At 39.6% G+C, this 281526-nt stretch overlaps 4 protein-coding genes, 1 non-coding gene and 3 pseudogenes across 9 annotated transcripts; 2 read left to right on the top strand and 6 right to left on the bottom strand.

Annotated features, from left to right (window-relative positions):
- Positions 1–16820: 16820 nt before the first annotated feature.
- On the bottom strand, positions 16821–31531 carry DLEU7 (deleted in lymphocytic leukemia 7). The gene is given in 2 exon segments (XM_016143064.2): positions 16821–16949; positions 31073–31531. Coding segments are annotated over 2 exon segments (588 nt in total).
- A 49160-nt stretch (positions 31532–80691) lies between these two features.
- On the top strand, positions 80692–140641 carry RNASEH2B (ribonuclease H2 subunit B). 5 transcript variants are annotated; one of them, XM_016143088.2, is made up of 11 exons: positions 80694–81074; positions 102107–102178; positions 103959–104066; positions 106049–106125; positions 110261–110375; positions 120438–120502; positions 122103–122208; positions 124616–124697; positions 126075–126117; positions 130167–130247; positions 131945–132248. In XM_016143088.2, exons 1-11 carry the CDS (start codon positions 81011–81013, stop codon positions 132056–132058), a joined length of 927 nt encoding a protein of 308 aa, XP_015998574.1. In that variant the 5' UTR covers positions 80694–81010; the 3' UTR covers positions 132059–132248. The 5 variants fall into 5 exon arrangements, with proteins under 5 accessions (XP_015998572.1, XP_015998574.1, XP_015998573.1 ...); XM_016143087.2 differs by lacking the exon at positions 80694–81074 and adding an exon at positions 81360–81625; XM_016143086.2 differs by lacking the exons at positions 130167–130247; positions 131945–132248 and adding an exon at positions 140023–140641 and having other exon boundaries at positions 80692–81074.
- A 10718-nt stretch (positions 140642–151359) lies between these two features.
- Positions 151360–151482, bottom strand: LOC118609837 (annotated as a pseudogene).
- Positions 151483–156953: 5471 nt separating this feature from the next.
- Positions 156954–227649, bottom strand: LOC107509998 (guanylate cyclase soluble subunit beta-2). The gene is made up of 16 exons (XM_016143069.2): positions 227635–227649; positions 224835–224908; positions 212099–212193; positions 199435–199595; positions 195617–195716; positions 194538–194731; positions 193443–193554; positions 192129–192232; positions 191038–191254; positions 185370–185690; positions 182623–182771; positions 181928–182074; positions 171901–172055; positions 168871–169022; positions 166196–166282; positions 156954–157319 (listed from the first exon to the last, which is right to left on the bottom strand). The coding sequence occupies exons 1-16, from the start codon at positions 227635–227637 to the stop codon at positions 157174–157176; spliced, it is 2217 nt and encodes a 738-aa protein (XP_015998555.2). The 5' UTR covers positions 227638–227649; the 3' UTR covers positions 156954–157173.
- On the top strand, positions 190541–190659 carry LOC118609619 (annotated as a pseudogene).
- On the bottom strand, positions 197895–198013 carry LOC118609592 (annotated as a pseudogene).
- Positions 227650–241052: 13403 nt separating the features above from the next.
- Positions 241053–260558, bottom strand: CUNH13orf42 (chromosome unknown C13orf42 homolog). The gene is made up of 4 exons (XM_036228340.1): positions 260142–260558; positions 244162–244309; positions 242182–242422; positions 241053–241227 (listed from the first exon to the last, which is right to left on the bottom strand). Exons 1-4 carry the CDS (start codon positions 260556–260558, stop codon positions 241053–241055), a joined length of 981 nt encoding a protein of 326 aa, XP_036084233.1.
- On the bottom strand, positions 250116–250234 carry LOC118609639. The gene has a single exon (XR_004953477.1). It is a non-coding gene; the product is annotated as a 5S ribosomal RNA (ribosomal RNA).
- Positions 260559–281526: the final 20968 nt, after the last annotated feature.

Raw genomic sequence — 281526 nt, 5'->3', positions numbered from 1 at the left:
AGCATTTTCCATAGTCCTAGGCTGAACATTTCAATCAGTCGGCCAGTCTTCAATGTGCGTCAAGGCAAGGAGATGCAATGGAAACGAAGATTTTTGATTGCACATTGTTAATCTAAATCCGAAGAAGCAGTTTATAAGCATCTAATCTTCTCTGATGGGACCACAGCTCTAAGAACCCACATCAAGTTGTTGAGCAGATCTACCTCTGTTCTGGGGCCACTGAAAGGAACTGGGCCATTCTTGTGAGAACATCTATTTTGTGTCTTTATTTATTTAAATATGTAATATATTAAAATATACATATTTTTAAATATATATATTTATATGAGATTAGAGGGGGTCCATGAAAAGAGAGAGTGATTTGGCAGGAAATGTACTTGAATGTAATTGCTGTGAGGTCAGAGTTCCGAATCTATACATGACTGTATCACTAGTACCCAGAGCAGTGTCTGGCACATATTAGGCACCCAACATACATGTGTAGAGTGAATGAGTGAATGAATGAATGGAAAGAATACCCTCTGGCTACAGGTTTCATCTGTTCTCTTGTTTTTGAGTAGGTAAGGGTGCCAAAAAATGAGATAAAAACTCCAAGAAGAGAAGTCAGTTTGCAGTGGGTAGGAGTGAAAAGGATGGCAGATTTACGAATTCAGTTTAGAAGTCAAAAGTTACGCTTTAGCTATTGGGAATAGCAAAAAATATTCAAATGAGAAATTGTTGATATTCTTGCAAACTGAGCTTTTCTATAAAATCATGAAATTAAAATTCTTTTATGTCAAGATAAAATATAGAAAAATCAATAGGCATAACAAGAAGAATTTAAAAAACATACATACACATAAAGAGAATCTACTATAATGTCCTGGGGGTGCATTTGAAATTGGAAGGTACTTAAAAAAATTTTTCGTGTTGAGGTTTTAAAATGAGATTGATTCTCAGTTTCCCAGGCAATCCCACATGTCAAAGCTTGTCTATCTACTTGACTAACCCATGCATGTAAATGATAACAGCAACTTGATGGACAGTCAGATAAAGCTTGGCAACTTTTCTTTACCAACCACCAGCCCCATAGGAAATATTAATCACTATAGTTTTTACCTTATACCTAATATTTTAAAAGTAAAACTTAGAAATTCATTTTCATGTGTTTAGATTGAAAAAATAGAGTGAGATTTCACTCAATCTATTTAAGAAAATATAGCCACCTTGGGACTTAACATTTCTTTCAGTCTTAGCCCTAAAGCAATCACTTTAGGAACGTTATATGCATTTGGAGTAATACAAATTGAGCTGTGGTCTAACCCATTGCATAATTTTCATTCTAAAATTACTTTGAGCTGGACATAATGACCCCATCAGTCAACCTATCATCTGGCTAGTTAAATGAAGTAAGAAAATAATCTCAGCAGATCTCAGAGGAGTGGAAATTCAACTGCCTGAGGGGCTGAGATTTTCTGAGAGTTTGTTCTAGATCTCTGCTGAGCCAGCCAGCATCTCTCTTACCTTTAGACTCTATGAAAAGGCCTTTAAGGCCCAGGGAGAAGCCATTTTAGATAAAGCCTGTAATCCAAGATGGAAACGCTTAACTAGGCCACTTTGTTTTTCTTTTTTGGTGGATCTAACATACAGTGATTTTTCCTAATTATGCAGTCCTTCTCAAACTCCAGGAAAGAGCTCCCCTTATATGCCTTTGAAACAAAGATACATTGGAATAGAAAGTCAGTTTTCATTTAAGAAATCACAGCTGCATAAACAATATTTGTTCACTATAAGAAGGAAATTTATAGTATTTGTCGGGAAAAAGTAAACACATTGGGGATTCTGTTTGTGACACAATGTCATACTTAATGATCCCTTAAGCCAACAGGCACAAGAAACAGATCAACAATGGAGGCAGCTTTTTCATAATGTTTGGGGCAGGATTTTACCTTACCCGTTTTCTGTTTTACATTTCAAGAGGACCTATGTTTCTATGAGTGTTGGAAAAAAGACAAGTAGGGTGGTGGAGCCTTCACCATCCTCATTCTATATACATTTTGGAAGATAAATTTTATCCTAAAAAAAAAGAAAGCTAAATTCTCTTAAGAGTTTCAGTGGTTGTAGGCATTCACTCTTGGTCTTGGGATCTGACCCAGTATTAGAACAATATTTTCCAGACTTTAAATTTCATGGAGAGTTAAATTTGGTTTTAAAACCAATACAGAGTTTCCATCTTTCAATTTTATAAAGGAAAGTCATTTAAACAAAACAGAATATTTCTATCATCCATTATTACCCTTCTTTTCTATAAGAAATGAACATTTTAATTACAAAAGAGAAATGCAAGGAAAACAAAAATAAAATCTCAAAATAAATGTATTCCACTGAATACATTTGGCCATAGACGACAACTCACTATTTTCCTAATTCTTCTCAATTCACTAGTAAAGTTCTATGAAGACTATGTCAACAACTGGCCTTGGTCCATGGACTGGCATTTGGAAATCACTGCATTAGGGAAAAGTTCACAGAGAACTTCTGGTGCCAAGGGCTGTAGAAAGAGGAGATGTTTTGTTGCATGCTGTACATGCACAAACCCTTTTGTAGTCATCCATCATTGTCCATATCTCAGCAATCTATAAGTATTTTAAGGGAACCTTGGACGTATTCAACTATTGTGAGTTAGTTAGTTTATTTAAAAGTTTGGCAAATTTATATTAAACATCCTAAAAGTCTTAAATCTTTAAAGCCCAGTGGAATTTAAAAGAGCTTATAATGTTTTCTTTGTAATGACCTTGACACTAGGAATTAATTTTTAAAAGTAGTGTTGCTGTGGAAAGGATTTTAACCATTTTCAAGACATTTTCAAGACACGTAGACTTCCTGGTGGTTTCATGTAGGAAAGAGTGTGTGTGTGTGTGTATGTGTATGCGTGTGTGTATGTGTGCGTGTGTGTGTGTGTGTGTGTGTGTGTGTGTGTGTGTGGCTTCAGGAAGCACCTGCCAGGGAGAGGAGCCCTGCTTTTGTTTGTTAGAGCCCCAGGAACTTGTTGCTTGAATCTTAACACACAAACTCCATACTTCTGGCATTTTGGGGGGTGGTGGTTATCTAAACAGAAGAAAGAAAGGCAGAAATTGAATGTTAAAGACCCAGACAAAGTATTTAGAAAGGAAAGTAACCAGAGAAGTATGAGGAGAAAGAACATGGAGGGGAAGTAGTGCTCATCTGAACCAGGCTTCTTAAACAGAGTAGTCAGACCTTCATGGACATAAGACTGTACAGAGGAGAGCCTCATATGCTCTCTTCTTTAGTGTTTTCTTCACTTCTATTTGTTTAATAGAAATGTTTATATTAATTGGCTAGAAACTTCTATTCCAGAAAGGATTTTAATAATGGTTGTTTCTGAGGGAAATCTGCTCACCTATGACAGTTCCTGGCAGAGACTTCTATGATTAGGCCCAGAAGAAATGGACCTATCCAACGAGATTAGCATTAATGCTCTTTTCTCACCCATAACCAGCCCTTCCACCCCAGCCACATGGTCTAGGAATGTCAAGCTGAATAGGAAAAGATTAGTTTTCCCCATAGCCTGTTGTGTTGTAGTTTTAGAACCTAACAGAGGGAAGGCTGGAACAGGAATCAGGAGAACTGGATCAGTCTCTGTAATCTTGGAAAAGTCACCCTAATTATCTAATCTCATATTTTAAAATCTGTAAGATGAAGACTGGTGTTTATCAGTGTTTTTAGTTTTTCATTCTTTTATTTACATACTATTTTTACTCCTGTTTTTAGCAGCAGAACCTTGTTTTCAATAGAAATGTTTTTGAAAATATGAATAAAAACATATGAAGCTATCCCAATGATGTGGAGGAGGGCATGGGAGAATGGATTCTGGAACCCAGACCTGGGGTGTTCACAGGCTTGGCCATTCCCACCTGCTTTGAGAAACTCCTGGTAAAACCACAGAGGAAGATGGGGTCTAACAAACATTTTTCCAGCCCTCACAGCTGCTGACTCTATGCTAGGGCTATAGAAAGTTTATTGAGGTGTGTATATGAGGTTAACATTTTTAAAGATGAGTTTTAGTTTCTACATAGAAATATAGGGTAAAAAAATAAAAGCGATGGCAGAATAAATAGTTTACTCCTAACTTAGCACAAGAAAAACAGTTATCATGGTCCTGGAGTCTAGTACAAACTAATAACATCAGCCATGTTGGCAGAAAGACATAAATTTTAGTATACTGAGTGAAAACAAATGCCTCTCAATTAATTGCAGTTAGGATTTAGGGAGTAACTTGTTGATATAGGTGAATAGTTATATAGTTTTATATGTATAAATCCAGTTTATAGATAAGTAAATAGATATTTAAAGTAATAGAGGAAAATCTTACTTGAACATAGCAAAAGCTATGGAATAAATGAGAAAAAATGTCTTAAAATATCTTAAAATTAAAATTGCATTTAAAGTTTGATTTCAGTTGTTGCCTATGAAAATGAAATGCTCTGAAAAGATATAACATTAAATAAATTCTTTTTCTGAGTAATCTACAAATATCAGAACTCTTCAGTGTGATGCTGTGATAGTTATGTCATGAGAAATATACATTTATATTGATGCAGCTGAGTTTTACCAAAAATGTTGTAAGAGATTCAAATGTCCTTCATTGAATAACTCAAAAGATTTTGTAATTTCTTTGCAATTTTTTTTATAACCAATATTTAAAACTTTAAGGTAAATTATAGAAGTCTTTGGTTTAAATATTAAAGTGATGATTATATTGTAATCACCAGAATTACATGGTAAAATAAATAAGCGCTACATTATATGGCTCAGCCATCTTAGGAAATGTGTATTATTTTGTATAAGCTCTACTTATTTTCCACGATATATTTATTTTATATAAAATATACCAAATTTCCCTCTGATTAGATCAAAATAGAATTTCTAGTAGAAATTTTTTCTATAAGGCATTCCTATCTATTTTAAAATGAAATGGAAAATGCGATATTCAAGCTGTGAAATAAATAGCCAACTTGTATTAAAGAACCTGCAATTCCATATTTCATGTCCAGACTAAAAAAAACACACACACGCACATATACACACACAAACGGCATTTTAAGCTGTGTATTTTATAAATTGGATTGAACTTCAACATGGAAAGTTTTTAAATTAGCAAAGTATTACCAGAGCCACACCTGGTAGGAGATCAAATAAGCAATATTTTACAGTCTAGTTTAAATTCCAGAAAAATGCATTAGAAATGGAAAAGGCTGGCTCCACATTTATTTGAGCGAGGTCATTGTCACCACTTTATTTTAAGGGGTCTCTGGTGAAGTAAAAAAATGTTGGAAATCACTTTAAAAGGACAGAGCACAGTTGGAAATATTTACCTCATGATATTTGTTATGTGGGTTTGGGAGAGGAGTCCACATGTGGAAATTCATTCTATTAACCCAAAGTAAGAGAACACTTTCACGTTAAGGATTTCAATGATGATATTGATAGCGGTCATTTTTGTCACACAGAGCCTACTAACTTAGCAGGATTTCCAGATGTGAACACTGAATAAGTTTTAGAAAACTCTTTTATTAAGGAAATAAACAAGAAAGTGAAACAGAAGGTGGATCTATGAGTCCTTAACTTTCTTCTGCAACCCAAACTAGTCTCAATCTAGAAGAAGCTAGGACTTATATTGATGGAGCGCTAAGCAACCAAGACCATCCATCTATCCATCCATTTATATTTTTGGGAGAACTAATCTAGTTCCTGTGATTAAATTGAGTTTTAAATTATTGATATAAATTATACTATTTATTCATATAAATGACTATTTATTGACATGTTATTTATTCCTAAAAATTATGCTATTTCAACAATAAACTAATATAATGAATATAATTATACCAAGCATACATAAAGAAATCACAACTTTTCAAAGTTCTTCTGTACTTCTTATCTCAGCTGATCCATACTTCATGTTAGTGGGATCTAGAATATAGAGATTATTATCTCCTTGTGCAGACAAGTAGATTGAAAAGCCAGAGGCCAAGGGACATATCTGTAGCCACACTATTAGTCAGCCCTTGAGTCAAAGCTACAACTCAGGTTTCCTGACTCCTGACACTCTCTACTTCCTACTTTGATCCCCTGGTTCTCTCTTCACTTGGGAGAGACAAAAGACACCATTCTGTCTCTCCTATTCCCTCTTGTGAAGAATGAAGAAAAATCACCAACGAGTCCTAACGGGCAAAACAATGCGACATAGTATGAAGATCACAAGCATTGGAACCAGGTAGATAAAGGCTTGTTTCTTGGTTAGCACTACTTTCTGCAAGAGTTTGGGCGAGTTCCTTCACCTCTATAAACCACACTTTCATAATCTATAAAATGGGAATAATAATATTATTTTTGTAGATTTTTAATAATTACTAAGTGAGGTGTTTATAATATATACGTAGTTTCTGAAACATAGTGAATAACAAGTGAATATGTAAAAGATATTTTTATTAATAAAGGGGAAGATTGAATCTGCTTCAAATTAGCAAAAAACATTGTTATATTATAAACATTGATATAACATAAGCCCTCTATTGATTGTCCTATGAGAATCTCAGTCCTGTTGTCACTAGACCCTTTGAGTGACACACAGTAAGGCTAAGCAATAACCATAGTCTGTCAACCCAATCAAGGGCCTAAAGCATATGGTGCCCATATCATGGTCCCAAAATGAACCCCCAAGACTGTCTAGACAAGGGGTTGCAAATTCTGGGACAGCTCCATAAATTATACGAGAGAAGCAGGCTGAGATGTGACCACGAGGAGATGGAAAGCACGTGTCCTCTTTAAAGGAGGCAGCAGCCACTGAACTCCAGGAGACTGGAAGCCCCATATTAGGAGCAAGAGATGGGGAAGCCAAATGCATGGGTACTGTTTCTACTCCAATGTTTCAAGAGAAACTGAAGTCCAGATTATGTGAACTCTCCCAATGCTTGCTCATGAATGATAAAATTTCCCTATTTGGGTCCACTTCCCAGTTTGGTCCATAGACCTCCATTTGACACCCTATTCTGCACCTCCAGGTAAGGGAAATAACTCACTGGGCTTTGAAAGAAAACATAACGGCTTTTCAGTTCATATACCTCTGCCCTTCTGCTTACCTATTATACCACATCTAATCACATGAATGACTTTTTCTGAACATAGGACAGAATGTTTACATCTTTATTTTCCTAGGATAGCAAAATGAAGAGGATGGGTGACCAGAATCGTGAATTGTGTAAGGAACTCCTTTTGCTATTAACACTCATCTTTTCATGAAGTCTCCATCTATTTCTGAAGTGTTAGCTAGCCACTGTCTCCTAGTAGGGCTCCTGGGGAAGACACTCCCATCCAGCTGGAGCACTGGAAGCAGCTACACTGCCCCTGAGAAAAGTATTTGGCTGTTTCTCACTTTGCAGCAACTGCCAGGAAACTGAAAGCAAAAATTTTTAGCAATTGTTTCTGTGTATTTGGTGTTCTCACCTTAGTCCTGCCTTCATAATAATTTCTTTGTTTGCATATGATTCTGATTTAACTTATCTATTTTTATCTTGCTGTACTGTATTTACCTTGATGAGCCCCCTCAAATCTTGTTTTTGGAATGCAGTGTAGTAAAAATGGATTTTAAAAATAAATAAATGTAGACTACTGCTCAAAAATGTAGAGAAAGAAACTATTGGTATATGTAATATATTGTATGGATCTCAAGGGAATTATGCCTAGTGAAAAAAAGAAAAGCCAATCTTAAAAGTTACGGTCTGTATGATTTCATTTATATGATTCTTGAATGACAGAACTATGGAGATGGAGACCAGATTAGTCGTTGCCAGGGGATGAGATATAAGTAGAAGTGTTGTGCATTCAACTATAAAAGGGTAGCACATGAGAGTTTCTTGGAGTGATGGAACAATTCTATATTTTGTGGTGGTGGTGGTGTTGGTTACAGAAATCTGTACATGGAATCAAATTGCATAGAACTACACACACACACACACACACACACACACACACTAGTACATATAAAAACTGATGAAAATTGAATAAGATCTGTGATCTAGTTAGCACAAATGTACCAATGTCAGCTTCCTGGTTTTGCTGCTGTCCTATAGTCATATAAGATGCCATCATTGGGGAAAGCTGAGTGAAGAGTTCACAAGACCCCATGTACTACATTTTTCAATTTCCTATAAATCTATAATTTCTGAATAATCAGAATCTATAATTATTTCAAAATAAAATATTAAAAAATAAATAAATACCCAGATAAAGAGTCCTCTGGATAAATATCAAAGTGCCTGAGTTATTTATTTGGCAAACCCTATTCTTCATTAGTGATATCGATTTGCTAAGGGCCACTCTCATTTTCCCATGGACTCATTTTATTTGTAATGAACACTTTTTAAAGCTTGTAGCTTAAATACCTTTTAGAAATTATGATGTAATAATTGATACTAGAAAGCCTATTTGGGAACATGTTAGATATGTAAGCATTGTTTAGAACTGAATGTCATTCTAGAGTTTATTTTTGGAAGTACCCATTGTTAATATAGAAATCTCTCCATTCAAAGATTTTTTTCAATTCATATTTTAATCTGCTGAAATGGGTGAAAGAAGTGAGAGGAGATGCCTGGAAATCACATTATTGAATAGGAAACTACACACACACACACACACACACACACACACACACACACACACACACACCACAGAGTGTTCCAAGCTTGTGCTGTACTCCTGTACTCTTAAGCTACATTCAGAGCTAGAGTGACACACGCAAGAAAGGGAGAGGGGCTTATAGAACCTCCTCTCTTTTCTTTGTAGCAACTGAAGCCAACGTTGTTTTCTGCAACTTGTTCCTAGGATTACTGTGAATTTATTTCCCACCAGATACTCTTTACACTCACAAACATTTCATAATGCTTTTTTAAGGAAAAAGAAAATAAAACCATGATTATTATCAGTCTCCATCAAGGCAAGAGGAACAAATTAGTGTTAGTTCTGTATTGGGAAAGATTTCTGTCAACCTTGAAAGCCTCTCCTGAGTTATGACTGTAAGCATGGGGCTGATATGAGCTTGTCCACAGGAAATTTTGAACTGTGGCTCTGCTTTAAATGTCACTTCCATTGAGCATAGCAGTAAACAAGTCACATCAGACAAAGGTAAGCTCTCTGGTAACACACAGCAGGGCTACAACAGCTAAATGAAACCAGGACTGTGGTAATTTTTTGGCTGTAGAATGGAACGCTGGGATCCTTAATGAGGATGCCCAGATTATACAAAACACTTATTTGAGGTTCTGCTGAATTAAATGCATCTTAAAACTCATGGATCCACAGAATTTATACTCCTCTCAGATAAATTTACTAAGTATCCAGAACCACAGGATGAAGAACAATGGAAAATGGGGTCAACTGTTGGAAGAAATTTTCAGATGTGAAGGACTTAATTCTTGCAGTCCTGTGTTCTGTGTGAAACAATCATCTGAACAATTTTCTACCTTCCAAAAGCCTGCATTTAAACCAAAGAAACTAACCCACTTTGAGGAGAAACTGTACCATTAGAAAAGTAAGAAAGCATTTAAATGAGATGAGAGAACTGGTTCTAAAGAGCTGAAAGAAAATGTCTAAAAATGTATTTAAAGAATTATAAGACATGCAGTCAAAAGGATGTAGGATCAGGTGACCTGGGAGTTTTCAGAAAGTAGAGAAGGCAGTGAGGAGAGCATCTAAGGACAAAGAGAAGGGTGCAAGTACTATCTTGCCACCTCCTTGTCTTAGTAAGTTCCCAGCATGGTCCCTGTTCTTATTCCATAAGCAAATGCATTGCCACCATCCAGCAATCATTGCTATGGAGCATCCAAACATAAGATTCCAGGGGAGTGGAATGGTGAACTATCCAAGGAAATCTAGCAGAGAAAATATCAGATGACTCGGCTTTTTCTCAGCATCATGAAGAGACATCCACAAAGTGTTCTCCTGCAGGTGTCACACATAACTCCAGGCACTTATATGGTCTTAAATTAAAAACCACGGCCTAACTCCAAGATAACCAAATCCTTCCAAACATTACTAGAGTCACAAAACATAGCTATTTTTATTAAGATTATTGTTGGTGATGATGAGGATGATATGGCTGTGGAAGAAAACAGCCCACAATTATAATGTTTAAAATGTGCTTTTTTTAAAGGTACATTTATGCAGTCTCTGAGGTAAATGAGAAGGGAAAAAAGATGAACCACTCTTCAGAGTGTACTGGACTGGCCCATCACTGTTACCATAATTATTACCATAATGGTCACCATAATTATTAACCATTTATTAAATTGTTTCTAACCCGACACTTGACAAAAATGTGCTGATTAATTTAACTCTTAAAATTGTCAAACTTTTTTTTTTTGTTTGAGTTTAGTTATTTATTAAAAGCTATAAGACTTGGAGGAACTTCTGAAGGAATCAAATTCCTCAGTTTAAAAAAAAAGCTTCAGTGACTAACTACATGACTTGTCTGTCTTCATTCATAAAATACTGGTGGAGCAGCTGCTCTGTTCCAGGCACTGCTGCAGTGCTGGTGATACAGCTGGGGACAATGTCCCAGTGCTTACATTCCAGTAAAGGAAAAACAGGTGTGTTTAGTTTCATGTGGCTGCTGCAACAATTAATCACAAATGGGTGGCTTAAAACAACAGTTTATTCGCTACAGTTCTGGAGACCAGAAATCCAAAATCCAGGTATCAGAAAGGCAGCTGTCCCTCTGGAGGCTGGAGGGGAGAATCCACTCTTTGCCTCTTCTAGCTTCTGGTTGTTCTCAGCATTTCTTGACTTGTGGAGCCTCTTTCAGCTTCTGGTTGCCTCTGGTCTTTGACTTGTGGACGTATTCCTCCAACCTGTGCCTCTGCCACACTGCTGCCTCCTCTTCTGCCTATGTTGTCTCCCTTTGCCTCCTCTTTATAAGGATGCTTGGACGGCATTTAGGGTCCATCTAGATAATCCCAAATAATCTCATCTCAATATCCCTAATGTAATCATATCTGTTACCATGTAAGATCATATTACTTTTTTGCCATATATGGTAATATTCACAAGTTCCATTAATGGGAGCATGGACATTACCTTTTGGGGGCCACCTTTCAACTCACTGCAATAGTCAATAAACTCATAAATAAATTCAGGCCATTGCAAGGTAGCCTTATGAAGAAAATAGCAAGGAGAAAAAATACGTGAGTGACAGGGAATTCTGTTTCCGGTAAGGGGGCTAGAGAGAGCTTCTTTAATGAGGTGGCTGTGGAGCGGAGATCTACTTGGAGTAGATGCAAGAAAAGTCCCTCAGGCAGAGGGAAGAGCAAGTGTAAAGGCCCTGAGACTAGTTGTTTTTGAAGAGGTGAGAAAGGCAGAGGCCAGTGTTGTTACAAGTGTAGTAAGAGGTGAGTGCAAGGCAGAATTTGGATTTTATTTTGAGTAAAAAGGGAAGCCATTGTGGGTTTAAAGGAGTAATTGGTCTGACTTGTATTGCTGTGGCTGATGTGTGGAGAACAGATAATGAACAGCAGGCAGTGATGTGGTATGACTATTTAGGAAGGTACTGTGATACTCCAGGCAGGAGATAATAGTAGCTAGGACTGGGGTAGTGAATATGGAAGTGGTGAGAAGCAATCCAATTTGGGATATATTCTGAAGGTTGAGCCAATGGGATTTGCTGATTTAGTGGTATGGGTCCCAAGCATGGCTAGTCCCATGTCTGGCTGTGATCCAGGCTTGTGGCTAGAAATAGGACCCCAGATTTAGAATGTTACATTAATGTAAAAGGGCATCTGTGCCTAAAATATGTAAACATACTTCAGCTTATTGTGTCACACATGTGTGGCTGAATGCCACTGTTATACTCTGCTATGTGTGGAGCCATGCGGTCCCCTGGGAGCAAGGGGAGCACGAGAAGAGGAGCAGGAGAAGTGTGCTCAGTGCTGCGCTCCCCACAATAAAGTTGGTGCCTGCCATTTCATTCTCACATCTACCTCTTGTGCATTTTTCCAACTGGGTGTCTCGCCATCAAACCTTACCTTCTCTATCAGCTCGGTGCTAACTAGTGGCTACAGATGAAAGTAATAGAGGAGTCAAGGATGACTTCAGCTATTTTCGTCTATGTAACTGGAAGGATATGAGCCACTGCCAAATGAGATTTAGAAGATGGAGGATACATTGCTGCAGATTCATGGTTCTGAGACAAGGGGTAGAGTATACAGAGAAAGAAAGGTAACCGTAGTCAGGCCCCCTCCCACACCCGTAGCTAACTTCCCAGCGGAAGTGAGTCAGCAATTCTCCCCTCGTATAACCATGTGCCTGGTGCACGTGCACGGACTTCCATTGTCTGGCAGTGTGCCATTATTGTTTAACCTGTGTATAAAAGGCGCTGCCGCCCTGTGCAGTTGTCTGTTACATTAATGTAGAAGGGCATCTGTGCCTAAAATATGCCCTTGCTGGAATAAAGAGCTATGTCTAGTTGCCTACGGCTTCCTACATTTTCTTTCAACTGCCCGAGCCTCATACCCTTATTTTGGAATTGAAAATCTATAGCAACACAGGGGAGAAGCAGGTTTGAGAATCAAGAATTTCATTTTAGAATTTAAAATGCATTTTAGACCCTCAAGTAGAGATATTTTGTAGACAGTTGGTTACAGAAGTCTGGAGTTTAGGGCAAAAAACATATATCTGGGAGCAATTGGTAAATAGCTGGTATTTAAAACTACCATGGAATAAGTATAGATAAAGAAGAGGACCAAGACTAAATCTGAAGCACCCCAAAATTAGGAAGTCAGGGGCATGTGGAAAACCCAAGAACACGGTCTGTGAAGTGAGTTAGTGCTGACCTGGAAACCAAAATAAAGTGATTCAAGAAAGGAGAAATCAATTGTGTCAAAAGCTGCTGAAGACCTAGATCAAGTAAGATGAAGACAGAGTTTACCATTGAAATCACCAGTGGGGCAGCTGTTAGTCTTGGCAAAGGCAGTGCTGGTGGAGTTGTGGCCACAAAATCTGTTCGGAGTAAGTTCGAAAGAGAATTAGTAAGAATTAACTGATGACAAATAATTTAGATGATTGGAATGAGTTTTACTCTTAAGTGGAGCAGAGAAATAGATTACTAGTTGGAGCAATTGTTTTTTAAAGGTTGGAGGTACTACCTAATATTATGCTGATAGAAATGCTCCTACTGAAAGGCAAAACTTGATAATGCAGGCAAGGGAATGAGTGGAGGGAAGTGTTCTAGTAAGTGAGAGGGCACAGGGTCCACTGTCTGAGTGGTCAACTAGCCTCATGCAGGAGCAGGAGCAGGAGCAGGGACAGGGCCAGGGCCAGGAGTAGGGAAAGTCTTCCTTATAACAAAAGGGAATTCTGATCCATCTGTTAGTGTAAAGAAGAGTATGATCTTCTGGTGGCTTTTACTTTCTCTGTGCCAGCAGAAACAAGATCATCAGCTGAGAATTAGGGAGGTGGAAAAGAATGAAGTTTGAGGTGTAGAGCAACCCTCTCAGAGAGTGAATTGTCAAGAATAGCATTGAATTGTCTAGTAAATTTTCTATGACAGCACTATCCCATAGAATTATAATGCAAGCCACATATGAAACTCCAAATTTTTCAGTAGCCAACTTAAAAGATAAAAAGAAACAGGTAAAATCGACTTTAATTATACATTTTATTTAATCCTACTTTTCAAAATATTATCATTTCAACATGTAATCAGTATAAAAAATTATTGTTATTTTATTTTTTTTAGTACTAAGTTTTGAAAAGCCAGTGTGCATTTTACATTTTCAACACATCTCGATTCAGACTAGGCACATTCAAGTGTTCAATAGCCATTTGTGGCCAGTGGCTACCATACAGTATGATGAGGGTCTAGAAAATAAAGTATAATTAATGGATAATGTAATGGCCCCTAGGGATTGGGAACCATGAATTGAAGTGATGTTAACACAGCTGTGTGTGGTTCCTAAGCCACATTCAAAACTTATGTGCATTCAGCAGGTTGTCTTTCTTTTGTTGAAGGTTTCCTTCGCTGTGCTGCAAAGCTTTTAGTTTGATGAAATCCCATTTATTTTTGCTTTTGTTTCCTTTACTTGAAGGGACATATTGAAAAAAATATTACTCAGATTGATATCAAATAGTTTACTACATATATTTTCTTCTAAGAGTTTTATGGTTTAGAGACTTACATTTAAGTATTTAATCCATTCTGAGTTTATTTTTATATATGGTATAAGAGAATGGTCCAGTTTCAGTTTTTTCCATGTATCTGTCCAATTTTCCCAGCACCACTCTTTAAATAGACTGTGGTGCCCGTCATAGATGAATAAATAAAGAAGATGCAAATTATATATATTTCATTATATATATTTCATTATATATATATCATTATATATACATATAATGGAATATTATGTATATAATGGAATAATACATAGCGATGAAATCTTGCCATTTGCCACAACACACATGGACCTAGAGGGTATCATATTAAGTGAAATAAGTCAGACAGAGAAAGACAAAAACCATATGTTTTCACTTGCACGTGGAATCTAAAAACAAAACGAAACAAATGAATAAACAAAACAATAACAGACTTATAGAAACATAAACCATAGGGATGGCTACCAGAGGGAAAGAGTGGGAGGATGGGTGAAAAAAGTAAAGGAGAATATAGTCAATAATATTATCATAAGTTTGCACAGTGATGGCTGATTACTAAAATTAGTGGGGTGATTGCTTTGTAAAGTGTAAAAATGTCAAATCACTATATTGTACACCTGAAACTAATGTAACTAATATAATACTGTATACCAACTACACTTAAATAAAAAAGAATATTCGAATAATTAAAAAAATAGTCTTCTTCACCAGTAAAACAAAACAATACAAAACAAACTCTTGTGCAGACATGGAGTAGGCAGAGTTGGTCTTGACCAGGAATGGAATTTTTCCAGTAGCATTCAACCAAAGGAAAACAAGGAGAAGGAATTTGTAGCATGTACAACCAAAAATTTTATAAATTGACCATAGAAAGTAAGACACAGAAACAAGAATTGGTGAGGGGGGAGGTGAAAAGGTGGCAGGGACAATGATAGTTCAAGTAAGGTCTAGAACTTTTAGAGCTGTAGCTGCTATACAATATACAAAGTAGTCCAGAATAAGCCTTGCCCTCTGATCTTGATGGTAGGTATACCAATAGCCATGCTATGAGATGCTATATGATAAATGTCATGCGGTAGCACAGGATGTGTTTTATGTAAGTTCAGAGAAGAGCCCATGAACTGCTAGGATGATCCGAGAGGGTTCATGGAAGTGGTGGTGGGAAAATCAGATATTAAAGGATAAATAAGGTTTTAATTGGTCTATTATGGGAAACACATTGCAAAGTGGGGGGAAAGCACAAGCATGAATTAAAAAAAAAAATCTTCATTATTTCTTGAGCTAAGAGTAAAACAAAAATCTTAACATCAATATTTATTGAGAGGGCTATGATCACAATGGGGAAAGCAGCCTACAAATAGTAATAGGTCTTTAAAGAAGACTCCTGGGACCATTTCCCTGGGGAAAGGCTGTACTATAAAATAGTGATACTTCCAAAATGCAAAGTTTCCTAGGAGTATGAAAACTAAAAGCCAAAGACTGTTCCCAAGAAATAAATGCTCTTCCTTTCTAGCCCACCAGACTCTTACACATGTGTGTGTGTGCACACACACACACACACACACACACACACATCCTTTCATCTTTCATTTCAAATTCAGTCTCATATATTTAATTTTCCTCTAATGAAATGGTCAGTTAAATTTAAAGAGAAGCAATATATTTACTTTTCATTGTCGGACTCTAGAAGAAAATATGTAAAAACAACTAGGATTAGAGTATGTGGGATGAAAAAGGTTTTGATTTCTATTAACACTTTATTTTTAATAATAGGTATACTCTCACTTACAGACCCAGTTTATAATTCCTTTAGAAAATAAGCTGCATATACGTATTGTATTCTTTTTTCTAAATCTGATGTCATTTCTATTAAAATTTTAAAGGAAAAGTAGCATTTCAATTTACTTTAGTTCTCAACACAGTCATCATTAAGCAACAGGAAATTTAGTTTTCCCTAAGCATATGCAGATCATTGTCACACAAAAAAAGTCAACCTCTTTTCCTAGCTCTAAATAGGAAAACCTGCCAATTCCCTCCTCTTTTTTTCACAAGAGCTTCCTACTTCAAATGGAATATTTAGAAACAGTAAGAAGAGCTAGATGTTTCCACATGACTTAAATAATAGTGTTCTTTGTATTTACATGCCATATATCCTTGGTACTTCATAGCTCATTACCATTTTAAATTTACAAATCAGTATATGAAAGCACAAGGCTTAGAACCAGCTCTTCTCCTGCCCAACAGTAAGTTATTAAGATATGAGAGCACTCTCATAACAAAAAAATGAAGTGCTTAATAACTGGCACTTCAATTATCAAATATTTCATTTATTCAAGATAATTTTAAGAACCGTGGAGTTTTAATCACATAAATAACCATATTAAACCTCATAGTCCTACATTAATGTAAATATAGATTCATGTATCATTCCATTAAAACTAATACTTAAGATGAACTAATAAATATGTATACATATAGACACATATCAGTTCCACAAAGTGGAATATATTTTAATTTAAAAAGTCAGCAAATGTGTAAACATATTTTAAAATGTAAAGTACTGTTTTAAATATTTTTCACTAACATGTTATAATTCTGAAGTGTACAGATGCCACTGGTCAGACTGCTATATATGTTACAACTATTGTCTTTAAACACTAGTGGGCAACATTCAAATCTCTGTCAAATTGCTGTCCTTCAATTTGTAGAGCCAAATGACTGCAGATATTTCTAAACTCAGCACTGTCCTGAAATGAACAGCAAACAGAAATAAGCAGTTAGGTAGGTTACAAGGGACATTTGTTGTTCTTTCTGTATCCAGCTTCCATTTTCATCTCTGATGATACTCTCCAATTTTTCTCTCAGAGAACTACTCTCCTCCATTCTCAGCTTGTGTGGTTTGACCAAAGCAGACCCCACTCCACAACTCCAGCGACAAGGCCAGTCAGAGCATATCACCCCTCAGCCACTTAGATTGGTCAGGGATGGACAGGTAACCCAACACAGGCCAAAACCTACAGTTCCAGAATATTTGCTAGATTGGGAAAGAGAAGCTCTCTTTAACTGGGGCTGTTGGAAAACATCTTACTACCATAACAGGAAAATCCAAATGAGAACGAAACCAATGCAGGGCAGGGAGGGGTGGCGGGGGTGGGGGGGAGGGGAGGGAGACCCAAGAGATTAAAAAAGACAGATTCTAATAACATTTTCTGAGCATGTCAGCCTAGTTGTATTTAAACAATAAACCCCAAGATTCTTCAGCTGAGTCAGTAAATATCCTTTTTTACCTAAGCCATTTGGAGTTGAACTTCTGTTATTTATTCCTAAAAGAGCTTTGACAAACACACAAATAGCCTCTGCTCCTATTACTCTATACTCATTACCTTCAAGGTTCCAATATAGGATTTGGTATTTAATGAACATGGTTTCAAGATGTTTCCAATGTAAATTTAGAAAGAATAGTTCCCAGGGAGTTTAATTAAATCAATTTTAATCCCCAAATGTTTCACATTCTAAAATCCATAACATATAAATAGTACACTGAAACTGCTCCACATCATATAATTTATTGTTAAATAAATGGAAGTGATTTTCCACAGACTTCTGATTCTGGCAACATGGCACACTTAGTTTCTTCAAAACCTGAATTCTAAATAAAATAGAACAAACTTCATCTCTGAGCTTGCAAGAAAGTAATGGAAATCCCCAAGGGCTGGAAATTAAAAAAAAAAAAAAAATAGATTACTTCAGCTGCCCTCCAATACTCATTAAGAAAAGAAAGTTGGTCTCTCTTTTGAGCTGGTTTTGGGATAGAGGTAAAGTTGCCCCAAGAATGTGTAACTGCGGACTGGTACTAAACAATAGTTTACGTTTGGAGTAGTCTCTGTACCATATATATGTTCTAGGAACTCTCATGCTAAGAAATTGACTTAAAATTTGGAGCTGGGCTGACATATCCATGGACACATGGCAAAAGCAAACAAAAGACTATTCCATGAACATGTTCACAGCTCATAACCCACAGCAGTATTCCCATAGAGTATGTCAAAGGCAAACTCAGAATATGAAATGTAAAATACAATTTACCATGACACAGCAGATACAATGCACAGCAGGATGAAACTCCAAGAATTTCAGATAGAAACTATAAAATGTGCTTAAAATGATTAAAGACATAAAAGAAGGAATCAAAAAATGTTTAAAGAAAAATCAGGCCTGAAAAAGAATCAAATACAAATATCATGACAAATACTCAGTGGGTAGTTAAAACACCAAAATAAATACATCTGGAGTGAGGATTAGTAGAGTGAATGATAAATAAGGGGAAATTGCCCAGAACACAAAATAAAAAGTTTAAGACATGGTAAATACGAATGAGAGATTAAACAACATGGATGACAGAATGACGAAGTCCAATAGATAGACTTCCAGGAAAGACGAGACAGAGAGAGTGATAGAGGCAATATTAAAAGAGAACAATGAATAAGAATTACCTAAATTGATCCAAAAAATGAATCCTTAGATTTAGGAAATAAGACAGCCTTGAGCAGAAAAAGTTAAATGAGATCCAAATCTAAACTCTTATTACAAAACTACTCTTAAAAGTAACCGGAGAAAAAAAGACAAATGAGATTTAAGGTATGACAACACAGACAGTGAACTTCTAAGCCACGATAACTGAAGAAAAAAATGGAATAATGACCTTGAGTAACTGTCAACCTAGATTTTTAAAAAAAGTCTAAACTATCAGGGTAAAATAAATATACCTTTATTTAAAAGGAGTTGCCACAAATAGACCTTCACTGTCAGATCTTCCTAAAGATATAATTTGAAAAGAGCAAATTCAATGAAGAAGGCAAAAATAAGATGTAAGAAGCAACAGTGAACAAAGAAATTTCAAAATATGGTATGAATCTAAAGATATGATTGTTCAAAACAAAAATTATAATAACTAACTTGGGGTTTACAAAAGCAAGATGATTCTAAAATGCTAAACAGTAGTAACATGTAGGATGGAGATACATTCTAACACATTGCATTTATTCAAGAGAAAGATGGCAAAATTGATAAATTTCAGACTTGTTAAGTATGCATGTGAGATGTGTAAATGTTATCCTTGAAGTAGAGAAATAATACCTAAAACTTCAAAATCAGCAGGGGAAAAGTATATTAAAACTTTATTTGTTCTATCTAGGTAAAAAAAAGAAGAAGAAGAAGAAGAAATATACAAACATAAAGTAAGGTGAATAGAAAGCACCAAATAAAACATAGAGTGATTACCAGATTTGATTTATTTTTTAAAATCTATATGTTCTGCAGAAGCAGCACACTTAAAACTAAAAATACCTAAATATTAAAAATCAATGGATACTAACATATATGCCAAGCAAAGAGAAGCCAAAATAAAGCCAGAAAAATAATAATTAGGGATAAAATAGACTAAAATTAATAAAAGGAGCTATTCCTCCAGAAGATATAACAATTTTGTACTCGTGTGTACCTAATATGATAACCTAAATTTACATTTAATCCACAAACATAAAGACATTTTAATCCAACTTTCTCAGAAACTAATAGATCAAACAAAACAATCAGCCTAGAGTGAAAAGATTGAAACACTAATCACAAGCTTGGTCCAATGAAGATAAGCTAATATATATTATTCTCAAAGATATTTGAAATATTTATGAAATCTGACTATAATATAATATTCCACAAAGCAAATCTTAATGAACATCAAATCAAAGTCTATATCATACGAATCACAATACAAATAAGTAAGAAATCAATAACATAAATAATGTTCTCAAACCATGTATGACTTAAAAATCCACTTGTAAATATTCACGGGTCAATGAAGAAATAATTGAAATTTTAAAATGCTTTATACTAAACAATTATGGAAACACTATATCACACATTTGTGGGCTATATAGCTACAATGAGAAATGTGTAGACTTAAATGTTTATGTAAGTAAAGAATAATCGATGAAAAACCATGAGCTAAGAATTCAACTCAGTAATTTAGGAAAAGAAAAATGAGTAATCCAAAATAAAACAAAAGGAATAACTAAACATTAAGCCAAAATTTGATGAGGAACTAGAGTTTTCTTCCTAATTTTATACAGAAAAAAAAGAAGCTATTCTTGTCCTTAATAAAAACTTTGTCACTTGGGTAAGAAAAACCTGGTTGTCTGGAAGAACGTTTATTAGAGAACTTCTTCCAAGAAGCAAAGCAAAAATCCATTTATTCAATTCGGCAAACAGTGGCAGTGGGATCACAGTGTAAGCTAGGAACTGGGAAGGAAAGATAAACATGCTACAGAATCTCCTTACTCAAGGATTCACTGGCTGCCATGCTTCTTTTTTTTCCTTTCTCTCTCTCTCTCTCTCTCTCTCTCTCTCTCTCTCTCTAAAGCATTCTTGAGTCCTGCCTTTGTGTGTCGCTCATTTTTGCTCAAAAGGTATTGAGGGGCTATTTAGATAATCTGCCCCATAATTCATGAGGCAACCTATATTGCTGGAGCATATTACTTTGGAATGGGAAAGGAGGTGGGAAATGACTCTGGACTACATCCTGTAGATCCACACTAAGGGAAACTGTCCGCTTGCTTTATAGAAGTAATCTGATTCTAAGTACAAAGTGGGAGGATCAAAGAAGCATGCAAAGGGAAATTCAAACTAGAAGAAAGCATTGAAATGTGTGCAGATGTGTGCCTATTAGCCAGTCTGCAAAGATATTCATCATCCAAAGAAGATTAAAATGCCTTTAAAAGTATATTTGTGGGCCTAAAATCTGAAGTTAACTTCAAGTTTACTACAAAGAATCAAAGAAAGCATCATTTGGGGAAAATTATATATATATAATAAAATTCCACTGCTAGGCTGTACTGGTCCCCAAGGCCCTGGGTAAACTTCAGATCTCTGGCAAGCTTTGCAAAGTCTCTTTATTTTACTATTTTAGTACAGTGTTTCCTTTTCATCCTTTCTGAAATATATTAACAGTCAAAGAAAACAAATTAATAGGAATAGCTTTCCATGGGACTCTTAAGCCAGGGAATGGGAAAATAAAACAGGTGGTTGCTTCTCTTCCTTTCTGGAAGGTCTAAAGGCCAACTATGGATCCAATCATCATGGCCTCCAATCAAACCTCTCCTGTTTCTGCTATGTACAGTGGGGCCACGAATCACAGCATTGAGGCAACGGCATATTAAATTGTTCATGGGCTTTCAGTAGGAATTCACGTGATCAATATTGGTGATGATTTCACTTATGTGCTTTCAATTCAATGACAGGGCATATCCTCTCAGTAGCTTTTATTTAACAAGTCCCAGATGCTTCCAGAAATTGTGTAATATCCTATACTGGTCTTTGTGCAAAATTACAGTATGGCTGAGCAAACTAAAAGTGGGTTTTGGAACTTCTAAAGTCTTATGTAATTTTAAACTTTGGATATAAAACGTATTGATTGCTACAGTGGTCCAAATTGATGTCCAGCATTTACATTTTAAAGTGCGGTAGTGACTCCATGAATCTATTGGGACAATGGTCTCATCCTGTTTAATTCAATTTATGAATCAGTAAAATTTGTTTCAAATGTGTATCAAGTCTCAACAACCCAATTGATTACATTGGATAAAAGACGATAAAATACGGTGCCTGGTCTCTAAAGAGCTTATAACCTAGTAAGGGGAATAAGACACACAGAACATATATCCAAACATCCAGTGAAATGTGATGAGGGCTATGGTAAAAATATAAAATATAAAAAATACAAAAACCCAATTCTATAGAATAATAGACATTTCTAGACTCATAATCTAAGCACTACACAATGTTCATACAAAGCTTTTTCTGATGTGTGAATGCTTGCTACAGCATACCTATACGTGGTTGTCCAAAACTTTCTTGGCTGCACTGGAGAAACTCATGTGCTTGGGAGGCAACCCATGGCTCTAGTTTTCAGAACATTTCTTCCAAATGATTAGCTGAAATCTGCCTTGTGATAGGCAGAATAATGGCCTCCCAAAGACATCCATGTCCTAATCCCCAGAACCTATGAATATAGTACCCTAAATGACAAAAGGAATCTCACAGAGTTTAGGACAGGCAGTCCCCAGGGCGCTACAGGACCTCTGGGATGCAGAGCTCATTCTGTCACTGGAGCATTGGACTTGCCATCAGAGCCCTGGCTTTGCTCCTTTGATTGGCCATCTTTGGACAAAAATATTTTAGCTGTAGAATATTTAGTGTTCTCATCTGTAAAATGGAAACAAAAATAGCTACCACATAGATAGCCTGTTATGGTCAAATTAGCTCATGGAAATGCAAACTCTGTATTTAAAAAGCACTCTGTCAGTCTAAGATTATGAGTAAAGTACTCTGCTACATGGGAGATCAGTAAGGACAGGAGGAGGAGGAAGGGAGAAAAAGAAAAAAATATGCTCTTCAGAAACTTGGAATCTAATTGGTGAGATAAAACTATTTAAACTCTTCAGTAGAGATATCACGCAGAATAAAATTAGGGCTCAAAAAAATGGCCCAGTTTACCTCACGTCCATTAGGATGGCTACTATCAAAAAAACTGAAAATAAATTTTGGCAAGAATGTGGAGAAATTGGAACCCTTGGCACTGCTGGTGGGAATGGAAAAACATGCAGCCACTATAGAACGCAGTATCGGTTTCCTCAAAAAAAGTAAAACTGAAATTACCATGTGATCCAACAATTCCACTTTGTGCATATATCCAAGAATTGAAAGCAGGAACTCCAAGAGATATTTTCAAACCCATGTTCATAGCAGCACTATTTACAAGAGCCAAGAGGCAGAAGCAGCTCAAGTGTCTATTGACAAATGAATGGATAAACAAAATGTGGTAAATACATTCAGCCTTACAAAGGAAGGAAATACATGAACCTTGAGGACATTATGCTAAGTGAAATACACCAGTCACAAAATGACAAATACTATATGATTCCACTTACATGTGGTATCTAGAGCAGTCAAACTCATAAAGAAAGGAAGTAGAATGGTGGCTGTCAGGGGCTGGAGTTGGGGAGTAGAAAATGAGAAATTATTGTTTAATGGATATAAACTTTCATATTTTTAATATGAAAAAAATAAGGAGATTGGTTTCACAACAATGTTAATATACTTGACTCTAGTGAACCACATACTGAAAATGGTAAATTTTATGTCAGGTATTTTTTACCACAATAAACATTTTTTCAAAATCAAACTTTTTTTTTTTTTTTTTGCCTACCTTTGCAGGACATGAGTTTTGTGTGAAGCATCAGAGAAGTGGTATGGCTTACCTCACAGGTGTGTTGAGGAAAGCCATATTTCACTGACAGGGAAGAGATGGCCCCTGCAATTAGAATGGGTAACATAAGCATGGCCTGAAGCCAAGCAGGGACTAGGACTGGGAGACTAGTCGGAAAAGAACAGAGTTTGGTGTTTCGAACCAGAAAATTCCCTGGAGACTTCCAAACATGAGAGTAACATGGCAAACCAGAGCTGTAAGAACTGGTCTGGTGTACGATCCTGAGCAACAAGGAGGCACTGGGCTCCAAGTGAGGCTCCTTATGTACCTTGTCTCACTCAGTGCTCACAGGAGTCCACAGATATGAGAGATGAAAAGAAATGTGGCTTGAAGAGATTAAACGATATACCTAAATCACACAACAGAGTGATAGAGCTAGAATTAACTTCCCTTTCAAAACTCAGATGTTCATCAAAGACCAACCCCGAATCAGAAACTGGGCCCAGTGCCATGATGACTCAGAGTGCAGAGCACACTGTTCAGTACGGGAGACAGACTGGCCAACAGACTGGCCATCAGCAGAGCTGTAGATGCCACAATGGGCTGAACAGGGACACCATGGGAACAAGCAGAGGAGGCACCAAACTAGCTTTGGGGATAGAATAAAAGTGTCTACAAGTGAATTGTTGCATGTTTCTTTTTGGCCATATTCACACTATTTTTTTTTTAAGGTTAACTGAGTGTTTTGAGTATTACAAAGCTCGAATTGGCCTTAATCTGATACAAACTAAAGGTTGGACTGTTGGCCCATCCCGCTTTCCTGCAACATAATTGAGAAGTCTTGGCCATCTGGAAGATATTCAGGGCATGGAACCTTCTGTACCCCATGTATGGCCAACTCCTAGCTAATCAGAAACCTAGCTGGAGCTCTCCCTTCCTCTGCTCTGTTCTCTTTTACTTCGTGTAAGGGAGGTCTCTTAGAAAAACCACAACACTTGAACTTTCTGCATTATGTTTATTAATATGCACATCTGGAGTCCTTGAGCGGCTTAAAATGCACCTGCAAAATCCGAAAAGGGAAGAAAAGTTAAGCCCCTTTTTAGCTTCTTTCTGAAAATAAACACTCCCATCAACACCGAAGGCTTGAAGGCAAAAAGAATCTGGCAGCAGGAGTCATTTTCAAAGCTTGTTTTCTGAAACCAATACCAATGGATAATAAATTTGAAATACAATATGACTTTACAGGCTCTAAAATGCAGATAACTTTTAAACAATCCATAAGGAAGGTTTTCGGGTTTTTCCTACCACGTCATCTTCAAAATCACTTCTATGTCTACATAAATCATAAATCAGTTCATATTTCCTTAACCACCAGCTTTAAAATAAGTTGATTCTTTTCAAAACAGTCATGTCTTGAGCTATATTCTCTTACAATGGCTTCCACAAACTTGTTTCTTTTCACATTTTCCTCTCTCGCTCTCCCTGAATGCCTAATGTCCTCTACAGAGAGTATTAAAGAAAGAATGAGCTTTTTCCCAGCTTTCCATGATGGAGCCTGGCCTAAATGAGATTCAACCTGGCAAGTAGACCACTCTCCACTAAAGCCTCCCAGCGCTGAACCCTACAAAGGAACACAAATTCTCTTCCCAGACCCCTTACAATCCTATATACACTGGATGTGTATATAAAACAGGAATGTCATTTCTCTATTTAGAGGGATATTGTGAAAACCATACTATCAGAAACAGTATGCTACAAATTGCCACAATTTCACTTGGTTCATCAACATCTGGCTTTGAACTACAAATTCACAGGGCCTAGAGCTGTCACAAGTTGACTAAAACCCAGATCAATCTCAAGTAGATATGCAACTGTGCATTAATAAAACACCCAATGAAGAACCAAAGTATCTGCCATTCACCATAAAGTCTATCGTCCACAGGAAATTAAATATTTTTACTTGTGCTGTATCCTGTGTAAACACTCACAAGTAACTAAGGTTCCTTATGCATTTGCTTTGGGCATGTCACCATTTTCATTAGAAAAGTCTGTGAAAAGCACTTTGTGATGGATACAAACACTTGATTCAGGTATGCACACAAGACGAACCCAAAACCTATAAAATACAGCATGGCAGCATTTCCACCAACATGTCAAAAATAAGTTGTTTTGTTTTAGGGCCTTCCTGCAATATCCTTTGCAAAATTTCATTTCAGAAAGTCTAAATACCCTGGTTCTCATATCATTCTCATTATATGGAATTACAAAGCTGTAATGAAGCTACTATTAGAGTAGTCACTGGGCCTTTTTCTAACATATAATCACAATTTTGTCTCAAGTCGGCAGCAATCCCCTGGCTATGACTACTAATCATATGACTATGAGTACCTTTTTTCTTCAATAGTGTGTAAGTAATTTTTGAAAACAGAATTCTAAATTCCCAGAAACTGGCTTCACTAACTGATGCTTTTTGTGGTGGTGGTGGTGGTGGTGCTGGTGGTGGTGGTGATGGTGGAAATGGTGGTTTTCGGCTTCACTAACTAATGTTAATGGACAAAAGAGCACTCATCACCAATGTCTTCCTCTGAGTAACCCAATATTCATACTTGCAGTTTTCAAAGAGCACTACAATGACTGTGTAACCAAAGCCAACAGTTTTAAATGCACTGCTCTTGCTCTGTAGGGAGAAGAAAGAAAAAAAAAACACCAGTGATGGAATATTTGGTACCAGAATTAGCTAATTGAAATGAGCGAGCTCACAGGCAAGTTTAATCTGCAATGGCAGGAAAGTTCTGCCTCCAACAGTTGGCATCAGCCATAGTTTCCATGAAATTTGCTTTAGAACAGAACACTTAGCAACTAGAAATGTTTTGAACTCTCAGAGGAAGACAGACAAACTCAATCAGTGACTTCATAATTGGCTTGTTAATGGTCTCTGTGAGTCGGTCTATTTCAGCAGCTGTAATATCCTAGCCTGGCTTCCTTTTGGTGTCCCGCACATTTCTATGCTCTTTTGGGTGGCTAGGGCCTAAAGCATCCCTGCTAGTATTACTAGTTTGATAATGATTTTGACATTTACTTGGCGCTTTTGGCCCCATGTAAAATGGCCACCATGTAAAGAGGCACACAAATCACCCAGTGTTATGAACTGAATTATGTCCCCGCAAAATTTGTATGTTGAAAATCTAACCTCCGTGTGACTGTATTTGTAGATAGGGCCTTTAGTGGGGTAATTAAGGTTAAATGAGCTTATACATGGAGCCATGATCCAATAGGATTGGTGTCCTTATATGAAGAGGAAGAGACACCAGAGCTCTCTCTCTCCACATGCACAGAGGAAAGGCCATGTGAGGACACAGTGAGAAGGTGGCCAACTACAAAGTTAAAGAAGAGAGCTTTCACCAGAAACCAGAAACCAAATTTGCTAGCACCTTGATCTTGGACTTCTCAGCCTACAGAAAAGTGAGAAACTGAATGTCTGTGGTTTGATTTCTGCCATTTTGCCATGGCAGCCCCAGCTAACTAAAATACCCAATCTACAATGTGACTGTTGCATCCCAAATGATGTGCAGTGCACAGCCTGTATGACTGTGCCCTGTCAACTATGCACTCTCATGTACTTTATTTCAGTGTGATGCTCATAATACCCTCTACAGCTAGCAGTGTGATTTGTCAGAAAGCATCACACAAAACCATGTTTGAATTGTGAGCCATCACTTCCCAGAGGTGAAATCTTCAGCAAAATCCTAAATTTTCCTGAGCCTCAGTTTCCTCCTGTAATAAATGTCAAGCTGGTTAACTCCATCGTCTCCACCAAATTTAACAATAATAAGTATTGCTAAGCACTTTTTATCCACCATGAAGAACTGATTTCATGTTGTTGTTGTTTTTTTTTTTTTTGCATAAGTTTGATAATCTCTACATGTTAAAAGGAATGTTAAGAAAAAAGTACAATGCTATAAAGATACCCATTATTATTGTGGTAAGAGTTTCTCTGCCTTCATGACTGAAATTTCCACTGCCTTCATTCTCAGTGGTTTGATCATTGAGCTACTTAATGGTGACATCTCTAAGCCATCGGACATGGGCTAAAGCTGACCTCTAGATCATGGAGGCTTATTGGAAGTCCCTGGGTCATCCTAACTTTGCTTTGCTAATGGTCTCAGAAAAGTTTATAAAAATTCATGAGTCAGATCCATCAATATTGAGAATGGAATTCATGATAATAGTTAAAAAGAATTCATGAGGTATCAACCTGTTAATAGTAATAGTAATAATAATAATAATAATAATAATAATTAATCATTTAAAAGCTCAAATATATTGAGGCTTACTATGGGAAACCACTAGCTATGACCTTATATGCATTATCTCAATAACCATATAAAGTTAACTATCACTAAACCCACTTTCCAGGTGAGAAGACTGAGGTACAGGAAGGCTACTTGCCTGAGAGCCTACAGCAGGAAGTGGCACAGTAGGTTTGAAATGCCCTGTGGGACCTGATAGCTGTGCTGTGCTGTGCATCTCTACTTCGGGGTTCCTAATACCTGTCATCTGGCTGTGGCTTTAGTTCAAGTGAGTCCTCCTCCTTTCTGTGGCAAGTAACACTAGAGAAGAGAACCGAGGTTGGGGAAGTTTCCATGTACTTCCAAGTGATACACAAGTGTTATTTCCATTAGCACAAATCCTCCTGAAACCATTCTGGCATTATAAAATCAATCTGCATGTTCTTAATTTAAAAATATAAAAAATATTCTTCCAAATTGTTTGAATTAACACTAGTATTAATGAAGCCAAGTCTGTACAATCAGCCTGCTAGAAAGGCTGTGTCCTTATGTCTAAATGCTTTATAATCATTACTCTACAGACTAAATGAAGATAATACCTTTTCTCCAAACCGCGAACCAAGCAAAATTCTGAGATGTTGGCCAGGAGGCAAATCATCCAGAGAAACCTCTCCCTGCCTCTCTCCCAGAAATCTGAAACAAAAACAAAAACAAAAACAAAAACTAGCTGTTTTCAGGAGCCTTAAAACTTATTACTCTCCTGCAAGTGAATAGCAGATGCCAGTAGTAAAAAAAAAAAAAAAAAAAAAAAAAGATAAAGAAAAAAAGCAAAGAAAAGCTGCAGATCCCTGTCCCTAATGAGCACTCTGGACAATTCTAGAAAGTGGCAGCAACACTAGCAGATGTCTGCATGTTTGTGCATGACAAGGAAGAAAAGAAAGGGGCTGAGTAGGTGAAGGAAGCTTCAAGCATGTTTACAGACTGAGAAGAATTGGCAGAGTAGTGGCAACAGAAAATATGAGAGGAGGGAATTGATAGAAGAAGCTCTAAGGGCAGATGAAAGATTTGTTCCAGTACTTAAGAGAAAAAACTTACTTGGGGACAGGGGAGGGGTGGTATGAATCAAACAGCATTTCATTATTAGAGACAAAAAAGAAAATGAGTGAAGATGAGATTTTTTAGGTAGAAAGGAAGATATTTGAGTCAGATGGCCTCAATTTTCTCAGAAAAGGAGTGAGAAGGTTGAGGTTTGGATGAAGAAACTTGAGAGTAGAAAATGTTTAGCACAAAAAATCAAGTGGAAAGGGTTAAAATGATTAAGTAGAAGTGACAGCCGCATGAAGCGTAATGGGCATGATGTGTAGTCCAGAGCAGAAGACACCATTGCTACCAGCTGGGTCGGGCCCTCTGACAATGATCTTCCGACCTGTTTTCCAAATCTCAGCCTTGCCTCCCATGATTTATCTAGACTCCAAGCCTTGCCTCAATTATTCAAATGGCTACCTTTTGCCTGTAAGACAATCTAAGGTCCTCGGCATGACATATAGGCTTTTCCCCAGCTGACCCCACTTACCTTTCCAGCATCCTTTCTTGCCTTCTGCCATAATGAACTAATTTTCATTTCCCATAAGGCCCAGACCCTTTCATTGCTTCTGGGTTTTGGATCACACAGGTGGTTCCGTGAAGTGCTTTTTTTCCCTTTAACGCCAGGAGAGCAAACATTTTTTTTTTTTTTTGCCAACCTATCAATGTTCCGTATATTCTTCTAACGTCATATAACACTTCCTATTTCATCAATTCTAAGATACGGTTTTTCACATTTCAAAAACCTCTGAAATTAGTTTTTATCTTAAAATCAAAGGTATGGCATTATTTAATTGGTAAGATTTTTATTTCTTGGAGGTACAAAAAAAGGTGCATCTTACACTTGAGAGTATTGGTGAAATGTAGCTTTATTATTTAACACTCTAAGGTTAGTGGAGTAGTACTTCACATCTAGAGGTGGTCTAGCTCCGTCTCCCCTTCTCCCCCCCAAACCTCCCTACCCCCGCCACCCGCTCTCCCCGACTCCGCCATCCCGAAGCCCTGCCACACACACATTTGGCAATACTTGGTTGGGTGTGTGTCTGCTGCTGGCATCTCGTGGGTAGAGACCAGGGATGCTGCTAAGCACCCTATAATGCATAGGACAACTCGCCGCTCCCCACCCCCTTCTCGCCCTGCCGCGACAACAGTTGTCCAGAGAAAATGTCAATAGGGAGGACGCTGAGAAATTCTAGTGTAGAGTAACAATGCTTATTTGTGTGTATGATATGCTTTATTGTGTTCGGTTTTTAAATGTCTTGTACAGTGTATAATGCAATTGAATATAGCAATTTTCTCCCAAACTTTGGCTTGTACAGCTAGAATGGTGATTCCTGAGAAGTATTCCAAGCTTTCTTCATCACCCCTCCCCCATTTCCTTCTGATAGACTCCCAAAGGGAATGAATAAAGCAATGTTCCAGGTCAAAATTGGAAAGCCAGGTCTCAAAGTGATTTATGACCTTAAACCAATTAAATTGATTAATGGCAAGCCCAATGCTGGAACCCAGACCCCCAGGTTTCTATGATTCCACTCACCTTGGACGGCAGCTGCTTTATTTCCTGCCTAACTAGTTTGGTACCTTAAGGGGAAACTGCGTCCTCCAAATATGAGCTGCACGATTTAGCAGGAAGTTAGCATTAGTATTCACGCTTCAACACCCGGGACTCTATGAGAATTTAGGACGACTCTGTAAGGTCCCTGAGCTCTGTGAGGAACTGTATTTATGCAAAAATAATGGCGATTCATGAGCTTGAAAGAACTTTAATGTAGGCGATTTCGTCATAAAAAAAAAAAAAGCAGAGGAAATTTAATACGTATATTTAAGGCTCTGGAGGAAGGGTGATTAATTTGGAAGGGGGACTAGGGGATTCTGTCCTCCAAGCCTAGAAACTGCACCTGTGGAAAAAGCTTTCGGCTGAAGCAGGAAGCCGATTTATGTGCGCTAGGAAAGAGTTCCAGAGGCCTTTGGGAAGCCTCCTGCCAGTCACTGTTCCTTACGCAGACTAGGCCCCAGGTGGGCCCCGCGTTCCCTGCCCCAAGTGCGGAGTCTCCCGCGTGTCACCTCCCCGCACCACTATTCCGAGCGGTGAATGGTGATGGGCAGCTCCGCTTGGTATCATGTGGCCCCACCTGGTCTCTGAGCCCCGCAGCCCAGACCTGCAAGGGCCTCCTGAGCCCTGCAGGGGGATTCTGCGCTGAGGTGGGGGATGCGGGATGCTGGAGGCCAGACTCACCTTCAGGTGGTTGGGAAAGGACCGCTCTTGCTGAAGGGGGCCCAGCAGTGTCTGCTCCACGCTGACCAGCTCCGAGGTAGAGTCCACCACGCGGGCCAGCGCACTGCGCAATGCCATTCGGGCCAGGGTGCAGGGCTCGCAACCCCGGGGAAAGGGCAGCAGCTCCGCGACCCCCTCTGCTGCTCGCACCACCTCCACCTCTGGGGAGCTCGCCCGCAACCCAGACTCTTCATTCTTGGACCTCTTGTCCCAACTGCCTTCCTCGCGCCCCAGCCCTGGCTCGGCCCGCAGCGTGCCTGAGCCACACGGTGGAGCGGCGGACGCGTGGTCTGGGTTGCGTGGATTCCTGGGGGCCCCCGGACGGTCCCCCCAACCTCACTCCTGCTACAGCAGCTGCAGGGTCTACAAAGCCACCATTTGGTGGCTGATGGAAGCCACTAAGGGCGCGAGGCTAGCCATCGCCTCCGCCGCCAGCTTCATGCGCACCGCGGGCAGGTGGAGCAGCGAGCAAAGGAGGCGGGGGCGTTTGGGGTCGCCAAGGTCACATTTCCTAACCCTTGGCTCCTCGGCCTCCTAGCCTCTCGATGTTTGGGGTCGGCCCTGCCCCTGGCCCGCAGTCGGTGACCCGCGCTGGCCCCAGCATTCGCTTCAAGTCCGAATAGCCTTGTTAGAAGGCTGCTTCAGCTGCTGCTCCGCGTGCACTTGATCAGCCAAATTCTAAGCTGATTCTTCCTCCTCTCCAGGGTCTTGAGGGAAAACGTGCTGCTTTGTGCGGGTGCATCTACCTGTAGTATTATCCCTCCCCCTTCTCCTTCGAAGGATGTCTTTCAGAGACCATTCAAGCCCTGGGGGGGCGGGCGGGAGCGGGGGGCGGGGGTGAGTGAAAAAAACTCACCGCGGAGTGAAAGTGTGAAGAACCAGAGAAAAACTCACAAAGGAAGATTGTGCCTTATCCTCCTCCCTCCCTCAGCCCTGGAGGAATTTTCAGGATCTTCTCAGAGTAGCCTTCAAGGCCTAAAGTTTACCAAACAGAAGAAAGGGACTAGTGTGTCTCGAAGTTCTGCATTTCTCTGCTTTACCGCAAGTGCTCAAAGAGCCTGACCGCGGAAGGAGTCTCAAGGCGCAACTCGCGATGCCTGCTCCTGAGTGACTCTGGAAGCGAGAGCCAGGCACTGCCCAGATGAGGAGCCTAAATGGTTTTCTATGAAACTCCCAAAGGACTTAGGCAGCAGGGTTTGAAGCGAAATCCTTTCACGAGCCATGAACCCAAGGACAGCTGTCCAAATAGTTGCCGGTTTTAATTAAGTCTAATTTCTCTCTTCTTTGACTTAGGAAAAAAGACTGGCAAATTTATGCTTTGATAGGTTTAAAACTATTGGTGTGTAATTACACTTTTTTTTGTTGTTTGTTTTTTAAAGAAAGGACATTTGAGGCAATGGTATGGAGGACTGTTTCTGTTTCCTTCCTGCATGGGAAACCATTTAGATAATCTAACAATACAGTAAAGCAGGGGGCAAGGGTGCATGCATGCCCATCACAGACAAGTGGACCCTAGCAGACCCAGAGGGTGGGACTTCATTTTTCCTTTAGAGGAGAGAATCCACCCTTGATGCTGAGGAGTGAGATCTAGAGAGGCCCTTGCTTCAGTGGGAAAGCTGCTTAATGACTATTAGCCTAGAAAGGCGGTCAGGGAGGATATGGGGGATGGGGGTGGGGTGTTCAGGGTCCTTTAAGGTTTCTTTAGCTCTGGAATTAAATGACCTCACATAATCCTCCCAGCTCTCCAGTGATGGTTCCTTCTCGTTCTCAGTATTTTCTTTGCCTATGAAAACAAATCCCAATGCCAAGGTAAAGAAAATCTTTCTTAAGCAAAAAATGAGTACGTTCACACTAATTATAAGTAAGTAAAAATGCATGTCTGTGCATTGACAGAGAGGAAATTACTGTGGAGAGAAGCAAATAGTTTAATGTTGATTAGATTCTCTTGCCATGAAGTTTCTTAAATTACAATAAAAAATAGAAAAAAATTCTTAGTTGTGTGTATGTGTTTTATCCACAAATGTTGAAATGCATTAGGTTCAGCAGAGACTAACCAGGAATAGCAAAAATTAACCCCTAATTTTCACAAAACATGTCAGATCTCCAGGGGTGCTCCTCTTTCCAGATATAAGAAATCCAATTTCATGGGCTAACTCTTCTACTATCAAATGGCTGACTGCAAAATCTTCTTGACAGATGGAATTCCAGCCAATAGCAGAATTGAAATTACTAGACACAAGCTGAGGCCCCAATGTTCTACATAAAGTCAGGAGAACAACTGAATTTAAGGGGGCTTGAGAGAAGGAGGCCAGAAAAACATGGGGCCTGCGGGATGGTACATGCAGCATAAATAGCTACCTGGGTTTTCCAGTGTCCTTTAGATAGTGCTGGATTATCTAATGATTCAAGGCTTTGTCTGTCTTGGCCATGGACCGCACTTTCTTTTGTTATGACCTTGAAATAGCTAATGTTCCAAAGCTGGAGATGTGAGGCACTAACTGAGGAAAAGTATTTACAGGCTATGAAAGTCAGTCAATATAGCGTAGCAGATCTACTTTTGATCTAAAACACCTCCAAAGTTATATTTTCTGTATTATCATTTAGAACTCCCTACTCACTATACTGACAAATTTCAGGCCACTGTATATAATAAAAGGCATATTCAAAAAGATGAAGAACTGGACGCATGATGTTTTTGCTTCACAGTATCTATTTCACTATTTTATAGAAACCATACCCTTATTTCCCAGTAGATATTCCTCTTCCTCCTCCATATTCAGTTCGTGTAAGTCAGATGGAATAAACCCGTCTGACTACAGAAGCGGACTGGGGCATTGAGGCTGAGGGTAATTACATATCATATTCTTATTGTGAACGGACAGGAATGGACATATGACCCAATTAGAGTCAATATGACAATATCGCTTAGGATGATATCATTTGGGACAATATCATTTCAACTGAACATGCCGAATAAGACAAAACAATGAAACTAGAAGAAAGGCTAAAAGATGAACCAACGTAAAAGATACATTTCCTTTTAACAAGAAAATTTAATATAAAATAATTTACACAATATGAATAAGTCATTGTCTTGGTCACAAGTCCTAAGGTAGAACCACTCCAGGGTTGGTTAATCTCCAAGAGTGCTTATGGATGTGAAACTGAGAAGATTAAGTTCTAGAGCTTCTGCAGCCATCCTGTGAGTCTGTGGGGAGAACCTTTCTATGAATGAGCCAACGCTAAGGAGAAAAAAAGCCAAGAGATCTACAGAGAGAAAACAGTGGCTTTATAACATATTTAGAGCTCCCACGTTTAGCTACAGAAGAAGACACTCCACCTCTGAGCTTTTCATTTAAACAAGCCACTAAAATACCTTTTTGCTTGAACTACTTTGGGTTGAGTTTACTGCCTCTTGCAACAGCAAGTCACAACTGAAGCAAACTGCTTGATGTATGTGATAGGATAGACAGGATGTTAATGGACTGACACTGTGACCCAATGCCCCTCAGGCAAGCACTGCTAAAAGGTCCTTTTAACCATTTGCAACAATGTCTTTGTCATTCACTTAATCTTTCTACTATTTCAGCAATTTGGGGAAAAGTTCTTTGAGTAAGGCTGGTCATTGCTGACAATTGATGTGAGAGTTAGAAAATGAGCAATGGAATCATTCATGACCCTGGGTGCTGGGGGACAGAAAAGGGAAAGGGTAGAAAGTTCAGTCCAGTGAAAAGCAATTTTCTGCCTCTTAGTGGACAAGGTAGAGTGTTGTTAGATAAACAAAGATTTTGTTGCTTCTATTAATCCAAAGATTCTTTTCTCATGTGAGCAAAAGATATAAACTCTTGAGTGGAATCATGAAGCCAGGATAACAGAAGGGAGCTGGCATAAAGTACAGCTCTGTGGAGCCTTCCTCAAAGGACTTGGCTGAGCCCGGGTACATTTTAGCCCTCCTTATATACTTTGGCAGTTTTCTCCAAAAAGGATCCAAGAGAATTCCAGAAATGAAGCTGTTAACCTTCAACACACCCTGCTGAAGTTCATAGGTGGGGGCAAAATAAAATATGTCTAAAGAGGCCAGAGTTATTATTCTTAAATGAGAATTGCGATTGAGGAGAAACAGATGCTGAATAGATAGATATACCAAGATATGAAAATGTTCTGTAATGAACTAGGAAAAGATGGAGGCCCAACGAAGAAAGAGCAAAAAAAGATCAAATTCCCCTTTTAAATATGCAATTGTAACATTTAAATATGCCAATTCATAAAAATGCACGTGCAATTCTAACTTTGGCCTAAACATTTGATTTTAAAGAAAAAAAAGAGATAGAATCATGCCATGAAATCTCTGAATTGTCAAAAACAATTGTATACATAAGGCAATGTGTTTTCAGGACATCATATATGTGCTGTCTGCCCAGACCCTATTAAGCTGGTGAAGCTAAGTGAAGCTTAGTAAAACTAAGAGTAGAAAAATAAGGAAGTTTAGTAAAGGAAGGGAAAAGAGACGTGAAAAATGTTGAATCCCACCTGCCTGTGCCAACATAATCTGACGTGTAACTCACCTCCTCAACACAAAATGCTATTTTTCCTGGACATATAAATAACTTTACTGAATTTTGTCTCAATGATAAGTTTATTTCCAGGAGGAGTTCTTGACGTTGGCAGAAACATTCAAAAGTGTATTTTAAAAGAGATGTAATTTTTCCTAATCCTTGTAGCTTTGGTAGCTAATTTGGTTTTTAAGAGTGACAGAATGGTAATGGATTTTCCTGCTGCTTACACATGATTTCAACAAGAAATTGCTGGGTTTCTCCTTCCACTTTTAATTACAAAATGTAACTTCTAAAGAATATCCTTCCCTTTTGAGGGGAAAATTAAAAAGCTACTTGATTTCCTAAACTACTTCAATTATCTGTGTAGATATGGCTTGTAACATCAAAATGGAGAAGGGAGAGTAATAGTAATAAAAATAGGAAAAGAATAAGTATAGGACGTGTTTTAATGCAACTATATCCCGGCATCTTTGTGAAAAAAATGGGACTGCCCTTGTCACTTTCCATGATCACTCTGTATGTACTTCCAAGGTCCATTAAGTACCCTTTTATAGAAATAAATAATCACCTTGGGTTGATATACTTAAAACTAAAAAAAAAAAAAAAAAGTCTTCTCAATCCCTTTTCGTATATTCATTCATTTTCATTCCTTTCTACACTTTTTTTTTCCCTAAGGAATTTGCTGCTCTGTTCCCTGATGTCTCTTCTGCTAGGTTTTATGGTTGGATAGACATTGGATTTTTATCCACCCTCTCATTTATTCTTCTTCCCCTTAGATATTTCCAGAGCTCCCTTTCCTATGGTAACTTTAATTTTACAAAGTGGGACAGGAGGAGGGATCAGGGGCAAATGTGCCTTTCGTTTTAGCTTTTGCTACAAGATCACTTTGCCTATACTTCAGTGAAGTCAAAACGGTACTAGGAGATTCAATAAGTATGCTGTCAGTCTCTAACTTTTAAACCCTGAGTACAGCAAGGCAGAACTACTTGAGGACTGGATTAGTGCCTTCCCACGTTGGCTCTCTGTGCTAGGAAAATAAGAGTGGCCAACAGATCAGCTTATTTTATTTGTTTGGTCATTTTCATCGTTTTTGTTTCAAAATATTATTGAGACTGGTCAGAAGAGTTGAAATAAGGTAAAAGTTGTTTTAAAAATAAAGATTTGTTGAACATAATTGAAGGATCTTTTTTTCCTTAGAGGAAAATGATATAAAATATTTTAAAATTTATGTTTACATAAAAATATGGCATTACATATTTTATCATAAAGAATGTCTATTTTTAAATTTTCATCATCTATTTCTCTGACAGTTCACCATTAATTAGCAAGTGGGATTTTATAGATGTTTTTCTGACCATAAAACTCAAATTTTCCATACAAATGATCAGATTTCAAGCATTTGTTCAAGAAAATCGTATGTAAATTTTATTTGGTCTGTACTTCCCATTTGAAAATTGAAACCACATTCAGTAGGATGTTTAACTCCTATGTTCAAATATCTAAGCTTTCTCAGAAGCTTAAATAGTAGCCTTTGATGAATCATGCCTTTGTTAAAAAAGCATCAAAGGTACTCTTAATGTCCTGCTCATTTTAGCTAAGAGTCAATCTAATACTTCACAGGTGAAGATTGATTTTAATACACAATTCTATTTAACAATGGCTTTTTAAAAATTTTAAGTAACTTTTATTACAAAGCCAGGGTAAAATATGAAGTACATATGATGGGTAAAAAGTAAACCTTGAAATCTCTTATTTTATTTATCATAACTTATGCTATGCTTCAAATTAAAACTTTTTAGCTCCCTTAATTTTTCATGCTAATATTGTGAATTTCCAAATTTAACACTCAAAGGAGAAGCAATGCAGTATGGAGGCTAACAGATTGGGCTCTTGTGGATGATAGAAACATCTGCCTGAAATAAGAATGACTAGGAGGGACTTTCTGTATGATATATCAAAATATACTATAAGCTATACCAATTTTAAATGTGAGATAATATTATTAAAATGAATAGATTGTTCAACAGAGTTTAAAACAAGTAGATATGTGTGTGTGTGTGCACGTGCGCGCGCGCATGTGTGTGTGCGTGTGTGTGTAAAGGCCTTCAGCTGGAGCAGGAAGCTGATTCCTGGAGAGGAAGGAGTTCCAGAGGCCTTTGGCAAGGGCTTCTCTGCATCTATATTCCACAGTCAGGAAGCCCCATGTGGGTCGCAAGTTCCCTGCCCCAAGTGCCAAGTGTATATATGATTTTATTTTTGTCAAATCAGGGAAGAAAAAATTAGTGATATGACAATTGGTTATCCATTTGAATAAAAACATGATTAGATCTGTTCTAACTTCATACGTAAATATAAATAACAGATGGACTGAAGTGCTAAATATAAAATATCAAAACTATAAAAATATTGGAAGGAAAATACTGTTGTATATATTTATAATCATTATGTGGATAAGGCATTTCTAAGTAAGATATAGTATGTATACATCATAAAGGAAAAACTGGGTGGATTTTATTACATGAAATACTAAAATTCTTATTTAACGAAAGTTTCCATAAATAACATTTAAAAACAAATGCAGTCTGATTAAATATGTTTACAACATAAAAAACAGGCAAAAGTTTAATCTATGAATATATAAAGAACAGCTATAATTTTTAATGATATAGATTTAGATTAAATTATGTAAAGGATATGGAGAAAATTAATGGTCCAATAAACATATACAAAGATAATCAGCCTCACTAGCTTTCATAAAAATGCAAATGAAATCAACATTGAGATATGGCCTCCTTACTGCTCCCCTCAGACTGGCAGAAGTAAAAGTTGATTAATATATATATACGTGGTGAACAGTGTAGGGAAATGGGGAATCTCATATGCCATTGGTGGAAGTATAATGAGTCAGTCTTTTTGCAGTGTGGGTGACAAAAAAAAAAAAGAACATGCAAATAACTAAATGGATAAATAAAATCATGGGACTCCAACATATTATATATCCCTGTTATTAAAAATGCCAATACAAAAAATAGGTAGACATCAGCTACTAATGTGAACATAATAAGACGCAAAGCAATGCATTTACCAGACAAATATTAATACTGATCATCTTAACTCATCAGATACTGTTCTAGATTCTGGAATACAGAAAAAAGTAAAACAGATCAAATTCCTCCTTAATAAGTTTACTTTCTAAGATAAGTTTGAGAATAAACAAATCAACATATAAATATAACCCATAATGTCTAATAATGATAAATCCTGTGAAAGAGAATAAAGCATGATGTGCCATTTTCTACTGTCTTCAACTGTAAGAGAAACCCAATTAGCTGAGGTTTAAGTATATAAGAATTTATTTATCATGTGTAACAGATGCTCAGCTGAGGGGGAGGGAAGCTGGGGGTAGATTATGAAGGAGCGAAGCCCCTACTAACTTCCTGCTCTACAGTCCTCAGGATGCGGCTTTCATTCTCTTGGTTATAAGGTGGCTACTGTTTCTCTGTGCAATAGATCAGCACAGAGGAGAAAGAAAAGACATTGGCAACAACAGAGTTCTTTTCACTTGTCATTGGCCAGAATAGTATCATATGGCCATCTTTAGTTGCAAAAAGGACTGGGAAATTAAGCATCGTTTTTTGTAGCATCATGAGTAGAAGCAGACAAAAAAAAGGGCTGGAAATGGAGAATGGCTTAGCCAACCAACTGGGTGTTCCAAATCCAAGAAAGTAAACATTGACAAAATACTACTATCTAATATATCTAAATTTCAACAATTGCCCTAGCAATGTCCTTCATAGATCTCCCCACTCCTTTTTTTCTGAACTAGGATCCAATCCTGTATAACACATTACATTTAATTGTCATGTGTCTTTAGTCTACTTTAAGCTGGAACTATTCCTCAACCTTCTTTTCTTTCAGAGTATCAATATTTTTTGAGTACAGAAATCTTTTCTCTCTTTTTTTTTTTTTCCGGCTTTTCCTAAGTTTGGGCCTATATTAAAAATCCTTCATGATTAAATTCTGAGCTTGTGCATTTTGTGCAGTGAAACTATACAAATGACGTATTCTTGTCAGTGTGTTCCATCAGGGGACACCTTATGTCACTTTGTCTTGTTGCAGAAATGAGACAAATTAGACCAGCAAGAAACCAAGCAGCACTGGGAGAGTTGGAGAACTCAGGTATATTACGCGGGTGGTCTCAGAGGAGCTAGCATTCTGAAGATCTGGGCAGGGAATTCAGTGGCAACGTTCCTTATATAGACCCTTTTTGACATGGGCTGATTGGTTAATTTGTCATCAGGCCATTGGGAATTGCTATGCTTGCTATTATTACAGGTGGTTACATTGTGTCACAAAGGGTGGGAGTTGCTATGGGTTACCGGCAGTTACAAAGTGTTACAAAGGGTGAGTTGGTAGGGGGTACAAACAGTTACATTTGTTGCTTAAACAGATCAAACAAAAGGGAAGGTGAGTCTTTAGTCACTTTCAAGTACAGCCCATGCAGCAAGCATATTTACAGAAGCAGAACAGAGAGCTGATAAGCCTTTTGAATGAAAATTCCTCTTCATTTTCATTGCTGGTGGTGGACACTTCTGATCACTCCATTAAGATGATCTCCTTGCATAGATATAAATATGCAGTTTTCCAAAAAACTTTGACTCAATGGTTCCGAAAACTTTGGATTTTAAATGATGAGAAGTCATTGCAGGATAATAGCATCATTCTAATATTTTAAAAAATTGCATAGGTATGTAAATGCTCAGAGAAACGGTTGGGAAGATCTAAATCAAATGATTAAGAGTGGGCTTCCCCATTGTTTAATTATTTTATGAAGAACATGTCCTTGAATTATCTATATAATTTTTAAAAATGAGTTTTAAAAATCATAAACAGGGTCTGGAGTCAAACAGACATGGATTAAGGCTGACAATACCTGTTACTAGCTATATAAATTGAGAAATTTACTTAAACTCTGAGATTGAAGTTTCTCCTCTGTAAACTGGGGATAACATTATATAAATAGAATAAGCAAAATTATATAAAACATTTAGCACACAAAGCGATCACTGGATTCTTTTTTTTTTCTTTCTTTCATGTTTCAACCACACTCAATACTGTCATCTTCCCATCGAATATGCTGGTTATTTTTCACAGTTTAAAAATTCCATCTTCCCTCAATTCACTCTACTTCTATCCTTCATTTCTGAAGCCGACTTTTTGAAAAACCTGCCTATTCTCCCTGTTTTCACTTTAACTTCGTTCTCCCCCTCTGGTGATCTGCCCCCTTGCCCTCCCTCCCTGGAACAATGAGCCCTTCCCAAGGTCCTGTTAGCAGCCTTGTTGTCATTCCGGGGCTACTGATCAGTGCCTTAACCTTTTCATTCTCAAAAAGCTCTCTTCTCATGGCTTCTGCTACCTTTGTCTATGGATGTTCTCCCAAATTTCTGGCCAGTCCTTACCAGTCTTTGTGGATCCTTTTTCCCTTTGACCCTTAAATGCCAGTCTTTCTCTAGCTTCGATCCTTGGCCCTCTTGTCTCACAGCTCCAATGACACAACTTCCCAGAGAAGTTTTTCCCTGAACACCTGGTTAAAAACACACAGTATTTATCTGTCATTTCATACTGTTTATTTCCTTTTTACCATTAGGATGATCTGAAAATCTTATTTATTGATGTGCTTATTTGTTTATTATTTGTCCACAAAGGTTTCCCCTGTGGACTGTAACTTCAGTGAGAGAAAGATCTTGCATCTTCATTGCTTTTTCCCCAGTGCTGGCACCGAATGACTGAGTGGATAAATAAATGAACTCTACGCATTCTTTCTGAGCCATTTCTCTATTTTAAACATTACTTATCATCATCATTATAATGACTTCCCAAAATAAAACTGAGACCTAGCTCTCTCCAGAGCTCCATGGACACGTGTCAACATGCTCTGAGACATTTCTCCTCATATATATCGTAATCACCTCAAACTCGACCTATTTAGGACTGAACTAATTTCCTTCACTCTTCAGACCTGCTCTTCCCCTTGCATCTCCAACTCCTCTCCCAGCATTCCAGACAAAAAGCTAGCTATCATCCTTGTCTCCACCCCTCCTTCACCTTCTCCACGAACTCAACCACTGTGCTTTGCCCATCTGCCTCTGAAATATCTCTGTAACTCGTCTACTAATCTCCAAAAACTACCTACGCCCTAATCTAAACCATCATTGTCACCTGACATACGGGTGGTCACTACTTTCTCTTAACTGGTTTCTCAGCTTCTGTTGCCATCACTACCAGCTAACTCATCTTTCATGAAACACTCAGAATAGCCATTTTAAAATACAAATCAAAAAAGACACTTCCTTAGCTTTTAAAAAAATGTTCACTAGCTTTTCTTTATCCTTAAGATATAATACAAAAACAGTAAAACAATTCATAAGATCTTCATGGTCTTGTTCGTATTCAATTTCCAGCATTGTGTCTCTTCCTACTCCTCTTACATCTTACATCATGGCCACTTAGAATCACGTCCACACTCACTTCCTCAGATTCATTATACTTCCTGTTGCCTCTGGACCTCTGCCCATACTGTTCTTCTGGTTAGGAACAATGAGCCTCCCTCTTGCTGCTCTAACTTCTGCTTTTCATACATTCTTAACTTAGTCATTACGACTTCCAGGGCACCTTATGTCACCTTTTAAGGATGGCAAATGGACTCTTCCGTATATTCTCAAATACTCCCGCCATACCATCATATTAGTTAACAGTGATAACAAATAAACTTCAAAAATTTGGTAGTTTTACAAAGTAGTAGTTTATTTCTTGCTTGAATGATAGTCCAATGAAGGTGCTCCCAGTCAGTAGGGACAAGGTGGACGGGGTTTGTGCTCCACACAGTTACTCAGAGACTTAGACTAATGGAGGCATTGCCATATTTAACATTTTTAACATTGCCCTGATCATTAACATCCAGATAGTAGAAGAGGAAAAGCATGGAGGAATAAGTATGAAAGTTTTTATGGGTCGGGCGTAGAAGCATCACACTTCACTTGTCCTGACATCCTAGTGGCTAGAACTTATTTATGTACCACACCTACCTGCACAGAAGTTGAACAATATCTAGCTGTGTGCCGGGGAAGGAGAGAAAACAGGTTGATGAGCACCTAATAGACTCTGTCACAAGCTTTTATCACACAGTAGTAATAACCTGTTAACTCAGCTGCATCTCCCACTAAATGGTCAATTCAGGGAAGATAAAAATCATGTCTGTTTTCGTTGCCATTTTATCTTCAATGCTAGGCATAAAACATGGAAATGTAATAGATAACTGGTAACACATTTTTGATTGAATGACTAAATGGCAGAACCAGGCTTCAACTCTTGCTGTAGCCATTATATTATGATGGCTCTCAAATATGTATAGTAGTCCCCCCTTATACGTGGTTTTGGTTTCCACAGATTCAATTACCTGTGGTCAACAGCAGTTTGAAAATATTAACTGGAAAATTCCAGAAACAAACAATTCAGAAGTTCTAAATTGCATCCCCCTTTGAGTAGCATGAAGAAATCTCACACTATCCCACTCTGCCCCGACCAGGATGTGAATCGTCTTTTTGTTTAGAGCTCCTCTCTGTACTCGCTCCCGGCCTGTTGGTCACTTAGTCGGACCTCAGATTGACTGTGGTGTTATCGCAGTGCTTGTGTTCAAGTAACCCTTATTTTACTTAATTATGGCCCCTAAGCACAAGGGTGGTGATGCTGACAATTCAAATGTGACAAAGAGAAGCCGTAAAGTACTTCTTTTAAGTGAAAAGGTGAAAGCTCTCGACTAAATGAGGAAAGGGAAAAATTGTATGCTGAGGTTGCTAAGCTCTATAGTTAAGGATGAATCTTCTATCTGTGAAATTGGAAAGAAAAAAAAATTCATTCTAGTTTTGCCGTTACACCTCAAACTAGGCAACAAATGTATCCCCCATAAAGAAGGACGACTGTCGACCTTTTAGTGATACAGACAATGGTCTTCGATATGTAGTATTAAAATCTGTTTACGCTACTATGCACCTATGGCCAAAATTTGGAACACTGACAATGCCAAATGCTAATGAGAATTTATTGCTGATGGAAATGTAAAATGGTACAGCTACTTTGAAAGATGGTTTAGCAGCTTCTTACAAAACTAAATATACACTTATCATATGATCCAGCAATAATCCTTGGTATTTACCCAAAGGAGTTGAAAACTTATGTTCACACAAAAGCCTTCACACAGTGTTTATAGTAGGATGTTTAAAGTTTTATTCATAATTGACAGAACTTGGAAGCAACCAAGATATCCTTCAGTAGGTGAAAGAATATAGTGTATCTAGAAAAAAGAATAGAATTCATCACTAGAAAGAAATGAGCCATCAGGTCCTGAAAAGACATAGAGGAAACTTAAATGCATATTACTAAGTAAAAGAAGCCAATCTGAAAAGGCTACATTATTATATGATTCCAACTATATGACACTCTGAAAAAGGCAAACTATGAGACAATAAAATCAGTTGTCGCCAAGGGTGCTGGTGGGTAAATGATAAACAGCCAAAGCACAGGGGATTTTTATTCTCTTTATATTGTTTTATCTTCTGTATAAGATTTCTATACTGTGTAAAGTTACAAGAATGGATACATGTCATTATACATTTGTCCAATCCCAAAGAATGTACGACATGAAGACAATGTGCTGAAGTGCACTATGGCCTTTGGGTGATTATGATGCTTAGATGTAAGTTCATCATTTGTAAAAACTGTACCATTCTGGCGAGTGATATTTATGATGGAAGGATGGGCAGGGCTATGATTCTGTGAGACAGGGGTATATAGTAAATCTCTATACGATCTTCTCAATTTTTTTGGTAAACCTAAAACTGCTCCAAAAAAAATTATATCTTTAAAAAACAATCTGCTAGGCCCAGAGATATGTTTTCCATTAGACCTCTTAGGAAATCCAATTATTGTTGGGGATGAGGAAGTTCTGTGATATTTACTTTGCTCAGTGTTTAAAATGTAACATTATTAATAATAATATCTTAAGGACCTTAAGTCCATTTGATGTTTCTAACAGAGAAAACTATGGGTTAGATGCATCCAAGCAACAGAACCAAGACTAGATCTGAGTCTTCTGTACTGTTATCCAAGACTCTTACCATTTCACCATTACCAAGTAATATTTTTGTTAAGAGTAAAGTTTATAACTCCCAATACTCAGTAACTATTCTCTATAAATAATTTTTCCTTGATCCTTAGAAAAAGCACAAAAGAGAAACTGTATTATGAAGGTTACTAATCACAGAAAGAAACCAAAATTCAATCTGAATAGAAAACTAGAGGGAAAAAATTAGCTATAATTAAAATGGTTACATGTAAGCCAGAAAACATTGACCATGGACTAAATAGCCACTCATCAACTCACTTAGCATCAAGTCACTAAATGTCACCCAGGAAGTGAAGAACACCCTTGGAGTATTTCCTGCCATTAAATTTGTTGAATCATGAATCAATATTTATTATTGATTTAGGGTCCATCATCATCAGTACATCTAATTAAGCATCTATATGTGATATTACATGATAACATTTTTTGTTCATGTATTTATAAATGTATGCTACTGATTTAATAAAGTAGAGTTCATGCTGATGTTCCAAACACAGAAATTGGGAAGGAATGTCAGCACACCAAACCCAGAACAAAGTCTAATTACTAATGTGACCTTAACCAAAGTAAATATGATTCAGGAAACCTCAATTATTTCCCAGGAAATTTATATATTATAGGCATTGAGCTTCTCAATGAAAGTTACCATACCATTGTCATACAGTGATCTCCCTCCTGATCATGAATTTATATAAAGCTGCACATTGTCTCTGGCTTCCATGATTTCTCTCTCGTGTCCATGAAACATTTCAGTGAAGGAATAGACTCAGTTATTAATTGAGTTCTCCAGAATTAATAATTCCATGCTTTCAAATCCAAGTTTCAGGTGAAATTCCTAAATATGCCTAATATCACATTGTCGGTTTTAATGAAGGGTAGAGATAAACAATGGCTACATTTAGAATGTGTCAAATTTTTTGGGGGGGGAAGGGAAATGCTATTAAGAACATCATCTACTGTGTATTTCAACATCCATTATATATTACTTACACAATGAATTTCTGATGGAGCGTAGAGCTTTGAAACTTCGGCCTCCTCTGATGGACTACTTATAAAATCATAGAGCCTATCATTTTCTGTCTCTGCTTTAACCATCGGAAACTTCGAATAATATTTTCTGCTCAAATCAGAGGTCTTTCTAATTCTAGGATTCTAGGATAATCATTTCCCTAATCTTTCCACCTAGTTTGTGTTCTTATATTTATAATGTTTTTCTTGGTTTTCAATTTTGTTTTAATGGCTTTAGAGAAGCTGACGATGGACTTGAAATTAAAAGATACCAAGAATATATGTTACTTTATTGGGTGTGATAGTGGCATTGTGGTTATATAAGAAAATATCTTCATATCAGAAATGTATTCTGAATTATGTAGGAGCAAAATGCCTCGGTATCTGGGATTTGCTTTTAAAATCTTTGGCAGAAGAAGATTAGAAAAGACAGGGAGAGTGAGGGAGAAAAGAAAATAAGAGGAAGATATTTCTAAAAGAAAAATATGAAGTATCATCTCTAGACTCAAAGTTCAAGCATATGTACTCAAGCTTGGTTCAAAGTACAACAAATCTTCAACTAATTTAAGAAGCCTCTGTTATGCAGACCTTTACTGGGTCCTCTTCCAATGAAGTGGCCAAGTTCGAGAGGGACTATTGAATGTCTATGGGAATCAGACACTAGTTCACTGACAGGGACAGTTATTGTCCACACTGAATGAGTTAAGATAGGTTGTGGGATGAGAATAGTACCTGGCACATAATTCTCTGTAAATGATGACTTTAATTATGTCCTCTAAAATATCAGTGAATTTGCCAGTTTTATTTTCAGCTTTTCATGTTTACATTAACTTTGAGATCTGTTCTTCTAGCTCAGACATTTGCATATCTGTCTTCTGCTCCTCACATTAACTATATATTTCTCTATACCCATAAATTCCCATGAGTATTACACAAAAGAAAGCTTAGAAGAGCAAAGTACTTGATTGATAAGATGGCAATGCTCAGTGCTTGATTTCCTTTAGAAATTACACTGGTAGTTCTGTGCTTATGTTGTATGAATATCTTTAATTTAATACTTTTAAGAAAAAGTGGTATATATATGCCAACAATGAACAATCTAAAAAAAGGTAATTAAAGAAACAACTTCATTTACAATAGCACTGAAAGGAATAAAATACTTAGGAATAAACCTAATTAATAAAGCGAAAGACTTATACACTGAAAACTATAAAACGTTGCCTAAAGACATTAAGATGACACAAATATATGGAAAGACATCTGTGTTCATGGATTGGAAGACTCAATATTGTTAAGATGTCCATGCTATACAGAGTAATCTACAAATTCAACACAATCTGTATCAAAATCCCAATGGTATTTTTTGCAGAAATAGAAAAATTCATCCTAAAATTCATATGGAACCTCAAGAGACTCTGAATAGCCAAAACAATATTGAGAAAAGAACAAAATTGATGGATTCATACTTCCTTATTTCAAAACTTACTGCAAAAATACAGTAATCAAAACAATGTAGTACTGGCATAAAGACAGACATATAGATCAATGGAATAGAATAAAGTCCAGAAATAAATCTTTGCATGTATGATCAAATGGTTTTTGACAAGAATATCAAGACCTCTCAATGGGTGAAGAATATTTTCTTCAACAAATGGTTTTAGGCAAACTAGATATCCAGATGCAAATAAAATAAAATTGAAATAAAATAAAATAAAATAAAATGAAGTTGAATTCTTTTTTAAGACTATATACAAAAATTAATTCAAAATAAATAAAGACCTAAATATAAGACACAAAACTATTATTATCCCAGAAAAAAATATGGAGAAAAACTTCATGACATCAGACTTAGCAGTGATTTCTTAGATATGATACCAAAAGTATAGGTGGCAAAAGAAAAAATAGAGTAACAAAACTTTATCAAACTTTAAACTTTTGTGCATCAAAGGACGCAGTCAATAGAGTAAAAAGGCAACCTATAGAATGGGAGAAAATATTTATAAATCGTATATTTAATAAGGGGTTAATATTTAGAATATTTTTTAAAACTATGACAACTTAACCACAAAAAATCAAACAAGCTGATTAAAAATGGGGAAAAGACCTAAACAGACATTTCTCCAAAGATGATATGCAAATGACCAAAAAACATGTAAAAGGATGCTCAAAATCACTAATCATCAGAGAAATGCAAAACAAAACCATAATATAACCTGGCACCCATTAGGATGAGTACTATCCACAAAAAAAAAAAAAAAAAAAAAAAAAATAGAAAAGGAAAAAAAGAAAGAAAAAAAGAAAAGAAGTTGTGGTGAAGATGGGGAGAAATTGGAAAATGTGTGCACTGTTGGTATGATTGTAAAATAATGTAACCACTGAGTAAAATAGTAGAGACATAACTAAAAACATTAAAAGTAAACTACTATATAACCAAGCAATCTCACTTGTGGCTATATATCCAAAAGAATTGAAAGCAGGGTCTTGAAAAGATATTTATTTGCACACCCATATTTATAACAGTACTATTCACAATAGCCATGAAGTAGAAGTAATCCAAGTGCCCATTGATGAATGAATAGATAAACAAATGTGGTAAATACATACAATGGAATATTATTTAACTTTAAAAAGGAAGGAAATCCTGTCACATGCTACAATATAGATAAACCCTGAGGACATTATGCTAAGTAAAATAAGCTAGTCACAAAAAGACACATACTATATGATTCCACTATGTAATATATTCAAACAGAAACTAGACTGGTGGTTACTAGGGGGTGGGAGAGGGAGGAAAATGGGGAGTTGTTTAATGGGCTCAGTGTCTGCTTCCAAGATGAAAAGGTTCTAGAGATCTGTCTCACAACAATGCAAATATGTTTAACACTACTGAATTGTACAGTTAGAAATGGTTAAGATGGTAAATTTTATGCTGTGTGTTATTTCATGATAAAAAAAAAATTCTTCCCCCCCCCCAAAAAAAAGAAAAGTAAAAGAGAGAAAAGCAATTCAAATCGAATTATATATCAACAATGCCATTCAAAAGAAGATAAGCTGAATACAAATAAACTTTCTTTGGTATTAAAAGCCGCTGTTGATGAATATACTCTGACACAGATTCCCTTGTGGAAAAGTGTGTATTTAGAGTAGTTTTAGGCATTAAGTGATGATTTACAAATATTGTAGAAGCATCCACTATATGCTTCAGGTGCCAGTAAAAATAGTAGCTGTAGAAACTTTTAACATTCCCAGTAACTTTGAAAACACCACAGGCATATGACACAGATATTAGCCTCAGGGATTCTGATGTTGCATTTTGGTTTTGTAGGGATATGAGGTGCTTTCAGTTATGAAATTTCAGCTCTGGCCTACAATTTTTGATACGTTTGTGGTCTTGAAGACATAGCTAAATATTTTGTCTAGGGATGTTGGGCATTATATGGCTTAAAATGCTACCAATAAGATACAAGTGATATTCATTGCTAAAGAAAGATATAAGGTATAACTGGCAGAGTTTGGTAGGATAGAGAAAATTTACTGTACTCTGAGGTACCTTCATCTCTAAGGTGTAATATGAAAAATAGTTTATATTTAGCAAGGAGACCTTTTGCAAGCAATCTCCTTCAACCCTCATTGCCTAGGAGCAGCCCTAGAAAATAAAAGACAAGAAAAGACATGGAGAAGCAATTGATTTTGGTACAAAGAAATCTATCCTTTTGATAGCAAGGGTATTTTTCATATACGAACACAGGAGTAGGTATATAGATTCATGCTACATGTATTTTTGTTTAAGGCTTAGCATTTGGTAACTTGTTTTGTGAAGTTTAATTTCTCTAGCCTCATTTACATGGCTTCTGACTTTCCAGTGCCCTAAACGGATACTTATAATGTCTGAGATGCAGCTAGTTCACCAGGTGTGAAATCTTAGGCAATCTTAATGAATTCTTCAGTCTTCACCTTCCCCATTTGCAGCAGTTAATTAGTAAGTTCCAATCTCCTTGCTGGTTCTGACTTACATGTTTTTCATGTATTCATTATTTTATTTATTTACTCAATAACTATTTATTGAATGTCTACTATGTGTTAGGCACTGTTCTGTGGATACAGCAGTAAACAAAAACAGACCAGGTCCACCTTCTCTTAGAACTTATATTCTATGACTTACATTTCTGGATTTTTCTTAATCTAAAAGTAATACATCAATCGATAATACTGTGGTATAGTGAGGGTATGAAAAAGTGAATGAGCAGTCTCTTGGCCTGTAGGTTGAATATAAATTAGTTCAGCCATTTTGGAGGATAATTTGGAAATATCTACTAAAATTTTAAGTGCTCATATATTTTGATTCAGCAATTTCCCTCTATGGAATATTTCTTATGGAAATAATCACATATGTTCACAAAAACCATATGTATCACTTATAATCTCAGTGTTTATTATAAAACACACATATTTGGAGACCATCTAATTATCCTGATTTAGATGGATGAATAAATAAATTACAGTATATTATATTAAGAAATACACTGAAATCATTAAAAAACTATATAAGTGCTGACATGAAAAAATAACCAAGGCATATTTTATTTAATAAAATGTCACAGAACTTGTATAATAATCTCCAATTCTATTTTTTAAATTATACAAGAAGATATGTACCAATTGCTACTCCTAGTAATGGAATAGGAGTGAACTGATCACATGAACTCTCCCTTCAAATAAAAATTACAAACTGGATAAAATAAAACAAAAATATTTTAAGACAGTGGAATATGCAAAAATAGACTGAAGTTGAAGGATAGTTCAAGTTAAAGATTTTGTATTAGAAAGAGTAAAAATTATGAGGTTATGGCTTCCTGGGCCAAGTGCACTGATCAATCCTAGTGTCTGTAACTACAGAAAATTATAGAAGAAAACAACATCTTTATTAGCTAAAAGTGCCAGAGATAAGAGCTGAGTAGTGGAATAGCTGCTGGAAATTTAACAGAGAAATTCTGGCAGTAAGAGAACTAGATAGAAAGTGAAATATAAATTCTGAATGTAAACTCTTCCCAAATCCTTGACTAACAGCTGAAGTCCACAGATACTGAAGGAGAACTTAGGGATCCAACAAACGAGCATAGAGAAGGAAATATACTCTTGAAAGATAAAATTACACTGGTCATACCTGTGAGTTTTCTGCTTTTCAAAATATATTTTTTTATCCAAGTTCATTTCTCAACCATGCAACAACTTGGGCTATAAAAAGGTGAAGCCTTATGAGCCTGAAGTACACAGGACTGAGCCTAAAGAAGGCACAGCAACTGGCTGAGGGACCCCCTAGAAGCAAAGAAACCACTGAGGGGGTGAGCTGTATCTATGCTCAGAGACTTGGCTGACTGACAATAATGCAGACACAAAAGAAGCTGAGCTAGAAGGCAGCAATGGGAAACCGTAAGAATAGAGCAAGATATCAGCTGCTGCATTATAGGGGAAAGTTTTCAGTTTGAATTCACATAAGTTAACTGTCTAATAGAATAAAAAAGCAGCAATGCTCAGAAGAACATAACAGAATCCAGAGTCACTATAAAGTATTAGATAAAATCTCCAGTCTCAAAACAGAAAATAATAAACATGCATAGAAACAGAAAAGTGTAGCCGTTACTAAGGAAATAAAAGTAATTACTGGCAGTTGATTCCAACTGAGTCTAGGTTTTGGATTTAACAGACAAAGACTACAAAGCAGAAATTATAAATAGATTTAAATGTTTAAAGGAAAATATGGCATTAATGAATAATAGAATAAGGTATCTCTCAAAAATAAAATTTCTAGAAGTGGAAAGTATAAAAACTGAAATATTCACTATACAAGCTTAATAACAGATGGAAATTGTAGAATATATAGAGATTATCGAAGCCAATACAAACAGAAAGAAAAATTGACAAAAAATGAACAAAACCTCAGAGACATGTGACAATATGAAGCTGTGCAACATTTGTGTCATTAGACTCTTAGGAAGAGAGGAGAAATAACAACAACAAGATCGAGGAAATCATGTCTGAGAACATCCCTAATTTGACAGAAAATATGAATGCATAGATCCAAGAAGCTCAACTATTCGTAAGTAGGATGAATGCAAGTAAAACCACTCCCAGATACATCAGAGTCAAACAGCTAACAGACAAAAAGAGAGAAAATGTTGAAAACAGAAAAAGAAAAAACACAAGGATACAATAAAAAGATGATGTAACAATCAAAGTGTTGAAGCCAGAAGACTTTGGAGCGCTGAGGGGGGTAAAATGTCAACTAACTATTCTATACCCAATGAGATCATCCTGCAAAAAAAGAAAGCTAAACAAAGACATTTTTATATAGGCAAAAAAGGAATTCATTGCAGATAGACTTGCACTACAGCAGATGCAAAAAAAACAAAGCAAAAAAATCAAAAAATTATTTTAGAATGAAGGAAAATAACATTAAATCGCAATTAAAATGGATAGGGAAAAATGAAGAACATCAAAATGAATATACGTGTGCAAATAAAAATTACTATGTATTTTTTTCATTTCATTTCCCTAAAGCTAAAGAAAATAATAATAATATGTTGATGAGTTAAAACATATAAAGTTGTCAAGTATGTAACTAAAATAGTTCAAAGGAGAGATGGTAAATGGAAATACATTGTTATAAGATTCCTATATCTCACCTAAAGTAAGTCAATATTAACTCTAAGTAGCCAGGATTATGTTAAATATTATAATATAAATGAAAAGTAAAAATAAAGCAAAGAGTAATAGCAAGAAGGCCAAGAAGAATTAAAATGGAATGCTACAAGATATCTGATTTAAAAATAAAAAGGAAAAGAAGATAAATAAAAACAGACAAGAGACAAAAATACAGAAAAATGGCAGCCTTAAATACAACCACTATATCATTGCAGCTTCTACAAATATTAAAAGTTTAGTAAGAAATTATTATGAACAACTTTACGTCAATAATATTAACAACTTAGGTAAAATGGATAAATTTCTTGAAAGATACAAACTACCAAAGCTTACTTAAGAAGATACAGATAATCTGATTAGAGAAAATTATTAGAGAAATTGATCTATATCTACTAGAGAAAGTTAATCTACAGGTAGAAACTTTCCCATAAACAAAACTTCTTGTTCAGATATTTTCACTAATATATTCCACCAAACAATCAAAGAAGTTAGAATATCAATGCTACACAAATTCTTCCTGAAAATCAGAGTACAGAATAGTTTCAATACATTCTTTGGGGGAAGTATCCTGATACCAAAACCTTACAAAGACATCACAACAAACCTACAGATCCATGCCCCTCATAAACAAAGCCCTAAAATTTCTAATAAAAAAATTTAAGTAAGTTAAATTTATAAATATATAAAAATTATAATATCATGACCAATTGAAGTCGATTCAGGAATGCAAGGTTGATTTAATATTTGAAAATTACTCAGTGAAACACATTATACTACAGTCTAAAAAAGAAAAATTATATCATCATATCAATAGATACAGAATAGGCATTTAACAAAATCCAACATCTATTCCTGAGTTAAAAAGAACAACAACAACTTGCAACAATCTAGGAGTAGAAAAGAACTTCCTCAATCTGAAAAAGTACATCCTTAAACAATTTACAGCTACACCATACTAATAGTAAAAGACAGGATGCTTTTCCCCTAAGAATTAGGACAAGGAAAGAATGTTCACCACTTCTATTCAAGATCGTTGTAGAATATTCTAACCAGTGTATTAAAGAATGGAAAATAAATCTGGCATCCAGATTAAAAAAGAAAAGGTAAAATTATTTTTTTGCATTCATGTGATCATCTATGTAGAAAATACAATGGGAATCTACAAAAAAATTCACTAGAACTAACAAATGCATACAGCATGTTTTCAGGATAGAAGTCAATATTCAGAAATAAATCGTTCTTTCTTTATATTAGCAATGATTAGAAATTAAAACTTTAAAAGTGATGCCATTTGTAATACATCAAAAAATAGGAAATAATTAGGGATAAAATTGGCAAAATATGTGTAATACTTGTGTGCTGAAAATAATAAAACATTGCTGAGAAAAAAAAATCCAAATAAATGGAGAGATATTCCATGTTTATTGATCAAAAGCATTAAATATTGTTAAGATGTCAATTCTCCCTAATTGGATATATACAGATTCAACACAATCTCATTCAAAATTTCAGCAGGCTTTTTTGTATAAATTGACAATGCAAAGGCCTAAAATATCCAAAACAACTTTGAAAAAGAACAAAGGTGATTTCAAGAATTTTTATAAGCCACAGTAATGAAGACAGTGTGGTATAAAATAAACTAGGCAAATAAATCAATGAAAGAAAATAAAGTCCAGAAGTAGAAGTAGTTTGGTTTTTACAAAATTGCTAAGGCAATTAAGTGGGGGAAAGAAAATCATTTCAACAAATGGTGCTGGAGTACTTACAAAGGATTTAGAATAGTGACAACTATTCTGAAAAAGAAGAATGGAGCTAAAGAATTTATTCTACATATATATATTCAGCTGATTTTTGACAAAATTGATCAATGGGGTAAATGAAGGTCCTTTTAATAGTGCTATAAAAAAACTGGATATCTTATTTTAAAAATAAACTTAAACCCTATGTTACTGAAGAGGAAAATTAATTTAAGAGGGATCATATCCTAAGATGTAAAAAAAAAAAATCTATAATCATATAGCTTCTAGGAAAAAACGAATATTCTTAGACAAGACTTCAAAAACACTAACAATAATAGCAAAAATATTAATAAACTTGACTACATCAAAATTAAATTTTCTACTATTCAAGAACCATTATTGAGAAAATAAACAGGCAATCTGGAATAGAAAAAAATATTTACAAAAATTTATGACAAAAGACATACTCTGATAAATAAAAATTAATAATTGAAAAATACTATTTTTAAAATAAGCACAAAATGTGAACAGACATTTCACAAAAGAAAACATATGAGTAACCAATGAGCACAAGAAAAGTAGCTGAACATCATTAGTCATCTGGAAAAGGCAAATTAAAACCACAATGTGCTACGATTTCACACTCACTAGAACGTTTTTTAAAAAAAAAAAAAGACTGACAAGAACAAACACAGGAAGGATATGCAGTAGTTGAAACTCATACATCATCGGTGAGAGTGTAAAAAATGGTGCAAACAACTTGGAGAACTATTTGGCAGCTTCTTATAAAATTAAACATACATATCTCCTCTGACTCAGCAATCACAGTCCTGGGTACTTACCAAAAGAAATGTAAACATATGTTAACTTGTAAAAGAATATTCACGGTATCTTACAATGGCTAAAAAGTGGAAAAACATACAAGTCAGTCAACTAGAAGAGTGGATAAACAAACCAAGGTATAGTCACAGAATGAAATCCTTTCAAGAAAGAAAAGTTTAAAACTATTGATAATTGCAAAATATCCCTGAGTCTTACAGATATTAATCTGGTTGCAGATTAAAAAAAAAAAAAAGTACTTAACTGAAGGTAGCAAAATTTGGGCCCCATTATCTTGGTCATGTTGTTATACCTGTGAATATGTTACGTGGCAAAAGGGACTTTTCAAATGTAATTGAGATTATTCATTGGTTAACTTTAAAATAGGAAGATTACACAGACCTCCTGGGAGGTCTAATTAATCATATGAGCCTTTAAAAGCAGAGGCCAAAGAGGAAGTCAGAGAGATTCAAAGCTTGAGAATAACTCAGACTAGCTTGAAGTTGGAAGAGTCCATGTGGAAAGTGTGAGAAGGAAATGGATTCTGCCGACAACCAGTGCTTGGAAGGTGACCCTGAGCCCCAGATGAGAACTTTCTCTCAGCCAACACTTTGATTTTGTCCTTATGAGACCCTGATCAGAGAAGTAAGCCATATTGTGCCAGATTTCCTACCTGTAGAAACCGTAAGCAATAAATGCCTGTTGTTTTAAGCTGCTACGTTTGTGGCAATTTTTTAATGTAGAAATAGATAACTAACACACTGCATAACTCTATTTTAATTTCAAGAACTGGCAAAACTAATCTATGATAATAGAAGTCAGAAAATAGTTGCCTGTGAAAGGAGAGGACTAAGTGGTAAAAGGGAAGTTCCTGGGGTAATAGAAATTTTCTTTATGCTGTTTTACATGGTGATTACATGGTTTATAAAATCATCAAAACTCCTTAAGCTTTCTGTCTCCATCAAAACTAGACAAACACAATGAGACTACTACATGCCCACTAGGATGACTAAAATAAAAAAAGTCTGACAATAAGTGTTTATAAGAATGTGAAGCAACTAGAATTTTTATACATTGCTGGTGAGGGTATATTTAGAGAAGCACTTGGAGGCTTCTTATTAAGCCAAACATGCATTCTCCCTCTAACCCAGCTATTCCACTGAGAGGAGTTTATCTAAGAAAAATGAAAACTATCTTTACAAAAAGACTTGTGCAGCAATTTAAGCCTTATTCATATAAGCCTTATTCATAATAACTTCAAATTGAAAAAATAACCTAATGTCCACCTTTAGAAGAATGAAAAAAACAAATTGCAATATACCCATATAATGTATATTGAGTGGTAAAAGGAATGATACTCACAGTAACATGGATGAATCTTTAAAATATTATATTGAGTAAAACAATTCCTGCACCAAAAAATGCATGCCATTGATTTAATTTACATGAAGTCCATGGAAAAACTACGGTAACAAAAATCAGAAAGTGGTTGCCCCTGGATTTGGAAGATGGGAAATTAATCAGAAAGGGCCAGAAAGAAACTTTCTGGGGTGATTAAAGTACTCTATATTTTGTTTTGGGTGGTGATGACCCAAGAGTAATTGTCAAAACTCATTAAATTGAATATTTAAGTCCTGGATATTGTATCTCATTATAAATGAAAAAATATCCTAAGGAAGTAAGGATAGTATTTATGTAGTCAGCATTTACTCTCTTATTATAGTTGATTTAGTACCTACTATGCACCCAGCCCTGTGCTGAGGCGTTACCCTGGAAGATCGTTTTGTTTTGACATGCTCTATTCTGTTATCTTGACAGACATGCTTCAGACCAGTCGTAATCCCTTTTTTAAGGACAAATTTCATCATTGCAAATAGGTGTTTATTACTTTAATAGTGAAAAGTTACATATAAATACTCTGTTAACCTGAAATATTTGTATTTCCAATAATTACAGTAAGAAACAAAGTCTAGCTTATTTTTATAGAAAATGGAAAATTGCATGTCTAAAGAATGATTTGATTTAGAATTCTGAGCCCATATAAAACTTTTGGGTTTTAAAGCTTTGAGATTAAATTAAGAAAGATACTGAGATTTACATTGCTTTTTACCTATTTCTATTCTGGCAACATTTATCTATAATGAATTATTTATTTGCTGCTTCCATCCTTGCTGATACCATTTATGATATGTTTTTAATATTATATCGTGATTCTAATGATTTGAAAGTTTTATAGAGAGTAGAGGCATTATTATAGAGATATAAAGTGTTTTTTTAATTTCACTTTGCCTTTGCAGAGCATTTTGCTTAAAAATTTAAAACATGTTACAGTTCACAAAAGGATAAATACAAATAACTAATAAACATGACAGAAGTTTAGTCATTCTAATAATAAAAAATATATTACAAATTAGATATTATGTTTTTGCTTCTCAAATTATCAAAGATTTTATAAGGTTTACCTGGAATGTACCACAGGCTGCCAGTGATAATATAAATTGGTACAGTTTTTGGAAAAGCAATGTGGCCATGTGCATCAATAATCCTAAAATGCATGTAGCCCTCTCTTTGCACAGTGCTATGTTTAACTGAAATTCAATCATATCAGAACTGTGCAAAGTGGGGAACGTTTGTGCTGCTTTATACAATAATTTTGCCTCCAGGAATCTATTTTGAGATAATAAATAGGGATGCATGAAAAGATTAACTTATAAGTATATTTATTAGTACATTATTTATCATTTAAAACTGGAAAATAATTCACATATTCAACAATAAGGAATTGGTTAAATAAATTATGGTGCTCCCATATGTAGAACACTCTGCTTCCATAAAAGTCATGTTTTCAAAAATAGCTAGACATTTGGAAATGTTTATAATATTAAATTAAGAAGCAGTATGCAAAAATTATATACAGAATAATCTCAATGTTATGTGCATCTGTGTAATCATGCTCCCAAGAATAAATACACATAATACTAGTTTAAATTGAACCAAAATGTTAAGAAGGTTCTTTCTGAGTAATGAGATTGTGGGTAATGTGTAATTTTTCTTGATTTTTTTGATGATTTCTATACTTGTCCAGTCTCTCACCTCTCCTTCTGGGCCATTAATTACATTTATATTAGATGATTGGGTATTATCTCATGGGTATTTTAAACTAGACTTTTAAAAGAATAGTTTTAAATTACAAAAAGAGTTACAAAGATAATATAGTTCTCATATACCCCATAGCCAGTTTCTCTTATTGTTAAATTCTGCCCATCTGTGGATCTGCTTCTAATGACAATATTTTCTCTTAACCGTGGGTCCCATTGCCCTACAACAATTAGTATCTCACACTACTGGCCATGTAGTTTAAAAGAACAATGAGAATGGAGATAAATAATATGCAATAATACTGTTGTCAAATGTCATGGCCCTTGCTCTCAGACCTCTGTTGTTCAGGGAATGGTCAGTCTGATCTGCAGCTGGGTTGGTTCTGAGCTTTGCTGCAGATATTTAGATTCTGTTCATGTCTCGTTTTGTAAGTTTTAAGAGTGAGATCAAGACTTTTCTTTCAGTATATCTTGAAATACCAGAACCTGAAAGACTATAGAAATTCCTCCAGCCTTCTTAGCCTAGTCCCCAGCTTTCCAAATTGTGGGAAACCTCTTTATGCTTTATAGCCCAGCCACCAACTTTCGGGGTTGCTCTTGGATTTTCTTTGCTCTAAAACTCTTCCTCTTCATTAGAGAAGCTGGGAATATCTCTTTCCACTCTGATTCCCTTCCCCAGCTTTCAGTAGGCAGATATGATGCACTCAGTAAAAGCCTGGTGCGCCTCAGGCCAGGGGACATTTATCTCAGTTCTGCTTTGACCCCAGCCTCTTCAGATTGCAACCTTGAAGTAAGTGAAAGCCCACACTCCTAGAAGAAGGACTCTTCTCATCTTTATTGCCCTGCACTCAAGCTTTACTGGGCCACTGCCTTGCAATCAGTGAAATTCATATGCCTTGGATAATCTCTCTAATCTCTCCTGCCTTGATTGCACTTTCAGCAGATTATTTTCTTGTACTTGGGGAAGACCTGGTATACCTCTGAAAGACATTTCTCAGCTCTCCTGCCTTGGCACCCCATACAGGCTGAGTGGGTACAGAGACTAGCTTTGTTATTGATGCCTCATGGTTCTAATCCATGCCAGCCCACATACAATCATTGAAAGTTTGTTGAAAGATAGGTTGGTTTCTCCCTTTCTTTCTATGATCATTCTAACTTGTCCCTAGGAATGAAAGCAACTGTGGAAATTCTCATCTTGGAATGGCTTGATTCTTTCTACAATTTAGTTAATTCAGATATTTTTGCCTCATGGATTCTCTGATGAGTATAAAATAAGTAAATAAACTATGATTTTGTAGAATTTCTGGCCTTTTGTAGAATTTGTTAGGATAAAAATGACAGACTCATAACTTTCTACATCTTAAAAGGAAAATAAGTCTTGACCCCTCATTCGGTGTTGTGAATTATCTTCAGGGTATAGTTTGTGTACCTGTCACAAAGTTGCCTTAAACACACATACACATTTAAATATGGCTAAACAATGCTTTAAAGTCTCAAAGTTCAACATCCATACTAAGTGTGGGGAGCTTAAACTCTCCATGGTCTTTAAAAATGCCCTCTCGAATCTCTCATATTTATGATGGAATTCACATAATAAATTTATTCAACAAATGTTTACTTGTGTACCTACTATGTGCTGAATACTATTTATCCTGTATCCTGAAGGTACAGAATAAAAGTTCCATAGAGTTTACCTTCCGGTGGACTTCTGGAAAAATAAAAGAATCGTGATTTAGATGTGAGCACTCCCACCATATTTAAGTTTACTGTAGTGTAGCATTTGAAACAGCTATTTCAGGAGCCAAATTATTAAGTATAATTTATTCCAGATCTCTACTGAAATAAACAATGCTTCTGAGTTCTGTACAGATGTGTAGCCAGCAGGAAGCTCTCTAACTACATCAGCAAAGGCAAAGCTCTGCATGGAAAGCTGGGTATTGAGGCCTCTGTGCATATTCAGGCATACTCTGGGGTCTCAGGCTAATGAGGGGGTTGCATTCTTCTCTGTGTGTAATTTTTTTACTGGCGACAGATTTAATATGGATACATGCTCACTTAATAAGCAGTCCAGTATAATTTAACAGAAGTTACTAATATAAGTTAAAATAAATGTTCATCTACAATTTTAAGAGCATCGTATATATGACAAAGAATAATAATTTGTGAAGACCTCCCCTAAAAATAGTAACACACTGAATTATGTTATTGCATTCGTTTTTTTTTTTTTTTTACTTAAACAACTGAGACTATGAAAAGTAGAAAAAATGCATTTCATGATAGACATGACTTAGGTATAATTTTAAGAGCTTAATCCAAAAGATTGTACAATTCACTTAACATATCATCAGACATGAAATCATATTTATTCATAGTTTTAGCATATCAACTAAAGCAAACTTTTTCTCTAAAGGTCCAGATTGTAAATAATTTAGGCTTTGCAGTCTATACAATCTGTCCCAACTACTCAACTCAGCTATTGTAGCATGAAAACAGTCATACACAATAGGTAAACAAATGAGCGTGACTGTGTTCCAATAAAATTTTATTTACGAAAACAGCAGTGGGCTGTATTTAGCCTTTGGGCCGTAGTATGCCAATCCCCAAACAAAACATTTTGGAACAATGGAGCCGTAATTAGACTCTACAGAAGAATTTACAAGTTATACACAGAATGTGTTGATCCATGGCTAGCTACAGGCAGACTTGGTGGGATTTATAAGTCAGTGTTATATCAATGCATAATGACCCCGTGCCTGAGGGTGGTCTGGGAGATAGAGTCTCATAGACTCTGATGTAGTAGCTTGCCTCTCAATGGGGAAGAAGTAGTTAGATTCAGATTACTTCAAAGTTATATAGATATTTTCATCAACATTTATTCGTTCAACCAGCACTGATGTTGTCCATTTCATGCTAGGATCTTGGGATACAAAGATAAATAAAAAATAATAACTGCTGCCAAGGACTTGCAGTCTGGTGATAGAATGAGATGAAAACAAAGTAATCAGAGGAATTTAATAAATTCCATAGTAAAAGCATGAACAAGGCACTCCGATGTGGAGAAAGGGAAGCTCCGAACTTTCAGAAGATATTAACTATGATTCAGTGAAAAAGATGTCAATGATTTGGTCTTTAAAGACTGTTTGCCAGGCAGATAAATAGGGTAGAAAATTCTAGGCAGATAGGCAATTTTATTTTACTTCACTTTCTTCTTACTCCTTGTCATCTGGCTTCTGTCTCCACAATTTAAACTATTCTCCCCTAAAGGACACCAGTCCATTAACCATTTCTCGGGCTTCATTTTCTCTGTGACTATTCTACCATATTATAAAATAGATCCAAAAAGACATTTACTGATTTCTTTAAATTATTTTTTATGTTATCTTAAAATACACATAACATAAATCTTAAACATTTTAAGTGTACAGTTCAGTGACATTAAGTACATTCACATTGTTGTGTAACCATCACCACCATCCATTTCCAGAACTTTTTAAAAAAAATCTATTACAAAACTGAAACTCTGTACTCATTAAATAGTAACTTCCATTCTTCTATCTCTTCAGCCTTGGCAACCACCATTGACATTCTGTCTCTATGAATCTGACTACTTCATATAAGTAGAATCATATAGTATCAGTCTTTTGATGACTAGTTTATTCACTTAACATACAGTCCTCAAAGTTCATTTATGTTATAAAATTTCCTTTTTAAAGCTGAATAGTATTCTATTGTATGCATACATCACATTTTGTTTATCCATTCATCCATTGATGGACATTTGTGTTACTTCCACCTTTTGGCTATTTACTTGCCTTTCAAAGTTTAAATTACGTGTGTAAGATGCTTATACTATTCCAAACTGAAAATATCTGTAAATTCTCAATTTCAAAAATTAAACTTGTTATTTCACAAATTAGCATAGTGGAAAAAAAGAAAAGCACTAAATTTGATTTCAATCAACAAAGATTTCTCAAAATCTTTCACTTTCTATTTACTTTTTTGTTATTTTTTTTTCTGTTTCTCTTTCTTACCTTTGTGATGTGGTTAAGAAGAGACTGGCTATTAAATATCCCTTAGAATGGCCAACATGCATTATGATTATTGTTTTATAGTCAGTGCTTATTTTCTTTTACTTCCATCTTTGCCAAATTCTTTTCTTACCATTGCTTCTTCAGTCACAATTCTTTCATCTGATTTCAGTTTTCTTCCTCCTAAAGTTTACCCTTCAGTAGTTCTTTTAGCAAAACCTCATCAATTTCTTAGGGTTTGTTTCTCTGAAAGTCTACTTCACCCTCACCCTTGAATGAAAATAGTAAAACCATAGCTAGACATATCATAGTGAACACCTAAACAAAAAAGTCTAGAAACTTAATTTACAGACATGTGTCATATGATAGAAGCAGCATTACAAATTAGTAGTCTTGGGGAAATTGTCTATTCATATAGATGGAAAACATAAATGCAAAAAAAAAAGGAGTATTATAAAAGCTTGGAAAAAATAGAAAATAATATCTTTATGACATTAGAATAAGAAAGTATTTACTATATAGGATTCAAAACCATAAACCATAACCATAAAAGATAATAAACTTGCATATCTTAATTAAAAATATCATTTACTAAGTAAATATACAAGGTACATACTAGGCTATTTGCATAGCACAAAGCAGACAATTATTGGTATGTAAAGAATTCCAGCAAATAAGAAAAAGTAATAACCCAATAGGGTAAAGAATGTGAATAAGTGATTTATAGAAGAAGAAACTTGAATAACCAATAAAGACATGGAAAATATGGTTTACTTCACCAGTAGTCAAAGAAATTAAAACTAAAACAACATTGAGATGGCTCTTTACACTCATTGGCTTGGAAAAAATTATTTTAATCTGACAACACAGAATATTGGTGAGAATGTGGAAAAAGAAAAACTTAAAAAACATTAATTAGAGAATAGATTGTTACAATCACTTTGGAAATTAAATAATACTTTATTTAATAAATTTGATGGACTACATAACCTATAGACTGGTAGTTCCACATCTAGATATAAACCCTAAAGAATCTCTTCAACTCGTGCAAAATAGACTTATCCACAGGTATTCATTATGGCACTTTAATAATTACATAACAAGGCTAACAATTCAATGTGTGAATAATTAAATAAAACATGATTTACCATAGAATGGAATACCATGTAGCAGTTAGAATAAATACACTCGATATACACACCAGTATGAATAAATTTTAGAATGTAATCTATATCAAAAGTAAGTTGAAGAATGCTATAGTTCTAGTTCCCTGGGGAATAGATTCTGCCACTGTGTGATAGTTTACCAGAGTTTTCCTGGGGTATGCCCTCAGGATCAATACCTGTGAGGGAGTGAGGGAAGCAGAAATGGCAGAGGGAGAAATTAAACTACAACTCAATTGCAACAGAGGTCTCAGTTAATTCCATGGGGAGCTCTGGAGCTGAGATCTCCCTTTAGAGTTGCCCTGTGTTGAGGTATGAAGGCCAGATCTTTCTACTGGCTGCCATTCCCTACCCAACTGTAGTTGGATGCTCCTAGGGGTAGGGGTGACTTTGAGCAAGGCAGCTCCCTTTGACCAGTAGAAATTCCCAGAAAGAAATTCAACTGTGGCCAATACTCCTAAATGGGGGAATAAATACTTTGTCCTGAAAGTCTGGGTCACCATACCATGGTGTCCACTATATAGAGTAAACTGAATAGTATAATATTAGAGAGTGGGTTGTGGGATAACCCACAACCTTTTCTATTAATTTTTTAAAATCCTTTTTCTTAATGTCAATTGTCCATTAAGTAAAACACTATGAAATGGAGATTTCTAAATTAAAGAATAAGGTTAGTCTAAATCTTACATTTCACTTTATGTGTAAATACACTTTTAAAAAACATTTTAGGATAAGATTACATTATGGTGAAACTCCATCCAAATGCTGATCAAGATAATGCTATCCACATAAGTTTTAAGTCCTCAACCACCTGATTGATTTTAATGTATAAACTGCAATATCATCATTAAGGTTAAGTCAAAAATAAATAAAGTTTGCAACCCCTTCCTACTCCATGAGTGATTTGATTATTTTCATTTGCCTATGATCCTTAGCATGTGTGCCGGTGTGCCCACGCCTGCCCTCACTTGCCATACAAGAAGCAAGGGGTGTTTCTGAGCAGTGGACTGTGCTGCAGGGGAGGAGTTGCTCACTGTCCTCTTTCTTGCTCTTGATGTTGGTGTGCAGATGCTGAACTGCAACTCATAGGACACTTAACATTCTCTCAGAAACATCTCTCACTGTATAAAAGAGATAAGAGTAAAAGAAGATGAAGGAAATGAAGGAAGGTAGAAGGGGAGATGGGAGAGAAAAACAAGGAAAGGAAAAACGAACTAGAAGGGCTATGGTTTTGACATGCAAAGCCTAAATTAAAGACAAGCAATGAAAACAGAATAGAGGAATAGAAATTTTAAAGCTGTGAAACAAAGGTATGAGAGAAATAGTATCTTAAATCTGAAAAAAAAGTGAAAAAAATTATGATTTATAACAAATAGACTGAATCAAGAACAATCTGAAATCTCTTTGATTGTACAAAAAGGAAAATGAACCAAAGTGTTTTTCTCATAGACAATTGCCATCTCTGCAGGATGGTACCTATAAATTTTTAATGATGAAAAATCACCTTATAGGAAAAATTCAAGAACCAGTTCGATTTAAAATTGGCCTGTATACGTTAAATACATACACTTCCTTCAAGTGTTCTGCAATAACCAGCTGACTTCTCCCATTCTAAGAGACCTTTAGGATTCCAGCTATGCTTGGGAGTCTCACTTTTTAACTTCGGTACCAATGCCTTACAAATGCAGTTCAAGTAGAAAGATCGGTGATGTTAAAAAAGGCAATCATTTGTTAGAAAGATTCCAAGGGAACAATAACTTAAAATGATGAAAATGCCAAAGAGATGAAAAATAAAGACAATTATTATAAGACGCAACAGCTCTAAATGTCTGTTTTTTATGTGACAGATGTTTTTTAACCAAAGTTCAACATCGGCAATTTGAGTACACTTATGATTTTAATTTGTGTCCTATCCTCTTTTCATATCAATGTCTACTCACAACATCTGTGAAGGCTAATGTAACCTGAATTTGACAGGGGAAAGTGAACAGACTGCTTTTGGAGTGTTTCCATTAAGTCCGTGCAACAGACTGTTAACAAAAATCTTAAGTAGTTATTCTAATCATCAACAGCAATCATACACAAATTAAATCAGACCCAAAGGGCCTGATTAACTTTAAAATGTCTTGCAGGCAAGTAACATAAATTTAACTTTTTTTCCCTCTAGAGTAGAAATAGGATTCTTTAGTGTGTGTCAGATACACAGTTTAAAAAAAAATTAGAAAGCATGTTAAACTCATAATGACATGGAGACAGGGTTTCATTTTCTTTATCAGGAAACCACACTTATGTTCTTAGAAATTCTGTTAGGCCACAGCCAAGCTCCCTGTTTACATGCAAAATAGATGCATTGAAAGAGATAGGAAACACAGCTCCTCTAATAAGCTCAAGGAAGTTTTTGTTAAAGAAAGAAGGAATAGATAGACAGGCAATAATATTAAAACGATGCCATCGGCAGAGGTCAAAGCTGAACTAGCATTTCTGCAGTTCAAACCACCTATCAAAATATAGGTCGTATTCATGATTCAAAGCATAATTATACTAAGAATCAAGGAAAAACCATTAAAAAAAAAATCTTCCATTCTCTAGCCAAATTCCCAGAGGTCTCCCAAATGCATTTCTTGAATTTTCACTCATCTGAAATCCCAGGCAGCAGTTTCATCATATGTACATTTGGTATGGTCTCCAATCCTCACACATATTGGATAATTCATCTTAGGCAACTTCCTGCCAGCTGCATGGAACATGTGATTTCTGCCTGAACAATAGCAGTTAATGAAAAAATAATTCATACTAAAGAATATAAACCATCAGAATTACCAAAACTGCACTTTGGATGGAGTCTATTGGACTGAGGAATTTATGTCCTTTCAGCTCTTATAAAACTATCACAAACACCCATGCTTGTCAACAACCCCTGCATTGTGGTGTCTTCGAGGTATGTTTTTTCACCCGCTAGGAGCTATTCTCTTCTATCCATTTCCCCAGACACTAGGTCAGAGTCATAGAAGCTATTCATTGCCTGCAGAATATTCATTAGTGTCTTACAGAACCAAAGTACTTTTCAGAAATCTACCCCTCTTCCACGCATCTCAGGGGATTTAACTACCATCTGGATCACCAAGGATAGCATCTGACTGGTTCAAGCCAATGGCAGTCCCCTAGCCACTCTGATTAGGCCAGAAATATACACATAATCTGAGATGATATAGACAGAATAAAAAGAAAGACTTAAATGTCATGCTTTAGCATAAACCCATTGCCACCAGCAGCCAAATTGGGAGCATAAGGAGAACAAGTCTCAGGATGAAGCTAGTGCTCTAACTTTGGAATCTAGTCATATAGACCAATGTTCTTATTGCTTATGCCAGCTTGAATCATGGATTTAAATTCCTTGCAGTTGAAAATATTCAATTGATCTAAGTAGTCTTCTCAGCAATTTGTCCTCCAATGTCTTTGAATTTTTCCTAGAATTCAACCATCAGTCCATGGGGGCTGGGGCAAAGAGGCTCTAAATAGTAGACAATATACTCAATATTGTCCCTTCTCCACTGCTAGAGAACTATTTTTGAACCCAATGTGTGTGCATGACTGTCTAAGAATGGGTTATTTTCACAAGAGAATTCTGTTCTCAAACAACTAGACATTTCATATTCACCTGCCAAATATACCTAGTTATGCCTTAAAATATGTCAGGCTAGGCTGAAGTCAGAACCTCTGATGCATAAATAAATGTATTTTTTTATATAAGGTCTGAGCTGAAAAATGTTTTTTTGTTGTCGTTGTTTTGTTTTTTGTTCTTTTTTTTTTTTCAGTTTATCCAACTTAATCCCCCTCAATTTTAGATGAAATCTAGACTGAGAAATGGCTTCACTAAGGAAACAACTGAGAAGACATGGAGATAGGCCAGAGCACAAGTGCCCCGCTCTCAGTTCAGCGCTTGGCCCTCCACTCTGACGCACTGAGCCTTCCGCTCAACCCCAGTGCCTTTTCTCAAGGGCACAGGAGCACTTCAGATGCATTGTGTTGGGGATTTAAAATAAAACTGTTGTGATTCCACATTTAAGAAGTTTGAATTTTTAATATGCGCCATATTTGCTGTCAATACTATTGCTATTTTCCGAGAAATAGTGTTTATGTGCAGTGAAAATCTAAAGAAGAACAAACCATTGGGAAAGGGTTTTAAGCACCAAGTTAAGCTCAGCATAATTGTCTGACAAATGATAAGGTTATCCAATTTCACCTAAACGTCTTTTCTTAAGTGTGTTCTAAAATAAGAGTAGTCTTTTAACAACAAAATTCCTCTGTTTTAATATTTAAAAAAAAAGAAGCAGAAAAGCATGCTGATCTTTTACTGTGTATGTAGTCCATACGAAATAATTATGAAAATTTCTGGAACAAATCTTGCATATGTGATATTCAATATAGTCCTGTCCTACTCAGGAACAGACACTGGCTTCTCTCCTGTCCCATCTTCAAATCTAGAATTCTTTGGTTGATTTTAAAGCATTCCATGACCACAAACCACTAATCAACTATTTCACTTCATCACCTCCTATGTGCATTATAGCCAGAACCCTCTGTTTAAGAATATACTCTGATATATATATATGAATATTCCCTCCCCAGGGTTTTAGCCTACATTTAGCCAACATCTGGAATGTTCAAGTTCTATTCACCCTGAGTCTCATCATAAATCCCTTATGAAAGTGAGACTAGCCCATGCTGATCTTTCCTTACTTAAGTATTGCTCACCCTTGATTATGAATTGATGAGTTATGTTTTTCTAATTATTTATATATATGGGTCTTTTCAAATTTGATTGTAAATTTAAAGAATGAGCAATGATGTTATTCTTATATTCATTGTGCAGAGCACCTTGCACAACATGAAATTGCAATGCTTCTCTACAAATGCTTATTGATGGATGGATAGAAATGGACTGGAGTGTAGGTAAAGACATGTCTTACCTTGCACCATTGGTCCCCAGAGAGTTAGTTGTCTCTGGTCCTGCTGGGGTACCACTAGCTTCTCACATTAAGTTCTAATGAGGACTGAAGACCAGGCTTTCTTGTTCTGTTTCTCTGTGTCCTTTCTGCCTTGCTGTAAATTCTGAGTAAATAGTTAAGATCTTCGTATCTCAAATTTCAAAGGTCATCTCTTACATTGATAATCCCTTCTAGTTCCAAGTAGGCTAGGATTTAAGCTGTTTCAGTAAAGCTCTTGTTCTCAAAATTCTCAGGCAGTCTTGAATGTCTTGCAGAGACATAAATTTATTTGAAATTTTAAGTTCTTTAAAAATAATTTATCTAAATCTCTTTGGCTGCAACTCAGGTCTGTTCCCTCTATCGCAACCCTAACTGGAAATAGACTAAGGCTTTCTTTTCTGGAAATCATGTCCATACTATATAACTGATTTTTTAAAATGTATTTACTAGCTTATCTTCTTCACAAGTTAAGGATGTGGTGTTATGTTTTATATCTGGTCTCAGTTTTAAAGTAAAAGACCATCTGTGCTACTGATTGCAATAAGGTAAGTTCCTTAAATCTACAAATGTTCGGAAAGTACAGAGAAACTTTGTCACGTTTGCTTTAAAATCTTTAAAGCAACTACCTGTTTTTTCTCCTAAAGAGTAATGACTGTCCTGAAATTAAGTACATTTTCATCCTGTCCAGTTTTTAAATTATATACATATATACATATATATCATATACATACATATCAGGATCATATATATCACATATATATAATATGCATTACTTTTGAGTGTTCATATTATTTATATCAGAGTATAAGTGTCACTGTAGAATTTACTTACATGTCAGAGTATGTTTTTAAGATTTCTCCAAGTTGACAATATGGGTCTATTTCATTCACTGGTTTTCCATTGTATAACAATGATATCGTGTATTTATACATTCTTCTATTGGCGGACACTTACATAGTGTCCAATTTTCCTCTATTACAAACTATATATTGAATATACATGTACTGATCAAAGTGTGCATATATTTGTGCATTTCTCTTGGATATATGCTTAGAAGTGAAATTTCTGTATTATAAGCACACCTTGAATTTTAAACATAATAAGAATTTCTCTCCAAATTGCATATGGAAAGTTATGCTTCCACAAGATGTTTTTGAGAAGCTTTTTTTTAAAACTTGATATTGTGTACTTTAAAAATTTTGCTAGTGATATAGGTATCTTGTTACCTTATTTGTCATTTTTCTGATTGTTTATGAAGTTAAGCATATTTTCTTGTTTATTGATCACTTAGGTTTTCTTCTCTGTTAATTACTTGCTTATGACATTTACTCATGTGTGTATTTTGTCATTCTTTTTGATTTGTAGACTTCAAAAATATATACATTCTGTTTTCTAATCCCTTGTTAGTAATAGACATCACAAATGTCTTCTCACGGTCTATGGGTTGTCTTTTAACTCTAATTGTCATATTTTATAGGTTTTAAAAAAATGTTTACTGTCAGTCAAATTCATCTGTCTTTTTTCCTATTTTTGCTTTTTAAGTCTTAAGTTCATAAAATTTTCTTCCTAGAAATAGGAGCAAAAATACTTATCCCACCTTAAAGCCAGGTGGAATGAGAAAATAATTCTAGAAGGCTTTTAGGAAAGCACTGTTCTCAGGGCTATCCAGATCTGCTTTAGAGCAAGAAGGAGAAGGTAATGTTCAGAAAAGAGACTGAGATATAAAGGATTCAGATGTGATGGATTGTGATATTCAGTGAGCACACTGGAAGGGTCAGGAGTTGAAGAGAGGTAAGAAGTAGGGAGAAATCATGTACTTTCTGATTAGGAATCATGTACCTCAATGATTCTTGAAAACACTCAGCCATTATTTCTCCAAATCTTTCCTCTCTACCATTCTTTTCCAGAACTCTTGTTGGAGCCTCCCAATAAAGCCATCATGTTTACAAATTCCTCTTTCACTTTTCTAGCTCCTTGTATATTCTGTTTTATCAGTCATTTCCTCACCACCACATTCCAATTTACTGCTTCTCTTTTTAACTACGTCTAGTCTAGAGTTTATTCTACTTAATGCATTTATTTCAATGGCTCTATTTTTCATTTTGAAGAATCCAGCTGAATTTGTTTTTTAATATAACCTTGTTCGCACTTTATTTCTATCAGTTCTTATTTTATACATTCTTGTCATTTTTATGAGAGTATCCCTCGTCTCTTTGGGCTCTTAAACATTTAACATTGCTTTCAGATTGCTCTGTTTTTTTTTTTTTCATATCATTGTGAGATAATTCGTATAACTTGTAGATTCTGTGGGCCATGTTATAAGTAATAATTGTCTTCTTCACAGGTTTTGGAATTTGAGGTTGTAGGATTATTTTGAAAAAGTTTTTTGTTTGTCTTCTTCACCCCTACCTCCTGTTCCACTCATGCCTCTTTATCTAGAAATTTTGATTTCCTTCACTCACCTCCCAACTCAGAGCCAAATCTTATATCAATAGCTCAGGGCTCCTACTTTTAGTCTTATTGGAGATATCCAAGATCCAGACACCTAATCATACTTGGCCTTGCACAGGTCCTGGCTGCAAGGTTATGCCTATGTCTCCGTCATCTCATTATTTTTCCTTTCATCCCTACCTCACTTCTTGGTTTGAAATAATGAGCCTGTCCTGACCCCATTCTCACATAAGTTACCTTTAATTGTGGTACCCACCACAGTGGAACGCCCAGCTGACTCTGCCTGCCTGTAAGCTCAGAGCCTCATAGGCTTGCAGATATCAGCCCGAACTTACTATTCTCTGTCTTCTCTCTACTTACAGTAAATAGAGGTGCTCATCTTGCTTTACGACATAAGTTATGCCTTTTTAATTTTTTATCATATTTCTATATATTATTTGTTTGTACTAGTGTAGGTGGGGCTTGAAGTATGAACTTACCCTGCAATCTTGAGCTGTCATGCTCCTTATTTTGAACAACCAAGAGGCAAAGAATACTAAGCACAAAAAGAAGGAATGACTCAATTCAGCTTACTTTAGTGATTAATTTAATAACTGGTAGGCACCGAAGATAAGAATCAAGAAATAGTTGCTTCAATAAGACCTTCTGAGATTTTGTGGAATATCAACAAATTCTTGATTCCTGAAAATTATTATTTGTACTTTATAGGTTTTACTTTCAAGTTTCAAAACCTTTGGATAAAATTATCTTTATAAGCCAAAGTAAATCATAATTAATAATAATTAATGATTTTTTTCTTTATTCTACAGCAATTGTTCTATTTTTTAAACTTCAAAAATATTTTCTTATTCATCCATTAACAAGAATTTCCCTGCACATTGATTATGTGCCAGGCTCTGTGCTATGAGAAAATAAGACAAGATAGACAACATACAGACATTAAATAAATATGTAATCACGGGGACAAGCTTTAACTACTGTTGTGATAAGTTCTCTTCAGTGTTTCTCCTTCTACTTTTCATATACATGATTCCTTTCTAACTTTCAGGGTCTCACTGAAAACATCATATCCTCTGAGAACACTTCCCTATGTGTCATTATTCTCTGATTCAGCTTAGAGTCCTGATTCGACATACTTATAACAAATTTACTATCATTTTGGTTATTTATTTTAAGAAGTCTATCATCCTAACTAGACTATAACCTCTACAAGGACAGAGAGCCTGTCTTATTTTATCGTCTTTGCTGTCACTCACCAGCACCTAGCATACTGTCTGTCTAATAGTTGGAACTCAGCAAATATTTGCTGAATGAATGAATTAATGGGTGAACCAATAAGAGGAGGAGACCTAAGAAATGAATGGGTGGGAGTGGAAAGAACTTCCCTGGCAGAGTTAACACCTGCGTTGGGTCCTTGAGGACAGAAGGGGCAAGTGTGGAATGCTGCAGGAAGACGACCCAAGAGGCTGGAGTTGCAGTGACTAAGGGATCAGTTGTCTTGGCTTTAAATGCCCGACTGAAGATTTTACTTGAAAGGTTATTGGAAATGGTGGAAGGGTTTAAGCAGGGAAGTGACTTGCTCAGCTTTTCTTTCTGGAACTCTTCTGTCTAATATGGCAGCCATTAGCCCCACATGACTATTTCAATTTAAATTAAGAATAAACCAAATTAAAAATTCAGTTTCTCAGTTACAATCGATTTCAAGTACTCAAAAAACAGATGTGGCTAGTGACTTCCTTAACAGAAAGCACAGATATAGAGCATTTTCATTGTTGCAGAAAGATTCATTGGAAAAATTGTTGAAAAAAACTGGACACTCTAGTGTATGGTAAGTGGGTCCATGGGGACGATTCAAGTGTATTATAAAACTTAAGCCTATCCAATGGTAAATCTAAGAACTTTCTGAAGTGGAAAAACATGTAAAAGCATAATCTAATTGAAAATGAATTTTGAGTTTCAAAAGGGCAATTTAACAGTTCAGAAAAGTGCCAGTTTTTATATACTCATAAAATCAAGAGAAACTCAACACATTTTGAGATACAGTTCTAATATTTGTGCTGTTTTCTAAAAACAAATATATCTAAAGATTGGTCTGGAGATAATGAACAAAAATCTATTAGCAAATTTACTAATTAGGGTCAGGTCTACGCTTAAATAGAAACATTAAACATTTGTTTATTTGACATAAGATTTCTTTAGCCAACTACCATAAATATTGGCTGCCTGTCAGAAATGATGTACCCAAATTTCACATGTTTTACATTTCCTAATAGTGATCTAGCCCACACAATATTTTTATATGATGATGGCTGTCATTAAAGCAGAATATTTTATTTACACATTGGATTTTGATTAACGAGTTAATGGTAGTTCCCTGTTTAAAGTCATCAGGCCTTATGTGGCACTTAGCCAAAGCATGCTCAGAGTTGACAATGATGTTGATTATGTTCTCCATGTGTTAAGGTATAGCCAAAATGATCACATTACTGATGGCAGTGCTTTTTCAACTGGAGATCACAACCTACTACTAGGCTGTAAAATTAATTTAGTCAATGTTATCAGCATGTCTTTTGTGTGACTGCTGGGTCATGCTGTAAAATGTATTTTTTTTTACTGTGGACTACAGCAAAAATATTTTGAGCAACAGTGGGTTTCTTTCAGGTTTTTAGTGGCAACTATTCTTGGTTGGTCTGCTTTTTAACCTTGGCCTAATATTGATCAAAGTCCTTTTCTCACACATTACTATGCTCTCCTAACACTCCTTAGCCCTCTGGGGCAATCCCATTTTACCTCTTTCAGAGGTGCACAAGGTCCTCACTTCTCCAACCTCATGTCTTATAACCTTTCTTCCTCGCTCATGCCATTCAAATTGCTTAGTCTACTTTGCTGTCCCTAAATGTGCCATGTTGTGGAGCCATTGCCAGGCTGTTCCCTGTACCTGAAAAATCCTTCCTACAGATAGTACATAGCTAATTAACTGCCTTTTTTCATTTAAGTTTATGCTCAAGTGTTACCTTCTTAATGAGGCCCACTGTGACTGCTTTATTTAAAATTGCAACCATCCTCATACTTATAAATCCCCTTTCTCTTCTATATTTCTTTCTTCCACATTACTAGCCACCTTCTATTGTACCACAGAATTTATTTACTGTGTGTATTGCTTGTCTTTCTCCCTCAACTGGATATAAATTCCAGGCGGGAAGGTAGTGAAAACACCCAGAGAAGGTGTCAATAAATATCAGATTGGTCTATATTGCACGAGAGAGAGAGAGAGAGAGACAGACAGAGAGAGAGAGAGAGAGAGAGAGAGAGAGAATCCAACTAAGTATTAAATACAAAGTTACTAAGAGATTCAAGAGATTATTATTGTATTCTTAGGTTATTTCCTGCTTTTAATCAAAAACTTCTAACTCTTCTTAGAAGTAGGCATTCTATTTTACATTTTATCCATATAAAACCCATTCCTCCTCTGTTTCTACAAAATATTAGAGAAAGAGCATCCACTAACTCTACAAATCTACCCCAGAGGAGTGTAGCACAAGTTTAAAAATGAGCCTCTGGTTATAATTTATAGATTTAAAACACTCACTTAGAAAAAATCATCAAAACATGTGCCTCTGTTGAAATTATTTATCCAATATAAAAAATGAAATAGTTAAGAAGGCCAGAAATCATTTGATTTACAGCATAAAACTTAGGGAGAGAAGTAATATGATCAATGTGATGGGCCCTTGACATTTTGTTTCTGGAATGACCCAGTTTAGGGAATAGGGTCCTCAGCGGAGCTGGCTCTGTCATCCCGCCAGGAGGGTTACATACTGGGCACACACTTCATTCATTTCCCACCTGAAATTTTCTAACATAGAAGGAGGGGCTACTACTTGCACCTAATGATGTCAACAATGAGTTTCTATACTTATTTCAAAAAATGTACCTTGATCTCTTAATTGTTCTAAGGAGTATATATGAAGTCGTTTCCATTTTTTCAAAAGCTAGATGATTATGGAATAATTTCTGGAAGAAATGGTGGAAATATCACTTATGAGTTGTGCATGATTGCTGTAGGGATGCTATTTATAAGCTAGCTCACTGAAGACATAGCCGATGTTAGAAACAACAAAAAGAGAAAACTTCAAATTGATTGAAATCATATAAATGGAAAAAAAAACTCATGAAAGCTCAGCAAGGGATGCCTAAAGATGTGGTCACTTCTGTTAATCATTGTCATAATCTGTGCTTATTTAATGTACATCCCAATCTGTACTTATATCTGAGCACTTTGAACATAAATTCAGCTGTAAGCTCTATTCTGTCTTAGTGTTCAACTCTGAAGCTGGAGGTATTGCACCATATTTTGTTCATACTTCTTAAATTTTTAAAAAATCTTAAACCACATTTTAAATAAATGGCAATATGTCTGGATGGTTCCCATCTACAAGGAAAGCGATAGAATCTGTTTCATTATAGGTTTGTCACATTTTAATTTAGTCACAATTTAGTCAATTATTGCCAAAGTTATGGAACCAATTTTGTAGTCTTTAAGTTTAGGGCAATTCTTTCACATTTTACATCAATATTACCTCTTTTTAAAATCTCTTTGGTTTTCTTCCCAACTCCAGAACAAGGGGTACTTACTTTATGGCAAATTCTTCATCTCTGGTATGCTCTTAATAAGAAATACACAGGACTCATTTGTTCTGCCTAGAGGTTTTGATAGAGGAATTTTTTTTTAAAAAAAGTGTTTCATATTTATACTAAAAATAGAGAAATTATAAACACTTTTAAAGGAAAATTCTTTTATTAACTTATTAAAGAATTAGGGATATTTATGAACTAACAAGGTTTATTTATTCTGTCTAGAGATTTTGAAGTTTTTTTTAAAATGTGCTTCATTTTTATTCTAAAAGTAGAGATAATAAGCATTTTCAAAGACAATCCTTTTATTAATTAAAATTTTTAAATAGAAATATTTAATGAATTAATAAAGAAGATTCAGTTTTCACGAATGTTACATGGTCACTATAATTATAAAAGTCAACATGAAATCGATGATTATTTGTAGAAAATGTAGCACTTCTTTTTTAAATAATTGATATTACTTATTTTTACTGTTGTGCAAAATATTGGGTAGAATTTAAATAATCCCTACAATTTGTTAAACTTTCGCAGTATATTAGCAGTTGCAATTTCTATTTTCAGATGGTTCAACACAATGAGTTAATATCTTATTAGGATTTGAAATTACTTGTAGGCAGAAAGCAGCAGAAATGTATCATTAAAATGTTATAAATGAATGCATATCCTTAAGCTTCTAAATTGTGAAACCATTGGTAAAAGTTATCAGAACTTACCAAAAGAAAACCAGAATATTATTGTTTAAGCACATAAGAGGAAACAGAGTAAAATGAAACCAGAAATTCATATTTCTATTATCAAATTTAAAATATTAAGTGAGAAATTTTGAAAAATATATCAAAGTAGAAAGAAATTATTAAAGAACAGCTATGGTTTTAGATACCAATCATTTATTTTTATTATTCTTATTGTGTTCATATTCTCTATACAAGTCTGTATTCTGATTTTGAAAATAAATATTTAAATAAAAAATAGCCAACATTTTAGCATGTCTCAATTTATTAACTTGACTTAAAAACATGCCTTAAATGTACTTCACTATAGAAAATATTAATAGCATATATAAAGCCAATTGAGAATAATTAAGACATTGGCTTATCAAAATTTTCTGAAGTATATGGTGATTCCTTAGGCTGACATGCAGAAAATGTGTAATTATCTGATTATCTGATTCATTTGATCATAGTATCTCTACAGAGAGTTCAGGCACAAACATATATTTTGGAACTTGAATTACTTGAAGTTTCTTGCTATCTTGATTTTATATAAACGTATGTTATGTTTATAACTGTATACACACACACACACACACACACACAGAAATGTGTAAACAGTGTCCACATGCTTCAGCCAAAGACCGCCCAGAACACACCTGTATTTGAATAAGTTGGGTGGTCCCTTATTGCAGGGAAGAACACAGGCTGCGTGTGTCTCAGAAAGAGGGCGTTAGAATGAAACCTTAGAGGGTTTGGGCTTTAGTTGGCTGACTGAGAAAGGGTCTAAGAAAGCAGGGATTCACTCTAGATTGGGTTTTGTTAGCTCACCAACTCTGTGATTGGATATCTTAATGAATCTTGACTACAGAGAGGAACAGGGATAAAGCTGTAATTTGTAAAGTAGCAGCAGTCACTCATTTTGGCCAAGAGAGGTGTTTAGTATTTTGAGTGACACAGTGACCCATTTTTGTCAGTGCTTTATCAAAGTTATGAAGCACCTTTGCTTTGTCTCATTTTATTGTAGTCTCAGAGCAGCCCGGTCTGAGGCTGGGATTCTGGGAGATGGTGATTTTTATGTCTATTGGGAGAGTCATGTGGTCTGGCTGTGAGGGCTGGGTCAACTTCTCATTTCAGTGTCTACTCCTCTTTCTTTCTCAAAAGCTTCAGTTATTCTTCTTCTACAACTGGCACTTTTGCAGCAAGTACAATCTGATTTTAGGCTGGGTTACATAAGTGTGAATATAAAGGAAATACTCTCCCCAGAAAGGACAGTTCAGTACTACTCATTGATCCTCTTTCTAAACAGCTGGCCCTTTCAAGAGCTGATCCTCTCTCCTCCCCAGTTTGCACTTGAGAACCATGTTGCCTTCTTTGTTGTCCCTAGGAGAGTATTTGGAAACAAGACAAAAACAAGAAAATAATCTCTCCTTGTGATAAAAGTGATGATAAACTTGGATTTTCACTTTTATTTTGTTTTGAAAGAAGAATTCTCATATGTTTTTAATAATCTATAACAGAAAATAAACCTTTCAGTACACTTAGCTCAGACTCTCTGGTCTAATCACTAAGCATTGCTAAAGATCCTTTGATTCCGAACTGTTTCCCCCCGCCCCAGTTCCCCCCCCCCTTTTTTTTTTACTAGAAAACGAACATCTCTTGCTTCTGCCATTTAGAAAATTTTCTATGATTCTATACTTAGAGGTATTCCTTATTTTTTTACAGAATGACTTACTTGTCTATTTGCATGTTAGTAGGACTAGTATAAACATTAATTTATGGAATAATTTATGATATCCTAAAAGTAATTAATTTGTTCTTGTTTATGAAATTTAAGAATACAAGCCACACTGTTACCATAACTGCCTATCTACCCACATGTTTATTCAGAAAATATTTGCTGAGTACATGACATGCCCATACAGCTTTGTCCTAGGCATTGGGACACTAGGAAAGGAGAGAGAAGAGGTTAAAAGTCCAGTCTCTGGGTTGGAATTTCGGCTCTGCCACTTGTTGATTGTGCATGTTGGGCAACTACTGGATTTCTCGAAACTTACATTTTTTCTCTGCAACATGTGGGGATCATACTGACATTTTCTGTTAAGGCTGTTGGATGACTGAAAGAGAAATCCGAATTAGTGCAGAGTAATTGTCACAGTACTCAGTTAAAGGCATTGCTAGTTTTTGAGGATAGATGCTGTCCTTCATCCAGGAACTGAGAATCAGGCTCTGCTATCTAGTGAGATAACTGGGAAGCTTGGAGGCATCTCACTCACTCTCAGTGAGGGTATTAGGAGGCAAAAAGAGGAGTGCTATGGAGAAGGCATTGTCTAAGGAAGACCCAAAGGATGAGGGTAAGCTGTCTAGGCAGTGATAGAGGGGAGAGAGAAGGCAGAAGAATGAGGCCAGTGAGCAGGGTGGACCCAGCATTGGGAACACAGTGTTAAGTGCTAGACGTGACAGAAGGTAGTTCCTGATGGCCAAACTGTGGACAGGGTCGAGAGGGAGGGAGATGGTGGGAACTGTGGTTGGAGGGGCAATTGAGGACCAGATTTCAAAGGCCATGTGTTGAAAACATAGTACCTTGGATTTTAATTTACCCTGAGGACAATAGAGGTATAGAGTCAGTCTTCAATATCACTGCTGGACCCCTTCCAAGAAGGTATTTTTTTAAAACAAAGGGATAAAAGAAATTGTTGAGAGATGTTTATCGTAGCACATTTTTAAAAACCATTTTTATCCTTGAACCTAAACGTAAGTTAATTATAATCTCATTAATAGGACATAGTGACAGTTGTCCATGGGTGTCCTGGCCCCTATTCTTTGATTTTCCCTGTCTCCTCATTCCTTATCTGTCTCTTACTCCATTCTCCTTCATTTTAAAGATAGTCATTTCTTATGTTTGATGCATGACCTTAAATGTTCATATACCCTTATGAAGCATGTTTTATGTGTTTTTGATTTACCTACATGGTATTCTGCTATAAAACTCTTCCTGTGCCTAAATTTTTCTCTTGCCATAAAGCATTCATTGTTGCTCTGTGTGCATCTAGTTCATTATGTGTACATCTAGTTCATTGCTTTTAACTGCTGTATAGTCCATATATAGTATACATTATAGCATTATTTATAATACTTTGAAATAACCTAAATATTGCACACTAAAGAATGGTTAAGTAATCTCGGTACATTAGCAGTGCGAATAACATGCATTCATTAAGACTGATAGTTCCAGATGTCATGAGAAACGTGTTTATGACAATGTAAAGAAAAGCAGACAAAATTGTCTTTACACTGTGAAAACCACCACATAAACATACATATTCATATGGCCAACAGTTGGAAAGATTCAGAGAGAAATAGAAACAGTTCTGTATGTTGGAACCTGGGAACTGTGGGTAACTTCCTCTTGTAGCTGTTAGTCATGATTATGGTGTGCCTGGGGATTTGGCCTACGAACCACAGCTTTTCCTATAGTATAATCTTGGGGAACAGACAAGATCAGAGCAATACCAATTTGCTGCCTGCCCCAGAGTTGGCAGCTGGGTGCCCCCTCAGCAGAAAGGCTTCCTCTTCACCAGATGTGTTCTGTAGTCACCTTCGGCCCTCTCCCCCCTTTGGGAAATAAGATTGAAACTAAAAATCTTTTCAGAAGGCTGATTGAGATTTAGTGCGGCTGAATTTAAGTGTCTTCAAGGTTAAACAGAAAAGCAAAGTATATTAAGAGTTACACATATTATTTTTCCATTTGAGCAAAAAGCAAGACGCGTGAACGTGCATGTGCACGGAAAATTTCTGAAGACATAGACAAAAATCTGTAAACAGTAATTGCCCTGGTGAGGGGGCTTGGGGATCTAAGATAGGAGGGAGACATACTTTTCTTTAAAGTATGAGAGATGTGCTTATCATCTTTTTTAAAACATTGTACCAAGCATCACTTTTCCAATTATATTTTCTTTTTAAAAGTTTTAATCTCCAATTTCATAGCCCTTTTTAAACATCGCTTTTTAAATGCTTTACTTTTTAACTCATTACAGTCTTTCAAAATAACAAACTCATATTTTGAAAAGCGATGCATCTCTTCAGCCCAATTTGAGGACTGCTTACATGCGTTATGAATCACAATGTACACAATATTCTGACATTCATTCCAAAGCAGAATACAAGTGATGATCAAGATATACTGACCACTAAGAGTACAGTAGGATTCGGATACGATGACAGCTGTTGTCCTTAACATAGACTTGCTTTAACTCTCTGCCAGGTGTGTGCAAGTGCTCCTGCGCCTCAGAAGTGGCGGGCGTCATCCGTCTTGGTCCCCCACTCCCCTCCCCGGGGCCCCGGCCTCGACCACGCTCTCGCTTGGGGGGGTCCCTCGGTCACGCCACCACCTCGCCGAGAGGGCAGCTGAGTGTGGCGACCTGGTTATCCCGGGCCACGGCGACCCCGCCCGCCGCCGCGGCCCAGCGTCACTCGGCGCCCTCGGCGAGCACTTACCACTGGCGCAGAAGCGGAGGGGAGAGGCCGCGACCTGCCCGCTCCCGCCAGCGGGCTAGGCGCCAGGACTCGGGTCGCCTCCGCCTGGCGCTAAATTTAAAAAGTTAACGCGAGCAGCCGGCTGGCTCCGGAAACGAAACCAACTTCGTCCCGCGGGCCGCCTCCTGGGCCCCGCCAGGCCCACAGCGCGCCGCGCCACCCGGAATAGACCCTTCTCGCGCCATTTTCCCGCGCTCCGGCCGGGCCGGCACTCCGAGGGCTGAGGCCGGCGGCTGCCGGGGCCGCAGGCGCGGCGCTCGGGTCCGGGAAAAGGCGGGCGGCATGGCGGGCCGCGGGGACGACAGGGACGGCGCGGGCGCCCGACAGCACGTGTTCCTGCTCCCAGGTAAACGCGCCCGCCCGGGGCGGTGCGCCAGGCTCGGCCTCCGGCCCCGCGCGCCCCGGCCGCCAGCGCGCGGAGCAGCCTGCGGGGCGGCGCCGGGCGCACCGCACGCCGCGCTCGGCGCCCTGGGCCTCCGCGGGCGCAGCTTCGCGGGTCTTCGCGTCCGCACGGAGCCCCGGCGCGGCCCGCTTGGGCTCTGCGCGCCCCTGGGCCCCGGGCCCGGACCGGATTCTCCCCCGGACACACTGTCTCCCATCTGTCTAGCTGCGATTTTCAAAACTAAGGCCGGAGGAGCAGAAACGGACCGAGCGCAGCACCCCCGCTCGGACCGTTCGTGGGTCGGGTGGGCTGGAGGGAGCGGCCCGGGCCTGCCGAGAGCGGTGCGGGTTCAGGGTCTTGGGGCGCGCTGCGGCATCCGCAGGTGTCCCCCAACGCTGCAGCCGGGCCCGCTTCGGGACCCCTAAAAGGTCGGAAGCTAGGATCAAGCGGGCCCGAATGGCCTCGGAGACTGCGCGGTCTCAACATGGCTTCTATCCTGAGACAAGCCTTAGATGGTGAGGAAGAAGGGAAGCTGGGTGGTGGTAGCGGCTAGGACAGGAGCGATTGGGGCGGTTAGGTAATGACAGGAGTACTGCTGCCGCTCGATTATGACCAGCCATCCAGGGCCTTGGGATGATGGACAGTCAGTCGGTTGTCACACGTGAGGGCAGCATAAAAGGAGTTTGGGACTAGGGTGTGCAAGCCAGAAGGTTCGGCCCTTTTATAGAATTACACATTTATGTGATGACATAACATTGGAAATAAGAAAAATCTGTATTTAATTTTGAGATTTAGCTCACCAAGTGTTGTATTTGCTGATGACAATATATTTGCCCAGTAATGTAGAATTTTATGGTGGGATATTAAAAATTGTTGCATGACAGTTTGTCAGTGTTTTTGTATATTTAACTTTTTCTTCCTTTATAAAGAAATAAATACATACAGTAAAGTGTACCTATTTAAGTGTTTAACTTAATGAGACTTCATATGTATACACCCCTATAACCGTCCTCCATGTTAAGATGTAGAGCTTTTCAGCAAGCTCCTCCTGGCTGTTGGTAGATAAGCCAGGGTAACCTCTCTGCTGACCTCTGTCACCAGAGATTCGTTTTGCCTGTTTGGATCAGTGTGTGCTCCTTTGTGTCTGGCTTCTTTCACTCAGCATTATGACTGTGAGATTCGTCCATATTGGTTGTTGCAGTTTGTTGGTTGGTTTGTGTTTTCATTGATATGTGTATTTTATTGTTTGAATATCCATAATATTTATCTCCTCTACTGTGGGTGGACTTTTGGATTGTTTGCAGTTGGTAACTGTTACAGATTGCACTTCTAAGGTAGACAGAGGCATTCATTTCTCTAGGGTGCACACCCAGGAGAGGAATTGCTTGTCCTGGGTACTTGTATGTGCAGCTTTAGTGGACATTGCTAAACAGTTTTCCAAAGTGGTGGTTTGATTTACACTCCCACCAGCAATGTTTGAGCGTTCCATTTGCTCCACATCTTCATTATATGTTTGTATAGTAAAACAGTGCAAAATTTAGGGTTTTGGCAGAGTCTGGCAAAGGACTACCACTGTACATGCTTTACATTAGAAAAATCCTCACAATTTTGTCACATTGGTAAGTTTTTAAGGGTAGTGCATTATTCAGATGCACACAATGGCTGAGGATAATTTAAGTTTATTTTGTTCTGTATTGACATTTTTAAAGTGTGTGTCCTCGTATTACACACAAAAACCTTCAAAATAATTAAATATAGATCGCATCCCTGATAACTGTGGGTTTACTATGTCTACTACTGTGAGAAGAGTTTCAGTTCAGTTCCTGTTCAAAGCTGAAATGTACTGTGACTTTTGAATTCACTGGCGGAGGCTGGGGCAGCTGTTAAGAAACTGATAGAAGGAACTGTGTGGCCAGGCAGGCCGTTCTGTGATAACTTAAGCTTCATGCTCCTGTAATTCTTCTTGCTGGCTTTTAGTGACACCTGCAGGCTCTGAGGGTACACACACTGGTGGTTTGATAGTTACTGCAGTACAGAAGTGCTTCTTAAAACTTGAGGGAGGGAATAGGTCACCTGCAGCACCCCACCACCAGAGTTTCTGATTCAGTGGCTCTGGGCTGGCCAGACAGTCTTCATTTCTAAGAAGTTCCCAGGTGATGTTGATGATGCTGGTATGGGGACCATGCTAAGAACCACTGCAGTGAGACCAGCTCTTGAGAGCTGTATTTGTAGATAGGAATGGCTATCCTGAGATTTAGCTCTCTTTGTGGTGGGCCGGAATTTATATAGTCAGGGTAGTGCATGTAAGCTTAGGGTATTTGTTTTTTTGTTTGGATATCAGCTCCAGTAAGTTACGCATTTGAGAGGAGGAGACTATCCTTGGCTGAGTGAGCATCTAGCTACAGTAAAGTTGGACCCTTAGTAAAGAAAACAAAGATTTTGTAAGTTTTTAACAAATATTTGGTGGAAGCAGCCTGTGCTCAGTTTTAGAAAACTTCTAGTAGAAGAATCTGAAGCGCTTACTCTATATAGTGGAAAGTGAGCACATTAACTAACAGGCAGCAGACTTCAGAGATTTATCCGTGAGAAATGTAAAAGCCACTGAACCTTGAGATGACACTTTCCTCAACATTTAATTCATGTTATTTATCGAGTTACCTACCATAGCATTGTGTTATATCTTGGAGGGTAAATTTAAAAGTACTATGTAGGTCTCTTTGACTCATTTTTATTTTGTCTGAAGAAATCAAATATCCCAGGAAAACAAAAGCTGGAACTTGGAAGGGATATTTGTGAGGTAGTCTGACTTGGGGCCTCGATTTTCATAGGCCCGTGGAGACAGAACTGCCTCTCTTTTCAGCAAGGTAAGCATTTCTTGTAGTTAGGATGGTCTTAAATGTTTCTCCAAAATGGCCTGGGAATACTAGCCTATTTGCAATTTTAGTTACTATAAGAGACTATTAACATCTCTACTTTTTGGAATATGGTAGAAGTTTCCATCCCTCTTTGCTGCCCTAAAAATAAATATTTAAGTCATATTTTCAATATTTTTCTCTAGTCCAAGTTTTGTATGCTTGTCAGTTCTGCAGAGTTAGTGTAGACACTCACATGAAAGGCCCACTGGGAACAGACTCACTAAGTGTAGGTTCGGAAACTGCGTTGCTTGTTTTTGTGCCCGGACCCTGTTAATTTAGCCTTCTCCAAGGCAATGTTAAGACCTTGGGAAACCCTAATGTGTGAGGAACGAAAGCAAGGACGGAAATGATCCCAGGATCATTGAAAAAAACCTCATTTGAGTCCACTTAAGCTGAAAGCATCCCTTAATCAGCCCCTGATCAAACTGGACTTCAGATTTCATCTTCAACTATAGAGAAGTTTTGCAATAAACTTTCGCTTTTTGGGAGATAAGAATCTCAGGCCTGGCTACCTACCTTAGACATTCCAACTACAGTAAGAGACCTATATGAAGCACTGCCATAATCATAAATAATGGAATCAAATTTGTTTCTCCAAATGGAATACACAAATAGATTTGAAAGCATTGTATGAATGCAAGCCTATGTGCTATGCTCTCATTAAAGAATTTAAAAAAATTTTAATGGAAAAACGTATTTTCCTATTTAATGATGGAGAAAATTTATCAGTGCTATTTCCGATTAGTCTCGTAGCTTTTTAATAAGCATACAAGAACACCTCGTTTGTAAAAAAGTAAAAGTATGTGGCAAAGAAGAATTACTATAGACTTAAATGACTTTTCAGTGAACCTAAAAAGCAAAACAAAACTTTTTTCCTCCTTTACCTAAGTGCACATGGTTAATCTCAGAAGGAAACTTTAAGCAGGTTTTTTGTTCTTTGTCAAACTGTTTGCATGTATGTCTGTTTGTGTTTAGAAATATACCTTGTGGGCTGAAAGTTTCCTTAATTTCAGAAGAGCTTATTCACATGAGAGGAACCTGCACTTAGCTTGGCCAGCAATACAGGGGACCTGGCCAATTCAAGGGCTGATTTTAGACAACCTCTGAATAATTAAGCTCAGCTTCTTGGAAGATATGCCATTTACTGAATAGTCGTCTGCAGGCCATCAGCAGTGTGGGAGTCTCTGAGTTCTCCAGCACGGAGCATGTTTAACATTTTCCACACGAATCCTGAGTCTGGCTTTGTCTTTATGAAACGTTTTTTTGGTGGGAACCTGACTGACCTTTCTCAGATGGCCACTGGATCTGCTCCCCTTGCTATTTGAGCACGTTCTGAAGTGGATGGACTTAAATCAGTTGCCAGTTGGTGTAATTAGGCTGTTTCCGGAGCCTGATCTTGTCCCGCTAGTAATTGTTCCAAAAGACCTGGGACATTTATAAATAAGAACTCGTGACTCCCTCATATTTATCCTTCAGAGCAGAAAAAAAAAAATCTATAAAAGAAAGTAAGTGATGTTCATAATTTTTATTTGAATAGCAGGATAGGGGCTGCATGAGTTTTTCCTAGTATCCTCTGAACTTTAAGCATGATGTGAAGAAACCAGCAACTCACCAATATTCTCTAAAGCCCGGCTATAAAAAAACACACCTTAAACTAGATATATGCTATTGATTAATTCTGTGTTCTTGGACAAATTGTGTCCTCATTATAAAGCCTCCATTTCCCTATTTCTACAATGAGAAGAGCAGTACCAGTCTCATGGGGTTGTTGCCCAGTTGGTTTGAGTTACAGTAAGCTCTATTTCGCACCCCAAGGTCTTAGCCTGGGGCTTGGGACAGAGTAGCATTCAGTAAACATTTACTGAAAGAATAAACCTCTCACATTCCATTTCTTCCTGCAGTGTTCTTTGTTTATGCTGTCCTTTTCCTTCTCCTTTCACTTCTATCCAAATTCTACCCGTTCTTCAAGGCTCAGTTCAACTTTAGTTTCTGTGAAGCTAAGCCATTTAATCTGCTCCAACTTTTTTTTTTTTTTTTGCATGCCCATGACTTTGTATCTGCCTGGACCCCCGCCCACCTTTCTCCATGTTCTCTGCCTGCCAAATGCCTACATAGCCTTTAAACCAGTGTGTCACCTCCTCCATGAAGCCTTCCCTCTCAGTCTCTCCCCCTGTTAGTGTGCAAGTTAGTGGTACCCCTTCAATCACCTGCACATTTCATCGTGATTATTCAGTTTACTATCATTTTTATATAACTGTTTTGAGCACCCAATACATGGCAATAGCTAGGTGCATTCTCCCTGGGTACCTAGCCACTGTTAGCTTCTCAGTGGTGAGCACCTTGTCCTTAAGCTTCAGAGACTAGCTTTGCTTTTTTGCTCAGTGCCTCTGAAAGCAGAGCATGCTACTTAGAACTTCCAGCCTTTTGTTCAGAGATCCTTTTCATTTGTTTTTAAAATATCTTTAAAAGTGACTTTCTTTCCTAGATATGTGTGTCTGCTGAAGTGGAATGGACTACCTGGCGCTAGGGTCAGATCTGCATGTTCTGATGCCTGTGTTGCCCATATGCTTCTGAAACAGATAGATCCCGGCTGACTGAGGTCTCTTTAGCTAGAGCTGATTTCCCTGCGAGGACCTAAAGTCCCAGCAACATTGGGCGAGGCTCTTTTGTGATCAGTTGCTTAGTTTTGAGCAGTTAACTCTTCATTTACACACTTTTCTCCTAGTATTTTTTTAGTAACTTTAAAAATTAGAATAGTAATATATACCCAGTAAAGAACTTTTAATAATGCAGAAAAAATGTAAACAATTTTTCCATCAAATACCACCCAGAAATAACAATTTTGGTAATATTTTTTTCTAGTCTTTTTATGTTTCATTTATCACAGAATAAATTCTAATTTTTTTTTTTCATTTTTCTATTTCTACCTCTGTTTCACTGTTTATTTTCTATGTTTTTACTGAAGTACTCACTAAAATAGTCAGGGATGTTGGGCTTGTACAAAAGTGCTATATGGTTTTATTTCCTGCACTTAATGATAGAATTAGAAAAAGATTGGTTTAATAGATAGCCAGGAGACGAGTTTTTTTCTCTTACTTTTGGTATAAAGATAGAAACACTCAGCCATATGAACAAAGTTGACAAAGAATTTGTAGGTCACACTTTTAGCACTGAAGAGGCGTGACTGAGCTCTGGTCAGGAGCATGATCCATTTGTGACCAGCCTGTTTCGGTCGAACATTCTGAGTTTCTTGGTTATTGATGATTTCTTTGCCTGGGTGGCATACAGTAATGGCAGAGGCTCATTTGTATGGAGAGGTGCATTTTGGCCGTAATTTATAGTCTCCTTCATTTAGCCAAGGTTTATGTAAGTTTTAGGAAGCCCATCTCCTAGGCCTGTATCTAATAGCTCTTATGCTTTTGCTATACACCTTGATGTATGTCATTGTATTTGACCCTCACAATGATCTTGGGAAGTAGTCAGTGCAAGCTTTATTATTACCATTCTACAAGACTCAGAGAAGTCAAATAATCTGTCCAACATTCAATAGGAATTAAGTGGCATAGACTGCCAACTGGCCCATGTCCTCCGGGACCCCTGCTATGTGCCAAAGGCCAGTCTGCTCACTGAATGACTGTTGGAGAGATGGGAGGACCAGGAAGGGCTGGGGTTCTCTCTGTTGTCAGTTGAATGACCAGGGACTGAACATACCTTTCCTGGAGCCAGCCCTGGTTGTCATTAGTCATCCCAGTCAATTCTGTCCTTTCTACCTATCTAGAATTTTCCTGCTTCCCAGATATTTCAAGACCTTAGCACGCTCTCTGTATATAGTTGGCCTTTTTATCTGTGAGTTGGCTGCCACCCTAAAGTCTTTCATCAGTTTGTTCTTCAGTGCAGAGGGCATTCCCAGAAACAAGGCTGTTGATGGGGCAACTCTGGAAGAATAGAGATTTTTATCTTGCTCAAGGCCAGATTTTATTTTTTTTCAAAGCTTCAAAATAAAAAGATATTCTTAGAAGAACCTATTACTTCGGAATTATCTTTCTAGTGCATGCCTTTCTCTAGCTTTCTTGATTTGTTCTTGGTAGTGTTTGAGGAAGCTGAGCTTCAGAGTCAGGAAAATGACTCAGAACTCTTTGATGATAGTGCTAACATCTTGGGAAAGGAAGGTATATAGTTATTGCTGAAATTAGCATTTTTGGAAGCAGCTAGTAACTTGAACAATTTGCTGATTTGTCTTGCATATATTATATTTGTGTCCAAGCAAATGGTTCTGAGGAGGTATCTCTGGCAATCAGGCAGAAGGGAACCAGGGGTTCTGAATATATTCTAATGGCTAATGTCTAAAGAAAATGAACAGGGACTCATTTAGGACACAGCATGAGAGTGATACTCTCATCATTTTTTTTTTTTTCCTGTTAGGTCTTCTTAAGAAATCCAAATAGCTTTGATACGTATCTAAAAATAAAATGAATGGCTCTGTGGTATCTATTATTTCTTCTCCATGTAACGGTGAGTGTGTGTTCTCAGAGCTTGTCTGCTGTGTGCCAAAAATCAGATAGGGCTATGAACAAATGTCCATTGCTTCCAAGTCATAAGAACACTTGGCAAAAAAAAGTGGCTCTCTCTCTCCTGTCTCATGTCTTTGAAGTTTAAACGATGTGAAGAAATTTTCTTAACTAAGAGAGGGATAAGTAAGAGCTGCCAAGTTTAAAAACTGGTTGACAGATAACTTCAGGTCAACTATAGAACAACCCACACTATGTGGTCTGTAAATGAAAAATAATGTTCCACTGTGGCTTGTGCAATGTTTTATGACTAACTTTTCAAAATTATAGAATGGTTAAGTCTACGTGTTGATAACATCTATATACCCTAATTTTAAGCATTAAAATGTTACAAATAACTTGAGGGTGTATGTAGCTATATATAAGATATTGTAATCTCTAATAGGAAGATGAGTTTTCATGTCATTGGTAAGACTTAATCTTTTTTTTTTGTTATTATTATTACTAGATGTTTCTTATATCCCATAACACATTTCTCTCATTCTTTCTTTATGTATTTTTTGATTCTGCCTTTTTTGCTTTCTCCAGCATCCTCCTCATTCCTTTTCCTTCTTCTGTACCCTTGGCACTGTGGACTACTGGCTGAATTGGAGTAGGAACCTCTGATTACATGACTCTTAGGTCCTCGAGGCTGAGGAGGACAGAACAAGGTGGGCAGATAAGTTTGAGATGTTTGTGTCATCCCAGAATAGTCATACCAGAATCATTATTATACTTTGGAGCTGCAGTTTGTGTTTTCTAAGTTAAGAAGACTGAGATTTGAGATGGAATTTCTCTAAAGTGTCATAGTTTAAAATGTTGCTTACCTGAGGTTAAATTTTGCCTGTCTATACCGTTGAAAAGTTCTGCAACCTTGGACGGGTTTCTTAACTTTGGACAGTTTCTCATCCAAAAAAGTAGGAATTAAAATAGTACCTACCTCATAGAGATTCTATGAGAATTACATTATGTAATTTATATAAAGGACATTGCCTGGTATAGATAATACCTTATACATATTAGCTGTTGTTTGTTATTTTACATTCAGTGGACACAGTTGTCCCTTAAGTTCAAATGTCTGGAAAGTAGGAATCAGTTTGTTGTTGTTGTTGTTGTTGTTGTTGTTGTTGAAGTATTTAGATCAAGATGAGCTGCTAGAGTTAGTAGTCACCAGTGGGACATAAAATTGAATCTTTACAGAGAACACAGGCACTGTAAGAAAACTGCTATGGAATTACTTTGACATAAGAAACTAGAGTGGAAGGGCTTGAGATAGTTGGAAAGTTTAAGATATTATTGAATTTGAAATGGCCACAAAGACTCAGTACCTGCTTCTGATTTGTCAGAACTTTTTTTCTGTTTTTGTAAAAACACTCTTTTAGCCAGCATGGCTTATGTCAACTGTTATGTAAGAGAAAACAGTCAAAAAAAAGAAAATGTAAAGTTTACTCTTTAAAAAATATAATGTGAAATCTTGTTTTATTTAGCATATTTTTTAAAACGGTGTTTCACGTGAGTAAATTTTCTAGATAAATGAAGTTTGGTTCATTAAGTATCAAAACTTGCTTTTACCATTTCTTATTGAGCTTTTTCTAAAACTCGAACAGCACATTCATATAACATTTATTGAGTGTATACTATGTGCCAGAAACTCTGCTAGGTACTTTATTATAGGTACCTTAATTTTTGCACATAAATGCTTTCTTTTCTGGCTTTTAAAAAAATATATACTAGTCCTAATTTATCTCTTCTTGAAAAGCTAATGGTTATACCCCTACGTAATTCTGTGCTTAGAATTTTTGACTTATATTTTGATATTATTGCTCTCTCTACATATTTTTTTTCTTTTTTATGGTGACATTGGTTAATGAAATCTGATGTTTCAACTGTACATTTTAACAGTATGGCACATATATGTACATATATACACATACATATATATATATACACACACACACACATATATACACATATATATATATTTACGTTGTGTGTTCGCCTTTCACAGTTAGATTCTTTCTGTCACCATATATTTGACCTCTTTTACCCTATACCTCCCACCCCCTCCCCTCTGGTAACCACTAATTTATCGTCCATGTCCATGGGTCTCTGTTTGTCCTGTTCATTTGTTGCTCCTAGGTTTATATCCCACATATAAGTGATATCATGTGATTTTCAATTTTTTCTGTCTGGCTTATTTTGCTTAGCATGATCATCTCAAGGTCCATCCATGTTGTTGCAAATGACAGTATTTTATCTTTTCTTATATGTACCAAAGCTTCTTTATCCAGTCATCTATCGTAGGACACTTTGGTTGCTTCCATGTCCTGGCCACTGTGAATAATGCTGCTATGAACCTCAGTGTGCAAATATCTTTTCGGATATGAGTTTTTAAGTCTTTGGGGTAAATACCCATTAGAAAAATTGCCGGATCATATGGTAGATCAATTCTTAGTTTATTGAGGAACCTACATACTGTTTTCTATAGTGGCTGTACCAATTTGCAGTCCCACCAGCAGTGTATGAGGGATCCTTTTTCTCCGCATCCTCTCTAACATTTGTTATTACTTGTTCTGTTGGTTATAGCTATTCTAACAGGTATGAGATGGTATCTCATTGTGGTTTTGATTTGCATTTTCCTAATAGCTAGCAATGTTGATAATCTTTTCATATATCTGTTGGCCATTTGTTTGTCCTCGAGGGAGAAATGTCTGTTCAGGTCCTCTGCCCATTTTTTGATTGGATCGTTTGTTTTTTTGTTGTTATTGAGTTGTATGAGTTCTTTGGATATTTTGAATATTAAGCCCTTTTCGGAGGTGTTGCTTGCAAATATATTTTCCCATTTGGATGGTTGTCTCTTTACCTTATTGACAGTTTCTTTTGCTGAGCAGAAGCATATTCTTAATGTTTCTATATAGTTGAGAGAAAATGAACTCTTAATTGAGTGCTTATTACATGTTCTAGGCACTTTTACATTTATGTGAGTAACTTTACAGAAAGTAAGTATCATTATGCCTATTTTTATAAATAAAACAATTGAGGCACAGAGAGGCTGACTATTTTGTTCACGGTCATACTGTTGAGTAAGAAGAGGAACTAGGATTGGATCATGCACCTGTCTGACTCCAGATCTTCTCTTCTTCTATGCTGATGTTATCAAAGAAATAGGCATTAATTCAAAATATGTTTATAGAGGAGAACCCTTCTCCAACACTCCCCCTTTTTCCTCTTCTGATTTTTTCCCATTCTAAAAGCAGTTTTTTTCCTACTCTAATTAATTTAGCTATCCTTCAGTTGTGCTAATTGCAGGTAAAAAAGATAGAACTTCCAATTCTAATGGGTGAGAAACTAGCTCATGGGATGATTCAGGGTTTTCCAAATTTAAATGAAAATCAAAAACTCTTTCAATTAGATAGAGCTTTTAATTTTTAGTCACAGGTAATTTTGTTTGCCCAAGGCCAGGTATAAACCAAGGAATTTATCAGAACTATTATAGCAATATGAGTTCTTTTTTCATACCAAGGCTTTAAAATCTGGTAGGGGTAAACTCACTCCTCCATAAAAGCAATGAAAACATTGACAAAGATGGCCAAGATCAACTTTTTCAGAATTCTTGAAATTAGCCAAAGGCTTCCAACAATCTGAGGAGTGTTTATTCAGGAAAAACTGCTGAATCTCATTAAGCAGGACTTGTGGCATAGTAACTTGAACTGTTCCCATCTCCCTCTACTCAGGTTTGCAGTAACCTTGAAAACCAGCAGTCTTGCAAACATGGTACTTGTAAAAACCAGCTGCCTCAAAAAGTTTGGAGCTCCTCAAAAAGTCACATTCCCAGAACATTGTCCCTATTTGACCTGTCTTGCAGCTCCCTGGAAAAGCCCCATTTGCTGGGCATTGTTATCACTTGGCCCGGATTGAGATTACAACTTGCTCAGCAGGAAAAGCCATATCCCCAGGGCAGTCGTTTAGCATATCAGCTGCTGAGGGGACTTACCAGTTGGGCTAATAAGAACCTGGCCAAAAACTTAAAAGATATGGTGATAAGATATCCATAAGGGGCTTTGAAGAGCTCTGACGTATTCCTATTTGAGGGCTATGCACCTATGCAGGGCTGTGTGCATGGCCAAGAAGACAGGAGAGGGTCCTGATCTCTCACTTCTGACTGACTTTGAGGCTCTAGGCAAGCAGTAGTTAAAAGGGAGAAGTTTAGATTGCTTGAGTGTTGAAGGCATGCCCCACACATAGGCAGACCCCTCAGCAAATGTTGGGAGATTTATTGGTTCAAAACATTTAAGTAGATCTCAAATCTTTCGTTAGCTAACCACTAAGGGAATACAGGGAATACAGACTATATGTTAGTCCAGGGAAGTTACTAAACAAATGGCAGCAACTGCAATGATGACAAAAAGCAGAAACAACAAATATTGGTGAGTTAGGAGAAGGAAGTCTGATTTCCAGAATTATCACATTTATTGTGATGTTATCTAAAATGTCCAGTTTTCAAATAAAAGTTATGAGATACATGAAGAAACAGGAAAGTATGATTTATACACAGGTGGAAAAAGAGAGTCGATAGAAACTACCCCTGAAGGGGCCCAGATGTTGGACTTATTCTACAAAGACTTCTATTAGATATTGTAAATGTACCCAAAGAATGAAAGGAAACCATGTCTAAAGAATTAAAGGAAAGCATGACAATGAAGTCTCACAAAATAGAGTATGTCAATTAAGAAAGATAGAAATAAGGAATGTATAAATAGTGGAGTTGGAAACTACAGTAACTACAATGAAAAATTCACTAACAGGCTCAAGAGCAGATTTGGGCTAGAGGTCAGAAGCAGCAAACTTGAAAAAAGACCAGTTGAGATTATCTAGTGTGAGGAACAGAAAGAATTAAGAAAAAGGTTAAGAAAACTGAACAAAGTTTAAGAGACCTGTAGTACACCATCAAGCATACCAGCATATGTATAATGGGAGTTCCAATAGGAGAAGAGAGAAAAGGACAGAAAGAATATTTGAAGAATTAATGGCCAAACACTCCCCACATTTGATGAAAAACAAACTATACATCCAAGAAGCTCAACAAAGTAGATAAACTAAAGGAGATCCATATCTACATACATCATGGTCAAACTGTCAAAAGATAAAGAAAAGGGAGAGACTCCTGAAAACAGTAGTGGAAAATCACATATCAAGTAAAGGATCCCGAAGTAAGATTAACAGCTGACTTCTAATTAGAAACCCACAGAGGCCAGAAGTTAGTTGTATGGCATATTCAAGATGCTGAAAGAAAAACGCACGAAACCAAGAATTCTACATATGACAAAACTGTCCTTCAAAACAGATGGAGAAACTAAGGCATTCTCAGGTGAAGAAACACTGAGAGAATTCATCACTAGCTGACTTGATCCTCAAAATATCATAAAGGGAATCCTTCAACAGAAAGGAAAAGACACTAGATAGTAACTTGAATCCACATGAAGAATATGGAGCACTTTTAAAGATAAATATGTAAATATAAAACATAGTACAATATATTTTTATTTGTAACTCTTTTCTCTTATTTGATTTAAAATACAACTTCCATGTGGCAATAATTATAAAACCGTTAATGGGCTTAAAGATATAATATTATTTATATAACAATATATAATATTTATATAACAAATGTCATTATTTATATAACAATAGCACAAAGGTGGAGGAGGAAAAGGAATATATTTCAGGTAAGTTTCTGTATACTATTGAAATTTCCAAGTTAGCATTAATCTGAACTGCATAATTGTAAGTTAAGATGCTAATTTTAGGACAAACACTGAGAAAATAACCCCCACAAGCGTAGTAAAAGAAACAACAAGGGAATTAAATTGGTACACTAGAAAATATCTTTTTAACACAAAAGAAGGCACTACTAGAGGAATAGAGGAACAAAAATATGTGACATAGAAGACAAATTGTTAAATGCCAGATGTAAATTCTACATTGTTAGTAATTATATTAAATGTAAATACATTAAACATTCCTAGTAAAAGTCAAAGATTAGCAGAATGGAGGGGGAAAAACACATTCCAATTATAAGCTATTTATAAGACAAACACTGTAGATTCAAAGATACAAATAGGTTGAAAATAAATAGATGGAAAAAGATATACCATGCAAACAGTAATCAGAAGAGAGCTGGAGTGACTAATAGCAGATGAAGTAGATTTTAAGACAAAAGTTGTTACTGAACACAGAAATGTTTTATAATGATAACAAGGTTAGTCTATCAGGGAGATAAAATACTTAATAAACATGTATACACCTAATGACAGCCCAAAAATACATTAATTAAAAACTGGCAGAATTCAAGGGAGATAGAGACAATTGAATAATGATAGTGGGAGATTTGAAACCCATTTTCAATATGGATAAAACAATTAGGAGGAAGACCATCAAGGAAATAGAAAACTTGACCAACACTCTAAACCTGAGAGTGATCTATAGAACACACAACAACAGTGGACTATACATCCTTCTCAAGGGAGAAACATTCTCCAGGACAGACCATATTCTAGGCCATAAAACAAGCCTCAGTAAAGTTTAAAAGATTGAAATTATACAAACTATGCTCTCTCAAAATAGTGAAATAACAATGCAATAGCAGAAGGATATTTAGGGAATTCACAGACGTGGAAATTAACACACTCCTAAATAACCAATGGATCAAAGAAGAAGTTACAAGGGAAACTAGAAAATGCTTTGAACTGAATAAAAATGAAACACAATATATCAAAAACATAAGGGAAACAAGCAAGCAGTGTTTAGAGCAACATATATTAAAAAATAAGAAAAATCTCAATAACATAATTTCCACCCTGTGAAATTAGAAAAAGAATAAACCAAACCCAAAGCAATTGGAAGGAAGGAAATAAAAATTAGAACAGAAATAAAGTAGAGAATAGAAAAATAAACAGAAGAATCAATAAAACCAAAGTTGGCCCTTTTGAAAAGATTGACAAAATTCACAAATCTTTAGCTAGACCATGAATAAAAGAAGACTCAAATAACTATGATCAGGAATGAAAGAAGAGCTGTCATTACTGATGACACAAATAAAAAAAGGATCAGAAGTAAATACTATGAACAACTGTATGCCACCAAAATAGATAATTGATGAAATGTACAAATTCCTAGAAAGGTATAAACTACCAAAAGTGACTTGAGAAGACATAGATGCTCTGAGTGGACCTATAGCAAATAAAGAGATAACATTAATAAATTAAAACCTTTCCACAGAAAAAGTCCAATCCCAGGTATCTTCACTAGCGAATTCTAGTAAACATTGAATAAATTAGTACCAATCTTTTATAAAATTTCCCCAAAAATGGAAAAAGAAAAGATTTCCCAACTCACTCCATGAGGCCAATAATACTCTCATTTCAAACCCAAAGACATCATAAGAAGAAAACTACAAAGTAATATTCCAATAGATAGAAAAATCTTCAACAACTAGCAACCCAGATCCAGGAGTATACAAAAAGGATTAAACACCATGACCAAGTGAGATTCTAGGAATGCAAGGTTGGTTCAGCATACCAAAATCAATCAATGTGAATATACCATTTTAATAAAATAAAGGCCAATACCATATCATCAATAGCTACAGAAAAAGATTTGAGAAAATCTCTTTTCATGATTTAAAACAAAACAAAACAAAACACTAAAATATATAGGAATAGGGAACTTTCTCAATCTAATAAAAGGCATCTGAAAAACCCATAGCTAACATCATGGTAACATATTTCATATGAAATTATTTTACATGTCGAAATATTTTAGATTTGTTGGATTAAGAAATATATCATTGAAATTTATTTGACCTGTTTGTAATGTGGCTCCTAGGAAAATTTTAAATTACGTATGTGGTTCATATTCGTGGAATGCATTTTATTTGTGTCGAACAGCCCAGTTCTGGACCCAGCGCCTCCAAGTTCTGGCAGATTTGGGCCTTATTCCCTGCCATGTAAAACTGGATGATTGGGACGTGAGGCAGAACATGGGGGTTGACGGAGCAAGGTAGAGAAGTAGACAGGGGAAAGCAAAGGGATGCCTTGAATGTCATCTTTCTGTGAGTGCAAGGGCTTTGCTTTATTCACAGCGGTGTCCTCAGTGTCAAGAATAGTACCTGAATTGGTAAGAGAAAATTGGTAACATAAAAAGCATTCAATAAGAGGGTGATGTTTATTACTGAATGGTAATTTACTTACTTAGAACCTGATATTTGCTAGGTCCTGCTATAGGTACATAGAATCTAACAAATGTGAAGGCTGTTTAGTAAGGACAGAGGTGGCATTTGATAATCATCCAACAATGAGATAAGTAGACAAGATAAGGGCAACTGGAGAGTGGTGGCTGCCGTCTGATAAAGTGAGTTTGTTATTGCCAGGTTTTTTGATTGTGCAAGGTAAAATCTTTGCCTAATTGTTTTTCATATTTAGGAAAATATGTTTTAAGTCTGAACTTTATGTAAAATCACTCGATTTGGCACCTAATTCAAATTTTTTAAAATGTGCATATCAAACGAAACCTTTCAGTAGACTGGTTTTGACCCCAGAGCCAACTAAAGATATAGCTAGTGAAACAAATGCGTAACCATCAAAGCAAAGAACTTAACTAATGCTAGGCATAGGGAGCCTTCCCAGACTGTCTCATCAGTGTTATATCCTTTATTGTAAAGTCTCATATTCCATGTATTACTTCTTCATAGCACTTGTTACATTTACAGTTTATAATTGTGTGGTTATTTGATTTAATATCTGTCTCTACCATGGGACGTTCAAAAGCTCCCCATGGGTAGGGGCTGCATCTATTTTTGCTATTCAGTAATTAATAAATGAATAAAGTGCACAGGAGAGATTAATTTTAAAATGTATTCTATATTTAAAGAGAGGAAAAAAACGAGTATAGCATCTCACTTGGAATTCTATGTTGAAAGATTCAGTCCAATAGCAAGTTCATTTGTTAGCACAGCGTGAGAAAAGATGGCTTTTCTCCCTACAAAATAGACATTTCAGTGTTATCTACACTGATATATATTAAAGCTTATTTCAGAGAACACTGGCATTTGCAGCAGAACATGTTGATTTCAGTATTTATTTGTATTATTAGTAATTCCAAAGTTATAATTTGACATTTTAGGCTATAGCTAATCCTTTGGATTTACTGCTTTTCCTGGGAAAAAATGGAAAGACTGCTTCCCTTGTGTAGTTATTAAAAATAATTTTTTAGACTTCTGGTATTTGTAAATTTAATTATTTTAAGCTCTGGAGGAATGTGATGCTGAAGGAACGCTGGCAAGGATCACCAGAACCAAAGCTTTCTATTAAAAAATAAAAATAAATAAATTAATTAATAATTTACCAACTTAAGTTGAAAGATTTACTATAGTACTGAAATAAAATAAAGGGTATATTGCTGAAGAGATAGGTCATCTTTTTTTGCCTTGAATGGTGAAGATTTGTGATGCTGGAAAAGTGAGGAACGGCAAGGGGGAAAGGGAGAGAAAAACTGTAACCTGTTTTAGTTTTTTGAACGAGTTTTTAATAGTGCTAAACTTTATCCTTTATGTTTTTAAAAGTTACAGACACGAAAGTCTTAAAAGATGCATAAAATTGAATCTGTATGGTTTAATGTAGAATATTCTCAAAATGACAAAATTATAGAGATAAAGAACAGGTTAGTGGTTGCCAGGGGTTAGAAATGGAGCAGAGGGCTCTGTTTATATTTTGTACATCTTGAAGCTCTGTATTTGTGAGCATAAACACTTAGGATTAGTTTTTCTTGAGCTTTGTATCATATGAAATTACTGTGTTTATCCCTAGTAATAATCTTTGTTATTAACAAAGCCATTTATTTCATCTTTCTTTTAATTAGTGTTAACATGGTAAACACACCATATCGTCTCCCTTTCTTTTACTTTTAATCTACTTGTGTCTTATTTAAAGTGTGTTTCTTATAGGCAGAGTATAGTTTTAGCTTATATTTTTATCCAATCTGACAATATCTGCCTTTTAATTGGGTGTACAGATCACTTACATCAAACATGCTATTGACATGGTTAGGTTTATCGTCTTATTGGTTGTTTTCTATTTGTTTCATCAGTTCTTTGTACTTCTGTTACTCCCTTTCTGCCTTCTTTTGGATTACATATTTTTTATGATTCTATTTCATCTCTTTTCTTGTCTTATTAATGACAGCATTTTTTGTTTTGTAATTTTAGTAGCTGCTGGAGGGTATAGTAAACACATATTTAAATGATCATATCTACCTTCAAGTGATATCACACCACTTTAGATATTGCATAAGAAACTTATAATGAATGGTATGCCTTCATTTCTTCCCTCCTGACCCTTATGCTATTATTGTCATACATTTTGTTTATACAGATATTATAAAACCTTGTGCTAAATTGTTATTTTTGTTACATCAATGAGTTTCTAAAGAGATTTAGTAATAAGAAAATTCTCTTTTATTTACCCCTGCAGCCACTATTACCAGTGTTCCTCATTCCTTTGTTTAGCTTCATGTTTTCATCTGGTGTCACGTTCCTTTTGCCAAAAGGACTTCCCTTTGCACTCTTTGTAGTGTGGGTCTATTGATGATGATTTCTTTTAGTTCTTGTATGTCTGAAGAAGTCTATCACCTTCATTTTTCAAGGGTATTTTCTCTGGGTTCATCATGTTTCTCCATTGCCTCTGGCTTGCACTGTTTCCAATGAGAGATTTACTGTCACTTTTAGTTTTGTGTTTCAGTACGTAATGTGTCTTTTTTTTCCTCTCTGCTTTTAAGATTTTTCTCTTTACTACTGGTTTTATAGTATTGATTCCGATATATAGTTTTGTTCCTGTTTCTTTGAGGTTATTGAATATCTTGAATGTGTGGGTTTATAAATTTCACCAAATTTGAAAATATTCACCCATACTTTCTTCAAATATTTATTCTGTCCCTGTCTCTCCCTTTCAGGAACTCTAATTACATCTGTATTATTAGGACGCTTGAGGTTGTCCCACAGTTCACTGATACTTTTTATCTTTAATTTTTTTGTATGCGTGTTTTCATTTTAGATAGTTCCTATTGTTCTGTATTAAAGTTTATTAACATTTTTTTTCTTCCATTAATCCTATCTCAACTTGGGTCATTTAAAAAAATGTTCTCTGTGTCTATTTAACTTTTTGTATATGAGGAATGCTGTGTTTAATGCTCTTGTCTGTCCATTCTGACATCTGTATCTAATATCAATACTCCTCAATAATTGATTTCTTTATCTTCCTAATTATAGGCCGTCCTTTTCTGCTTCTAAAATGCCTTGTAATATTTGATTAGATGCCAAACTTTGGCTGGTTAATATTTTTGTATTCCTATAAATAATCTTGGTTTCAGTCTGGGACACAGTGAAGGTACTTGGAAACAGTTCGATCCTTTTGGGTCTTACTTTTAAAACTAGTTCAGTGAAGCCAGAGCAGCTTTTAGTCTGTGATTATTCGTTCCATATTACTGAGGCAGGACCTTTTTGAGGACTCTACCCAATGCTCTCTGATTGTGATTTGGGAATAGGCCCAAATCAAGGCCCTGAATGAACGTGAGTACTATTCCCTGTCATCTGTTCAGGTGGTTTTCCTCCCATCCCTCAGGTAGTTACATCACATGCATGCATTGATCAGTACTCCACTGAATACTCAAGCAGTGCCCTTTGCAGATCTCTGAGGCTTCCTTTCTTTGTAATTCTCTTCTTTCCTATATGCTGGCCTGTGAACTCCAGCTCTCAGTTACCTCTCTTCAACTCAGGGAGTCGGCCAGGTTTCAGCTGGGTTCTCTTATTCAGCACCCCACATTATGCACCATGGCCTGGAAACTCTTTGAAGGCAGTAGCTGGGACAATCACAGGGCTCACCTCATTTGTTCCTCATCTCTCAGAGATTACCGCCCTACATGGCTCAACATCCAGCATCTTGAAATAGTTGTTTGGTATATTTTGCCATTTATTTATTTATTTTTGGTTGCTTCAAGTGGGAGGGTAAATTTGGTTCCTGTTATTCTATTTGATTACAAGTGAAAATCTCAAAATTAGTTTTTTTCATGTATTTAATGTCACTATTATTTTCAGAAAAAAAATTGTATTTTAACCATTTATGAGTAAGCCAGTTTCTAAACATGCTTGCTGTGTATAAGTTTGTGGAGATCTGAAGTGGGATGGAGGGAGTGGGGGCCATAGGAAATACAAGGGACTTAAAATTCCTTTCCTTCCACGAAGCTTTCTCATTTGCTCTTCAGGAGGTTGTTGCTCTATTCCTTTATTGTTCAGAGCCCCCTGGTTCCTTTTGGAAGCAATTTAGAGTTCTACCAATGTGCCACTCAAAATGTATGGAGGATGTAAATAAAATGTTCATGGTCTTTATGTTTTAATTATGTGATTAAGCCTTTGGCAATGAAATATTGTAGAGGAAACATAAGAGAACTTACCTCACAAGATACTAAATGTATTTTAAAGCTATGGTGATTATTGAAATACTAATACTATTATAGATACAGATTAATGGATCAAAACAGAATGTTCATGGACAGACCCATAAATGTATTTTAAACATTTAGCATAAGAATTATTTTAATGGTGGGTCATTCAGTTGATGGTATAGAGAAAACTGGACAACTCATTGGAAAAAAATTAAAGTTTGATCTTCTCTCCATATCTTATACTCAGATATAGCCCAGATAGGTTAAAAATATCATCTAAAAATATTAGAAGAAAATGTAGTCAATTAACATAATCTTGAGAAAGAGAAGACTTTTCTAAGTTTGACACAAATGATGCAACCATATGGAAAATATAGATATGATTACATAAAGATTTTATATCTTCTAAATGGCAAAAGAAAAAAAACCATTAAAAATAAAGTTCATATTCTTACTGTGTAAAGACTCTTCATAAGTAGTAAAAGAAAGATGTGCAGAGGACACGAAGGGATTCACAATTAGGGGCAAAAAATATATCTAGGAAATATTTTTGAAATGTTCTATTTCATAATAATAGTAACAATAAAAATAATACTAGTAATAAGAACTATCATTTATTATATGTTTCTGTTTTTCTGAATATGTTAAGAACTTTCAGAAGATTAGCTAATTTAATTATTTTGAAAGGCAGGTATAAATTATTTTATAGATGTTAAAACTGAGACCAGTTATGAAGACCTTTGCCCAAGATGACAAAGCTACCAGGTGGTTGAGCCAAGGTTATAACTCAGGCCATCTAACTTAAAGTTCTGTTCCTCATCATTTGTCAAAGAAACAAATTAAAACAACCTAAACCCCTCACTGCACCTTACAGGGAAATTGGTAATTTGCTCAAGATCACACTGCTCCTAAGCAATAGGATTGAGTTAAAATTTTTAGGAAGAAAAATCATATAATTAGAAGAAAGAAAATCAGGATAAAGTAAATTAGAAGAGAAACAACAAACATCTTTTAATTTTACAAACTCACCATTTCTTTTCAGAATACTTAAAAGATGCTTCAAAGAAGATGAAAAGTGGGCTTATGTTTGTAAAATTGGTTAACCCGTGTTTAGGTAAGCTCTTCTCCCTACCCCTCTCCTCACCTCTGATAATAGTAACTTGAACGTTTTTTTAAACATTGTGGCTGAAAAGTGTATGTATACTTACTTGCCTTTGTACATTTGTTCTAACCAGATAGCTTAAAGGTAAAATGGCATGACAGGGTGACAAAAGCAAGCTAATGATATTACTAGTTTTCTCACTCCACCCAAACATTTTTTATTTATTCTTATAATTTTCGTCCATTCATCAGAAATGATGGCAAAACAAAAAGTAGCTAGTTTGATTTCTCTCTAAGAACAAGTTAATTTTATTTGGCTTTCTTAAGCCAACTTTTCTTAGAGTAATTAGCCTCCATTTATATTCATTTTATGTTGTAAAATAAACAACTGGGGGAGGGGAGGGTATTACTTGGCATGCCAAGATTATGAATAGTTTCGTTTTTAGCTGTACTTTTCTTATTTTGTTCTGACCAGAAAGTAGTATATTTTTTTCCTGTCATGGGTGATTTTTTTTTCTTTGTATTAAAAGTATTGTATATTGAAGAGGTACATATTTTATCAGAAATAATCTTATTTTAACTTCATATTCAGTGTATTTTCTGTTTTGCCTTCTCATTTTTAGGCAAAATATTAAAATATAGCATAAGGATATAGTATAGTAATATCGATGATATTATTTATCTCTATCTGTTTTTCTATTAAGAACATGAGATTTATGTGTTACGGTTATTGTTAATTTTATAAGGTTTTGAGTAGATAACCTGATACTTAGTAAATTAGAACATTCTCCTGCAGACTATACTACTGAGGGAGAAGCCAGTGGGTTGTACCTTCTTATTATGGTTGTTTGAAAAACATATAATAAAAGCAATGAGAGGAAAAACTTTCTGGCTTCCTCCCAATTTCCTTATCCTCAAAATGAAATTAAAAGATATTGGTCTTCTATGTTATTTGGAACTCTTAATTATGCATATGATTAAGTTGAGGTGAGAAGTATTTTTTCAAGAGAAGTTTTAATAGCAGTAAAATTTCTAAAGCATTTAACAGAAGGTACAAAAAAAATGGAAAGCTCCTTATAAATTTCTTTTTTATCTTAATTTCTTTTTTATCTAAATGTACGTAGATGACAGAGGAACAAATATTTGCATTTGCTACATTGACTACAGATAAAATAAAGACTAATATTTGATGACCACTTACTATGTGCCAGGTACTCTTTTAAGAACTATGCATGTATTCTCTTTTTAACCCTTATAAAAACTCTAGGTAGGTTCAGTATTGCTCCCATTTTACGGGTGTGGAAACAGAGGCACAGAAAAGTTTATGTAAGTTCCCCAAGGGCACACACCCAGCATGTGGCAGCTGGCCTTCTGGGTCTGCAGGCTCAGTCCCTGTCTTGGTGCTTGTATGTAGGGGCCACACGCTGCCGTGGAGACAGGGACCCACATGCCAGCTCAGTTCATCTACTTAAGCCGTTAGGTTTGGGTAGTTTAGGGATGGGTTTTTCTCTCCTGATCTGCTGGAGGATTCAGTGAGGCTTGGCAGCAGTTACGATAAATGATTTGCATTTTATTATTTATTAGTTTTAAGTTCAGTGAGGATTATAGAGCTGGAAAACAAACATCTGTATATAATAGCTGTAAGCTTTCCTTGGAGTCGGTTTGTATAGAATATATATCTAGGGTATGTTTATGTTCATATTAGGAACATTCCTCAGAACTATTGGATAGTCTTTTGATTTTTTTGTGTGGGTGTGAAAACTTACAAATAAGAAACAGATTTGTCTTAACAGGCGAAGGAGCCCTTTACTTGTTCAATATGTGTCTACAGCAGCTGTTTGAAATAAAAGTGTTCAAGGAAAAACACCGTTCTTGGTTTATAAATCAATCAGTTCAATCAGGTAAGTGACTGGTGTATATATTTCCATTAACTAAACACATACTCTATTCCATCCTTCCCAGACGTATGGGTCTATCCTCCTGGTTTGGAGTCTGGTCCACGGTTTTTTCTTCCTTGGCATCAAACCAGGGTTTAATCAAGGAGAAAAGTAAAATAATTTGAGTAAGTTTCTATCAATACCCATAAGTCTTAAATAGTAGGAAATTTTTGCCTAACGACTGATTTCTCTCCTGAAACGCTGGTAATACCCTTCGTCGGCAGGCAGACGACCTTTGTACCATGGAGCACACATCGTCTTGACTGTATATTTTGCTCTGCTCTTAGCTACATTTGAGGATTTTCAAGTTTTTAACATATTATTTCCTTGAAAATGGATATGAATATAGCTTCTAAAATAGAATAGAACAAGAAAATTTTTATTCTTTTTAATATAAATTATATTGCTACCCACCCCCCAAACATTCCCCCGCCAAACACCAAAGGCCTATTTCTTTTCATGATCCTTTAATTTGGAGTAGCATTAGCTTGGAAAGAAAAAGGACCACATGTTTTTCTGAGGTGGGGTGTAGGGAGGGATCACAGGACAGTTGAGGCACTCTGCATTCCCTCTGCCTGTTGTTTTTGATTCCAGAGAGCGCTTTTCATTTCTTTCTTAGTCCTCTGCTTTCTGTTGACAGTGTGTGTCACTACTTAGTGCTAAGTAGAAAGGCCACTTTGCTTTTCTTCTGAGACTTTCCAGAAGGGTTTCATGCTGCTGATAAATTTCACATACCTATGTGCATGAGAAGAATTAAAGTGGTTTTCAGTTGCCAGAATGCAGTGGTAGTCTGTGTATAGCCTCTATTTGGAACATATATATTTTCTATTATTGCTGCTACGCCATTTGGCATATAGATATGAGTGTTCCAACTTCCAGTGTAATATGTACACTTGCAGTTGGGGTCTAGATAGATAGACACAGTAATATCCAGATGAAACTGGAAAATATTGATCACCTCTTCTCCTGGACTGAGTCGGTACCTCCCCGTCTTTTTTTTTTTTTTTTTTTTTTAGTAGACCTCATTTTTTAGAATAGTTTTAGGTTCACAGCAAAGGTACTTGCTTTTTTTTTATTATTATTATTAGTGTCTTCTTTTTAAACTTAAAACCTTGATGAAAAAGCTGTTTTTAAGAATGGGCAACAGGATATTGTTTTCAGGCCAGAAACCTATTCTTAATTTCTGAATTAAGAATTATTCCATTTCTTTGGAAGAGGAAATCCAAGATGCTTCAAGGGGAGTATGATAAAGAAGTGTAGGGAATAGATAGGCTAGTTTATTTGACCTGCCTTTTTCCTTTCAGCCTGGAGGATACCATTAATCTTACTGCAGAGTTTTAAACATCTTAGGCTCAGTCTTGTTAGACTCCTGCCTTCTTGCCTGTTTCTTTGGGGTGGGGGATAGGGTGGGATCTTGAGAGGGTAACAACCTCTGAACTTGGAGTCATTGGCAGTTTAGAACTATTGGTCCATGGACTGTAGAAGGAGCTGTGTACAGAGAGAATGATATTGCTTTCCCATGGCTTTGTCCTCAAAAGCACAGGAAATTACATTTTACTACAGTTTTATAGATAGATTTATATTGGTTTCCTCTGTTTGTGTGGTTCACATTCTGTCTGTATTTCTCCCAACTCTTGCCTTTTTGAGGCAGTGGGAAGGGCCTCTGTTAAAAATGATTTCTAAAGAGAAATGGGAAGTTAAAGATTGATTTCAGTGTCTTGGCTCTCCTTTACACACAGGGATTTGAAGCTCTTTGGAGTAAAATCTTGTGGACCACACTCTGCCTTTTGAGAGAATCACATAGAATCTTGGGCCTGTGTAAGAACTTCTGAATTTGGAATTTCACATACATTTTTCAATAAGTGATTTCCACATTGGGATTAAGATGAAATGACTAAATTGACTTTCCAGACATTAATTCCCTTTCTCCTCTCTTTAATCTGTAGGAGGTCTTCTCCACATTGCCACACCCATGGACCCTCTATTTCTGCTCCTCCACTACCTTATTAAGGCTGATAAAGAGGTGAGTTTCCCAATTTGGGATAAAAACAGTAAGGAAACAGAAAATTGTTTTTTGCTTTGTTTCCTCTCTCTCCTTTTAATGAGCCAAATATAGATTTCCCACAATTCAGATTTAGCGTGGCTGGTATTGAACACGTATCATCACATGTGTTGGTATGGATTAGCAAGCCCTGAGAACCTCCACCTTAATCTTGGAGTAGTTTACCCATGACTTCTGAGAATTGCCTAATCCTCTATGCTGTATGCCTTACTTGTTTGACATAGCCTAGCAATGAAAATATTGTCACTACGTACTCATTGGTTTTGAAATACAATACAAATATTTAAAAAATTGACCTCAGAGCCTAAAAGAAGAAAGAAGATAATGTCTTTCATTTTCTTATTTGTGAGAGACCATGAAGTAGGTAAACGGGGATGTCTAGTAAAAAGCTCATTACTGGGAAAGCTCTAGGTGAGTCTTAAGGAATTCCAGATGGACAGAATTTTTCTTTGTAATATAAAGATAGAGTTTATTAATAGTAATAGTTTCAGCTGGAGGTTCTGAAACATTTTGGTCTCAAGATACCTTTACACTCCTGAAAATTACTAAGGATCCCAAACGACTTTTTATTCCTGTGTGTTTTATCTGTCAGTATTTACTACGTTATAAATTAAAACTGAGAAATTTAAAAATAATTTTATTAATTTGTTTTAAAATAAAAAAAATACGCTCAGTACATGTTAACATAAAAAACACATTTTCAGTGAAACATACAACAAAACTCAGTGGAGAGTGTGGTATTGTTTTACATTTTTGCAAGTCTCTCTGATGTCTGGCTTAATAGAAGACAAGTGGATTCTCATGCCTGCTACTGCATTTGGCCTGTTTTCATCTATTGTTTTGTTGAAAGTTTACGAAGACGATGCAGTCTTACATGGATAGGTATTTTAAAAAGGGAGGAGTAGTATAAAAGCCTTTTCAAACAATTATGGATGTTTTCCTTTAACACTGCAAAAATCAACAAAGCATCATTTCTTCAAAGTCACTTGCAGTGTGGAATCTGAAACCCGGTCAATGAACTTTCCATGCCCTATTACATTAAAATCTATTGTCTGTCTTGTACTGAGAATGCATCTTTTACCCATGTATGACTTTGTAATATCACGCATTGGTCATTTGAAAAATATTTCACCGAATTATACAGATTTTCCAAATATTGACACATCTTATTACACACACACACATACCTTTGTTAATATCACTGTTGATCTTATCAGAACACTCTTTAAGTACTGGGAAGCTGTCATAATCACAGATACAAACTTTCTACAATACTAAGTTTTGCTTGGAAGTTAAAATTTTATCACTGGCTACACACACTGTTCATCTTTCCCTTGAAGTGACAGATTCACTACATTTATGTTCTCTCAAGTACCCAAGTCTGAATAGCCATAGTTCATAGTGGGTTATTTATTTATTTATTTTTTTCAGGTAAAGTGATATCTGTGATCAAAGCAGCTAGTTCAGTTCTCAACTCAATAGTTACACAGTGTTCTTCCTGGAGATAATCCTGCACCTTGATAGGTGGCAGGAGCTCGTTAGTGACACTTTACTTTCAACACAGAGTATTTTAAAAGACTTGCACTCAAGGTTTGAGATTTAAATAAAAGGACTTGTTCTTACTCCTGATCATGCATATCCTTATGTGAAACTGGCCAGTTTTTTTAACTGCTCATGCATGGCAGTGAGGGGCTCAGTAGCTACAGGACAGTTGTTGTCACCACCCTGAGCCATGGATGCCGAGGAGCCAGTGGTTTTACCCACCTTTGCATTGGAATCATCAGTGCAGATGTTGACGCAGTGGAAACACAAGTAGCATTAGCTCTATTGTGAGAATAGTTGTAAGCTTGTGGGCCCCTGAAAGGATATTGGGGAGCTGCCAACCACAGTTTGAAAACCTTTGAATTAACAACTTTAAGGAATAAGTGTTACTTAAACAACTTAGAAGAATCTAGTTTTTTGTACTCTCATTTTTGCATACAGTTTAAATGCTTATGGGTTCATCTTATTTAGTCCTTACACCACATTTCTAAAACTTCTGTTTTGTGGGAATATCAGTTGAGTTTGATATAAATACTGCAAGTGATAAAACTGACTTAAAGGTTTATGTCATGCTTTCTCCTGATACAGCTTAGCTTCTTCTATTTCCTTCCTTTCCTACATCTTCTGTGCTTTTGTGTGAATTGGTGAAGTTTTATTCCTTAGTTTAATCATGTTTTTTTATTATCTGGATGCTACCGTGGTAGCCAGTATAATTAGGTAGGACATACCAGCAGTGAGGCTAGTAAGCCACGGGTCTCTAAATGACCACAAATGGTTCTAGTCACCTCCAGGAAAGCTTGGCAGTATTTTGGGAGGAGGTTGAAAACTTGAGTTCACATTTGTTTTCTAGGATGCATTAACAGAGAAAAGCAACCAGCCAGACTTAGTACCTATATTGATGAACATTTAAACCCCCCAACCCTCACTCTGACCTTCTGGGAATCTTTGGAGATGCTATGGCTTATTCGGGTTGACAGATGCAGAATGAAGCAGAAATCCTGCCCAAGGTGATGGTTGGCTTTCATTTTAAACCATTTTCTCTTCTCAGATACTAGAAATGCCCTTTAAAGAAACTCATGAAATGTTTAGGTATTTCCTTCCCTACATTTTAGATGTGATCTCTTCTTATTTAGTTAAAAAAAATATATCAGTACATGCTTTTAAAATGTTGACCTATTCTTTTTTAATCGTAAGATTTATTTTAACATCAGAAGAAATAAGTCCTTATTTTGGCAGTCCCAACTGTTATTAAATTTATATTTGAAGCAAGTTGTTTATTAAATTTCCTTTTTTATGTGTATGTGTTTGTGTGTGTATGTGTGTGTGTGTGTGTGTGTGTATGTACATACATATACATATATGGTAAAGGAAACAAATGAAACATTAATTCTGAAATTATTATATCATGTCAATGTGCTAGTCCATTATATATAAGTAGAATATTGTTTTAAAGTAGTTAATTGTTTAAAATATTGGTTGGTCATGGAGGAATATAGATTAAGGTAGAAATCTAAAGATAGTGAGACAGTAAGACTTGGGAAATCTGTAAATTATTTTTATTATCTGAAGGAAAAATAGAACATTTAAATTGAGGCTCTTACCACTTGTTAACCTAACAGAAAGTATAAGCTATCACACGTGCTACTGAATGAATGAGAAGATTTCCCCCCGTAAAACTAAAGAAAGCTGCATTTGCATAAAGAAAACAGATCACACAGACACAAAGTTTCTGTCTTCGAATGAAGCTGTAACTAACACAGAATAGCAGAGTGAGCTAGAAGTGGGATATGGGCAAAACCATACACCTTTTACAAAGTCTGGTATCCCCAAGTCAGGTAACTGATAATTTAGACAGATTTATCTCATGCCACTAGTAAAGAAAACCTAAACCTAATCGAGAAGAAGAATATTCTGCATTTCTGTGATTCTGTACTTCGGGGCCATTGGCCACGAGGCCCATATACACTTATCTAGCTGAGCCTCATTTAATGTGTCTGCACCTTTATTGCACTTATCCCTCTAGCCATCTTTTCTTTTATTATGGTCTAAATTTGGAAGTGTTGTCAGGTAGCTCTGATAGAAGTAGACTTTACTTTGGTATTTTTCTTTTTGTTGTGGTGTTTAAGGTCTTGGAGTGAGGAGGGGAGGGGAGATAACATGCTCTGTATTTGACCTGGGCTTATTCCTGGTGACGGTCAAGACTCCTGCCCTGTGGCCTTCTGCTAGTTCTTCTTCAAATTGAATACCCTAGCAGTCTCTACCATCTTTGCAACTTTCCATAGTTTCCAATGCTTTTCCAGAATTTTGCTGCCCTATTTTATCCAGTGACTATACCCCTAAGGATAGAACTCCAGTGCTTTTAAGAGTTTCCTAAAGGGAGCTGAGAGTCAGTTATGGAGCCTGTCCCAGTGTGGAGATTTCTTAGGTGGAACAAGTGGCTTTGAACTTAGTTTAAAAATGCAGCTATGAGGTAACATTTTTTTTTTTTTTTTTGATGTGTGTTTGTTGAATGGTGTGCTTGCATTCTGACTGACTGAAGTTTTTTTTTTTTCAGGGAAAGTTTCAGCCTCTCGACCAAGTTGTGGTGGATGACATGTTTCCGAATTGCATCTTGTTGCTGAAACTTCCTGAACTTGAGAAGTTACTTCAACACGTGACAGAGCAAAAAGGTATGGCATCCAGCCTTTGAAATCAGGCTGATGGCTGTGTGAAAGGCTGGGGATCTGTCTGAGAATGAAGCTGAGCTGCGTAAAGGCCACTGAAAGTAATGTTTATTCCATGTGGGTCGTAAGGGGTTTCAAGTTTGCTTTCATTTGTCAATACTCATCCTCTACTGCTTTGGGTTGTTCTGTCTTTGACATTCCAGCCAGTGAAATGTGATGGCCTGTCTCCTGCAGGGCCAGGGTTCATGGGGCTTGGGCCTTAGTCTCAGTTCTTCTTTGAATTAGTCCATGACTTTAACTACTTTCTGTCTCAGATTTCTCATTTGGAAAATTACATAAAACCTATACTTATATCGATCTAAGGAGCATTTATTGAGTATCTATTAAGCATACATTGAACACTGGTGCTAGGCTCTGAGAATACTTTTAAATAATACATCATTCTTTCCCTCACTTAGCTGCCAGTCTGATGGGAGCAAATGACAAATAGGGCAATAACAGTAAGGACTAATGGCAGTGAACTCTGGGTTTTCTGTTGATGCTCAGGACAAGTTTATCACCTGGCCTGGGTTGGATGGGAGTATGGATTGGTGGGTATTGTGTCACTCTCCTGGAGGAAGTGACCTCTAAGGTGAAGGATACACCAGAGTAGCATCATAATAGAGGCATGGATGTATGGAAAAGTTTGTCACATGCAGGAAGTGCCAACGAGTTGAGTTTGGCCAGAGTATAGGGTGCCAGGAACGGATTTAGTAAGGAAGTAATGGGGTGGGAATACTGGGCATGGTTTGGATGGTGAAGGATGTTATGTTTGGACTTAACCAATGGTATCTGAGCATCAGCAAATTTTGAAGCAAGAAATTACCATAGTGTGGAGTATATCGGAGAAGTTAAGGCCAGGTTCACGGAGTCTACTGAAGTGGTCTAGGCAGAAGACCTTAGGAGATGGAGCTAGAAAGAAGTAGCAATTTGGAGGTGGAACCAACTCCATTTTGTGATTGGACGGATGTCAGGAGGAGTCAGGGAGGACTTCTGGGTTTGTGCCTTGACCAGCCTTGATCAGCAGAATGTATAGTAGTAGCATCCAGGAGTCAGGCAACGTGGTAGGAGGAGCAGGCTGGAGTAATGGAAGGATTCGTTTTAGACATTATTCATTTGAATTTTGAGAGGAGGACGTGAAGCAGTGTGTGTGTGAATGTGTTTTGGCAGGTTAGAGGCACTATACAAACTTATCATCAGTGTCTCATCAGTGTCTCTGTCATCCAGGTAGTTTCAGGGTTAATATGGAAACAGTGAGGGAAGCAAAACAACTGTTGATAAGTTGTGGTTGTTTGGGGTCGTAGGCAGTTTGTCTAACTATGGCAGTTCTTCTGAAACCAAGAAAGTGGAGGTCTCAAGAAGTGTAAGCTTACAGCGGGAAAGGGGAGAACCTCATTGGTTGCATTTTACATTTGAGTGGGCTACTAAATTCACACTTGGCCAGACTTCGAGCTCCATTTTGGATCTGAGGGGAGTATGATGCCCAGGTTTTAGCAGAGCAGTCCATTAAAGACATTCCCCGATGCTGAGCTTGGCAGGAGACAGCAGTCTTTTTCTGGGTAACAAATAAGTAGCTCACAACCATTTCTGAAAGCTAAAATAATGAGGAAGAATTACAGGTCATTTAAATTTTATCAAGTTAACACAAGTCAAAAATGCAGTTAACTCTCATTATCCAAAATTCTTACATTAGCTGTGTGAGAACAGTTATCTTAAACCCAAGCCCAGAAACCCAGAATCAGAAAGAGTATTAATGTGCTGACATTTGTTAGCGTCCAGCCTCTGTTTCAGAGCACTTCTTCCTGTCTTATTCCTTCCTGCTTGCACAACAAAATCCCTGGCCTCTTAGGAATCATTATCTGAACTCCTGTCTTAATCTGTTTTACTTCTCAGTATTGCCTAGCTTTTGGAAGTTCTGCTGTATTAGAAGTGCTTACCTTGTTTGACTAGCTCTAAATAACGAACATACTGTGCATTGCCCCTTGGTGCTTCATGGAAAAAATGTCTATCTCACTGTGCTGTCCTTGTATACAGAACTCACATAAATGTAATAAATATTTTACATATTTGTTCTGAGTTAAGAGGTGAAGCACAGGTAATGTGGAATCGCTTACGAGTATTTCGATGAAAAAGCTTTTTTGAGGATGAAGCATGAAGATCTCATTATCTCTTTTTTTCTTTCTTGTTTTGATTTTGTTTTAATGGTCCATTATTTTAAGATTTACAGACTGTAGTTCATTAGGGTAAGAATTTGATTATGAAGAAAACTGTCAAGATTTCTAGAGAATTGCATACATCTTTTAATGTGTGAAATTTAACCTGAATTACTTTGTGCTTTGCCTTACTGTCATTAAAAAAGAAGGAAAGAAAAATTTGAGGCTAGAGTTTTTAAAAACCTGGTTTAGATAAAAGTTGATTGTATATCTTTTCTGAAAATAGAAGTATGTGGGCAGATTAAGCATTTTCTTTTTAATTAAAAAGTTCAAAGGTACAGAAAAAAAACTCAGGAAAAAACTACAAATATTATTTGTACCCAAACCCAGTAATCAACAGACATTAATATTTTGTTACATTTACTTCATAACTCTTGAGGGAAAGATTTTCTTTCAGAACAATCTGGTAATCGGATCTCAGGATCATATGGCCTTCAAGAAAAGTTGAAAATGTATTTGTTATATAGTTTTAAACAAATTATTCAAAGTTTTCAGCATTCTTTATCTGTAAGATGAAGAGTTTGATGGGCTGAGAGTATCCCCTGTATTTCATATATTATATTATAATTAGTACTGTGCAAAGTTGTTTAAATCATAAAATAAAACTTTTATTCTGTTAGCTTTAAAGTGTTGAGATTTCTGAATGACCAACATTTGAACATTATTTAAATGTTACAGTTAATAATATCTAGTATCTACCACAAAGAGATGCTTCAGGAATTAAATGAAATAATATGAGTAAATCAGTGTCCAGAGAGTGCTAGCTATATAGTAAGTTCTCAATAACTGTTAGTACTATTGAGGCTTCTAAATTAGAAATTTTTAAATTATTTGCTGATGTTTAAATCTTAGGTACATGGTAAGTAAATAATACACATTTTTTTGATGGCTCATTTATTACTTCATATTCAAGTGGTTTAAATAGGAAAACAGGGATAATCAGGTAATAAAAATATCTTCCATGTATTGAGAAATTATTCTATACCAATTCTATACTTATTGTTTAGCATACACTGTTGAATCTTTGCAGCAGTTCCCTTTTATCATGGTTACAACATGTATCTTTACAAGTGAGGAAACCGAGGCTTAAAGAGTTTAAGCTGACGAATATCATAGAACTTGACGTGGTAGAATCAAGACGTGAGCCCATGCTCCTAACAGCAGCTCTCCCTCCCTCTTTCGCTGCGCAGCACTTCCAGCTGCTCTGTGAGAGGTTTTGGGGGTCGTCTCATGTAAAAATAGAAACTTAAAAAAGAAAGATCTTACATATCACCTTTTAATAATTTCCCTTTGTGAAGCAAAAAGAGACAGAAAGGAGACAGAAAGAACTTAAATAGCTGAAGGAAAGGGCCGTTTTTCTAATCCTGGCAATGTGCTTTCAGTTTTCAAGGCACTGTATTATCCCGTTTCAGTGATTGCCTTGGGTGCTGGCTGCTTATTTGATTTTGATTTATTGTTCATTTATAAGTTAGTGTTTGGTTCCATTCTCTGTATTTTATTGCTAGTATTTTGACATAAGAAACAAAGAAGACTAAAGAGTGGTCAGATAATGTCTATGACAGTGAGCAAAAATAAAGAAACTGATGTTTTTTAACTTCTATCCTCCCCACAGGCACTGTGCAGATAGAGTAAAACCTGAAATACTCCAATTCCCCAGCCAACTATTTTGATATTAGACTCCAGATGCTGTCTCAAGTCTCTGGCATTAAAGATCTGGTTAAGCCTGCTACATTTATGAAAACCATCCCCCCTTGCCTCTCCCTGCCAAATAAATCCAGCCACAGTTGTTTGTGTCCTGTGTGATGATGGTGGTGACCTTCGCAATGCTTGCTTTATTAGTGACAAAAATGGTGTCTCTGTTTGCTAGCTCTAGGGCTCAGCATGTTTCTTGCCAAAGAAGCTCACATTCAGTGGAAGGATGACAGGGGAGAGGGCTAATAAAGTGTTGTGGACCTCATCTAGAGTATAACTCTGGTTCATATTGCAAGCAAAAGCTGCTCTGCGCTGTCCAATGTGATCAATAGGAAGGGCCAGGAAAACATACCTGATTACAGTACCCCGAGTATAGTTGCCAAGTTTCTATCCCCAGGAGGCAGGGGAAAAAAGAGACCATATGAGTTTCTCAGTTGTGGAAAACATTGAGAAAGTAGATGTGAAAATGTGCTCTAGGCAGTTTGTTCAGCAATACATCAGGGAAATCCAAGTTTGTGAACTGATTACCCAATTGCTGAACATGTTATTTAATTGTAGACCTACTTTTTATTCCATCCTTATTTTGTAAACCCAGTCTTTTCAGATGTTTGAGACCAGTTTTATAGGCACTAGACACATTAGGGAAAGAAACATTTCCAGCATATGTGCATTTTATCTAACTCACTAACTCACAAACATTAAATTTAGGACGTGAACAAACATATTATGGTATTTTTCATAATTGTGGGTAATTTGTGGCCTTCACAATATTTTAAACCTCCTTGCTTATAAAAACTTGTAAATTTTAAAGTTAAGCATTAGTTTATGCACTTGGTCCTTGTGTAGCATTCTGGGCTAGTTAAGTTGGATATTTCTTAATGATCATCTCGTCCAAGGAATGTTTAATTAAAAATAAATTTATAATTAAGAAACTTCCTAGAAAAAGAACTCCAGGCCCAGCAGGCTTCACTTGTAAATTCTGTCATATTTTAAGGAAGAAATAATACTCAATAATAATAATAATAATTATCCTCAAACTCTTTCAGAAATTAGATGCAGAAGGAATATTTTCCAACTAATTTTCTGAAGCCAGAATTACCTCAATACCAAAATCAAAATTATTGCAAAAAGAAAACTAAGCCAATCTATTATCCCTTGTGATAATAGATTGAAATTATTTTTTAAACAAAATATTAGCAAATCAAATATATAATAAGGGTAATACATTATAGCTAAGTAGTTTATTTCAGCAATGCAAAGTTGGTTGAACATTAGACAATCAGTATAATTAACCATATTTGCACATTACAAAGGAAAAATTATATGATAATCTCAATAGATGCAGAAAAAGCATTTGACAAAGTTCAGTTATAATATAAATTCTCAGCAGATTAGAAATAGAAGTGAGTTCCTCAGTCTGGTAAAGGGCATCTGTGACATAACCTGAGATAACATCATACTTCACTGTAAAAGACTGAACACATTTTCCCCTACAATTAGGTACAAAGTGTCCTCTCTGACCACTTCTATTCATCATTATAGTGGAAGCCCTAACAGTCTCAATAAGACAAGAAAAAGGTAAAGGGTGTACAGATTGGAAAGTAAATAGAGAAACTACTCAAACAATATGGTTATGAATATAAAAAGCTCAAAAAGTCTATAGAAAAATCACTAGAACTAATAAACAAGGACTCGGAATACAAGATCAATAATATGCATTAATCATTTGTATTTCTGTATATTAGCAGTGATTAATCAGACAATTGAATAAAAACATACAATTTATAATATTATCAAAAACCGTAAGTTCCAGGGATAAATGTAACACAATATGTGGAAGACCAGTATACGGAACATTACAAAACATTGCTGAGAGAAATTAAAGAAGAACTAAATAAATGGAGAAATATACTATATTCATGAATTAGAAGACTCAAAATTGTTAAGATGTCCATTCTCTCCAAGCCGATCTATAGATTTAATTATAGAGAATCCAGAAGTAGACCCACACTTAAAGAGTCAATTGATTTTTTTAATGGTGTCAATGGGAGAAAGGATAGTTTTTCAACAAATAACCTGGAAAAATTGGATCTCCATATGAAAAACAGTCTTGGCCCTCACCTCACTGTCATATAGACAAATTAACTCAAAATAGATTGCTAACTTAAATGCAAAAATAACCATTAAATTTCCAAAAGAAAATCTTTGTGACCTTAGGGATAGACAGATTTCTTAGGTCACAAAAACCACTAACTATAAAAAAATTATGAGCTATTTTTCATCAAAATTAATAGCTTCTGATTTTTGAAAGATATCACTAAGAAAAAAGATAAGCCACAAGTAGAAAAATTGTTAACATAGTATATATCTAATAAAAGATATGTATTTTAAATATGTAAAGAACTCTTTTTTAATTGAAGAAATGATTTAAATTCCCCACCCCACTCCCATCTACCTCTTCCTTCCCTTTGTTTTTTGTTGTTATTGAGTTATATGCGTTCTTTGTATATTTTGGATATTAGGCCCTTATTGGAAGCATTACTTGCAAATATATTTTCCTATTTGGATGGTTGTCTCTTTACCTTGTTGATGGTTTCTTTTGCTGAGCAAAAGCTTTTTAGTTTGATGTAGTCCCATTCATTTATTTTTGCTTTTACTTTCCTTGCCTTTGAGGTCAAAATCATAAAATCCTCTTTAAGTCCAAGGTCCTTGAGTTTAGTTGTATGTTTTCTTCTATTCATTTTATTGAGTTCAGCCTTATATTCAGGTCCTTAATCCATGTTCAGTTAATTCTGGTGTGTGGTGATAAACAACAGTTTAGTTTCATTCTTTTGCAAGTGGCTTTCTGGTTTTTCCAGCACGATTTATTGAAAAGGCTTTCCTTTCTCCACTGCTTTTTTTGTCGAAAATTATTTGCCCATATAAATATGGGTTTATTTCTGGACTCTTGATTCTGTTGCATTGGTCCATATATCTGTTTTTCTGCCAATACCATGCCATTTTGATTACCATCGCTTTGTAGTATAATTTGAAGTCAGGCAGAGTGATGCCTCCAGCATTGTTCTTTTTTCTCAGGATGGCTTTGGCAATTCAGGGTCTTTTGTACTTCCATACAAATCCAATGATTTCTTTGTTACATTTCTTTAAAAAATGCCCATGGGATTTTGTTGAGGATTGCATTAAATCTGTATAATGCTGTAGACAATGTGGTCATTTTAACTATGTTGATTCTTCCAATCTAAGAACAAAGAATATCTTTCCATTTCTTTGTATCTTCTTCGATTTCTTTTAACAGGGTCTTATAGTTTTCATTATATCGGTCTTTCACATGTTTTATTAGATTTATTCCTAGGTATTTTATTATAAAGAACTTTTTTTAACACAGTACTATCAGCAAATAGTTTGAGTAGTCATTTCAGAAAAGAATATGAATAGCCCATAGGCTCATGAAAAGATATTCAATACCATTAGTCACTAGGGAAATGTATCTTAAAACCACAAGAAAGTGTCATTAATATCCCCCAGAGTGTCTAAAACAAAAAAAGACTGACGGTGAGCTGTGGAGCACCTGAAACTCTCCACCTGGGTGGTATAAGTATAAAATGGTATAACCAGGCAACTTCTTATGACTCAGTAATTCTAGCTATTTTCCCCAAGACTTATGAAAACATAGGTCCATGCAAAGACTTATACAAGAATGTTCAGAGCAGCGTTTTGATTTCATAGCAGCTCTTTCAAAATAGCTAAAAACTGGAAACAATCTCGATGTCCTTTGATAGGTGAGCAGCTAAACAACATGTGGGGTGTCCATACTGTTGGCTCTTTTCCATCTTCCATGGAATCCAGTGATGGAATGTGGAAAGTAAGGCAGGAGTGGATAATGGCCCTGAGATTTGAGCCTCGTTGCCCAAGAGGGTGATTCGGGAGGAAAGTGAACAGTTTGGTTTTAGGCACACAGCCTCAGCTCAGGGAGGTGAGCTTCCTGGTTGGGTTTGTTTAGTTGTTGAGACAGGATGAAGCCACTCCAGGAAAAAGGTATAGTTGACTTCAAAGGAGGAGGAAGTGGAACTAGAAAAAAATCAGAGTAAAGGTCATCAGAGATACAAAACAAATGAGAGAAAAATTTTATAAAACCATGGAGAATGAACCAGGGTAAGAAGTACTGAAGCAGGAGAAGAGCTAGTTGATCTTGGTAAAATGAACATCAGATCCACAGCTTTGCTGTCAGCTTGAAAAGGAATCCTGATGCTCCTGCTCACTAGCTCCGTGACTTTGGACAGTTTATCGTGCTTCACTCAAACCTAGTCCTTTACGATGGGACAAATAATGGTATTCATTGACAATTCATTCTGAGCATTCAGTAAGAAAATGTGTATAAGACCTGAAGGTACATTAGTTTCTGATGCTATTGTCATTAACAGGTTGTCAATTCTCATTTGTTCTTAACTAATATTAAGTATTCATTATGTGTCAGGTGTACTCTCAGATTTGTATGGATCATCTCATTTAATAGGCGACTTCTCAAGGTGATAGTATGCGCTGCATGTGTAGAAGCCCAGAAAGTGGCTCAGAGCCTGTGGTCTTCACTTCTGCAAGAGCATTTTCAAAAGGGAAAGGAGTAGCCTGCAGGGGGTTCGGGAGTGGGAGAGAGGAAGGAACCATGGCAGATTGTAGATGTTCTTCCGAGGAATTTGGAGGTAGAAGAAGAAGGAAGTGAGTATCATAGTTGTCGTAAGATTTCTTAGGCGAGACCTGAGCACTGAAGTTTCTTGGAGATTATTTGTTTCAGGCAATGAACAGCAGTTTTAAAATCTGTTCAACAGCGTGCATTTACTACTGAGTGATTGCTGCATGCTCTTGTAATTCCCCTAATGTCTGTGGGATGGGACATCATCTCCGAGGAAGTCAGGCCCACCTCTTCAGCCGTGGCTCCGCAGCTAGCCGTTGGTCCCAGCAGGCTTGTCTCTCGGAGAGCAGATCTTGTACCAGAGAATCCTCAGACTTCTGACAGGTTGCCACTTGCAACCGTCCCTCTTTTGTTATTCCAGTGACAGGTCCTGAGGAGAGGGTGCAAAGGTCTGGCCCCCACTCCCTCCCGCCTCCTATTGCCCACAATGCTGATAACCATATGCTGAAATGGGGAGGAAATGCACAGGAGCTAAGGCCAGAGACCTGCCAGGCCCTCCCCTATTAACCAGTTCATGGAACTGAAGCAATTTAATGGGCTGCAGAAAACAATCCCTGGACAAGCAGTTTGCATTTCCTACCATGATTACAGAGGAAAGAGAGAAAACATCATTTTATAGAACCCTAGGATGACTCCCACAGACTCACACGCACCTGGCCTTAGGATTTCTGGTGGTCCCAGGATAACTTCTGTGTAGAGACAGAGGCTGGGAGTGGAAGTGCTGCCTCCACTGATTGGTTTCTTGAAACCAAGAACCCCCATGAATGAAGTGTTACCGAGGAAATGATGACATAGTAGATAATGCTAGGTGGATTGTGAGAACAGCAAGTGTAATTTATAAGATGTGAAACGTTTATCCCTATAAAAGGGCCAGGTTGAGCCTATCATAAATCTAAATTGCCCTGAAATAGCAGTGCTTATGTTGTAATACAGTGAAAGAGAGAGATTTTCTTCTTTCTTCATGAATCCCACTGGGACAGTACTGAGTAGATAACATGATTTTTTTTTGGTATGGATAAGAAAGTTCACAGGCATCTGCATTTAGTTTCAATTTTATTTTTTGGTATTTCCATTTTTCTTTTAGAAAAAAAGTCTTTCATTGAAAACATTGAGGTGAGCTTAAAATTATTCAGAAAAATGAAGTTTGCTTAGCTTGTTCATTTTCTGTTTTAAAAATGACCTTTTCTACAGATTTGTTTGTATAATTTGATGATTTTCTTAAATTCTCACTAATTTAATGGCTGGATGAAACCTAAGGTACTCAAATTCTGTTTTGGAATTTATTTTTAATATCTCAAATATGCTGTCAGGTTTGTAAATTAAATTTTCAAAAATATAAACTACTATGAAATATTTTATATTTTTTATAATCTTATGAGTTTTATTTTTGTTCAATCCACTGTGCTCAGTATTTTTTTTTCTTTTAATTTAATACAGAAATAGGCAAAAGGAAATACTATAAGTACAGCAAAGAGAAGACATTAAAGTGGCTGGAAAAAAAGGTATAGTACCTCTCCAGTGCCTATGGCAGAAAAAATTCAGTGCTCTTTTTAAAAAATCTTTAAGGAATGTGCTAAGTTGTAATCCAAAGACTATTTTGTATTTCCAGCTAAGAGTGGAAAACTGTATAAGGATATCCAATATGAGAAGAAATCCTTTACTTTTCATTCTTTCTTTCTCACGTGTCTCTGGAGTTAGCGCGATGTTTTCCTTTGACTTGTATTTCCATTTCCCTGTGATCCTTCACACTGAACGAAAGAAGTTCTTGCTCTTTGTTGGTATATTTTTGAGTCTTGTAAGCCAGATAATACCAGGCCTGACGTTCATCCTGCAGGTGTCTTAGAGGTTGATGTTGCTCCCACACAGCCAAGCAGGGAGGGCCCTGAGACAGACTGGATTTCAAGCTTAAAGGAAGTGTATCCCACTCTGCGTCTGGGTGCTGAAGAGGGATTACCTTCCAGGCACACCCTGTACTTTAGTACCTAGGAATTAGACCTCATATAAGGTCTGGAGCAATGCTTTCAAATTGATTTAGTAAGTCACAACCAATATCTTTTCTTGGAATGCAATGGGGAGGGGTGGGATGGGACAGGATAGGATAGAATGTATTAAACTTTAACAGAGTAAGGGTAAGTCTGGCTCTATGAAACATATATATTTGTTTTGAGTATTGGGTTTTTTATGTATTTCTTACTGTGAGTTGTGGCTAAAAAGAGAAATACTTTGACAACCATTGGTCTAAGGATGTAGTGTACTTTCACGCTGATTAAGAACCTCACCAGAGCAAATCTATTGCTGACAAAGTTTTTGCAAGTTGGCGAATTCCAGTAGTTACTGTACTGATTCCTAAGATTTTCTTGTTTTATCTTCTGTGTTCCACCTTGTGAAAAATGTTTGTGCGTCATACATTACCGGGCACATTAGGAGCCTGGGAACGGAAATGAACCTTGTAGAATTAATCAGGCACCTACTGTGCAGAGTAGTGAAAAGACTGTAAAAGTGCCCCATGTTTTGCTTTCCATCTGTCTCAGTGGTGGTCTAGGTGAGTAATGAGTGCTTGACAGTCTTGGCACTTAGTTTTTGCTCTTAGCAAGTGATAATGACATGAACAGCAGAGTCAAATTTATATTGATTGATTGTGTTTCCTTTCTTAAATTCCTAGGAAGTGGGAAATTTACATTATTTATTTTGTTTAGAAAATTATTACATATAAACTTTGCTCCAGGTTCTGTTCTGAGAGCCTGACATATATTCATCCATTTAATCCTCATAACAACCCTATGAGGTAGGTCCTATTTTTACCCCCATTTCACAGAGAAGTTAAGTCGCAAGCACCTGGTCACAGCAAACCCAAGCACCTGATTCCAGAGTCAGTGCTCTCATATTGTGTAGCCCTTACGAAGTCCAGGGATTGAAGTCATCCCAAAATGCTATGGCTGCTGCTCAGCCTTCCTCCAAATGTGCTGCCATCTCTCAGCTTCTGATATCTGCTGAAGAAGTAATTCTTCCTGCATCTGAAATGGGTTGAAGACTATCTGGAAAGCTGTGGATTTCTAGAGTTAGTTCAGAATAACCTGATATTCCCTTTTGGTTACTTCATAGGTTAATCAGACTATGGCAGCATTGAAAACCAATAACATAAATGTTGGTGCCCGGGTACAGTCTGCTGCATTTTTCTGCGGTCATCAGGTTTCCAGTCACAAGGAAGGTAAGTACATTGTTTCATCGGAAATGATTTTTGTTGTGAATAGGCTGTGCATGTATAAATGCCTATCTTATGATTTTAAAATCTTAACATCTTAGAAGCTTCACATCCTTGCCAATGTGTTCTCATAGATCTTGTGCCAGGTGTGCATTTTATTTCAGAAACAGGTAATATTTCTACTATAGATCGCTTCTGTCACTAATCGATACTTAAATCATATATTCAGCAAATATTTATTTTGTACTAATAATAATAACAACCCTAACAACTCTGGCTTTCATTTGTTGAGGGTGTATCGTGTGCTAAGCCTTTTAATAAGTTTCCAGTGTGTGCATGTCATCTTGTCTGACCCCAGGTAGTCCCATTTTGTGATGAAATTCTTCAAGCTGTGTCTAAAGTCATATCACTAGTATATGAGCTATTAATAGAATCGGTCTGACTCTTTAGCCCACACTCAACCTTCTTGTGCTGTGCCTAAGGCACAGGGCGCCCAGTGAGCTGATCTGCTGCATCTTTCTCTTAAGAAGCATATGTCTTACCACAGGGCTCAGTATTTCAATTTTAGATGAAAATTGCTTCACTTGGCAATTTTTTATTCTTTTAGATTCTTAAGGTACATTCTTTTTCTTTTGCCAGTGTAATATACTATATGTGTATGTATATACAGAGAGAGAGAGAGAGAGAAAGAGAGAGAGAGAGAGAGAGAGAGAGAGAGAGAGAGAGAGAAAGGGAGAGAGAAACAGCTATATAATGCAAATAACATTCTCAAATGGTAGAACAGAAATTATTCTGACTTTAAACTCCAATTTGGGGTTTACTGTTCTGAAACATCTGGCTTTATTCATTAAAAAAATAAAAATGAAGAAGAGTGGCCTGTTTGAGGTTGATGGTAATTGAGGCAGTTTTTGATTTTCAGAAATATACCTAGAACACCTTACACAGACAGATAGATGATGGCTGATTGCAGCCACCCCGGGAGTGGTGGACAGCCCCCTCACCATACCGAGTTTACCAGCTGTCACGGGCTTTGGTTGGCTTTAACGAAAAAGAGAGGGATTTGAGTCGGATGGATGGATGGATGGATGGATGGATGGATGGATGGATGGATGAATAAAACCATAGATTTTTTTTTTTAAGTAGGAGAAGGTATTTGGACGTTATTTAGACAGATCTTCTCAATTTAAAAATGAAAAACTGGTCTCAGAAGTAGAGGACTTATCCAGTGTCATCCATCCTTGCCAGTAGGTCAGGTCTTCTGCTCCGAGTCCAGTGTTTTTACCAATCTCTGGTTTTAATGTTTTGGGTTTTGGGTATATTGCCATTTAGGTTCCCAGCCATAAAGTAAGCTCTATATTCTTTATGCTAGTTCCTTTTTTTCCATCTTTAGCTCAATACGCTGCCAGAAGAAACAAACAGATGATATGCTGACATTCTTAAAATCATTTTGTCTATTCATGACTTATTGGATAGCCCAGAACCATGAGCACATTTTGAGAAGAGTTAGGTGATAACTTTCAGTTCATTGGCAGTGAAAATCTGACTGAAGACTTTGAGATCAGGCAGTCCAGGCAGTAGTCACTATCTAACTAATACTGAGACAAATTGTTATCTTTACCTGACAGCAGAAGGGAAAGGAAAAAAAGAAGCAAATGAATATCCCGGCAACAAACCTAATATATTGCTTTTGATAGTTTATATCTCTGTGTGATTATTCCATCTTATGATTAAGTTTGGTTATCCTCTAGTATTCTACATAAAATACTGAATTAAGGAACAGGGCTTTAAAACAGATTTTATTGTCTTATGTAACTGTATTTAATGAGTACTCATTTTAGTACTGAGGATCCAGATGCTTTGGAATTAACGATAATACACTCGGTTGAGTTAGCTTTTTACATTTTTTAAAACATTTTAATAGTTTGGGAGTGTATATAATGTTCAGAATTCTTATAAAGCAAGTACTTAACAGACATTATTTCTCTTAAATAAGCATACTCATTGTTCAACGATTAGATTTATTCTATAGTGAAACAGACCTAGAAACAATTAGTCTTTCAAAAGGACATGAATATTTTATATTGTTACAACTGATTTTTGAACTTTATGTATATTCAAGAGCCTAAACTAAGAAAACAACCCTGAATTTTCATTTTAACTGTCATTTAGTGGGCATCCACTGGGTTGTACTTGTATTATCTCATTATATTTGATATCATCTTATATCCTATCTCATCCATCACATCACCTTACTACTCTGACGAGTGGTTATTAGCATCCTTATTTTACAAATGAGATAAGAGGCTAGGAGCTTAAGTAGTCTCTTAAGGCCAGATAGAGGCAGAATCTGATTTTAAAGTGACCATAATTATTACTAATTTTTCTCTTGTATTCTCTATTCTATTTCTTTCAGAGGATTATATTCGTTATGCCCATGGTCTGATATCTGACTACATCCCTAAAGAATTAAGTGATGACTTATCTAAATATTTAAAGTAAGTATTGTTTATCTTCAGTCATAATTAAGAAGCACCTTTTTGCATCTAGGTTTTTCAGCATTAGGGTTTCTTTATGGCTTATCACTTCACTGTTTCTGATAAGAGATTATTCTTGAGTTATGTCATAGACTCTGGTTTGGAGGTGATTTTTTTTAATGGACATCCATTGATTGAAATGAATTAATTTAGTAGATACTGATTGTAGGAACTCATGTTAGGACTAGAACTATTGATTGGTATGATTTGAGATGGTAAACTATGTTAAAATTATATTCCCAGTTAGACTTAACAGATTTCGTTCTTTGTGATCATTTTAATAGAAATAAAGGTGGGAAGAAAGAGTAAATGACATATAGAATATTTTTGAAAGTTACATTTAAAAGTTTTGTACCATTTTCACTGTTATTAGATGTACATTAAGTACCTTTATTACACCCAGCACTTGAAACACAATCTGTATCTTTGAGGGCAGAAGAGGGTTTAAGAATGACTTGATTTGCATTTCTTCCTTCATAAAGATATTTAATATAAAGAAAAGACTTTACCTTAGGGTGAAAAAAATATATATATTTTTAATTTTAGTAACTATTAAGATTTTATGTGTGTAGTGGTTTAATAGCTTTTCCAGATCCTTATAATAGCTTCTTCCTCTGATACATGAAGATAAAATAAGTTTTTAATAGATAGTATTGCTGTTTTTAGCAATTGCATAGGTCCTACTTTAATAAAAAAACAATTAGTAGAAACTGGTTTCTATAGTGGTTAAAGTATGTTGAAAGCCTGCTTTAAATTGATAACCATGCCCTCTGTTTAATATTTCTCTGGATTTTTAGTCATGACTTATTATCTAGATAGAAACCTTATGTCTTCATATTCCTTTTTTTTTTTTTTTAGATTCTTTTTTTTACACTGAAATTTTATATTTTGGTTAAATATTTGGGGAGAAAGCTATGTCAATTAAACTTCTTTAATGGAAGAAAGATAAATTTTGTGTGTCTTTTTGTCAACAGTTAAAATAATTTTAACTTAAATATATGCTAGATTCATCATTGGTAAAAAAAAAAAAAAAAACTACTACAATGCCAAAACACAAATTTGTAAAGGCTGAGGAAAAGCAATTCCATTTCAACAAAAGAGTTCTAATTTTATTTTTTTTTAGTTCAAACAATTTCAGTACAAGAAATTGAGTAATGAAACAAAGATTTATTCATTTATAGAAGTTGCATTCTTTACTCTGAGGTGATTACACAATGAAATATATGGAAATGAAGCTATCAGAAGAGAGTAGGACTTACTAAATCTCAAGTTGGCCCAGTCTTTTTGTTGGCTTGTCTATGAAAAACCATGATTGTGATTCTTATTTTTATTTCTTAGGCTTCCAGAAACTTCAGCTTCATTGCCAAATCCTCCATCAAAGGTAAGAAGCTGTGACTAAGGTATCTTGGGGAACCTGGAAAAATGTTATACTTTTACCACATAAGTTCATTTTATTGTGTATTTTAAAACACGTTTAATCCACCTTTCATGGAGTGATGTTAATGTGGAATAAAGATTGCCATCAGTATTTTTTATTTGTGTAGATTTTACCTGAATAATAAAATACTGTCAATAATAGTTGGTTTTAGCCAGATACCTTTATAGAAATATTATAGATATGTAATATTTATAACTAATATTCCTGAGTTAGCCAAATCCTATAATCAACTTTATTAATCACCAGGAATACTTTATATATAACTAAAATTCCTTTTGCCAAATCTGATTGTCACTAGTACAAAGATGCACAAAGCATGATTTTTGTAATACAAAGAATCCTTTGAGCAAGGATGACCAATGCTTTTTTTCTGCATTTGAAGTGATCAGTGCAATGTGTGTGCAGTCAGTATCTGGGAGTGGAAAGGCTTTGCCTCTTCCAGATGTTCTCAAACTGCCACCCACAGCACCTCTGCACCATGGACTGCAGATTGGGTTTGTCTCCCAGATGGGGAGGGTAGAGAAGTCAGTCCTAAACCACACCTGATGGCATACTGTCCAGGCCTGACCTCAGCCAGGGAAGTAAACACCTGCCTGTCAGTGAGGTCATTCTTCCACTAGCAAAATAACAGATGCCTTGAAAACGTGAAGTGGACACATTGTGGATGTTTAAACAACTTTCCTTTCCCTCTACCTTCCAGGTGGTCAACATGCTCAGGACTTTTTTGTATCATGTCCTGTTTGGAAGTCATGGTAGCTCCAAAAACACTTATTACTTTGACTTTTAGAAAAGGATGGAAAATTTACAGCACATCAGTATGAGTTGTTGGCCATTTTCAACTGATTGTCAAAGGAGGTTCATCTTTTACTCTCTGGAGGAATAGCACTGCGCAGAAGTCAGTTGCTGCTGTAAGGTCTAGGGTCAGACTCACACTTCTTCCAATCCATTAGTCCACTGTCTCTGACAGTAGCACAAGGGGACATGCTATAACTAAGAAAATAGGCATATTTGTTTTTTTCTTATTTCTCTCCCTCCAAAAACTAAGCACGTTTTTTTTTTTTTTTTCTCTCCAACATCTGTCTTCCTTGGTAACTTAGAGATCATTAACAAATGGATCTAAATCAATTCTTGAAGATTTTCGCCTTTCATTCCATCTGGGGGAATGGGTTTCATAGTTTATTCTTCTCGGACCCAGTTTTCTATTTTCTTATTTTAATTTCCAAAATTTAAGTTCTTTGTGATTTCATCATTTATGATTTAGATCAGGGGTCAGCAAACTTGTTCTGTAAAGGCCAGATAGTAAATACTCAGGCTTCGAGAAGCAGATGGTCTCTGTCACAGCTACCCAACTCTGCCATTGCAGTGCAGAGACAGCCGCAAACAATTCGTAAACGGACCAGCGTGGCTGTGTCCCAGTAAAACTTCTTTCATAAAAGCAGGAGGCCAGCTGGATTTGGCCCATGGACAGTAGTTTGTCAAGCCCTGATTTAGATCTTGGAATCTTTTTTCTCCTAAATCTCAGCCTTACCTCCTGGATTATTTTAGTTGCTTTTCAAGGTCTCCTGCTCTATTGTGTCTTCCTGGAGCTCCAGTGTACATATTGCGAACTGCGCTGGAGGATACACCATAGTTTAAACAAGCATAGGGTAATGTCTGCTGCCAGCTTTCCTTTCTGTGTCCAGGATTTGATTGATTTTTACAATAATTATAGTTGCTTGTTTTCAGGAAATATGTTCCACTGGCTATTAGGTATCTTTGTATCTGTGTTGTAATCAATAGCACAGAGCCTGTCATCCTTAATATGTTTTGCATTATTTTCTTACTATCATATGTTTGCCTGTGTTGAAACTCAGCTTCCAACCCTCAGCCCCTTCCATCTTTTGAATTTATCACTGTCAGCTAGCAGAGCTGAATGTAATCAGTGGATTTGGAGATATTCCTGGTTTCTTCTTGCAAATCATTTGCAAAAATGATAAGACCAGTCCGTCTTCACTGTGGTACTCGGCCATTTGCTCTTTCTTTCCAGAACTGTACCCATTTGTCATGTCCTTTGTTATTGTCTTTCCAAACCACTTTTCTATTTCTTCTGAAACATTTCCCCAAATCCACAGTGATTCAGTCTTTTAAATAATAAAACTTTAAGTAAGTATAACAATTATGTTTTTTTCCAACATATTCAACAGTGTGCTGGAAATAACATGAAAACTAGTTATGTGCAAAGGCTGCCACAATCATTTTCTTTTTTATAAGTACTTATAACTGGCATCTTGTTTGATAGTGGGCCTTTAAAGCACCTGAACAAGTCAGTCATCTTATTCAACATTTGATATTGAAAAGGAAGCAGCTTTCATCCTGTGTTCTTACCATGAATATTTTTTTATTTGACTTATCAGTGAAAAGTGAACATGCCTAAGTATTGATGATGACATCTATATTAGAACCTTATGCAGTGGAGGAGGAAAGCAGACACCTTTATAACTTTTAAGCTTCTTGCAATGTGAAACTATTATAGCCTTCATCATTATTACCTGTGAGTTCTACTCTCCTAGTTAAAAATCCTTTCCTATTAAAAGTATGCATCACCTACATACCCTTTATTATCTTAATTTTAGTAGAAACACGTATTAAGAAAGTTGCTCATACGCCTATGTTCACTTTGCTGGTAGGTAGTTCATACATGATAAACTAGTCTTTTTCTTTTGAAGATTTGTTTGCTAGAGGTTGCTATGTGGCTAAGAGAAGGTTTTGCCCCATTATGCGATGTTTTCCCAGATGCCCTTCTGTTTGTCACAGTGAAGAATTTTCAAGACATGTTGTTTTATCCCGTGTTATGCATGTGCTGTGGCATCTTTTAGCACTAACTACTAGTTCTTTGTTTAGCAAAAGCTGGGGTGTGAAGAGTCAAGCTGGGAACAAATCTGTGTTTTCCAAGGTGAATCCATGTTGGGTCTTGTCAACCTGGTGTCTCCATAAAGAGCTTAAAGATCTATAAAATTCTGAGTTGCGATTACTTTGTAGTCAGTGCTCCATGTTAAACATCAAAATTTATCTGCCCTGCTGTGTGCCTTTTACATAATAAATGTGACACAGTTCCTTCTATAATGTGGCATGAAAGCTGCAGTCTAACTCGACAAGATTCTCACGTTTATCTGTGTAAAATGCTCATGTGACAGGTAAAAACATGAGTAAAGGTTGACTTTAGTCTGAACATACCAGATCCTATCTGATCTCCAAAGCTAAGCAGGGTCGGGCCTGGATAGTAATTGGATGGGAGACCACCTAGGAAGCTGGGTGTTGTAGGCATAAAAAACAAAAACAAAAACAAAACACAGATTGACTTAGTTGCATTGGGCCCAATGGAAACAGCACTTGTACAGAAATTGAGATCTGATCCCAAGTCCCCTACTAAGTGGCCTTGAGCTATTTGTTTAAGCTCTCTGTGCTTCATTCTCTTGCTGGCTGCTTGCTTTGCAAGGTTCTTCGTGTTTGGGTAAAATGAGATGATTAAATTGAAAGGAAGTTAACAACATGAAGTTATAATAAGCTATGATAATAAGCTATGTTCCTAAATGGACATTATACCAGCCCAGGAAGTAAATAAAGTGGGAGTTCTGGCTGGACACCAGTCCCCCGTAAAGGAAATTCTTGTCTTTCCTTCTGTACCTACGTTCACCCACTTAGACTGTCCTGGAAGTCAGCAGTCACCATCCCTGGTTCATGCAAAGCATGTGATCAATATTGCTAGACTGCCTTGAGGCTGCGGCTGAGATTTGGCAAGTTGTATTCCCCCATTACCGGAACTGCTCCTCTGAAGGGCTGTGTGGCTTAGTTCCCTAATCAGCAACATGTAAAAGAGCTTATAAAAAATAAGCCATTTTCAGGATCAGCTGCTCCATTTGGCCTCATGTGGGTCCAGATTGCCCATGTTGATTCTTTTTAAATGAATGTGTCAAGGTGATGTTTGACACCACTTCACTGCTCTAACATTGCAGAAAGTAAAGTTATCAGATGACCCCGTAGAAGCAAAAGAAGATTACACTAAGTTTAATACTAAAGACTGGAAGACTGAAAAGGTATGTGTGTCCAGGTGTGGTTGCCTACTCTTGGACTCAGGAGGGCTGCATGAGGGCATCCAGGAACAACTGTATGCTTGATTCCGATTTTACAGTTTTAACCATGAAGAATTACTAACATGTGTTTCTGTGACTTAAGTCATTAATTCAGAATTGTGAATGACAATGCAAATGTTAAGCAAGAAAGAATTTTTAGGACTCAAAGAAAGGCAGTGTTCATAGCAAGAGTGTGCTAGGCTATACTTCTTTAACTAGAAAGGTTAATTGTTCTTGCAAATTCTTATTGCCCCTTTGCATTTTTGCAAATTGTCAGTTCATGTCTCTTGCCTGTTTTTATGTACGATAGTAATAGTCTTCTTGTTCGTTTGTAAGAGTATTCTCAATTAAGGTGACACATTTTATAACATATAAGGTACAAATAATTTTCCAATTTGTGTTTACCCATTTCGTTGTATTTTAAGTTTTAAGTTTTTCTGAAGATTAAATATAGAAATTGTTTTTTCTTTATGATTTTCTCATTAATTTTTATGCTAGAGAGACCTTGCCTATCCCAAGATAAATCAACTTCCACTTAGGTTTCTGCAACATTTACTCCCCTTATAGTTTAAAGTTTTTTTTAAATAAATTTTATTCTTTAATTTTTATGCAACTTACCTAGGCATGATTACCTAGGGGGTAATCCCACTTGAGATATGCCTAAATAGCTGGTTATCTCCATGCTTTCTGTAAGCAGGGGCACTTTTGAGTTTCTCTGTGAGAAGTATTTCTGCCCCACTCTTCTTGCTGCCCATTGTATCTCCTTGGGCACAACACCAGTAAGATAAGGGGTTGGACCAGAATGTCAGTTAAATGCAGGGGATAACTTATTGCAAAGAGATTGTCACTTTTGACTAACCACTAAATTATAAGTAATAGAATGTGAGAAGCAAAATTTCAGTGATCAGACACTGTGCTCTGAAAAGATGCTTTGGCAATGACTTTGTCTCACAGTTCCCAAGAGTGGCAGCCTATTTTCTTCTTTGCTGAGTCCTATTTTTTATGCTTCTGCTAAACAAGTTGTGATGGATCAAAGTAAAATCAGCTGCTATTTACCTTCTGCTAGGGCATGGCAAAAACAAACAAACAAAATGACCAGGAAGAGATAAATAAAAATTTACAAGGCTGGTATATTTGGAGTCAGCTTTTTGGAAGGTATTCCTTTGTTGGAGGGAAAATGAGACAGCTAGCTAGTCTAGATTCTTTGCAATACAGGTTGTCTTTTCAATATAATAGTGTCCTTGGTTTCCCATACAGCCTCTGAATAAAATCAGATGGTAAATTGGCGTGAATTATTCATCATGTAGTAATGCAAGGCTGTAATTCCTCCTTCTAACAATTGCTGCCTGTGTCAGTTCCATTGTTTGTGTTATTGCACTTAATGCACCCTCCAGAATTATTCCCCCTAAACTAACGTTCCACTCCTTAGAAGGCAGTGGTTTGTCTCCTGCCTCTTTTAACCCATTTTGTCTCGTAGGTCTGAGTTCTGAATAGAAATCAGAACTTGCTTTTAATAATCACTTCCTTATGAGTCATGTTAGCAGCAAATGATTGTTCCTTTAATGAACCCTGAGACATGCATGGTCTGGTTTGATTCGCATGTAATATTTATAAATGTTACATTTGTAACATAACAATTTTTCTCTTATTTTCATTAACAGAAAAATAGCAAAATGACTGCAGCTCAGAAGGCTTTGGCTAAAGTTGACAAGAGTGGAATGAAAAGTATTGATTTCTTTTTTGGTGCAAAAAGTAAAAAAGTTGGAAAGATTTGAAATTTTGAAAATGGAATCTAGCAAAAATATTTGCCTTTTACATATTCCATTTTTGTCCTTCCTCCATGTTACTGTACTTTCTGACCCTTAATCACCACTATTTGAAATAAAATAGGAGCAGTTTTCAAATTCACTGGAACATTTCTTTGTATTTGATTTTTATGTTCCTGAATAAAATTTGGGAAAGTAATTGTGGACTTTGGAGTCTTCTTTGACATAATGAAAAGTAATCAAGTGAATAGAATTAACCTCTAGCATCAAATTTCCTCAATAAACTGACATGTGACAGTATTTGAGTGTATGCCTGTTATTTTATGCAGCTTTGCCACATGATAGCTATAGCAATACGTTTTTCAATATATTGAGAGAAATCAAATAGTGAAACTATCTGATAAACTACTACTTTTTAAAAGCCTTTAGTTTTTGGCTTTTGTTGAATGGTATTTTCTGTTTTGTGAATACATGTTCTTTGTAGAAAATGAAGAAAAATGTAAAACAAAAATTGTATTTTCCTAAGTTTTACCCAGGGATAATATGGTGTACTTTCTTATAATAATAATTTTTAAGGGAATTATAATTTTATAACTTTTTTATTGACAACACCATTTCGTGACATTTTTCCAGACTATGAAAGTATTCTTCATAATTATGCTTTTTTAATGACAACAATTTTTAATAATAAATTAATTATTTAGTTATTTGATTATTTAATAACCATGACCCTATTTTGGCTATTTAGATTGTTACCAAATATTCACTCTTTGAAGAATCAGATTGTATGTAAATATTTGTCCACGTCTTTGATTGTTTCCTTAGAGTGGATTTTTAGATACGGGCTTACTGGTTCATAACTAAGTTCTCCAAATATGCCAAATATGTATTCGTGGAATATATTTCACAGAAAATTATAGTATCTTGTACTCTAAAAAATGGTGGTGTGAATTCTTTTCTTATTCAATGCCATCTTGTTAGCTTTGAATATTATCTTCACAAATAAATGAGAAAGGCATTTTGTTATAGTTTTAATTCACATTTCCCTGATTAATAAAGATGCTAAACATTTTTCATATTTATCACTTGTCATCTTATAAAGAAAATTATCTGTTTATGTTCTCTGTTAAACTGTTGGAATGTCAGTATTTTTCTATTGGCGCTAACAGTATTCTGTAACTTAAGGACATTAATTTTCGTCTACCATGTTCATTGTAACTTTTTTTTTGGTTTGCCATTTGCCTTTAATTTTGTGTATGATTTTTGTCATACAGATTTTCTCTGGTTTTTATGTAGAAATATATACATAAACTTTTCCTTTATACAGTCTTTATACTTAGAAGGATGTTTCCCTCTACTGGGAAGTCAACTAGTCAGTTTTTTTTTTTAATTTTTAACAATTAATTTTTGTTTTATATTTAATTACTTAAATCATCTAGAGAATTCACTCTAAAATATTCTCTGAGTAAAGCTCTAATTTCATTATTTTCTCACCAGTTTATTTTTCCACTATATCTGTAGGATTATTTTGTCAGGTTCTTAAAGTGCCAATGAGATTTTTATTGAGATTCTGTTAGATCCATAAAATGCTGGAAAAACAGACATCTTTACAAAATTTAGTATTTTCGTTCAGGAATATATAGTATTTCTCTATATTTACTAAAATCCTCATTATATCTTTCATTAATTTTTTTATTCTTCATCTTCATATAGATTCCAGATACTTCTTTTTAGGAATAAATATCTCTAGGTATTTTTGTTGCTGTAATTGAAATAATTTTTTTTTCACTTAGATGTTCTAACTGGCTATTTTGTAATAAAGTGTTACATTTTTATATATTTACCTTTTAAATAACCAATTTACTAAACTATTAATCTAAATTTTTTTATATTATTCATATTGAGTTTCCAATACATAATAAGGTACATAATCTTACTCTGAAAAAATTGTATGCAATTCCTTTTAAAGGTTATACTTCTGTTATATCTTTTATAGCATATTGCCATGGATGAGAATACCTAGAATAGTGTTGTAGAGTAATAATAGTAGTCATCTTTGTCTGATTTGTGATTTTATTAATATACCTTATCATTATCTCTGACATCCATTGTTGTAAATGTTATTAAAGTGTCCATTTTCTATATTTTCTTTCATATTTATATTTCCTTTAAAGTTTAAATTAGTAATTAATTTGTGTGAGTTGTAGCAAATATCTTTTTGGGACCTATGATTATGGAGTATTTATCACTATTAAACTGTACTTGAGTTCCTACTTGACATTAGGTAAAGGATAGCATAGTAGATGTTCTGGCTTTGCTATTGTCAAATCTAGTTTTCAAGGCTTTTTTTTTTTTTTCAGGATTTTCACATCTATATTCAAAAGTAATATTGCTGTTAGGTTTTAGTGTCAGAACTAGTCTAGGTCTCATCTTTCCTAGTGTTCTGGAAAGAATGATATTGCATAGGAATAATCTATTTCTGGAAAATTTAGAAGAATATAAGTGGTGAAATTGTCTAGCACTAAGCCTTCTCTTTTTTGTTATGGTTGATATTATTGTCTTTAATCTGGAAGAATTATTCTTCATCATTCACCCAGAAGTTTTAAAATCTGCTGATTTTCTATTTCCATCATTTCTTCTATATTTATTTACTGTATATTTAGTTGGCATTTTTCTCTAAGGAGGAACTTTCCCTTCTCTACTTCTTTATTCACATATGAACTTATATCATGATGGACTTGAAGACTTTTATCTAGTGGGTTATGTTATATTATTTTGTTGTTATTTATTTTGATGCTCATATTATCCCAGAAGGGCCAGTGGGAGCTCCTTCGAGCTGACATCTATATCTTTTCAGTATGTTCTTATCATTCTTTAAAACTCCCTCACTTCTTCCTGGACAGCCTATCCCAGGCTCCTTTTTTTTGTATGTTCTCTGCCCAAGCCCTGAAATTAGCCTCTTTTCCAAGGAGCCAGAGTTCCTTTTACTAAAGGGATATCTTTTAATATGTGCAGTATCATGATGGGTTTTTAAATGTTAAACTAATTTTACTTTCCTGAGATAAACCCTACGTGGGGGTTGGTCACAGTGAATTATTCTTTTCACATGTAGTGTTGTGCTTTATTTCCTAATATTTTTTTCATATCTCTGTTCATGAGAGAAATTAGTCTGTAATTTTCCTTACTTGTAATCATTTGTTTAGTTTTGGTATCAAAGTAAAGTTGGCCTTATAAAATGACTTGGGAAATAGTCTCTCATCACCTGTTTTCTGAAAGAGTTTGTGTCAGATTAGTGTTGTTTCTTCCTTTCATGTTGGACAAAATTCACTAGTGAAGCTATTTGGCCCTGAAATTTACTTTCTGGGAAGAATTAATTACTAATTCAATTTTCGTAATAGATATAGAACTCTTCTGATTTTCTCCTTTTTCTTGTGCCAGCTTTAATAATTTACATCTTTCAAGAAATGTGTCTATTTCATCTAGGTTGTCAAATTTATTGGCAAAAGTTGTTCCTCATATTTTTATTATCCTTTTAATGTCTGTGGATCTGATTTCCTCTCTTTTATACCTGATATTGGTCATTTCTGTCTTCTTTTTTGTTTTCTTAATTAGTCCAGCTAAAGATTTATTAATTTTTTTAAGCCCTTTTAAAACATCATCATCTTCTGGCTCATATAATTTCTGATGAGACATCTGTGATCATTTTTATATTTCTTCTACTTTATATAATGTGTCCTTTTCACTCTGTCTTCTTTTAAAGTTCTTTTTCTTACTAGTTTTTAGCAAGTTGATTATGATTTATTGATGTGATTTTCTTTGTGTTTATCTAGTTTGTGGGTCTAAACTTCATCAGATTTAGAAAGTTTTTGGCCAGTAGTTCTTTAAATGTTTTCTTGTTCTCCTCTGCCCTTTTTTCCTCACCCCCTCAGAGTCTGTGACTCCAATTATATGTACACTAGGCCACTTGATACTGTCCTGTATGTCCTTTCACTGACTTTCTGGCCATTTGTTTTAATATTCCATTTTAGTTTCTTTTGCTGTATTTTCAAGTTTATTTTTTCATTGATGTCTTTTTGTTGTTGTTTGTGTTAAATTTTGAGGTAACAGTGGTTAATAGGTTTACATTATACTCTATTGTGCACTCACCACCAAAAGTCTAATTTCCTTCCATCACCATGTGTATGACTCTCTTTACCCAGTTCATATACCAATGTGTTTGATATGTCACATATGAGTAAAATTATATGTTTTTTTCTTTTCTGCCTGACTTATTTCATTTAGCATAATACACTCCAGATCCATCCATGTTGTTGCGAATGGCAGTATTTCATCATTGTTTATGGCTGAGTAATATTCCATTGTATATTTATGCCCCTTCCTCCAGATCTTCACATCATTGGTTCCATCTTGTCATTATCCCTTATCTCAAGAATCATTTTTTTAGAGACTCAATTCCGAACCTTTCGAACCTGCCTCACTCGCCTCCCCTGATTCTAACTCTGTCACTCTTCATCCTATTTTGCTGCCTTACCCTCTTCACAGAACCTTGTCTGGCTGGTTCTCAAGTATGTCCACAGCACTTGCACCAGGCAACACAAAGTTGTGAGTTAAATATTTACTGCATGAAATAATCAAGCAATCTGTAGAGGACATCATTGGGTGTCTTGACACTGTATGACTGAAACTAGAAATTCAAGGTTCATTCTGAAAGTGAGTTTTCTGTGATGCTCTAGAATTTGACATCCAAGAACATATCCATAAACTCATTCGTAAACTCCTAGTGGAGGCTTAAACGTCAATAGAAATAGATAAAATCTTTAATCTCTGTAGATAAAGGACTGAATTTTCTTCTGTCAGTTGATTGAACTGTATTTTCTGTAGTCATTTTACCTAGCACAAGACCTGAAGTTAAAATATGTTGTTTACATCTGTGTGGGAGTGTTAATATTAATAAATTTGCTTTTATTTGGCATTTAAAGATTATATCAAGCCCCCTAATTATTGAAGTTTGAGAATATATGTGGTCTATAAAAACTTGTCTTCCCAGCAGCTTTATTTTTTCCAACTTTTTTGAAGTGTAATTGACAAAATTGTATATATTTAAGGTGTAAAATGTATTTTTAATATATATATATATACACATTACCACAATCAAGCTAATTAACGTATCTATCACCTCACATAGTTACTTTTTGTTTGTGTGGTAAAAACACTTAAGGTCTACCCTCTCAGAAAATTTGAAGCACACAATACAGTATTATTAACTATAGTCACTATGTTGTGCATTAGATCCAAGGAGCTTTAAATAGCAATTTTGTTTTCTTCCATTCTTGACTTTACCTTTGATGCCCAGATGAAAATCCTAATCTCTCTTGCAATGTGCAGCATTAGTAACTGAAGAATGAAAAACTAAAGGTATTACACATGCCAAGTGGTGTTTTGGGAATAATATCAGGAACATATCGATATGGGCTTATGCTTATACACATATGCTTATACACGCACATTTATGTATACAAACACATACATATAAATGCGCATATGCAAACATATTATTTAAATTCTTTAAGGAATTTCAAACTAGAGGCTTTTTAGACTTTATTATACTAAACATTAGGATACTTTAGCTTACTCACATCCTTTGGCCCTTTGCTTCTCTTACATCATTTTTCTTTTTGATTAATGTACTGAGTTTGGGGAAAGCTTCAAAAACTATCTGCACACTATAAAACCGCTACGTATACATAAGAGCCCCCATCTTTTTCATGAAATCATAGATATTTCTGAAACTGATCTCAGATTACCAACATTCCTTTTTTATGTCTGGTTAATCTTCAATTTAAATGTCCCTCATTATTCTGACTCTTATCTTCAATGTTTAGTGAGAATCAGCAGCTGTGCACTTTTGCTTCTGAGAGACCTCAGGTGAAGGAAGGGATTTCCAGTCACGGCCAGCCTTGGCGACCTCATCTACAAAGGTTTATACTTCTGTATTCCCAAGGAGATTCTCCTCAATTAGGTTTACTGTGGATGTCAAGTGGAATTGTGTGTTTCTGGTTCAGGTCTCTTTCTAGAGTGCTACTCCCGAGGTACTCCTTTTAATTTGGGGGACTTAGCAAAACACAAAGACAATTTGGAAATGAGAAACTAAAATATACCCATATACTTACTAAATGTAAAGTCCTGTTTATATTATATGAAATATGGTATGATAATAACAGTAATTAAATACCTTCATCTTTAAAAATGTAAGCAAAGTGAAAACCTATGTTTCAAACTAAACTAAAACTTTTAAAAAGTAAAGTAACTGGTCTAAAAAGACCAGTTAATTTAAAGTAGCTGGATTATACCTGGTAGTAGTCACAGTCTTGCCTTAATTCTGTGACTTATGGACGAATCACCAGCTTTGCTGGTCCACAGTCATGTCTTCTGTGTGGGATGAGACCAGACCAATGAGCTCTTTTATGTTCTTCCTGTGTCGCTGCTGCTTGAGGAGACTCGTCTCCTTTACACCTGCGAGGAAAATGCTTTTAGAGTCAGCCTCTCTCCAGCGTTTACCATGCATCTGGTACTCTAACTCTAGATGGATTATCTCATGTTTCCTTGGAAGAAAGTCTAGAAGGAAATACAACAACATGCTCATACTAGATATTGTGGTTTTCAGGGTACACTGCTTTTTCTTCATTTCCCATACATGACATTACTTTGCGGTGGAAAGAAATCCAAAGAGCACAATTATTGGAAAGTAATAAAGACTGACAAAGTGCTTTGCAATTTTTAAGCACTTTTCACATGAATTTATGTGTTTAATACTTCCAGAAACCATATGACACAGTTGATTTATTTTACAATTTATTTCCCCCATTTCACAGTTCAAAAAGGTAGTCAGTTTATTTGCCTGAGGTCACACAGCTAGTAAAGAGCTGAGCCAGAACTTAAACTCAGGACCTCAGACTCCCAGACTGTGCACCAAGTTCTTTCTCCTCAGAGGCCCTAACTTAGACTTCGACTGCATTCTGGTAAGGCATCCCTTCACCAGATTTGAAAGTCACGTACAGTTGACTTTCTCTCTTCTTAGAGTCGATCGCGCTTGACTAGCGCCTTGGATCACACATTTTCTCCCGACAGCCCTTTCTCTGGGACTAACCCAAAATTTGGAGGTCTCCAGAGTTAATCTTATCAGGCCTCTTCATGGAAGGTGGCAAGTATAAGGCAGAGCCCAGTGGGGGAGGGGAGGCTATGGAAACAGCCGAGCCGGAGGTGGACAGTCCTGGGGAGATGGGTAGTCAGGGAAAGCCTAACCAGGCACATCTTATACACATTATGGCATAGAAATCTGATTTCCATCAACTTTTCTTTTCTGGTAACTCGTATCTCCAGAATAATTTATCTTTGACTTTGTACTCAGTAAGAAACCGGCTTATAGCAATTAATTACACTTGTTCAGTTGTATTCTTCAGATGGGTATTAGGGACTACTACTTCCACCAAGTCTATTTATCTATTTTTTCATATATTGGATCTATGTAAGGCTTCCTACTTTTTTAAAAAAGGATCCACATTAAAAAATAAGAAAACAAAAAAAAGAGAGAGAAAAATGGTTTAAGAATTATTCATGTTAGAACTTCATTTTTGTGTGTTACTTGTATTTTCACTTTTTTCTAAAATGATGGTGTCAATTTCATAAGTTTGGGAAAATCTTAACATTATTTTGTATTTCACTCCCTTTGAACACTGGAAAGAAACTACGCTTCTGTCCCGCCCCGCCTCCAGGAGCCCTAGCATGAGGTCGCCAAGGTTGGCTGTGACCGGAAACCCCTTCCTTCAACTGAGGTCTCTCAGAAGCAAAAGTGCACAGCTGCTGATTCTCAGTAAACGTTGCCTTTCTGTTCTAGAAGGTGCACATGGGGCTTGGGATTTCAGGTGACTGACTCCTCCTCACCAGGATGCAACACGTTTTCCTTTTCTCTCTAGGTGGCAGCACGAAGACAGAAACGGGACAAGTGACGCAGGTCCACCAGGTCCACGCAAGGCTTGGCCGCCTCTCATCTTACTTAGGATTCTGCCAAAGAGCTATGGATTTTTCTTCTGCTCTTTCTAGAAAATCACCGGATGCCAAAAGATGTGTGCTAAAGAACTAACCATGAATGCTGTATTTCTTGGATCAGTTCCACTAGTGTGGTGGGCAGCAGCATACGATCACCACCACCACCACCACCATCGCCCACCCCCCGCCCCGGCCCAAGGCGATTCCCTCAGGAAACTTGAAAGCACCCCAGGGTGTGAACCAGCCCACAGTCTGAGGGGATCAGGCCACATCACCCCTCTGTCCCAGGCCCATCCCTGGAAAGGTGTGGATTTTTACAGTCAAGTGCTTCGGATTTCAAAACATTGGCAAGAGAAGGCTCATGAAATTTGGGCCATTTCTTCAGCCTCACCATGGTGGCCTGTTCTGCTTCCCTGGGTTTAGGCGAGCGTGTTTTAGGTATGTGGTGACCACAGATGTGTGGTGAACACAAAAGTACTCTAAAGCTTTGATGAACCAATTTTCTACCCTTCTAATTCATAACAGGACCTGAACATGTGCATTTTATGATCTGCTTCATTTTTAAAAAGATTTGTCCAGAATGTATATTATTATATATTTTTAGACTGAGGGCATAAGATATGGGAGAAAGTTGGAAGTAGATGCCAAAAAGTAATTTAATGAGGAATTCTGATACATGAATTCATGAATATGTTTTAGGGGGTAACGGGGGGTTTTGTGTACACATGTCCAAGGGTTTGAGCTGGCTTGTCCATTTGACTTATTAGAACAATAGGGTAGAAGCCACTCAGGTGATCTTCCTGCATTCAAACAGGATCGCAAATGCCTTCTTCAGGAAATAATTTGATTTCTGATTCTTTAGCATCATCAAGTAAGTAGAACCTGGTTCTGGAGAGTAATCTGTAATTCTTTTACACACCATTCAGACATAGAAATTTTTGTTAACCTGGAGGGACTTTTAACATTCCCATGCTCCTCTAGTTGACAGATGAATTCTCCTTTCTAAGAACTTAACTCTAGGAAGTCAGTTGTGGATTTCGGGATGTATTACAGGCTTTCCAGAGAGCACTCCACAGAAATTACCTGTTTGAAATCAAAGCCATTTGGATAAGAATCAAGAGCCTGACATATAGTTCAACATACACTTAAAATTTGTTTTTTTCTGTCTTCTCCTTGCACAATTCCAAATACCATCTCTGCAGTTCAGTGTATATTTTTGTCTAAAGGAAATGCCAGCACAGGTTTTCCTGCAGAGTCTGTTGTGTGTCCTTGAGCAAAGTGGTTAGCCTGTCAGGACCACGTCTCAGGGCAGGAGAGCTGGCTAGTGTGATAGCTGGCCCTTATCTCTCCCTCCTCCAGAAAGACTTACCTCTGGGAAATCCCTGTGTGGACCCCATGCTCCCACATGTATAAGATTCCCCCAATTTAAGAAAGGCTTTTGGAATAGTTCTACATCTTCTACAGACTCCGCTTATCAACTATGTCCTTGGCCCCCTCAGCTTCTCTCTCTCTCTCTCTCTCTCTCTCTCTCTCTCTCTCTCTCTCTCTCTCTCTCTCCCCCCCACCATCCCCTGCCCCCCTCCATACCCCTACCCTCATTCCCCCTCATCTCACATTACAATTGTTTCATGATAAATACATGTTACTATTAAAACAAAACCAATAACCATGAAAATACTGTTATAACTATACCATTAGTTCCTTAAATTTTTTTCTCTCAAGATTTTTTTTATTACGTTTTACATCTCAGTAAATTTCTTAGAGGATGTTTTACTGTTCTGTGCTTATTATTAGTAGATGCAAATACTGTAACTAATCAAGTAACTTCTATCCTCGAAACTTTAAAGGTTTCCGATCCCTACTATTGATTCTTCGACTTTCTTTACCCAGTCAGAAATGTGTTTTGCTTTACATTGGGTGTGTTTGACATGAATATGGATGGTGACATTAGTTCTGCTTTCAAGATTTGCTTAGAGATTGTGACAAATACTCTGGGGTATTTTACCACCAGAACTGAGAGGTACTGTTCTGTCCGTAAAACAGGTAAGATGAAAAAACATGAATGAAAGAACAGCAGGAAATGTTTCAAATTTGTCGATACACAGCCTTTGCTGGTTTTTTTTCTAGCAGATGGTAACCAAGTTTTTCAACTTTACAGCAGTAACTGAATCCCCCTGCACCATACACACGCCCAACTCCACATAAAACCTTTGAGTGCTTTCTGTTGCTCTTAGGATGAAGCCCCTAACAGCCCTCCCACCATGACCTCAAGGTTTTGCATGCCATGTGCAGCTCCAAGTCTCCCATCTGTTAACACCAGCCCACCTTTTCAGGCCCTCACTGGCTCTCCACTCACTCCAGCTGACTGCATGGCTTTCAGGTGCGCTGTCTCCTCGCGGATTCTGCAAGCTGCATCCGCAAGTTGCCCCTTGATTCCCTATGCTCTGCTCCTCCTCAGCTCTGATCTTCCCTAGTTCCCCATCCGGGAGCCTGGGGAGTCTCCCCAGAGCACATCTTCCTGTGGGAGCTCTCACAGCACCCTGTGCCTCTCCTTCCTGGCGCTATCACAGAGACATGCTAATGTTCGTAGGTATAATGAATAGACTGCTTCTCTCCCCAGTTACATAGAGCTTCAAGAAGGCAGAGACCACTTCAGCTTACCATTTGTGCAGAAGAGTTAGCATAGCAGGGCTGAGACTGCCATCCCTGTCTGCTTGCAAGGTTGGCCCTTGGTTGCTGTCTGGGAACTTGCCTGGTAAACAGCCACTTACACTGATATGGTCAGAGTGGCCCACTGTGTCTAAACTGTTTACAGATAATGTGGTTTATGCCGAGCACCTTTCCTTCTGGGGTCTGGAAATTTGGAACGTGCTAGGCAGAGGGTCCCTACGAGACCATCCCCAATAAAAACCCTGGCCTGGCCAGAGCCTCTGATGGGCTTCCTGGGCAGAAGCAATCCGTGTGTGTTGCTGTGTTTTTCCTGCTGGGGTGCACCCATGTGACCCCTCACGGGAGGGGGAGAGCGTAAGGAAGCCTGCACAAGATTTCCCCAGACTCCACCAGTGTCTTTCTTTTTCTCTTATGATCCGGCTGTGGGTCCTTACTACACCGACGCAGTAAATCTTAGCTGCAAATAAACTATATGCCAACTTCTGTGATCTCCTTATAGCAAATATTCTAACATGGGAGTGGGCTTGGGGACCCTTAAGGCACCGTTGTATCCCCAGAACCATGCACACTATTTGACATCTAACAAGTGGTTTATTACCAATTTTTTGAAATGAAAATGAAAATGACCTCAGAGGGCTAGAGTTAAATCTATCCTGTGGTAATTCTCAACAGAACTCTACTAGTGGTTACCAGAGGCTAAGGGGTGGGGGAAGAGGGGAGGTAGGGTCAAATGTGTGGTGACAGAAAGAAATCTAACTATGGGAGCTGAACACAGTGTAAGTATGTATATGCCTCGCCATTAAAGTGTACAGCTGAAACTTACTGGATTTTGTAACCGATGCCACTATTAAAAAAATAAATTAATTTTTAAAAAAATTTTAAAAAGAACCCTAAGAAATATTATAATTTATCGACTATATCCTAATGACCCAAATAATGTACATACTTCTGCCACAGGCAGAATAAAAAATGATTCAAGAAATTTAGTAGGTAGGTAGGTCAAAGCTCATCAGAATTTTTTCTCACAACGGTGAATTTCCCGTTTCTGAAGTGGGGGAGAGGCAGGGAGTGATGGGCCAGGAAGTTCACTCTGCCCCACGGCCAGTTTCCCTGACTCTCCTCCCCACCACGTGGTTCCCGTGATAGCCGATTCCATCATGCAGAGTTGACACTCAGTACTGGGAGCAGTGAGTGCTTCTCAGCTTTAGCTACACATTGGGAATCTTCTGGAAGCTTTTTAAAAAAATACTTTTGCCAGAGTCTCAGCCCTCGAGATTCTGATATAATTGGTCTGGGCCCAGGGATTTCAATGTGCAGCCCCTGCTGACACTCCCACCCCAAGTCCCGTCCTCCCTCACCTTCCAATCACGGCCTTTGACAATCTTATTTCACAAGGTCCAGGCTTCTGCTCAAGGCCAATTTATTCTTATTTTTGAAAGACTCGCAGCTAATAGGCAGACACACTAAGAGGAGGAAATGACTCAGGGAGGAAATGGCTCAAGAAGAAGGGAGCACTAGGACAAGCAGGCGGAAGAACTCAAAGACATAAAAATCAGGGCCATTTCAGAGCAGGTCACTCATTAACAGCCTGTAGTGCAGAACAAAGTCATTGGTGAGAATTTTGTTTGGAATGGTGACTGGCAGTCTTCACTACCACTCGGTACGCTTCCCTGCTGCCCTCCCTACCATGCACACCTCACCTTATATGTAAGATGAAGTTCATCAATTTTATTTTGAATATTTGGTAAGAGCTCATTATCAGTGATGAGGATGCATATGTTAGTGACTGTCTTGGGGAAACTCTTCCCTCCAGTAAATTTAAACCCAGCCACTTGCCACCTTTTAACTCTTCTCCAGGGAAGAAAGACTCTGAGGTGCACCAGCTGATAATTGGCAGAACTGTGATCTATCTTTCCCTTGTAGCACCCGGCATGACTCCTCTGGGAATCCAGGAACAGTGGGTAATAAGTTGGGTGAGGTAAGGTTTCAGGTCTTGAAAGCCAGGCCGAGGGAGTTTGGCTTTGAAGTGGATGGAAATGTTTGGTCCTCAAATGGAATAGAAGAGCCATAAAAAAGACCAAATCAGGATTGCCAGATAGAAGAAGGGTGGGTTCCAAGGAGCAGGGGGATCTGAGTTGGAATGATTGGGATTTAGGCAGGTGTGGGCCTGAGGCAAGGCCCAAAGGGGTGAAGGGAATTAATAGCTCCCACACCTACTCTGTGCCCCACCTGCCCTTTCCTCAGAATGAGAAGGGGCAAGATTTCAGGAGGAGGCAGTCTCAGCTCTAAGGGGTTGAGGAATTTTTTTGTGATAAAATTTCACTTTTCCTCTGCCTGGTGCTGTTGCCTAAAGGTGGTAGTGGAAATTTGAAAGTAAGTTATGGTTAGAACCTCTGCTCCAAGGAGACTCCAGAAAGGCTGGCTAAGCAGCCTGCGAGGACTTGGCCTATCCTGGGGCCCCACATGTGGGCAGGCCTGGGCAGTGCGGGAGCGAAGTCAGGAGACTTCCTTTACCCAGGTGCAAAGAAAGGCGTCAGCTTTCAAAGCTGATCATGTCAGCTCTCCATTGGTAACGAGCCAACCAGAGGTAACTAGTCACCAAATGGGCCCTAATCATTTTGCTGCTCATTTATCTTCCCAGTGAAAGCTTTTCAACACAGGCCTTTACCTTTATGAAGAATAAAGACTTGTAACAAGGGTGGTGGAGTTTATGGCTGCAGGAAGCTAGCTCCTAGTTCGCTCTGCTGACAGGTTTATAGGGCCAAGGAAGTTTATAAGGTAAAAAGATTTTTAAGCAAATATATTTTTAGGAAATGAATTGTTTAGCTTTTTTCTTTTAACAAACATGAAGGTTATTTGCATTGATTCACTGGTGAATAATGGGAAATGGTCAAAATACAGTATCTTATTTTTTTAAACATGAATAAAGGCATCTGTGGGTTTTTGTCATTTTTAAGAAATGATCTGGGTGAAAGACACCTTGTTTCTTCAAAGATACCTGTTTGGTCTGTTTTTAAAATGGATGATTTGCCTAAAATTCTCATATTAAAGTTTCAGTAAATGAATACCCTCTTGTTTAGAGTATGGTTTCCAGAACGCTAGCCTGAACAGGCAGAATATTTACTTTAACACAGCCTAATTTGCTCATCAGGAGACTAATAGCAGAGTGGGTCCAGTTATTTTGATTGCCTTGATGATTAGAGACTCAGTCAATATGATGAATATTAAAACACCTAGTTTTTAATTAATTGCCAAGGCAATGAGAAGGAAGGCAGGAACACGAGGGCCATGGGATAGGGGGCCCACGACCCATGACAGCTGCTCCGGGAAGGGATTCTACGCTCCAAAACCAGGAAGGCCAGGACTTCGGTCCTGACCCTGCTATCTTGAGTAAGTTATCTAACCTCTCAGGACTTTGTCTTCCATGACTCATACCTGTCTCTCGGGCATATTAACAGATGTAAAGTTCCCGGCACAGAGCCAGACACAGTAATTTCTCTCTCTGAAAGTTTATTCTCCTCTTTCCACTTTAGGGTCTCATATTTTCCCCCCATCTAAGTATCCTTGAGCCTAAATTCCACCACCAGCAATTTGGAGTTAAACTTTGGGTTTTTCACTCTGCCTTAAAGCTTTAGAGATCCTTTCCATTTACTGGAAAAATGAGATCAAGAGAGAGAAGATGACTTGCCCAAATGATAAACTAAGAAAATACCTTGAACATTTTAAATCCACTTTGAAGCTTTAAAATATCTATATGCTCTGGAAAGTTAATCCCATATTGGTTTCCTTTAAAAGATTTTCAAAGTGAGCTGCTTCGATCCTTTAGACTATTCACAATGAAATATGAAATATTGATGTCCATGTACTTTTTTTATTGCAAGAGGAAGATGAGGCATCTATCTTTTCCCTTCTCCTTGAAGTTGTGGAAAGCAAAAGCAAAATAATAAGATTTTCATTTTTCAGAGAAACAAGAGTACGAACCATGAAGAACAAAATAGATGGGATGCAAAAAGCAGGGAGCGTGTGGATGGAGGAAGAGGAGATATGAGCACATGGTTCAGAGAGCAGATCGAATCAGTAAAATACATTTTTAAACGGGAGAGACAAGGTGAGGAACAAAATCTAAGTCTCATGTTTACTACAGAGGGAACAATGTACATATATGGAAAGCAAAAATCTCCTGAACCAAATTTAGTTGTGAAAAGTAGAGGTAATAACGTTAAAAAAAATATCAAACATTTATAGTAACGCCCCATCTGCAAGCATCAGAAAAGAAAATAAAAGGTGAGCTTAGAAAAACCCCGTAGCTGCCTATCATTATTGGCTGGGGAAAAATAGATGTGAAACTCATACACAAAACCCCGCTTCATAAAGAAGAGTCCTACTAGGCTGGGATGTGGCCCTGCCAATATTGGTTGAAGAAAAACTTACTTGCCTCAAAGGTGAAACATCAAAAAGAACCAACTCAAGTTATTTCAAAGATTCAAGAAATAAAACAAGAAAAATATCAGGAAAAGTGAATGGCAGATACAGTGTTGCCAAAGAACAGATGAAAATAGCAAAAAGTATTTCACTGTAAATGTAAACTATTTAATGAAGCAGTTATCTCTCTGAAGCCTAGGCCCAAAACAAAGACACAGGAGCCCATTGGCCATGACAGCAAGATGAAAGATGACAGGTGAGCTGCTAAGATTCAGGGTAGAAATGGGAGAAAAAAGAAACCATCAAAAAATAAGGATAGCTTGAAAGGGAAAAGAGACAATAATAAAAACACAGTAAGGTGCTTAGAGGATCAAAATGAGAAAACCAGACGAAATGGATATGGGTATAGGAAAGACTCTTTAAACAGGACACAAAAATGAGCATAATATTGATAGACGAACCTAGTAATAACGGTGCAATTAAAAAGAAACAAACTTACTTTAAAAATACTGATGCAAAAATATAGAACAAAATATTAGAAAAAAGAGTCAAGCAACTTATTAAAAGAATAATATAATGTGACAATATGGGATTTATTCAATGAAAAGATGGTTCAATTTTAGGAAGTCTTTATATGGATTCACCATATTAACAATCAGAGAAAAATATGTATCTCTTTAGACACGAAAAAAATGCTTAGTAAAATGCAACTTTCATTATTGGTCTTTTAAAAATTCAGTGAAATAGTAACAGATGTGTACATCCCTAACATAAACCAAATTGAAAGTTTACATTTAAAGAAATGCCAATAACATTTCTACTAAAGTCAGAAATAAGACAAATATTATAAACAGAAAAGAGAGAAATTAGACATAAAAATTGAAAAGAGGTAAAATTATCATTATTTGCAAATTATATATTTGTATATTTGGATAACCCAAGAGGATCACCTGAAAAAGATTATGAAAATAAGAATTCAGTAAGGTGGCTTAATATAATATCAATATATACTTTTCAAAAGCTTTCGTACATTTAAACAACTTGTTAGAAGACATAAATGAAGAAAAGGCCTTTTTACACTTAACAATAACAGGAAAAAGGTTAACTAACCAAGGATGAGCCTAAGAAATGTTCCAGATCTATATGAGAAAAACTTTAAATTGATCCTGAAAGACAAAAAAGAAGTCTTAAAATAAATGCAAAACCATGCTATATTCTTGGATGAAAGGAGTGAATATATAAAGATGTTGAATCTCCCTATATTAAATCTCTTTGTATGTAATTCCAGTTAATACACTACTAGGATATTCTTGTAATTCAACAAGTTGATTCAAAAGTGTACATGAGAAAAAAATTAGATTATTCAGAAGAATTATTTAAAACAAGAATAAGGCATAAACTAGCCCTCTCACATATTAAAACACATTTTTAACTTACAAAAAATTAGGAGTGTGATATTGAATGAATAAACAAATAAGGAGTCAGTAGAAATACTATAGCTAGACCCATAAGCATACCAAAATATAGCATTTGAAATCAGCAAAAATATGGATTAATTCAATAAATGATTTAAAGACAAGTAGCCATTTAGAAAAATATAATTAGATGCATCCATCAGGACAGATTCCAAGTGGATCAAAGATTAAATGTTAAAAGACAAAGATAATAGAGGAAATATGGGAGTCTTAAAAATGGCATTCTTCATGACAAAAATCAACATAAGCAAAGTCTTCATTGCCATATTTGGTGTGTGATCAAATGTGGCTAAAACAGCTGTGGATTGGCCCAGCATCTCTGTGCATTATCTCTCTACATGGTAGCTTGGCCTTCCTCACAGCATGATGGTTTCAGGGGAGTCAGACTTTCCCCCAGTCATCTCCCTCCACCCCTGCCAGGGAGAGTGTCCCAAGTGGCAGGAGATGGAAAACAGCCAGCCTCTTCACACCTGACCTACTGACATAGCATCACTCTCAATGTACTCTGTTGGTCAAACAAATCACTGAGGCCTGCACATATTCAAGGAGAGGGAACTAGAATTACCTCTCAATGGAAAGAAGAGCAAAAAATTGGGGGCCATCTTTAATGTGCCATATAAAACATGCAGCTACAAAAAAACAACGAAGATGGTCTCTGTATGCTGACACAGAAAAACAGCAGATTATACTGTTAAGTGGGAAAAAAAAATAGACGCAGAACAATATAAACAGTATCTTTTGTGTAAGACAGGCAGGAGTAGGGAATAAAAACACCTATATGTGTTTGCTTCTATTTTCATAATGAAAATGTAAACAAGAAATCAAAAATGACTATCAGTAATGAGAATGATTGGTGGATAGGGTTAGAGGTAGGAGAAAGATATCTTAATGCATGCCTTTTTATGGTATTTTAGCTTTTAAAATGAATTGAAAGAGAAAATACTTACTTGGATCTTAAAGAAATCCCAATGCTCAACCTTGCTCATTTCCTCAGGGTGCTGGAGCATTTGGGAAAGTAATACTGGATCTTATTTTTACGGTCCCATCAGTTTCCAAGGACCCTTCATTTTACCACCACTATAATAAAAATCAACCCTTTTGGATATATGTTTAGTTAGAGCTAACAGCCCCCACTGGTGATATTGCCTACAAATTAATTGTCATATTTGTGCAGGCCTGAGGGTACGGAGTGAGGGGTTATTTTCCTTCATTTTCAAACTCAAACTACCATTTAAAATGCAGTTTTAAATTATTGAAATTGTCAAAGATTAGCCAGTGACATGCTGGCTCATGAGAGCTAGTTGTTACATATTCAGGAGCTTTGCAAGCCATTTGTTAAACCATTCAGAGCTTAAAATCAACCATGGTGGCTGATTGCAATATATAAACAAATAAACTAATTTCAGGTTGCAACGAATGTCATGAATGAAAAACACAAGGAAGTGTGAGAGAAGGAACTGGAGGGGGTGCTCACTTATACCCGGTGATAAGCAATGTGGCATACAAAAAATATATTGGCTTTATCAATGAGACCAGATATCCCTTTTTATTTCTATAAGAAACCATACAGACATGGATTGTATAAGGATTTTTCTTAAATAGTTAAAATTTATTGCATAGTTAACATGTGTAAGGCACTACATGCTTTGCGAGCATTATCGCAGTAACCATCATAAGAACATTGTAAGCACGATGATCATTTCCATCCTACAGAAAGGAAATTGAGAGTCCAAGGTGAAAAGTGACTTGCTCAAGCCAATGAGCTGCAGGGCCGGGCTCCAAATCCTGTGGCTTGGCTCCAGTGCCCACTCATTTAAACATCATGCTGGAAACCCATTACATATTATTTGGAAAACTCAGAAACACATGTAGAAGAAAAATAAAATTACCCATAATTCTAGCTCCTAAAGATGACCATTATTAACATTTTGATCTAAATCAGTGGCTTTCAATTGTTTCTCTTGTGGCTTAGTTGGAAAAGATTTTCTCAAGAGCATGAAGGGTGAAATCAGAAAAACACCACCTGTGTTTTTTTATGGTCTTCCTGCTGTCTCATCTAACAAGTGGCCTGGCTAACGGTGATATGCGCATATAGTCTCATACCTGAGACTCCAGTTAATATTCAAATGCACACACACAGACACACAATTTTTTGGAAGAGCTGGGTCAAAGTCGATTCTGATTTTTCCAATCACAAGATTATTATAATAACATTTTCAAATAAATGTGTTGAAAAAGAGAAGAAAATGGCAACATTTCCTCTTTGATCAGTGGATTTTTAAATGTTTTTTTATGATAAAATAAATTAATGGCCCTAAGGATTTTGAATGGTTTTCTAAATATTTTTTTTTATACTTGAGAAGCTAAAATAACAACTGAGCGTGTGTGTGTTTGTGTGTGTGTGCGTGTGTGTGTGTGTTTCAGATACTCATTAATCACAGGCAAATTAGCAGGCGCCTGAGGTTTAGCTTAAAAATTATCTCTGCAAATTCAGGCATCTCGAACTATCAAAATGGCACTTCCTGAATCTGGGAAAGTGTTAGATATTTCTCTATAAATTGATTTATTTTTTTTTTGGTCAGATTCTTTTTTTCTCTATTTTTTAAATTTTATTTTTTAGGCGAGGCAACTCTTGGTTGACCTCACAGATTGCAAGGACCTTGTCAACCTGCAATCTCTTATTTTTTTTACTTTTTACACCTACAGCACCTGGTCTTCCTAGGTGGTCTCCCATCCAAGTACTAACTAGGCCTGACCCCGCTTAGCTTCTGAGATCAGAAGGGAGCGGGCTTCTTCATTCAGGGTGGCGTGGCTGTAGACTAAGATTCTTAATTTAAAATATTTTTTGTCATTATCTGCTAATAACATCAAGGACATAACTGATTGAATGACATTAGCCATGACATATTTTGAGGTTAACCTCTATTTTAGTTCTTGATTTAAAATTTTTTAAATTTCTGAGTTTTAACTATTTTTTTTTTCCATTTTCTTCGCTCTGATGTTCTTCTCTTAGGTCATTAGCCCTTGGTCTCTGTTGAGCAGGGCTCCGCTCCATCGGTGGGTGATTCAATATCACCGGCCCTGCAGACAGGAGGATGCTCCTATTGCTTTGCTGAGCTCTGGAGTGATCCATTCTTGAGTGATTTGTGCCTTTGGTCTCTTTTGTGATCATCACTTGTGTTTTCAACCCTTTTTAATTAATATCTTGAATGAAGAGTATATTTTAATATTTATTTCTACAATGCAAGCTTAGTATTCTAATATTTTCAAATGGATGTTACTAGAGATAAAAAACTCAAACTAATTTTTCCATAAGCAAAAATTTAATTCTTTCCTGACATAAAACAAAGCTGATAGTCTAAAAGTTTTTGAATCTCCTTAAATGTTTTTCCACCCTTGGTGAGATAAAACAAGTTATGACCGGAGGGTGCTGTGTGTGCAACCGAAGTTTATTAGTCAGTAGCAAATTAGTAGACATTCTGTCTCTTGAAACCTCTGGTTTTATTTGATTAATGTACTCTCAGTACAAGGGGGCCTCGTGGACTTTCAAATGGCACTCCATCTGTGAAAACATTAAAAATTCCTATGTAAACCTATTTTATTTATTTTGTCCTATGCTTGGTTTAAAAACACTTTTTCTGAGAGATGAAATGTCTTCCCTTTCTTCTTGGTTCTAATAGGCATCAGCTTTCGTGGAGTCCAAGGCAGCTGCATAGTAGGGAATTTCGGGAACTTGGAAAGTCCAAAGGCATGGACCAAAGCCTGCTGAGTTTTCTGTTCTGTAACCGAAGAAAGAAATGGCCAGGGTTTAGGGGCTCCCTACCTTTTGGTAATGTGAGCTAATATAAACCCAGTTTTGGACACATTGCGTGTTGAATCTTACTGCACATTTCAGGCTCTAACCCTTTGTTTAAACAGCTGGCTATTTTAGGAAAAAACTTAAGTTTAAATTTTTATTTAGGTCTCCTGTTTAGTTTACTCAAACTATATGTGTGCTTTATTATAAAGGGTGAATGAACAAGTATGTATCTGTCTTCCTATTATCCGTTGAAACATTAGGGTGCAACCCAGCAGTCGAGAGCTAAGACCAGAGTCAGGCAAAGCTAGATCTGAAACCCAGTTTTTCCATTTACCTCTGGTGCCAGTGTCCCTGTCTATAAAACGTGGGTAATAATAGTACCTGCCTCACACTCACAAAACTCGAGCACTTGGCCAGCACTTGGAGCATTACAAGTACTCAGCCAATAGCTGTGATACTGTTGCTTTATTTCCCTGCACAAGCACCTATTTACCTAACACTGAATGTTAACAGGAAGCTGCTCTGTTAGGGGAACATCAGGCTGTTATCAGCCATTCTTCTCTTTAAGCTCACTGGAGTCCCCCAGCCCTCTCACCCCAACTCTGCAGACTCTGCAATGTCGGGGAAGCACGACAAGTTAAAATACTCCAAAGCTTTGCATTTGGAAACTGGAAAACAGATGCACAGAGCAGTCTGCCTCTGTTTGAATGCAGATTGTAATAGGTTCTAATGACGCCTTTACAAGGATGAGTTAAGCAATTCATTGACATATCATTAACACATTCTGAAGTTAAACAGCCACAGGATCTATGAACTCTCATCACACAGTTAATTATTCCTGGATTTTTTGTGTGTGTGCTCTTGAAACATATTCTATTTATTTAACCATCCCCTGGGAGCACTGGCCGCCTTTATCCCCATGACACAGCCAGTGGTGTAAAACCTCTGCATCTGTCAGATTTCTCCATGTGGAGCATAATTGCCTGATTTCCATTTGAAAGTACAGGCCTGACATTACAACGGGCATAGACCCACCAATGATAACAATGAGGTCCTGACACCTACAAGGGGACAGGGGTGCTGGGGGACATAATGCTGTAATAAGTATGTGCTCCAAATGAACCCTTGCCTTCAGACAGACCGGGTCTGAGTTTACAGCTGCAGTGAAGTGTTCCTTAGGAACAACAACAACAACAGAAAGGATAAAGAAAAAGAAACCAACGAATTAGCATCAGTGTGCGTCTGGTGGAGCCAGATGGCTCTCTGTGGAAATGGAGCTTTCCTGCTTTCCTCCAGTAACCCCGACCAGCAGACAGCAAGCCTGCTAAGAGGGGAGAGAAATGATCTCATTCCTCAGCCAGGCACATGATTTGCCTTCTTTCTCTCACATACAACTCGAGCTGAAGAAAAGTTGGAAAAGGAGAAAGGGTAAAAAAAGAGGGTGGGGGGGAGGTTGGGGCATTGTAAAGAATGAGCCAGTCATAGCCCAGGAAAGGGGTGAGGTGCCAGCCCCAGGCCAGGCTCGAGCATTTTAAAAATGGGGCTCAGATGCCCACAAAGGACAGAGGAAGGAGAGGCAAAGGGACACCCTGACATATCATCATTGCCTCAACCTACATCCATGAACTCTACCTCCGGAGGCTTGGTATGTGGGAGGCTGGGAGGTGGGGCAGCACCGGCTGTAGAAGCCATGGAATTAAACTCTGGGCTCATCTTGGACAGTGTTTTCAAGTTCTTACTCATGAAAATCTCCTCCATCTCTCTTAATGTGCTGAAGGCCCATGAGTTTCTAATAGTCTTCGGCCTGCTGGATGAGGTCAGAAGCCATAATGATCATTTGCTTGGATCAGATGTGCCCCTGGGCTGAGCCTTGGTGTAGAGGGAGCTGAAGGGGCTGGAGCCAGACAGGGTCACCCAGCAAAATGAACCTATCCCGTTTTTGGTGTGAGAGAGTCCCTCTCCCGAAGGTCCTAAGCCTGGATGGGGCTCAGTCTGGAGACATTCTGCCTTACGGGCCAGGCAAAGCATTCGCTGCTGCAAACAAAAGTCTGTTATTTGGAGAGACAGCCAGACCTCTGGCCGGGGGAAGTCAGGCAGACAGCAGAGGTGGGCGTTGCAGCACAGCACTTGCAGTGAGCGGTGCAGACGTCCTATGAGCCACTCTGCCCTCTTCGTGAGTGTTCGCACAGCCCGGGTTGGCACGGGGCTCCTGAGGGCTCCAACCCAGAGGGGCGCATCTGAGAAAGAACGCTCCCTGGGAGTTCCGGGGGTTCAGGGAGCCTGATGGCAGCCTGGCAAGGTTTCCTGGGCACCTGAAGTTTGTCTCCACCACTGTTTACTCCAAAGAGTAAATAGTAGGCTCCAGGAGGATACCAAATGCTGGATGCAGTCATTCATTTACAGTTGGAAACAATTATTTCAACCATAATAAACATTGAACAAAATCTTCTCCATTTTCAACCAGGGCTAGGGCACCTGCTTCACAGTTTCTGGCAGTCTTAGGTATAGCTGAACATTAAACTGGCATATTTTGTTGGGCCCAAGGAAGCAAAGCAGGCTGCCAGCTAGGAGCCAAAACCCCAGGCTCCTGCTCTCCTCCTTCCAAAAACAAAACAAAAAGCTGCTACTCCGCCAAACAAGTGTTTTGCTCTTTATCTCTCAGGCAATGCTACCACCAAACAGAGTTCATAGTCCTGGGTTGGGTTCTTGCTCTAAGCCGAGCTAAAGGATTTTGAAGGAAAGAATACAGGGAGAATAACAAGAATCGTGAGCTGAATTGTCTTTGCTTGCCCCCACTTTAGCAGGGAGACCATTTAATAGGAGCATTTTAAAAAATAAAAATTTAAGCATTTAAAAGAAAGCATTTAAAGAGGGCTTACTAAATGTCCATAACTCTTCTAAGTCCTTGGCGTGTATTTCATGACATCCCTCAGGGCACCCTCATGGCACCCCTCCGAGGAACGCCCTCTGATCACCCCTATCTTACAAAGGGGACACCGAAGCACAGAGATGTTCGGCAACTTTTCCAAACTCACACGGCTGGTAAATGGTAGGGCCAGGATTCAAACTTGGCTTTGCCTGGCTTCAGGCTCCACACCTCCAGGTGCTCGTGCCTTTTTCGATATTGTCGTAACACAGAGCGGCATGTGTTCTGTTTAGCTATTCACCAGCACCAGTGGTGTGCTCTCAGGCCACCGAATCTCCCCGAATTTCTGTTTCCTCGTCTGTCGAGTAAGTGAAAAGGCTTTCTTATTATGGAGTTGTTGCCAGGAGCAGAAATAACGCGTGATACATGCGAGGCCAGTGCCTAGCACGTGGTTGGCGGTCAATAAATGTCAGTAGTTACTACTACTGTATCGCATTTCTCTGTGGGTTCTTGTATTTCACTGAATCCTCACCAAAAACAAACAAAACCGTCTGTGAGGACGGTAGGGCAGCTGTCACTAACTCCATTTTATAGCTGGTGAAACTGAGATACCAAGACTTGGGACAGGGTACTCTGGACAAGAACCACATCTCTTGACCCTGCACTTTGCACTGTATAAGCTTGGTCAACGTGGACCTGCGAACTCCTGCCCGCATCTGCCTGCTTCCAGACAAGACCAGTTGCTGTTGTCTAGAGGTCGAAACAAGGAATTTGACACTTGTTTCCCTCTCTTTACCTTCTGCCCCTGGGATTGGCTGAGGACAGAGTCAGGTCCTGCCCACCCCCTCCTGGGAATTGCCGGAAACGGTTAATGCCTCTTGAGACAAGTAAGGTCCTAACAAGGATGAATTCGAAAATTATGTGCCCTTAAGATTTTATTATCTAGGTTAAAAATAAATAAACAAACAAACCACGTCTTTCTCACCGTCGCCAAGTGCAGGGGTGTGGTCCGCAGCCCATGTCTCCGCCTCCCCTCTCCGCGCACTGCGCACCTCAGAGCACATTCCCGCGCTCCCGGTTGCAGAAGATGCTTCCACACCTGTGGCCGGAAGCAGCTTTCTGTGCTGCCTAGGGGCCTGGGTGTCCGGCTGTGCTCTGCCTCGATGCCCTCTCCCTCCTAACTCTGCCCTTCCCGTGATTTTCACATCTCCTCCTCCATTTTCCTTTCAGCACATCTCCGGGGGAATGCTGTTTTTGTTCTACCGCTTCATGTAATTTCCAGGGCTGGGAATGAAAATTATTTCCTTTCGCAAGGGCTGGCTGAGTGCCTTTCACATCCTGGCTGTGTTATGGGATGATTTATAAACTGCAGGTCTGGGTCTCTTTTCTCCTCTCCCTCTGCCCCTCCCCCCACCCCAACCATCATTTAAAACAAGGCACCGGGCATGAGGAGCTCTGAGGTCAGGGTGTCGTCTGAAGTTAGCCACTGGGGCTTTTGCCCAGAGGCAAAGATTCAGTGGAGTCATAGTGATGAGAGCATGAAAGGCATTCACTCCTGCTAGAAGAAAACAGGAAGAGGCCCCACAGCCGAATTTGTGATCTATGAGAACAAACAAGACCCAAAATCTCAAAGTGTAGGGTTGGCTTTGAACTGAGAATGTAAAAGCACATTTTCGAAACTTGTCAAGATCGTGTTTCATTTCTAGACTTTTATTCTCAAAGGAACAATGAGGAAGAGACACAGCTTAAGAAGTTTTGAGCTGAGAAGTGAAAAGAAATTATTTTTCTTTGTCTCCATAAAACCGAGTGGGGGAAAAACCAAGCGGAGGGGTTCACTTTCCCTCTGCTACAGCAGCGCACAGAAACCAGAGGGCAGGGTGTTGTTAGGCAAGGGATGTGCCTCTGTCTCATCCAAAGACCGTTGTCTGTCAGCTGCCTCCACAGAGTCAGGTTCCGCCACCGGACTCCCTTCAGGTGTTAATTTGTCAGAAGCTGAAACAAGACAACGAGGTGAGCAAATCGGTCAGGCCTCAGACTGGTCTCTGCAGTCCCGGGTTTCCGTCTGAGCCAGGCCCCAGAAAACACAGTGTGGGCCCTAGGGGCTTCCTTCGCTCCCTCCTGGACAGGGGCATGTCTTCGCAGCCCAGGCAGAGAAGGCACACACAGATCTCAGGCTTGTTGCTATATTAGTTCTTTCATCCCACACCGCATCATGTTTTTGGTCACATACCACACCGTTACTTGTGCGTAACTCACATAACAGCACTGAGCCTCCTGACTTGCTGCTCTGTGACTGCCTAAGACTTCTGAGCATCATGTCACACAGGCTGAGGTTCGCACCCAGCACAGCCACTGCTCCTAATTACCCTGTCTGGGCCTCATTTTCCCTCATCTGAAAAGAGGGGAAATAATGATTACACCTGCCTCCAAGGGTTGCTGTGATAATTAAATTAGATGATTTATGCAAAGTGATTAATGCAGTGCCCCACATAGAGTACAAACTCAAAGATGCTGATTCTTATTTCTACACATGGAAAGGAGCCCAGGAAGAAGATGCTGGAAAAGCACTAACACTGGGACTGTGAGGGAAGGAGCAAGACTCAGAGAAGGAGTGGAGAGCAGCCTGGGTGGAAGATACGGCCTCTGCCTCCCATGCCCCCTGCAGCTTCATTTGGAAAGGTTAACACCTCAGACTTTAGTCGTCATTCACATTTGTTTTACACTAATCATTGTTCCAGAGACATTCAAGTTCAGAGAAGCTTAGGTATTAGGTTTGAGGCAACTGTTCTAAAAATCAGGAAATGCAGGAGGGCTTCTATCTTTAGCCCTCTGTTCCCAAATGAACAAATGATTTCTTTCACCATTAGGGGCTGTTAGCACCTCGGATATCTTCCTGAACCTGGGTCAGTTATTAACTTTGAAGACCAAAGAACAGCGGATAGTTTCCAGCTACTGGAACCTCTCCCCAGTCTCTTCAGAGTCTCAGACCCAGAATGACGTAAAAATTCAGGAAGAAGGGAGTTCCTGGGACACCTAGAGCCAGGTCACTGGGGCAACTCCAGGTGGTGATGCTTACGCAGCATTTAGCTCATGCATAAATTGAGGCTAATCTGACAAGGAAACGTGGTTCGTAAAACCCTGAAATGTGCAGTTTTATAGGACACGACCAAACTGGAGTTGAATAAGTGGAGCTTTCATTAGCTACACGTTCATTGAGTACTACAGCACATCTCCCCCACTCCCACCGCCACCCCCAAAGACTAAATCATGCTCAGCAATATCTTTGAAAATTGTTAATTATTCGGAAATGGGGTTTTTAGTTTTTCGTTTTTTGTTAATTCTATACTAGCTTTATTACTCCAAATACTCTTTATTCTTTTCATTTTCAATTACGGTTTATTACTGTATTGTTTTTCTTTGAGATGTAAGCACTATTATACCTTTAAAAGGAATTGAATTTTTCAAAGGTGGAAACAAGCAGGATAAATGTTAAGGACAGTATGTTTGTAATGTCTGAGATCAGTTTTGTTTTGGTACCGTTGCAAATAAAGGAAAAAGGAGTTGATTATAGACAGAAAATATGATTTTTTTCCTACTGAGAAGATATGGCTGTCTGCCTCCAGGTCTATAACTGCCCACGAGTGCTCCATCTAACGTCTCCCTGTGCCTCAGTTTCTCCAGCTGTACAAGGATGCTGAACAAGACATCTATCTCTTACTCAGCTCATAGAAACATTACAAGAACCTGTGAGAAAAAAATCTCTGCAAAATAGTACTGTGATCTCAGAACTTATTTGTTTTGTGTCTTTGTAATTGTACCAAAAGTGAGGATTACCCCTAACAAAAATAAAAACTGAACCAAAAGAGACTGGAGTTGCTAAAAAAGAAGAAAAAAAAAAAAAGGAGGAAATGTAGCAAAGGAAAACTTTCCCCTGTCACCTAGCGACACTCAGGCTCTATGGACCATGTGGTCCCGCCTCCAGACAGCACCAGGGTTTCTGCGTAACCAGGATGAATAATCTATTTTCTGGCTTAACTTCTCACAAAGAATGTTGGAAGATAATATTTCTCAGGTCTCTTCGTCTCCCCTTCATTCAACACTTTTTCATATTTTTCTTCCTTCTAACTTCTCCAAACCTTGTCCACTTAGCTTTGTGGGTTGCTGACTCATTTATCTTACCTCTTCAACACATTTTCTTTCTTCTAAACTGGCCATTTTTCATGTTCTTGCTTGTATCTTATCTGTGGGCCTCCTTCTCCATTTCTACTCCTATTTTTCTTGTACTCCTATTAAACTCATTGTCTTCTTTCCCTTTTCTCTCCTTGAGGAAAAATTCTCTGATCAACAGGGAGAAAACAGATGACCAGGTAGGACTGTGCTGGGCAAGGAACTGAGATGGTATATTGAAAGCCGAACAGGACAAATACAACTCCAGGGATTTGAGTCGCTGCCTCCTGACGATTCAAAAAAGACGTGGCCAGCACAGAATTACAAGACTCTCTTGGAATTTCTATACATATATAGTTGACATTTTAACCCCAATCTAATTCCACAATCCAGATGGTGGAAGAATTTCCTTATTTACTTGAGATGAATTCCCATACATCATCTTTTGTTCCCACAAGACTGTGGCTCATGATCCTCTATCAGCACCATCATTTTGGTATAGTTAATGCTCATTATTGTGCAGCTTGGGAAATATAGCATTATGGCTAATTAGGTTTTCTGATTAATTGAGAATTGAAACGTACATCTTCCATGTATTACTAACATCTAGACACCTGAAATAACCTAAACACCAAAGCTAAAAAGAATGAGATTAACCTGTCTTGGAAAATTCAGAGGAAACTTCAGGACTCACAGAATAGCGGAGTCACCGCACATGTGTCGTGAATGAGAAGATGGACACGATAATTGGATTTCTGCTTTTGGTACAAAGTAAATGTGGTTTTTGTTGTATGGCAGTACAAGTCACATGGGAAATGAGCGTTCCATGTCAAGCACATTATGCCTTTTTATAAATTCCCTCCTCTGTTTTGAAATGTGTTTAAATGTTCAAAGGTAAGAAATTCATGACCTGCCAAGTTACAAAACAGTGTATGTGTGATAATCCCAATTTTGTAAGAAAAGGTATATATATATATACACTTATACATGCACCCTCACACACACAAGTCTAGGAAGACAGATACTACAATTTTAACAGTATCTTTCTGGGTGATGCTTTTGCTGTCTTCCTTTGGTTTATCCGCACTTTCTGTTTTTAAAAATAATAATTAAGCATTCCATCTATAATGTAAACAAATAAATAAGTTATCTTTAGTTGAGCAAACCAACACAGCCTAGTAAAGAATTAAAACAGCACAGAAACAATTCCAATATAGATTAAAAACAGAGTAAATGAATGGTTGCAAAAGAAATCTCTCTGGAAAACAATCATCATGTGAGCCATGCTCTCAAACGTGACCTTGGGGAGTGTAGTGGTGCAACGCAAAGTTTGGGGAATGCTGTTTCCTCGAGAAATATAGGTGGAATTCGGGTTGTTGCCCACTTGTTGTAGCTGGGTTCTGTGAGTCATAAATAACTAGATTTGGGGTTACAAGAAGGAATTCTTACATTCGCGATTAAAATAATTCCTTATCTGCATTTCTGAATCTGTTTCTAACCTCCTATATAGAACAAGATATGAGAAACCAAATCTTGGTTTCAATAGTGATTCTCCATGACTGGGGTTGGGGTTGGGGGCTTGAGCGTGAAGTCACACTCTCAGTCGGATTGTCTCAGTCATCCAGGATTCACCTGTCCTGATACTTCCAGCATAAGACCTGGTGTTGGGTGCCCCGTCCCACCAAGCCTCTCAGCCTGTCCCTGTCCTGGACTTCACTCTGTTTGGTCTCCATACGTGCAGACAATTTATCTCCTTTCACTTGGTTCCATCCTGGTTAATTTTATAATGAATCTACCTGCTCTGGAGGAAGGGCAGGTTAACCATACAAGAAGGATGAACAGAGAAAGGAGGGATATTTTTGGAGGACAATTCCACCAGGGAAAGAATTTTATCCCAGTGATGAAAAGGGTGCAGTGGAGCCTCCAGGTTTCAGGAGGGGTTGCCGTTCTGGAATCACCCACCTTCTTGCCTTCTCTGTCTGTCTAGGCAAAAGAGGCCACTTCCTGGAGGACCAGATCTTCAGCCTCCAAAGCCCCTGCATTCTCTTGAGATCAGAGCAGAGGCCGCATCCTTGCTGTACCTATTCCTGCCATCCCCAACACCTTCTCCTAGAGGTTTCCATGTCCCTGGGGCATAGCCAGCATCACCTGTGCTTGCTGTTGGCCCGGGGGCATGTTGCACTCAGCTGGTGGGTCTCCTTCTGCCTCCTGATCTAAAGCCTGTGTGCAGCAGATCATTCTTATTTTTTTTAAACCCGTATAGCATCCCTTACAGTTTTGTGCCAAGACTGCTGCATCTGTTAAGTGAATGAATTCCCAAAAATAGGGTCCCTAAGTGATTAAGTGGTTGGCATATCTGACATGTTTTTATCACTTTATAGTTTTCAGATGATACATAATATCTCATACATTCCTCAAAGCGACCCCAGAAAGCAGACGCTCTATTACTTCAGCTTTTGTGATGAGGAAAATGAAGCGAGCTTCCATCTATAGAACATTGCTGTGTTAACTGCTCAACTTCCAGAAAGCCCAAGGTTAAAAACAGATAGATCATGCATCAGCTCCAAGTAAAAAAGATCAGGAAGGCTTGACAGCCACGCTTATGAAGTCCTTAGAAAGGCTGTTGAAAGGCCATGATTAGGGGCCCAGGCTCCTTAATCTGGTTCTAGCTGGACCCCAAGTCACTAGACAAGTCTGGGAAAGGTGCTTGTATTGTCATGACTCTGCAAGGTCAGGGGCAAGGGCCTGACAATAACGGACCACAAACCCATCCAGAAATCACCCATCAGGGGGATCGCAAATGGTGGGGAGGTTCTTTTAGTTGGGAAGGTAGAGTCCCCTTTGGAGGAATCTGTAACTGCCCCCAGGAAGCAGACCACTAAGCCCTAAGCTCTGTCAGGAGAGAGACCCTCGCCTCTAACGTTCTCCAGAGGAACAATTAGAAGTTGGTGTAAGAAGTCCTCCAAACTGACTTAACCTGCCATGAACCCAGCAAGTGGACACCCTCTGCCTGTAATCTATAAGGAGGGGTCACCCACAGAGAGGATCCAGGGCTACATGCCTAAGTGCTGTACTCAGGTCAGCCTGGCACCTATTATTGTAATCACTGGGAGACAAGTTGAAGCAAGTTGAAATTCAAAAAAAACACAAGAACAGGGGTCTGACAAGATGCCAGTAGAGCCTGCCAGCAGGGACAGCTGGAAGGCCAATTTTTCAGTCAATACTGAAAGATGGTTGCTTAAATATCTGAGTCAACACACACTGATTTCACTCCAGCTCAATACTCCATTTTAATTGCATTGGGGAGTCTTTCCACTGACACATCTAACACCCAAACACATAGTGGAGGGAAAGAAAAGCACGTTATTGAAGTGCAAATGAGGTCCTGGGTGCAGTCTGCAGGCCTGGGTCCCTGGACTGTTTCTTATTGCCCTGCAGACAAACGTTGGCTGGGCCTCCCGGGCATTCAATGAGGCTTCCTTTTTAAAGAGAATGGGAGGAAGGGGTAAGCATCACATCTCAGCTGGCTCTCAGAGAGGGGTCCATGAGGTATGCTCCTTGCCACCACAGCTGTGTGTGCTGCCAAGGCTCTGAGGTATTTCTCACGAGCAAGAGTCCACATAGTGGAGCACCTGCCTTGCACACCAGGGAGCCAAGTCAGATGGGAAGGCCCCTGGAAAACCATCATAAGTTTGTCACCTGGTGAGGTTCATGGAAGATATGATCAATGAGTTGAGCCTGGAATGTCCTCCTACTGCCTGGAATCCAGGAAACAGGCGGATAGATACCTGAGGAAGTGAGATCCAACAGCCATTTAACCTTCAGGTTTTGGCTACTGATGGAAACGGTTTTCTATAATCACACCCACAAAGGAGGCAGGTGTGGCCCCAGAGCTGGAGGTGAGAGTGGAGGCTTCTGCAGTGACCCTCTGGCAGCCTTCGCCTACCTCAGAGCTAAGCATGACATTATTGACTACTGTCGAAAACCCACAGGAAATGAGACCTAAACCACAAGGCAGGCCCTGAGAGCAGGTGACACGAATACTTCAAGGTTAAATTCTATGTCTGCTGCCAACCATCAGAGATGAGGAAGAAGCCTGTGTCGTGGTAAACTCAAACTCAGATTACCTGGGGAAGCTGTTAAAAGTAATTTCTGATTTGATAGGTCTTAGTTGAGAAGCTAGAGTGAGGGTCAACCGTCCAGCTGGCTTTATTCTCATTTCTCCAAGCCCCTGGCTCACATTGCACCTTATGTCAGTCACCCACAGTGTGTCGGCTCTTCCCAATTTACATATCTGCTAACGATACCCAACAATCAGAAATCTGTTCAGATGGGGCCCAGAGGATCTGAGAGAAACATGGCTGGGAGAAAGTGTGAAATCATTTTGGTCTATTACTCAGTGAGGTCTTGCATGGACATGGTCTGCCCCAGACAAATAAGCCTGAAGATCAAGTTCTACTTCTCCCACTTACTAGTTGTGGGGCCTTATATAAATCGTATAATCTTTCTGAACTCTATTTCTCACTTCTGTTATGGAAATGGTCAGGAGGCTATTGCATCCAATGAGATCATGCAGGTAAAATGCTCAGCACAAAGGAGTTACCCAACAAGCACCAGTTCCCCACCCTTCCAGTACCCCATCCCCACCAAACTGAGGTGGCCTGTTTCTCCTTCTCTAGTAGTTGTTTTTGATTTTTTTTTTCCCAACGAAGCAACAATTAGAAGAGGTACTGAATCAGGGTCCCTGTTGAGGAATTTCTGTCCCCCACCTTCAAGCAAAATACCCGGCCTTGCCCAGCTCGGGTGGGTTCTCCCGTGGAGGGACCCCCAGGCAGCAGGCGTTTGGTACATGAATTTGTTTGCCTGCCGGGAGCATATGGAGTCCTTAGTCCTCCTCCTCTGAATCATTTAGAAATACCAATGGCAAAGACCTTTCTCCTTCCAGTGTCCCTGTGGAGGCCCAGGAGCTCCTCACCTGCCCCAGACTTCATGCTCCTTTTTGTGTGCGGATAGCGAAGCTCAAGACCGGACTGTCCAAGGCTCCTGTCACCTCTCTGACCACATCCCCTACTGCTCCCTTCCTCTCCCACTCCTCTCTAGATACATTGGCCTTCTTATTATTCTCTTTTGAACTTGCCAAGCACATGTCTGCCTTGGAGCATGATGCTGCCTAGAAGCCCCTACCCAGATAGCCACATGCCTGGGTCTGCCTTCATATGCCTTTCAGCTTAAATGTTGCTCCCTCACAGAAGCCTTCACTGGCCCTCTTCTTCATTACTTAGTTTAATTTTCTTCTTACCATATATCACTATCTAAAATGACCTCTTTTATTTTGTTACATGTTGTCTGTCTCCCTCTACTAAAATGCAAGCTGTCTGAGGCAGAGACCTCATGCGTCTAGTTCAAGGAACATCACAGTTCCCACAAAGAGTGCCTGGCTTCAACTCTCTGTGTCCTGGAAGATAAACAGTTTTCCAAGCAACCTTGTTAAATGAATCTATGAATGTTGCAGTTCCACACCGTAATAGCACAGGGTGACTACCCGAGGCTTGAACATTGTCAGAAGTATGTAACTATAAGAAAGCAGGGTATGGGGAAGGGAGGAATGCCTCTAAGTAATGGCAGAAGTCCACTTTGAGTTTCTTACATCCCAGTATCCAAGATCCCACCTGATCCCGGATCAGAATGTGGGAAGATTTGCTCTGCCTCCTCTCACCAAAATTGAACAGATTCTAGGATCAAACTAGAGGGAAGTCCTCAGGCATCTGGGCAGTGCCCAATGCCATAGGCTCAAGTGACACCCAATCTGAGAGAGCTTGTCTAATAGAAGTAACAATAGATAACTCTTTATATAGATTGTTAAGCTGTTCTAACTCTTCACGTGGATTGTCTCATTGTTGTGTGAAACTGTCTCAGTGACCAGGGATGGTTTTTGAGAAATCTCTGTGACACTGTCCTCTGTAACAACACACTACTGCCTTGTCTCAAAGCTTAATTCCATCTGGGTCACTTAACATGGGTTTTCTAGAAACAGAAAGGGTGGCAGTGGCTGCGCAAAGCCAGAAAGGAGAGGTGTGGGGGCTACAGATACCCTGATTTATTCTGCAGGCCCATCCCTGGTCCGTCATCAGTCCTTTGTGACCCATCCTCAAACCCAGCTGTGTCGGTCCTGAGAACGGCACTTGAGGGAGCTGAATGGCTGTCCAGAGTAGGCGTGAATTGAGAGAAACCTCCCATCTCTACCACCTTCGGGGATGAAGTGAAGAAGAGGGGTCGCCGAGCCTGTGGCTTGTGGTAGTGCCAGTGCTCTGAGTTGTCTACGAAGCCCCGCATGATGGGAATGGTGAGGAAGTCTCCAGCACTCCTCATTAAGGGGAGGCATACACAGAGGCCGCAGTGTCCAGAGTAACTTTGTTTAGTGGGTACATGGAGACTAATACATTTTTCTGAGTATTGGAGATTCTTTGGGAGAAGGGAATAGAGGTTCAGAATCAGCCTCCTCCCTACCCCAAGACACTTGGGGTGAGGTGAGTGGGTCATGGGAGCACTAAAAAAAACTTATTCAAAATATAATGAGTAACCAGTCAGAAGCATTCTGCCCTAAGCTTCCCCACCCCCCATTAGCCACCCCTCTGAACCTATAATTCTCTTTGCATGCAACACAGCACTGGGGGTCTTTGTCACTGGCCTGATGCACTCACCATCTGCTGCATCAATTTTGTGGAGGCTGTCTGCATATCTCATGACAGCAACAGTTTTGCTGTCTTGACTTCCTTGAGTACTTGCTTCTGCAAAAAAGTGTGAAGGGAAGGAAAATTAAGAATAGATATGCAAGCAGACTTTGTGAGTGGCAGAGGTGGGGGAACTTTCTTTGATGCTTCTGACGTCAGTAGCCCCTGGGTTACTTCATTCCCCATTATATGAAGGACCAGACAGACAGAGGTTCCTACCGTTAAATGTTACTACTGAGAAAGCTGCAGGACACAATACGTTTAATGCACTCACCACCTGGAAGAGGACACACACCTGCTTCTGAGGACAAAAGGGAGAAAAGGAGGATGGTTTGAGGAGGAGCTCTCCTGGACACCATCTTTTCTTGTTCCTGTTACCTCCTGGGTAACTTCATGCTAGGTGGAAGGGGCCAGGGGGAAGGGTATTCACCCACGAGGACACAGGAAGGGCACTGCTGAGGTCCCCTCCCCCTGCACTCCTGCAATCGACAGCATAATTCTCGGCACATTTGAATCACCTCAAACTCATCCTCTTAGTCTTTCTTCCATACCTCCCTCAAATCACCTGAAAAGCCAGTATGTGTGTCCTATGGGAGCTAATCTGAGGAAAGAGGCCAATTTGAGAAGAGCATTAACATGCATATTAGTGTTTCTGAATTCCCTCCTCCATCACTGGCTCTGAGAGACTCAGCCCCTGGAGGTTAACGGGGTCACATTCTGGAGCCCCTTAGACACTTAGAAAGCCACTGACATCCTCTGAGAGATCCTGGCCCTCCTGCTCCGGCGGGGGTCTCCAGCACTGCACTCCAGGGAGGATGGGAGGGCAGGGTTGGAGGGGCAGACAAGTCCTTCCCCAGAGCCTGGCAGCTGAAGCTCACTGCAGGAAATCCTAGGCTGGTGGAGAAAGAAGTATGAAAAGAAAAGAGAACAAGATCCCCAGCTCTGGGGTCCACACAGGGTTAGGCCGCTTCTCTTTAGAAAAGCCTCAGGATCAGCTGCATCAGCCCAGAGGAAGGGATGACTTTCCTCTATTATAAGCCATGCCTTGGGACTACCTAATCTCAAAGGGCTGCCTTTCCCTAGTCTGCACAGAGACACTGTTTAGGGTCTGGGAGGGGCCGCCCGCCTCTCTTTGCACATCCTCTCTCCCTCCTTTATCTCGCAGTCTTCAGTTACTCATTTCTACTTGATTGTTGTTTTGTTTTGGTTTGTTTTTCCATCTCAGAACTGAAAGTGGGTTAGTGTCTACTGATTCAGACCATGTTCTAGAATCCTGTTTCTCAAACTGGAAAGTTTTGGAACCCCTGCAGTGGGAATAGGAGAGAGCAGTATCAGGTGTGAGCTAGGCGCACCTTCCAAGAAAGATTCTGTTCTGTCCTGTGCTAAAGTTCCCAGCTCTGTCTTCCTCTCTCCTATGAGCAGGTGGCAAAACACTTCCCCGTCCTTTTACTTTGCCTGTTTTTGACAATAAATTAGAAAAAAAAATATTTGTTTATCATCTCTAGAACCTCTCTGTACTGTGGGGAGGGCATGGTGAGGGGTAAGGCTGGAGAACAAGGTGCCCAAAGCCTTAGAAGTTCAGAGACCAAAAGCTCTAATGAGGGTAGCTCCTGGTTTTTATTATCCAATTACTTCTAAGTTGTTAGTTTACATCTTTCTGTCTCAGTATCTGCATTAGTAAAATGTGGCCGAAGTCAATCACAGCTCACAGGGACACTAAGGTGAGCTAGTATTAGAATGAAAGCACTATGAAAACAATTTAAAAAGTTTATTAAATATCCATCTATTCATTGGTATAGCCCCAATTTTCAAAATAGTAACCATATTCCGTGTCCCAAAGAGACACCCTGTGTGTATTAACTATGTATAAGAAATCTCTGGAATTAGAAATTTTCTTTTCAGGCCCCTGGAGCAGCTAAAGATTAGGTCCTGTCAAAATGAATCCATGTCATTCTCCAATTTGCTTAAGAGGTTCAGGAAGGTCTGCCTCCTGCTACTGGGTTTCCCCTTCTGGTCAGCATTTCCCAGCATTAACTGGGATCGTTGCTAAGGGGTCCTGACCGCGTAGGGTGGGTGGGATCTGCCTTGCAGCTGATGGACACCCCCTTGTTGAATTTCAGCTGCCGATTATTTTGAGCACCGTGAGCCAGATGGTGACCCCTGGTCCAGCTTAGCACTGAGTTTAACCTAAACTCACTCTTTTGTCATTCCTGGAGCTGTGGGAGTCATGGGTTTTGTCCTTCTTTCAAGTTTTGGAAATGCGGAAAATGAAAAAAATGGAAGGTTCCAGTGTGTGAGGAAAGCCTCGGAAATCATCCCCCAGCTGCAGGAGAGATTTATGGGAAAAGTCCCTGCCTAGGTCAGGGAAGAACCTTAAAAATGAATGCATTGAGGGGTCCTTAGAGTGGGTCCATCGGCCCAGCACTAGGATCATCATAATACCCAGGATGCAAGAGAAGAGTGTTCAGGGCCAAATGGTTGCACTGACCCTCGGGAGCTGCTACCAAACGGAAGGCAGCAGCTTGATTGTGGGGAGGGGTGACAACCCACGCTGACCCCACAACCGAATGTCCACAATAAACACAGCCAACATCGTCAGTGGGAAAAACATACGACACACATGACAAGGCCTCTCCTTTGCTCACCTTTGTCATGAAGCAGAGTTTGAGGTCTCCCCATTATCTCATCCTCTGAGGCATTCAAGTTCTGGATCAGAAAGTATGTGGTCATTTTCCCTTTCCCTTTCACTTCAATTTCGCCTCTCTCAATAATTTCAAATCCTTGGTTTTCCAGGGCTCTGCATAGAGGGGGGAAATGCACCAGATATCAACGAGCACAGGTCTGTAACTCGAGAGTGGACTATAATGGGACCGGGAATGTGAGAGGAGAAGTCTGGGACGCAGGGCACACAGCAGAGCAAGAGGGACTCTGAGACATCAGCAGGGCCTGCTGAGGGAGAGCGAAGAGGCAGGTGGGGACAGGAGGCAGACTCGAAGGAGGAGGCATTCTGAGCAGGGTGCCAAAGGCAGCGGGAGAGCACAGGGCACCCACCAAGACCCCGTGACCCAATCACCACCTCTCCTTCCTCCAACGCACCGCACATACCTCACACCTACACACCCACGCCCCAATACTTGTGGGGGCACCATCCCCACGTGGTTCTGAAACAGGAGGCTCCTTAGAGATCGGCCCTCTTTCCATCTTCCCCAAGCACCCCATATGCCCCAAGGTTGTCATCCTGTTCATCCTAACTACCCAAAGCTTCTCCATGATTTATGGCTGCCAGGGAACCAAAGAAGACGAGGGTGGGGTGGGGGTGGGCATGAAAAGGGACAGCTATGGAGGAACTACAAAATGTTTACATGCTGGCTGCTGAGAGATATTGGAGAACAACCACAGAACAGGGCTCACTAGCGACGTTTCGGCTTCGCGCTCAGCTGCCTCAGCCAGGTCTCAGCACGCCGCAGCCTTCCCTCGTCCTCGGCCAGTTTCACGGAGGTTTTGCACCTTCGCCGCTCTCCTCACCGTCCCCCATTTGGCCCCCGCTGACCCCACTCTCAAGCAGTTGCCCGTGCCTCCCACTTTGTGATGTAATGTATCTGTGAAATTTTGACCGTTTTAGGTGAGATCGAGCAACTTCTCACCCCATCAACTAACTATACTTACCATTTTCCCTAATCCAGAGAATGAGGTGTCTTATTCAGGGATCCCTTATCCACACTCCCTTTCTCCTCCTCAGGCCCTGGCCCCACCATCCACTTTCCCCCTGATCTTGAGCTTCCTCTCTATTCGCATCCTCCTCTCAGCCTATTAGCATAGTAAGGTCTCTTTCCTCCTAAAGAGAACCGGAAAGTCACTTGATTATCTCCTGCTTTAATCCCAAGCAAATGCTCTCTTCCTGTTATCCTTCAACTGTCTCTCCCCACCATTCTACCACAACCACGTCTGACAATGTCCCCAAAACCTCCGGTGACTATTTTTCAGTTCTGCTACTATATTTGACATTTTTGTTCAATCCCACTCCCCTAAAAATATCCACAGGAGTGCTCTTTACCCTGAATTTCCCGGTTCTTTTCTATTTCTTCCACCTTTAATATGAGCTCCTCTTTATCTGCCACTTAAATGTTAGTTCTTTCCACTGTTCTTCTCATACTGCAGCCTTCCTCAGGTGATCTTACCAACTCCTGTGCCTTATTTACTGCCCGTATGTTGCTTACTCAAAATCTAGATACCAGCTAACAACTCCACTGCAAATTTCATCCATCCATTTAATGGTACCTCTACCTAGATGCTCCACAATTTCTCTGAATTCAAAGAATTCAAACCTCAAGTCTATTTCTGCTCCTATGACCTGGAATCCCTCTTGTCTTATTTCAGATAGTGAGAGTCAGACCCTAGTCACCCAAGGTGAAAACCTAGGAGATATTTGAGGATCCTCCCACTTTCTCATCCTCCATTTCTAACAATGACTGAGTTTAGCTTATTTTACTTTCCCTCAGATTCCCATCACCAATGTTCTGGTTCAAACCAAACTCCTCATGGGCCTTCTCCTTCCCATTTACTGATGGCTCAAATCCTCCCTACTCAGTCTTGAACAGTCAGTGTCAAGTAGAGGGGGTCCTGACCTTGCCATCGTCTCTGACCTCACACTCCTTAGGGCCTCCACCTCACCTACAGTGTAAGCTTGCCCTTCAATAATGTACACGCAGCTCTCATCACTTTCTGCTTCGTATTTTCCAGCCCAGAAAGCTAAACTGTTTGTGGTTCACTGCATTTATTCTACATCTGTGTTTGTCCTGTTTGTCTTTCACTCCTAATAACCCCAGTTTTGGCTAAGTCTTACTCTGGAACTCCTTGTTGAAGATTCAGCTCAGCAACCTCCTCCTCCACAAAGAATTTCTTTCCTGGGTTAAGCGCCTTTGCCCCAGGCTCCCATAACACACTGTAGTTCCCTCCAAGCCTGATCCCCTGGGTTGTGTCTAGGGTCATTTCCTGCCCAGCCTAGTTGTGACCTGGGGCAACTTACCAACCTTTTTGTGCCTGATTTTTCTCATCTGTAGATAACAATAATAATGTATATCTTTAGGGAGAAGTTGCAACAGTAAATGAACTAACATATGTAAAAGAACTTAGGACAGAATGTGACCTCTTGCAAGTTCTCAAGGAATGATAAGTATCTGTTTATAAATATCTTTATCATTGGACTTATCGCACTTTTAAAATAATGATCTGTGAATATTTTTCTCTCTTCCACTGGACTAAGGGTTAGCAAACTTTTTTTTTTTTTTTTTTGTAAAATATCAGATAGTAAATATTTTTGGCTTTGTGGGCCACACGGTTACAACTCTGCCATTGTAATGTGAAAGCAGTCATTGCCATTAAGAGCATGGCTGTGTTCTAATAATACTTTATTTACAAAAACAAGCGGCAGATTGGATTTGGCCTATGGGCTATAATTCACCAGTCCCTGCACTAAATCATATGCTCTTTGAGAGCAAAAACTGTCTTATAGCATAGGCTCAACAACATGTATTGTCTGACACAATGTCTTCTGTAAGCTAGTGTGGCACGGAAGGAAAAACCCGGGCTTCTTACATTACCCCATCCCATGGCTGCTAGGCCATCTAAAAGTTCTGGAAGAGAAAGGACAAAGTAAGGCATGAATAAATGGTTACCTGTAAGCCGTGGGGCTCAGGTGTACTTTGTTGGGAAGCCCATGACTTTCCATCCTAGAAGCTGTGTTCACGGTGTCACCAAACAAGCAGTACCGTGGCATCTTGTCCCCCACAACACCTGCTAAGACTGGTCCAGTATGAATCCCCACTCTGATCTGCATAGAGAGAACCTCACTGAAAAGAGGCATCAAATACTCTCTTTTATTTTAAATTGAAGAATAATTTACATATGACAAAAAAGACTGATAAGTGTTTATGTCCATGAGTATTGACAAGTACATATATCCTTATAGCCATCCTCCAAAATAAATATAGACTAGTTCTATTACCTCACAAAATTATCTTGGGTCCCTTTTCAGTTCAGTTCCAATCTCTCTGTAAAGGTAATCACTTTCTTATTTCTTTCACCAAAGATTAATTTGCCATTCTACAACTTCCTGTTTTGTAACAGGCTTCATTTATGTAACATAACGTTTTTGAGATTCAGTCGTATTGTTGCACGTATCAGTTGTTTATTCTTTTATTGCTGCATACTATTCTAAGATGAGACTGTACCACAATTTATACAGTCTTCTCTTCATGAACATGAACATTAGATAATTTCCAGTTTGAAGTTCTTAGAAACATTCTTATACTGATCTTTTTGTGGTCATAAATTTTTACTTTTCTTAGATAAATACCTAAAAGCGGAGTTTTGGGGTCACGTATGTATAATGTTGAAACAAAAACAAAAACCTTGCCCAACAATTCTCTCAAATCTTTAAGCCACTTTACATTTCTATTGTCAATATGACACTTCCAGTTGTTCCACATTCTCACCACCATTTGGTCTTCTAGTTGGTGTGAATTGATATTTCATTGTGGTTTTAATTTGCATATCCCTGATGGCTAATGATGTTAAGCACATTTTCATGCATGTATTGTCCATTCTTACACCTTCTTTTGTGAAAAATCTGTTCAAGATTTTTATTCATTTAAAAAAAAATGAGTAAAAATGAACAAGCCCTACCCTGTCTGATCTCGGAAGCTAAGCAGGGTCGGGTTTGGTTACTACTTGGATGGGAGACCACCTAGGAAGACTAGGTGTTGTAGGTGTAAAAAAAAGAAAGAAAGAATGGAGTTGTGGGCGGGAAAAAAAATGGCATAGATAATAGAGGCTCTGTTCATCCCTCTGGTGACCAAATCAAAGTCGTGATGGAAACAAGGAGCAGCAGCAAGAAAAATCGTCTGGGATATTGATGAACAAACCATACTAGGGAGAAATCCAAGAAAGCACCCTGCAACGGCAGAAGGTGGGAGGGGGCAAGGACGTGGGGCAGCCCCGACTTCCGTGACTGAGTGAGACAGAGGCTGCGCAGTGGCAGACGCCTCTTAAAGGGCCCTTGTCTGTAAGCAGATTTTCATGGTGCCAGACCTGCTCGCTCTGAGCACCAGTGCCAATTTGGCTGCATGCAGGGGGCTCCAGGGACTTACAGAAAGACATTGTCAGAGTGAGGGCTGAGGCGAGACTTGCTCTGTACAGAAGTGCCAGCAGTATCCATTGTTCCCTATTGAGCCCTCCCCCACTCCCAGTGCACAGGACACAGCACTGCCATAGCCCAGATACCACCATAGCCGAGTCATCATCAAACTAGACAACATAGGTCACTCTGCCCAGAGGATTCCCTGAAACTCTGCCTACCCCAACTCGCAGCCCCACCTAAGCTACATCCAGGGGTGTCCTCAGTGAGTCAGGTACTCCTTGCTGAGCAGCACCTAGACTCACACTGGAGGCAGCTGGTCTTGGTTTCTCATGTGGCCTTTTGAGGCAACTATAAGCACAGCATCTGTGGATTACTAGCTGAATCTTAACAGATGGCCCCTGAGGGGCAGAGACTTGGGCTAAATTTGTCCTGCAACTGAACCCCTTTCAGGACTGTGCTACTGGACACCTACTACACAAATCCACATTAATAAGACAGGAGCTTTGCTTAGTACCTAGAAACAGACATGGAAAGGCAGCCAAAATGGGAAGACAAAGAAGCAGAAACCATATGAGAGAACAGAACAGAGATGCAGATATAATGGAGTCAAGTAATCTAACAGATACAGAGTTCAAAACACTTGTTATAAAGATGCTTAATGAACTTTTGGAAAGTAAATTCAGTGAGAACTTCAACAAAAAGATTAAAAAAATAAAAATGGAAATTATGAAGGGGAACCAGTCAAAAATGAAGAACATATTATCTGAGATGAGAAGTATATTAGATGAAATAAACAAAGGAATAAACAAAGTGCATAAAGAAAAGAATCAAATGCCCTATCTTGAGAATGGAAAAGCCAAGGATATGCAATTAGAATGACAAGAGGTAAGATGCCAAGACTATAATAATAATTTAAGGAGCATATGGGACACTATTAAGGGTCCAAATATCTGTCTGATCAGCGTAACTGAAGTAAATCAAGATGTTGAACAGCTGTTTGAAGAAATAATGGTGGGAAACTTCCCTAACCTGGTGAAGGAAATGGACATAAAACCCAGGAAGCTCAGAGAAATCCAAAAATCAGGGATCCAAAAAGGACCACACCAAGGTACATCATAATTAAAATGACAAAGGTTAAATACAAAGAAAGAATATTAAAAGCAGCAAGAAAAAAACCAGATAATTACTTATAAGGGAACACTCATAAGACTGTCGGCTGATTTCTCAAAAGAAACTATGCAGAACAGAAGGGCTTAGTATAAAATATTTGACATGATGAAGACCCAGGATCTACAACCAAGAACACTTTATTCAGCAAAGCTATCATTTAGAGTTGAAGGACAGATAAAGAACTTCCCAGACAAAAATAAGCTAAAGGAATTAATCAATACCAAGCCAGTATTACAGGAAATGTTAGAGGACTTCTTTAAGAAGAAAAAACATGTATCAAAACCAGGAATAAAGAATGGTAACAACTACATTCCTATCAGTAAATACCTTAAATGGTAAAGAATTAAGTGCTCCAACCAAAAGATAGAGTGGATGAATGGAAAGGAAAACAAGACCCCTACATGTTGCCTATAAGAGACTCACTTCAGATTAAAAGAAATACATAGACTAAAAGAAAGAGAATGGAAAAAGATATTGCTTTGATAGACCTAGAAGGTATTAAAGTCAGACAAAGATAAACACTATATGATGTCACTTATATGTTTAATCTAAGGAATAAAAAGAACAAACCAATCAAAAACAGACTCACAAATGTAGTGGACAATTTGTTGGCAGACAGAAGGGAGAGGGGTTTGAGGAGCTGAGAGAATGGGGTGACAAGTTAAAGAAGTAGCTGATGCATGGCCATGGAGATGGGGAGCACAGCATAGGGAATGCAATTAGCATTGGCTAGGTGGAGGGCTAGGGGAGGGAGGGAGCAATTGGGGGATAGTTTTATGAACTACATAGATGTCTAACCAATGTATTGTATACCTGAAACTAATTAAAATAAAATTAAAAATAAATAACAATAAAAATTTTAAAATGGAGTTATATTTTATTGCTAACATATAGAAGATATATATGTGTGTGTGTATATATATGTATGTAATGTGTATGTATTACAAATATCTTTACCATTCTGCGGGTTCATTTTCTCTAATAAGCAGAAATTTAAATATTTGAAGAATGTGTTTGTTCACTAGGACTGCCATAACAAAATAGTACAAACTGAGTGGCTTAAACAACAGATATTTACTTTCTCACAGTTCTGGAGGTTGGAAGTCCAAGATCAGGGTGTTGACAAGTTTGGTTTCTTCTGTGGCCTCTCTCCTTGGCTTGCAGATGGTCACCTTCTTGCTGTATCTTTCTGCGTGTGTGTGATTGTATGTGTATGTGTGCCTGTGTGCATCCCTGGTATCTCTTCATGTATCCAAATGTCCTCTTCTAATAAGGGCACCAGTTAGATTGGATTACAGCCCACCCTAACAGCCTCATTTTTATTAGCCACTCCTTTAAAGGCCTTATCTCAAAATACAGCCATATTCTGAGATACTGAAGGTTAAAGCATCAACATGTGAATTTCAGGGAGGTGGGCAGACACATTTTGCCCATAACAATAAAGTTTATCTCTTTTTTTCCCCTTTGACTGTTAATACATTTTTGTCCTATCAAGAAATCATTGCTTACCCAAAGTCATGAAGCTTTTCTCCTATATTTCCTTTCAAGAAGCTTTATAATTCTAACATTTATGATAGGTCTGTGATGCATATTAATTTTCATATATGGAGTGACGTAGGATAGAGGTATATTTTTCTTTTCATATGGAGATTCAATTGTAGCAGAACCATTTCTCAAAATAAGGCTCCTTCCCACACTGAACTGATTTGGTGTATTGGTCAAAAATTAGTTGGCCTTAGGCTTTGGGCCACGATGGCACAATGGGTAAATGCTGTACTTGCCTCCTTCCATGACCATCTCAAAATTACAACTAAACTAGAGAACAACTATCAGTGAGAACTGTCTGAAGTCTAGCTGAACAGAAGTACTCTAACTAAGCATATACAGAAGAAGCCACATGTAATAGTTTAAATCGGAAGGGCTATCTTGACTGTGGAGATTTCCACTAAGGCACACCAGCCCAGAGTTCCAGCGTTAGAAAGAGAAGTTCCTATAATTACTGGCTGTGCAAAGCATAGGAGAATGTGACTGAGTGAGACAGAGGAATGCTGGAGTACCAGGCATCCTCTTAAAGAGCCTGCACACAGACAGACTCACTCACTGTGACCTCCAGCCCTGCAGTAGAAGCTCAAAAGGTACCAGGGAAAATACAGAGAAGAACTTAATTGTCTGGCTTCAGGACAAGGGCCGGAGAGGCAGCTTTCTCCCAGACAGAAGTGCTGGCAGAAGCATCAGCTGGCCTCAGATCTCCATTTAGCCTCTCCCAGACACCTGCAAGCCCAGTACCAAGGCAACCATCTGTAGATTACTTTGTAGTTCATACCAAGTTGCCCCGGGGAGGACACAGGCTACAGCTGACATGGGCCTGCATGAAAGCCTCTCCCAAGAGGTCCCAGGACCAACACATTAGGTGGTGACCATACTAGAGCACCACCTGAACCACCTCCAAAAATGACACACTCAAAGGGCAGACTTGGCAGGCACTAGAACCTCACTAAAGTTAGTACTGCTCTGTGAGGTGTTGACGCCTGAGGAATAGCTACTCCAGTATAGTCACTGCCAGTCCTCATGACCAATCAGCCCATGGGTCAATCCCTCCTACTGATGTACCAACAGCAATAAAGGCGCAACTACAATAGGAGGACAGCACAACCCACACAAGGAACATACCTGGAGCACCTGACTCAAGTGACCAGGAAAAATGGGCCTCTGGGCCCCACAGGGCACCTACTACATAAGGCCACTCTATCAAGACCAGGAGACACAGCAGCTCTACTTAATATGTAGAAACAAACACAGGGAGGCAGCCAAAATGAGGAGATAAAGAAACATGTCCCAAACAAAAGATCAGAACAAAGCTCCATAAAAATAACTAAATGAAATGAAGACAAGTAATTTACCAGCTGTAGAGTTCATGCTCAATGATCTCAGTGAGAACTTCAACAAAAAGATAAGAAATATAAAGATGGAAGTAGAAAACAAAAAAGAACCAGTCAAAAATGAAGAATACGATAACTGAAATGAAGAATACATCAGAGAGAATCAACACAGATAAGATGAAGCAGAGGATGGAATCAGCGATTTGGAAGATAAGATAGCAGAAACATCAACAACAACAACAAAAATACCCTTCCAAGCGAAAATAGTTTAAGAGACCTCAGGGACAATATCAAACATGACGACATTCACATCATGAGGGTACCAAAAGGAGAAAAGAAAGAAGAAGGAATTGAAAACCTATTGGAAGAAATAATGATGGAAAACTTCCCTAAGTTTGTGAAGGAAAACTAATGAACAAACAAACAAACAAACAGAAACAAATTCATAGGCACAAAGAACATTTTGATGGTTGCCAGATGGAAGAGGGTTTGGAGGATGTGTAAAAAAGGGGAAAGAATTAAGATGTGCAAACTGCCAGTTATAAAAGCAGTCATGGGAAATATAGTCAATATTATTGTAAAAACTATGTGTGAAACCAGATGGGTACTAGACTAATCGAGATGATCACATTGTAAATTGTGCAAATGTCTAATCACTATGTTGTACACCTGGAACATATAATATTGCATATCAACTGTAATTGAAAAATTAAAAATTTACTTTAAAAAGTTTGTTGGCCTTGAATATGTATAATTTATACTTCTGGATACTTCAGTACTGCCCCAATGATTTATTCATCAATTCTTCTGCCAATTCTATCCTGTTTTTATTACTGTAGCTTGAGACTAAGTCTTGAAATTAGGTAGTGTAAGTCCTTCAATTTTGCTATTTTCTAAGATTTAAGACTAAATTTAAAGTTTGTTTTTATTTCATTTTCCATTTTTTGTCCTTAGAATATAAAAATATAACTAATTTTTGTGCATTAGCCTTGTGCCTTGTGACATTAGTAAACTCACTTACTAGGTCTGATAGTTTACCATAGCTTGTTAAGGCTTTTAGATGTACCCTCATTTGGGGTACCTTTTATTTGGTCTGTGAATAATGATCATTTTACTTCTTTCTTTCCAATCTTTATGTCTTATATTTCTTTTTCATGCCTTATTGCACTGAATAGGGCTGTTGATATATTTGACTATACATTGTATTCTCGTACTCATCTTGTTTCAGTTTGCTAAGCTCTTAGATGTGTGTGTTAACATCCTTCACCAATGTCGAAAATTTTCAACCATTTCTCTTCAAATATTTTTTCTGACTCATTCCTACTTTATATTCTTTCTAGGACTCTGGTTCCATAGATGGTGGTCTTTTGATATTGTCCTATATAGGATTCCTTTTTCCATTTTTCCCCCCTGTTTTCTTTTTTGTGTTTCAGTTTAAATAATTTCTATTGTTCTGTGGTCAAAATCTGTGATCCTTTTCTATATTGTGTCTAGTCTCTTTTAAGCCCATAAAATGCATTCTGTATTTCTGATTTATGACATAATGGTTTTCATTTCCATGGGATATATAAATAAATTGATAGAGCAACAGATAATGGATAAATGATAGACAAACAGATGATAGATGATTAGATAGATAAGATAATAAATAGAGTACACAGAGATATAGTGTATGTGTATTTCCCATCTGTTCAAACTTGTTCCCCTTTTCCAGTAGATTTTTTAATATATTTATCACAGTTATTTTAAAGACTCTATCTGATAACTCTAACATCTACACCATCTCTGGACCTGCTTCTATTGGCTATTTCCTCTCGGCTACACACCACGCCACCATTTTCTTTTTTCCTCTTGCATCTCATATTTTAAAATACTTAATTGTGTGCCATATTGTGTGTGAAAGTACAGCGGTGACTGAAGTTTACCCCTAGAAAAGTTCATTCCTCTTCTTCTGTCAGACTGCTACAGTGGAAACTGAACGAATCTATATTTGAGTTGGGTCTGGGCTTTTTCCAGGGATACTGTTAGATTCTATGTAGCACTGATTTCAAATATTATTGTAAAGGCTGGATCAAAAATTTTTTTTTCCAGCAGGGCTTGGAATCTGAACATTAGGAAGTTCTGAGAAACTCCTTAGGCTTTATCACCACACCGCCACCAGGATTCTGAATTATGGGAGATCTTTTTCTGCTTTATAGAGCGACGATGATATTTTTGGGAGTCTCTTTACTCTTCAATCCCACCATGGCTCTCTGTACCTTGGGAGATTTCTCTCTACCCCTAAACTTCAAAGGGTCATTGTATTGTACCAGGTGAAAGCCAAGAGTACCTCAGAGAGATTTCTCTGAGTTCTCCTAATCTAACACCATCTTTCCATGGGCCACTGTCTTGCATTTGGAGAAGGTTCTATATACCTCAGGGACTGGGATCTCTCTCAGCTCTCCTCCCTTATCCCTAGCATTTGGCTGAATAACCCATGTACATGATGAGGGACTGTGGAAAATAGTTGGTAGATGGGTATAGCCTCTGTGGCTAGGATTTAGCAAAGACAGAATCTTTGGGATTCTAACTTATCATTCCAGGTCCAATATGGCCATTGAAAGTTCACTAAAATTTAGACTTGTTTCTCCTTGTCTTTGACTCTAGTGGATTACTTCTCCTGCTGCTCTACTGAGGGATGAATATAATAATGGGTATCTTCTTCTTGTAAGGCTTGCCACTTTCTGGAATTTATTTCATTTATATTTCTTTTCTCTCTGATGAGTAATTTTTTTTTAAACTGCTAGTATGGGAACAGAAGTCTCTGTCAGCCTTCTGTATCCTAATCAGATTTACTTGTCTTTTTCATGCTAGATTTTCTCCTGAAATAAGATTATAAATTTCTCTAGGAATTGGAGCTTGTCAAATGCTTCTCTGAATCCTTCAAAAAACCTAGTAATACTGTCCTATGCATATTAGGACTTCAGTAAATGTATATTAAAGGTGATATAAATAAAATAACAAAGAATCTCAAAAAAATTACTGACTTTAAAATACAGCACAATTCTCTTAGGAGAAAAAATATTTTCAGGCCTTTCCCCTGCTTCCTTAAAGAAACCCATGTGATGTGACATGTCATTTCTGGTGAATAGTTAATGATGTTTCTATGTCCCTACTCTTATCTTAGAATTGATAATATCTTTTCCTATTTTCTTCTTAATAAATCCACCATGAGAGTTTCCAGGAATTCATTGTTTAATTTTATTCTCATAGGTGTAGTATTATTTATATTTCTGTTGCTATGCCTCTTACACACACACACACACACACACACACACACACACACACACACACACAGAGTCTTTCTCTCTCTCTCCTTCTATTTACTCAACAGTATATTTTCAATTATTTTTCTTCAGTAGCTAACATTAGTGCTTTAACTGAAACACTTATTTCTTATCTGACCTTTTTATCTCTACTCCCTCTTTTTATCTCTTACCTCCCATCTTGATTTTTTTTTTTAAATTTCTTACATTGGGGATTTTATTCAACAGATGTATGGGGGGGGGGGTTACACAACAGGCCAAGTGTTGTGGACATGTTGTCCTTATGATTACCTAAAGCCAACTTTTACTCTGAAGACTGCATTGGACACAGTAACCAGAATCTGCAGTATTTCTCACCTTCTAAATTATTGTGGTGAGGGTGAGTGAAGCACATTTTTAGAAGCTCTTGCATAGGGATTACAATTCAAAAAGTCATATTCCATCTTATAATTGGCTTAATTTATTTTTAGCTGACTAGTTCATCTTGAAGATCTAACTGACAGCAGCAGGGAAGCGATTAGATTTTAAAAGGCAGAGACACAGCTCTAATCCATGTCAAGGCAGTTAAGATCTGCTGAGCAGACAGAAGAGGACCTTTACTTTTCATCTCCAAAATTGTCCAACTTTTATAGAGCGAACAAACTTCCTGTGAGAAATGAGAGCAGATGTCTTGCTAATGGCCACGTGGTGGAAGGAAAGCTATTCTGAATGTCTTATGGCACCATGGTGTCTGGCCTGCTGGCTAGAGGCAGTTTCACACCTCAGCCTGAGTTCTGAACCTGTCAGACAGCAAGTTGGATACACAATTTCCCTAAGCAGGAAAAGTTGGCTATTTAGTAAACCTGACCACTTGCTGAAACGCTTGAACAAAAAGCAGGAATTATAAACGAACTAGCTTCCAAGATGGAGTGAACCCTGCGAAGTAAATGAGGAGACACTACCCTAAGTTATGGACAAAGACGTTTGCAGGGAATCACGTGAAAATCCTGAACTTCAAACCCTCTCCTGAGAGTCGAGAGAAGTTGGAACAATAATATCCTGACTACTATCCCTTTGCTTACTAACATATGCGAGAGAAGGAAAGCGTTGGGAGAAATCACCCATGTTAATTGCTGTAGCATAACCAGAGATGATCTAAGCAGACAAACAGAATTCTACTTTCTGTGTGTGATATGGTTGGTATTAAGCAAAATACTCAGTTGTTCTCTACCTGGATGGGCTCTCCAGTAACAGGATTCATCACTTCTTTTGCAGAAATTTTCATCCCCAAGGCAAAATTAGCCACTCTTTGTGCATGGCTTCCGATAGGCACTGGTACACCCCCTACCACCATATAAGCATCTCCTATTGTTTCCACCTGTAAGTGGGGAAAAAGGGGTATTCAAAGGTTTTCCTCAAGGCACTGAACACATCATGAGATATTTTGTCATTTTCTGTATGTTTGTGGGAGGACTATATTGAAACTGGTGATTATTTGCTAGGGGTATGAGGAGTGTGAGGAAGGAGGCAAGAGGAAAATAACTCAGAAAATAACCAAGAGAGAGTCAAAAGGCCTTTGTGCTTCTGGTGGAAACAAATCCCAAAGAAGACAAAGCTCCTGGGATAGGTGTATGATGTTGTATGTTAGATATGTATTATTTGGATTAGATTTGCTGCTGCATTTAAGGAATAGGAGAACCACTCTCTGGGAAAACAGTGTGCCCTCAAAGGAATCTTAGTACTAAGTATTATGAAGCATTCCTAGAAAACTAAAATTCCTGAAATACCTCCAATTCCCTTTTAACATTCTTCCTCACCCCACTCCCATCCACACTCAACCCAGAACAGCGAGGGGAAAAAGGCCTATACTGAGTACCCGTGCGCCTAAGCACACTGTGACACATGCCCCATAGTACACATACTTACTTTGTAGACCTCGTGGACACTGGTTAATCTGTCAAACTTGGAGTACATTGAATTTAGCATATTCACTATTTGGATAGGTTCGCAGGCAGCACAGATGTTAGTAAATGTCACCACATCACTAAAAAGGATTGTGCAGGTTTTAAATTCTCCTGCAACAGAAACCAGGTGTCAGTGATAGCCAAGGATATAGAATAATAATTCTATGAATTTGGAACTCAAGAGCCCCTTGGGAACCAAAACTGACTGTGCCTTGGGGGAAAGGAGCCAGATGCCATTCGCCATTCACCATTCACCATTCGCCCAACTGACATTTATTGAGTGCCTGCTATGAGCTAGTTGTCATGCTGGAAAAATCATATAACATGACGCAACCACAGGCCCTGCTCCTAAGGAGCTCCCAGTCTAGAGAAGGAGACAGAGGAGTAACTAAATATTCAAAAGGTGTGCCCAGTGGAATGACAGAAATGGGTTGGGTGAGCTCTGGCTTACAGAGAAGCCACTGGCAAGTGGGCCGAGGCAGAGGCTGAACTGCAGGAGGCTCAGAGTCTAGATGACAGAGACTGGCCAGCATAAAGTACCACAGAGAAGGTGCATATCCTCAACATGTCTTCAGCTCATCTTGCTGCTTCCATTCTTGCTAATTCCATGTTGCATCCAGATGATCTCTTTGTCACCCCAATTCCTCTACTTCAAATTGTTGAGATTGTTTATTCGGTTATTGCCTATCTCCCCCATTGGAACATAAGCTTCATAAAGTGAGAGATCGTTTTGATCTCTGCTGTATTCCCAGCACCTAGACCAGGGTCTGGAATAACTAAATGGATATCTCTTTGAACAGAGCTGGCACCTTCTTTATTTTTTATACCTCTCATAACAATCTCCCATTCACGTAACCTTCTCTTCCTTTTGGCTTCTGGCCTACCATTCTCTCTTCATAGTCTTTCTACTTTTCTCATCTTCTTGTTTTACATATTTCTTTGGCTTTTTTCCCCTTCCTAAATAATAGATGTCCCCTAAGGTTCAATACCCAACCCTCTTCTCTTCTCACCTCATATCCTGTAGGTGACCTTATCCATCATTCATAGTCTTTGATTAACCACCACCCACGCTGTAACTTCCATATCTGTAGCTGTGTCCTAGAACTTTCCACTGAGCTCCCTCTACAATTCCTAACTACCTGTTGGTTATGCTATATGGAGTATCTCACAGGTTTTTTAATTCAACAGTTCTAAAATTGTTCTTACTTTCATGCCCTCAAGCCTATTCTTTCTGGTTCTGTGTTAAAATGAATCATCACATCTTTACCCACAAGGAATGTCGCACTCGTAACTGACTCCTCTTTTTCATCCTTCCCATCTATCAGTTATGAAATCCTGCTGATTCCCACTTGTGCTGCCTCTATTCGGGCCTTCACCATCACTGAACTGCACTTTTATGGGCTTTCAGCATGCCTCTCTTGCTTGTGTTCACTACACTGCAGCCAAAATCATGTTTACAAAGCTACTCATGTCACTTCCATTATAAGAAAAGTTCAATGAATTCCCAAATCTAAAATATAAGGCGATTTCCTTTTCCATGATGATCCAGATTGATCACTATGTCACCTGCGCCTCATCCTATCTGCCCAACCTCATAAGGCGTCACTTTGCCAGGTACCCCCATGTTCCAAGGATAATACCCTGCAGCTTTTATTTTTGTTTTACTTACTTTTGCTCTTGCTATCTCATTCTCCTGAAATGCCTTTCCCCTTTTTTATTTTTAAACATTTCTTGCTGATGTTCAGCCTCATGGCCCAACTCGAGTGCCACACATCTCACATTAGCCTTCACAACCCCACCCTGCCCCTGTCTCTCTCTTTTCTGACATCTATTTATTATTAATTCTTCTGTTATCTGTGTTTCTACAGCTCCTTATGTGGTGGAAAGAGTATGAATTTTTTAGTTAGGTAGACTTATTGGTTTTCAGCTCTTTTACTCATAAGCTAGAGTGGACGCAAGTTTGCTTAGCTGTACAGTATAGATAAATAACACCTCCCTCATAGAAATGTTCAGAAAATTAAATGAAATAGCATATATAAAATGTCTAACACAGATCCTGGCACAATAATTGCTCCTTAATGCATATTAGTTTCCTTTCCTTTGGCCATCCCCATCCCCACCCTCATTAATTTATTCTGTGTATATCTCTCAAACCTGCAAAACTGTGAACTCTGTTGAGTCCCCAGGATGTGGGACAATACCCTGGCACTGAGTAGGTTCATTTTGCATGTCTGGTGAATGAACACATGACCATTACAAATGGAAAGTGAGTTCAGAGTAAACGTGGCATCCTTCCTTCCAGAAATAGCTTGCTCTCCCAGAATGGTCCTTAGAAGCAACCCATAATTTAATATGTAGTTATATCATTTCCAGTCATAGTGAAGAATCCTATTCATGGTCACAGAGCAACGAGGCCAGTCTTAGGATATAGCTTCAAATTCTTAGAGAATGTTATATATATTGGTGCAGTTGATAGGTATTTTTATCCAATCTATATTTCACTAGCGTATTATTTTTGTTATTCTCAATGTAAAGAAAAGAAAACTGAAAATATGCAGTTTAAGTAATTAGCCCAAGGTCATGTTGCTCACAAGTGATAGATCCAGAATGCTAACTTAGGTCTGCCTGGTTTCAGATCCTGTGCCCCTAATCAGAAAGGCACAGTTTTGCCTGCTCAGAATTCCCTGTGAAGGGAAGGAAATGCCTTACCTGCAGCCACCTTTTTGCCTTCCTTCAGCTGGTTGGCCACATGTTCAGGCAGCATGGCATAAAGCAAGGTCTCTGTTTTCTTCTTTTCTATGGCCAAGTGCTTGGAGAGGATCCGCAGCTCCTCCTTCTTCCTCTCCAGCTGGGTGGACAGCTCCATCTCAGCCAGCCGCTGCTGGTTCAGCAGGATGAGATCCCTGGTCGTGTCATGGGGGGCGAGGTCAGAAAGGTGCATCCGGCGCTCCTCCAGCTCCTGCAGGCTGCGGAGCTTTGGGGAGCACAGGTATATCATGCAGCGCACAGCCTCCATCCAGATCATCTGGCCTTCCCATCATGGAGAGAAATGAGACAGGAAGCATGTCACTAACAGGAGAAAATCTGGTTTACCAGATCATCATCACACAATGTGCCTTTCTATTCCCTGAGCAGTCTTACTCCTTCTCTTGTAGCCAAATTTTGTGAAAGTCGTCTATACTTTCTGCCATCACTTACTCATCTCCCCCTCTCTTCACAGCCTCCAAACACCTGCCTCAACACAAGTCCGTCAGTCTTCTCCTTATTCAGACAATCTCCTGTTTGATGGGGTTAAGCGGGCCCTTCTTCCTGAAATCTTGCTTTTATGGACTTCCCAGACACCACTTTCTTCCTGAGAGTTCCCCTACTTCTTTCAGTTATTTTGTTAGGGGTTTTTTGTTGGTGGTGGTGGTCCTCCCCAGAGTTCTGTCTTGGTAGTCTTCTCTTCTAGCATTCTACAGCTGCAACCTGCACCATGCTGACAATGAATCTGAAACCTTGCTTCCTGGACTCAAGATGCATATTTCTTTAAAAACAGATGTGCTTGTTATTCTATTATAAAAGTAATATACATTCATTGTAGAAAAGGGAAACAGTGGAAGAAAATAATAAAAATTACTCATAATTGTATCACATAATCACTGTTAATATGTTGTAGTATATGTTTTTATTACAAAAAAATTGGATTATCTGGCATCTACTTTTTGTAATCTGAAATTTTCACTTAAAGTATATAATAGACATTCTTCCATATTATTAGATATAGATATGCATCATATTTTTCCTGGCTACATTTGTTATACTATATTTTATTTAAGCAATAAGAATTAATTATATTACATCTAGTTTATTGTTCTACAAACCATATTGCATCAAACAAGCTTAAAGTAACTCTTTGTGTATAATCATGGATATTATATTAAAGGATGTATTCTTAGACATGGAATTACTTAGACAAGGAATATGCTCATTTTTAAGGCTTTTGATACATATTGCCAAATTGCCCTCTAGAAAGAATGTGACAATTTACACTCTTATCAATTGTGATTTTCTTAAATCACTGATTAGGTATTTATACATGGGTGTCTACAACTGAACTCTCCTTCTAGTCTCTCTACAAATCTTTTCTTTCTTTATTAATTCTTTTATAACATATCTACTTAGCCAGGTACATGGTCTGAGACATTGAGAATATAGTAGTGACTCAAACTGACAAAAGTCTCTTCTCTCAAAGAGTTTACACCATGTATTTTCTCAGTTAATCACACCTTTGTCACCCAGTTACCCAAGCAAGAAAGTTAATAATTTTCCTAAATATTCTTTTTCAGCTCCTACATCCAGTCACCAGTTTCTGCCTTAATCATCTTGTGCATTTATTCCCTGATCACCACCCCAGTGCCACTGTCTGAATGCATTCGGTGCTTTAAAGCTCTCCAGGGGCAACCTCCAGCTGGCCTCCAAGGCTCCACTTTCTCTGCTCTCTAGTCCACCCTTCACATGCCTCCAGCGTGATCATTCTAAACCTCAAATCCAGTCATGGTAGACACTTAAAAAATGTTTCCAATTGCACAAGAGAGTGTAAGACCTCATCTCGCCAGCTTCATCTCGCATCGCTCCACTCTACAACTCATTTGGGGTTTCCAGAACACATCATTTCCCTCTCAAATGTCTCTAAAGCTCTGCCTATGTTTATTCCTAGAACACCTAATCATCAGCCCAATAAAAAGACAGCTCAAAATGTGTGCCCTTTTACACCATAGACAACAATTAACTCAAAATAGATCAAAAACCTAAATGTAAGTGGTAAAACTATAAAACCTTTAGGAGAAAACACAGAAGAACTGTGTGACATTGGATTTGGCAATGATTTCTTGGATGTGATACTGAAAGCACAGACAATAAAAGAAAAGATAGTTAAGTTGGATTACATCAAAATTTAAAACTTTTAAACAATCAAAAGACACAATCAAAAGAGTGAAAAGGCAACCCACCAAAAGGGAGAAAATATTTCCAAATCATATTTCTGAACTTCTACAACTCAATGATCAAAAATTAGCTGATTAAAAATGGGCAAAGGACTTAAATAGACATTTCTCTGAAGAAGATAAACAAAAGACCAATAAGCACATAAAAAATGTTCAACATCACTAATCATTAGGGAAATGAAAAGCAAAACCATAATGAGATACCAGTTAAAACCATTCAAATAGCAATCATCAAACCAAACAACAAAAATCAGAAGACAATAAGTGTTTATGAAGATGTGGAGAAATTGGGATCCTTGTGAACTCCTGATGGGAACGTGTGATGGTGCAGCAGCTTTGTGAAACAGTATGGCAATTCCTCAACAAATTAATAATAGAATTACCATACGATCCAGTAATTTCACTTTTGTTTTAAAGTCTATTTTGTATGATATAAGTATTGCTACTCCAGGTTTCTTTTTGTTTCTGTTTGCACGGAATGTCTTTTTCCATCTCTTCACTTTCAGTCTGTATGCGTTTTTTGATTTGAAGTGGGTCTCCTGTAGGCAGCATACAGATGGGTCATGTTTTTCAATCCATTCAGGCCATTCTATGTCTTTTTGGTTTTGGAGCATTTAATCCATTTGCACTTAAAGTAATTATTGACAAGAATGTATTATTGTCACTTTGTAATTTTGGGAGGTTGTTTTTATAGTTCTCCTCTGTTTTTTCTTCTCTTGATCTCTTCCCTTGTGTGTTTTGTTGTTGTTGTTGTTGTTGTTGTTGTTTGGTTTCCTTTAGTGCTTTTTTCTCATTTCCTTTCTCTTTCTTCTTTGCATATATTTTGTAGGTTTTGGGCTTGTGATTATCATGAGGACTGTGTCTATAAACCTTTATAGACACAATCTATTTTAAGCTGATAGGCATTTAAGTTTGAATATAGTCTGTAAGGACTACATTTTTACTCTCCCTTTCATGATTTATATTATTGTTTTCATATTATAGATCTTTTTGTGGTGTGTATATCCTAACCACTTATTATAGTTTGAGTTGATTTCGATACATTTTTCTTTTATCTTTCAAATAGTGTTTTAAATGTCTGATTTGCCATATTTATTGAACATTTGGCTTTACCTGTGAGATTTTTCTTTCTCATATTTTCTTATTTCTGGCTTTGATCTTTCTTTTTCTACTTAAAGAAGACCTTTTACCACTTGTAAAGCTGGTTTAATGGTGATGAAGTCCTTTAATTTGGGGTTGTCTGGGAAAATTTTTATCTTTCCTTCAATTATGAATGATAACCTTGCTGGGTAAATTTTTCTAAGTTGCAGGTTCCTTCCTTTCAGCACTTTAAAGATGTCATTCCTTTCTGGGCTGCAAAATTGCTGATGAGAAATTGGCCGGCAGCCTTATAAGTTTCCTTTGTAAGTAACTCATTTTTTTCTTGCTTTCTTCAAGATGTCTATCTTTAACTTTTGCCATTTTAACTACAATATGTCTCCATGTGGGTCTCTGGGTTCATCTTGTATGGAACTCTCTGTACTTCCTGGACCTGGGTATCTGTTTCCTTTCACGTTAGGAAAGCTTTCAGCCATTATTTCTTTAAATAAAGTTTCTGTTCCTTTCTTTCTTCTCCTCTGGGATTTCTATAATGTGAATTTTCAAATGTTTAGTGCTATCCCAGGAGTCCCTTAAACTAGCCTCAATTTTTAAAGTTCTTTTATCTTTCTGCTGTTCTGATTAGATTTCACTAGTGTATCTTCCAGGTCATGGATTTGTTCTTCTTTGTTAGCTAATCTGCTATTGATTCCTTCTAATGTATTTTTCATTTCAATTATTGTATTATTCAGGTCTACTTGGTTCTTCATTATACTTCCTAACTCTTTGCTGAAATTCTTCCTAAGTTCCTCTATTCCACTCTCAAGCTTGGTAAGCATTCTTATGAACATTTCTTTGAATTCTTTATCAGGAAAATTACTTATTTCTGACTCCTTAGAAGTTTTTTCCTGGGGATATTTTCATTCCTTCATTTAAGAAAGATTATTCTGTCTTATCATTTTGTTTGACTTTCTCTGTTTGTTTCTATAAATTAGACGAAATAGCTTTCTCTTCCAGTTTTGGAAAAATGGCCTTATGTAAAAGCAGGCTCTGTGTGGACTGTGTATTCACGGTGGTTTCGGCAGGCTGGTAGGCATCAAGCAGGTTCTTAAAGTGTCCAAGGAGCAGCTCTGGGTGCATGTGGTAATGCTTCGTTGATTCTCTTGCTCTCTCTGTTCAGGGCCAAAATGAACTCAGGTGATATGTCTGGGAACACACTGCAAGAAACTTGTAGGCAGGCTAGACAACCTGGTTAGAGCCCCAAGCCACCTTATGAAGGTGAAGGGGACTATAAACAATGGCTCTCACTAGCTCCTCTGGGCTTGGAGAGTTCCCAAAGCTCCCAGAGGGCTCCCTCGGCCTCCCAGCCTTCACTATTCGGTCTCCTACTTCTGTTTGTTGTCAGAAGCTGTTCATTCAGTGTTCAGTTGTGTTACAGAAGTAATTGCTATACATGCGTATTTTATTTTGCTCATGGGATGGGGTCAGTTCAGTGTCCTCCTATGTCATTGCCATCTTGTCCACTTTTGGTTATATAATAAAAATTATTGATCATAGGTACTTCAAAAGACAATTGTACACTGTAATTGGCAATTGCCCAAAAATAAAAACACTCAAAAATGGTTAAAATGGTAAGTTTTATGTTATGTAAATTTTACTGCAATTGAAAATTTAAAAAGTGTGTGCCCTATTAACATTAGGTCAAATAATTATGCTACTATACAATAGACAGACATTAAATTAGCAGCAATAGTACCATGTGCATTCTAAAAATTTTAGTAAGAGAACAGAATTTATTTAAAACATACGCACGCACATGGCTACAGCCATGCCACCCTGAATAAGCCCGATCATGTCTGATCTCGGAAGCTAAGCAGGGTCGGGCCTGGTTAGTATTTGGATGGGAGATCACCTAGGAAGACTAGGTGCTGTAGGAGTAAAAAGTAAAAAATAAAGGATTGTAAGTTGACAAGGTCCTTGCAATCTGTGAGGTAAGGGTTGCCTCACCTAAAAAAATAAATAAAATAAAATAAAATAAAACAACACACAACACACACACACACACACACACACACACACACACATTAGGGTCCATTTATTACTTTAACAGTTTCTAAACCAGAAATAGTTAAGGTTATAAAATATATGGTTTACAGATCAAGCCAAATGGAAATATCAGAAAAACCACTATTCCGAATGCAGTTCCTGCCCCACTTTTTATCCAACTTTTTTGAGGAAATTGGAAGGCTCCACCTCTTTCTTATTTAACCAATCTCCCAAACAGCAGAGAGTCAAGGGAAGGGGTGAGTTACCACCTCGGAGTTTGAGTGTGGGTTGACTTTTCCACGCTTCAGGCATCATTTCTCTCCGGGCCTTCAGGACAAATTGACTGTTGATAAATTTGCGGATGCTGAAAATGTTGAAGGTAACTTGGGGATGAATGATGAAGAAATACTCATCTAATCGAATCTTCTGGGTTTGGAGTCCTGGGACATACTTCTGAATATTCACTCCGGCTTGCTTGACCCTCAGCTATTCACAGAAGACAGATATAAGGCTGAGGAATGAAAAGCAACCTGCACCATAAACTTTCCCTTAGAAATATCATCCTGGCCATGCTTTGTGACTCACTGGGGGAAAGAATAGGTAATGGAAAAACACCAGAGAAGTAATAAATATTATTTTAAAAATTGAATCTGCAGCTAATCTCTGAGAGAGAAAAGAATAGTTCTGAAGTTTTCAAAAGCAGATCTCTGAATAATAAGAAACAGAAGTTGAAGCTCTTGTTCGGGCTAATAGTGTTTCCCTAGCTCTACAAGATCTTTCTCTCTCTGTCTGTCTCTGTCCCCATCTCTGTCTCTCATTAATTAATAAGGAAACTAGCAAATTCTGCAGCATTGCATCTGAAACCCAGGCCTGGGTGAATAAGTTCATCATGGAGCTGGGGAGGCATCGTTCACTGCTATCTCCAGGGAACACACAGAAGGAAGAAGCAAAATGAGTACTCTTTATGTGAAATGCCCAATGCCAGCACCAGCTGCCCAGGAATACTTTTCTTCACTAATCATGAGGACTTTGTGGGGCTGTAGAAATCAACCTAACCTTACGAATAAGCATCATTTAATTTTCTGTTCTCTTATGCCCAAAACTTAAAAAGAAAGTTTTTAAAGTAGATCAAAATTTAAAATATTAGTAGTAGCAATAACAATATCCTCATGGCATTCTGGTTTCTGGAGTTTGCCATGTGAAAAGGAAGTCAATAGTCCTACTGGGCTAAATCCTAGGTTCCCAAACCCTGGGGGCTCCTCAGGGACTTGAATGTTCCCACCAGCCATAGAGACTATACAATATACTCTGCTCCCTAGCCTATCCCCAATCCATGCTGCAGAGGGAAAGGGCCTCTTACTGATTCATCAAATACAATGTGGAAAGGAAAAGCATTGCAGAATGTCTTCTCTTCAATCCAGAGCCGTTCAGGATAAATTGGCACAAAGGTGTTCAGGAGATGCCCTGGACATAGAAAAAGAGAGTCCTGTTCACAGGCAACTCACGCCCCCAACCTGGCCCAGAGCTAAACTTGCGATAGTATCTTAAATGCTTCACAGGCAAAGTGCAGTCCCCACTCTTCAGCACGGCTCTCTCAGCATCTCCAGATGGCCACAACAATTTCTCTTCCAAATTAAAACAAACAGATAACTTGCTGCCAGGTTGAGAAGCCCCCCTGCCCCCTGCCAAGTTTCTGCCTGCTGCTGAAGAGTCCCTAGGCCAATTGAGTACGTCTCGCCATGAAAACAGAGTCGGCATTGAAATGGTGACAGCCAGACAATGAGCTCACAGAGCGGAGTGTGTGTGCCCAGCCCAGCGTCAGGGACATTTGCCATGGAGCTTTTTAGACTGACAGTTTTCCGTGGCACGTGAAAATTTAACCAACAGCCCTATTTGGCAGAGGGTAAAGATTCGAAATGGAGCCTTTTTGATATGAAAATCTCCTAGACAAAGGATGTCATTTGCGAGTTTGAGCCGCTTGCCACAACTTGAGGGACTTAAAATACAGCCCTTTGAGCCCTGCAGACCTTCTCCAGATGCATGTCATCATGATCCACAGGGACATGATGAGGGCGCTCTAGCTCCCTTCTCCCAGTGGGTCGAAGCCCTCACTCTGACTCAGCCCTTTGGTGCTGATCGTGAGACAAGCTCAGTGCCAACAAAGAGACTACTGCCTTCATTTCTCAGATGGAAGATGGAGTACCTTGTCCAAGGTCACACAGCACCTCAGGGACAGAGTCAGAAATCTATTTTCTTGGCTCTTAATAGAGTGTTCTTTGCATTGCTGGACACAATGGTTATTAACCACAGACTTCTAGGCCAGAAATACATTCCAGTCCAGAAGGCCTGAGGAGCCGTGGAAAATTCGTTGTTCTTGATAATATGTCAGTACTCATCCTCCTTCTCTCCAATGCAGTCACCAATTGGGACTGATTCTAATCCTCTCTCCCGTGGCTTTCCCTGATTACAGGGGAGACTGTGTCTCTGTGCCACTCTGCAAATAAAAGGGGCAAAGGAAGGAAAATTAGAGTCTGACTTAAAGTTAAAAAATATGTTGGTTAAATTCAAGTTCTGCAAAATTGCTGACTTAATAATCATAGGGGATTTACCCATTTATGCACACCAAGCAATCACTGCGTTCTGAGAGCTGAGGCTAGGAGAATGACCCACTCACCTTTTCCAAACATGACTATACTTCTCACAATTTCCCAAGGGGACTTCTTCACAGGACAAACAGAGACACTCAGATATTTCTCCTTCATCCTAAGGAAAGCTGCCTGGAGGGCCTGCAGATGGCAGGGAGAGAAGCATACAAGCCTGGCCATGTGACTGGTCATGTGACAGAAGATGAACAATCCCTATCTGCTGTGACTAGGGCCACAGAAATACTAAGGGCTTGCACGGTCAATTCTACCAAGACTTCATAAGCCCCAAGATTTTTATCTAAATAATCCTCATGCTGTTTCTCTATCAAAAGCAGCAAGAACTTCTCATAAAGTTTTAAGAGGAGCTGGCAGGAAAATTACACATGATCATCTTCTCTTCCTGTGGTTGAAGATGCTGCAGTGAACAGACTTGAGGTGGACTTCGAATGTTGTAAGATATAAACACTGTGTGATCCAGAAATCACACAGACTTCATTGATATTTGTACAAGCTATGTAGACACAGAGAGCTGGGTATCTAATATATGTGGTACCTAAAAGACAACAGTCAGTCCACAAGTTGCAACTGAGGCAGCCAATCACAAGATGATGAGTTGACGCCAGACTTCTGACTGCCCAGCTGAAGAAGTGCACACTAAGGGCTTCAAAGATCAATTTATTTTAGGAAGATTACAAAATAAGGCACCAGATCCAAATTTCAAGCCCTTTATATTGATATTTTTATAGGCAACAATTTTCTAGGCTAAGGTACACCCCATAAATCCTCTCAATGTACATCCAAGTTACCTTAATGCAGTGGTTCTCAATCAGAGGTGATTTGGTCCCCTACCTCCACCCTGGGGACACTTGGCTATGCCTGAAAATATTTTTGATGACCATAACTGTGAGGCATCAGGATGTTACTAGCATCTAGTAGGTAGGGACCAGGGATGCTGCTAAACATCTTATAATTCACAGGACAGCCCATCACAACAAGGAATTGTCTAGTCTCAAATGTCAATAGCTGAAATTGAGAAACTCTGCCTTCACTCCACTATTAGAAGGTCCAGGTGATTCTCCAACTAAGAAGAACTGTGCTTTCTGAAAACACAATAAACCCAGTACCTCCTCATCTCTCCGGAGGTCCTGACCATCTTGTAACCTAGGCTCTGCCCTTCTCATCTGTCTGTGAGACTTCTGCACAATCAGAAACACAACATGTTCCTTCTTCCCTGTCCTCTCCGTTTCCTGATTCATGTCAAGGATATTCATGGCCACATCAATGTCGAAGAAGTCTTTGGCCACAGCCTCAATGATCCCTGCAGCAAGCAGAAGAATACCTATTAGTGAGGGATGGCAGAAGACAGTTGTGTCAGCAAAAAATCATAAAATACTCAAGTTATACAGCTGCTGATTAATACTCCAAGGTTCCCCAAGTCCAGGCCCTACATTGAGATAGGCAGCATATGACAGATTAATAAAATTAAAAAATAAAATAACTTTACAGAGATTTAAGTTATACATGGCTGGATACCAAATATATCCCTGCCACTCTTATTTCCAGTTCAGCATCTATTCATGTGTTTGTTTAAGGAAGGCATTCAACTTATTAAAAAAACAAACTCTGGATATTAGCCAAATTTTCTGGAGATGATATAAGCAAAATTCAGTTGTAAAAGCATTAAGAATTGTGTTTTTTAAGTGTTCCTCTGGGAATCTACCCCAGTATTATAACATAAAAATGGTAAAAGCATGCATGAAGATGTTCATCACAGCATTGTTTACAGTAGCAAAAATTTCAACAATACCCTAGTTGAATATCAAATATCATTCATCTGTGGAAGATGGTGGTTTTACAGACTGTGAAAACATGTAAAGATGATTTTTCTATAATGCTAAATATAAAAACAGTTGATACAAAATAATACCTGCAGAATTATCGTAACCATGTAAAAACCTGCACAATTTTAAATGTTGAAATAAAAATGAAAATTCTTTCTTATTTTGGCATGTCAGAAACTTATTTTGAAGGCTCAGAACTTTGGGAGTAATGGTCAAGATGGCAAAGAGTCAGACTGTGGAAGAGATGGTGTTTTAACTCCCTACCCACGGTTGGCTGTTAGCCATCCTGGAGAGTTTGTGGGGAAGTCCATCCTTACTCCAAAGACCTCACAGCTGTGGAACTGGTTATGCCATCCCCATACCTGGTACAATGTGGCACAGACCACTTCTATCAGAGTAGTAATGGAGAAGCATTTTTCTGTCTGCTCCTCTCTCCAAACGAAACGATGGTGCATTCATCTCCTAATTAAAAGACACAACATGTTTTTCCCAGTGAACCCAAGTTATTTAAGTTATGCTTTTAAGGCTTTGTGAAACAACAGTACTTATCCACTACATCACATAAAACTATATCTCAAACTCCCCCTCCTATCACACAAAAATGAAAGCTACCATGGTTTGGCCCCTATATGTCAGGTATAATTTTATATTATACCTTACCCCCTAACCAGCTCTATATGGCAAATATTATCTTTATTTTAAAGATGAGGAAATTGAGGTTTAGATCAGCTAAGGCTAGATTAATGGTATAATAACATTTTGACCTTCAAATGAGCCTTTCTACCACGCCATGCTGCTTCTCTCCACACTCTGAGGGGTGGCTGGCTGCCGTGCTCGGTCTGTGACCAAGTGACCATGGGTATATTTACTCTCAGAAAGATTAGGGACTCAAAGGAATTTGCAAGTGGAGGAGTTTCTTTCCTGTTCTAGAAGAATAATGCCGTGTGTGGTGTAAAGTTGCATATTTGGAAAATCAAGGACACATCAGAAGAGACTATCTTGCTCCAAGAATAAATGCGGATGCCCAGGTATGTTTCATGTTACATCAGGCGTATTTCAGGAAATAAGGATGAAGACTCTGTCTGGGGGTGAGGGATCCCTGAGAGTAGTAGTTTTCTCCCCTGCTTCTTCAGTAGGCAGCTCAGCACCCTGGCTCACAGCTTTTGGAGGAAAAATGATTAAGGAGGTAGATTCTTTCTGAGATCTTGTTCTCTTCCATGGAGAGGTGTGTGGATATGTGTGGGTGTGTGGGTGTGTGGGTGTCTTTCAGGGGCATTGCTAGTTAAAATGAGCTTTTTCCCCCAAATACTGATTCCATCTTTGCAAAAGCATGTATAGAAAAAGTATGTGTTTGTATGTATGTGTGTTTACATCTCAATTGAATCTAAAGAAGATTTGAGGCAGCAGATATAAAAAATCATATAATAAAATGGGAAATTAAAAGTTATTTTCAAAATTTATATCCAAACTTTATATAGTGGAGAAAATCACAGAAGGGCTAAAATGAAAATTGACAGGCTTCTGAGACCATCTCCACTAGGCCTCTTCCCAGAGACACCTCTCCAAGTATGTGCTTTTAATTCTTCTGCTCAGTGTCCCCAACTCTCTAAATAATATCATTAGTTATTTATTTATTAATTAAAATAAGGCTTTATAAAAGTGGAGAATTTGGGCAAAGGGAAAATAATGAGATGCAGACCAGAGGATGGTCTTGGAAACAGAAACACTTGATGTTGGATCCTAGCTCAGCTATCACCACCTGAGCAATCTGTGAGTTACTTGACCTTCCTGGACCTCATCTTTAAAGTGGGATAAGCAAGAGCACCTAAGCTTAGGGGTTAAGAAGATAATTCAATGTTTATAAATTACTTAGCCAAATACCTGCCTCATAAGTAGCATTCAATGAAAGTTAGCTAAAAAAGTAACAAGATTAAAGGCGCAGTTATAACTAGAAATGTATGCCTTAAGGGACTGCCAAATCACTCAAGACAGAAAGTCAGCATTATCTTTTATTTTTACCGAAAGAGACAATCTATAATACTTCGTCCAGTATAGAGTACTACATAGCTATCTGTTATCATTGCGTACATTTTATTTCAACTTGCATATAACAACATTTATGTATTTTATTTATCTCATATGTAAAATATTCTCACTTACCCCCAGAGAAGTTCTATTGCTTCTCTGGTGTTGGTTTTAGCATTAAAGGAATAACAATCAGAGGAAGGGTAGCAAGAATGGGTATAGAAGAAATGAACTCGGGACTTCAAAATCTTGATTCCTTTCACTCTTATCATAAGTGTAACAGTAATACACTAAGAACAATATCTGGAACATAAAAGATATTCCACAGTGTTTTTTATTTAATGAATGAATGGAAGACTATTAATAGCTTCTCCAACACTGACTTAAAATATTAGCCAAATTTTCAGATGAAAGATATGATGTTAAAAATATTATGGAAGAATATCGAAAGTATCTAACTAGATTTCCTTTTTCTGTCTTTTCTTTTTTTTCCTTTTTCTTTCTTTCTTTTCTTTTTTTTGTTTTTTTTTTTTTAGGCAAGGTAACCCTTGGTTGGCCTCACAGATTGCAAGGATCTTGTCAGTTTGCAACCCCTTAATATATATATATTTTTTACACTTATAGCACCTGGTCTTCCTAGGTGGTCTCCCATCTAGGTACTAACCAGGCCTGACCCTGTTCAGCTTCCAAGATCAGATGGGATCGGGCTTGTTCAGGGTGGCATGGCCATAGATGATTTTTTATATCCTAACTGTAGAACTTTAACTAAGAAATTTGAAAGGAGGTTGCCATACAAATTATCATGATTTTAAAACTAGCCAAATTGAACAGAAAAAAGAAAAGGAAAGAAAGTTATTAAAAATGGAATGCCTTTTCTGGACTGATTACAATGCTAGGGACATTTGCATGTTATCTTTTTAAATCTACACATCACTATGAGGTAGGATTATTTTCCCTATATTTATTCCTTTTTCTGTCTGTGAGTGTCTAATACCCAAGAAAGTTCTTGGCACATAGTAGGTGCTGAATACATATTTATTAAATAAATAAGTGAAAAAAATTAGGTCCAGAGAGGGCAAATAAGTCATCTGGGACCACCAGCCAGTAAGTCACAGCATCTGACCCCCTAGCCAGGTCTCTTTGCACTCCCTCTATTCTTAAGTCATTCACATGACAACAACAGAGCCGACACAACTATTCAACTTTTTTGAAGTCAATCAAAGTTTCCAAGCCTCTTATTCTGTATCTGAAAACTGAAGGAATAAGTTACCCATTTAACATCTATAAGGGTACACTATGGTTCATGAGGCATTTTAGCATATATTGTATCCTCACGATAATCTTTTTAAAGGTGATTATGAGCATTAAAAACAGAAATGCTGAAGAAAGTTTACTAAACTATAAAGGGCCATCAAAATAAATATAAACATTATTTTATATGAAATAATGAATTATTATTATAATATTTGTAAATGCCAATTCACCTTTTCAATAAAGCATTTTCTTTTCTAAAACAGAAAGAGGAGTCTAAGCATTTGAATTTCCAGTGATCTCTACAAACAAACAAACATTAAAAATAGAGAGTGAACTCCAGAAGGACATATCCCAATAGGGAAATTAGTTTCCTAACACCTCAGACAGTCACCCCATGGGTTAATCAGAGTTGGATGGTGTCCGATTCTGGCTCTTGGCCCTGTCAAGTCTTTCCTTCTGATACATGAATAAATGAATCTGGCTGCAGAAGCTGTTTATCAGCTCTATCCAGGCCAGGAAACCTGAGGAGAGATTTTGCAAATCCACTGAAACCTATTTCCCAGCCTTTGTTTCCGCTGTAATCAATCTTCCAGATTTAATTCCAAACGCACACCAGCCCCATCAGAACAGGCCATCCTCCATCACAAAACTGGCATTTCCAGTTTGCCCTTCTTTGCTGTTGGCCTTTTTGTAAAAGCGACCAATGGGTATTCATTTGCCATTTCTTTTCCCAAGGGACCCCTCAGTCCACTGACATCAGGCACCAAGGATTCCACAGGTCCCTTGCAACTGCCCTCCTCCCGCTTTTGGGGGAGGTAGGGAGATGGCCCCGAATGGTTCAGAATGACTACACACATTTGCTTCCTCTCATGGCCACAAAGACCAGACTCAAGCACCTTACCTTATAAGAGAGTGCGAGGTAACTGTGGAGGGCATCTAGGTTTTCAATAAATTCCGTGATATTTCCTCCCAGTGTTCGTAACATCCTGTCATAGCCAGACTTCTTACAGAATTTGAAGAAGTATTCTCCAAAGAGTTTCAAGATGGCTTCCATGGAGACACCTGAGGAATCCAAAGCAGACCCCCAAAGTAAAAGCACCTGCAAGTGTTTGTTCTCAGTTGGGTGGTTTTCATTTATTTTCAAAGAGTTCAATGCCTGGCTATGTCATGCATTACTAACCTTCTCTCTAAAAGATGCTTTGTTTTCCTCACCAGTAAAATGATAGTGATAACATTTATCTCGCAAGGCACCCAGTGCGGCCCTGTCATTTGGCAGGTGCTCATTAAACATAAGTTCCCTCTAACTCTGCTCCAGGCTTTTCCATGACCCCCATGGCAAAAGTTTCTCTGCAGAAATTCCTCTGCAGAAGAGGATGCAGAGTTACATATCTTTGTGACGGCCGAATCTGGAATGAGGGTCTCTCTGGCATGGGGGTGTATGGCCTCTACAATCTGTCCTAATTACTCTAGTTATCTTTAAATACAACGGCCTTCAACCAGGATACAAAATTTCCTCTGAGAAATAACTAATCCTACAATTAGAAAAAAATACCAACAAACTTATATTATCCTGATTTACCCAAAAGATAACACCAAATGCTTGCAATGACTTCCCCTTTCTCTTCCTTTCCACAGCCTGGTCTCCCTTGGAGGTGCAATTTCCTCCATTCATCCTCCATAAAGATTTCTCTCAATATTTCATGTCACACTGAATCTTCTCTTCCTAAGTGTTGCATTTTTCTTTTCTTCCTAACTGTAGGATAATTCTAAAGGGCAGTGACTTTGTTCTAAACTTTCCTGTACTATACACAAAGAGGAAGCACTTGATAATTTGGGGAGGTGGATTTACAGCATTCTTGGGGTTGCTGCCCCTGTCTGTGCTGTTGGAATAGACAGTGTGCCATTGTTTACTTTGTGGTGAGACAACTAGTAATTTTAAAGAATGTTTTTAAATATCTAAAGCACACATCAATTAATGTTATTTTACTCAATGCTTGCCAAAACCTTATAAGACAGAAAATCTTATCATGTCCCCTTTTTGACAGGTGAGCCCACTAAAGATGAGAATCATCTTAGTGAATTGACCCAAATCACAGAATGGCATTGGCTCTAACTCTAACTTTGGTTCTGTTTCTACCATATCCCACATCCTCTGGAGTAGCAGAGAGAGAGGAACAAGGTGTCTCCTCTAAGGTGGGGACTGCTTATGGGCTTTCATCATTGACACGGGAGACAGGGCTCCATCCATGCTGGTAGCCTGGAGCCTCTGTGAGAAAACATTCTCTTATTTACATGGTGTGGTGATTCATGGTAAGTCCTGGGGTCTGGGGGGAGGTCTGGAAAGCCTAGGCTGATGGGATGGATACCTGCCAGACTCACAATCACCAGAATCCTTGGTGCTCTGACCAGGTCTGGAATTCACAGCAAGGGGCTTTTAGGTCACTTGAGCAATCTACAATGAATTCCTACAGAGATGGCAGGGGATCAGAGGAGATCTTTCCAGCTTCTACTTGCTTCCTAAGATGGTCTGAGCAGCAGAATCCATATAGCTTATTGTCCGCAGCCAAACTGATGGACAGATAATCATTTTGTATTCTGAGCAGGACAGAGTCCCCAATGAGTTATTCTGGTCTTGTCAGAGATGAATTATACATATGTCCCAACAATGTGTTAGCCAGGTCTTCTGAATCTAGACAAAGCTCAGGACAGTAGGTGGGCAGTAGTAATGACCTGTGTTAATTTCCTCGGTTGAGTTCTCTGTTGTGGGTCCATCCCCAGCTGAATGAAGGCAGGCCTGTCAATAATAGGAATCAAGAGCCACCTGCTGATCCCCACGGGAACTAAGATTCATTCTACACCAGTCCTTTTTAATGCTTGTGAGTCCCTGGAAGAAGAACTCCTGAAAAGTACATGGACAGATGTGGAATGTTCCTTTATCTTTCCTTCTTTTACCCCTCCTTTCTTAGAAAAATCCAGCCTGTTCAGGCTGAGGTGGAAAAAACAGCTGTGTTGTGCATCCCAAAGGCTGGAGCTCTGAGCAGGTGCATCCTGTTACCTGCCAGGAAAGCACAGATCCCAGAGGCCTCCTTTCTCCCAGGGACCTATCTCAGGAGCACTGGGCTGTCTGCAAGCCAAGAAAAGTGACAGTGGTGGCCTTGTGTAAAAAGGGTGCCTGCTTGACTTTTTAAAAAATTTGATAAACCTACAAAAATCCATGAAGTCGCTTGTTTCAGACCCTGGTTATTCTGTTTCTGCATGCCCAGCTCCTCCATCACTGGGAAAGGCTGTCTGGCTGACAGCCCGACTGTTTCTTGAACACAGATCTTGGGTTTGGGTGTCGTGTTTTCCATCCGTGCTGGGTTTGGGGCTTCTTCTAGGATTCTTGGTTGAGAATGTTTGTCTAGCAGAGGACAAAGGTCCCTATTTAAAACCAATACCTACATTGTGTTGTTATACAGTTTCACTTCAATGAGCTTAGTATTCCATGAGTTCTCTAGTCACAAGAAGTCAAGGATGTATAGGAAATGGCAGGGAAATGCAGAAGACGACTAAACACAAGTTCTAGGTGCCTTAACATGCTTTTTGATAGTGCAAAGGAGAATCTACAGAATTCTATCTTTTGTGTAGCAAATAAGGGAAAGTAAGGAAATATGCATCCATCTGCTTATTTGTGTAAAGTTAAACACAAGAAGGATAAACCAGGGGCTATTGAGATTGGTTACCTACCAAGCATTAGTGGGAATAAGGTGGAAAGTTTAGAAAAACTGGGCTGTGGGGACGGGGAACTGACACGGCTCTGAGCCTCAGTTCTGGTTGAGGATATTGTATTAATGATTCCTGTACTGATAGAAAAGAAATAAGATCAGGGAAAACCCTAAGATGAAATACAGACAGAAACAGATTAATAGAACAGTATTTCAACAGAACACTTTTGAATAACCTAATTACCCAGGAAAAAATTAACCCAGTAATATTTGAACATAGTATTCTGACCGCTTTGTCCTCACATTAAAGACAGAAATAACTTTAAATAAATATTTAACTGTAACTAGCAGTCTTAGCTTAGGGTTAGCAATTCAGAAACAGCTTTCTGAACATTCAAGGATTTAAGCATATCAGTAAATATTAAATAAATGTATTGTGAATAATGGGAACCAGGTTTCCCATTGTATGAGACTAAAATTACAGTTATGGAAAGGAGAAGAACAGAGTGAAATCTGTGCCGTGCATTAGAAAGGCCACCTTAATAATACCACGAGGCTGATAATAGTTTTAGATAAATAAATGGAGAGAGAGATAGAAAGAAAGATAAATAGATAGATAGATAATAGATAGATAGATAGATAGATAGATAGATAGATAGATAGATGTGTGTGTATTTGTGTGTGTGTACGTGTGTGTATTTTGAGAGTTTTTTGGAGAAATAGCAAATTTCAGGACTGGATCGGTGAAAAGATGAGATAAGTTTATAATATCTTGTCATTCCAGAAAGCAAAAAAGTGACCAAAGAATGATGGAGACATGTTAAAAGGACACAGGGCCACCTTGGAGAGGCTGCCACTAGCTAAATCTTGGAGAACTTGACTATTAAAATAAATAATGAAAGAAAAGAATTTCAACCTATTTTTAAAATAAGACTTGAGAGTTCACATTGATATAAATAAGTAAATTGGGGAGAGGGGAAAATTCTTCCCTATAGTAGAAATCCAATAAATAAATGTAAAAATAATGATATACTTAGAAAATTACCATTTGACCATCATTGCAATTACTGAGTCAGACGAGAATCATCAATGAATACCAAAACTATGGAAGTTGGAGTTTGAGAAACAACAAGGTATTCACATAGTCTAAACATATCTTCTTACAAGTTACTAATTACAGAGGGGGAAAGAGTAACTTTACAGTGAAAAACCTGGTAGATTCCACCTTAACCAAGAGGTCAACGTTAACACCAATAAGGAGACAAATTGACATAATATACCTCCTGATACAATAAACTGAAAAAGACAAAACATCACTTCTGTGGTCTTCCTGCCCCCCCAAAAAACATAACCTGAATTGAATCAGAAGGATGTATCACATAATTCTGTTTGAGGGGCATTCTACAAAGTAGCTGACCAAAACTTTCCAAAGATAGCAATATTACGAAGGACAAAGAAAGACTCAGAAACTGTTCCAGACTACAGAAGACTGAAGAAACATAATGACAATTGATATGATCCAGGGTTTTCTTTTGTTCTAAAGGATATCACGGGAACAATCAGAAAACCTTCAATAAAGGATTAGATAACAGCACTGTACCAATGTCCATTTCCTGAGCGGGATAGTTGTACTGTAGTTACGTAAGAGAACTTTTAGGGATAAAGAGACATCATGTCTTTATCAAACTACCGATTCAGAAAAAAAAGTATTATAGGTATAGATATAGAAAGAAGGATAGAGCCAATATGGTAAAATGTTAACATTTGCGGGGAATACAGATGAGAAGTATATGGGGATTCTTTGTGCTATTCTTGCAAACCCTCTGTAAGTTTGAAATTATGTCAAAGTAAAAAGTTTTTGCTGATTGTCCTGAAAAGACCTTAGGAAATCTAATATAATAAGACCACAACAACCACATTTATTCATAGCCAGCTGAGATACGGCTGGATCCTGGGCCTCTGTAATATTATGAATTTTGTTAGGTATAATAAGGGCATTCTGATTGTTTTTAAATATCATGTTAGAGACTCATACTGAAATATTTATAAGTAAAATTAGGGGGAACCTGAGATTTGCTTTAAGAAATTCCAGAAAAAACAAAACCAGAAAAGTGTAGAGGCACCAGAGAGATGAAACAAGACTGGCAAAATATCAATGATTTTTATTATCAAGCTGGGCGAAGGATTGGTGGGCTTCAACATGCAATTCTGTCTACTTTTGTGTATGTGTGAAACATTCTATTAAAAAGTGCTTGTTTAAATAGGATACTTTTTTGTTGGCAGGAAAATAATTGCCACAAAGTGTCTATGCTTGGCTTCCCAGGAGAGGTATAGAAACTTCTAAGAAGCTCTTCAGGTAGAATGACGTATAAAGTCAAACTTTCTGATTTGACAAGGTTGGCTCTTCAGTGTCACTAGAAAATATCTACTTTTTGCTGGCTCACATCTCAAGGAACTGGAAACAGCAGAGGTGGGCTACCTAGCACAGGGGGAAAAGATGCCTGCTAAGCCCTGAGTAAGGGCAGGCGGGCAGATGAATGCCACGGAGCCACAGCTGCCTGTGCTAGGCCCCCTGGACAAAGGGTCTGTTCAGGGCTGAACTTCCCAAGCCCCCTGACCACTTTGCTTCACCCAGGTACAGGCAACGAGAAATATTCCTCATGGTAACCCACTTCAGGCACCCAGAAAAGCATGTGCTCTTACACAAAACAGGGAAATGCATGCCATACATTTTAGAACGTTTTCTATTGGAAGTGGGTAATTTTTTTTCAAAGCTTTTGTATCCAAAGGAATAAACTTCAGATATCTGGGGAAAAAAGCCATTTATCTAGACTACTCCCCTTCTCAAATGCTCTCATGTAAGCCAGGATTGAAATAATGGATGGGGAAATCTTTTGTGAATAGAAGAAAGAAGTTTAAGAAAAGTAGAGGAACAGCAACCCATGTTGATAGCAGAGGTCACAAGAAGGAACAGACTCTACATTGGGAGGGTTGGGTTCCAGGTGTAGCAACAAGTTTATCAGGACATAAAGGGGGAAAAAGCTCAGGAATGAGTAAGGCAACTCAGGTGGGAGGGCCTCTGCAGTGAGAAGCCTGGTAGATAAGCCGCCAGCCTCCTGGCTAACTCTGGGACAGAGAGGTCAGTCTAACCAGGGACCAGAGCACAGGGGCATAAATCTACTGATGGGGTTCTGAAGATGGACAGGGTGAAGGAGCTTCTTTGATGAGTACCCACTGTATTAACCACTTTGCTCAAATTATTGGATACAGTCTGTAGAACAACCCTCTGAGGTATGTGCTATAGGTATCTTTGTTGTTTTACCAATGGGGAACTTGCCCAGGTGACATTATTAGGAGATCCTACATGAGGAGGCTCACGCAGGTCTGTCTGATTCCAAAGCTAGAGAACACGTACCCCCCAGGCAGCTGCTCCTCCAGTCCAGGCTTTAGCACTAGCCCCCAAGTCAGAACACCTGAGTTCAACTTTCCATTTTTCAGTTGGTCGCATGGTTTGGGTTACTTATCCCACCTCAGAGGGTTATAGTAGAGATCAAATATTCTAATGCCTGATTTCAGGACTTTGTAAGTTTTAGGCTGTTCCTCTTATTTTTAAAGAAGCGGGTGCTTGTTGGCATTTGCTGATAGCTAACTGTTGAAATGCATTTAACTATTGGTTTCTTAGCAAGCAAAGTCAAGACGGACACAGCTGTGCCAAATGGCTGTTGCATGTTGTCACTTCAGATCACTAATAACCCACTTACACACTAAGTAGGCACTTATTCACATACAGAACAATTCCTTATGCAATGCTCAACCTGCCATCTGGTCCCAGCCCGAATTATGCTAATTAGAAAGCACAAAGCTGTGCAGTGGCAGAGAGGTCTGGAAAAGTCCCAGCGATGGCTGAAAGGTAGGAAATGGCATCCCAGAGCCCACTCGGAAGGCGAAGCATGGACTGTGGCACCTGAGTGTGAGTTTGTTTGTTGTTGTTGTTGTTTTTCTTTTTGTTGTTATTGTTGTTTTATATAAGGGAGAAATTAGCCCTAACTGACCAGAGTATTTTGTTAAACAGTGACATGCTTTTAATGTCCTTCTGTCAAACTTCCCTCCAGCAGGGCTTCTTCTCTCTGACTCGAGGGAGATGATAGATGATAGATAGATAATAGATAGATAGATAGATAGATAGATAGATAGATAGACAGATAGACAGACAGACAGACAGATGATAGTGTCAGAGGGACACAGAGAAAAAGAGACACAGAGACAGAGGCCACACAGCCCAAGTTCCAGGACTGTCCTGATTTCAAGTCCCATGTATGTGTTTACCTGATTTTAAATCTCAGGTTTTATTTGAAAAATGCACTTACCATACTTATATACCCTTTCAGATATAGGCCAACACATTTAATTGAGATAAACAACAAGAAGAAAATACTCTGATTTTTCAAAGCTAGACAGAGAGAAATCACAGAGATATGCTTTGGCTTTAGATAGAAAGGTAATATGGATCAGCCCATACACTGGTCTATAAACTTGTTGCTGCCTCCCCGTGCATCAGTTGGTTTGGAACTATGAATGCATTAGGGCAAGCATGTGATGGCAACTGTCTGCTAAAGGTACTGCCGCACTATGCAGTGTTCACAATCACGTAGTTACAGAAATGGCTTGGGGATGATATTAGACATATGTAGGATTTCTTTCTGGAGATCTAAAAACTTATTAAAGTTTTCTGTACAAGTCTGTTCAGGTTGTCATAACGAAACTGTGCAGTGGTGGTTTAACAACAAAAAATCTATTGTCTCGCAATTCTAAAGACTAGAAGTTCAAGATCGAAGTGCCAGCACAGTTGAGTTCCAACGAGAGCACTTCCTGGCTTCTTGCTGTGTCTTCACGTGGCTGGGGTGTAGGGGAGAGGGAGCACGCACTCTCTGGTGTGTCTTCCTGCAAGGGAACTAATCTTGTTACCACCCTCATGACCACAACTAAATCATATTGAGTGTTAGGGTTTCAACATATGAATTTGGGAGGGAGGGATGGGAAAGACATAATTCAGTGCATAATAGTTCTTAAGTAAGATCAGATTTTTTAAATTGTGAAAAAGATCTATATGTTAAAGTCCTTTTTCTAGAGCATGAGATGACAAAACATTTTTGGTAAGGGGCAGACAGTAAACATTTTCAGTTTTGTGGTCATATGGTCTCCATCACAGCTACGCAATTCTGCCATTATAGTGCAAAAGCAGCCACAGACAATAGGCATAGCTGTGTTCCCATAAAACTTTATTTTCAAAAACAGGCAAGGGGCAAGATTTGGCCAATTGGCTGTATGTGATTTGCTGACTACTACTCAGAGGGCCCAGAACATTATTTTATAGCAGTCATTCAAGGTAAAAGGCAAAGCGTGTCACTACTTTTAAGAGACAACAGCCAGAGGTACAAAGTATAGAAATGCCCCTGCCTCCCCTTTAGAGCTACCATTCCGTTAATATCACCTGCAAAGTAACCTGCATATTGTTAATTTGATTTAGTTTATTTCTTCCCATGACCCTTTGCAGTAAGTATTATTCCCCTTTTGAGAAGGGGATCAACTCTCAGTGAAATTCTATCACTGGCCCAAGGTCACACAGCTGACATGACAGAACAGGATCTGACCCGCATTGCTCATTCTAGAATGAGGACAGATACCCTTTGGCAGAAGGCTCAGAACCAAACTGAGACAGCGTGATGTAGCCATGGCCTCCTGCTGCTGGGATCTTGTAAAATAAAGTCAAGAAAAGACTGAAAGTGGGCTTCATTCCACCACCCAGTCTAAATGTTTTTGCTCTTTTATTTTCTAAACTTTGTCAAAACTCTAGCCTTTCAGGTCAAGTGTCAACAGTCACGTCTCAGTACAGAATTCCCAGCTAAAGATTTTTATTCTTTCTCTGGAGGGAAAGTAATTGGAAGCTCCTTCGACTTCTCTGGAAGAAAGGAGATAAAATGCAAAGATTCAGGCTTGCCTGTGGGCTAGCAGCTCTCATGCAAAATCCAGAACTGCAGGTTTAAAAAGCAAGGTTTAAGCATAAACCAGAAAAGCTCTGGCAGGTGTTAAACCTGAAGGCTGAGAGGTAGGGCTCCAATGCCATGCTATGTGGAGCAGGAAGGCTGCTACTTAGGGGCTCAGCTGAGTATGGTATGAGGTGCGGGCGAGTGGCACAGCGCTACAAAGAGCACAACTTGGGGTCCGACCCCTGCATAAAATTCCACTCTACCTGCTGTTTGATAGCCCGGGCTCTACATGAACCTAGCCTCCATCCCTGGCATCAGCCATAGGGGTGACAAAATGGTCTGGAGGCCCCTAAACCGGCTGGACAGGGAAGGAGTGGGGTTTGCAGGTACCACTGATACTCCCTAGGTCCTGGCCCACCCTTATCCTGGAAAATCTCTCTGTATGGCTCTTTGGAAGGTGAATGGGCAGGGGGATTCCCACCTGTGATTTTCTGGAGGCCATAAGAGCCCTGTCTGCAAACTTTCTGTGTCCAACCTCTAAGGGTCACACTGGCTTCAGAAAGCATTGAGAGACATTGTTGCTCTTGGAGCTTGAGTTCCAGAAGCTGTAGGAACAAAGGAATGTTTCTCTCTCTGTGCCTTAGTTCTGGTCTCAGACATGACCTTGTCTAGGTCTATTAAGAGATCCAGGTGCTAAGTGACCATAAGCACATCTAGTTGGATGTTAACAACAAGCTGGTACTCTAGATTCCTCCTAGCTCTAATTGCTATCATCCTGCCAGCCCTCGTCGGCATCTCTGGCCCCTACTTGGCTCTATGGCTTCAAGACAGACCAGAGTGTCCTGATGAACTAGAAGCAGCATGGTGACCGCCACTTGCTGAAGATCTGTTGATGACCACACATGGCCAGCTTCCTAAGCTTCAATGACTTCCCTCTCCAGGCTCTGCTGGGACTTGGGGCTCCTCCCAGACGCAGATGCCTGGATGGTTTTCTGCATCCAGGAGATGACCAGAAACATGAGAAGAGACACAGGTGTCAAATTGCTATGTGAAAATAAAACAAAAAGCCTCTTTTCTATTGGATCTAGGTGCATGGGGTCAATTCTGGCACATTTTTTTTTTTTTAATCAGAGGGAAGGGAAATAAGCTTTATGCCTTACCCAACACAGACAAGTTACAACACTGCTGGATTCTGGAGAAGCCACCTGGCCCAGCGGGCTTAGCATTAGCTAGCTGCCCTGGTGTGTTCTCAAGCACACCTGGCGGGCCAGTAATTGTGTGCCTGGGCTGGCTTTAACCTGTAATGGTTTCAGGTGGAGCTCCTGAGGACAGCAGGCCAATTTACTGGTCCTTTAAAGACATCGTGAAAATCAGCTGGAAAACACAGCCCCACCCACCCGGGCCTCTGCAGGCTGCACAGAAACCAGCATACAGGCCCTGAGCCCCCAGTCCTCCCTAGTGTCCACCTGCAATGATCTCTAACTGCTGTCGTGCCATGACCCAAAGCCAAGTTGCCTGTGAGGAATCAGCAAAGGAAGTTCAACTGGGACCAAAAGAGGCATCTTTGTCAAAGAGCCTAGAAGTGCCAGGGAAATTCTTCTGCTTCCTGCTGCAGTCCCCTGGAGCCTGGGTCAGTGAGGCCGCCCACCCTCCTACCTCTCCAGGCCCCAGCTCATTGTGTGCTCAGGGTTGGTGAAAAGCATAAAGAAGAGTATACTGCATCGTGTCCCCCTCAAAATCCATGTCCACCTTATTTGGAACATCCAAATGTCACCTTATTTTGAAATGGGGTCTTTGCAGATTGAGCTAGTTAAATAAAGATAAATTCATGCGGGATTATGATGGGCCCTAAATCGAATGACGCGTCCTCATAAGAAGGCTGCTTGAAGGCACACAGAGGTTGTGTGAAGATGGAGGCAGAGATGGGAGTGAGGCAGCAGTAAGCCAAGGAATGTTGGCTACCACCAGAAGCCAGGAGAGAGTTGTGGGACTGGTTTTCCCTCAGAGCCTCCAGAAGACATTAACCCTGCTGACAACTTCTGGCCCCCACAACTGTGAGGGAATACATTTCTGTTATTTGAAGCCACCCAATTAGTTATCCTTGGTTGTGACAGCCCTAGGAAATTAATACAGAGGGAAGGAAGGAAGAAAATACTTTTGAGAGCTTATTACATACCAGATACCACATTTGATATATTCATGCATATTATCTCATTTAATCCTCAAAACAACTCTGAAGGGTAGATACTATTTTCATTTGACCAATGTAAAAAATTTGACTGAGTAAATAACTTTCCTGGGTCATTAAACTAGAAAGAGGCAGAGCTTAATTCTCTCTTTTTCCTGTTCCTCTTCCCCATAGAGCCTAAGAAGTGGGCAAGTTAATATAATAAACCTTCTTTTGCTGATACACCCATGGGAGAAAACATCCTGGTATTACATGTTCCTTATAAGTAGAACCATCCACACATGGTCCTATAAATGGCATTTCATTGTCTGTGTAGATCAGAAGATGTTCCACGGCCCAGCAGATGGGGAGAAAGGACGTTGGCTCCCTATGAAGCACACCATGTCCATTTCCAAATAAACACGAGTGCAGTTGGCTTAACACAATTCTCGATGCTGTTCTTCCTGACACCCAGAGGTAATCATGACTATCCATTTCAAAGTGATTGCAACATTTTTCAAAGCCAACATCAAGGCCAAACATAACGAGAGTGGTATAATTGGTGAAACACAGTGATGCTCATAATTTTTGTCTGCAAGAAGCCTTGAGCTACTCTAATAGAAAGGATTGTATATGAGCCCTGTAATGGGTTAAACAGTGCCCCTCGAAAATTCATGACCACCCAGAACCTATGAATGTGACCTTATTTGGAAACTGGGTCTTTGTAGATGTAATCACATTAAAACAAGGTCATACTTGATTAGAATGAGCCCTAAATTCAATATAACTTTGGTCTTTATAAGAAGAGGACAATTTGAACATAGAGATGTAGACACCCAAGAAGAAGACAGACAGAAAAAGAGATTGGACTTATGCTGTACCAGAAACAACTGAGAACACCACAACCTGAGGAGGAAAGATTCTTCCCTGGAGCCTTCATGGGGAGCATGGCCTTGCCAACAACTTGATTTTGGACTTCTAGTCCCTTGAACGATGAGAGAAGAAACTTCTGTTGTTTTAAGCCACTCAGTTTGTGGTACAGTCAATTCTCATTGTTTTTAGATTCCATATTTGCAGATTTACCTACTGGCTAACATCTATTTGGGACCCTAAAATCAATACTCACAGAGTTCATGGTCATTCATGGACATGCACAAAGCAAGAAAAATTTGAGTTGCCCAATATTTATGTTTCTAGCTAAGGTTAAACAAGGTGATGCACTGTGTTCTTGTTTCAGTTCTCATGCCATAAACAAGTGTCTATTAGTGGTACATGTTTGCATTTTCCTACTTTTTGTTGTCGATGCCACTCTTTCAAATGCCCCAAGCACACTAAAGTACTGTCTAGTGTTCTTCAGTGCACGAAGGTTGTGATGTGCTTTACAAAGAAAATATGTACGTTAGATAAACTTCATTCAGGCATGAGCTGTTGACTGTGAGTCCAGTGTTAACGAATAACAATATGTAAGGGATCTTTAAACAGGAACACACACAAAACAAGGTTATATATTTATAAGCTGATGAAAGTGTTGTGCCCAGAGGGTCCCAGGAACCTAGCTCTATATTTCCTCTAAGAGCAATGGCTCAGCATTTGCTAATTCAGGGTTCACTAAGACTTTATAGGACAGAACTACTCTGCACAATGAAAATTGATTGTACTTTTTTTTTGGCACCCCTGAGAAACCAAACAAGCCCTCTTCATACCCACCCAGAACCTTGCATGCCTCTTGGACGAGCTTAATGGTGATGAGGTCGTCATATACTGTGTATGTCATGAAGGCATCTTGCACTTCAGCAGAAGCTCTGAAAGATAAACCAAGGTGTAATGAAAAACCAGCAACTGGAGCTTTGTCCCAAGAATTTATTCACTGACTCAGCAACATATAACATAGGAAAAACAGTTCTAATCATAAGGAATGGGAGGCAGTGGGGTATTTGGAGTGTTTGGGGGTCAACTCCTCCAAGAAGTCTTCCCTGGAACCCAGCTTGGGCCAAGAGCTCCTTTCTCAGGTACCCACAGTAGGCTCTGTGTTTTCCCAACTTGTGTCAAGATTGTCGGTCTTACCCCCTAGACTGGGATCCTTGAGCATGGGCATTGGGATGTATTTTTATCTTTGAACCCCCATTCCCCCTCCACCCCCCAGCAAGATGTGCTGTGCTTGGCACATGTCAGGAACCTAAAACTTGGTAGTGAACTTGGAACTCAGTGGTCATGGAGCTTTGTTCTCTGAAGCAGGTAGAGCTGCTGCTTGAGAATCTCACTGTTTTACAGTGTGGTTGGCTGTGTTACAAGAGTTACTGGTAGACTTTGGTCTTGCAACAGTTAAGCAAACCTGGTGAAAAGAGGCTTAACCTGGGCATCAGAAAGCTTACACTCTTGGTCCTCGTGTGACCCATGAACCTGTAGTTAGCAGTACAGTCAACCCAGAAGGAAGGAGGCTGGGCAGGGAACGCTTCCCTGAGAAAGGCAGCTTTAACTGAGACCGAAGGATGGGTGGGCAAAGAAGGATGTGCTGGACAGAGAGCACAGGGTCCCAGGCAGCAGAGAGGAAGAACAGAGGAAATACAAAACATCCGAGTTTATCCCAGAACACATCACAGAATACCAGAATTGAGAAAATTGTAAAATTTCCCAACTGTCCCATTTCCCACCCTATACTATCTCTGACTGCTGATCTTCCCATTGCCTCCCGAGTGCTTCCAGTGACAAGAAGCACATTCATTTACAGACTGTTCCCTTTGATAGAAAGTCCTTTCTTAGGCTGAACTGAAACCAAGGAGACAACACATTATTTCTGACCATCCTTTTCACTGTTGAGAAAACTGATGTTCAGAGAAGTTCAGTGTCTCGCCAGGATCACTCAGTTGACAAGTGAAGGCTCTGGACTCCGAGTGCTGTACCTCACACAACTCCCGTATTTTGTCACTGCAGTTTCACCGATTGACCCTCGTTCTGCCCTCTGGGGAAACTCAGGCCAGGCTGTCCCCACCTCCAGACACCAAGCCCTCTGACATTGAATATCCCTATTCATTCTTAAGTCTTTATTTTTTCTTGGCGAAACACTGCTTTATCTTTCTGAAATTCATCTCCCTCACTGTAAAGTGGGGTAATAATATTAGTCACACATTCTGACAGGAATATTGATAAAGATAAAATAGGATAACTGGCATGAAAGAGCTCAGAGGAAGTGAGAAGCGCACACATAGGCAAGAAGGAACTTCGATAATGATGACGCCGCATGGTATATTGAGGTGGCCAAGGCTGGGAGTCAGGAGACTGTGGTTCCAGGCCTATGCCTGACACAAATGAGCTTCCCCTCTCCAGGCCTCAATTTCTCAATAAAGAAAGTGGTTGGTAAGATCACCGTTCTTCAACCTTTTTTAAAATTTATGTTCCCCCTCCTTACACATACATTCACTGGGGATGCTCAAACAGCCTTAGGGGCTCTGTCCCCACAATTGGATATCACTGAACCACATGCTCTCTAAGATCTGCTGTTTGGGTCCATGTCTGTACAGGGACATCTAAGCATCGTCAGATGCAGGTGACCAGAGGAGCTGGATGTGGGCCTGAGCAGACGGAAGATGCAGTTAACCACTATCGTGCAGTTAAGTGGGATGCTCTCGTCATGCTGGCATTACCCTCCACCCACCGCCCCGGGGCCTGTGGGCCTGTGTGACAACGTGTGCCCTCCTTCTGTGCCTACAAGCAAAATAGAAACATGGTGGGCAAGACCCAAGTTTAAACTTGACATGTTGTCATAATTTGTTGTGAAGGCCCCAGAAGGATTATATCATCTCCAGGACCCTTGGAAACATAACAAACTCTGTGGCACTCCTCAGGCCTCTGGTGGGACCACCCATTCGTCCCCGTCTGGGGTTGGCAGCCTCTTCTTTCCTGTAAGCTGAACTGATAATACTTCAGTGTCAAATATTTATTTGGTTTGTATATATGTTGCACGTTTCTGGAATGCCAGACAAGCCCAGACTGTTATGATTACACAGGATTGTCAGCCTTGTTTATTGATCTCCATGATCTTGCATGTAACACTTCCTACAGAGTCAGTGCACACTTATGTATATAGTCATTCAAACAGTTTCACTGGAACAATATGTTCATCGAGATTAAAAAAAAAAGAAACCACTGATACCTTTCTAATGAGATAACAAAGCCTATGAATAAAAGGAAGAGAAGAAAAGAAAAATGAACATCAGCAAGCATTTTGAAGAGATTGGGAGTTGGAAAAGCAACAAATATGGGAAATAAAGAAAGAGTTTGACGTTTCCAGATCACAAAAAGAGGAGTGACTTATGTAACATGAAAAATGCTGACCACATAGGTGGTCATATTTACCCATAGTCAGAAGATGTGATGGATCTATATTTAACTGGAACAGTCAGGCATTAAATATATGTTCTTCTTTAATTAGATCCTAGTGATACCCAAAATATCTGGGCAGGAAACCAAGAGTAGGCTGCCTGGTCCAGAATAACTTGGGGAGCAAAATAAACATACAGATTCCTGGGCCCTGGAGCTGGTGTCTGGAAATCTATATATTTTTAACCACTGTCTCTGGTTTAAAAATCACTGCTCAGAACTTTCAAGATTTAATCTGGCAAAGCAACAGATTAAAAATTATAGATCTTACATTGTTCATTACTAAACTGATGTAATGGTTTCTAAGAGTCTGAGGTGAGCCATTAAACCCACAGGAAAAAGAAATAGCACTTTGTATCAAGTTACAGGCCAAGAAAGTGGATCAGTCCCAAGCCATGAGTAATCACTCCTTCAAAAGCTCCCTTCTGGTAGATGGGTAATTCATATAACAAAGTTGTGTGTCACTGTGTGGCTCAAGGTGCAGTTGGGGAAGGTGAGGTCCTGACAGCGGAAGGGCTTGTCCTGCTGTTATGACCATCTGGTATTTAGAAGAAACACCAACCATCATTCTAGCCAGTCCTTCAGCGGGCTTCTTCAGCGCCCCCAAGCCTTTTATGATAAAGCCCTTACTTCTTGTTTGTCACATACAGTCCTCCACCTGCACTTTCCTCCTCTCGCCTCTAGCCATCTCCCCATCCATTCTACTCAAAGTCCCAGAGACTGGCCATGCCAGTTCCTTCCTTTTTACCTTCCCACGACTCTCCTCCCTCTTAGCTGGATAACTTTTGTTCCTTTTTCCAAGCTCAGACTAAAAATCACTGACACTGATTTTTCTGAGCCACAGTCAGAGTCAGGTGTCCCTCCTCTGAGCCCTCGAGCCTGCCCAAATTTACCTGTCTTAGTTCTGGCTGCACATATAACCTTTGTTTTACCTGTCCACATGCTTCTTAGACTAGAGACCCAAAGGTCAGAAAAATGTCATTTGATTTGATTTTATGTCTTGAATACCTAGCATTGTAACTGGCACACAACAGAAACCCGATAGATGTTTATAAGAGAATTTAGGAGATATGAGAGACCTAACTTGACAGAGGCTTACGTGTTCACTGTGTGTGAATAAAGAAATCTGGAAGTGAATCCTGGCTCTTCCACAATCAAGCTGGATGACTGGGAACAAATCTCACTATGCCTTCATCGTTTCATCTTTTTACAATAATCATATTGGGTCAGGTCAATGTTTCCATGGAGATTTTGAGGTACAACCTTCCCCTAACCTCCCCTCAGCCAATACATGATGTGATTTGCTGAGAAAGTCACTGGCACTTAAACCAACAGTTCTCAAGGTACGTTCATGGAACCCCTTGGGTCCTTAAGATGCTTTTAGGTGTCCTTGAGATCACAATCACTTTCATCATAAAGACAGTATTTGCCTTTTTTACTGATTGACACTGTGCTAATTGTGCAAAAGCACTGGTGGTTAAAACTATTGGTCCTTAGCATGAACCAAGGCAGTGGCACTAATCTGTACCAAGCAGGCATTGTATTCTTCATTGCCACACATTTGCAGTTAATAAAAAATGCCAATTTCACTTCAGATTGTCCTTATGAAGCAGCAAAGTTGTCAACTTCACTAAGTCTTGGCCTTGAGTACACACCTTTTGAACGATCTGTATAAGGAAAGGGAAGTCCTGCACACAGATGTGCAGATGGTCACCTCAAGGAAAAGCACTTTTACAGTTGTTTTTGTGAGCTGAATTAGCCCCATTTTTCATGGAACATCATTTCTGTTTGAAAGAATCACTGACAGATGAACAACTGTTGCTCAGACTTTGATATTTGGCAGACAATTTAAAAAAAAAAAAAAAAGATTGCTTGTCATTCAAGAAAAATAACTGACAGAATTTGTCGTTGATGATAAAACCCAAGCTTTTGAGTGAAATCGAAATTTTGTAAAACTTTCATATGCTACTGTGATCTCATTAGCTTTCCAGTTCTTAGAGACTTTGATGCAATTGTGGTGATATCAACATTGTATATTGTATATTTGATATTGTATAATGTATTATGTCAATAGTAACAAAATCTCTGTGATTCAGTGAGCCAATATTTTCCAGATCACTAGTGAGTGATAGTACTGAATGATGGTAAAGATTTATTTCCAAGTGTAACACAGGCCACAGGATTTTTATGTAACAGAATATGAAAAAGGTCATTGATGTGGTTTCACACTCAACATTGTAACGGATTTTTTTAAAAACTACCACTGTTAGAGCTTTCATAAGGTTTAAATGACTCTCCACTATCTAAAGTATTAAAGTACTTCCTTTTTCTTTATTTTCTCCATATATTTCAATAAAAAACCACAGATTACAACAGAGTATAGAAAGTAGAATCCTGCTATCTTCTAGTAAGTCAAACATTAAACAGATTTGTAATAATGTAAAACAGTCATTCTTCTTGCTAATTTTTTATTTGGATGATAGTTATTTTTATAAAATATAAAATGTTATATTATTTATATAAAATATAAATATGTTATTTATAAAATATAAAATGTTTTATTATTTATATAAAATATAAAATGTTATTTATGCTGATATGTAATAGATATATTATTGTTATTTTGGATGAATTAATAAATAACCACTTTTTAAATTTCTCAGCTTTGATTTCTAACATAGTGAATACTAATAGATAAAAGCTCTTCGGGGGTCCTCAATAATTTTTAAGAGCAAAAAGACTTTTTAAATCCAGAAAGTTTCGAGAATTTCTAATTTAAACTCAGCGTGAATCGGATTTGCTTTGTGAGCTAATGAAGTTATGGATTCTGAGACAGAAGCCCTGCCCAGCTCCCTCCAGTGTGGAGTCATCCCTAGCCAGGGTGAAGGGGCCAGCCACCCTGTGTACCCTGATGGTGGTCCTGGGTGCTTGTGGGAAGGACAACAGGCCACCCAGCTCCCAGAGCCACCTCTTCTTGGTGATCCCAACAAGCACCCAGACTCTAATGTGACCCCTTACAAAGGAGAGGCTGCAGTTTTCTGATTCCCAGAGAACTTGCCCTTAAACAGCAGTGGGAGGGTGAGGCAGAGAGGTGAGACATGTTAGAGGGAGATTAAGGGTTGGTGTCCTCCTAGGACTTGCCACCAGGAAACACGCACACCTCTATAAAAAATAAATAAAAAATAAAAAATAAAAATAACAAAAACCTGTGGAGAAAGTTATAGATGTACAGAAAGAAATCTATCTAAGCTATCAGTAAAAAATATATATATATATATAATTAAAACAATTTTCAGCCAGCCATGTTAGGAGAATGTTCATTCTATTCTCTGTATGGAAAAGTGATCTCATTAAATTGTCATATGAATGAGTACACCAAGAACAGCCAAAGATGCAGGGGAAAACATCTTAAAAGTGGGAGAGATAACTAATTAATGACAGTAATAACAAAGAAATGTTACCTTTAGCTCTTTTGATATTTATGTTATCTGTTGGGTTTTTAAATCACGTTTTTAGCTAAATTTTTACTTGTAATTTTATATTCTTTTTAAAAAAGAGGCTCTCCAAATTATATAAGTTCAAACCTTATAATATTAGTTTCTATTCCTGCTAAATTATATTCCATATATTCCCACTAAACAAAACTATTTGTCAAGCTTTACTTTCAATGGCCTTTATTAGAAAAACAATTTTATTGTTGCAATATTCAATACATTCTTTAAAATGTTGCAATATTTAATACATTCTTTAAAAATTTCCTAAGCTCTGGGATTTTCTGATATGATCTTTTGGGGAGCAAGTCCCCCATTGAGATATCCTAGCCAAGTGGATTTCTCAGGGCTCTTCTAGTTCTGATGACCTATGATTTTAGGTACTCAGAAAATTAACAAACACACTCATGGCCAGGGATGGAGTGAGAGTGGAGAGACAGGTAGCATTTCCCAATAAAAATTACAAAATAGAAACTCTCTGCTTTCGGCAACTTTTTAACTAGACTTTATTTATGGAAAAGTAGAAAACTTGGAGGGAGCAGGTGCTTTCAGCCTCTAGGGAAGGGGTAAGAGGCATGGTGAGTCAATGGAAAGGAAGAAGTATAGCAGAAAGAGGATAAATAAGAACCATCCTTTTCTGGCTCAAATCATTTTTCAGTGTACTGTAAGGGATGCTCTTTAAGATGTCAGAATGTTAAAAGCATTTCTCATTGAGTAAGAACAAAAATCCCAAGAATGTCTAGGGAGGGATCCTTGAACTTTTTAGGTTATAGAGCTCTTGGGGATTCTGATGAATGCCAGGGACCCTCTCTCCAGAAAATACTTGTAGACATATGTGTACATTTTCATAGATTTCAGAGGTTCCAGACCTTCTGAAACCCATCCATAAACCTCTGGGTAAGAACCCCTGACACAGAGAGAAGCCACATCATGCCGACCACCTCCCTCCTACATGGATTAGTTTGGGCTTCTGGTCATCCATCCATCAACCATTCATTGATTCATCTTCCACTCATATGTATGTAGATCATCCAACCATTCATTCCACCACTATGTGTTTGTTTATACATGGAGAGGACATGCCGATCATCGTGGCTCTATTCATAACCTCTTCTTAGGAATCCTACCCTCCAAAGCCCACCTGATTGGGTTAAGTATGGGTACCTGAAAGAATTTGGATGATCCAATCCTCTGTCTCAGATATCCAGAATTGAGACACAAAGAAACTGAGCCAATCAGATGATGGCAATCTCTAGAAATTAAGAAACTTGCAGAGAGAGTCGGGAAAATAGAGTAAATATGAAGAGAGGCACAGAAATGGACAGAAGCCTACTAAGCTTCCGTTTCCTCTAGGTCTCTCTGGTCTTTCCACAACTGAGCTCTGTGAGTCCCCTGGATCCTTCCACTAACCCCTGTAAACTGTAGACTGTAGTTCACATAGTGAATTGCTGATTCTTACAAACAAAATTCTGGGCTAAGTTCCACAACCAAAGTGCCAGATGCTTCGCCCATGTTAGTCACCTTGATCCTCACAAGCAGATGAGCTGAGCACCATTATTATCCCTATTTACAAGTGAGGACACCAAGGCCCAGAGACCTCAGTAACCCATCGCAGTTAGAATATAATTTTAACTTCCTTCCATCTTCCTATATATACCTATGTATTCTGATCCTTAACCTTCATCTCGTACTGGCCTCTGGCTCATGGTACTCCAGTCACAATGGATTTCCTTCTCAAGTTCACCAAACTCAGTCCCATCTCAGGACCTTTACACTTGCTCTTCTCTCTGCATGGGACACATATACTTCATGACTCAAAGCTATCTCCTTCCTGCCTTTCAGCTCAAACATCATCTTTGCAAAAAGGCCTTTTCTGACCACCTCGGGGAAACTGGCATCTTCTCTCCCCGGTCACTATCAAGTGCTACATTTCACATTGAAATGCACATTTCCAGAGAACAATGCCCTTGTCTGTTCCCTTCACCATTATTCCCAGTGTCAGGAATTCTGTTTGGCATATACTGGGAGCTAAATAAATAACTTATTGGCTAAGTAAACTTGCTCAAGTCAAACAGCTAGTAAATGAGCCAGGGAAAATGTAAAGGTTTAACTGACTCCAGAGGCCTCACTCTTCCTGGTCTATTAGTTGCTTCTCATGGTTACGTCTTGAAAAAGGTTTTAGCCAAGAGGTTATAAAAGAGTGGTTCACATAACGAGAAATCTATAAATTTAGGTTATATGAGAGGGAAATAAGCAATACAGGCAAAAGAAGAGAAACATCAGTTTCTGATTATGTCATATAAAATAAAATTATGTCATAAAATCTGGAGACATATTTTATTTTACCTAATCATTTCTTCTTAAAATTTGTGTAGAAATTGATGTTTCTCTTTTTTAGCTAAAATTCTATTTTTAAAGTATGAGGGAACTTGATATTAAATGTAGCTTGAAGCAAATCTTTTTGCACAGCAAGTAATCTTGTCTTAATTTGTGTTCTATAAATTGAGTTTTCTGCACTATAGTTTTATTAAGAAGTTCTAATATGATGTAATTTTCATAGCTGGTCAAACTTATTAGGTAGGCTGGGCTTTTGGTTTCATTATGCATTTCCAGTGCAATCGCATCAATGTCTACTGCTCTATATACAAACATGTCCCTTGAGAATCAATGAAGCAGAAAATCGGTGCTTCAAGATTAAAGCTGTAAAACCTAGAGACATACTCAAGACATAGCCCGCGTGAGTTCCCTGTTCCTGGACACGTTTCTCTATTTCCTTTTCGCCAATTTCACCCCTCATTCAAATGTCTTTATCGGCTGTGGATTCCGGGGCCTCCTATCTGTTTGGGAATGCTATGAGAACTGCCCCTCCAGGAGCGGGAAGAGAAAATGTACCATTCCTTTCAGTGAGGTTGCACCAAGGAGCCAAAATGGAAAAACCTCTTCCATTTATTCATAGAGAGCTATTTTCCAGGATTTGCAAATATATGTTGAATGTTTCGCTCAGGGTCCTGGTAGCTGGCCATGCTACATCTGTTCTGTAATGCAGGGAGGGCAAGAGGCCTTCTTTTAAAGAGCTCATCTTCCCTGCCTGTTACAGGTAAACTGAACCTTGGTGTTTGACTCCCACTTGTGAATAAGTGCTCAAGTTATTTCCATTTATTTCCAGGTTTTTCCAGAGCTCTGACCTTTTCCCTAGTCAAGATAGACTCTTCTGGGCCACCTACTGAGCTGACACTAAGGTTCAGATGGTACAAGAATCATGAGTCAAAGTGACCAACAAAAGTCCATCCCTCCCTCTCACAGGCTGGTCACTAGCACTTATGGGGGTCCTCCGGCAATGCTGGGTGTCAGGAAAACCAGTCCCCCCCCCAAAAAAAAGCGCAGATGCACCAAAATACACTAATTTTAGGAAGCCCAGTCTCCTCTGGGTGAAGAGGACATCTTAGAGGAGCATTTGCCTCATCAAGATGGAAAACGCAGTTACCTGACCCGCAGCAAAGTGGCGCCTGTTAGTGTCAAATCCAGCCTAACACTGATGTCACACCTTACCGAGGGGGCATCGACATTTACCGAGTACCTACAATGTCTTCTGAGGTAGATTTCCCACTCAATCCTCTCCTCAACCCTAGAAGATAAGCGCATTATTCCTATTTTACCAACGAGGGAACAGAGCTTCAGAGAGGTGAAGCAACCTGCTCAAGAACACACAGTTCTAAGTCGCCGAGCCAGGACTCAAACCCAGTCCAGTGGTATGCACACTCCACTTCCCCTCCCCCTCTCCCCAACTCACCTGGGGACCGGCATCTGGAAAATAAGCAAACGGTGAGCATCACCTTCATAACATAGCTCACACTTGTCCAGTTCTCAACACTGACCAGGCGTTTTTTTTTTCTTCTCCCTAATATCTCATTTAACACTTGCAACAACCCCTATGAGTTTAGCTAATTGTTATCATTATTTTATGATGAAATACCTGGGTCACAGAGTGCTTAAGTAACTTGCCAAGGGTCACACAGACTCTAAGCAACACATCTGGCTTCGACCACAACATTTTAGCCCCATAGTCCCTACTGAAACCAACTAGCTCTTCCTAGGGACTTGCAGCCATATCCAGTGACAAATATCCTGAGAGTACAAATGTCCTATTCCGCAAGTTGGTTTCCACCCACTCCTTCAATGTCCACCCAATGGCCAGTCTGTGCTCACCACCTCTTCCTTCCTCCTCCTCCTCCTCCTCCTCCTCCTCCTCCTCCTCCTTCTCTTCCTCCTTCTCCTCTTCCTCTTCCTCCTCCTAAGATTGACTGCTCACTGGTAAGGGCAGCTGACCCTCTGGCCGGCTGACCTGCTCCTGTGCAGTTTGTGACAGAGCGAATTACCCGTTTCCCATCTGACGTTCCAGGTATATATGTGATGTTTCTACAGATTATAAAACCATCCAGGCAAAAAGGCCCGCTCGACTCTCCAATGCCCTTGTGTTTGTAGCAGTACCAGGCACACCATGGAAGCTCAGTAAGCTCATGCTTAGAGATGCCCTCTCTTAACCCAGACCCTTGGTGTGCGTGGAAATGCATTCCTGTTGCCAGACACGCTTCCCCAGGCAGCGTGGCCCATTTGAAAGAGAAGCCTTTGTAGTCACAGGCTGTGTTGAGCCCCGGCCTTGTGTGTGTGGCACTCGACAAGGCCCTCTCTAGGACTCAGTTTCCTCCTGGGTGAAAGGAGACAGTAACTGCAGTGTTCTCATTGGGTTCTGATAAGATCATATGGAGGGGACCTGGCTCAAAGTAAGTGCTTAGTATAAGACTTTTTTCTTTCCTTTTCTTACTGAGTTTACACTTTACAACATAATAGCCATTAAAAAAAAAAAGTCTCAGAGTCTTCAAATGTTTCTCTCTCCAAAGCAGCTTAGGCGGTTAGAAGAAGAGCACTTTAAGATACTGACATGGCATCCTGACCCTGCTGCCCACTTGCTGTGCCGTCCCAGGCAAGTCACTTACCATCTCAAAGCCTCATTTTTCTCACCTGTAAAATGAGCTCTTGGCTATTTAATCTCTCAAGCACCCATCAGTCCAGGCTTTCTCTGACCATAACTACTCAGCGTTCCTCCTTAAAATATCAGAAAATAAGGATTCTTTGCCACTATGAGGCTAGAGCTCCTATTTCCCACCCAAACTGTGGTGCTCTAAGCAAATTTCCCCAAAACTGCTATGGAAATGGCTCGGGGCAGCCCTTCCCTAGAATCAGGGGCAGGGCACACGCGTGTGAGCAGCTGGCTGCCGTGAAGTGGGCCGAGGGGCTCGGGTTGGAGCACCTGCCCCGCTCCTCCTGGCCGTAGCCTCCTGCTTACAAGTCTCCTATGCTCTCAGCTCTAAACATTTTATTTTGTAAAATGGGGATAAGATAGGGTGAGGGAAAGTTTGCACTAAAAAATTTAAGTTGTTTTTACACTAAAAATATGAAGTCGTGCTTATACTACAAAAGCAATGAAAACAAAAATAAGGAAAATAAATATTTTTTAAAAGTCAGTCATTCATCTTCCTAATTCAATTACTATTAGTTTGATCTCATTTTTCATTTGCAAAATTTATTGAGTAGCTATATAAGTTCGAATCATATTTGGGGGGAGGATTGTTTTGCATATTACATTAAATTGCATATATATGTTGTATTTAGGCGTGTGTGTTTCTGTGGGAATGGATTCTCAAGAAAAAATTCTCAAGATAAGAATCACTACTTCAAAGGACTTCATCATTTTCAAAGTTTTTGGTTCATGTTGAATTGCTTTCCAAAAGGGCTGCGCTAATTTACTATTCCATCAGCAATTATTCATTTTGCTGCATCTTACCCAGAATTAGTTATTATCATCTAAAATTTGTGGAGGTTTTCTAGGTAAAGCAGTGCTTAATGGTTTTTATTTGTATGTCATTGATTAAAGGAGGAAGCTAATTATTTTCCCATTTTTTTCTTATTCCTCTCTCTTCATAGGACCACATGATTTCTGAGATCCTTTCAGCCTCATCCTCTAACATTTTAAGGCTGGCAGCTTCCAAGAAAGCAGATGGATAGCACAAGATTACAGGAATCAGGAGACCAGATGTATATAAGAGTGTGAAGAGTTTACCAGAGGGTGACAGGAAGGAAAAACTCTAATGGTTACCTAAAGAACACCTAAGGAGGGATTCCGGCTGAACTTAAAAGGGATGTTGCCTCTTCTGTGGGATTTTGGCAGCTCCATTTAATGTGCAGTGGAAATAATGCAGTTGCTTTTTCCTCTGGAGTTAAAAAGAGATGGGAATTCACTCATAAAGTAAAAGGTAGATTACTATTCGTATTCACGTGGGGACCATATTTGAAGTCTGGTTTAAGGGACTGGGACTGTTACCTTCCTTAACAGATAGGGTACAGCAGATGTTTCTGTATCTCCTAGGTATGTTTAAGGTTCTTAAATAGATCTCCTTGGTAACAATTAATAGGCTTACTCGAAAGGTTAGTAAAAACCCAGAACCCTAAAAAAAAAAAAAAACTGGAAGCTTACCAGTCATACCAGGAATTCTTCACCTTTCCTTTAATATACTTACTTCAGTTTTTCCCATGTCTCTTCACCAAATTTCTCTATCACAAGAGATTGCAGACAGGTGTTGATAAATCCATACTAGAGCACAAAAGGAGAGGAGAACCATGGATAAAATCATGTTTCATAAAACAAAGCATAGAATCCCCAGTCCGACATCAGAGTGGTCCCTTCTAGGGCAAGTGCAATGACATCCTCTTGGGGAAACAAATTATACCTTGACCCTGTTTCTGGTGAGTTTTCTTGTTTCATATCTGTGCTTATTCTCGACTTAGGGAAAAGTTATTTCTGTAGAGAAAACATATGAGCTAAATTTAAAATCAGATCAGAATTAGAAGTGGTTTATCGTAATCATCTCCGAAACAGGGAATTGTTGGGCTAGAACAAAGAGTTCAAAAACACAACAAGGACAACAGGGGTGCTCGTGTGTGGGCACAAGAATGCCAGTCTCCCGGAGGAGTGTGGAGGAAGACAGTAAAAGTGGAAAGAAATTAAGGCGGGGCGGGGGCAACTATAAAGAGCACTGGGATTAACAGAAGGAATTTCCTGTTAGGATTGCTCATTTATCTGTGACCCGCCTTCTTTCCCTCCTTCAAGACTTAAAAAAATGTGATAGAAAAATGAGAGTCCGTAGATGCCCCTGCTTAGTGCAGGGTGGTGCACCGCCCCCCCCCCCCGCAGGCACCCCACTTTCCTAACCTGGGGGTTGGTAGGCGATGTATCATATTCGAAAGTACCAAGGGAGCTCAGTTTCCAAAAGATACCTTCATAAAGCGAGGGGTCCTTCTATCTCACTATCATCAGGTTCAACGTCTGTAAGTTCAGATCTTCATTTATGGGGTTTCGTAAAGGGAAAGGGGCCAACGCCAACAGGAAGGAGAGGGATCTTAGCTCCACAGCTCCGTCCCGGGAGCGGAGTGTGCCCCCTTCGGCTGTTTCCAGTTCCCGGTACTGGAAGTAGGTCTCCCCGCTTCTTCCATCTTTTCTTGGCTCTACCTTTCCCCAGGTGTGAGCCAGTTATAAGCCCACATCCTGGGCAGAGAGGCACAGCACTCTCTAGAACTGTCTAGAACTCCCTAGAAGTGTTTAGCCCCAATGTGTCCTCACCACAGGATTGTTATGTTAAAATGTCATACGCACTTTCTTTCTTTCTCTATCTATCTATCACACATGTATTCAATACTTACACACACACACACACACACACATACACGCACACACATATGGGCCTGTATGTGTATATATCTACATATGTATTATTTTTACATATAAATTGTTTCCCTCTCCTTTGTTAAATTACAAGCTTCTCAGAATCAGAAAGTAAGTGTAATTCATCTATATTTTAACTAAAGAGCCGGGACAGCACCTGGGACACAGCCGGTATTTAATAATACCTATCGAATAAAAAAGTACTAAACTGAAGCCTTGCGTCTGAATTCATGAAAATCTTTAAATACCTCCAGGCATTTAAAACCAGCCCAATGTTAACATAGATATCAATTGTTTCTCCTCACTATCTTTGCAAAAGAGCACCAGCTCAGGGGTAAGCACACGGCCCCTGCCTAAGCCCGGAGTGCTGGTGATGTCCTCCTAACGTGTGATGGAGGAAACTGAGGCACGGGGGAATCAGCAGTCTGCTGCTGGCTTACAGCTACGTGGGATAGTGTTCCTCAGTCTGATGAGTTTTGAGTCAGAGAGACATGTGACAGTACGTGGCCTTTGGTGTTTGGCAGCTCGTGAAGCCAGCGGCACAGCGAAACTTTCGGGAGCCCTAAGCACATGGGTCAGAGGGCAGCCCCCTCTCCTCTGCTGATTGTAAATACGCCCTTCTCCTGGGCTCTGAAATCAGGGGACTTTCTCTGGCCCTGGAGAGAGCAAAAAGGAGGCCACCGACAGGCTGGTCCATGTAATTTGTGCAGTGTATGGCACAGGCCTTTTGTAAGTGCTTCTCACACAACAGGCCACAGGGGTTCTGGGTAAGACAGACTCATCGCATTTGAGGGCCTAGTTGGAGGGGACAAGAATGACAAACAGTTCCCAAGTTCTACAACACTCAGGAACTAGCACCGTTAAACTAGTCAGATCATCAGGAGGGTAGGGACTCACACTGGCTGGCGGCACCCAAATCTTAGGGGAGCTGTGACATCCCTGGAAAAAAATCAGTGTTCAAAGAAGCAATTTTTTTTTAAGTCCAAAAATGTTAAGGCTTACCTAAATCTTTCTCCTATAAAGATGACTCTGCACATTCTATACCCAATCCTACTTAATTGTGCCTGCCACCATTGGCTGGGGGATGTAATACAGCTGCAGCGAGTCCAGAGCGGGGTGTGACTTAGAGGAAGTATCTTGGGCTCTGGAGCTAGACAGGTTGCTGTCTGTGCCCTAGAGCTGTGTGGCTTCGGGTAAATTACCTAACCTCTTGGAGCCCTGTCTGCTCATGAGCTAACCTGGAAATAATAGTGCTTATTCTTTTTGAGGACTGTTGTTGGGCTTATAGAATAATGGTGCTGGAGTCAGCCCGTGCGGGTCGATGGCTGATCTCACACCTCTCCATCTGTTTGACCCTGGCCCTTCACCAAATCTCATTTGTCTTCAGTTGCTTCATCTGGAACTTGGGAATGAGAGGTCACTTCCTCACAGGATTGTAGTAAAGATTCAGTGAGATCATAGGTATGAGGCACTTGGCACATTACAAGTGCTCAGGAAATGACAGCCATTCTTAGATCATATGGATTTTGATATTAATAGGGCCACAACAGACGGGAGCTGAGGGGAAGTCGGGACAGAGGCTGCTGAGAGCTGCTTACCATGTTGCCGCAGCAGCTGTCTCAGGCCCAGGCAATCCTGGAGGCGCCCCGAGCTACCGACCGACCGTCCTGTTAGCCCCCAGCCGTGCAGAAGAATCCCCAGCGTCTCCCGAAGCCTGTCTTGTAGAGGTTCAGGCGGCCCACAGAGAAATCAGGAGCTCATCGCTGGCCTCCAGCCAAGGAACCAACTGCTGGCCCTTCACCGCCGAGGGAGTAAAAAGTAAGGCTGCCCCGCTGGTGAGCGTGTGGGACCTGCAGCCGGGCTCCCCAGGGTGCACAGACATCGCCAATGCTAAACCCTGGGCAGAGGAGGGGGGCCCAGGCAGAAACCCAAACTTTTCCCTAAGGCGCCAACGGAACAGCGGCACCGTTCTGCCGGCACAGAGCCTCTGGGCCTGGAGTCCATTTCACAGAGACCCAGAGAGCAGCGGGGGAGGCGGCCCTCTCGTTGGCCACCCTCCCGTGGGAGAGGGCTAGGAGGACAAGCCCATCCTGACCATGCAGGGCCTTGGGCTTGTGATTACTTCCCACTTATCTTGCTACAAATTCAGAAACTCTTTGCTCCCTCTGCCACTTAGTTCCTCTTCGGAGAGGCTGGCGTCTGACTTTCCATGAAGCATTCTTCACTGGATTGGCTTAAGTGGGAGGCCAGGATTTCTGAAACCTGGAGAGTTATTTGTCCTTTCATTTAGCATTTCACTGTTGGTCATCTACCTGTGCGATGGCACCATGACGAGCTTGGGGAAGTGTGGAGGTGGAGGGTACCATCTGTGCTCCCAGGTGACAGCACTCCTCACGCTGAACTTGACTTCAAGGATTCCCCTGGGGCCCCGCTGGAAGACTGCCTTATAGATGAGATTTCTTATTGAGAGGCCCAAAGTTCTTTAATTAAGCCTGCTTGGTTGTGGTCCAGGAACGGCCTGCCTTAACCAGACTTGACTCTATAAAGTTATAACGTGAAATTCCCTGGTGCCTTAAAGTCACGTCTTCCTCCCCATCACTGCTCCGTTTCAGGCTCAGATAGGCTGTTTTCTAGAGGTCTGGATTCTGAGCAGTGTGATCAGAGGCGAGAAACCCAGCCACCGACCAGGCCCAACGAATGTTGTCTACAGCAATTCCAATAAACATGATTGCTTTGGTTTAGAAACAAGAGTAAAAAGAAATAAATACGACAAAATCAAGGGGTTAGGGGAGCCCGCCAGGCTCAGCGCCCTGCAGAGCTATAGTACAGCCCTATGAATGTGGCTCACGGTCAAGACAGCACCCCATGAACCCAATGATGCCAGAGATGGAGGTGGTCCCCTGAAAGGAATGCCCTCCTTACAGTCCAAAGCATCTTTATCTTTGCACCCCCAACACCCAACACATACCGTAAAACTCAGACAATCTGAATCAAAATCCACCTCCTCCCTTCCCAACGGGCCCTCCCGCCCCTTGGGCTCCCTCTCCGCTCTCGCGCCCGCTCCTTCTGCGGCTCCCTGAGAAAGCTCTCCTTGTCTCTCCGTTCATCGCTCGTCGTTCGTCGCTCATCGAGCTCCTCTGGCTCCTCCCAGCCGTGCGCTCCTGTCACGCGTGCGCTAGCCCCGCGTGGAGAGCCCACACAAAACTCAGAGACACTGGTTAAGCCCCCTCTTCTTCCTTGCCGAAATGGAAGCTTTGCTTATTCTCAAAAGCTGGCCATTCTGTGCACTGTCTCTCTGTGGAAGGAACATGTGGTCAGGAGAAGGAAAAAAAGGCTCCGGGATAGGTGATTTCCATAATTATGCTTCCCAAGCCGTTGCCGCCATGCAGCTGACAGTCTTCTTTCTCCTCCCCTGCCAAGCGGGCCTGCCCTGGCTCTCCGACGAGCCCCCCCGCTCCCGCCCCCGCCACTCCCCAGCCCCCAGCCCTGCTTTTTCAGACACACCAGTATGCTCACATTTCACAATAAGTAAATGGTTAAAAAAAAAAAAAAATCCCCATTTTCTTTCTCATGTGGCAGATGGCAGGTCTCAGGAACTTGGTGGAAATTAGGCTTTCTGATTCCCTAATAAATTTCAGCATCTCACACAAAAAGCACCAGCTCATTTCGATTCTGATGTTAAGTACCATATGGCATATCATTCGTGGGCTGTGGCAGCTTCATCCCCAGGATAACAAGGAGGGGGATCTTTCCTAGAACAACAAGATTGGGCTGATATGGACCAATTGGATTCCTTGGTGAATACCATTTGATAACATTGTATATGACAATAGAGCAATTATCCCTTTTTTACGGTATGTGTTAATTTTCGCTGCCAGTTTTCCTAATTACAACTGCCACCCAAAGGACTACTTTTTGTAAATACTCTGTAAACAGTTGAAAAGACACAGCAGTGCATGCTTGAGGAAAAATGTCCCTGGATTTTGACACTTGGAAACTGGCTGACGTTTCATGTTCGTCAACTGCATAGCCAGCCTTGTGAGGAGCTTGCAGTGTATGGAAAGTCGCTTCTCTCTTCCACCACACAAGGGCCTTCCCGCCAAGCTGTGAGCGTCGTTCTAAGGTAATCTGATCTTCAGTGCGCCGTTCCATGCACTGTGACAAATGTCTACACCTGTGTAACCCACTCCTGAATAAAGCGGTGGAACATCTCCATCACAGAAAGTTCCAGAAAGTTCCCGGGGGCTCCTCCTGCCGTCCCTCCGTCCCAACCACCGCCGTTCTCTACAGATCGGTCTTGCCTGCTCTTCAGCTTCACATACGTCAAATCATTCAGTATGTTCTCTTCTGAGTCCGGCTTCTTAACTTTTAACCCATGTTTGTTGCATTGAAGAGTTCAGTCCTCATTCCTCAAATTAGACACAGCGCTGTAAACACATGGCCTCACTTGATACACATCCTATGACACCGAATGGTCCTAAAGACACCTCTCACCTCCTGTGGTCTAGTTCTGATGTACACTAAGAAACACAAACCTTTTCTCTTTCGTCTGAAAAGGGGGGAAAGGGAAATAGCATAGGGAGGTGACTAGAGTAAATCTCTATAGTTTGAGCAAAGAAATGAGAGGGAGAGTGTAAGGAAAGAGGACCTGGAAAGAAAATTTTCTCAAATGAAGTATAACCACCACGTAACTTTTTTTTTTTCTTTTATACAATTCTCGGTGGGGACGCCTAGAGCCAAATTGTCACTCCCAGTCTCAGGCTTCCTGGCTCCCCAGCTGTGACAGCTCCTACCAGGGCCTGCAGGATGCCGTGATGGGATGTGGCCAAGCTGTGGAGTTCCCGGAGGCCCTTTTGGTCAAAAATATCCCCCACCTGGGCCTGCCAGGTGCCTATTCTCATTGGTTTGGCTATATCTTTGAAAACGTCTACCAAAATGAAAATAGAATCTACTCCTTTGGGTAATGCGATTAGCTAGTATTCTAGAGGGACTGGGACATGGAAGAAATCAGCTTTGATGTGCATGCATCAGAGAGACTGAGAAGGATAAACTTCAATATCAGTGCAAGGCATAGAGCGCTCTCGGAGAGGCAAGTTCTGCATGCAAGAGAAAGAAATGGGAGGCCCTGGATGCTGCGGGAACGGGGATTAAAGTGAGTTCGACTTTACTCACAGCACAGATGACACTGGTTTGGACTTGATTTTCTCCCTTGACGAGACTAACGTCTCACTGAAGGATGAGGTAGAGATGACTTGGAAAAGCTGCGATAGAGAGCCAAATTTCTTTCAGGCATATTTCCATACTTGGAACTTTAGCACACGGAAACAAGAGTCACCTACCCATAAGAATAGTCATGAAAAAATTTTCCAGAAGACAAAGCAATTTATTTTCTAAATGTTCATAGCGAGTGCTTGCTGTAGGCTAGCTGAGGTCACAGCTCACTTCTAATCAAGCCTCACTACGTGCTGGGCACAAGGCACTGTAAAATGAAGCACATAAACTTGCCGCTCACACAGGCCAAATGCCATTGAATACCGGCAATTTCACTCGATTCAACTTAACATTAATTAGCCCTTACCACAATCCTATAAAGTAGGTGCTATTATCATTAATCCCCTCTAAAGGTAACAAATCGAGGTCAGAGAAGTTAAGGAGTTTTCTTGAGGCTCCAAGATTAATTCGCGTCGGAGCTGGTATTCAAACTCAGACCTATGTCCTATATGGCCTCCAATAAAAGAATGAAAACAGTGGGTAACGACCCCCTTTTTCCAGAAGAACCTGAGACCTCTCTTGAGTCAGGCGGTAACTTCAGAAAAACCTCTTTCCGGGAAAATCAAAGCTCTGGCTCACGTGGGCCACCTTTTTTTCATCTGCCACACAAGTAGATGATGTCTAATTCTGCACGTGGAGTTGGTGCAATGTTTTGGAAAAGCCCCGAAAAATGGGCTCTGAATGTGAAACTCTGGGTCCTTGGATTTCCAACCAGAGCCTTCCCCTTTGGACTGGTGAAACCAGCAAGACCCGAGGCTTGTCCTCAGTTATCAAAACCAGCTCCGTTCCACCATCTCTAACAGCCCCACGCTCTGTGGCACCGGTATCTGTGTCCTCCTAAACAAGGGCATGCCTCTTTCTCTTTCTGTTTGAATTTCAAACCCTGAGCGATAAAACGAGGACCAGAGGAATTGCTAGGCTTGAAGCGCCACCGTGTGGCCAAATGGCCACATACCAACTGGCGGCTGCGTAATTAATTCCTCCACCAGAACCGAGGCTCACAAATTCTGACCGGGCGATGGAGGCTCAGACAAAGGAACTCTGGTTCCAGTTCTTGCTCTAAGATTAGTAACCGCGGTCAGGATTAATCATGAAAAAGTCATTCGTCGTCCCCAAATGACAGTTCCCCTCAGTATAAAATGGAGTTATGACTTTGGGGGGGGGGGGCAAGGTCAAGGTGGGTGTTCAGTCCAAGAACTGCAAAGTGAATATACATTTGCCTCTGCACCATTACATAGAGAAATAAGTAGTTAACAGTGGCTATAGCACTCCCGTTATCGCCTTCTGAAGACCAAATTCGGCAGCCTTCAAATCTAACCTAATCTATACTTCCATTTAATTTCTGGAAAGGCTGTCAATAACTCATGTGATCTAGGGACCATATCACATGTAGAGGAGGCATGATGGTAAAAGATTGCCACATCGTAATCAACAGACCATAACTTACATATTGATGTCTTTCCAGAACTCCAAATAATATTGATTGCAACATTTATTGCGTGCTCGCCGTGTTCCAGACACTGTGCTAAGTACAAGCATTATTATGTTAGATGCTCATAACACCCCATGAAGTAGACACTCCTGCTGTGCCATTTTACAATCAAGAATCTGAGGCTGAGAATCACAACCAAGGCCCTCCAGAAGAGGATGGAGGAGCTGAGATTCCAGCCAGACCCCTGTCTGTGGAACTCGCTCTTAACCTTAGTTGGTTCAGTGCTGTCTTCTTGCAGTTTTTTCAGAAGGTGACACATTTTCCAATTATGTCCAGAACATCTTAGAATTTCTCTTTACAGCTATTTTTGACTATTCTAGGTGATGGCAAATCATCATCCTTTCTCATGACAACAGTTAACACTTACAATGGACCAGGTACTTTAGCTGTTTAGTAGATATAAATCATTTAACCCTCACCTGTATAACACTGCAAGTTAAAAACTATTATTATCATGCTTAATTCACATTTGGGAAACATGAGGCGTAAATAGCCTAAGTCACACGTGCACGTTGACTCACCTGGGGCTTCAGGGTCCACGGAGGGCGGCCAGGTGCTGGTGAGTTGTCATTGGATGAGCTGACACAAGGGGCAGGAACCCACCCAACCCAGTACAGGCCATAGGTCACTCATGGGAAGGGGTGACTAAGTCATGGTGGCTGCTGCGGGGTCCCCGAGGGCCTGGTGCATTATATTTAGCTGCCTTCCAGGACGGCTCGAGATTTAGAAACAGCCAAAAGTGATCTGGAGCTGAGTCTCATGGGCGCAGTCAGTGAGCATTCTAGACGGAGACAATACCATTCCGAACCAAAATCAAGACTGCTTTCCTCACCTGGCTTTGACCAGAATGGCCTGCAGGCCCTGAAACCCCCCCCCCCCCCACACACACACACACTGCCCCACTGCTTATGCTCTGTCTCCCCAACCTTGGAGCCTTTGCTCCCCCTCATTAGCCTTTGGCTGCTCATGGTGCATGTGCTCCTTCCGTTCCTGGCCTCCACACGTCAGCATGCTCCAGGGGCCCCGTCCTGCACCGCGCTGCCCTCAGAGCTCCACTCAGTACCCGGTGACCACATCTCCCCACGGCCTCCAATTCCAGCCGGACACTGCAAGCGTCCAGTTTTACAACTCTAGATTCAAGATGAGCTCTACACGCAGGTGTCTCATTTCCCACTTGGAAATCTACAGAAAACTCTAAATTAGTATATAAAAAGCAGAACTTTTGATTTTTCTCCCCCCAAAAACAACCCACTACCACCACCACCAACAAAAAACCCCCTGCTAGCCAGCCCCTCTCTTGTCCGGCTTAATAAATGGTACCTCCGGTCACTAGTTCCTCATGTCGCCAAACCCCATATCTCCATGTCTAAGTCGCAGCAAGCCTAAACACCTGTAAGTCTTACTGCAGTTTGTCCCAAACCCAGCCATCTCAAGCCACCCACTCCTCCCACCCAGGCCCTAGCCGCTGCACCTGGTCTGGACACTGCCAAGCCACCGATCGGTTCTCCCAGTTTTCCCTTTGACCCTACAGTTGAATCCCCACCCAGGCGCCAGAATCATCTTTTAGAACGTAAGTCAGACTATGTTATTCTCTTGCCCAGGACCCTCCAAGGACCTTTCGGCGTCCCACAGTCCCCCGGTGCTGTCCTGACTCAGGGCTTCACATCGGCTCCTTCCTTCGCTTGGCCATTTCTTCCTCTAGTCTCACTTAATCCCTCACTCGCAGGCCTCTGTCCAAGCATCACCTCCTCTGAGAGGTTTTCCCTGACTAGAAGCCCACCTCCTACCTCTCCACTCTCTAGCCCTTTCTCTATTTTACATCACCTGGCATTTTATTATATTCAAATATATATGCATATAATGTGCGATCGCTTATTGCCTATACATCTCTTCCTCTAAACTTATAAGCTCCTACGGCAACATCTTGTCTTGCTCTACTCTCAGGGCCTGGAAGAGTTCAGGGCAAATGTGGGTGCTCAATAATGCCATAGGGATAACTTAATGACATCTTTCAATTCCCTCAAATGTGCCTTAGGTCCTTTGCCCATGACTGCCTCAGCCTGCCTCTCTTTCCGCAGCCCTCCTCCCTTTACATTTTGATGCCTCCTCTTCCCCTACAAATCTTAGCTCATTGTCTCTTCTTTCATTCATGCAATCTGTCAATCAATGACTCAGTCAACAACAGTTGTTGGTGTAGACACTGTACTAGCACTGGGGATAGAGAGCGAACAGCACAGACCACGCTACTGCTCTTGTGGAGCTCACACTCTAATGGGTGCATAGACGTGTGTGAGAGGGTGAGTGCGTGGGGATATGGGTATGTGTGTGTGAGTCTCTGAGTATGTGAGCGTTTATGTGTGTAATCATGTGTGAGCTCATGGTAAACACAGTCTAGCCAACTTAAAGCGTGGTAGAGGTAGCAGTAATGATTGAGATAAGGTGGTCAGGAAAGGCCATTCTGAAGAGGTGACACTGAGTAGTTGAGTGTGACAAATGAAGCAATGTCCTCCCTGGGCCACCCTGCCCTGAGCTCAGACCCCCTCACGCAAATTCCCCATGACACCACGGGCCCCCCTTACAGCACTCACCACAATTTGGATTCACACGTATTGCTATAATCCTTTTTTAAAAAATTTTATTTAATATAGTTGACATACAATATTATATTAATTTTAGGTGTACAACACAGTGATTAGACATTTATATAATTTATGAAGAGATTATCCCAATAAATCTAGTACCCAGTTGACTCTATATATAGTTATTACAATACTACTGACTATATCCCCCATGCTATACTCTACATCCTCATGACTTTTTTGTAACTACCAATTTGTTCTTCTTGATCCCCTCCCCACTTCACACATTCCCCATGCCCCCAATTTGACAACCATCAAAAAGCTCTTATGAATATGAGATTTTTTCTGCTGTTTGTCCTTCTCTGACTCACTCCACTCAGCACAATACCCTCTGGGTCCATCCACGTTGTTGCAGATGGCAGGATTTTATTCTTTTTATGGCTAAGTAATACTCCATTGTGTATATTTACCATCACTTCTTTATCTATTCATCTATTGATGGACACCCAGGAGGACTCCATATCTTTGTTATTGTAAATAATGCTGCAATCAACATTTAGATGTATACATCTTTTTTAATTAGTGTTTTTGGTTTCTTTGGATAAGTACTGAGAAGTGGAATTACTGGGTCCTTCTTTGCTCTTGGCATAGCCGTTGTTTTAAAGTCTATTTTTGTCTGGTATAAGTATTGCTACTCAGCTTTTTGTTTGTTTTTTGTTTGTTTGTTTCTCTTTCCATGCAACATCTCCATCCTTTTACTTGTAGTCTGTGTGCGTCTTTCGATCTAAAGTGAGTCTCTTGCAGGTAGCATATGTAAGGGTCTTGTTTTCTTAACCATTTAGCCACCTTATTGTTTGATTGGAGCATTTACTCCATTTACATTTAAAGTAATTGTTGCTAGATATGTAGTTATTGTCATTTTATTATTCATATTTTTTAACCTTTATTTCTTTTTCCTCCCTCTTTTTAAAGAAGTCCCTCCCACATTTCCTGTAATACTGGTTTGGTATTGATGAACTCCTTTAGCTTTTTCTTGTCTTGTGGGATGCTCTTTATCTGTCCTTGGATTCCGAATGATACCTTTGCTAGGTAGTGGAATCTTGGTTGTAGGTCATTGCTTTTCATCCCTTTGAATATTTTCTGCTAATCCCTTCTGTCCTGCAAGTTTCTGTTGAGAAATCGATTGACAGTCTTATAGGAGCAAACTTGTAGGTAACTAATTGCTTTTCTCCTTCTGCTTTTAAGATTCTCTCTTTGTCTTTAACCTCTGACATTTTAATTATGATGTGTCTTGTGGGCCTCTTTGGGTTCATCTTGTTTGAGACTCCATGAGCTTCCTGGACTAGTATGTCTATTTCCTTCGCTAGGTTAGGGAAGTTTTCTGGTATTATTTCTTCAAATAGGTTTTCAATTCCTTGTTCTCTTCTCCTTCTGGTATCTCTATGACGAGAATGTCATTGCATTTGATGTTGTCCCAGAGGCCCCTTAAACTATCTTCATTTTATTTTCTTGTTGCTGTTCTGATTGGGCATTTTCTGCTACCTTATCTTCTAAATCATTGATTCAATCTTCTGCTTCATCTAATCTGTTGTTAATCCTTCCTAAGGTATTCTTCATTTCAGTTTGTATAATCCTTTGATTAGTGTCTTTCTCTCCTACCAGACTGAAAGCTCTTTAAGACTCTTTATATTATATCTCCAGATATTCTTTGTCAAATGACAAATAAAGGAATAAACAAACATGGGTAATTCCCTGAAGAGAACTTCCAGGGGTTTTTGGCATCCTCTGTGGCCCTTATGGTCAATCAATGAGACCACATGAACTGATTTACGAAGCGTGTCTGCCAAAATCCTCTCCTTGCCACCACCAAAGACTTTCTGCCCCTTTCAAGAAGAGCTGCCCAGACCCCCCAGATGGGGCTCCTGGGTACCCCGTGTTTGATCTCTCCAGCTCAAGACCAGATAACACTCTATTTTTGATCCCCACTCATCAACTTTATACTCCTCTTTTGATTTCCCCCAAACTATACAATCCAGCTTTCCATGGCTGCTCAATAAAAATCCTGCCTTTCAGTCAAGGACACCCCCTTGCTGTCCACTACCATTCCTTTGATCGCCCTGATGACTGTCCTTTAGTATGCTGTCCCCCATCATGGAATACCAACCTTCAGCAATCCTCTACTCAAGTCTAAATCTATCTTTCAGTGCTCCACCTCTGCCATGAAGTTCTTCCCTGACACCACGAGCTAAATGTGCGCTCTCCCTTCACAGAACACCTTTTTAGGTAGACAGAGGTGCTCAGTGAAGCAGTAGGCACCCAGCACTGTCAATCTATGTTCATCCTGTCTTCTCCCTTTTAGATTGCCAATTGCCAATGGGCCAAAGTATGTCTTATATTATTTTTCTTGGCACATGCTTGCTTAGTAAAGACTCAATGGCTTGATGAAAGGAAAACATCTCTTTTGACCAGCAGCAATCTTTATGTAGAACTGCTGTTCATTCCTCACCCTTTCAGGGTCAAAGTGCAATGTTTTCCCACTGGGAATTCTCTATAATTAAAAAGTCTTTCTGAAGCAGAAACCTGTCAGACAAGACAGAATTTCACTTTAACAAAATTACAGGGCAGCAGCTAGAAACAAAGGAATTTGGAAATGACAGCTAAATCAGGATATCAGGCTATTATAATTAAGATAAAAAGGAAATTGGGCTGGGTTGATAAGAATAGCTAGAGTGTTTTGAGATACCTATGTGTAGTAGGCTGAATTATAGACTACCAAAAAGGTCCACACTGTAAACCCCTGAACCTGTGAATATTATCTTACATGGCAAAAAGTCCTTTGCAGATTTGATGAAATTAGGGAGGTTGAGATGGGGAGATTATCCTGGATTATCCAGGTGAGACTGTCGTAATCACAAAGGTCCTTATAAGAGGAAGGCAAGAAATCGGAGTGAATAGTTGGAGATATGACAACAGAAGCAAAACATTGGGATGACACAAGGAAGGAGTCACAAGCCAAGGAATGCAGGCAGCTTCTGGAAGCTGGAAAAGGCAAGGAAACGCCTTCTCCCCTCAAAGCCTCCAGAAGAAGCCAACTCTGCCCACACCTTGACTTAATTTAGTGAGACTGATTTTGGTTCTTTTGACCTCCAGACTGCAAAAGAATACAATTATGATGTATTAAGCCCCTTAATTTGTGATAATTGATTACAGCAGCAAGAGGAAACTAATCCACCATGAAAAGGCCATCAGTGAGGAAGGGAAGACAGTCTCCTGTTAGAACCACTGTAGGATATGTGTCTAAAAGTAGGTATAAGAAAGCTCTGTCCTAGTAACCATGTTCTTAGTTGCCTAGCAACCAGGAAAAGGATCAGTATGCACAGTTCAAACTAAAGGCTTCCATGTATCTTTTTCCATGAAGGAGAAGACATTTTGCGGTGGAGCTAGATACCAAGGGCTAAAGAACAAGCTAGGTGACAGGGACTCACATCCTCTTCTTAGACATTCTGTCTAAGAATATGTAGATTTTCATATACCAAAACTGAGACAGTCCTGGGTGCCACCAACATGGTGTCCCAAGGACAAGCTGATTGATTAACTGGTCATTTCAAGGGGGACAAGAATCAATCAAATTAGCTCTTTCACTTAACTGGCTTTTATTTACCTCAAAACCCCAGCAGACACCATCTCAGGATTCCCCTGGCAGGGTCTATATCCTGGGGTTTATCACCAATTTCAAAGGTCTAAAATCATCCAAATGACAAGACAGCCTTATGTTTCTGAATTATGGAATTTTTTCAGGCAGTCTCATTAAAGATAAAAATATACAAAACATAAGATAGAAGAGAAGAACATAGCTTCATGTCCCATAGCAATAAATGCTTCAAAAAAAAGTCAAGACTCTACATATCTTTTCTGTCATGTCTATTTTTTTCTTATCTATAAAAGCAAAATGTACATTGTGTCTTTAACACAAAATGTCAGGGTCCATCATGATACACTGTAGTTTGATAAAAGGCAGAGTAAAAAGATCTTCATTTTGAGTTCATCCTTGTTAGTGAACTTTCATTTGCGGGGCTTCAAAACAAAGTCACATTTGGAGAAAAAAAAGATACATGGGGATGCTAACTGTGTGTGCTTTAATGCAGTTCATAAAGCAAGTCTCCCAAACATTTATTTTTCAATTAAGCTTCTGGCTGTAGTGTTTTGCATAAGCAACAAAATGAAAGAAACCTCTCAAACACTGATATTGGCACTGAAAAAATAATAAAGACAAGTATTAAAACACTTCCAGTGTATTTTCATTCTGAAATCACATTGACATAAAATTTCTAAGAATGCCACATAATTAATTATTAGGATATTTTTCTCATATAAGTTATAAATTCTTAGATTCAGATAGTCAGGTTCACATAAACAAAAAGTTCTTTTTAAAAAAGTAAATATGATGATATATGGGCCTGGCAGAAATGAAGCTTTATTTAGTTCTCAGAGAGACCTTAGCCTAAAAGAATCCTTCATTTAATCTGGATTACTAGTTTTTCCTAGTCTGTCTCCTTCCCTTAGGCCCACTAGCATTCTTGCATTCATGGGCACCCATTCCCCTTACCTCCAGGTGACTTCTTTTAAAAAAAAATGTCAGAAGAAATAGTTGAGGATGGACACAGGGAAGTGTAGTCTCCAAACTAGCAGTTCTCGAACTTCAGCAGGCTAAGTATATGCAAAAATGCAAAAAGTATATGAGAAATGCAAAGAATATATTTAAAATGTAATTCTGATTTAGATAGTTGCTGAAATACACAAATCCTTCCTAGTCCAAAAGAACTTAATGATTGTAACCGCCCCCTTAATTAGGAAAAGGAAGAGGCATAACCTGTCATAACCTGGTTGCATGCGCTAAGAATTTTCTGGGTGAAAATGAGGGGAGAAAGCACCTCTGCATCTTCCTCCTACCGCAGCCAACTGCCTGTACGAAGTGGAGGTAAGTCTGGGGGCTGGGGCATCTAGCGTGGTCCCAAGGCAGCACCCTATTCATTCCCTCTCCCATTCCGCTGCCAGGGCACTGGCCTCATCTATAGCCTCATGCAGCAGAAGTTTCGAGAACATTATGAAAAAAGGGGGAAAGATGCTGCTTCATAAACTTCATGCTGTACATGCACGCGCGCGCACACACACACACACACACACACGCACGCACGCAAAAGGCAACCTCAGTACATACCCAGAATATTTCTGACCCCCATAGAGAGAGAAACTGCCTCTTTGAAAATTTTGGCCCAGAAATCCCTGGGTGGCTTTGCTTCCTGTACCAAGCATGATGCTAGCAGCCACTTGGACAGATGCATGGAGAGCTAGGAACAGGCCAGGGAAGGCCAGGGTGTGAGCTTGGACACTCCCACTCAGAGCCTTCCGTTCCCTCTGCTGTTGAAGGCCAGCCAGGCTATTACCACTTGCTAACCTGCCCCATGTGTGGGGGAAGTCCGCCTCCCAAAGTCTCCAAAGGCAGGGTCTCTGGGAGGTCGCAGGCATGTTTGGCACTAACTGGGTCCCAGCAGTGTGTTCATAGGCTTAACTTTGTCATAGTTTCCATTTTTAACTCTTCCAAATACCCACGCTGCGCTGAAAGCAAACACCTTCTCAGAGACCCTGCGTGAGCCAGGCTGCAAGGCCGAGGGAGTCAGGGCACTGTCCGCTCCCAGAGTCGCTCTCGAAGCAGCCACTGCCCTTTGGGGTTCTCTGTCTCATAGTAGTCCTCCCCCAGAGACGCCAGTGGCTCCAGCGCAAAGAGTTCCGCATCCCATTCCATGTCTTCTCCTGAGAAGTTGAAGAGGATCCGTCTGGAGCTCCCCAGGCTGGAAGAGAGGAAGGCAGCAGAGGGGTTACATTTGGCTTGGCCAGCCTCACAGAGAAGGGATGCTCTGGTTCATCACTCCAGTGGGGATCATCAGATACACCCCCCTAGTGCTGGGCCTTATGGGGGGCAAAGCAGTGTCATCGTGGGGGCTGTGGATGGACCTCAGGGTCCTAGTTTTAATGTGTCCAGTACATGGTCCATTATTATGGGTGGAAAATGCTATTGAGAAAACCCCTAAATCCATCAGAGTCTAATGGCTCTTGAGAAATAAAGAAAAACAGGTGGATGGGGCTAAATGGGTCTTTCTGTTATGAAAGGTGAAGTTCTTCCAGCATGGCCTAGGTTGGCCAGAGCAAAAGAGGACTTTCTGCTCTGAATGAGGAGGTCACAGGAATTTGAGGCTAAAGATGGTAGCTAGTCTTAGGATAGTAGGATCTGGAAAGAGAGTGGCCAAGAGATGGAGGCAAGATGGCAAGATGGGTCCAGCCAGCAGGAAGTGCTCCATCGAAGCCTAGCCAATGCTTTTCTAAGGCAGGGGCATCTGACAGGTGTGATGTTGGCTCCTTCTTGGTACTATGCCTTCTTCAACCCCAAACTCTCATTAAACATCTGTACCGTGCAGTGTGTCGGTAGCACTTAGGCGAAACAAGGAAAGAGGGTGGCACGGAGCATGAGGATGACACAAAGCACGAGGACTACGAGGGCCAGAGAAAGGGAGGCAGATCCAGAGCCGAGGCGACAGTTTCGAGTTGTGAGAGCAGCAAGCTGGGGTAGAATATATATATGTATGTAAAGAATATTTTTTTAAATTTTAACTAAGACCTCTGTCCAAAAAATACATAAGAATAATTTTTGGCATATAGGGTGGGGGCTCACGGCACCTTAAGAACCACCCCAAGAAGCTAGAGGACATGAGAACATCTCGATTATACTATGTGATCCAAGTACTCACTCTTTTTTGCAAGCTTTGGGCTTAAATTTCAAGGTGCTGAATGCCCCTTCCACAGCCTTGGGCAAGTAAATGGGGTGCCTCTCGAGTCTCCTCTGAGTGCCCATAGTCCTGCGCTCTGTGCTCCTGCGGAGTTGGCCGTCTGTCCCATGCACGGTGTGCACGGCCATGTCCTCAGAGAGGCGGCGTGGTGCCCGCAGGATCCAGTTGGAGTGCAAGCTGTGCTCCCGGGAGCTGGTGGCCACTGGAAGAGAGAGGCAGGGACCCCAGATGGGAGGACTGGCCATCAGGAGGAAGGCAACGGAGTGAGTAAGTCGGGCTGAGAACTCACAGCCGGAAAGCACTGGAAGGCCAAGCAAAGGGACTGAGTTAACTCTGTAATTACAGCTTAACAATATAATGGAATATTGTGTGTCCATTGAAAATAAGGATGTAGATCTATATTTACCAACTTGAAAGGATGTCCATGATGTATTATAAATTTTTCAGTGAAAAGAGCAGATGACCAAATAGCCAAGAGATCCTACTTTTGTTTTTTTAAAAAAAATAAAGTGAGTCTGTGGTTTGTGCTTAAAATCTCTTGAAAAGCGCTAACAGGAATTATCATCTCTGGGTGCTAGTATTACAGGTCATATTCTTTACTTTCTTCCTTCTATTTTGATGTGTTGTTCAACTCCTTTGATTTACAAGGAACAGGTTACTCTTGTTATCAGAAAAAAAACCTTAAAGTCATTATCAAAAAAATTTTAAGTATGACGAGGACACTTGTCCTCAACGGATTTGGTTGTTCTTTCACGAATGACCTGGGTTCCCAGACTCCTGGGGAGAGGGCTGCTCTTCCTCCGGCCGTGGTAAGGAAGTGGGGCAGCCAGGATGCCCTGCAGGACACAGTGAGCCTGAGGAGCGGGCGGAACCTATGAAATCCCACAGAACCCGGTAAGAGCTGAAATCTCACAGGTAAAAAGCTATGGGGGCCAGAATGACAACCACAAAGCACAAGAACATAACTTTGAACACTATATAAAACATTCAAGAATTATTTAATATGGTACCAAAAGCTGTTACCTCAGTAATCAGAGCCGGTAACCCCTGAATCATCATTAATTACACCGTGTGATGTGGGGGGATGGGGAGCAAGTGAAAGATTAAAGAAATTGACAGTTGAGTAATAGAAGTTAAAAGTGGGGTTCATATCATGAAGGTGGTCGAATTTCTTGCTCCCTGCCAGGAGTGAGCCAGTGACAAGGAGAAAGCGTGGCCCTCAGCCCTCGCCGCTCACCCTCTTCAGTGACCCGGGCTAAGCCTGGACAAGCGCCCTGGCCCTCTCCCACCCGGGACACCCTCGCCCTTGCAGACTGTGACCACGGAGGGAGAGCATGCCAGCAGGAGGGGTGGCAGAGGGGTGGAAAAGTGGGTGAAGGGTCAGAGTCAGGTCCTGCAACTAGTGCCGCCCCAGGGCCAAGCTAGCTTGGGTAGGGCCAGAAGCTGGAGTTTAAAATACAGTTTGTTCGTCCTCTTTCTTCTTCTTTTTAAATTGTGGCAAAATACACATCACATAAAATTTACCGCCTTCCCCCCCTTTTAGCGAGCAGTTCAGTCGTGTTGAGTATATTTGCGTCGTTGAGTGACAGAGCTCCCGAACTTTTTCATCTTGCAAAACTGAAACTCTACAGTCATTTAACAACTCCCCATCTATGCCTTTGTTCCATCACTTTCCTCTTGCTTTCCCTCATGGAGTCTTACGGAAGTTCTACCTTGTCTCAGCTGTGGCAAATGGACCACAGGGAAGGAGGTTTTGTCCAAATATGGCCTCGAGTGTTGAAGGCCAGGCTGGGGCAGTGGCAACAGAGACAACTAAAGCAAGGGATCCCAAAGGGAGGGCAAACTCAGGGCCAGGAATCAGGGGATCCCCGATAGCCCATCTTATAAGCCCACTCCAGAGACTGCATCTCACCCGCCTCTGCCCGCAGGGACTGCACTCACCATCAAAGTCCACATCTTCATTCGGCGGGTCTGCCTCAGTGGCCCGTGGCCGTTTCTCTGTATCCAGCTCTGCGATGATGGCGTCAAAGAAGGCGATGGCCTCGGCCACGTCCGCACTGAACTGCGAGGATTTCTTTGGGGTTGCTTTCTGCGGCAAACGAAGGGGAAGAGAGAGGGTTCTCTGAGGCAGCCTCGTGGACCCTTGCACAAGCCAGCCATAACTGCCAGAAAGAACTTGCCGTTGCCAAAATTAAATGTATGTGAAGTTATAGATGTACAGGGTTTAAAAGGCAAATTTGAATAAGTGCTCTGTGGAAGGAAGGTACATGCTTCCTATCCGCATTGCTGTAGATCGATGCATTTCCAATTATCTCAGGGAAGGAGAGAGAAAGGGTGAAAAGATCTGCCTTCTCTCAGTCAGCAGCTCTTATTGACCACTAGCCAAAATAAATAGCCTTCCTTTGGACTTCGTTCTCTGCTGACACACACCCATCTAGGTGATCGTACAGTCCCTTAGTGAGGTAATGAGATGCTCACAGCAAGAGAGAACGAGATATGCTGGAAATATTCCTCAAGAGTTGTCAGTACCTAAAGTGGCCAAACTTTGGTTCAAGTCATGGAACAAATTGAAGAGAAATTAGTATAATTGTTTAGAAAGTATAAGGAATAATAACATGTAGAGTTTTAAAAACTCTAACGCGGTTCTGAGCCCTGTCCTGATCTGTTCTCCTCCACAGTCTCATGCATCGTCACCTTCTTCACAACAGTCCACCAACAATCACAAGTGACTGACATCACGGAAGCGCAAGCACCACGGTGAACTGCGATGGGGAACTCAGCACGAGGACACGGAATCGACACACGAACTAACACAGAATGCTGAGGAATTTAGGAAATAAGAAACTCGGAGAGAAAAGACATGGGACAATATGCGTTAACCTGGGCTGTTTTGGCCATGTGTAGAGGTGCAGAGTTCTTTTCCTTTATGTGAGCATTTTGAAAGTGGGATGGCATTAAAAATGAATATGATTATATTACAGACTGTTATGGTGGGAAATAAATGAATGACGTCTCTATGTATGCACAAATGTATGGTAAAATGTGTGTATTTCATACTATCTAACATTTTTAAACCGAGAAGATTTTTCCTTTTATATTAGTAAGACGCTTTCTTACAGAAAATGTTGAAGAACCACAACATGCACCTGAATCTTTTCTGTTCAAAGTGGGAAACCATTCGAATGAGGTTATTCTACCCCCTTCAAAGAGCTCACTGAAATGAAAGTGAGAATGGGAGAACATGGAAACCCCCATGACAAAGAGAACAAAAGAGAGGCCGTCAGTGGAAGCGGGGTTTCCAAAAGGTCCTGGCAGTTCGAAGCAGTCGAAGGGGGTCATTGATGTAACAGAGCAGAGAGACTGGCCTCCCAGAGCATCATGGGTGGATAAAGTGGCTGAGAAGGGGGATATTTTGACCCTTGGGGATTGCAAATGCTCCAGACTTGGCAATACCTAGAACACAGCCATCGGTTGGGGGCAGGCTGCAGGGCTGATGAAGGACTGGTTGAAGGTCTACGTGAGCACAGCAGGCCAGGCCACCGGGCATCCTTCCTGCAGTCGGATGACAGGGGGGCTCGTCTCTGTAGGCAAGGCAATATTCTTTATCCTCCCTATGTGTTTTCTTGCTGGTCTCTCTGCCTTGGATGTCTCATCTGGCTGACTCCTATTAATCCATCAGGATCTGGCTGAAACAACCATTTCTCCATGAAGATTACCCTCTCCTGAGCTGGTTTCTTCCTCTAGGCTCAGTAGTCCTCAATACCCAACCTAATTCTACCAAGACACATACCATTTTAGAGATTTTTTGCATGTGTGAAGGAGAGAAACAAAGAACAGAGAAAACCAAACAATCTGGACTGAGCCCCAAAGGATGGATAAATATTATTTAATAAGAATGCCTGATCCGTAGGTTTTTACTCCTCAAAATCCATCTCCGCATGGCATGAACATCTCTAAATCTCTAGTAGAAACCGCCATCAGTGTTTGGTGTAATACAGGGTCTCAGTCTTGCATGTGGACATCACATTCTTTTTCATCTGGATCACTCTACAATTTGATCTAACCTGTTTATTCTTCAACATCTCCAGGAAACAGACTTTGGCCAGCAGCTCAGAGCAACCTGAAGCATTTGTTTTCATTTATTAAAGGGTTTTGAAGACAGTTTTTGGCATCAAAACTATGAAAGGCTAAGAAAACAATAAGCACACTACCAATGGTTAGCTTAACATGAGCCCTTTACAGTGGCAACTTATGAAACTCCTGAACTTCCTCAAGGGTTATCCCCCAAGGATAACATTTAAAAATTTAAAAAATGAACCACTAACATATACATTACTACTTTAGCCACCAAACTCTGTCCATCAAAACTGGTAAACAAAGGCTATTTCAGTGGTACACTTGTTAGTTATCCAAAACATTCAAACATGTTGATTGTTTCCAAAATGTCAAGCTTTAGGATTCAAGACTCAGGTCTCCCTCCCACACCTTGCCCTTTCTGCTCTGCTCTGCAGACATTGCCTCCCAGGCACACCAGAGGCCCTGGCAAGCTCCTTAGACAATACTGAAGAATCCCATCCTCCAGACCCTGCTTCCAGGGTCTCTGTTGGGTCATTCGATACATTACCATTATAAAACTTCTTTCTGTTAAAAGAGCTTTTGGACCTGATGTGGCTGGAGAGTGAGACATTGGGACACACTAGAGACTTATTTATGGCTGGCCTATACATATCTATGTGACCAAGGCACATGATAAAAGAGGGCTTTCCCCTACCTCTTCCACAATTACCTTCATCATACCCTCCCTTCCCCCCAATCCCCTGCCACCAAACCTTTCCTGGAATGTGGTAGGGGCATAAAAAAACATAAATGAATAAACAGGTTTTTTTTTTCCTTTCCTGGAAATAAATGTGCCAGGTCTTTACCTAGTCAAGTAAAGGTATGCTTTTCACTTATTCCCATCAGGGTGATTCTATGATAGTGGAGCCCAATCCCATCAGAATCTCCCAGGCGCTCTTAAAAAATATCTATACCTGGCCCTTTCCCAGATGAGTTACTTCACATAATCGAGTGATTCTAATGCACAACAGTTGAGAACCACTGCTCTGTAGTAACCCTGAGCATAGGGGAGGAAGCAAGAGGGTCACACAAATTCCCACCTCAGGGTCTTGTTTAGGATGCAAGCCTTAAAGATCACTCTTACTTACTCCCTGGCTCTGCAGGAGCAAACAAGAGAGCCTCCATGAAGCCACAGACACAGCAATAGGGCCCAAGGAAATAGGACACAGGTCACTGAAGAAAGAGGATAAAAGTTTCTGGATTTTGAGGCCCAGACACCTTGCTTACCTTCTATTGCTCAGCACACAGAAATGCCAGACGAAGGGACTCCGCCCACACTCTGCTGCCCTCCCCTTACCAGCGGGGATATGAGAGCATCCATGGGTTGCATCCAACACCTTTCTTTCCCCCACATCCCCCAAGCCTGACCTAAATCACCTCCTAGAGGAGCATCACTCTGCTTGTACTATTGCAGTTTGGTTTGCTGCCTAGGTTTAATGTTTGATATTCATCTCTGCTAGACTTCATTTTGTTTAGACAGCAAAGTTCTTTGTTTACCTCTCCATCACTTTTTCTTAAAGATATATTTATATTTGTATTTACTATGTTTTTGAAAAACAAAAGGTAGCATACAATTTCCAGCTGGAAATATTGCTTTCTTCACTCATTATATTCTGAGGTTTACTTCATAGCAGTAAATAGAGGGCCCCCCTCATCCCTTTTAATAACTGCATAGTTCTCCATTGTCCAGACACACCATGGGAACAAACTATAGTCCCCCATTGTTAGATCCCTGGGTGTTTGCAACCTTTTTCTACTACAGTTAGTGCTTGCACATATGTCACTTTGCATTTTGCCAATAATACCCTCGTTAGAGGTAGGCTTCTAACTATAGCTTCTGTCCATATTCTTTACATAGAGAATGGGAAGCATCAGTGATCCGGCAAGTCAACTAAGTAGGATTTGGTTAACAGAGCTTCTATTGTTCATTATAAAGTACACATTTAAATGTCTCCAAATGATGTTTTTTCTGAGTACAGAGGCTACGCTACCAGTCTGGGTTTCCTGGGCCTTTTTAAGTCCTTGTTTAAACCAAGGCTGAGTCTAGTTTTCGTAGACTTCCCACAGCTTCCATGGGACTTTCTCACCTCTACGAGGACCTTCTCTTGGTCAGCACTCACAGAGACCACTAGTACAAAGGCTGCATCAACTGAGGCTTAAGGTTCAGGGCTCAGGCTAATATCACAAGAAAATCTACTTTACAAAGAGGTGTTTGTAAAAAATGGGACATAAGACATTTATACTCCTGGGTGAGATCCAAAATAGTCTTCCCTCTCTGAACTTGAACTCTGGGGGAAAGTGGATTGCTTCCCTCCCAACCTTGACTTTTTGTCTAGCCCACAATGTTTACCTGCTTCCTTGGAAAGCTGCATGTAGAGCAGCCTGTATCCCATTGGGCCTGGTCAGGCCTGAGATTCACAGGCTCGTATTCCTTCACCATCAGCCCTGCAGCAGCCCTGGGAGAAGAACTTTCTCTGAAAGCATCTGTATTGCCTTGCAGACTCCGCTCCAGTTTGCCTTTCACACTTCACCTTCAGTGGCCTTAGGGTGATCATTTTCCAAGCCACCCTGTCCTATCCCCTCACAGCAGACCTAGGTCTCAGATTACTTTGCCTAGATGGAGCCCTTTGCATTTTTCCTAAGGAAACTCCACTGTCTTTCTCATTTTAATTTCTGAGTCTCCTAAGGCAGTTTACGCATTTCTCTGCACTTCACAACAGCTACCATCCTGCTGGTTTCCCCTGCCTTTTGGGTACATGGCCTTCTCCAATCTGTTCCTTCTCCTCTGAGATCTGTCAGCATTTCTCTACAAGAGATGTTAATTCTACAAAATGACTTCCAGTTGTAAATAGCAACATTTTTTTCAGAAGTTAGGGTGGAGACACATTCTAAACCTGCCCAAGGTAAGAGGACCACCACTCCACATCTAGCCTCCTTCTCACCTCTCCGACTTGGTAATCTCTTTCACCTTTTCAGAGGGCCAACTTATGTGTCGCCTCCTCTCTGAAGCTTTCACTCATTGCAGCAGACAGATCTAGGCACACCTCCGTATACCTATGTTCTGCCCTGTGTGAATCGTACACTACAGCTCATTGGATTATATATACCATCATAGCTCCCAGCAGACCAGTGGCCCTTAAGCTCTCTTTTGAGATGGCTTCGGTATCCAACACACATAAAAGACTTCCTTTTGATAAATGCTCACTGCCAGCCCCTGCATACATGAGACAGGTTTTACAACATACGCAATCTCAGCACTCGTGGTTGAATTCTACCTGTTTCCTTTCCAAGGAAACTCAACACACCTGTGTGGTTCAGACAGTGATGCTGAGAATTGCAGTTTCAGATGATGAGCTGCATTAGTGGAGATAGATTATTTTGGCGGCTGGCACAGAGTAATAACTATTTGTTGAGTAAATTAACGTATGCTGTATATGAGCCATTAGCTAATGTTTATATTCTCCAACTAGTTTGTATGTTGCTAATGTATACTTTTGGACTTAGTTTGGCAAATTTTGAGAACTCTGAACTCCTTATTTTTATAGGGTACTTACAATACTCTCTTGAGCTAATAATACTTAGAGATCTAAATGTCAACATACTGAGCTAAAGTTTCCAGGATCAAATGTGGAGTTAGTCTGGAATAGAGATAATCTTCCCTTGGATCATTCAGCTGGACGAAATTACTTTTTTTTTTTCCTTAGGTAAGGCAACCCTTGGTTGACCTCACAGATTACAAGGACCTTGTCAATTTAGGATCCCTTATTTTTTATTTTTTATGCCTACAGCACCTGGTCTTCCTAGTCGGTCTCCCATCCAAGTACTAACCAGGCCCGACCCTGCTTAGCTTCAGAGATCAGATGGGATCGGGCTTGTTCAGGATGGCATGGCCATAGACTTAGCTGGGTGAAATTAAATGCAAAACAGCTCAAATTAATCCACAAGCAATTTAATATTATTAAAATGAGCTTTTCAAGATAAACCTTAAAAGCTCTAATATTCCTCTTTGCTTTCTGCCATCCTTGCAATGGATATTTAAGAGCAAATTCAAAGTAATATTTACCTTATACCTTTTATATTACAGCATCTATGGAAATGTGTATCCATAACTGAATAGAGGTTTGTGGAAAAAGAATGGGAGTTTATGAAACAAGAATTGTAGACATGAGAAATAAACAACTTGGAAAAAGATACAATCACTGAAATTTATATACACACACACATATACACACATACCCACATCTAAATTTTCAATAGATAAACTAAATGGTAGACTTGACAGAGCCAAAGGAAAAACATTAGTGAAGTAGATAATGGAGCTGAGAAAATCAGCCCAAAGGGATAAAAGAAGGAAGAGGTTCATCGTGAATTTTGGTTTATCTAAATCTTGGTGTTACCTATCATAGTTAAACATTACAATTGCTTTGGAAGCAGAGCTGCATATCTTCTGTCTTTGGTGCTGGTATTTCTAGACTCCCAGGCTGATAGAGCTATGAGACTGTTTTTCTCCCAGCTTTATAATTTTATAACCATTATTTTGTTGCTTGCCCCTGGTAACTCCTCACCTTAAATATCATCTAAATGGTCCTTTCACTTAACGAACCACTGAGTGAAAAAGTTTTGCTCACATTTATCAAAGTGTTAGTAGCCAAACTGGTAGATTTGAATTGACATCCTTGAAACATAGTATAAAATCTTCACATATGATAAGCAAAATATCACAATCCAACAAGGAAAGGGATGGATTTGTCGACAAATGGTATTGGGAAAATGTTATTTAGGAAAAATTCAATATGGATTCTCATATTCCACCATATATCAATATAAATTGCTACTAGACAAAATAATTATTTCTTTTTTAATGGAGGAAAACAGTAAGTATGCAGATGACTTTGAGACATAGAAGGACTTTTTAAGCATGAAAGCAATAGAAGAAATATAAAAGGTAAAAATTGATAGATTTGACTAAATAAAAATCAGTAATATTTGTACATTAGAAAATGTCAAATAAAATTAAAAGATACCTAATAACTTAGAGAAAATATTTTTAATATAATAAGTTTTCATATAAGTAAATAAAAAATCTTTAATATAGTCAAAAAATTTATGAAGACAACCTATTAAATAATAAATACACATTGGTTTAAAGAAATAAAAGTCGCTCTTGCTCAAGAAATAATCAAAGTATATAAAATAACACAGTTTCTCTACTACATTAGTAAACTTTTTAAATTAACGGCAATAGTTGGTGCTGATAAAGTGCAAAAAGAAGGGCTACCTGACTCTCTGTTAATGAAAGTGCAAAGTATAAAATGTTTCTGAAAAGCCATATGAAGAAGAATCTTTAAAAATTAATGACCTTTAACCTTTGATCCATTAATCACACTTTTACAAATCACTGCTAAAAAAAAAATGCCTTATAGACCTAGAATAAGATGTATGTATTTATCATTTTTAACAACTGTTTAAAGAATGTAAGTTGTTAAAATTTTGTTGTTAAAATTTTAGCTTTCGAAAACCAGTTAATGAGATGGGAAAGAACCTACAATATATAATATTAACTGAAAAAAATATTAAATTTACCAAATTTAGTAAATTTATACATATATACATACATCAGGGTTGCCAAATTTAGCAAATAAAAATATAGAACAGCAGCTAAATTTTAATTTCACATAAATGATAATTTTTATATAAATATATACCAAATATTACATGGAAGTAATCATACCAAACATCTATTATTTATCTAAAATTCAAATTTAAATAATCATCCTTTATCTGCCAACCCTAATATACATATATGCAAAAGTCAAGAAATAAATGATTGAAAGAAAATATACCTAAATATTTTATAGTGATTATCTCCAGATGGTAGATTCTAAGGCTTTTCTTCTATATACTTTCCTGTGTTTTACAAATTTCATCTAATGAGAAAATATAACTTTATCATCAGAAAAAAATGTTTACCTAAAAATGTGTCCTTTTGATGGTAAGCTCTGATCCATTACACACTGAACATTTTAATTATTAGGATATGATTCCATATGAATATGTTCAAACTGTTTTCTACTCCATTAAAAACAAGATAATTTTCCAGTCACTGAAAACCTCAGACCTATTACTTTTCCAGATCTTCTATCAAACTTCATAATAGTTTCGTTCTTAAATTACAGTTGGAGCTTCTCAGATTTTCGGTTTATTGAACATCTACTATGTGCCTGGAGACTCACTAGAGGTTGAAGATAAAAAGACAAATTAGACATGGTGCCCCAACTCAATGAGCTGATGGCCAGTAGCGAAATCAGCAAATGAGCGGACGACTACAGTGCTGTGTGCTGGGTGCTGAGACGGCTGTCAGAAACAGGGAGGAGGGAAACGCAGCGCATTAAATTGTGAATGTGAGAAATGGCTTCTTGGGGAAGCGATTTCTCTGCTGTCTAGAAAGGACAAGAAGTTAGCCAGGTGAACGGAATATGATGGAGAGGAAAAAGGGAGGAGGAAGTATTGCTTCTAGGCAGAGCACACAGCATGTGCCTGGAAGATAGATTGGAAAATATAATTACCAATCTAGTGGTGTGAGTGGGGCTGCAGGAATTATATGGTCTGTTATCAATCATTATTATACTGTCTGTCATCTTGTGGAGAGCTCTGCCAAGCATAATGGAATATTCTTTGCAGTTCATATTGAATTTTTACTGCCATTCAATTCTGCAAACCAGATATAGGCCAAGTGATAGAGACCCCCACCCCACCCCGTAACTGCAGCTCACAGAAAACCTGCATTTTAATATCACTGTATTTGCAGACAGTCTAACCAGTGCATCTGAAATATATTTCTCAGCCATTTAAAACAGATCCAGAACTTGCTTCCCTTTATATATGCAATTTATATATGGATAATTTGGAATCTTTTTAGTTAATTGGATACAACTCTCCTGCCATAGAGGAGAAAGAATCTCCTATTTGCTATTGGCGTGGTCTTATTTCATGAACCAGGATTGAGTTGCCCCTATAGAAAATTGATTCTGAAAGCTAACTATTGTCAGACTAAAACTACTTTAAATAAAAATCATTTGCTTTTGGCAAGCATGCTCCTGACTTCCATTGGTTCTTTTTAAATTGTTCTTTTAGCAGGTGAATTTCTTCAGTTGGGGGTGGAGGGTAGTGCGGGGAGGGACATACATTTTGTAGCTAGTTCATCCAGGCAGACAATCAGGAATCCAAGCTGCTGAGAACTAATTGATCCACAGGAGAATTCATGAAATTTATTCTGGCTGTGGTAGGTGAGAGGTAACCCTGGCCTCAGAAAATGTCCAGCCCAAATTGGGCAAATTTCCATGGGGTGCTACAGCCAGCCCCAAACTGCCTCCCCAGGTCAGCCCTGGCTCCATGGCCAGCCTTCCTGGGGCTCTTTGCTGTGGTCTGCCCAGGCCAGGGGCCACTTATGTGGCCCAGTTCTCATAGTGGGGTGCTGGCTATTTATCAATTCGTCTGGCCCTAGAAGTATGAGGAGCTTTCCTCTGTGAGGACCCCAAATGCCAATGAGTATTTGGTCAGAATCAGAACATTATCTCAAGGTTTTCCTCTTCACCCTCCAAGCTGATCACCCCAAGCTGATCAGCCATACAAAGGAAGGAAGTGCTGACACATGCCACGACATAAATGAACCTCGAAAACATTATGCTAGGTGAAAAAAGCCAGTCACAGGAGGACAAATACAGTATGACTCCATTTACATGAGGTTCCTAGACTAGGCAAATTCATAGAGACAGAAAGGAGAGGTTTCTAGGGGCGGGAGTGGGGGAAACTGTTTAATAAAAATGGACTTTCTGTTTAGGATGATGACAAAGTTCTAGAAATAGATGGTGGTGAGCTATGCAACATTCTGTAGGTACTTAATGCCACTGAATTGTACACTTAAAATGATTAAAATGGTAAGTATAAAAATAAATGTTAAGTATTTACTTTAAAAGACTACTTTTATAAGAAATTAAAAATTGTCAGATCTTTTATAAAAACATCTTTCTCATTCCTAAATGAGTATTTTTGGAGCTTTCATGACCTCTTAAGGAACTCATTTCATAAAGTGTTCTAAAATATATTAATTAGGGTTTACTAGTCTTTGGGATGAATTATTATAGGCTTTTATAAATGGTAATTTGAAAAGTTCACAGAAACCTAGTGTGAAGAACTCTGATTATTGTCTGACAATCGACAGTTCGAAAAGGCACATATTTTTCTTTAAAAGGAATTTATTAAAAAATCATTCAAAGAAAAGCACTTTATTTCTTAAGAATGCATTACTGTGATAGACTTCATTACCCATAATCTGGGGACGCTAAAAATCACTCATTTCAGGAACCATGAAGCACTATGTTTAAAATGGTAAATTTTATGTTTATCACAACAACAACAAAAAAGCAAGCTGAAACAGGTGATAAAACGGCCCTGGAATTAGACAGTGGTGAGAGTTGCTCAACTCTGAATATACTAAAACCCGCTCAATTACACACTTTAAAGGGTAAGTTTTATGGTATGTGAAATGAAGCTGTTATTAAAATTAAAAAAAAAAAAAAGCCGAACTGAGAGAAGTGATGTTTATGAGGAGGAATGAAAGGAGGCAAGCCCTCCCAGCAGCTTGAAGAAAAATGACCAAGGGAACAAGAAAGTGAAGGAAAAACAGGCAGAGGCTGAGGCCAGTCAGGTCCCAGCCACATCCTTAAACAGATTGCAGAGGGGGAGTTTGCTTTCCAAGATGCTGGGAGGACGGGGAAAACAGCAAGAAACACAATAGAACAAATTTCTCCTTTTCACAGGCATTTTTCTCTCTTAAGGTAAGCCGCATCGTCAGAGGATTTTGACAACGGTCTTGGAAGAGTGTGTCATCCGCCCATGCTTCCGGCATCTGAGTGCTCCGCTGGGTCCAGAAGGCGCCAGTGGAAGCTATGCACTCAAGTGCCATTCCGGAGGCCCTCACTGAGACCCAGTGCAATGCTGCCCTGTTGGTGGTCACGGCAGGGGCTCTGAGAAAATGCCACCAGAAATCTGTGTACTGGTACCCTGCCTCACTCTCCCACAAGGGTGGCCACCCTCGACTTGTTACAGTATCTAGAATAGTTCCTGGCACAGAGCACGTGCTCAGTAAATGTGCGTTGGTGAGTGAAGGAAAGAAACGATATGTATATTGATGAATCGTTACTAATACATTTTTGAAGGCATTACAAACTGCACCACACATGGTTCTTTGCATCAAGTCCCATATGAGAAATTTGAAATATAAAGCTGGGAAAAATCTTGCTTCCCCTAAGCAATGGGTTTGGTTCTTCCTTTCAGACAGAATTTTGAAACAAGTCCAGCTCTTTCTTTATTGTAGCTTCCAGAAAGCACAGAGCCAAACCCAAAGCTCATATACAGCAGCATGAATTAGCTGCATGATCTGCATATAGTTTTGCGTGGCCTCGATTTTCTGCTGGGGCTTTTTTCTCTCTCGATTTTCCAATTTCTGTTGCTACAATATTCTGCTGGTGTGCGGCTCACTCAGATACTTTGTAGAACGAGTTGGGAAGTGTGAATATATTTCTGTAGAAATTGTTTGAGGACACGACACCTACCCATCTTGAAGTTCCTGTTGAAGCGGGGCTTGCACTGTTCCCCATTTCTTTCCTATTGTTAAAGTGCAGTACAAACTCAACATTTCAGTGCTAAGGAGACCAGAGTAAAAATGAAATCAGAGTGAGCCACGTAAAGAGACAATGTCAAGACAGAGGAATGTTGTACTCATGGATTGTAGAGAGGAGAGAGCCTAAAGCATGCCTTCCAGTCATGCTTCCGGCCAGCTTCCTCCTGGACATAGAGAGCCCAAGCTATGCAGCCTTGTGGGGGAACTTCGCCCTAGTACAGAATCCATGCAGGGTGGGAGAGAGGTACCTCCCTGATGACTCTTTCTGGTAGGCTAAAGCAGCCTCTTCACCTCATCTTGAGGTGCATACTCCCGCAAATGATATGTTACACAAGCTCAAAATACGTTTTCCCAAAGGCACTGTGGCTACGTTAACAAGAGTGTGAGTTCTGGCACGATAGAGACTGGGTTTAAATCCTGGTTCTCTCCTTTTCAGGCGAACAGTCTTACATAACCACTTACTGTCGCTGAGCCCCAGTTTTCCTATCTGTAGAGTGGGGCTAATGCTTAACACACTGGGTTTAGAGGACTCCTGGAAGTCAGGAATAACTGCTGATTGTTCCTGCTTGTGCCTGGGCTTCAGCACAGGAGCAGGGGTGGTGGGCGTGAAGGAGACCCCACTATTCTTCTTTGCTGGTAGAAACACCTCAGGTGCCCAGGGCGGGTGTGGCTGGTGGCCTTGCCTTATCAGTTCAGAAACTCTACGTTCCAGGACAGAACCATTTCAAATATGCCATCCTTCTGCCACTTGAATTTTGTTGGAAATTCTAACATTTGGCCATCCAAACAATGAGTCTCAAATTGCAGTTCATGCCCAACACTGACACAAACCTGCCAAGATATGAAATTTTTGTTTTGATTTTAAAATGTTGCAACCCATGTGTTTCATTGATTTTTGTAATGACCTCCTATTCTGAGGAAAGAGCAGATTGTCACAGGCCCGGCCAGGACCCACCATGCAGGAGCCCGGGGGTCTTCCATACCCATCCCAGGCTCACCTCACTTCCTTCTTCCATCAACCCACGCAGGTGCCCTTGCAGGCTCTCAGCATCTCCACAGGGCTAGGAAGACAAATTGTTTCATACCCTAGTACCTTAGACACACGTTAGCATTTCAATGGGACCTATAGGAAAGCCTTACTCCAGGCTGTGAGAAACTATGGGTCTTGACCCAGTAGTGGCTTGTGAAATCAATTTAGTGTGTCATGACCAGCATTAAAGAAAAAAGTAGTGCAGAATACTTTGAAAAACACCAGAACATCAAACAGAAAACAGGAATAAATTACATGAAACTTTTGGTTGTATTTTTGGGTAAACTGGGTTAGCATCTAAAATCTATCTCTCACAGAGTTTTAAACAAAAGATTTTAAAATCCATTATCTTTCTCCAAAGAAAGACAGAAAGAAAAACTTAGCTTCTGTGGCCAGGCCAAGGCCTGGTATTTGTGGAGAGGGAGGGAGGCCTGCCATGGTGTTCAGAACACTGATCGCTCCCTGCACGAGGCCAGCTCTACCCTGAGCCACAGCACAAAAGACAGCAGACTTAAGTGTGCGAAGCATCCAGAAGTGACCAATAAGCATCCATGGCTATGCTCTGGGGGTAGAAAAATGACAAAGATACTGTTTGGGCTGCACCAACCTCACTAAGCTCACTGCGGTCCACTAGGGGAGATGCACATGCTAACAAACCGCAACAGGGTATGTATGATAAGCGCTAGAACAGAGACGTGTTCAATTTCTGAGGAAAGGCAAGGCTGGTTCTATACAGGGGTGTGTTCATCAAACCGGGCAACTTAAGAGTGGCAGAAATTTGTTGCTTCTCGGTTCTGGAGGCCAGAAGTCTGGTATCAAGGTGACAGCAGGGCCGTGCTCTCTTTGAAAGCGTGGGGGAGGGACGTTCCGGGCCCTCTCCCAGCTTCCGAGCTCGGAAGTTCGTCAGCTCGTGGCAGCATCACTACAAACCCCACACGGCCCTGTCCCCGTGCGCGCGCATGTGTCCTAACTTTCTTATGAGGACACTGCTGGTGTAGGATTCTAGGGGCCCGCCCGAGTCATTTGCAGTCACCCTAATTAACTAATTACATCTGTCATCACCCTTCTTCTAAATAAGGTCACCTTCTGAAGTAATGAGGATTAGGACTTAACCAAATGATTTGAAGGAGATAGTTCAGCACATAACAGAGGGTCGGGGAAAAAAATGTCATTTGCCCTAAACCTTGAACATCAGCAAGCATTTTTCTACCAGTGCGGAAGGATGATGACATTCCAGTAGGAAGGAGCTCCCCTGTTCCCCAGGCCCTGCAGTGCACAGAGAGGCAGGCAGGCGCAAGCCACCCTGCTAGCTTGTCACGGAGGCCATGGAGCACGCCCAGCACACACCTCTTCCTTTAAGAGCAATGAAGGAGAGCAGCTCCTGTAAGGGCTGCTAAGAAGCCTCCTGCATCTTACATTTCAGAGTCGGTAAACCCTGGACTACCTAGTGTGTGCCAGGTCCTACCACAGGTAGGACCTTGCTTCCTCCTCACAAGGTACGTTCTTATTTCCATTGGTATGCTACAGAAATAGAGGCCCAGAGAGATAAACTTAACTTCACAAAGGCGCACAGCTTTTGTTTGTAAATACAGAGTCAAAATTCAGTCCTTTTCCTGACTGACTTCGAAGTCCTTTTCAAACCCTTTCCTGGTTCCGGCACGGTGAGAGGCATGTCCTGAGGAACCCCATTCACCGTATCATGCCCGTGCCCCTCCTCACAGCCATTCCTACTCGGTCAGCTGGTTGCTCTGCCTTTAACCCTCTCTCTGTTTTCAGTCAGCTGAAGAGGAAGGGAACAGGGAGGAAGGGAGCTCGGTTCTACTAAGAGAGGACTTCATTTCGCAGGACAACGTAGAGCCGAGAGGGATGCTAACCGGAGCATAGAGCTCCAAGGATACTTGAGCTGGAAGAAAGTCCAGAAGCCACTGCAACCCCTCTGACATCAGAGAGGGCCCCGAAAGAGGGGCAAGTGGCCTAGAGATCCACAGCTGGCTGGCGCAGGGTCCGTCAGTACTGGGACTCTGTGTAGGTCCAACACTGGGATACTTTTGAAGTTAAATTGATTATTTAAATTGCTCCCACCTGGGATAAAATGCAAACAGTTGAAACCAGTTGGATGAGGCCAAGCCCCGGAGATTTGATAGCAAGCCAATGTCATTCAAGGTTAATGGGGCCTGCACAGCCCGCGGGACACTGGCGAGACAGCCAGGATGTGGGAGAGACAGGCCTGCTCTGAACACCTTAGAGCCCCATCATCAGGAAAACACTGATGGAAATATAAAACAATCTTGAACGTCAGGCATTAAAACAAAAATTGAGGAAACGAAGGAATGAATGACTGCATGAGTTGGGGGTTCTGTCAAGCCAGGTCACCGAGCCTCAGGTCGCTCTTCTGTGACAGAGGGTGCTGCTTTCCCCTTCCTTTCCATCGTCATCGGAACGAAAGGCACTGTACACAAATGCCGTGACGGGCATAAACCACCAAAGGCAAGTGACTTCTGTCACTACTTCCTGCTTCGTCTGCTTGCGCTTGAAGCCTCCAGTGCCCAGCAAAGCTGTCCTGCTATCTCCTCCAAGACACAGACCCCAGGGTCCTGATGGGGCACATTCCCCAGGTATTTGGTTCTCATGGGGCTAAGCACCTAGATATTTGAAAACATCTAGTTCACAAGAAGATTTCACTTTTCACTGGGATTTTTAGATGTTCTTGCAATAATAAAAATAACAATAATAATTTGTTGAGAAATTATTTCCTTTCACCAAAACGCCATAGGAACCTGATGTCATCCATGCAACGGGCGGCGAATGACAGACACAGGGCTGCCAGACGCCACAGCCCAAGCCCTACCCCCAGGCTGCTCCAGGACACTGTGGACTGGCCTCCTCCGTGCCTCTACGTGGAAGATCAGCATGGGACTAGCCACTCTTCCCAGGCTGGGAGACAGCAATGGAGAGCCGCGGAGGACAGCTGAGCCATTGCTCGGAGTGTGCAGATTAATTAAGCCATGAGCGGATGAGCAGGAAAGTTTCCAACGGGCATCGGAGGCTCTTGGCACAACTCTCATCTCATTCGCACTTCCCAGCGGCACTTACCTTTATTTCTTTGGAGGTGGGCTGGCCAGGGGCCTTTTTCCCGCCCGTGGAGGATTTGGACGAGGTGGAGGAGAAGCCCTGGGAGCGCTTGGGCTTCAGGTCGTTGAGGCTGCTCAGGTATTTTTTCCGCAGGGCCAGCAGCTCCTGCAGGTACTGCAGGCAGTCCTGGGTGCGGGAGTACATCCACGCCCGGTCGCCCTCCTGCTGCAGGTAGTACAGGCTGGTGTCCATGCTGCTGGCGCTTCTGTATTTCTTTAAGGACTCGCTGAATTTCTCCCCGTGGTCCCCGACCACGTACATGGAGCTGCTGCGGATCAGCCGCACCGCGGGGCCCGCTCCGTCGCAGTAGGAACTCTCGGCCACCGCCGCCTTCCTCTGCGGGCTGCAGTTGAAGATGGAGTGGAGCTTTCTGAACATGGTGCTCGGTTTCTCTCTGTGGGCACCTTCCAGCTGCCTGCACTGAGCCACCTGATCTAGGGGGGGTGCGGAGGAGCTCCCGCCATCTGCCTCCCAGGAGGCCTCTGATCTCTGGAATCCCAGGGTGTGTGGGCTCAGTCAGGGGGCCTCCAGGGCATCTCATAGGAGGGACACTTACACCCAATAACCAAGATGCTGTAAACCACCTGAGGACATGAGGTGGTGCCCTGGGAGCTTAAAAGCAAGCGCCCTGGCTGGGTCTAAGCACCACGTGCGGCAAATACCTTCTGTGCTCTCGCATGAAGGCCCAGCAGGAGGAGGAGAAGCCAGCAATGCTTTTCCTGCTCAGCTATTTTCTCTCCTTTTCATTTTCCATTTCTGGATGTGGTCTCACTCAGTTTGATTTGATCTTGGTGTGGATTTTTACGTTTTCGCCTTGGCTAAGCTGGCCCTGGTCTTGAACTCTCAGTATCCAAAATAAAATCCTACTTAGCAAGGATGCCACTCAGCTAAAATCGGTGTGTTGCATGATGTAAAATCTAGTCCCCTGAGCTGGGCCAGGGCGCGCACAGCCAGGGCGGTTGGCATGAGGTTCATGAGGCTCGCAGATTCCCGATAAGCTGGGTTCTGAGCAGGCATCCGAGCACCCTGCAGGCACCTCACCTGCGGTAACGAGACCTCTCAGCTGTCACCAGATAGCAGCCCATTGTGGAGATGGAGGATTCAGGTATCCCGACCACAGTCTTCTGCACAACAGCCTCAGTGAGCTGAAGGTGGCCACTTACATGGGGCAGACCTGTGTTTTAGCTTGAGCACATTTTCATTTAAATAGATTACTTATGATGAGACACAGATTATTTTTCAAGAACATCATTTGAGTACATTAGAATCTCAGGGGTGTTCCCTCTAGGCTTTTTCTCAGGCAAATGCTACACATCATTATTACTAGTCTAGTTCTTAAAGAGCCGAAGCCTGTAAATCTCTAGCATAGGTATTTTCTTAAGCTGAGATGGACATTAGAGAGGACTATGAGTCCCCCAGAAATTGTATGTAAAATGTTATTATCTGTATGTATTAGCATGTTTTATTTTTGCTGAGTTTTTTTTTTTTAGAGAGAGAGAGAGAGAGAGAGAAAGTGTTCATAATTTTATCAGATATTCAGAAAGGTCTGTGATACAAAAATTATATTTAAAACGTTTAGATCCTCTAGAACAATAGCTTTGCTTTTTTAAAATATAGCTATTAAGGACATTATAGATGCACCTGTACTGAGCACGTCCTCTGCATGTGGCATTCTCCTAGACACTGTGGCGAGATGGCCCCAAAGATGCAGAAACATTTACACCTTACATTTGCAGAATGATTTAGGCTTGATGAAGCATTCTCACATATAGTAATTTATTGAATCATCATGGCTTTCTTGGGAAAGGCATCATTTCCATTATCATCATCATTGGTCCTCAATTCACAGATGAAAAAGGTAAGCCTGGAGATATTAGACTTGTCTAAGGTCTAAATCAGATGAGTGAGAAACTAGTCCTCAGACCAATGCTTCGGCCTCAAGGAAAGCTGATCCCGATGCCTCCTCGGTGCCTTGGACATGCAAAGTCATGTGCTTTTGTGGCCCCCTGTGGGGTCTCTATCCAGCCCATTTCTCTGGCTTTGCAATGGTACAATATCTAAGCACCCAGGATGAAAAAAGTACTGACAGAATTTTTTCCTAGAGGAATACAGGGACTGTGACCACATCGTCTTTCTCAATAGCTTTGCCGGTGGGCTTATAATGATACTTATTCTACATGGATACATGGATTTTTACAAAATTAAATAGATAAAAAATGAAGCCTAATCTATATCCAGAATATTACAAGAACCTACTCTCTTAATTGCAAAAGGAATCAAACTACTTTCCTATGTATTCTCTTCTCTCCTCCTACTTCCCTGCTTGGAGTCTTCCTGAGGGCCAGACTTATGAAAAAAAATTGTAGTGACATCACTTGCAGAGCATTTAATGAACCCTATGGACATTAGCAGCAACTGGGACCCAGCTCACTGACTCTTACCGCCTGTACCAGCCCAGCCCCCAAATCCACCCCTTTCTCTGGAGCGTCTACCAAGAGAGTCCAGGGGAGAAAATGCTTTCTCCCTACAAAAATACTTGTCATTTCTGCTGAAGAAAATTCATTCCAAATAGCAACTTTCTTTATACCTTATTTAGATTTTCTCACGGCCTCACTAAAGAAATGGGTGTGAAGTCACCTTGTGGTCTTAAAAAATGTATTTCAAGGGTACTGGGAATACCCATTACATCCCAAATCAGGCTCTCCCGGACTCGATTCTTCCTTTGCCTCAAGAACACTGGGCAAGCGCCTAGGTGGGGAAGGGAGAAAGGCTGTGTCCTCGTCCCCACGCAGCCCTCCAAGGCCAGCCCCACGGTGGGCTGGAAGGGAGTCGGCTCTCGGAGCCGAGCTCTGCACTCACACAGAGCAGGCCTGCTGTTTGTGTAGTATCAAGAGCCTCCAGCCTTGACCAGGACCCCAGAGAATTCCCAGTAAGGTGACTCAGCATAATAAATCTTGTTTTGTTCCAGGATTTCTCAAAGGGCTAATTCCAGGGGAGGGGGTGCAGGGCAGAGCAGTCTAGATAATGTGCCCTGTAGGGATGCCGGGTGCTGGCAGCTGTAGGCAGGTGTGGAGCTGGGCGGCTGTGCTTCTGTCTGCTCTCAGGTGAGTCTCGTCTGCGCTGCTGGAGCTCCGGTGGGCAGGGCAGGGTGACAGGTCCGCCACCTACCAGCTTGGAAAATTAAACTCTGAGCTTTGGTGTTCTCATCTTCAAAAGTTAGATATCATCTATTGCATAGAGTTATTTTAATAATTAAACGAGGTAATGAAGAGCACTTAACATTGTCATATTTGCTCAATCAAAAATAATTGCTCAAGTAATTATTTTTATAATAACATAAGAATAGTATTACTACTACTTCTATTTTGCAGCTCCCAACATACAGGTGCCAAATTATTGCCCCAGGCAATATTTTGCACCTTGGCCTTGCACCTTTAATATGTGTAGAGATCACAGGCTGAGGCGGGCCAGCCTTAATAATGATCAGCTTGGAAATGGCTAGTTTAGCCCACTGCCCTAAATAATGCCGAGTTTCTCGGAGATGCTAGTTGTCCTGAACAGCCCGCCTGCTGAAGAGACACATGGCCAGGCGTTCCATCCCCTTCCAGCACGAAGTCAGGTCACTTCCCGTCCCACGTGGTGGCGTGTTGACCATCACTGTGGACAGTCACCTGGGACAATCTCAGTGGGACATGCATCTCAAGGTAGTTCTGCCTTCAGTCCCACCAGGCTGCACCTGCATTTCCCACAGAGAATCCCGAGTGAAAGAAAACACCCCGTACGCTGGCCCAGGCCGAGAACTTCCCTTGGCTGTGTCCCGGAGAGGAACACAACTGTGAGCGTCCACTTCCCAGAAGACAGGTGAGATGGGGACGAAGATCGAAGGAGGGAAGGCAGAGGAAAAAGGGGGCAGCTGAGAGAAGGAAGAGATCAAATCGTCTGTGTTGAATATTTAACGAAGGGTAAGATTACAGAGTTCGACACCATGTATCCCATGTCTTGTTGGTCCATTTGCACAGCGAATGGGGACATTTCACTTTCTGTTCCGCTATGAATTGTGAGAAAAAGAATGTCTCCTGGAGACCAGCTTCCCTGGTGCAGTGTCCTGTGCCTTTCAGACCCTTGTCCAGCAAAGTACAGCCTCCAGAGCAAAGTAACTCGCATGCCCCTGGGCCTGGCCTTCCACATGTGGAGAAAGAACATGAAATAATGCGTGGTCTCATCCCTTCTCTTACTTTAACAGGCTTGGAAACCCAACCCACTCCCTAACCCCGCAATCTGCCAGAAAGCAAACATCAGATCTGAGATTTACAAGGCTAAAAATGTCCTGGTGCCTGAGTACACAGAGGCTGGTGGCTGCACTTGCACCCCCTAGAAGGCTCAGCCCCAGTTTGGGAACTGCTGCTGATTGGCGTGCAGAATGGGCACATCTGAGGGCAACCAACCCTGCTGGGCAAGACTGGAGACGAGTAGAGGCAGCCTGGGTTGGAGAGAGCAAAGGCGGCAGCAGGCAGGTAAAGGAGCACGGGAGGCCGGGTCGACCACTTTGGTTTTGATTCAACTGAATACTCTTCATCAGAGCTCTGGGAGCGCATAAAGCATATTCATGCAATGTAGGAAAAATGTCCCCCCTAGGTAAAGGGCAGGCAAGCAGTCCCCATTGGATCCCCTGGTGGGTGCCCTGGTACAATGCACAACCATACAACTATGTATGATAACCCTGACTGGTTAAGAAATTAGAGCAAAAAAAAATTGTGTGGCAAATGGGGTTATGGGAAATTTGCACGTAAAAACCTTAAGTGGGAACTCTGTTAGAGTTAAGAAAAGTTAGTGTTTCATTTACCCATTACTATGTACAAACCATCCCAAGACTTAGCAGCTTAAATCACCAATTATTTGTTTGCTCACAATTCTACAGTTTAGCTGGGCTTTTGATGGGCATGTCACTGTCACAGCTGTGCCTGAATTCTGTGGGTGGGTAGGCTGGGGCTGGGCTCAGCTAGGAAGCTGGGGCAGCAGGGCCTCCACCTCCCCACTGGGGCCCCTCCAGCCGGGTAGGCAGGGTTCTTCCACAGCTGCTCAGGGCTTCCAGCAGTGCAAAGGCTGAAACTGCCAAGCCTTGAGGCTTAAGCTAGGAATGAGGACCATGTTCTCCTGCCCTATTCTATTGATTAAGTCAAATCACAGGACCAAATTAAGGGGAGGGAGCTATACAAGGATGTGAGTACTAGAAGGCACGGCTCACTGGGCCAGCAGTATAATTGACTATCACAGGCTGTTAGGAAGCTATGTTAGCCAGTCAGGTGGACAGGTGAGGACCACACTGGAGGGCAACCAGGGAATAGACTTTTCTTTTTAAGGATAGTCTTCAAATTATTTACATTTGATTTGGGATGTACTATATACCACACCACCTTATCTAAGTACATTCAGCTAAGATTAATGGCAAAATAGATTACATTACTCAAAATCTAGTGTCATAAATCACTGTAGGAATCAGTTTCATTTTTTCCAAAATATAAAAGAAATGTGGATAATTAGGAGTGAGTTATATGATGATTGGAAAGATAAATTTAGGGACCTGATCTTATTCTGGATTATTTTCAGTGACATACTGCAGTATGTATCAGGACTCTCAGAAAAAAAAAAAATAAAGATATAATCTTCATGAACACTGTTTTTGTTTTGTTTTGTTTTGTTTTATCAAACATTTACTTGACTATCAACAGGAAAATTGGGTGTTTTTTTCCAAAGGCCCGGAAGACGCCTAAGCCTGACAGTGCTTTGGGAGTTGGAATGAGATGAACTGTCTGCCTGTTCATTTTTTTCATCTTCTGCACCTCCTCTCCTTCTACCTATTCCTGTCCAATACTCCTTCCCCCATCATTTTTTTCTCCTTCCTTTTTCTCTCCAATTGGAGGGTATTACGTTAGAGTATCAGTTTGGCTTCCATAATGAAGACAATATGCCCATTTCTTTCTCTCTTGTGTATCAGTGTGGAGGAAGGTGACCCAGGTAGATGCCTCTGTTCCATGTGCCCATCCAGGGGCCCAGGCCCCTCTCGTCTGGCCGCTCCTCGTTCCCGAGGGTTGTTGCTCTCTCCTGCATTGGTGAAGATGGCTCAAGGTAAGGTAGCCTTTTCGAGCCAACAGGAAAATGTGAGAGAAAAGGGTGTGCAACTCCTCTCACTTTTATTCGCCTCCAGTGAGCAGAATCTACTCACATGGCTACTGTAGCTGCACAGAAGCTGACACAAGTGGATTTTTACTCAGAGGACTTGTGTCCAGCTCCAGCTTCTGTTGCTGTATCAGCTGTGGGACAACCAGCAACCTCTACGTGAATGGCGTGGCTTCATTCATGGTGTTAGGAAAGGAGGAGAGAAAAGCAGGTGAAGAAGAAGATTTTTTCTTCTGGCATTCAAGTGGAGATGCAGAGGGAAAAACCGCTTCCCAGGTTTTTCAAAAAAATACAAAAGCATTTCTGACTTTTCCTTCCCAGACAAGAAACTGCCTCTTCCACATCGATCCTCCAGAGGAAGCCAGGAGAGCCCAGAGCGGCTGTCCCACCGCGTGCTTCCCCACTGCTCCCTCTGTCCTCCCACACAGGAAGGATGGCTTCCTGGGGCCCCCTGCTGTTGGGCCGACCCTCGGGCATTCTCTTCTAGGAGAAGCAGTGAGCCGAGACAGAGGCAAAAACCGTAACTGTCCTAGCAGAACATGGGAGGTGGTGGCTCAAGGCAGCCTCGGCTACGTGTTGCCGTTGATGAGACAGTGGCAGTAACTCAGAAAATACTCAGGTGAAACTATCCCTGCGCTATGTGACCACACATCCAGTTTGGCTACCACTTGTCTCTGGCATAATATGACTAGCACTCCAAAGAGGGGATCTCATAGCCTCCACAGAAGCACGGCAGAGCCTAGGGCCCAAGATCATCCCAAACGCCCGGCACATCCTGTGGGTCCCACGCATGGAGGTCACAGAACCTCCAGTCACCACAGGGAAGGTGAAACAGTACTCACAACCATTCTCAGCAGCACCTGTGTGCACTGCGAAAGGACGGTTTCATGGGAATTAGGGGCCCTTCACTCAACTTTGTGAATTACTCTATTTAGAGGTGAAGTCAACAGTTGGGAAATGCTCAGAAAGAGTTTAAATGTGTCTGAATGCTTGCCCCTAGCCAGAAATGACCTCTCTGCTGCGGTTGTGGTATGTGGAATCAGAAGGAAAATAGCCAAAAGACGGAAACCACCCAAATGTCCATCAACAGATAAATGGATAAACAAAAGGTGGTATATACATACAATGGAATATCATTCACCTTTAAAAGAAATGTTCTGACACATGTTACAACATAGATGAAACTTGAGGATGTTGTGCCAAGTGAGATACATCACATAAAGACAAACGTATGATTCTGCTTATATGAGTTATCAGAGTAGTCACATTCATAGGGGCAGGAAGGAAAATGGTGGTTGTCCTGGATGAGGAGAGGGAGAAATGAGGGGTTAGTGTTTAATGGGTACGGAGTTCTGACTTGGGAAGATCGAAAAGTTCTAGAGATGGATGGTGGTGATGGTTGCACAACGATGTGAATGTACTTAATGCACTGAATTGTATACTTAAAATGGTTAAAATGCTAAATTTATGTTTGTCTATTTTATTTTTTTGCATTAAAAAATATAGATTCCCCAGGATACTGACTCAGAGAGATTGGGGAATCTGAAACATTTTTTTAAGAGGCACCTCAGAAGATTATCATCAAGAAAGTTTAGGAAACTCAGCAGCTTCATAATGAGGTAAGATGTAGATCCTCTAAGTCCACTCTCCATTTATAAGCACTCAATAAATGGCCACTCAGTTGTTATTCATAATGTAAAAGTTTTTTTTTTTCTGTAGAGGTTTCATGTGAAAATGACAATAATTATTGCAGTTATCATTTGCAAGCGCCGACTAGGTATGCGGGCTTTTATCTGTGTTATCTCATTTAATCCTCACAAAGTTACCTATTAGGAACCATCATTATGCTCATTATAGAAACGAGGACATTTTGGATCAGACAGCATGACGGAGCTGAGGTTTAGACCCCAGAAGCCATGCAGCTGGAAACTGGCATCTTTACCAGACCCAGAAGGGCAGGAATTTTGTTCTCTTATTCTCTGCTGTATCTACACTGTTAATAGTAGGTGCTCAATAAATTTGTGTTGAATGATTCAATCATTTGGTGGTCGTCAAAAATTGTTATCTGAATATTTGTCAAAGTAGAAACGTCTTGAGCTCAGTAGTTTTATTTTTTTAATTTGGGGCGAGATGCCATGCCCATAGGTCAGATACCCTGTTTCCACCACTCGCAAGGTCCTTCTATTTCTGACTTAAGAGGTCCCGAAAAAGCTGAAAAGGCTTCTGATATGGACGAAGGGTGAAAACCTGGGCTCTGTTTTAGGATCTGTGTGTGACCTTGGGAAAGCCTTTGGATTCTCTTCGGTAAATAGCAATCATTATAAATCCTGTGCTACTTGCCTCTTCAGGGAGGGTTTTGTTACAGGTGAAAAATGTTCAAATGGCCAACTTCTGCTTCCATTGCTTAATGTTAAACAGGGTGTAGTTCTAGGAGATATTCTGTGCAAAGATATGCTAATGTTAAGGGTGTTGTTGTCCTATGTAAAGATATGTTAATGGCTAGCCTCTCCTTCTGTAAACCTGCTTGCTTACTAGAAGGGGTTTGGGGGCTTTTTAAGCTATCCCTTCTGGAGGCACGGGGCTGTTCTCTAACCCTGCGTGGTAGAGAGTCAGTCGCAGGCCGGCTAATAAAGGTTCACAATTCATCCCAATTGGCTCCGTGAGTCTTAGATTTGATCGCACCACAACAGTTTTAAGGATTTCCGTGTCTCCCAGGCTGTGGTGACTGGTAGCTGAGCTTGGGGTTGAGGGCAGGACGAGGAGTTAGCCACTGCACTCCCAAGGGCCTGGAGCTTTCCTGAGCAGCGTGGCCAAGGAGTCAACCAGGCAGAACCAGAGCCCAGAGAGCTCAAACCGTGCCACGGAAAGAACGGAGTTATTCCAAATCGCATACCTCACTGGGCAGCAAGCACATTTAACTTAAACCCAGAAAACATTTATCCCTTGTTGGAAAAGATTTTAGAAAAATAATGCCTGGTCTTGCAATGATGGAAAAAGTTGAAGAGAAAAAAAGGTGTTCTAAAACCTACTAGAAAGAGTACAGAGTGAAATGTATTTCACGGGGGTAGTTTAGAAATATATCCAAATCCTTAAAATTGGCATTCATCTTGACCTGACCATTCCACTTCGAGTAATTTGTCCTAAAAAAAAATAATTCATAGGTGTGCACAAATACTTGGCTATCAATTTCTTATAGCTGAGATTTAGCTAAATAAAGCGCACTTTGGTTAAAAAGCACAGTGGTTAAAAACAACATTAACAATATAAAAAGTTGTCCACAGTGTAACAAGTGAAAAAACTCCCACGTGAAAGTGTGTGCAATATACTCCCTTTGCATATATCTATATGATAAATAGCCCATGTGTTGCTCTTGTTAGAAGTACAAATGTGTTATTTTTAAGTCATGTAGACAAAGAATATTTAAATATATAAGATATAGTACATTCAGAGAAAAGGAAGGTTAGAAGATAGTATGTGAAATGGTAAATGCAGTATAAACAAATGTTGAATATATATTTATCTACATTTTTATATAAAGAATATGTATCAGATATATATATATATGACCAAAATGTATGATAAAAAATAAAGGAATTTATAAACTTTAAAACAATTTTTCAAAAACTGTCATCATCTTGTTATAGAGTGCTAATTCTGCAGTTTTGTTCTTTAATTAATTCATGGCCACAGCAAATCGGTCTTTCAGGTACGCCAAGCGAGAGGTTTATCACCCCCTCCACATCATCCGTGGTGCATCCCACTTCCTGACCGGCCTTAAAATCGGGTGTAAATCCTTGGTACCTTGTGGATCTCTATTCTGATCACTCTTTTTTCAATTCTGTTCCTGTTTCTGATGACCATTTTTAAAACAACTTTTTATAGAATGTTTTGTTCGATCCTCAGCAATCTTGTATTGATCAGTTTGCCATCACCTCGGGGAGACAGCTGTGCTGCTGAACACAATGGGGAGAAAGGAGGACTTGTTCTGAGGTCGGTTTCCTTCACTGCTGTATCTCCTTCATTAGGCAGTCCTCTTTGATCTTCTGGGAGAGCTCAAAGCCACGTGTGGTGAATTATCAATGGGTGTGTCAGACGATCTAGAAACCATAACCCCTCTCTCGCTCAGCTACCTCACTTGCGGGTTTTATGTCCATCAGCATGGTTTAGTTTTGCTGTAGTAATACATAACCCCAAAGCCTTATGGGCTTGTTACATACATTTCACTCGCCATCACGTTGCAAGTCCATGGCAGGTTGGCTGGGGGCTCTGCTCAGGGACTCAAGCTGACAGAAGCTCCATCCAAATAAGCTTTCCATGGCCGGGGGAAGAGAGTATGGTGAAATGTCCTTATTCCTAAACCTTCCCAGTGAAATCACATGTTTCACTACTGCTTACATTTCACTGATCAAAGTGAGTCACATGGCCTCTCCCAACTTCCAAGCCGGTGGGGCAGTACAATCCCAGTATATGTCCAGAGGAGACCTACACTGCTTGTAAACAGCCCTAATAACCTCTGTGCATACTGATGGTTTGTTTATACCTCCAATCTCCCCTTTTAGTAAACCTGAGCTCATGCAGGATAGGAATCGATTTTTCTACACAGTTAATTCTGCCTCCATCACCTAACCAAGTACGTGCCTGGCACATGGAAAGTATTTAATATTAATTGAATGAATGAATGAATAAATGAATGCATGACTTGTCTCATATAATAGGGAAGTAAATCTAGGAACTCCGGAGCTCTAGAGTTGCGTCGTCAGTTGTCAGCTTTGCCACACTACCGCTCACTTCTTAGTGGACCTTCCTGTCCTGGAATCTCCTTCCTGGTACAGCCCGGCTTAGTTTTCCAATGAGAGGCATTTGTCTGAGCCTTGAAAGGTGGACGTGAGGAGAGGCGGTTATCCTCAGGACACCATGGGGGCTGGGCCAGACCAGACGCAGGCTCGGTGGTTTCCAGGCTTCTCAGCAAGCACCAGACTGGGTGGGAGGTTTCCCAGAGATTCTTAAAAATTGTAGCGTTTTCCTGCCAAACTTCAGAGAAGCACCCGCTTAGGTGTTTCAGGCTGCAATTCCAGCTGTGTTCACTCCCTCAGCTCTTTTCACTTTATGTACACCCTAATTCCTATATTAATGTACATACAGGGTGGTTTTAACACTGTCTTCCTTTATTTTTCCCAAGACTTAAACGGGAAATTTTTCTGGTCATACTCGAAAGAAACCTGTTACTTTTGCTCTGTAGGAAAAACCACTAAGTGAGATCTGCTATTCTTTTCCTCCTCTAGTGTTAGCTGGAAAGGGGTTCTGAAGAATTGTCTGACTCTGAAGAGGACCCACTCAGTGACTGTCTCTCTCTTGGGCAGAGGTGCCACTCTTACTTGTGACGAGTAAATTAGGAACAGGTGTAGCTAGAGGCAGTAAAACTTTCAAGATTTGCAAGAAGATTGGCAAACATGTCAGGGACCTGTCCATCCTTACCAATAATTACATTATCTCTGACAAAGTTCCCAGCTCCCTGCTTGCCCCTTCCAGCAAAGCATGTTATTTCTCTCTTCATGCATTCCGAGTAAAATTGCTACTGTGCATCAAATATTGATGCCTGGGTGAATTGAGGTTTCCAGGGCATAGGCTGCACTGTTCTAGAATGCATACTTCATGTCTAAATCCTTTAACTCCCTTTGAGTGGAAAATGGCTGGCGATTTCTAACTCAGAGAGCTGATGGAGAACCTCCTCACGCTCTGCAGCAGCGCTGAGTGGATTAAGTGATTACTGGAAGTGAATATTGAAACATTTCAAGATTCAGCAAGATCCTCGGTGTCGGTGCAGAATTAATCAGCTCACCTAGGTTACCAGCACTGAGCCCCACACCTGTCTATGAATCAACATCATCTACAGCCCCTAGACTTATCTTTTTAATCCATCAACAAATATTTATCCGGAGGCTACTCTGTGCTCATCACTGTGTTAAGTTCTATGAGGTTTTTCCTTTGACTGTACCTTCTTGGTATCCTTCATAGTTTTCTCTTCCTCTGTCAGTCATTAAAGAAATACAACCACAGCACGATTAGCTAATATTTACTGAGCTCTTAGTGTGGTGACTGATTATTTTCTTTCCGCTGAGCATACAAGTCTCCTAACTTCCACCAGAGGGCAGCACCTTCACACACTCAGCCCAGCTCTGATTGGAACAACTAGCAAAGCAAGAATAATCCTTGCCTTTGTAATAAAGGTGACCACAGGTTGGAAGAAAACGAAACCTGTCCAAATTAGGGTGTCCAAATTTCCTGTGCATGCCTGCGTGTGTCTGTGTGTGAATGGATGGAGCTATGAGTGCATATTCACATCTTATAAGTTACAGCAAAGGCATAGTCACTAATAGGCATCTGTCATACACCAGAAATGGTTCTTCTTTAATTTTTTGTATCAATAGGAATTATTTGTAGTTAGCGCTTTACATGAAGAGAAATGCCACTGAAATGCATTTGTCTTAACACTTAGATTAAATAAGCATTTCCTTCTAATCTTGTTGACTGCCATTTGATTGTCTTATAAAGGATCTTTTTCGTTAACAATAACAAAGAGAATAAAGAGAGCAATTCTGGAAAAACTATATTGATGATCTGGTGATGAGAGGGGGATGCAGGAAAGAATATTCAAATTATTTCTTTAAAGTTAAGATATTCCCAAATTGAACTACTAATTTGAAAAGCATTAGCTTCTGATCCACTTGTTTAATCGTCTACATGCACCTAAGGTTCTGTGATGCTTTCTTTGCAAAACAGTAATGTTTTGCAAATGGGAAGTGTTGTACAAAAAAGGAGCCCTTCACATGGGCCAAAACAGAGACTTGCAAGAGTGTTGATTTCATTTCCTTGGCCTGGGAAGTGGCCTCCCAGGGCACGGAGGGCCGGCTAGGACAGGAGGAGGTTGCTAAGGGGTTCCCGCCCAGAACTGGGGTTGCTGGGTGCTAGTTTTTTGTTTGTTTGTTAGTTTTATGGACAAAGACCAAGACCAGACCTGATTGTTGTGACAAATGAGGAATTTCTTGGGGTAAAGTGCCAGGAGTCTGAGGAGTTTAAAAGATGAGAGGGGGTGGGGGAGGAAAGCGACTGCAGGAAATGGTACGCATATCATGAAGGAATGAGAACCAGCAGTTACAGAGTTCTCACCATGTGGCAGGCATCAGTCTAGGCGATTCGTTGACTCCTTCAATCCTGGCAATAGTGAAGAGGCAGCAATGAGGTCCTTCAAATGAAGGCTTCCATGGTTTGGCTCCCACCTGCTCTTCCAGCCTGGCTGCTCGCACAGGAAACTCTGGGAGCTTCCGTCTTGGCCCACAGTCCCCAAACAGTGATAGTGAAGGAAGAGATGGGAGCAAGGGCGAGTGGGACAGAGATGTTAGCGACTCCTTCCACGCGGGCCACGCCTCCACAAGGGAGCACAAATAGAGCCTGCCCTTCTGTGACAAGTGGTCCCGCTGCTAGCCCCTCCCACCTCCTGCCTCCGCGGTCAGGTTCTCACAATGGCTGCTGGGACCCAGCCCACTCCCTCTGACGCCTCCGCCTCTGCATGGGTTGCCAACCGCCCAGTGGGTCTTCTTTCCTGAGCCCTTCCCTCCCCTCTGCTTGGCGAGGTCCTGAGAGGCGGCCGATGGCCCCTCAGCAGCTGAGCCCTGTCAGCTCCGTTCGCTAACCCTGTTCGTTCTACGGCATTTTCCCTCCCTGTGTCCATCAGGATCTGACAACAACGAAGGAACTGCCGGTATACTTGAAACAGGGGCACTTTAATACAGGGGATTGGCTGCCAAGCGATGGAATAGTCCAGAAGGCCGGCAGGGGATGGGGTGACCCAGAGACCAGCAGTAGCGTGGAGCCACCTCCACACCTAGGTGGAGGGGCAGAGAGGACCTGTGTTACTGGAGCCCTGACCAGGGTCACCTCGGAGGAGCTGGAGGAGATGCCTCCGCCGGCAAACGTCTCCTGCCCCACCCCCTGTGTCCCACGGCTCGGGTTGTCCCGTTGGCCGCCCCACAGCAGGGGCAGCCAGCAGCCGGCCAGCCGGCTCTCACTGGTGTGTTCTCTTCTGTTAGCTCATGAAATCCTCACGGCCACCCTGGGGTGTGTTTTCATTCTACTGATGGTGACACATAAATAACGCTCCATCCACTCGCAAAGAACAGGCAAGGGAAACCCAGAGCAATTTGGATTCAAAACCCAAGTTGGGTGCGTCCTCCAGAGACCCCATCTTTTGTCTTTCCAGAGCCAGAACTGTAGGCTCAAGAAATAGTTACTGAACTAATCAGATTCTGAGTCATTTAGCCCAGGGAGTGAAGAATTGGTCAGTTCTCTCCCTACAAGCTGTCAAAAGAAGTGAAACAATAAAAGGCCGCTTCCAGCAGGGCAAGCGCCTGACTATGCAGAGAGCATTCCTGGGCTTTGGCCTCTAGGGGGTGAACAGGCTCATGGAATGATCCTCAGGCATCCTAGAGTTGGCATCCCCTAAGGAGGAGGCCCCCTCGTGGGGAAAGGGCTCACAGAGATAGAGACCAGCCCTTTCACCAGCCCTGGCGGAGGGGCAGTGGCCCCAGGAGGCGTGTAAGGCCAGGAAGGTGACCACCCAGGACCAGATGCCCAGGGGCCGCAAGTGAACCAGAGGTGCTGAGAACACATTCATGCAGCCGTTTGAGAAAACATGTGACAAGCCCCCAGTGCTCCAGTACTGAGAAGACAGTGGTGAGTGGGACCGCGTGGCCCCCGCCCTCGGAAAACTTGATGTCAGCTCCTGGCTGCCCCATTCCTGCTCTGAAGGCTGGTGGCGGCATGCTCCCTCAGGGACACGGTGGGGCGGCTGGAGGGGAAGGGAGAGGACAGGACGGGAAGAGTGACAACAGTTAGGGACCTGGACTCAGAGGAGAGGAGAGTGTGTGTGTGTGTGTGTGTGTGTGTGTGTGTGTCCGTGTCATACAGCCATACACATCTGTGGCTCTTGGTAATCCTAAAAACTAAAGAGAGTGCATGTGGAAATTAAACCCCACTACACAAATTATTTATGATGATATGTAGAGTCCATATTTATACAGATTAACCAAATTATGTCCTGCGCTAAACCTCTAAATAATGCTCCATAACTAATAACTGAAGGTTTAGATGCTTGGCCATGGAATCAAACCCCGAAGAGCCATCGGGGATGCAGAGGTCACGCAGCCCCCCAGGTGCTCAGCAGGTCCCTGGCAGGCTGCAGTCTGAGTCTGTGGTTCCAGGGCCCTGTCACGCCCGGATGGGTGACCCGTGCCACCAGGAGGCTAGACCATGTCTGTGCCTTACCTCACTAGGGGGAGGGGAAGAGGGACAGGACTATCCTGAGGACTGCATGTCTCCTCTGTCCCCTGCTGCTGTCTGTCCCAGCTCCAACCCTGGCTTCTCTGTCCTTTTCTGTTTCCTACTTCTTGGTGCCCCTGGACAGAGGGGCAGACAAATAACCAAGCACAAAAGAAGGGGTGGGTTCCTTTCTTCCTTCCCCTCTCCCTTCCCTGCCCACACTCCCTCCTTCCTCCAATTCTTCCTTTCTTCCTTTCCTTCCTATTACTATGTTAAAGCAACGTATGTGTTTCATCTGATTGCAAAAATAATCCATATTCATTATGGAAACTCTAGACATTTTCAAAAATCACAACGAAGAAACCAAAGATCCCACGTAGATCCCACGATGGGCGAGTGCACCACTGGTCTCCACTTCTGGGCGCTGGCGCGGTCACGCCTTCGGCAGCGATGGCCCACAGTGCGCGCAGAGCTTGCGAGCCCGCTTTCCTTACTCAACAGTCTATGGACAGATCATTGAATATTTTCCCTACACTTTACTTTTCATGGCTACATACTATCCTATGGTATAGAGGTATCAGGATTGAGGTAACCGACGGTGTCCCCGACCCCCTTGCACCCTCAGCTCCCTCTCTCATTCCCTACTTGCTGTCCTCCATTCTTGTACAACGTAAGTCAGCTGAGCACAGCACTGGCGAGGAGGAGGGGACAGGGGCACTTTGACTCAAGCTGCACATTCGCAAAGAGTCTCAAAAGGAATACAGCTGATAGAACTCCCGAATGCTGTGATACAGCCCTTGCCACAGACTGAAGTGGGCTCCCCTCAAATTTGTATGTTGAAGCCCTAACCCCCCAATGTGTTGGGACTTTTGGAGGTGATTAGGTCATGGGGGCAGAGCCCTCAAGAATGGGGCCAGCATCCTTATAAGAAGAGACACTGGAGAGAACTCTCTCTCTACACCACGTGAGGACTTAGCCAAATGGCAGCTGTCTGCAAACCAGGAAGAGAGCTGTCACGGGGAACCATTCTCCAGCACTTTGATCTTGGACTTACAGCCTCCAGAACTGTGAAAAATAAATGTTTAAGCCACTCAGTCCATGTTGTTTTGTTATAGCAGCCCGAGCTGATGAAGACGCTCGGTCGTAGAGCTACACCGACAAAACTGAGAGACGCTCACTATGTAGCTGTACGCTTGTGGGCCGTTATTAGCCCGCACCACTCACAGTGTTATTTCATGCTTGTTTATGAATCCTTTGATTGTATTGCGCATTTGGGTGTATGTTAAAAAATCTGTTTGTTAAATGTAAATTTGTAAAATGCACCAATTTGTTCATCTGCTTTGAAATTTATCAATTGTTCATATGGTAGGTGTTTTGAAAAACAGAAGTGGCCTGTTCTCCTTTACACCCCAGAGCCTCTAATTAGAGTGTATCTGCAGAACATGACCTTTGAGAGCCTTGACACAGGACAATGACTCATACATGGGAGGATTTCTCTCCCCCTTCTACATCCAGGAACTTTGCTCCATCTGCAACAAAACAAACCTCCTTGTCCTATCAAATGTAAATGAAATCACCCCCTGCCAAGGACTCTGGGCTTCTCCTTATTCTCCTTGTCTGTCTGACCCGAATCGTCACCTGACCAGGTTTCTCAGCCTGTTTTGATTCTCCACGCAGTGTGAAAGCTCACAGCGGTTCCCTAAGATTGACTTCTACTAATCTTAGATGCCCGGCCGGAAGCAGTGAAGCAGCTGCAGCTGCCACGGCTGGGGCTCTAAGGCCTGTTGCCAAGTCCTTAGAGCTTCATCCCAGGTACCGACCACCTGTTCCTGTCCCAGGTGCTCTGCCCAGACATGGATGCTGCACTAGTTCCTGCTCCATATCTATGTGGCCTTCACAAACAGCTCTTAGACCTTTGACAGGGTGTGGTGTGGACCGAGTCCTGCCAGTCTTACCTGATAAGACCCGCCGTTGCCCCAAATGCAAGAGACTGGCCTCTCAGATTCAGTCTTGCTGTGGGATAGGCTCCCTCCCTGTGTACAGTAACCACTGCTACCCTCCTGGTCTCTGCTTACTCATCGACAAGCCTGGGGTGGGTCCCATCAAGGTCCTCAGCCTTGGGTGCACATGAGAATCACTGAGAGAGCTGTTTCCTACCTGTGCCTCTGCTCCTCGCAGGGCAATTAAATCAGAATCTCTCGAGTGAGGCTTGGGCCTGGGCCACAAACTGCTCAGTTGATTCTAACATGTCAGGAGTCCCACACTGGGGGATCTCCAAAGGCCCCCTATTGCTAATACGTGCAATTTCCTGTATGGTCCTCCACTGTGGGAGTGGGAGGTGGTGCCCTTTCCCCAACCTCACACCTCTTCTCCCCTAGTGAAGGGGCTGGCAAAGCAGGGCCACTTACCGTAAATGGAACTAAGCAAACAGAATGAAGCAGCACTTGATAATGCTTTGCCTTGGCAGAACACTTAGGGCCCATGTGATTTCCTCAATAACCGGGGGTGAATGGCTCCCTGTTATTACCTCTAGTGTAGAGGCAGGAATCAGACAGGGTGGGCGGAGAGAGCTTTTTGCAGGCCTTTTCCACCAGCCGCCTCTCAGCCCTTGGCCTCAGGTTCCCAGCCCTTCTTAGAAACACAGAGAACCTGCTGGAGGCCAGGCCCTGCACCAGGCTCCAGCTATGTGCGGGATATAGTCCCTACTGACCCCAGAGACATAAAAACAGGTTAACAGTATGGCAAGTTATGGCAAGCACTGGGAAGGAAACCACAGGGTGCTGTGCAGAGAACAATGGTAACAGGGGGAGGTAAATCTTCTAAAGAGGCAGTGGAAAGCCCCACAGGGGAGGATTATGCCTAAAAGTGAGGCAGCCTTCTGAAGAGCTGGGTGTCTTACATGGGGCAGCAGGTTGCATGGACTCCGGCCCCCTGGGGTGTGAAGGGACCGCGTGGGGCTCAGGGCTGTGATGTAAGAGCAGGAAAGGAAGGATTTCCCTCCAGCCCTCGGTGTGGCTTCTGGCTTATTGACATGAATCCACTCCCAGGGGACAGAACCTGTCTTAGGAAACAGAAGAGTAAAATTTTGTGCCTGCAGGGGGTACAAATGCCCCTCGATGGGGAGGTGCCTGTGCTGCCCAACACTGAGGCTCCTGCATTTCTGGAATTTCCCAGGGGCCCAGGGTCCCAGCTGGCTGACTGCTCCAGACACGTCTAAGTCAGGCCCACCTTTACTCTGGAGAGTGGCACAGGGAGCATCTTCTTGTTCCACAGAGGGAGATTCTTTTCCTTCCCTGACAAAGAATTTTCTGGACCACCTGCTTCTGCCCTGCATGCTCACAGAGAGCTGGATGCCTTTGAGATTTGGAACCGAGGCTTCTGCAGGGGCCTCCTTGGGCTCCATGGGAAGAGCTGGGCAGGAATTTTAACCTGCCTACTAATTTCACTTAGCTGTGGTGGCAGTGCCCTATTTCTCCACTAGGTGGCGACCTTGATCTCCACAGCTCATAGCTCCAATCATATAATTTGGCTTTGAAGGCTGCTCAGAAATTTTTTTCAAATCAATAAGCGCTCTTCTTTTATAGGAATCAGCCATGGGCTGAAATAGGAGAAGTCTTTGAGTTCTGGTTCCATCTGTATCTTCTTTAATCAATCAATGTAATAAGGGCGAAGATGTTTGCAAAAGAAGCCTAGCAAATCTGAAATATGGATACAAATGGAGTCAGCTAGAAAATTATTCCTGTAGAGGGCCATTTTAAAAAATGCTCCAACTGGCTCTGCCCCTTGAGACAGGCCAGAGGCGTCAACTCTGGACAATCAGGTTGAAAAAACCCTTTGGTCTGGCCATTGTCATTATCTTGCTTGATCCACAGCAACCTGGTTCTGGTTGATCAATCCCAGCACCTCCTTGCCCCCCAACACACACACACACGCACGCACGCATGCACACACACGCACGCACGCATGCACGCACACCAAGAAGACTGATATTTGGGAGCAGAGTTGAGATAATATGAGGCATAACAAGAACAAAAAGACACCAACTGTCTTCAGAGCCTACATTTTAGCCCAAGAAACAGAACTCTTTAGGAAACGAAGATATGCATTTTTATATCACATTAGAACTTTGCAGGTACAAACAGGATCCTTGACAAGCAAACGCAAACATTTTAAGTGTGAAGTTCTCATAGATACCAAACGTTTTAAAGAAACCTCCTTTGTGAAATGCATTCACAGGACCCCATGAAAGGTGTCACCAGTGTGCTTTGAAAATGATTATGAGACGAAACACATGATGAACTGTTTTCATGATTATTTACTGGAAACCTGTTTGCAGGAACCCCCATCTATGCCCAGGAGGGGGGATATTGTTGACAGGTGGTCTTAGAGAGCTTGGTCATTGTTGAAACAAACAACTTTGGGTACTTAGTCATTGCACTCCATAATTTTTACTCAAATTTACAGCCACAGGTAACACCTCCTTGGAAAGGGGAGGGGAACAGATATTGGACTTTGTTTTCATTACCTGCTGGGAACAAGCTCAAGATAGTCTCTTAGGAAATGAAGTTAGAACTTAAATAATTTGGGAAGGGAACATTTAAAAAGTGTGCCTTCCTGACAGTCCTGGAGATGAGCTGCATGGCAATGTGAATGCTCTTAATGCTATCAAACTGCACACTGAAACATGGGTGAGATGATTTCTAAATCTTCAGATCACTGAGTTTCGATTTATTTCTTCTGCCATCAGTGAACGCAGGTCTGTGTGGCTCTGGGAAACCCAAGCCCAGGCGTTCAGGTCCTCGGAAACCCTCTGTTGAGAGCTTTTTTGTTCCTATATTCCACCTCCATTCTGTGCAGGAGCAGAGCATGGCAGGCTGCGGAAGCAACCACATGGCATTTTAAAATGGTGAATAAAGCAGGCTGAGTAGAAGCCTCAGGATGTCATAAACAAATAAATGTTCACTAAAACTCAGAGGTAGGCAATTAAATATTGACACCTCTGCTATCGCTGTCACAAAGACCTTGCCAAGGATTTGTAAGTAGCAAATACAAGAAAAGAAGAAGAGGAAGGTTTGTTGCCATAGTATGAGTTTAAAACAATCTCATGCCACTACCCTTACAGACATCACTAATAATATTTAAGGAAAAAATAACCAGCCTTTCCCACGTTTATACTGACCCAGGCCTTATACGATAGAGTTCATATTCATTTACTCTATAAATACATTTTGCAGATGAGAAAACTGAAATTGAGAAGGGCTAAGTAAATTTCCCAAGATCCCATACTAAGTAGAGGTCCTGGGATTAGAACACATCTTTGTCAGATTCTTATGCTCTCAAGAACCTATGCCCTCAGCCACCACACCATGCATGGATGAGAGGAAGGTGGCATCCCACAGAGAACTCTGGCTTCGGCAATGGGCAGAGATGGGTTCAATCCTGCCTCTGCCTCTCACTGCCAGATAAGAGAGCAAATGATTTCACTAAAATCCTCACACTAGAGAAGAGCAGGAAGAGATGATAATTCCTACCTTGCTATTTTCTTAAAAGGTAAGTAATAATATTTGTAAAGCACTTCTCTCGCAGAAGGCACTGTGGCTGTTAAAGAGTGTTTACCTGACCCTGTGCCTCGCGCTCGTGGAGCGGCCTCCCACGGCCTCCTCTGCAAAAGGACTCAGTGGCCTAGCGCCCCCCCGTCCCCTGTGCACGCCGAGGGCCCCACCAGCCCACAAGCAAGAGCATGGCAGCCGTCCCCTGCAGCAGCTGCTCGTGGCCACCACGACTACTACCCTCGCTGCCTGGGTTCTGCTTCCACTAACAGCTGCTGTGGCAGTGCTGAGTGCCCTGGGGAAGC

The sequence above is a fragment of the Rousettus aegyptiacus genome, unplaced genomic scaffold, assembly GCF_014176215.1.
Source record: "Rousettus aegyptiacus isolate mRouAeg1 unplaced genomic scaffold, mRouAeg1.p scaffold_m13_p_11, whole genome shotgun sequence".
In the NCBI taxonomy this organism is placed as follows: Eukaryota; Metazoa; Chordata; class Mammalia; order Chiroptera; family Pteropodidae; genus Rousettus; species Rousettus aegyptiacus.
The sequence above is the reverse complement of the archived record's forward strand: the minus strand, read 5'-3'. Positions and strand labels throughout refer to the sequence as shown.

Coding starts and splice junctions, on each gene's coding strand:
- RNASEH2B (XM_016143088.2), top strand. CDS start 81,011: ATGGCGGGCCGCGGGGACGACAGGGACGGCGCGGGCGCCCGACAGCAC. Junction 81,075..102,106: donor GCACGTGTTCCTGCTCCCAG/GTAAACGCGCCC, acceptor ATTTCTTTTCAG/AATACTTAAAAGATGCTTCA. Junction 120,503..122,102: donor TAAAGTGGCTGGAAAAAAAG/GTATAGTACCTC, acceptor GTTACTTCATAG/GTTAATCAGACTATGGCAGC.
- LOC107509998 (XM_016143069.2), bottom strand. Junction 182,772..185,369: donor AGGCAAAAAGGTGGCTGCAG/GTAAGGCATTTC, acceptor TTTCTGTTGCAG/GAGAATTTAAAACCTGCACA. Junction 157,320..166,195: donor CAAAATTGATGCAGCAGATG/GTGAGTGCATCA, acceptor GTCTTGTTTCAG/CTTCTGACAAATTAACACCT.
- CUNH13orf42 (XM_036228340.1), bottom strand. CDS start 260,558: ATGTTCAGAAAGCTCCACTCCATCTTCAACTGCAGCCCGCAGAGGAAG. Junction 244,310..260,141: donor CCACCTCCAAAGAAATAAAG/GTAAGTGCCGCT, acceptor CGTTTGCCGCAG/AAAGCAACCCCAAAGAAATC. Junction 242,423..244,161: donor TGAAGATGTGGACTTTGATG/GTGAGTGCAGTC, acceptor TCTCTCTTCCAG/TGGCCACCAGCTCCCGGGAG.